The sequence below is a fragment of the Paroedura picta genome, chromosome 1, assembly GCF_049243985.1.
Source record: "Paroedura picta isolate Pp20150507F chromosome 1, Ppicta_v3.0, whole genome shotgun sequence".
In the NCBI taxonomy this organism is placed as follows: domain Eukaryota; kingdom Metazoa; phylum Chordata; class Lepidosauria; order Squamata; family Gekkonidae; genus Paroedura; species Paroedura picta.
The window spans coordinates 150,702,117-150,967,676 of NC_135369.1; the positions used below are offsets into that span (position 1 = coordinate 150,702,117).

Genomic DNA, 265,560 nt, shown 5'->3' on the forward strand with positions numbered 1-265,560 from the left:
CCTGCGGAACTGTGCTAGCTCTGCCAGGGCCCTCAGGAGCTCCTTCCACCAGGTCTGGGCCAGGACTGAAAAGGCTCTGGCTCTGGTTGAGGCCAAGTGTACCTCCCGAGAACAGGGGACAACAGATTCGAACTTGCAGGGGGCATAAGGAGACAAGAGGGCCCTCAGATTAACCGAGGACCGGCCATGAATGGCCTTAAAGGTCAGAACCAAAACCTTACACCTGATCTGGAAGCCATTTCATATGCTTCATAAGCATGCAATAGGATGTTCTTGCTGCTTCATCACGAGTTTTCACACTCGCTCTAGCCCTCTCACTTCCCTCTTCCTCTCATGAAGCCCATGGGTATACCATGGGGCCTACTTGAGGTGAGGGTGCCAAGGAGCCATCTTGTCAATGGTGGCTATAAGGTGGGACCACCATTCCTCCACCAAGGTTGCCAGTGAGTTGCCAGAGGGCACTGGGTCCCCCAGAGCATTCAGAAATCCTTCAGGCTCCATAAGTCTCTGTGGGTAGGCTAAAATACGCCCATCACCCAAACAGGGAGGGGGTGGTACCCTCAACTGGGAGTTCAGGGCATAGTGGTCTGACCATGGGATGATATTACTCACCACCAGATCCACTTCTAGTCCTGCATCAAAGATCAAATTAACAGTACGGGCAGCCTGATGGGTGGGGCTGGTAACAAATTGCAAGAACCCTAGTGTTGCCATGAATTAATGTTCTCCAAAACAACTTATGATTAGCAGCCATTTTCAGGTACTGCAAACTGAAGACTGTGGCTACTTTTATTAGGCCAATCCATCTTATACTGGATCTTCCTCTTTTAGCTGCTGCTTTGAATTTTTCCTAGCATCATTGGCTTTTCTAGTGACTCTTGTCTTCTCATAATGCGACCAAAGTGCAGTAGCCTCAGTTTAGCCATTTTAGCTTCCAGGGAGTGTTAAGACTTGATTTGGTCCAGGACCCAGTTATTTATGTTTTTTGACAGTCTACAGTATCTGTAAAACTCTTATCCAACACCACGTCAAAGGAATCAACTTTCTTCCTGTCAGCTTTCTTCGCTGTCCAACTTTCTCACCCATACATATAGACCAATTTGGCATAAATTAACTTGATCTTGGCCAGCAACAACACACCCTTACACTAAAAGATCTTTTCTAGTTCATTGTTGCCCTCTCCAGATTCAGTCTCCTTGTAACTCCTTGGGTGCTGTCTCCCTTTTGGTTAATGATGAAGCCAAGGAACAGAGGGAAAAATATGTAAATGAACTTATTGAGGAGTTCATAACCAGCCTTACAAATAGATATCATTTTTGTACCACAGATACCATCTCTTCAACTTTATAACCATAATCTCCCTGTAAGGAAGGTTATGGTTATAAAGTTAATATGGACTTCAAGGAATGGTAGAGGACAGGAAGGCCTGGAGGATAATTGTCCATGGGGTCGCAATGGGTTGGACACGACTTCGCACCTAACAACAACAAGGAAGGTGTGAGTGACTGTTATTGGCCCAGTGTGAATGAGCTGCATGCCTAAGTATTTGAACCCATCTCATAATTCATAACTCAACACTTCAACAACAACACAATACTGGCTGATTTGCCACATCAAGAGAACACAGAAACACATTTAGAAATCATCCTTAACATCCCCTTGCACCCCCAGTCAAATATCCCAGCCACTCAGTTGCTCACAACCATAGAGGAGAGGGCTGAGAAGTTGTGCTATGAGGATAACAACACTTTTAAGTGCTCTGAGGCTGACAAAGACAGACTTCCAAAACGTCACTCAGTAAGCAGAAGAATTTGTACCTGGGCCTTCTTTTTCCAAAGTGGGTATGTTAACCATGATACTAAAATGGCTGTCACCTACTGATTGTCTAGATTGGGCCACAGCCTAAAGCTGTGGGGTCGGGACCCGTTTGGGGGTCAAACAACCCTTTCACAGGGGTCGTGGCAGGGCGAGCAGCTTGGCCGCTCCTCCTGCAGCCATGCCTCCAGCGCAGTCTCTTGCCAGGTGCTCCAGGTGGCGGCACAGCTCAGCAGGACAAGAACTGAACTGAGAAACCCAATTTATATACAGTCATAAACAATGGATCTTCACACCATCGGTCAGTTTTGATTTAATTCCTGTGAAAGAACATTTGCATAATTTTATGGTTGGGGGTCACCACAACACGAGGAACTGGATTAAAGGGTTGCGGCATTAGGAAGGTTGAGAACCACTGGCCTAAAAAATTTGGAAGCTTTTTTCTTTTCCTGTAACAGCAAGATGGCACTAAGAAATAGCACCAAAACGAGTGACATAATAGACTCCAACATCTGGAGAGGTCACTTGGGCTTTTTTCAGACAAAGTCCAATTTGAATGCCAGGTGGGGTGGAGCCAGAGTTTAGCAGCTTTTGCTGTTAGTCATCCTTATACAAGAATGCTGTTTCTGAAATAAGCTAATAGAACACTGATTTACTGGCACATCTTGCAGAATGTGTTGAAGCACTGTCTTCTTGTTCTCATCAATTTAGATCAACTAGACGTAACATATGTGAGGAATTATTTACATTTTTTTCTCCAATAAAACCAAGTCAATGATGATAGTTCTGCTTTCCCCAGGGATCCCATGAAGTATTGGTAAAGCCTGTTGTTTTCTCTTTTTCTGTGGAAGCTGGTCTGTGTTATCCTCCTCGTGCTTGCCAAAACTGTATGGCTTATTTTTGTTGCTTGAGACTGACCATATGTAGCTTTGATCCCTTCTTAGTAGGAACCCTGGCCATTTGCCTATTTTGGCATCTAATTTCCTTGCTTCTTTCTCTCTACATTGTCATCAGTACCCGCCTCCCTCCCCTTGATGCAACAGTGCTTGCAAACAATAAATCTATTTTTACCCTGCTGTTCTTGGCTAGAGATTGGTAACAAGAGAGAGAGAGAGAGAGAGAGAGAGAGAGAGAGAGAGAGAGAAATCCTGTCTATTATGAATGCATGACAATGATTTCAACTTAAGAAACATCCAACTGTACAGAAACATACCTGTCTATTATAATTTAGGAAGTCCTGCACTGCATTGTACAACACACGGAGAGATGCTCTTCCTACTTAATAGGATGAATTGATGGCATAATTTTTTAAGTGTTCCATTTTCCCCACACACATCTTAAAACAATTGACAAAGAAAAGTGCCGAATCCTATGATTTGTTCCAGAAATATATCAAACCCCCAGATACTTAGACTTTTACAAACCTGTATATCAGTGAAAATATCCAAGTCAATTCTTACTTTTGGTGCATAACGATTAGATAAAAATTGAACTGTATCTAATAAATCAGGCAAAATCAAATCAGAGAACAAATCCATGCTTGTAAACAGCTAGAGTATATGAAGCTCCTCTAGACCTGCCAATGGGAGGTAAAAGAGCTACAGTTTAGGAAGAAATTTTGACATGAAAAAGAAAATCACTATGTAACCCAAAGTATGTTCTGTCTAACTGGAGAAAGTATCTGTCTGTCTGTCTGTCTGTCTGTCTGTCCACCCACCCACCCACCTATACTTGGTATTTATACTCTGCTTTTTGTCCCCAGTTTATATAATTCCCTTTTTTCTTATAATCACAATAACAATATAAATAAACTAGAAAATAAGCCCACTGTACTCCAAATACAGTGAGCGCTAGTGGGGCTGCAGAGTTTGGTGGGGCGGGTCTCCGGCTTCGCAGGGCGAGGCTCCGGACCCGAGGGCGGGCGTGGGGTGACCTGTGAGGCTTCGCCGCCTTGTCCTGGGGCCCCCGCCCCCGGACCATGGCTTACCTTTTTGTGTTGTGCGCCGGTGCAGCGCCGGCCGCTCCTGGCACTGTGGGGCAGCAGGCGAGGCATCATGTCTGTGGACGGGGCGGGCGCCACTGCCGCCACGTCTGGTGGCTCCGGGTGTCTGCGCGGGCCGCTTCCGCCTGTAGGGTCCCGCGGCAAGGCGTCCCGCTGTCGGTGGCAGCTGGTGTTGGCGCCGGTGCCACGGCCACCGGTGCCACGGCCATCCTGGGCGGGCGGCCAGGCGGTGACCTGTCCTCTTCCAACCCAGGCAGGTAATGGCAGCGGTCAGCCGGCTGCAGCCGAACTCGGAGGGGGGGCGGATCGGGAAGCGCTTTGCACCTCCTGATTCGTCAGTCCGGGAGAAGGGGCCTATCGGCACCCTTCCTCATCCTGGACAGGGCCCACCCTCATGGCCCTTACTGCTTTATTTTATTCGCTCCGCTAGGAGCAGTTAAAGATTATACTGACATTGACTCAAGTTTTCCCAGTGAGCCTTTATGACAGAGTAGGAATGTGAACGTAGCTCTCCCAGATCTTCATCTGGCACTATAATCATTACTCCACTTAGATCTCAGCTTCCTTTAATTTTTATCTTTCTTTCCAAAAGAATGCGGAACCCTGCCCAAATCTAGCAAAAAAAATTTTTTTTTTAAGCCAGCAACTAATAGCCAGCTTGGTGTAGTGATTAGGAGTGCATACTTCTAATCTGGCGAACTGGGTTTGACAGTGGTGTACACTTTTCCATTTTGGGTAGGGGGCTGGCCCACAGGCCCAGTGACATTACAGGGAGGGGCCTATGAAGGTGTGGCCATGGGGGATTTAGGGAGGGAAAATGTGGAGAGTTAAGAGTACATACAACTTTAACTTTTAATTAATAACAGAAATTATTTTATTTACATTTTAAAAATTAAAATACAGTCAAATAGTCTTATCCCTATTAGCCCTTCTCCTGTTCCCAGAAGCATCCTCTCCTGCCATATCCCACCTAGCCATCCCAGTTTCTCTGTACAGATTACCCTAAATACAACCCACTTGTCAACATGTCACAATTAAAAAAACCTTGTACTTAAATGACACCGATTATGTTGGTTCTAATGGATGTTCCTTGCATTAGCTATGAAATTAAGATCAATTTCCTGAGATATCTTTCTGTGCCCATGAAGGAGAGCCATGTGATTGAGCCTTGCCTGTGCCATGCTTAACCTTAAAGTCTTTATTTTACGAAGGCATGAAAATGACCTTTCTGAGGGACAGGAAGAAACAGGTAAGGCCTATTCTGATAAGTTTAGCTAATTCTGGTAGTAGTTTATGCAGCTATTTTCCTTGTTCTCCACTGAACAGATTGATCACATCACAAAGAACTAAAAGTTTAACTTCCCATTCCCTTGCAATATCCCAAAACACGTCCCGATGAAGTTGTAGTTGGGCAGTATACAAGTCAGCTTTATAAATTTTAGAATATATGTAGGATCATCTTCTCCTATAACAACCTTTTCAATTTTGTGCATGTGTGGAGACAAGTGAGGAAAAGCGATTGTATAAATTGCTGCAGAGATTATCAATGATTTCATAAAAGATTATGCTGTAGAAATCCTTAGGAGATGGAAACTGGTGAGGATAAATACGCTTTCTGCACCTAGGAATAGTAGGACTCTCTAAATCTAATTTTTATGCTGCCATGACTGCCTGGGACTGTTCAAAGTTGTTCTTCAGTTGCTTTATATTCTCCTTTGCAGAAGCAAGAAGTTCTCTTTGATGGAACTGTACAATGCTCTATATAAACCACCCAGAGATGTAGGGAAGGACAGTATAAAAATCCAAAAAAATAAACTGTAGATTACTTTTTTTGAAGAGCAATGTTTGTGTCCACACGACCAAACACAAGCATTGGTAACAGTAGCGTGAAGTAAGGAACAAATCTCAACAAGTTTTGTGCATATCCATCTGCTTTTGCACTAGGATCCCCTCTCTTCTCAGAAGATACATTCTCAAAGAATTGAATCAACTACCTATAATTTGAAGCTACCGACTGTAAGGAAGCTGCTCTAACATTCCAGTTAATAGGTAACGGCAACATAACTTAGAAACATGAGCAACTGCAACAATTGAGAAAGAGGAGACCATGAGCTTGGGGCCAATGGGACTTCCTGACAGGGATGGACCCCAGGAGGCCTTCCACTGTTGGTCTTCAGCCCAAATCCTGGTGTTTTGCAGGCCTTACACAACTGTTTAAGTTCTGGTAAGGCTCTGATCTCATTGGGGAGCTCATTGCACCTGACTGGGGCCACAGCTGAAAAGGCCCTGGCTCTTGTTGAGGCCAGACAGGCTTATTTGGGGCCAAGGATCACTGATATGTTAGAGTGGATGGAATATATCACTCTTCAGGGTATGCGGACAAGCAGACAGTCCTTGAGGTACACAGGACCCAGACCGCGTATGGCCTTGAAGGTAAGTACCAGTACCTTAAATCTGAACTGGTACTCAACTGGTAGTCAGTACAGCTGCGGAAGGATTGGGGTAATGTGGATTCTCCATGGAATCCATTGCAAATAGCAAGCTGCTGCATTTTGGACCAATTGTAATTTCCGAAGCAGGGATAAGGGAAGGCCTGTGCAGAGCGAGTTACTGTAATCCAGCCAAAAAGTGAGCGCTGCATAGATCATTGTGGTGAGGTGTTCTGGGTTCAAATAGGGCACTAGTAGCTTGGCAGAGATGCAGATATGCCAGTTGAGCCCCTTATGTGAGTTGAGCTTTCATGGTTAAGGAAGTGTCAAGGATCATGCTCAAGTTCCTGACCAATTGTGTAGTTTTAAGTTGCACACCACTCAGTTTTGAAAGGTGGGCTTCCTGGTCTGACCCTTTTTCACCTATACAAAGGACCTCCATCTTTGAGGAGCTGAGTTTCATATCACTACGCTGAAACCAATCTACTGCAGCTTCCAGGCATTCTACTGGAGACCCAGCCACATGGAATAAACTTCAGCTGTTTGAGATCCACAAGACATGAACACTTTTGTATTCCAATATGCTCATTTTACCACAGCCACTGCTGATGTTTCTTGTAGATCATCCAAGATACCCTTGCTACATCCTGGTGGGAAGTTTCTCTCCACATGCAAACCAACTAGCTATGCCACACAGTCCAAAATAGATGCCTTTTCCTGGTTTCTTCTGGTGTGAAGCTATAGCAAGCATGCAGGGTTTTATTTCCATAAGAGTGGGAGTTTTGTTGCTTTTGCCTATGGATACAGCAGCAGAGTAGGACATACCTGTGCCTCAGGTGCCATGCTGCCTGAGTCCCTCTCTGTCAATGTGACCTGGCACTGATTGTCTGGGAGGGGTGAGTCTCCCTGATCAACCCCAAGGGGGCTTGAGCTCCTCAGCCCCCCTGAAGTTTATGCCCCTAGGGTTTGATTCCCTGCTCCCCCAACATGCAACCAGTTGGGTGACCTTGGGCTCGCCACAGCACTGATAAAGCTGTTCTGACTGAGCAGTAATATCAGGGCTCTCAGCCTCACCTCCCTCAAAGGGTGTCTGTTGTGGGGAGAGGAAAGGGAAGGCGACTGTAAGCCGTTTTGAGACTCCTTCGGGTAGAGAAAAGCAGCATATAAGAACTAATTGATAGTTCTACTGATTTAACAGAGGTGGGCCTTTATCTTCACAATTTTGTAATAGGAATCTTTTAACTGTATAAACCATGAGTTACCCTTCAAGAGACAGAAAGTTTTAATGTTTAAAAGTATTCTTAAAAATCAATGCTAATACAAAATTGATATAAATATACGTACGTGTTTAACTAAGATTTTTCCATAAAATATCCCATTGGTAAAAATGACATTAAGGATTTCAAACAAATGCAGTTTACAGCTTATGCACAGTAATGCTTTTACATTTTCTGCATTCCAAAGGTATTTTCTTCTGTGTGAATTAAGATGTGCCCTAACACAACTTTCTCCAGTGGCTATGCATTGGAGGGGACATTCTATAGTGTCAGGCAAGCTGTTTTTTGGGGAAGGCAGTTCTATGGATGTACCATAAGGAAACTTAAAACATCTTAAAAGTCTTCATGCTGGATTTGATCACCCAAACTGTACTTTATGCATACCCTGCTCTACCCATGCTGAAAAGCACCCTCTCCTTTGAAATAATCTAGGATTTCCAGCTGTTTCTCAGAAAATTCCTGGAGATTCTGGATTGGTTCCAGGGTAGAGCTGGGGGAGGGTGTCCAGTAGGGATTCAATGTCACTCTTGGGCCTTTCCTAGATCTCCTGACATTCCATGGAGTCTGTCTTCTGGAGGTGTCATTTCCTCTAGCAGAGCTGATCCCTGCAGTCTGGAAACCAGATGCAATTCCCAGAGAACGCCAAGCCTCACACCTTGGTAACCCTAGTCACTCCTGAGCTTTGGCACTGAGTCGGAAACTCTGAAACCTAATCCCAGGTTTCTTTGTAGAACTTCTTTATTGCCAGACCCCCCCCCCCACACACACACTGCTGTGCCTGTAAAAGTGGGGTGGTGCAAGGGGAGCAGGAACCCCACAGAATGCCTCACTTGGGCTGCATCTTTGTTTTCACTGAGGAAGGAAAGCCCAAGGAATGCAAACTCCCTTCCAAGCTGACACATTTTCGGGTCTGGCCAGTCAAAACGGAATCCTGAACGGGGCTCGAGAGCTGCCTAGGCCGGCCGTGGGGGAGGAAGCCCAGCTCGGCCTTGCTCGTGTCCTCGCTGCGTTACCTGGTGACGCAGACCAGGCGAGCCGGCGGCAGCATCCAAGCCGGGAAGGATGCAGCAGCTGCCCAATTCTCAGCCAATCAGCGGCGTCTCCTTTGCCCGGGATTCCCCCACCCCCCGCGGCGGAGGTTGCCGCCACTGTTCGCTCCGAGGCCGGCAGGAAGCGACAGTGCCCTCGCGGCCCCTGGGAATCGCGCCCCCCGAGGCCGGGGGTGGGTTGTGGCCATGGGCAATGTGCCGTCCGCCGTGAAGCACTGCCTCAGCTACCAGCATCTCCTCAAAGAGCAGCTGTGGATTGGGGAGCCCGCTCTGCAGCCGCCCGCGCAGGTATTCCCTCACGGGGGCGGGCCTCTGCAAGGACAAGCCTGCCGGGCATCTGAAGGGCGATGAAGGGGAGGGGGGGGGTCTCTGCCTGCGAGAGTGGTCGCGGACGCCACGCCCCGCCTCGCGACTGACGCGGAGGGATCTGGATGCTGACGGGTGCAGAGAAGATGCTCTTGTGCAAATATCCTGGCGCGGGAGGGGAGGGGGCTCTCCTCATCAGAGGCGCGAGAGGGCCGGGCTTCGGTTTCCTTAGAAAGGATGGGGATCGTTTCTTAGCCCAGCCAAAATCCTCTCTCCTCTTTGACTGTGAGGGTGCAGGAGCGGTCAGGCCACTGGTTCCGTATGGGAGCATCGATGCACCAACGCTGCAATCTTGTGCCCACTTAAGAGCAGCCCCGTTGAACGGACTGGGACTGACTGCTGAGCAAACGTGTATCTCCTTCGCCCCTCTCTCTGCGGAAGTGTTCTGCGTCTGATTGCCCTGAAGACATTGTGACGCTGCCCCATGTTCTGCCCCTTCCCCCGTTTGTGGCAACTGTGGGAAAGCTGGACTGCTGGACAGGATAAGGGTTCGGATGTGCCAGTAGGAGATTACTGGAGTGGAGGGGAGAATGGCTATAAGGGTGATGCCTCAGAACAAAGTTTGAGTCCCCTGGCACCTTGACGTCCAACAAGGTTTGATTCAAGGTGTAAGCTTTCCTGTGCAAGCACACATCCTCAGATACAGAGATGAATGAAAGTGAAGCTTGTCTCCTTTTCCACTTTCCTTCCATACTCTTAGATATCCTCAGACAAACTAAGAATCTTAAATATCATTGCTTTTTCAAATATCTTTGTTCATTTGGGATTTTACACCTCCCAGTTGTGCGGAATGATCTGTATTGGCAGGTACGAGGCCAACTTCGGCAGTGAAGACGCAACACGTGATTTGGCTTAAAATATGGCCACAGCTTTATTTTAAACAGCCTCCCAAAACAGGGGGTTGGCACGACATGAATTAGAACCTGGACTAAGCAGTCCAAGAGCCTTAGGATCCATCGCCTTTCCCCGTTGGGAAACACGGCATCCTGTGCTCCTGGACTCTCTACTATGGGAGATGGCCTATATGGCAGGGGCCAAAGGGTGCAAACCTCCTTGGTTGCCCACCTTTGGCCATCTGGTTGCCATGAGCAAGTATGTCCTCCCCCCCCCCCCGCTGGGTGGGCCTCTTGCTCAAACCACCTTCTTAAGAAGGCCCCACTCACATGGGAGTCCGATCGCACACCAGCTCCCATAAACAGGTTAAATTCATGTCATAATTCGCTGTGACGAACATAACAGCAAATTATTATTCTTATTATAATATATAACCACAGGGAGGGATCTGCTGTCCGGCGCGCAAGCGAAGAGGCCGGGGCCCAGCACGTGGCACTATATATAGGAGCGCTGCTGAGCCCCGCCTCACGCATGCCGTGTGCGCCGCTGAAGCAGCGGGCCCAGCACCTGCTGTAGCCAGCCGCCCGCGCCGCGCCTTCCCCGCCCGCCCTCCACCCCGCCAAAAGGCGACAGCGGTAAGTCTCGGCCACGCATTATAGTGGTGCCATAGAGCATATGTGCATGCATATTATTGATACACATGTGCAATATTATTTTTGTCTGCCTTTCTTAATGAGATGTAAGGCAGATTGCTAAATGTGTTAGTTTTTGTCCAGTTTGCTGTCTTGCCTTGATATGTGAGCGGTTGCACATTATGAGCAGAGAAACACAAAAGATGGAGATGTAAAAACATGTCAATAGCGTTTAAAAATGCCTTTGTTTATGTGGGATGTCAGGCCGTGTCCATATTTACCATTTTCCAGTTCTAATCAGATATACTTACTTGTGACAAGTTGTGCTAATTATAAATAGGAATGGACCTTTGAATCTGCAGTATCATCTACGTCATATTGTCAAGTGCAATAAAATGATAGTATGCTTTATACAGAAGGATAATTCTGATGCGCATTCTATTTCTGTTCTTTTCTTTCCCTGCTTAGCTTGTTCAAGTAGTAGTATAGCCTGACGCTGATTATTTTTCGCCACCCTTTCATGGAAGGTAAATCAAATAGGACAGGACAAAAAGAAGATTCTGGATAAGGATTTGCACCCGCAATCTTCTCACTTGAAACTGAGCATGGTAGATTAAAGTGGTATTTCTGAACGCAGCCCTCCATTTTTTGTTGAGAGGCAGCTTGTTTAGGCATAGATCTTTTCACCTTGGCAGCCTCAGTGCCTCACTGCTTGCCTTGAAGATGCTGGCATCTGTGGGCCCACCCATGCTTCTGGCATGGAAGACTGGAATAGAGAACAAAATATGGAGTGGCTGGGATGGCCATCAGAACGTGCTGACAGGCTGGAATGCCATTCTCCTTCCATGTGCTTCCTATAGTCTTTCCAGCCACCCCATGTTCTCATATTGCATCAAACCATTCCACCAGGCAAATTTGAATGGGGTATGTAATTTAGGTTGCTCCAGACTGTCCACTGAAATCCGGGTAACCCTTCCTAGGATTGCACTGTTATTTTCGGAATTGCCTGTATTATGCGGTTGATGGTGGTGGGGGGCGGCTCTGATATCGAGGCATCCTAAAAATGATGAAATGCTTCATCAGTGTTTTGTTTTCCTCTAACCCCCTTTCCAGCTCCCCACAGTGCTAGTATTGTGGAGGAAGGGTATGCCAGGATGCTTTAACCTTCTTGTCTAGCCTCCTCTCTTGCAGTTGGTTCCTTCCCAATCTCTGCCCCTTCCTAGGCTAACTTGCAATTTGCCTCCCCAACTATATACACTTTTTAATGACTAATTTCATCAGCTTCTAGCTGGAATTAGCAAATATTATGATGTTTCACTCTATGAATATGACAAAACCTATTCCATTGGTTTCAGCAAGACCCAAGTGTAAGTAATTTTGGCTTGGCTTGGGCCAGCACGTATAAATTCCTCTAGTTAGAATAACACAGTTTTATTCATTCACTTGTCATGAAACTGTACCTCACAGAATTTAGCCTTCTGACCACAGATGTTAGCCAAAGCAAGGGTGTTTGTCTGAGAACAATGGTGTTATTTTATGGGCTTCAATAGAAATATTTTAACCTCCTCAAATAGCAAGTAGCCTCAGAATAGAGAGGGTCTTGAGATAACATGTTGAAGCACAAGACAAAAAAACCCTTGGTTTAGTGTAAAATATCCACCCAGGTTTTGAAATATTTCAACTATTATTTTTCCACGTGAGGTAACAATGTGGTTGATCATGAAATACTGAGTGTTAAAGGAGCATCCAGAATATTTGGATAATATGAAGTTAGAATAAGCAGGGCTGGATAAATAAGGATTTATTAAGACTTGAAACCTGGAGAGAGCTATGAGCTCAGATGTAAAGGACTTTTACATAATTAGGTTTAGGATATTGGGGTATGTGTGGAATATACCCTGTGCCAGAGGAGCAGGAAATACTGAAATGCTAGTCCTTTTAATTGAAGCTAAAGCATGTTTGAAACTGAAGAAAAGCACTTTAAACTAGTTATCACTCTATAGAGCAGCATATAATTTCCTTATACTGTTTTACTTACTCTTGAAATTAAAACATGTGTTACCTGTTATGATGAGATCCTCACACATTTCCCTACACTGAGGTAAATTTTCCTTTCAAAAACAAAATATTGTTCCCTCACTGACTGAGCTGCCCCAAGTAGCTTACTTAGTTCATTTGTTTTAAAATTATAAAGCTGATTGTCCTACCGTATCACTGACAGAAAATTTAGTTTTCACTCAGCCCTGGAAATTTATGGGAGGGTGTAAGAAACCTCTTCACAAAAACCTTTCCCAGCTGGCACTGAGATAATATTAAATCCAACAAAACCAAAATTTCTATTTAACATAGAGGGAAAAGGTAGATGAAATGAGGAGATACAACCTTGATATGAAAATGGGTTGTTTTACAGTTTGTTGATCTTAGTTACTGAGTTTTCATACTGATAAGCTTTTGTTTCTGAGTTTATTAAAACACTTCTGTCTTTTCTTTTTTGTCTTTGAGTTTTATTGAACTCCCCTGGTTTTCTTTGAAGCCTGATACCTTCTTTGGTTCCTCAAAGTCCCTTGCTTAGAAATACCACTCGCCCTCTAACTCTGGAGGTGTCTGAAGCAAGTTTCTCTCCATCCCAGTCCCAAGGAAAGTTTGAGCTCTCTCTCTCTCTCTCTCTCTCTCTCTCTCTCAAGAGTTGAATTTGATTCCTGACTCTTCCTCCATATGCAGCCAGTCGAGGTGGGGGCATGGAGACCTTTAGGAATAACAACTGATCTCCAAGGAAGCAGGAGAAATTATGTGGAAGGAAGGAGAAAAGAAACAAACAAAGGAAGGGAGGGATGCCACCTTCTTGCCTGGCCACATCTTCCAAAGGCTAGGCAAGGCAAGAAAGGCCATGGCGGGGGGAGGGGAGGCTCCTTCCCATCACCGCATCCACATCTCACATAGGCCATGATGGAGGAGGGTTGGGCTGCCTCTTTCCCACTTACCCCCACATATCCCAAGACTGTGAGTCATCACAAAATGAGGACTGAGAGGCTGCTAACAACCTATATTAACTTGAGGCTGGGAGGCCTGAGTTGTGGACGGAACTTTGCAGCTACCTGTGACCTGCTCCTTCTGCTGATCCCCTTGGACTGCCTGAACAAACCCTTGATTGAATGAATTAAAACATTCATTGCATTCTGCCCTCCTTCTCGCTCTTTTTCCTCCCTCCCTCCCTCCCTCCCTCGAGATCAGTTGTTATTCCTGAAGGTCTCTAGGCCCCTATCCGGAGGTTGGCAACCCACTTGGCTGCCTATGGAGCCAGGAATCAAACCCAGCTCTTCACCACACTGGATCTCAAGATCAAGCGAGGAGTAGGGGGAGGGACAGAACCCAGTTGTATGTTCTCATGCCAGTTGTGTTCCTGGATGCAACAGGCTTTGCCTCTAGTGATATTATAATATTCCTTTGCTCATTAAATGAAACAAAAAGCCCCCTTGTGGTGATAGGAGAAAATGGGCATAGCAGGGACGCATCAGGGAATATGGCTGCTATTTGGATCAGGCTGGGAATATCCAAACCTCCCACTTGCATGGTGGTAGCTGTTCAGAGTTTTCTATGGCCTGTCTCAGAATGTTATGACAAAGCCTGTTTGAGAAAGAGGGAAGAGAAGGTAGAGACACCTCAGGAGGTGCATGAACACTCTGCAATGGTATGAGGAAGCAGGAAAGAAAACCACTTCCAAACAACAAACCTGGAACAAATAGCCTTTGTCAAAATGGCTTCAGACTAAGCACCAAACTGGGTGGCATTTCCATAATCCAAACTAAGGCAAATCTACTGTTAAAGACTTTGAATTCCATGCTTTCTCAGTGCGGAAGGTATTAGCAACTTGTTGGGAATGTGTATGTTTGTGTATTTTTGCAGAGTTTGTTTGCTCACAGGTTATTTTGAGAAAGCTGTAATCCCATGATTAAAGGCTAGTGACATTTTTTCTATTATACATTTTCATCACTTTGTAACCTGGGGGTTGAGACATTTCTAGGGAGGTATTTAGCAGAAAACATTTTGAGCTCTGGTGGTGCTTTTCCTTCCTTTCTAAAATAGGGTAGTCGGTGGAGGGGAATCCAGCATTGCTTTCGGTCGTTTTTACATGCTGTTTGTTCTTCTTTGGCAGCACCTGATGAATGGAAAACTTGAATGCTGCAGGCTCCTAGCCTTTTATGTAAATTATTTTCTTGTTGGTATTCTGTACAATTCACCCACAGTACTCACCACTTGAGCCAATATCTAATTCAATAACCACTCATTATCCATAAATACCAGGCATGCATTGTGTTGCATCAAACTATAGAAGAAAAGTTAATGTAACTATGGGAGAACCTTTCCAAAGAGGCCCTTTTTTTAACATCATTGCATTAAGACTTGAAAACATTTCTCCTGGCTTTTATGTGTTTTTAATGTTTAATTCTTGTATTCTGGCTGAATGTACTGGCTTTTACACTGTTCAGGTTGTTTAGTGCTCTTCTACAGATTAAAAAAAATATCGAATACTGCTGAGATGTTTGAGGAACAAGGAAAAACTGTCCCTGCATATTCAAATGGGGTTTTAATGGGGTTTTAAATGGAGTTTTAAGACACTTTGACCTGCCACGAGCCGCAAGGGAGTGGCTGGAAATAAATTGAAAATAACAACAACAACAACAACAACAATAAAATATATTATCATATAAGGCAGGAGTATTCAACCTGTGATCCTCCAGATGTTCATGGAGTACAATTCCCATGAGCTTCCTGCCAGCGTTTGCTGGAAGGGGCTCATGGGAATTGTAGTCAATGAACATCTGGAGGACCACAGGTTGACTACCCCTGAATAAGGCATGCTCTTAGTAGTAAGAAGATCTAAGGATTTTGCTACCAGTTTATGAGAGAATGCCTGAGCTTTATGATGTCTCTGTAGTATTTTATTTACATAGAAGATACAAGCACAGCACAGCATAGAGGAAAGAGCTCTGGGTGTCCGCTTCATGGGGAGGGGTAGAGCTCTTTGAGGGCTGTAGGTCGAGAAGCGATCCCTCAGGTACACTGGGCCCTGACTGCATATGGCCCTGAAGTTGATAATCAGAACCTTAAGTCTGCTCTGGAATTCAACTGGTAGCTAGTGCAGTTGTTAGACAATGGGCCAGATGTGGGATCTCCAAGGTATTGCTGTGAGGACCCTGGCCACTGCATTCTGGATTTTTCAAGAGCACTTCTCTTATTTGTAGTTTTGGCACCCATCTGGTTAGGATGCCACATGCATGCACATTATCACATTATCATGGCTCTACCTGCTTTGCAATCATTCAGTAACACGAGCCATTGAAGAGAACTGCTGGAAAATTAACTTCTGCCACTTCTCTAGTGTATGCTCTGGGAAAAGTAAAGAGTGCTTAGATATAGTTAGGAAGAACAATCTCAAGAAATGTTGCAACAAAGCAATCCAAATAATTGATTGATTCAGATGCAGAAAGTACTTAACAAAAAGCTACTTGACTGGATAGATTATACTTCCCATCTATCAGTGAGAAAGAATTGTATAAGTGTCCAGAATACCATGGAACACACCAATATGTAGAGACAGAACTTGGAGGCTTGTCAGCTGATTCATGCAGCTGAACACTAGGAGCCAGCCAGATTTTTATACTAAACAAGATACTTATGAAATTCAGTACTATCTCTATCTGGGACAAGAGACAAGGGCAGCACAATAATCCATCCCTTCTGTGCACAATTAGTGTTGCATTTATTATATCTATATATGGTACTTCAGTCAAATCCATGGTGCAGTACTAAGCATCCTTCTAGATATCAATGGACACCAAAGGGTGTGACTCCTAAGGATTGTGCAACCAGAGAGCTAGTTTCAGTTGTGGACTGCAGTATATGGGATCTGTACCTGGCCCCGTGTAATTTCATTGGTTCCTTTTTATATATATGATGGCCATTTTAAAATTTACCAGATATACATATGCAGCATGTTTAAAATGGTATGTATGGAAGAATTTATGAAGAAAGGATTAACAAGACAATGGCAGAGTACTGCTGGGGGAAGACCCATTCTCAACAAAATTGAAAACGAAATCCTGTCCTTTTTGTAAAGCCAAGATTCTTATCCATGCATTTGAGAACAGATGTGATCTTGATCCAAAGACAGTCTTAATTTGCTACAGATGGACTACTGCACTATAATCAGACCACTATCTAGCTGTGTGTGTATAACTGATAGATCATAATAAGGTGATATATAAAAGATCACCAATGTCACTTTTCTACTTCTGAAACATACAGAATTCCAGCGGTCTGCAGCAATAGAGTTTGTGATCAGTCCACTTGACAAGGTTTGGCTTACATAGGGCAGGGGTAGTCAACCTGTGGTCCTGCATGTGCTGGCAGGGGCTCATGGGAATTGTAGTCCATGGACATCTGGAGGACCACAGGTTGACTACCCCTGACATAGGGTACAGTTATGAAGATAAATGTTTTGTGTGTGTTCTGAATGTATTCTGTTTAAGGTATGATTTGTTCAGCACATTTTAGACCCTTTTGTTTCTGTCACAGATGTAGTCTTATCATGAATGTGTCATTTACCTTGTAAGAGCAATTATCTAACTGTCAAGGCAAACCTCAATTACATATGCTTTGTGAGGAGATTTTCAATTTATAATAAAACTGGTGATTTTTAAAGGAAGGAAGGTTGGCTGTGTTATGCAGCAGATGTGCAAGTTTTGCCTATACATTTTAAATAGGTTTATGTTCTCGGCAAGTGTGGGCCCAGCTTGGTCCAAGAAGGGTTTAGAGTGCCAGATGTTGCATGTGATCAGAGATGTTATACAGCTGTTTCCCATTTCTTTTTACAGTGCTCACATAAATACACAGTAAATGTACTAAAATATTTTTACTGTACTTTAGCAATCATTGAAGGATGTTACTACATGGGACTTAATTTAATATGTGTAGGCTGTTTGTGGCAGGTGACACCCATGGCAATAAATGTGAGAGAAAAGCAAACCTACTTGTGCTGTGTTGTTCATTTGGCTTCAGAATGTCTTCCTCTCCTAAGTGTGATGTTAAAAGAAATGCACTTTGCATGAAAGATGGTTTTGCATTTAATGGTGAACATTCCGAGGTTTCCAGTTGGTGTGTTTTCCTAGAGAAATGAGTTCCTGACTCTTGCTCTGGAATCTCTGCAAGTCTCAGCTTTTCAATGCACAAATCTTCCCACTTCATTGCCAGTTTCATTGATCCATGAAAACTTGGTGAAATGAAGGTCATTATTTTAGGGTTGGTGGACAATTAAGCTCCTTGAGCTGTTTCCTTTGGAACATTTCAGGTTCTGAAGAGGAACTTTGCATTACCCTCTGATAGTTCATTTTCCTCTACCTAGGGTATGACAGTTGGTGTTTTTAAATTTAGCTTCTTTGCTTTGAATATTTCAGATTGTAGGCTCATGCCAAATTATACTATCAGTTTGGCTAATCAAATTATAAAATCTTTACTAATAATCTACTTCCTCCCCCCCCCCTTTTTTTCACTTTGGCATTTGTGATGGACAGTAAAGATTTAACCTGGCTTGAGAACCTTGAGTAGTAGGGGATTCAAGCAGAACTCTACATTTGAGAGTCTCAGTTAAGAGTGGCAGTTAAGAAATGACAATTGACGAGGAAGAAACATTAAGAGAGTAAGAGGATCAAGAAGGATCCCCATTCAAGCCTGAGAGAAATAGTTCCTAGTAAAAGGGAATGATCCCTGTCCAGTCTAGGGGAAATAGTTCATATTAAAGGGGGATACTGGAACTTGTATGAAAGTTCCTGCCTTTACCAACTTAAATTTCTTTGAGACAAATGAATTTAAGCTTGTTAATTTAAGCAGAGACTGCCAAAAAATCTCTCTTCTCATGGTTGAAGACCTGTCTGTATAGCTTAACAACGATGTTTTTGTGACAGATCATCCATCATCTATATTTATACAAAGTTGCCTCATGCTTGTTGCCTCTGCAATTCCTAAACCCTCAATCTGATACCTATCTGTCCATTTCCCCTCATAAGTCAATAAAACCATTCATTTGTTTGGAATTACCAACAGTATCTTGCATGCTATTTTCAAACAAAGGCAAAAGAAGGATTTTTGTTGGTCCCTTAGATCCCTAGACTGGCTCAGCATATATTCATGTACATTTAAATAACTGGGTGGGGCAAGAAGAAAAAAAAAATAAAAGGGACTTCCCAGCCAAAATGAAGATGTAGGAATCCTGGGGAAAACATTTTAGCATCACTTGCAAATACACATAACTCCCAAGACCCAGATATATAGAAGTCAGGTTTTTGGTAATCTAAGGTCCTGGTGAACAACTAATTGTTAAATTAATGTGTTTGTCAATTAATTTATTTGTTAAAGTTTACTTTGTTAAAGTTTACTTTGTTAAAGTTTACTTTGTTAAACAAATTTACTTTGTTAAAGTTGTTCTATTGAAATTGTTCAATGAGTTAATCATGGTAACCTGTTAAACTTATATTTATTGTTGCAATTGTTGATATATTGTTGTTACTGTTAATGTATAACGTTCTATGTATCCCACAATGTTCCCGTGTAAACCACCCTGGGCCGTATGGGAGGGCGGTATAAAAATCTAAGAAACTAAATAAATAAATAATTATACTAGTGAACCATTTTACTAATAGGTTGCAGGGCAAATGGGCCAACGTCCTGAATTCCAGCTCCCAAAGTAGCCTGCCAAAATATTAATTATCACAACCCTCCACACTTGTCTTCCACTTCCACTTCCAACCCTCCACACTTGTCTTCCACTGGTAACAAAGAATCAGACAATGCCCCTAAAGGGATCATGTTTCATTACACTCCCTTGCTGGCTCCAGATCACAGGTATTCAGTACATGATTCTAGAACGTTTTTTTTTTAAAGAGTAGCTACAACTAAATCTGTTTCTTGGCTGTGTGAATTTTATTTGATGGGAAGCTTTAATCTAGCTCTAGAATTCCAAATGAAGCATAATTTCTAAAGACAGGGGAGCTGGAGCTCATACCTGCCTTCAACTTTTGCCATATGCTTTGGAATTTGTGCTCTTTACATCTAATTCTGTGGAGAGAAATATATCTACTCTGTGGGGAAGAAAAGGAACTAATCTGTTACTACTTAATTTGATGCCATTGTGATGAACACAGTGTGGTGAATAGCTTAGAATGGCTGACGGATCAGGAAGACTGTAGTCCAGCCTTTTCCAACCTTTTGAGCATAAAGGAGTCCCTGACACTGGAAGTTATGGTGTCAGCTGGTCATACCTTCCTGTGATGCCCAAGGATGACTGGCAGGGGGAAAGAAAGGCAATTTATGGCAGAAGTAGGCATCCAGGTTCTGTGCCCTAGGGAAAAGTCTGGGGAGTCTCTGGGAAACTCCTAGTGGGTATTATTTGCCCTTTTGGTGAAACATGCAGCCCACTGGTAAATTGCCAAAAGGACAAATAGCATCTACGAGGCTAGTTTCATATCAGGGAACTAATTCAGTGTGAAGGGATGAGCCTTCTTTGCCTGCATACTATTGAGTTACATGCATCTGGAAACTGAATTCTGAACATGTAAACTGCAGCAAATGTCTGATTGCCAGGACTCAAGGAAGATACAAGGAAAACATGTGGTTAGGCCCTCACTATGTCACCTTGTGTGTGACATTGTCTCTCAGCCTGATGCACCTCATAGGGTTTTTGTGAGGATAAAACCGGGTGGGTAAAGAGCTGTGCTCCTTAGTGTAAAGTTTGGAGGACAGTATAATACAGGCTTTTGCAATCTTTTTTACTTCTGAGAAACCCTGGAAGTGATATAAGCAAGCCACACCTTCTTACCACAGCCGCAAATTCACGTCTCACCAGAACTGACATCACCCAGATACTTCCACTGGATGTGACATCACCAGGCCACTCCCACAGCTCAGGAAGTGACAGCACAGAAATATTTTCAGATGATTTGTGAACATCTCTTTGGGCTAGCTACCAGTTTGATCTTCTTCACCAAAGGGAGTGTGCAGTGGGAGTCTGCAGAAATTGGGCCGGAGCAGGTCTATGTTGCTCTGTTGCCCCTCCCCCTCCCCAAGCCAGAAACAAGGCTGGGGCAGGCCTATGCCACTCTGTCACCGTCACACCCCCCCCATGTCAGAAACAGGACCAGTACAAGAAAAAAAGGCCTAATGGCATCAAAAATCAAATATTTTTTAATAAATGATATGTCCATTTGTTATCCAGTATCTCATTTTATTCAAACTTCTAGGATCAAGCCCAAAACAGGATCTGGGTAATAAATCCGAATCCCATTTTGGTTTGACCCTAGCGATTTGAATAAAATGAGATATTGGATAATAATTGGACATATCGTTTATTAAGAAATATTTGATTTTTGATGCTGTTTGGTCAGTTTTTTCTTGTTCCTGATTTCATGGACGGGCTCTCCGCCATTCTTCGAGAAATAGGACTGGAGTAGGCCTATGCTGCTCTGTTGCCCCCACTCTGGAGGACGTTTTAACACAGTTTTAATCCTAATTTTAATATATTTCCAATTTTTTGTCCCCTGTCCTATTTCAGGAATTGCTCACAAGTGGATTTCCTGAATTTGTTAAGGTCGTAGAAGTTGGTCCCAGAGATGGATTGCAGAATGAAAAGGTAATTTAATAATCATGTTGTAAGTTATCTGGGGTAGACCATTTAAATAACTATGCCTGAATAGCAGTGTTTGTCACTCCTTTTAAGATAATTTTATATTCATATATTTATATTCATATATCTTTCTCTTTTAAATACAAATGTATCATGCTAGAAGATGATGGCAAGCATTGAGCAGATTCCACCAGTTCCATCTCATTTGGAATTTGTCCCATCTTCAGTCCAGCTATTTTGCTCCAGTGGTCATCTGTCAAATATTACAGACATCAGGAAACAGAACTCATGGAATAAAAAGAGAATGCTACAATGTCTGTGGAGACTGCAGTCCATGGGAAAATATAAAGTCCCTTAGATACACACTGCTTGGTGAGCCAGTTTGGAGAGCCAACTTGTTGTAGTAGTTAGGACTGCTAATCTGCGGATTTCTAATCTGGCGAGCCGAGTTTGATTCCGCACTCCCCCACATGCAGCCAGCTAGATTACGTTGGGCTCGCCACATCACTGATGAAGCTGTTCTGACTAAGCAGGGCTCTCTCAGCTTCACCCACCTCACAGGGTGTTTGTTGTGGGGAGAGGAAAGGGAAGGCGAATGTAAACCGCTTTGAGATTTCTTCGGTTAGAGAAAAGCGGTATATAAGAAATAACTCTGCTGCTGCTGCAGCTGCTGTAACACCAAGGACTGTGAATCCTGGAAAAATACATGACTGTTACAACAGTAATGTTTCATCAATAAAATAATGGAAATAGTTTTTGTTCTATGGCAATCCAACCTACATAGTTGTTGACTGTGTAAGTTAAAGGGGCAACTGAGTCCAGAGGCACCTGGGCGTAAGTTTTCAAGAGTCCAAGCTTCCTTTGTCACATCCTGATGTCAGGAACTTTGATTCTCAAAGACATATGCCCTGGAATTTTTGTTGGCCATTTAGGTCCTACTGGACTCAAATTTTACTCTTCTCCTGCATACCCACTAGAATGTAAAAGGGATTCAAAGACATGTTGATAGATTTGTTTCGATTCTAAGAAAAAAATGTTCTTGGAGTATGTGAAATTTGGACTATCTTCACAACCACATAGAACCATGTGAGCACAACTTCTTCATGGTGATGGCTCACATTTTATTTAGTTATGTTTTCAAATAGTTATATGTTGCCACTTTCACCAACCTTCAGGGCAGTTTAAGGCATACACCACCACATTGAATTAAAAATAACAAATGCATTTTTTTTAAAAAATGCCAAACCAAAATAAAGAACAAAGTCACAGAAAACCAAGTCTAAAATAAAACAGGCAGACATCTGGTCTTTACCTGTGGTCTGAAGACCCGAAACAAAGAAACCAAACAACATTGACAGGGGAGGGAGCCTGATAATTTTTCCCACTAGTGAGAAAGCACTCGTGACCAGTGACTGCATTTCAGACTTAAACTACAGAGCCTTTGAGGAATATTTCAGCTTTGAAAACATTCACACAGAAGAAGATGGACCTTTGTGAAACCCTATGTTTGTATGAAACTGGTTGAGAAAGCCCCCCCCCCCCCAGTCTTGTCAGATACCTTCAGGAAGAAATCACTCTTAACTTTAATATTTCTTCCTCATTTTTAGTCTCTGATTTGCTACTTCTCTCTGGTGATTAATTATTTTTGATTTCCCTTCTGTCCCCCTCTTACATCATTCTTTCCACTCTTAGGGCAAATCCTTTGCTTTGTCAGTCTCTAGATTACAATCCATGTGGATTGTGCTGTACAAAGCCAGCTTGTTGTAGTAGTTAAGAGTGGTAGCTTCTAATCTGGTGAGCTGGATTTTATTCCCCACTCCCACACATGAAGCCAGCTAGGTGACCTTAGGCTCGCCACACTACTGATAGAGCTATTCTGACCGAGCAGCAATATCAGGGCTCTCTCAGCCTCACTCACCTCACAGGATAACGGTTGTGGGGAGAGGAAAGGGGTTTATAAGCTATTTTGAGACTCCTGGGCCCATTCTGCACACACATAGGATAATGCACTTTCAATGTGCTTTGGCACAGTATATAAAAGCAGTATATAAAAACAACTCTTCTTCAAAGCATATTAATCATAAAAGTAGTTCATGTCCATTGGTCATGATTATCTGCGATGTAATTTCTGATCATCGTTTGCATAGTTTTTTATAACATGTATCTCAGAGTATGTCTACTCCTGTATAAACCACACAATCCCTTACAATCTGTTAGTGATATGGATTTTAGGTTCCTTCCACACGATTGGAAAAGCTGAGCAAGGCTTTTTGGTGACTGCAGAGTTGTGGAATACCCTCCCCCAAGAAGTATGTATTTATTCTTTTCTCATCTCTTTAAATAGATGGGGGTGAGGTGGAAACTGGCCTGCATTTAACCAAGCATTCCAAAGGCTTCGGGGTAGTTATGTTTTCTTAAGAGGATGGAGCAATTTCTGCTGAATCCCTCTCATTGGAGGCACCAACTTTACTCCTGTGCTCGTTAATGGACTTCACCCACCAAGACAATATTTCAAGAAGATGGGGGGGAACTTGAAACACAGAACTGTGTTAATGGATATTAGCCATGTTGCTTTGTTGGTCACTTAGACTGTTTATGCACTGGAGGTTTCACGCTGGCCTGCAGGCTGGAGTTTTAGTCGTGGCAGGTTGCCCCACCTCTTCCTGTGCCCACATGGGGGAGCATTTGGCCTGGTGCAGCTCATCCACCCCCTATTTTTGCTCCTGCACGGGAGCTGGGGCAGTGAAGTTCCCAGTGCATAAACGGTCTTAGGGATTAATAGTAATTCTCATTGTGATTTATACAGCTTTACATTTTTATAAAATTTTACTTAGGTTCAGTTAATTTTTGAAACATGATTTGTAGGAATTTTCAAATGTTGTGTTTTAAAAATTGTTTTTAGTTGGAAAGCAGTCTATTAATGTTGGGTTGGATTTTATGACTGAGATGGTGTGTTCTGTCAAAGGAAAGTTTCTTTGCTTAGCATAAAGGAGTCATAGGATTCAGCCCAATATAAGCTTTTGCAGATTTCTGAGAAGATCCAACAGTTGTCTGTGAGAGTCACAACTGGTTCTTGGGACATTTCCCTGCATGTGTCCGTTTTCTTATGCCTAAGAAAACAGCATCTGGTTATGAGTTTTATAATAATTTAAAATATCACTGGTGATTTTTTTTTGTTTTACAATGTTATAAATATCTTTCTTTTTGTCCCAAATGTTCTTACCACATGGCATACAGAAAAGATTTTTCCCCTGTTCACAGGCTGTAGTCCCTACAGATGTCAAAATAGAGTTAATCGACCGACTTTCTAAAAGTGGTTTGCCTGTCATAGAAGTGACGAGCTTTGTTTCTTCCAAATGGGTACCTCAAGTAGGTAAATATTTAAAAGTTTCACAATTACACTGAAGGCTGCAATATTCCTATATGAAACCAATGCCTTTCCTGACCACCACTTCCCTACCTTTCCTTGTTTCCTCTTTTTACAAGTATTACGAGACTGGGCCTACCAGCTCCCCACATCCATTGCCAGTTCCCTATCTCCTCTTCTCTGTTTCCCCATCCGTTTAATACTTATCCAACTTGGGTTGTAAATCTTATAGGAAAGTTTGCTATTTCTGTTTTCATTCAGAATAATATAATTTTTTTTTAAGAAGCAAAGCAAAACTTTGAGTCAGTTGGCCCAGTGAACTGGACTCAAATCTTATACTACTTGTTCACTACATGGAAATACTTCTGTGGGTATGAGATCCATCTGGCTTGAGTAAAGCTGTAACTGTATGCAGTGGTGCTTCTCACAAAGCAAGCCTCAATATTTCAATATTTATTTCAGATCATTTCCTGGACTGACTGAAACTTGGTAATTCTTTGCAAAGCTATAATCTTAATTGTGTGAAACAGAAATGTTCCTGATGCTGCTTGGTGAAGATACACAATATTAGTAGTGTTTATCCTGCCACAGAGAGAATCTTTGTTAGTTTTCTGTTCTGCCTCATGATATTAATCTGTAACATAAGTGGTTGGTGTTTATCAGAAGGATGCCAAGAAATGAAGGCGCTTTGAAAGTGATAGACCTGGGTCCTTCTAGTGCATTAATGATAAAGGGAGAAAGGATCCTGTCAGATTTTTTATTTAAGTTAAAGTTATGCCTATGGGGGGGTAGATTGTAATTGTGTATATACTGTAATTGGAGATGACTAATCATGCAAGGGATGTTGAGTTTATGGTGGACAGCTCAACGAAAACTTCAAATTAGTGTCCAGTGGTACTCCATGTCAGAGCTTAGTGTCATCTTTAAGACCATCTAAGTTTTATTCAAGGTATGAGCTGTTGTGCGTATGCACACTTCTTCAGATACTGTAAAGCAGAATTTCCTCAACAAGTACATATTGGTACAGAGAGGGTACTGGTGGGGGTCTAATTGCCAGGAATGGCTAGCTAGACTCAAGATGTTTGAGTAGCTGGGTAATTATAGCTGGGATTGAATAAAGGCAGTTGTCAAGATCTGTGAATGGTAGTAAATCAGCATACAAATACAAGAGTTAATGAGCAGATGTGAGAACAAAGATTAAGTCTAGTGGCATCCCCAAGACCAACAAAGTTCAACTCTGGGTACAAACAGAAGCTGAAAGGTTTAGAGAGGAGTAGGTGTCACAGGGAGCAGCTACGTGGTGCATCCTGGCCGGAAGAGCTGGTTGAGCCACCCCAACCAGAATCAAGTCTTTGTGTGGGGCTGTCCCTCACCCACTCCCATTGATGCTTTGCAAAGCAGAGCCTGGCATAGATGGGTGGGGAAGGGAAGACAAGCTGGGAAGGGAGTGGCAGTCTGACAGATTCCCTAATCTGTTTTGGCTACTGGTATAGCTGACCTGAATAAAAGCCCTTCTGCAGATCCCAAGCCCATTCGACTGAAAGAGTTCTCTCTGTAGGGTCAGCTGTTTAGAAGGCTCTGCAGGGTGTGTATACTTGGACTGAGACATTTAAAGGGATCTCCATCCATTTAAATGCCTCAGAGCTGAGAAAATTGTGCCTTCCTGAATATTTTCTGAATCCCAATACTGGCATGGGAATATCTGGAAATATCAATATGTGGGGGTCCAATATATCTGAACTCCTAAAATACTGTTGTTGTTTTTACAGATGCTTAGTCCCCTGCGGAGAAAGGAAGGGTATAAATTAAGCTCTTAAATAAATTTTGAGGTACAAGGTACTGATCAATGATAATGTCAACCACACCGGAAAGTTTGCCTTCATACTTTTAATATATTTTTATATTTTTATATTTAAAAATATATGAGCTTCCCAGAAGCATGTGGTTGGTTTCGAGAGAAAAATATATTTTTCTAATGTTGCATGGATATTCTTATGTTCTTGTGGCCAAAGTTCTAAGATGGATTTGGAATTTTGGGTAGAAAGGGCATAGCTTAATTATAAATATTTTTCGATTCATTAACTGGCACAATTGATCCCCTAAAACTTTACTAGAAGGGTTTCAAAGAAGACCTGCACAGATACTCTAGCTCTTGTGCCAAAGCTGATGAAGAAAAACAGGATTTCCTTCCTCTGACTTGCATTAAACCTTCCAATAGCTTGCCTTCCAGAACAAAACTGAATGTGTTCAACAGAGTTATCTTTACACTGCTCCAGTGGAGCGGTATAAATAAAACAGTAAGGGCAAACTGGGAGGAGAAAGGGGCGGGCTGTGTCCATGATAAAAACTCAGAGGGCCCAATCAGGAGCCGCGAAGCTCCCCATTGGCTACTTGGCCCGTCCTTGGCTGTGCCGTCCGGGGAGTCACCATAAACTAGCTACATCTAGATGCTACACTGATAACTTGCAGTAATTTATGTATTTGTGTTTGTCATCAGATTTATGTATTTGTCATTAGAAATATTCTACATGTCCAAATTCATTAAAACGCATGAAAAGTGGGATATAAAGCCAGCTTGGTATAGTGGTTATGAGCGGTGGCCTCTAATCTGGAGAACCAGGTTTGATTCCCCACTCCTCGACATGCAGCCAGCTGGGTGACCTTGGGCCAGTTTCAGTTCTGTCAGAGCTCTCTCAGCCTCACCTACCTGATAGGGTGCCCATTGTGGAGAGAGGAAGGATAGGCTCCTTCAACTAGTAAAACCCATCATACAAAATCTCCCAGCTCTTCTTCTCCTTTAAATAATAATAATGTGATAGCCTTTTGAAAATAAATGGTAAGCACTATTCGATAGCTAAAAGTCTTTTTTTAACCTTCCTTCAGAATTCTTCATAAGCGAGTCATGCAACTATATAACCTATTAACTCACTGACAAATCAGAAGAATGTAGGTTATTCATCACTTGGCAGCCCTATTTAAAATATTTTGTTGGTATTCTTACTTTCCTTATATAAACAGTTGAAAGCACTTTCTACTTTTAAAAAGGGAGTTGTACTTAGGAATGAATTTCAGTATTCATTATACAGATTGTATTAATAAACGTGAATATTTATGTGCGTCCCTTTAAAGTATGAATGCCTGACTACCATAACACGGAAAGAAAAAAGGTTCACATTAATGAAAAGGTACTAACTCTAATTAGTACCTTGGTTTTGAAATCTTAAATGATGCCAAGCCAATCTATAAAGTTCAAAAAACTTGAAATAGGACCAGAAGCAACTGTTTAATTTTTTCTTTCTCATAGAAAAGCATTCTGCAGTGTTACCACTGGATGTTGCTCTCCCTGAAGACAGCTGCTAGGGCCAGTCCCCTGTATTCAGTGGACGTTCAGGACCGCTGTTAGAAAACACCATTCAAATCCAGTGCCAGCTGACATCATGGAGAGCTAGTTAGCATGCATTTGCTCTTGAGCTGAGAATTAACTTTTTGCCTGTCCCCTACAATAGAGTCTGTAGTGACATACATAGACCCATTATGCACGGTCCCGAACGCCTGCACTGGCGGCGGCAGGGCGGCGGGAAAAATCCCCGATTATGTGCGCTGCTGCCACCACCAGCACAGGCATGTCCTGGCCCAGGCCCTTAGAGGACCCGCGCTAACAGAATGCGGGTTCTTCCAGAGTCCTGGGACTCCCAAGGGCACAGACAAGGGCCAGCCTGACGGAGTCCCATCCCCTGACCTAAGGAGTCCCTGCAGGGATGCCTCTCACCTCTGCCAGCTCTGCAGCTCTGTGGAGCCAACATGGCCAACCCCTCACCCCCGCCATGGTTGGAGAGCAGCATGCTGCTCCCCACCATCCTGCAGTGGGGGCCCCCTGCCCCCAATTCTCCCCCTGTGCTCACAGCGCTTTCGGCTCCGCATTGCGTGCGCGGGGCTGTTGTGCCGGCACAGTTGGCGGAGCTCCACCCCCATGCATACACGGGGGGTGGCGGGGCTTTTGGCCCCGCTGCAACGGCACGGTAGCAGCACGGGGTAGCTGCCGCTGTTCATAATGGGTCATAGATAATTAAACCTGCATTAGGGTTACCAGCTCTGGTTTGGGAAAAACTTGGAGATATTGAGGATGGAACTAGGGGAGGGTGACACTTAAATGGGGGTATAATTCCATAAAATCCACTTTCTACAGAGGCTATTTTCTCCAGGTGGCGATTTCCAGCCACCACCTGGATGTTGGCAACTCTACCCTGCATATAGTACATTGTGTATATATAGCTGTACTGCATATAGTAGTACAGCTGACCACCTGATCATGGGTAGTGAGTTGGCATGTGAGAGATGTTGGCATGTGCTGGTGTGCAACCAGCAGTCCTGTGCATTGACCCTGGGACAAGCCTGGGGCCCAAGATATGGTCCAAAGGTGGAGCAGCCTTAATGAAACTATGTGGCTCTTAATGAGAGACTTCTTGGGAATTTCTGTGTATGCCACCTTCAATTCTCTAATGGAAAAAAGGTGGGGCAGAAATGTAATACATACATACATTCATGGTGTGACTAACAAAGTGAACCGAATGCAGGGAAGAAATACTGCACCACTTACTCTCCATCAAGAGAGCCTATCTAGAGAGTAGGGAAATAAGATAAAGCCTATGTAATTTCTTATGTCTCTCCTCAGACTTATCCTAGCTCACTGGACAATGTAACATTGAGGCTTGATGGTTAGTACTGAAGGACCAAATTGTTTCGTTTAGTAATATATAAAGCAAGCATATACCACCATTTTCCTTTACCCCTCCCTGATTTTTTTAAAATGTGTTTTTAATTCCTTCCTTTTCCTGTGAGCCCTTTTGGGTAGCAAATTTGGCTTAGCCTTGTCAGATATGGAAGAGGGGAAAGAGAGGAACAATTCCTTTTTATTCTCATTTCAAGTCTGGATGTTTTGTTTTAATAGCTTAGTTGATGTTTAGATTAAGCTCTGTTTATATGCTAAGGCCATGTCACTTGGAGATGGAGTGCAGTGCCGTCTTGCTTATGCCTTCTTAGTACTCCTTTCTTTATTTTCTTAGGTCATGGGAATAGAGCTGCTGGTTATGTTTCCAGCATGGATTCATTTCTTTCTTTCTTTTTCCCCCTCTCTCCCCCTTTCGTATTTTAAAGCTGCTTTACCATTTCCCTTCTAACATTTTGTTTGGCAGAGAGTTTCTGACTGAAAACAACCAGGAGAAGTCAAAAAAGTTCTGCAGTAGCAAAGGTGCCATATAAAACAGGATCCCACACCTATAATCGAAATCGCCAAAAATGATAAATGGCTGCCATTGAAATGCTTATTGCTTAAGTATCTTTGAAAGTTAATTGCATAAATGTTAAAAGTACATGATAAAGTAAGGCTCTGCTTACAAAGAAAATATCAAGGGGACAAATACATTATGTAAACATGATTTGCAGTGATTGAGTTTCATAGAACTTGAACTGTGCTTCCAGTTTAGCCTTTTAACTGTATTTTCAGTTCTTACATCACTGTTAAACCCATAGGTTTTTGTCACTGTTTTATCGTTATGGTGGATATTTGGTTTCATAGGTTTTTTTTGGTCTAGGGGGTTTGAATTATGTTTGTTGTTTAATATAGGAATTAAAGTTTTTAAAACTGGGATCCAATAGGTAGGACGTAGCTATGTGATAGCTTTATTGATAATGTTTTTAATACTGCTTGTCAGCATTCAAGCAGTGTTATCCTTCACAGAGCATTCAAAAATGTATCTTTGAAGAAATTGCCATCTGTAACAGACTGGTAAAAAAAAGCTCTGAAATGTGGTGTAATCATCTTATAAAAGAGAAGGAAAGGAAAATCAATTAAGTAGAATTGCAAAGAATTTGATAGTTTACTGAATATTAGGATACAATGATTTTTAAAAAAAAATAGAGTATTCATATGCGGTTTCCTCAAACTGCCTTGAGGTGGTTTTATATAACCATATAACCATACTGTACAATGGTATGTATTATTTTTTTCTGATATAAAATATACCTCATACATACAAATAATAAATACTTAGGTTCACATTCAAGCTTTAAACATAATAAGTGGTTTATATAATGCAGATGTATTTAATGTGCATCGTGTGGGAATAAGAAGACAGTAAAATCCATATTCAGTTAGGTTTTTTGCCATTGGGCTGTGGATAGACCCCACTGTGGGTTAATTAAAATCAAATTGCAGTCATATTTCTAGTAATGGGCTCCTTGCAGGAATAACAGATTCGATATGACAAGTGGCAGGCTGAGCCTGGGAGGGTTAGGGAGTGGTTGGGAGGGTTAGGGGGTGGAAACATGGGGGAGAAGTGTGACATGGCCAACATCTCTGAAAAACCGGGCACACCATCTCCAGCCACACTGCTGAGCTCCACAGAGGGATTTTGCCTAGTGGGGTCAGGAAGACGCTGCTGCTATTTTTGGACCCTCCACATGACATCAATTCTATTCTGATCGTGAATCATGAGTTCTGTGGCTTTCTTATTTATGATGGAACGAATGAAAAGCCTCCTTTGCTCCAATTTAAAGGCAAAACAGTAGGAGTTTCAGGGGGCAGCTGTGTTGCTCAGCAGTGGAAGAGCTAGATTTGAGCCCAGTAGCACCTTAAGAGACTAACAAGAATAGGCGGTGGGGGAGAAGGAGGAGGAGCTTTTGAGAATCAAAACTCCCTTTCTCTGTGGTGTGATAGTTATGGGCAGAGCCTCTGGGTTAAAACTCTTCCTTTGGGCAGTCTGGGAGTGGAGACCAAAGCTCTTCCATGAAAGTGGCCAAGCTATGGTCCATTTTTCGACCTCACTTTCAGCCCTTTAAGGGGGCTTTTGAGAAGATGGTTGTCAGCAGTTCTGCAATATCACATTCGTTGCATCTCCGCTGTGAAGAGGGAAACGAGAGGTTCTTATGAGGGCTATACAATTGTCATTATGATAGCCGATAAGGGGGAGGGGCAGGAGGGGTAGAGTGGCAACTGCAGTGAGCAGCATGGGAATGGGACTATGCAGAGGGCAGCCTTCCCCATCTCTATCCATTTTCTGCTGCTTCTACAGCAAGGCTGTTAGTTGTGCCTCTGTTGGAATGCCCCGTTGTGAGCTACGTGTATCAACACATGTTCTCTCTCTTCTTACCCCTGCACAATACAGATATGACCAAATGATTTCCAGTTCCTCACATGTTTGCAGATGCTAATTGGAAACGACCCAGTAAGGGTTCATGTGCTTGCATCCATAGGCACTTGTGTTGTGGGGTACAGCTTATATTAAAAATTGTCTTCTTTAGTAAATGGGAAAAAAATTAAACCCTGTTTAGACTTGTCATGAGTTATAGAAATATGTCCCTTACTGTTGTTGTTGCTTTTTTAAATGGGCGGGAGAAATGTGACTTGCAAAGTCTCTAACGATGAACTAAGCCAATGCTTTTTAGTGAAACAGGATCTCTTTGCACTGTTGTATCTATCCGCTTTTGTGAAAAAAAAAGTTAAGTAGTAGAGCAAGGATAGAAAAACAGTTGTATCATGTTTCCTCTTCCAAGTTTTAATATAACGATTTTCAAATGTGAAAGGACAGGACTGGGATATTATCTCCAGATTTTTAGTTTACTTTTAAAAAATGCCATCACTTTCCTAGTAAACAGATACACAGAGAGCTGTAGGGTCAGATCCTGTGTTTTATACAAAATGTAAATTGCAGTGGGGATAGTTTTTACGTAATGACCATTTCTACCCCAAAACATGAAAATAGGACTGTTTTACTCTTCTGTCTAAAATAAAATAGAAGTTATGTGTACATATCTGTAGCTACTGAATAACCATCAAGCGAATGTCTGATTAAGAATCTAAACCTGCTTTTCTCTCTCTTTAAGATGGCAGATCACACAGAGGTAATGAAAGGTATAGAATGTTATCCTGGAGTCCGATATCCAGTACTCACTCCTAATCTTCAAGGTTTCCATTCCGCTGTATGTATGTTGCTTGCAGTATTGGTCCATATATTAAAGAACATATTTGTTAAGATGGAAAATAGTGGTTCTTGTAAGTGCCTGAGTTATGTTCTTGTAAGTGCCTTGAAGTCAGTAGGCATAGAGAAGTGTAACTTTCCTTAAGATGGGCTTGCTAGTTACTTTTGTTAGAAGTGAGGTGGCCTAGTTTCAGTCAACTTGGTGGGTTTTTGTGGGCCAAGTTAAGCAAATTTGCAAATCTGTGTTAAATTTAATACACGGGCTGAAATTAACACATGTTCTTCCTATTTATCCCTGTCTGCTCTTTCTTGCACTCTCCTCTCTTTGTTGTCTCCCTTATGGCAAATTTTGGATTGTAAGATTCTCACGGCGGGGGCCTTTCATTTTGTACCTTTCAAAGGGTACTATATATGTGAATAATATCGATCAGTGATACTAATCATACCATGTTTTGCCAAGGTGGTATAAGGTGTCAGCTCCTATCTGAAAATATGGAACAGCACAGAAATATTGTGTTATGGTTTGTTTATGTTTCCAATCTGCATGGGACTGTATTTCATTCTTTAGGAAAGGTGGAAGCTTTACAAAGCGGCTGAAATCAGATTAGTGAGTAAAAAGAGAATTTAATTCATTCTGACAATCACTTTTTTCTCTCTGGAAGTCTTCGTGGCTATGGAAAGTGCATGGCTTCTATCCCAGAACCTTCATTTGTTTCCATGTGGGAAACTCATCATACTTAAAAGGAGTCCCATTTATTTCAATGACAAAGGTTTGCTTGAATAAACTTTCAGATAATTTCAGGGTTAGAAGTGCACTAATGTACTTAAGTAAATCCTATTAAATGTATAGAGAAAGAGGCCCATCGTAAAGCAAAAATAATACGTTATCTGTTTCTCAGCATGATAATCGATAAACAGCACAGTGATTTAATTTAGTTTGTTATCAGCATTGACCAACATATAAAATGAGCAAATTCATCCCAGTGCAGTTCTCAGTCTCTAGAGTGCCATTAGACTCCTGTTTTATTTTTCATATAAATCACAGAAAGAACTTTGCCAGAGGATATGGAGGCAATCTGCTCAGGAGTTCACCTGGTATATAATCAAGGGGGTTCAAGAACACAGTCATGTTGAGAGTTGCAACATGTTTAATGAGAAGGCTTGTGCCTTCTGGGGTAGACCCTTATGTACTTGTGGTCACCAGAGTGCAGATAGAGTATCTATCTGATTACGTGCCTTGCTCACATTCTGGCAACTACACATAATGGACTATAAAGCCAGCATCCTAGTTAGACATGGTATATATTGGGGAACGGTCTGGAATCCTTGCAAGGGAAGTGCTTTTCTCATACCCAGGGCTTGAGACCAGTAATTTAACCAGTAGAGTGGAAGCAATATGCAGCTAATTTGTATCATACATGAATGCATGAAGTTGTCATACACTAAGTCAGACTCTAGTACCATCTCCTCTGGCAGACAGTATGGCCTGTGGGCAGTGGCTCTCCAGGGCCAAATGCCCTACCTTACTATAGGTGAAGAATCTGGAATTGAATTTGGGACCTTCTGCTTGTCAAGCAAATGCCCTACGAGCCCTGCCACTGAGGCATAGCCATCTTTCCCATCAATACTTTCTCATCAATACTCTCTCCCATCAAAGCTTTCACATAACATAATACACTTTTTGTATTAGTATTAAAATTAAGATACATTAATGTACAAGCAAGGTACTCTTGAGACTTATGAGGGCGGAAGTCTTTTACTTCCTGCCCAGTCACTTGCTAGCCAGCATGCTTGTCGCCAGCAGCAGTGCCATCACTTGTCCCTCACCTGCCTTTCTGGCTCCTGTTCCATAGTGGAAAGGGTTGACAGAGGTGCTGACAACAGTGGCCTTGGTGGTGGAATGAGAGGGTGGAGGAGGCAGTGGGGTATTAACAACTTCCCCTCCCTCCCCACATACACCTGACAGCCCAGCTAAGAGAGGCAGTGGCAGCATGGCTGGCAACTTGCAGGGAGGCAATGGCAGCTCTCACTTCTCTTTGCCCATCTGCTTACCTAGGAGAGGTGGCAGTGGTGGGGGGAGAGGTCTTTCACATCATCTACTGCTGGGTACTTTTAACTGGAGATGCCAGGGATTGAACCTTGGAACCATCTGCATATAAAGCAGAGGCTCTTCCATTGAGCCACAGTCCCTCCCCAGATAAGAGATTCAGGACTCTCATTATCCATTGTCACTCCCTCTCCCACCGATATTCTTTGCTCAGCAGGGTCTTGTAAATGACTTGCATATCTCTGGCCTTTCAACTGGCAGCCAATGAACTGGAGTGAGGGGTAGACACATATTGAATGACGTTGTCTCAGCACACTTTTACAAAGTTTTTCATGTGGTTTATTTTATTTATTCTTTAAACTTCTATTCTAAACTCACAACTCCCTGCCCATCCAGAATGACCACAATTTCATGGCCAGATGGTGCCCCTCCCCCAAGAAAATCAGAATCCCTGGCCAGTCCTTGAGGAAATTTGCTTCCCAACCCCAAAGTGGTGCTTGATATTTCTCTGGGCATGCAAGAAAGGGCCACAAGAGCCAAGCATTGACACAAACCTTCTTACCAACTCACAATCTGCCTAAGTTCACAGAATCAGCATTTCTGTCAGATGGCTGTCTAGCCTCTGCTTAAACACTTGCAATGAAGATTCCACCACTTCCCAAAGAAGCCCATTCCACTGAGGAACTGCTCTGTCAGGAACTTCTTCTGGATGCTTAGTGAAAAATTATTTTAAATTAATTTCAACCCATTGGTTCTGGTCTGATCCTCTTGGACAACAGAAAACAATTCTACTCCATCCTCTATATGACAGCCTTTCAGGTAGTCATCTTCTCTTATAGATTACTAGTTGCTATGTGTTCTTCTATAGTTTAGCCAGGCCATGAACCTTGCTTCTTTGGATGCAGTATACTTCGAAAATCATGGCATTTTGATGACCAGAATGTTGCTAATGTTTCATATGATAGATGAGTGAAGTTATTGTAGTTTTAAACATGATGTTGGAAAATTATTATATGCCAAGGAATGGGGGAGGGGAATGCTTTTTCAGTGATGTTTTATTTATTTCAGATTGCTGCTGGGGCAACAGAAGTGTCTGTCTTTGGTGCAGCATCTGAATCGTTCAGCAAAATGAACATTAACTGCACCATAGAAGAAAGCATGGATAAATTTGAAGATGTTGTTAAATCAGCAAGGAATATGGACATACCAGTGCGCGGGTAATTATAAAGCTAGTTTCTAAACGATCAATCTAATTTTGTAATGAAAGAGGTCTTCAGATAGAAATGTAATATGTCACATATGACACATGAAAGGAATACCTATGTTTCACTTTACTATGCCAATGCTAATCTATTGATGCTTTGTGGGAGGTGTCCAGAGTGGATCTGTTTTAACATAGCATGCCCCCATGGTCAGCTGCATGAAAAGTGGAGCTGGATCCTTCATTTCAAAGGGCAGGACCTTCCACTTCAAAGGGCAGCAGATGTGATCGTGTCTATATGATAGTATACCTCCTTATTAACTGAAACCTAGGCTGATTCTGCACTTTCTTTGTTTTTACCGTTGTGGATCCTGCTGAATTCAGATCAATTTGAACTCTGGTATTTCTCTATTCCTCCACCCCCATTGAAATCGAAAGTGTTTTGCACTCGATTGGGAAAGCTTAGACCAGGGAGGGGAGTCAAGCGCACCAGGAGTCTCTTTTTTTTTCTTGAAGCGGGGGTGGGGGGGGAGATGATTGGAGATAGCAGATGCGGGAGAATAAATCCAAGAAACACATCTCTGCTGAGAGAAGTTAGGGCAGTCCCTTTAAGACAAGCCTTCCAACCGGGAACCAGGAAGTCTTTGAACTGACACCCTGGCCAATCAGGGAAGACACTTTGCTACACCAGCGTTGGAGGTACAAGGCAGGAAGTTAATTCACAAAAAGCAGAGATATACACACTTACTGATGCCGATTTTTCAAATATCGAGGGTTATATCCACTTCTGGGTATTATGGGGGAAAGGTAGGGTCACTCCAGATCAATCATACATGTTGCAGAGGGAAAATTTTAAGTGCCCAAAATCAAAATGGAAATCAGTGAAGACAGCAGGGATTTATTCGGACTTGGAGTGGGTAAAAAGCCCCATGCAGACTACACCCTAGATGTCCTGAATCAGAACTATCCTACGTCATCCTGGAATTCTGCCTTTGGGACTGTTGATTCTTCCTCTGTTTTATTCTTGCCTACCATTGACCATAATAGCATTCTAGCAAATCCAGGATGGATCATAGTGGCCTCCCGAATGGACTAGTACTTGCGAGTTTATAAAAAGAAAATTTCAGTCATAAACATATAGGAAAATAAAACCATCTTTATGTATATACTTATTCTACGCTACTTTATAGAGTGATTTTAAATTTAGTTTTCTTAAAAAGATTGTTTAATAATGTGGTCTAGATTAGAAGACTGAGTTGGGTCTATGCTTTCCTCTTAAATTTTTCCATAGATGCAACTTTTTGAGAGCTGGATTGTAGCTCTAGAGCCCATGTTCAGCAACTGTGCAAAATAAAGGACACGCTAGAGGATTTCTTTCTCTGTTTATCTAGAATAATCTTATTTTTGGAACAGATGAGAGGCTTTCCTCAGTTCTATTCTGTTGTTCTTCTCTAGGTATCCCTGTTCATCATCTGTTCTACCTGTCTTCTGCTGTCATATGGGCCATTTCTAAAATTAATTTTGGATACACATTCATGCTACAGCTTTACTTTCTTCCAAATCATTTTTCTCATCTGCTAAGCCCATGCACATGCACATGCAAGAGCACACATAGATTCCTTTTATTTCATGGTAAACAGACAGACCCCTAATCCAGATCTTGGTATGCTATCTTTGATCCTCTTACTCCTGGGGCATATTCTTTACCACTGTTTTCATTTTAAAGCCACACAGAAGGCACAAAATGGCATTTGCATTAGTGTTTTAAAAGTGGAGAAACCTACAAGGGCTTGGGGGCACTTGATTTTCTCTGTATTTCAGCCCCACAATTTCTTCTTTCACTTCCTTGGCAGTCTACATAGCCTCCTTCCTTTTCCTGCTTCCTTCTCTCCTTCCTGCCCCCAGTCCTTGCTTTTATCCGCTCCCCTGTGTTCAGCTCTCCCTTCTTCCCTCCTCTTGCCAGCCTCTCCTGGAAAAGTCAAGACCTGTTGCACAATGGCCAACAGTTGTGCAGTGGCTGGCAGCAATTATAGTATGGCTACTGGAAGATGGGCTGAGTGGTGTGAGAAGTGAGTCATCTATAGTCATTGCTGGGCCTACTTCCAGTGAGTCCTCCTCCATCAATGGAAATGCCATGGGAAGAGGATTTTATCCTTTCTAGACTGTTTTGACATCCTAGTTCACCTGTGCTACCTCCCACCCACACAACTTTGCTTTACAGAAACCAGAGTTTGGAAGTTTCAGCAGTAGTGTTGTGATTGCTTAGCAACCTGCAAAAGGGCTGCTGAGAGCTCAGTGGGCATTCTTTTTTTAAACCTACGGATGTTGTTTCTGTGGTTTGGGGGACTTTTAATCCTTCATTCAGGAAATTCTTCTTTGTAAATTTCCTTAGGCTGCAGGCCATATTTTATACTCCTAATTCCAATTTTTCACACCTTGCTAGCCATTAGTCTAGGGTGTAGTCTGCACGAGGCTTTCTACCTAGTCCCAGTTCCAATAAATCCCACCTGTCTACACTGAATTCGATTTCCATTTTGATTTTGGGTGCTTTAAATTTTCCCTCTGCAACATACATGATTGATCCGGAGTGACCCTGCCTTTCCCTCGCGATATCTAGAAGTGGATGTAACCCTTGATATTTGAAAACCCAGCATCAGGACAGAAAGGGACTTAAAGCATGCAAGGTTTGAAGACTGCCTTGTTGATGCCCATGTAAACACCATTTAAAACTCTCTTGCAGTTTCTAATGCTAATGTAGTTCTCTGTTATAAACACATTTTAAAGTCTTATGAAAGGAGAGTCAGTGGGTTGCTTTTAGCTATGATGGGATCTCTGTTTACAGCAGCTGTGGCAGGTAGATGAGGTATATGAGTTAATTTTGCCCTGGTGGCTTAATGAAACCTCCATGTTCTTGAGCAATATATTTCTATGGGGAAAAATGGAACTTGTTGCACCACTTACATGTTGGGGGGGGCTAAGTTTAAAATGCTGCTTTTATTCACTAGAATGGCATTGCTCTCACAAAATCTCAGTTGTCTAGTTTCACTTTATGTTGGAGCTGTGGGGCAGGCAAGGTGGCCACACTGGAGTTAGAAAGCACAGCAGCATTTTTTTTTTTTTGCAAAGAAGCATTAGCATAAAAAAAAGAAAGACAGAAAGGAGTACACCAAAGATAAATTCATAAAATTGCCAAACATATTTTGATAAACATATTTTGAGTTAAACTACATAGTTGGAGGAAACTTTTTCCCTTAAAAGAGCACATAGTTGTTGCATCTAAAGGCTGAGCAACTTGGGAAATGGACACGGTGTTTTTCTTTAGAACCCATTTGAATTTCACGTTCTTTTTCTATTTTGAGGATCGAATTAAGCTCAAGAGAAGTTGGTAGATTTGCCTTTTTTGACCAGTTGCTGAGCAAACCATTGATAGTTTGCCAAATGCCCTTGAAGTTTATCTTTTCCCCTGACTGTACATGACCGTAGGCAAGTGCTGAATGCTACACTGAAATTGTAGAAGTTTGTTATCTTCCCTGGATTGTTAAAACGACATTTCTTTGTATGATTTTATAGATTTTCCCAGTGGAAGCTTTCCTTCAGGATGGGAATTTCTGCTTGAATTTTCTCCCCTGCCCTACAGCAAACATTGAAGTTTCCACTGAGAAAATGAAGTACAGATATATACACATATATTTACAGTTCTTGGAAATGAAAATATATAACAGATTCCCTCCCCTGTGCCAGGTTATCACATAGCCATCAGTAACTCATACTACTCCACAGGCAACAAAGGAATGTTTTGAAACAGAGCAAGTATTTATTGTATGCCAACCTGTTCAAAAGTACCTATGTTACCCTAGCATGATGGTATAGAAAATGCTCTACCTCCAAGATAGGCATCGACCACATTTTTCCTTTTCTTTGGCCAGCAGCCATGCAATTGCAAGCAGAAATGTTAACATCTAATAGTTGCCAGTAATGGCAACATTTGATGCTGAGCAAACAAGCCATAAATGCAAGGCCTATATGACACGAGGATGTATGGTACCAGAGTTCCATTCAGCATCCCAGTGAGCATCAATCATAGCAATATTCTATCAGTGGTATTTGCAGCCCTATTCTTGCATACTCAGAAGTATGTTAAGCTGAGGGCTGATTGACATTTTGGCACCTGAGAATGGCATGGGGGGAGCCCCTCCTTCTACCTACATCATGGTCCCAACCCACCTACACTTTTACACAGGAATAACCCTCAGGGACTTGCTGATACTGCTGCAAGTCCCTGTGGTGAATTCACATAAAGCCTAATGTGTAGTTTGGGCCTGATTTTGGTCCCTCCTATGTTAAATATTGAGCCTCTTGTGGCGCAGAGTGGTAAGGCAGCCGTCTGAAAGCTTTGCCCATAAGGCTGGGAGTTCAATCCCAGCAGCCGGCTCAAGGTTGACTCAGCCTTCCATCCTTCCGAGGTCGGTAAAATGAGTACCCAGCTTGCTGCTGGGGGGTAAATGGTAATGACTGGGGAAGGCACTGGCAAACCACCCTGTATTGAGTCTACCATGAAAACGCTAGAGGGCGTCACCCCAAGGGTCAGACATGACTTGGTGCTTGCACAGGGGATACCTTTACCTTTACCTTTATGTTAAATATGCATAGCACAGCAACCTTTGACATAATATTGGCCACTTCTCATGAACAGTGGTGAAAGAGAGAAACTTCCCATAAGAAACACATCCTTTCCCTATAACTTTACAAAGTACTTTTGTCACAAACCTAGATGCAACCCAAGGAACGCAGAAACCAAGCTGAGACATTTTTTGAGAAAAGTCCAAAAGTTGTTTATTGAATTCCACAGAGGGCACTATAGGTGTCTTCACAATAGGTAGGCATTGCTAAGTACAATTTGTCAGGGTTCATACAGAATCCCCTCCCCCCCAATCACACATTTTACATCCCAAAATACTTTTCACTAGAACACAGTGCCCTTTCTTCAAGGCAAATCTAGAGCAAAGAATTAACGCCCCAGGGCTAATGAGCTGGTACAGCCATTTGGCCTACAGACAAACATATATAGTTAACACTAGAGAAACAGAACCTATTGGGGGGTAGGGAGATTAGAGTGGCTAACAGTTCCTGGAAACCAAAGTAAAGGTCTGGGAAAAGCAGGCATGTAGCCCAACAAGGACAACTTTATTATCTAAATTTTTTTGGCATGTGTTTTTTGGGGGGTTTTTTTGGTTGGGCCAGGGCAGTCTGGGTGATGGGATGCTTTTTGTACTCTTCCCTTATTTCCCACCCTTATTTCCTCACCCTTATTTCTCTTATGCTTAAATTATATGATCTATGGAACTTGAATGAGATGATGAGTAAGTTAGGGGGAAAGCTGTCTGCCTTGGTGAGCTCCCTGCATGCATACATATTTATTTATTTATATTTATATACCACCCTCCCCTGAGGCTCATACATATGTAGTAGAAGGTAAAGGAGACAGAGATCTGTGGCTGACCCATGGGTGTTGCAGCCATACAGAAAAGAATTATACCCATAGTGCCCTGGATCCTGTCTAGAATTTTAATGAGTTAAAGAGGGACAATTTTTACCAATTCTCTGTCCTGGAGGTGACTCTGATTTACCCCAAAATATTCATGGGTCCTCTGTCCCCCCTCCAAGAGTAGCATTGGGGGTTATTTGGAGCTGCTGTGTGAGGGTGGAATAGGCAAAAATTGCCCCTTCCTCTTTGTGCTCACAAGATATGAATTCAGTCATTACTTTTCTGAGGGATTATTTTTCTGTACAATTACACGTATCTACAAGATCTTAGTTCTTCAATTCTACTCTCTCTCTCTCTTTAGCAGAATACTGGTTTCAGAAATAATCTCATGAGCTTCAGTTTCTGTATACAAATACATTTTCCTGGCAACCTAGAATGAACATGGTAAATGTAAATCCATGGCAAGTGATGAATCTTATAAAAATGTACTCAAAAAGCTTCAGTGAAGGTTTGAGCTTCACTATATAGTATTGCTAGATTTAATAAATCATAATATAGAATATTTTTGATATAAATTGTCACTCTAAAATCCTAACACAGTGTAAATAATTTGTCTACTGAAAGATTTCAAGTACTTGTTGAAAAAAAATAGAAAAATTCTATGCTACCTTAGAGATTTCTACTACTTACTCATGTTATAAAGGTTTTGTATAATTTGTCTTTTGGATAAATTCTATACATTTACTAAATTCTTGTCATAAAGGGCCTGCAAAACTGAGCTCTTCTGCCAGGCTTTTGGTTTGGGCCAGTGAATAACAAAAATTGTCACCACCACATGGAGTGCTCCCTAAAATAAACCACCCCCGAGCAAACAATGGGGAGGCAAAAACCAAGACTCACAGTTGGAGTGTTTATAGAAGATTTAAATGTTTTTTAACTTTTTTTAAATTATAATTTTATATTGTGGTTGTAGACTACCTTAAGTCAGCAATCCTGAAAGGGCTGGCATATCAATCTAATCTAATAATAAAATAAAAAGAAATAACTGAATGGCAAATTAGATTTATTTTTAAAAAATCTAATGTCATCTAATTACTGGTATATATTTTACTGACATTTCTCAGTTTCAGATACTGTAGGACAGAGATGTAATTCAGATTGCTAAGAAAATCTAAGTATATTTTTCATTCATTGAATGCTAACTAGATTCATTCCCCATGGAAGATCATGGCATATAAGTGCAGTTAGGACATGTAGTATTAGAAAATGTGTATGCAATACAGGTAAAAAAGGTTAAATAAATATATAATAGTTATCCCAAGACTGGTTTAGCACAGGTAGATAAAGTGTTGAATTTAAATGGGGGAGACTTGTGTGCAGTTCCCCACTCAAAAATATAGTGACCATGTCTCCCGACTCTTGCGGGACGGCCGTGACTTTGAAGCCAGATTCCCGCGTCCCGGCACATTATTAAAATGTCCCAGGGTGGGGGCCTCTCCGCCGCCCCTGGGCCTGGTAATGGCTCATGCCACGCGTCTTTTTGCAGAGTGAAGCATTGTCTCACTGATTCGCGGCAACCGCCTGCGAGCATTCAGACGACCCAGTCTCCCCTGCCTCCCTGCAATTTCAAAAGCAAGGCGAGGGTTGCGGCCTACACAAGCATGGGCAGGAGCCTGCCTCAAATGGCCTTCATGGGGAGCACAGAATCTTTTTCCTCACATCAAGCGAGGTGGAGGTGCTTAAGGAAGATGGCGCTGGTGGTGGCTGCGAGTGGGGATTGGGGGCTGAAGAGCCTGGTGTGGCAGAGTGAGTGTTGGCCCATTACTGCTTCTGTCACATCCCTGCCCTGCTTGGAAGAGCGCCCTGCTGGGGAAGCCCAGGTGGCAAGCCACCCCCCTTTCTCCCAAATTGGAGGAGGAGAGAGAGGTGGTTGCAGGAGGCCTCGGTCGTCCTCCGCTTGGCTGTCACAGGGCAGGCGGGGATGGCTGGCTAGCTGCTTGGCTGCTCGCTGGCTTGTGAGGCGATGGCAGTGGCGTTGTGGGGACAACCGCGTGTGTGGCTTGCAAGGTGGCCGCCTGGCTTCTCGTTTCCTGCTGGCTCTTGTCATGGAAAGCACTTTCTCTGCACCAGGAAAAGTGTCACCTGCTAAACGTAGCTCCATGGCTGCTGTTTAAAGGCACAGGAGGGGAACTAGGGAAAGGGGCGGAATGAGCGGCAACCCTGTCCCTTGCGTTTTTATTCTGCCCTCCTGTCAAATAGTTTAGGGCGGTGGCTGGTATTTAATGCACCTGCCAGTGCGAGTAGATTGAAGAGGGGTAAAGGTATCAGTATCCCCTGTGCAAGCACCGAGTCATGTCTGACCTGGAAAGGTAAAAATGCGCTTATTGTTGTAAGAACAGGCTGATCTGAAAAACAGTCCCAGGTTGCTGAGAGATGCTATGGGATCTGAATAAGTGACAAATAGCAAATCAGTTGTTGGGAAAATAACCTTGAAGGAGAGCTCTCCTCTACTACCAGCCTAATCTCTCTCACACACACACACTCACATACTTGTTTTGTCTTAAACTAAAAGCTGTAGTTAAACTAAAAGCTGTAGTCTATTGTGATGTCTTAGTTTGGTGTTTAAGACTGCAGTCCTATGAATTGTGCTCCCTAAAACCATCAATTTAAATGGATTCAGCATCCTAGCTCTGTGTAGGAATGGGATGCACATGAGCAGTCTTACTGAAGGGAGGGGATTTGCTTATTCCCCCTCCCCTCCAAATTGCAGGTGATGAAGGCAGTTACAGTGGTTTGTATGTAGCTGATGGGATGTTTAAAAACTGATGTTTGGTGATCTCTTTGTCTAAGATATAATATTAAAATAAACAGCTAAAATAAAGTCTTAAGGCAGCAATAAACCTTGATTTCTATGCTCATATTCTCCTTCCCCCCCTTCCCCTATTGCATATTTAAAGGTGAAAGAGTGGGCGTTTCAGGGTAAAGAGACATTTTTTCTATTATCTACCATTCTCCTAATAATTAAAATCCTGGCAGCCTTCCCTGACCTTGCTCGCTGCCAGGCCTCCTCTCCAGCTCCAGCCACCAGGACCTGCCAGGTAAGCTGCAGGGTGGGGAGCTCTCCTTCCCTTACCCATTATCCCTAGTCTCCAAGCCCCGAAGCTAGTCTCCAGGCCATGCCAGGAGGTTGGCAACCCACTGGTTAATGGTGAACCTCTTTAACAAATTTAAAATCTGGTCACCATACTCAAAAAGGAAGCTCTCTGTGTGATCTTGGCAAGAGACACAGTCTCACAAGGCACTATGAGGTTTCATGTATTGTGCATACGTTCCATGTAAACCACCCTGAGCATCCGCGGTATATAAATATAATAAATAAATAAACACAAAGCATTTTCCCCCTGATTTCTGAACCCTAGGAAGTCTTTTTGCCCTTGCAGATTGATTCTTTGGGATCATGTGGTTTACTTTCTGTTACCATAAACTAAGAAACAAAAAGGACTTATCAGGCACGCTAAAACTGATCAGCCTTTATAGCAGACTTGATATGTGTAGGGTTTATTAGTTACTTGTTTCCCTTGATTTAGAAGAAGAGTTGGTTCTTATATGCTGCTTTTCTCTACCCGAAGGAGGCTCAAAGCGGCTTACAGTCGCCTTCCTTTCCTCTCCCCACAACAGACACCCTGTGAGGTGGGTGAGGTTGAGAGAGCCCTGATATCACTGCCCGGTCAGAACAGTTTTATCAGTGCCGTTGCGAGCCCAATGTCACCCAGCTGGGTGTATGTGGGGGTGGGCGGAACTGAATCTGGCATGCCAGAATAGAAGTCTGCATTCCTAACCACTTCACCAAACTGGCTCTCCTACCCTACCTAGGTTAGGAGATGTGATAGATCTTGTTGCTTCCTGAACCACAGATAGGGTGGTTTTCTATAATAATTTATTATTGTTGAAACAACAAATAAAATACACATCACATTAGCTAACAACCACAGTCTCACTTTGTCCATAATACATAGGTGAAATGAAATCAATTAACGTTTTTGAAATATAACTAAAAAGTTGCTATCACAAAGTGAAAAAAATAAAATAAATGAAGAATTATGCATAGGCTACAATGAGAATTCCTCAGCCATACTAGAAACAAATCTTTTCCTAATCATTAGGGATGAGGAAATGAATTTAGTAATCATTAAGGTAACAAGAGGGAATACATCTGACAAAAGGGATATTATTTTACATTCATCAGAACCAGGTTGGTTTTTAAAAACCAAATGTTACAAGATAAAATTTATTTGAACCATATTTCCCAGTTTTAAAAATCAGATATTTCTTGAACAAACGTGCATTCTTGTTAAAATGTGTTGGTAATCTAGGTGTATAGTCATAACATTTTGTCATACAGTTCACAGGAATTGCAGGATTATAACTGTTTATAGATAGACATGACAGATTTCAGTTCTGTTTACTCTGCACATGCAAAGATCCTAAGCAAGACTACTCAGTAGATTATTGAAGTTTCAGTCCTATATAGTTATTTGAAATAAATCCAAGTGAGTAAGGTGAGATATTTTTGAGAATAGATAGGTACACTAAATTCCAGAACCTTCTAGAAGCAAGAGCTGCTCAAAGAATGAGTTGGAGGCTAAGTTCTATTACTGTCTACAAGGTATTCATAATTTGTCTGTATATTCATAGAATACCATGCAGAATAAAAGATGTCCACACCATGGAAGTTCCTGGTGAGATACCATGGTGATGACATCACTGTGATACTAGCTTGTGTGATGATTAGGTAGTCCCTATGGGAAGCCATTATATACAAACACATCAGTGATCTTCATCCTGTGGATCACAACCATTCTCTGAGGACAGAAAAATGGTGTGGTGACATGACTCAATGGAGGACAGCAGTGCCTTTAAGTACCAATAGGTTCAAGGAATCTTTCTCTGCAATGTTTGAAAAAATCGGATGTAGATTCATAGTCTTATTTAAACTTTTAAAATCTGATTTTATATTTATAAATTAATTTCTGAAATGAACCAAAGGGTTCTATATCCTGTGAATCACAGCTTCTACCAAATGAAATGGAAACTGGTAAAGAGTAGTAGAATGAGCATGTAAGTTAATTTACAATCCTGGGGAATCATATTATGGATGAATATCTCTTTCCTTGTTTTCACTTATTGTGATCATTTGGGGTTTGCAAGGGCAAGGCTGCAATCACATGAAAACTTCTGTGGAATGAAGTCTCATTAAACACTGTGGGATATACTTCCAAGTAGGCATGTATAGGATCAATTGTTGTTTGGGAACATTTGGAATTTATTATCTGTTCCAATTGAGTTTTCTGTTGATAGTCAAATCCAGTAAATCATTTCTACAACTCAGCTATCTACAAACATGTCTACAACTCAGTTGCCTACAATCTCTCAGAGAGCAAAGAGATCCCTGTCCATCTTGGCTACTCAAGAAAAGCAACCAGGAGGCCCTCTGGGAGGAATTGTCAACCTTTCCCTGACTACTGAAAAGTTCCCAGAGGTGCTGAAGGAGGCAGTGGTTCACCCTCTACTGAAAAAAACATTACTGGATCTGCGGGATCTGGCCAGCTACTGCCCAATCTCATATCTAAAGGGCCACCACTGATGAGCTCCTGGCATTCTTGGAGGAAATTTCGGTGCTTGATCCATACCAGTCAGGCTTCTGTCCTGGCCATGGGGTGGAGATGGTGCTGGTTGCCTTGACAGATGACCTCTGGTGCCTGTTGGATCAGGGAGGTTTGGCCATCCTTGTGATGTTAGCCGGGTTTGATGTAGTTTACCACAAGTTTTTGTCCTGCTGTCTCACTGGGGCTGGTATTCACGGGACAGTCCTTCAGTGGCTGCGCTCCTTTCTCCGGAACCAGACACAGGGTGGCAGTGGGAGAAGAGTTGTCACGTCAATTTCAACTCCCTTGTGGGGTTCCTGAGGGAGTGGTTCTCTCCCTCGCATTATTTAACATCTTTATGCGCCCTCTGGCCCAGCTGCTCCAGAGCTTCGGGCTGGGTTGTCACCAATATGCGGATGATACCCAGCTTGCTCTCCTGATGGACAGCCATTTGGACTCCCCCCCCCCCCGATATTCACCAAATATTTGGAAACCGTGGCTGGATGGTTAGAACAGAGTTTTCACTGTCAGGGGGGTTGTAACCGGGGGATTTTAATGATTGTTTTATGGTGTTTTTATTGTTGAGTGTTGTTAACCGCCCTGAGCCACTTTGGGAGTGGCCGTATAGAAATCTAAATCTCAATAAAGATAAAACCCAGTCAAAATATGTAGAATGAGAGCCAAACTTATTTCCATCTTCGCAGAAATGATGTGATTTCCTTTTCTGTCAAGAAATCGTTACATAAAATGGCCCATGGGCAGCAGACATTGACTGACCCTTGGATGCCAATGAAACAATGTGATAAAAGCACCTTGTCTGAGTATCTTGTTGAGGCCAGTGTGTCGCACAGCTGTTGCAGCTGATTTCACAACTAGTACAATAGGGATTCTCCCCTATGATATTCCAGTCCCCATTGATTATAGGTTAATGAGTCTCTTCCATTTGCTCTTGCATTTCTAATTTCCCCCCTCCTTTTTCTTCTTCTGGCAACGTCTATACAGAGAGCAGCCTTTCTGCTGATTTTAAATGTAGACTCCATAAAACCCAGAGTTAGTCTATTTTGACTCTAGTTGGGAGTCTCTGCCCAGACATTCTAGCCGTTTAAAAGTCACTTCACCATCTCCCTGCTTCTGACTGTAAACATTTGGTTGCTCTACAACACTGGGATATATCATCAACGGCTATAATAAGAATGTTCCATAGGGACGGACATCTCTGCTTTTAATGCGGAACTTCCAATGAAAATAAATAGCTCTGCAACGAACAGCGTAAATTGTATGAAAACTTACAATGTAATAATAAACAGGAAGTGGCGGCATCTGTGCCTGTGACAAGGTTCTCAGGGGGCTCTTCGCATTCAGCTGTGCTAGCAGCTGTGTATACATGGCTTTGTAATCATCTCTGACAGATTCTTACAAGAGGCGGACTCCTGTGCAAGACTTTGGTTTTGGCTTGGATTGATTTTACTTTTACTGAAAGTTGACTGAGATAAATGGCACTGCTACACTGTATGTGGCTCACATCCTGGTTGTAAGTTCTCCTTGCAAGTCCCAGGTCACAATAAAACATCGTGTTCAGGTCCCCGTAGCTTTCCCGCCCCAGCAGTCGACCAAGAGCTCTGATCTTTTGTTTCTGCTCATGATGAGCAACAGTTTTGTCTTCCTTTTGCTTGTAAGAATTTGAACTTTTCCTTTTAGAGTGCACAGGGTATTTTATTTGCCCAGTAATGCACAAGTTTCACTGATACATACTCATCATCACAGAACCTTTATTAGGCATTTATTATAATCATTAAGCAGTCTGAAACACTGCACAATCAGCACATCAGAAAGTACGCTGAAAAAAAGTCATAAACTTAAATAAAATGGAGATAAAATTATTCACAATTGTTCATAACCCACCCATGGATTCTCATATAGGCTAAAAAATACTTAGCAACTTGATTGGTCATATAAGGATTCTAATCAGATAAAAGATAGAAAACCAACCATTCATCAGTATAAACCTGACATTTACATAAGAGGGGGCTAATTATAGAATTCTTGAACTCAATATAAAAGCTACAATATAACATGAAATAAAAATTCAAAAGCCCTGGCTCTACGCAGAAAATATCTCTCCTGGTGAGAATTACCAGAAATCTACCATAAAGTGTTGCTGAAGGCAGAAATGTTGCATCTGGTGATCACGACAGCTCTGAGGACTCGTAGAGATTTAAAGTGGAATGAATAAGGAACAGGAGCTCCATAAACTAGCGCTATAGCATTTATAGTAGTGAAACATGTTCTGTTTGCTAGATGGTTCAAATCATGTCTCTGATACAATGTCTGATGCAGCTGTCTGAAAGCCACTTGTTTTCATAAGGAGTGAATCAAATGGAATGCCTATTGAATTAATTTTCTGCAGAATCCTGCATGACCATTTACATGTGTAGAAGTCCTACAACAAAATTGGAGTCCAATAGCACCTTTAAGACCAACAAAGATTTATTCAAGGCATGAGCTTTCGAGTGCATGCACTCTTTCTCAGTCTGAGGAATATCAAATCAGTTTCTGGTTTGTAGCATGCCCAGTTCACAAACCAGGAACCATCACGAACTTTTACTTGCTAAATGAACCAATGAGATTCATGAAATTTGTGACATGAGCCCAGTGTGCTAGAGACTCCAAACTTGCCATGGGTCTCTGATTCTCCTCTACCTGCCCTCTAGTCTTCGTGAGGATTGGATGTATGGGGTCTGAGTTATGCCCCCAGAAAAGTACTTTCTATGGAAATGACAGGCACAGGTTCAGGAGTGTATAGAACGCACTCTGTGCAAGCTAGAGACATCAAACTCACAGGGGACCTTCCCACAATGCTCCTTTACATGCCTTCCAAGTCACATATATAGAGGACTTAGATCTGAAGTATGCCCCCCCCAAATAAGATGCCCCCAGGAAAGTGATTTTTTGGGGAAATGTCAGGTACAGACTCAAAAGTGCAAGGTATACACAGTAAATGCACAGCAAACCTGTTGTTAAGCATGGGCAGTTTGGCTTTGATAAACTGAAAAGTAACTGAATCAATGCTGATTCGAGCACTTTTAGAGCTCATCTGAGCCGAACCACCCATTCACTGCTTTTGGATGGTCCAAATCAGGATGGACGACCTGCGATTTGACCACGATTTAGCAGTCCGAGTGTGTGTTGATTGGCTGATGATGACAGGTGCCCTGCCAGCTTCATTTAAATGCGTTCTTTCCTTCCTTCTTTCCTTCCTGGCCCAACGGGAATGGAGGCCCCCCACCCCCACTCCCAGTGCACTTACATGTGTCCTGGTGAGTGTCCAGGAACAAACTGCCGGCAATGCCAGCAGAGAGCCCCTGACTGGGGTTAAAGGGCGGGCCTGCCATGACTGGGGGGGGCCACTAATTGGGCCAAAGTCCTGAGTGGGCATGGCCTGTCCAAGGCTACACCCACTCTCCACCCACTGAGCCCTTACCCTTTTGTTTTAACAGGGAGCCCACTGTTAAAGATACAGTAGGCTCCTTCACATATAGTGATATAATATGTTAACTATGTAGGACACTAAGGACCTTAATCGATTCTATGGACCAGAAGGCCAAATAAAATTCTTTGAGACCTCTTATGTTTCTAAAGCAGACCTTGGTCCAGATGAGCACTTCCAGTGTCCAATAAGTGACCTATAGGAGCCAACCTTTCTCCAAAGTATGCTGAGGTCTGTCTTGTTATTCCAGAACAGTATAAGGGAGCTAAACAAATAATCTTATTCTTATACTGTTCTTTCCTGTTAAAACTAATACTTCAACAAACTCTCTGCTTCCTGTCAACACTTCCAGTTTCCATCTGTCAAAACTCAACTCCCAGTTTTATCTAACTTATTCACAGCCCACATCTACTGTTGGCTCTTTCAGAGCACCACTCTCATTGGCTCCAGGGTGGCTGGAATAATTTTCATGGATTTACATGCTACAGTCTCCTCTGATGGATCAGGTTCCATCCAGAAAAGAATGTGCTGATCATGTGATGGTGCAATTCATAAGAAATGCCCAGCCATGTGCAATTATAGCATGGGGAAGGTTCTGCATAAGTTGCATCATGCTTGGAGCTCCATTAAAAACCCTATTATATTGAAATAGTTAATCTGAACACAGAGACAGCAGCCCTAGCGACCTCCCTTCATTTTATACCAACACTGCAGCTAATCTGCCAGTGCAATTGGAGAGCTAGTGCTCAGGCTGTAAATCTATCAAGGGTATTAAGAAATGAGTTCCACAAAAGATGGTATGATAGACCTGACATTACTGTTCATTTTTAAAGTTTAAGGTGACTGCATTTACTGTCAGCCTCCCATATTGGATTCAGTGGGCATAATCTACAACTCGGTTCTAAACATGATTATCCCACTGAATTCAAGGGGATGTGCTTTAGGAATGCAATTTGTCTCTTACTGAAGGCAACCATGATTGAGACTAATTTAAGTCCTATAGGTTTTCAGTGGGACATGCTTGATCACTGAGAAAGGAATTATGTTGCGCTACTTACTCCCAAGTAAGTGTGTGTATATTTGGTATATAATTGTCTTCTTAATTACTAATATGCTAAATCCTGCATCCAGTTTGCTTGCACTTACATACTGATATTTGAAGATTCTGTTGCATAATTTAACGTCGGTTTTCTATATTCACTGTATGTTCATTGTACATCCAAGTGTTTGAAGAACATTTCTGGCTATCAGAGGGTATATCTTTGTAGGTTACACACGAATCTGTGTTCTTTCTTGTTTAGGTATGTGTCTTGTGCACTGGGATGTCCTTATGAAGGAAATATTGCACCAGCTAAAGTGGCAGAAGTAAGGCTATTTTTCAAAATTGCTTAGATACATGTATGTTTGAAATATATCTTTGTTTTATGTGTAGCTTCTCATTTTTCTGCAATTTCTAGCTCCTTGGGCAAAATCTGCTTCCTCATGAAGATTGAGGGCTATTCTGTACAATGGAAAAAATAGCGTTATGCCAGCGCCATGGTGTAACGCAATACAAAATCGTGCCTCCGGCCATTTAGCACCTCCTGGGTTTCTACTTCCCTCTGCCACTTTCTCACACTTCTAATCACGCTGCACGCTTGCTTGAAATGGTGGAGGAGAGGAATGCACTACACACGTGATTCTCCTCTGCCTGTCAGTCAAGCCAGGCAGCCAATCACCTTTCTCCATAGTCTAAAGGGCCCGTGATGCAAGGTATTTTTTTTAAAGTAAAACTTCTCAGTTGCTATGCCTAGGCATCTAATCATAGATGAATAGTGCTTATTTTACTACAACCCCCTTTGGATTTATGAGTCTTGAAAATTTAATAAAGTAATCTTGTTCCCGATTTGGGAGGGGGAGGTGTTAGAGAAGCATGCTTTGTGTGTTAACTGGTGAGGAATTTTTTTTCTCCTCTGCCTGGACGATTTAACACCTATTCGTTGCTTCAGGCAGAAGGGAGAGGGAGCCAGGTGCGAGGGCGGGCACTGGAGGAGGAGATAGTGCTACTCAGCTCTGCACATTTCCTTCACCTGTGGCTTGCTGATTGTTCTTCTTTGCTCGCCCTACATATTTTGGGGAATCCACTTTATGTGATTCCCCAAGTGGTGCTTTAAAATGGACGATGTTGCTTGAGGCTTGCTGCTGGGAGGCTGGATATTGACGACGTCATACAAAACGCCAAAAATATGGTGTCAGCGAGAGGTAAGCATTTCACGATGTTTTCCGGGTGCGAAATGCCCCTGAGTTGAACATTTCTAGTGCAGTATCTGCTTGCTTTCAAATTATATAAATTGAGCATGGGTTAGCAGAAGAGCTCCGGACAGGCAGTTATCCCTGGTAGTATGGACGCTTGAGCACCTACCACTTCCACTCACTTCCTGTTCACTAGTGGTGATTAGGCAGCTAATTTACTGATGGGCTGTTTAGCTGTTTGCAACCTGTTCATGTGTATTTGCAGGAACATAATACTTGCAGCCATCAGAAGCCAGCTCCTAATTAATAATCACTTGGGAATCAACTTCTGCTCTTCAGCTGGGTAAATATTGTTGTGCACCCAGCAGTTTTTAAAGAGGGTGGGTGAGAAATCAGGAGCAGGGTCTCAGTTTATAATCTTGAAGTCAGTTTGTCCCATCCTGGAATATATTATCAATGGAATCCTGATGCCTCTTTGACTTGCTGAACAGTAGAATGTTTAGTGGAGAAGGTATGTTAAAGTCTGGCTAATTCCTCTTCAGATCTCCCCACCAAAAGCTTTTGGCAGAGAGAAATGAACTCTTTCTCTTCTCCTTTTGCAATACAGGGATTAAAAACAGAGCTTCGGTCCACACCTAGCTTGGCACACAGGAGAAAATCAAGCTCTCCCCTCCCACCACGTACACTTCCTTTTGCAATGCAGAAATCCAAAGAATTGTGTTATATTGTGGGGAATTGTGAATTTGTTTAGTTCCACTTTATATAATGGTAGACGGTTGTGGTTTTGGCCTAGTAGGACACAAACTAGACCTTGACTATGTTGCAGTGAGTTGTGTCCTATTTTGTTGGCGGGTACTGTGGAATTGCCTGCTAGGCACCAAGCTCTTCCAGCTAGAAGGACTTGCTGCATTTGGCCTCCAGCAGTTGCTACACAAAGATGTCACAGCTAGGAGAATGGTAATTTACTGTGACACCTGCCATTTTCTTAGCTCATCTTGGGGGTGGCATTCTGTAAGGGTGAAGTTCAAATGGGCCATTTCAGCAAGCACTTAAGTGACCTGCCTTCTTCTTGGGGAAGGCGTTCTGCTTGCAACCTAGCAGGGTCATGGAATACAGCAGGATTGTTGGCACCAATGGCTGATCTCAGCTCATTTTCTCTCTGTTTATATTCTGATTGCCTTGTAACTTAAAAAAAAAAAAGATTTTACCTTCTTATGAGTCTTGTGCAAAAATGCAGGTATAGAGGCTGCACTGCTAAGTATGCCTACTTGGAGATCTACTTGAGAGTAAGTCCCATTTTATTCATTAGGGTTTACTCCTAGGAAACAGTTCTTAAATTACAGCCTCAGTAAGACTGAGCCAGCCTCTGACTTAAGCACACCATCTTCCTGTTGATTTTAATATGCATGTGACTCCTTCCTTGTAGTCCAGGGAGTTTAGAGTGCTTTTAGTTTGCCATGATTATATCCAAAGTTGCTAGCTAGCCAGGAGAAAAATAGTGTCCTGTCCCTTTTAAAAGAGGTTTAACTAATGAAATGGGATAATGGAGGTTTTGCATAGTATTCCTTTAAATAACATTATCTGGTATTTAATGTGTATTCATGCTGGAATTGCATTTCCTCTACAGCGGTTTTCCCAAAGGTACATACAGATAGATCTTTATCCTGCTTCTGTATAACAGCAACTTGATGTTTAAACATTTACAGGCAATACAGCTTTAAGCTTATTCCCATGCCACTGAAAGTATCACCTGCAGCTCAGTGCAGATGAAGTTGATTTTAAAGGCAGAAGAGAAAATCATTTGGCAACCTTGCACTGGAGCAGTAGGTTAAAAAGCAGAATGCTCAAGAGGCTTTTTAAAAGTTGAGGACCACAGCATTAAAGAAAATACACTTCTGTTTCCATAAAAATTCTGTGTGTGTATGTATGTGGAATTTCCACTGTGTCCCCCTACCTTTCTGTATTCAATCCATGAAACATTTTTTTTAATGCATAATACTGGCCTGAATTTTAGGTCCTCATTTGGCAACAATTCAACCATATCTTTATTTTCTTGTCAGAAAATGGACAAGTTCATAATTTTAGATTTTAAAATTGGGAGACTTTATAATATTGTCTTTTAAAGCCCTTACAATTTTAAATTTAGATTTTTAATGACTTGATTTCTTAATGCTTATATACCATTTCCTTTGAAATTTTTAATCTATTGATCAGTGACCATGAATAAATTTGATTTGTTTTGTCACCCATTGTTCTTTATACCACTAGGTATACACCACTAGGAATGTGCACAGAAGAAAAATTTGGTACAGTTTAGGTTTGGCAGGAAATGAATCAGGTAGACCTCAATCTCAGAATCAGTACAGGTGCTCAGATGATTTGAGTACAGCCAAGTCAATTTGGGCTCAGGGGCATTTAAAGGGACCTAGATATCCACTTGAATGCCTCTGAACCAGCCAAACAGTTGATCCGACTGAGGGATCAGCTGTTTGTTGGGTGGGGGAGGGGTGTGATTCAAACTGGTTGTTCTGCTGCAGTAATACCTGTGCTTGGGTGAATCGGCATGAGAGTATTAAGAGGTAAGCAAGTAGAAGACACTAGCAGCAGCTGCTAATGTTGTGCTGGAAATCCAGGCCCGGTGTTCTGTCCCTCTTGATTACTGCAGTTGTAACACTACAGTTTGCTTAGTGTTCTCTCCCAACTCCCTGCCCCAACCCCCCCCCCAAAAAAAGAAACCTGTCTTAGCCTGAGTCTCTGTTTACCTGGAGTTTTTCTTAAAGATAGCAATTTTCTGATTCAATCAGTTTTCATGTGAAGCCAGGGGTAGTCAACCTGTGGTTCTCCAGATGTCCATGGACTACAATTCCCATGGGGCTCATGGGAATTGTAGTCCATTGACATCTGGAGGACCACAGGTTGACTACCCCTGCTCTATATGGCATATCTTCAGATATATGGGTGATGACAGGTTTAACTGTGCAGCTCCCAACTTTCCGATTGCAATACCATATTGCAGTTTAATGTTTAAAAAAAAACAGTTGACCAGTTTTACTTTTCCCACCCCCAGTCAACAGGATTCTTTTCAACATTTCAGTGGAGCTCAACTTCCCCTGTACTCTTCCAGCCAATGCTACCTTCTGCAACAGGTTCCTCTGAAGGTCATGAATACAAAATAAAGAACTGTGTTACAAATTTTTTTTAAGTTATTGTACATGTCATATTCCTTTCTCTCTGTGCTCCATGGCAGGCATTTACCTGAGTAAGAAGCTATAAGATGTGGAACAGTGACATTAAATGGAAATAAATAACAATAGTCATGGGGTTCACAGCTTCCTTTGTGGACTTGGAACACAACAGTTTAACCTTCCTTCTGTCCTTTATCATCTGTTCTTTAAATAAGAGGCATAATTCGATCGCTACAGGACAACAGGGACTAGTAACTCCGCACTCTGTCAGCCTTTATCACACATGTCCACAGCTGGCTCTCTAGTAAAGCCCTTGGCTTTCTTTAGCAGTTTGCTGCTGCTAAATTCAGCAAGAGTATTGTAGTATATTCAAAAGCCTTTTGTAGCTGTTTTGTGCATTGGGTTCATACTGTAGTAGAGTGTAGAATTTGGCTGTTCAACTAGTCAAAAAGCAAAAAAAAAAGGAGGCATTCAAACAAGAAAGAATTGACAGGAAGAAAAAATGTAGGTTTTTATACCCTACTTCTTTCTACCTTAAGGAGTCTCAAGGTGGCTTGCAATCATCTTTCCTTCCCCTCCCCTGAACAGACACGTTGTGAGGAAGGTGAGGCTGAGAGAGCTCAGCTCTCCAGATTAAAGCCTGCTATTCTTAACCATTATATCACATTGGCTCTAATCATTAACAAGTTGATTCCTAGGCAACAAATTGGCATACTGTTATTTAAAATGTTAATTTCATCATTTTAAGTTAACATTGTATAAAAGTGTTATAACTTGTAATAATATTGACTCATGTTTCCATAAATATGTATAGTTTATTGAACAGCACACTTTGGTTATGATCCTGAAACTCCAAAAACAGTTTTAAATTTACTTTTAAACAAAACATTCAGCAAAAGACAAGCTTAAATACATAAAGAAAGTAGTCACAGAGAACACAGAGAACACTGATGTTAGTTGCAAAAATTAAGAGATAAGGATTAATTTTCTAAAAAAGAAACAGACCTGAAGGACATCATGAAAAGGATCTGAAGGGTTGTAAGGATGGCATAGCAGATTGTTAGATCTTGATATTTCTGGAAATTCTTCATCAGCATGGTGGAATTCGGAATGGTTAAAAAACAAATACTTCTCAGTTTTGTATTCTCATCAGGAAGGGTTTTGTTTCGTTTGCATCTGACTCTCAATTTTTCCGTCTCTCCAGGTTTCGAAAAGGCTATATAGCATGGGCTGCTATGAAATATCACTAGGAGATACGATTGGAGTTGGGACTCCAGGCAGCATGAAAAGATTGTTGGACTCTGTAGCGATGGAAATTCCGGTGAACGCCATTGCAGTGCATTGTCATGACACATATGGCCAGGCCCTTGCCAATATCCTTACAGCTATGCAGGTAATTTCCAGCCTTCACACACTATAGTGCTTCTGAAAGGTCTTCAGATCTCAGTCTGTTTTCATGTGCATTTGGGAACAAGGGGGAAACAATGTTACCAGAAATGCACACATGTGTGCAAAACAGGACAGTCTACTTCTAAATTGCATTGAAAGTGCATTACCCAACGTGTGCAGAATGGGCATAGGATGACACTGGTGTGGGACATTGCCATGTTGAAAACCTCTGATCAGCTTCCTTCAGAAATTACCAGGGCCTGTATGGGTATAGCTACTCCACAGTAGGTCATACACTGTTGTTTGTAATGTATTGAGTAAAAATGATTATCAAGTTTGCCTAAAATAGCTACATGCTAGAAATGAATCCTGCAATTCAAGAAACTGGTAGATATGTTAATGGACACACTTAATTATCCTTATCAATGGTTCCTCTATATATTTGTGAAACAGCCTTGGGGGTGGAACGTGTCCAGCTGTCCAAGTTGGAATAGGGCCAATGAGGGTGCAACCAGCGTTGCCCTGCCCTGATTGGCCCTGCCCCTACAGCTCCCGCTCTCCCTCGTTCCCTGGACATTAACATGTCAGAGACAGAGAGAGATACACAGAGCCCTGCCAGACTGATCACAAGTCCTCATTCCCTCCTATCACACCTGCTGCGAGGGAGGCAGAGAGAGACACACAGAGAGCTGCTGACAGAGACACAGAGAGAGCCGCCCCTGCTGCAATGGAGGGAGAGACAGACAGACAGAAAGCTGCCCCAAACTGCACACCAGCCCTCCTTCCCTCCTACTAATCAGCCCTAATTACCTGCTATGCCTTCTGCTGCGAGGCACAGGAGACAGGCAGCAAGGAGAGAGAGAGAGAGAGAGACAGAGAGAGATCTGCACCTCCCGATGTCCCCCGGGTCTAGCGCCCATTGCAAAACTCCCCGCTGCTTAGCTGTTTTTGTAGGTTTCACAAACCATGACCAGATTACCATACAGTGGGGCTTCCGTGGGGAAATGGGGGGGAGACAACATTATTTTTTGCAGAGTTTTTGTGAGCTTTTCCCTAATGCATCATTTTCCCTGCTCAAAATTCATGATGAATTTTGCTTCATGGTTCAGTTTGTGCCCATCCCTATTTCCAATTGTGTCCTTACAGCCTATGAATACATTATATAATGCTAAGTGGTTTTGATATTTCAGTAAACAGCTCAGTACTTTGCACTAGACATTAATATTAAAGATTGGAAACTTGTAATAAAACGAAATGCTTCTAAGTGGCTGGAAACAAATGGAAACTGCAAATGCAATTTTGCTGGGGAGATCTTTCCAACAAGGTAGTGGAAGCTCTAGTTTGCAGACCCCATGGTTATATATCTTTAACATATGTCTTAGCATGGATATTAGTTCTGAGACAGGATTTCTATTTGTCCATGTGTTTAACAGGGTGCAGTAGAGTAGCATGAGAAACAGTGGATTCTTGGTATTTTTGGACTGTGTTTTACTTATATGGCCAATACTTCTGAAAGAAAAGCAACATTAGGAGAAAACTTTAACTTTTTAAGTCCTGCAGTTCACCAAAGACATTTAATTAAAAACCACAGTATATAGTTCATAGTATTATACCTCGATGTAACCATGTATGGTCCAAAGATAGAAGTATACTGGATATTCTCACTGGCATATGGCAAACATTTCAATTCACATCCCAGTTCAAGTCCTACTTCCTTCCACCCCATTGCACTCCTAATCTATGGCTGTTGCTGGTTTAGTTTCTACATCAGAATTAAAAGACGACTTTTTATGTAGGTCAGCCTTTCTCAACTTTTTTACCACTGAAACATTTTTCAGGCTTCATTCAACCCCAGAAGTGGTGCAATCATGCAGAATATGGTTGGGAATCATAGCTGTGTACATGCTCACCTGGGGCCCTGTCCTTTTCAACCCCTCCAGGCCCATCATTGGCCATTTGGGGAGGGGGCTGGTCAACGTGGCCATATATGGTCATATCCCCTGATTTTTAACAAATTGTTGTAGATAGACAGACGGACATATATACATACATACCATATGTAATATTTTAAAGGATAATACTACAAAATATAGGGGCTGGAAATCTCAGCAAGTCATAACAAGATTGGGTACTCAATATCAATACCCAATGCTAGAAAGCCAGTTAATGAGGCTCATGTGTCCAAACACTAAGTAGTGGATTGGTGAGGTGGGAATAAAAGCCATATGCTGCAATCCTGAAGCCCTTTCCTGGGAGTAAGCACTATTGGACACGTGGGTTGCTCCTTCTTGTCTTTACTTCCTTAGCGTACCTGGCTCTTCAAAATCTGAGCACTAAGGCAGGGATCTACGGTAATCCCCAAAGGAAAAGAATCAGGGGCACATGTGATGTATATAATATGTGTCAATGGGAGCTCCCCAGCTTACAAGACAGGGGTAGTCCTAGGCAGCTGAAAGTCATTGGTGGCTAAATGTAAATCCAGAAGGAAAAGAGAAGCAGGAACATGTAATCTCTGCCATTAGGAAGCTTTGTAGCTACTCGTCCATGTGATATGAAGACTGGAGGAGAGCACACAGCAAGTCCTTCAGTTAGGGAAATGTTTCTGTTCAGAAATGAGAGATTCTGTCCAAGCTTGGAAAGTGGGGGAGAGATTCAATCTGAGTTGACCTAGGGGCATTTTAGTAGTTCTGGAGGAAAGATCAAAGTAAGGTCAAAAAAGGAATGTGTTCCAGGTGTGGAGATGAAATTTTCAGAGTCAGTGTTGATCAGATCAGAAGTGTCTGTTCCACATGAAATACCATTTTATTTTATCCTTGGACACAGAAGGGGGGCATGTAATGTGAATTGTACTGAAAAATATTGTCTTCCTTGTTTTAGGAGATATTTGAATCTATAACTCTATCCACTATAACACATTGACTCTCCTGTAACTACTCCTTCAGTTTAACAATCACATATTGCAAAAGGCAACAAGCATGAACTTTAGCTTCTCATGCAGACAGAAATATGATTTAGTATAAGCATTACAGAGACTTGGTGGAATGATTCCCATGACTGGCATGCCGTAGAGGATGGATATGAGTAAAAAAAACCCTAGAAAAGATCAATAAGAAGGTAGAATGGCACTGTATGTAAGGAGTGGGCTTATCAGTAAAGAAATACTGGAGGAGGAGAGTGGAAAATACCTGGGTGAACATAAGAGAAGGAAAAACTAAGAGTATAGTGGTTGAAGTCTTCTGCAGATGACCTAAACAGGGTGAGAACATGGATGCTGCCTTTCTTTGAGCAGCTGGATAGAATATCTTGGCAACTAGATCTTGAAATTATGGGTGACTTCAATTTCCCTGGTGTATGCTGGGAAATAAACTTTGCTAAGCATTCAGAGTCCTGCAACTTTCTGATCTGCCTAGTTGACAATTTCATTTATCAAATGGTGAAAGAACTTATAAGATGTTCAGGCATACTTGATTTAATACAGACAAGAGCTGGTGAATAGGGTAAATGAGGTGGGGACCCTGGAGGGGAGTGATCATGCCCTCCAAGAATTCCTTTTGAGATGGGGGGCCCAAGGAAGTTCATAGTCAGACATGCGTTAGACTTTCATAGGGCCAACATTAATAAACTCAGAGGCATGATAAGAATAATCTGTCCTAAAACTCTGTTCTGCAAAAGTGCTAGCCCAGCTGAGGTATGGAACACAAACTATTCAATTTGGCATGCTCAAACCATTGGAACTAGTTCAATCAAAAATTTTAAGATCGTTATTTAACACACCTAGAGGTACACCTAATGTGATCTTGAGACAGGAGGCTGGTCTAGGTATGGTAGAAACCAAAACATGGCTACATATGCTTTGTATCTGGATAGAAGTTCAACTAAAATCCTTCTTGTTTAATCCCTTTCAAATTGGCTGCTGTTCCTTACTTTCAGTGGTCTCTCAGAGCCAATTAAGATCAATAAGGCCAAACTCGAAACAGCTCTTAGAAGGAGGGATAAATAAAGCAATTAATGGACATTGAAATACAAAAGGCGTATGCTGCCCTACCTCCTTTTTATAAGAGCCTGAGATCTGGGCCAGGCATGGCTACAACAACAGTCTTTGCTACTATCACAAATTCAAATCACAGATGGGCATTTTCAAAAGCAAGGTTCAACACCCTTCCTTCTCCAGTTATGGCAGAATTTCTCTGAACCCCCATGCCTCTGATCCACTGTCTGTTTTGTTGACATAGGGGAAAGAATTTCCCATATTTTATTACACTGTGTTTTATATGAGGAAGAGAGAAAACAGTTAATTATGCCTTTCCTTATGTGCTTTAATCCCCTTGAAAGTTTCTTGTTTATGCAGAGGATTTACTGTTGAAATATCTACTGGAGGATAGGCGTAATTTGATCTCACATGCGGTATCAAAGTTGTGCTACATTGTGACTCATAAATGGAAATTGTTTTTAAATAACATGAGTAGCTAATAAGTACTAGCAAATGATGATGATATATTTATTATGATATAGTTTTTATACTTATGTTGCATTGGGTATTTTACTTTTGTTCTTACAATTATGATGTATTTTTATATATATATGAAGTTACACACAGAATTTACTTGGAAGAGGGGTGTCCTACCAGAATATGATACGCTGGAATCTTAGTGGTCAATGACTGTAGTAATAAAGTGAGATAAGAGTAATCACATGGACCAGAATGCTGGAAGAGAAAGGTGCAAGTGACAGGTGGACTCTCTTTAAGTAAGAGCTATTGTACGCTCAAGTCATGACTATTCCATCAAGATGGGAATATGTTAGGGGATCCAAGAAGCTTATTTGGGCGAATGCAGAACTTCAGGAAGAGCTAAGGAAGAAAAGGGAAATGTTCAAGAAATGGAGGGAAGGACAGACCTCTAAAGAAGAATATCTGCAGGTTACAAGGCACTGTAGGTCAGCCATCAGAGAGGCCAAAGCTGGGAGTGAGTTGAGACTGGCCAGGGAAGCCCATTATAATAAGAAAAACTTCAGATATGTGAATAGAAAATATAACATAAATGAGAGAGGAGAGAAAGTGCAGTACTTATTTTGCCTCTGTTTTTCCTGGAGTAATATGGACACATCTGGGGATGATAGTAGGCAAGGTATCATGGCTGGGTGGAAGGTTGACATGGACAGAGAGGATGTTGAGAGGCACCTGGATGCACTGGATGAGTTCATGTCCCCTGAATGAGATGGTGTGCACCTGAGATTGCTCAAAGAACTTTCTTGAGAGCTTGTGGAACCTTTGTCCATCATCTTTAGGACCTCTTGGAGGACTAGAGATGTGCCCGAGGACAGGAAAAGAGCAAATGTTATCCCAACTTCAAAAAAGGGAGGAGGGATGATATAGGAAACTCCAGACCAGTGAGTCTGATCTTAATTGCAGGGAAGTTAATGGAGCAGATATTAAAGGGGGCAATCTGCAAACATTTGAAGGACAGTTTGTTGATCTGGAGAAGTCAGCACAAATTTGTCTCCAACAGGTCCTGCCAGACCAACCTGCTTTTCTTCTTTGACTAAGTGATGGGCTTAGTAGATTGTGGAATCTCAGTTGATGTTGTTTTCATGGATTTCAATAAAGCTTTTTGACAAGGTTCGCCATGATGTTCAGTTGTGTAAACTGGAGGACTGTAAGTCTGGATATTTGAATGGTTAGGTGGCTAGAAAGCTGGTTAGAAAACTTCACCTAAAGTGTAGTTGTCAATGGTACTTCATCAGGTTGGAGGGAGGTTAGCAGTGGAGTACCACAGAGCTCAGTATTGGGTATGGTACTTTTCAACATTTTTATCAATTATCTGGATGAGGGGTTGGAGGGGCTACTTATTAAATTTCCAGATAACACAACTCGGGAGTGCCGAACACCCCAGAAGAGAGCCAGCATGGTGTAGTGGCTAGGAGTGGCAGCTTCTAATCTGGCAAGCTGGGTTTGATTTTCCGCTCCTCCACACGCAGCCAGATGGGTGACTTTAGGCTCGACACAGTCCTGATAGTGCTGGTCTTACTGAGCTATCAAAGCTCTCTCAGCATCACCTACCTCACAAGAAGGGAAAGCAATTTTAAGTCACTTTGAGACTCCTTCAGGCAGTGAAAAGTAGGGTATAAAAACCAACTCTTCTTCTTCTAACAAGAGCTGAACATGTTGGAAAAGTGGAAAACAAAATGCAATTCAATAAAGGTAACTGTAGAATTCTACATCTGGGTGACAAAAAGAGAGAGCATGCATACTGGATGGGAGATTTGTGTGAACGAGATCTTGGGGTACTTGTGGATTGTAAGCTAAATATGAGCAGAAAATGCAATGCAGAGGTAAAAAGCTGGATGCAATCTTATGCTGTATCAGCAGAGATATTACATCGAAATCGAAAGATGTTATAGTACCACTGATTTTTTAGACTGCACCTAGGCCCATTCTGCACATGTTGGGTAATACAGTTTCAATGTGCATCTAAGTGCATTGAAAGTGCATCATCCAACGTGTGTGGAATGGACACTGGAGTACTGTGTGCAGTTCTGGAGGCCTCACTTCAAAAAGTGTGTGGAGAGGGTGCAAAGAAGTGTAACGAGGATGATCCGGGGTCTGTGGGCCAATCCCTATGAGGAAAGGATGAGAGACTTGCTAATGTTCAGCCTGGAGAAGAGGAGGTTGAGAAGGGACATGATTGCTGTCTTTAAGTATTTGAAATGTTGTCCCTTAGAGGAGGCAGGGAGTGGTCCCTGTTGGCATCAAAAGATAGGACCCATAGTAATGTGTTTAAACTACGTGTATCAGCTAGGTATCAGGAAGAAAATTTTGACAGTGAGATTAGTTCAGCAGTGGAATCGGCTGTCTAAGGAGATGGTGAGCTCTCTTGTGATCTTTAAGTAGTGACTGGATAGATATTTATCATAGATGCTTTAGGCTGATCCTGCATTGAGCAGGGGGTTGGACTACATGGCCTGTATGGCCCCTTCCAACTCTATCTATGTTATATGATATTATAGTAGGATGGGGAAGAAGGGGGGAAATAAAGGAAATTATTTATTAAGTATGTTTATTTATATTTCATGGGTTGATGAATGGGATTGATTATGGGCATGACATATGTGATCAGGGAGGTTTGGAAGAAAACTGTAAAAGAAGAAGCAAACTCCCGTAGACAGTTCTGATAATGGGAAAATAAAATGGGATTCACTGGCAGAGCAGGGAGTCTCGGAAAGTAATTTGAAGCTTGATCCTTGACAAGAGTGTGTGAGCCAGAAGTGGGAGTGGATTCTATGTGGAGAATTAAATGTGGTGTTGACTAGCTTATATTTGGCACGATACTGTTCATCCCGAGACATGCAGTGGCAGCTACAGAGCTTCCTACTTTCCAGACATCGCTTCTTAGAATTTGGCTTGGACAAAATTTTGGCTCAGACCCAACACTCTCAACAGTTTTTTCTTACTCTGGAATTTAGCCTTCCACAAGTATATATCAAATACCCCATGGGGAGTTGCTGTGTCAACTAGGGATAAGATCTATGCAATGTTTAGAGACTTTAAAGTCTAGAGGTTTTAACTTCATTGAGGGGGGGGGAAGGCTCACTCTAAGGAAGCATTTGGCCCAGCCATTTTGCACCACTTGCTCTCTAATGGTTTCCTCTGGGCTTTGTTAAATCGCTTTCTACTGGATGTAATTTGTATTTTAGCTTTTCTAATTAAATGTATATAAGTCCTCCACTGTGGATTTTCCTGCTCCTAATAGCCGGCCAGTATTCAGTGTCATATATATCATTGCCTGCTTTTCATTAACATTAAAAGTCACTGCTTTCTTTCAGCTCCTCAGGAGCCAAGTATTTAACACCTCTTTAGCAGAATACTGCATATATAAATTTTGAGCATATTTGCCATGACAAGAACCCATACTATCTTGGTCTTCACTGTTTGGTTGCTTGGAGGAGATATGAAGAAGGAAAGCCCTTGAGGACCAGTTCTGGCAAAATTTCTTACTTTTGGTAAACATTGTGAACGCTCTTCATCAGTTCTTTATTCACAAACCGTGAGAGGAGGAGGAGGAGGAGCTTTTTGATTTGAATATCTTTATTGGCTGGACAATTTCTGTCATAGCTGGAAAATTTAATTGTCTTGCAGCCCAACCAAAATATGATTCATCTTTTAAAAATTGCTTCCCGTTTGTTTCTCTGTTGTCATGCTAAATGGCTCTTTCCGACTCTTTCCCCATGGAGTTTGGAAACTGGTCAAATGCATTCCCTTCTTCGTTTAGGCCAGTGTTCTTTACCAGGAAGTAAAGTGAACAACCCCGCTCTAGAAGAACATTCCCAATTTTCTGAGCTTTATCTTACATGTCATGCATTCTAAATTCTATCCGCCCCCAGCCTTTAAACTTCTGGGCTGCGTGCCTCTGGATTCTGTTTGGTTTGCCAGGGTCCTCTTTTTAAAAAGTGGTGGCCAGAACTGTAGATACTTCCCCATCTCAGGTCAGTTCATGTTAAGACAAACTGCAGCTGCTAAACGTTTCCAGGAGAGATCTGTCTCGTACACAACCAACTCGTTAAGCCTTAATTTATGCATGCTGTGTCATGTTTTCTACTTACACTTTGGCCACCTCAAATCCCCTCTTTTGCTTAATGTGGCCTGTTTTAATGCATGAGTAGAGTGGAGATTAGACTGGTAGCTCCACAGGGAATGGGAAAATATAACAAACAGATGCTTCTCTAAACTTTTTGCATGACACTTAAGAGATTTTTCTCTCTTTCAGTTTTGTTTCCCTTGGATCTTTCCAAACAATTGTGTGGGGGTGGGGGTGGGGGTGGGGGGGGAGGAATACAATGTGCAGTTGTTATCCTCATGTTGCTGCACAGGGTCCAGATATCTTTTCTCAAACTTCAGTTTAGGGAATATCACATTTTTAGGACATTTCAGGCGCAATATATTCTTTCTGGGAAAATGTGATTTCCTCCCCTCCCTCTTGTACTTAGCGCCACTGTTGCAATTGAGAGTGCTATATGGAATTTTTTCGGTGAAAGAGCATTTGTTAGGCAGTGCTTATGAGATTAATAGTTATAAATGTCAAAATTCAGGCCTCCTTCATCCAAAGCCTGTACATTCATGGATTTTAAATTTGGGGGTTGATGACCTTTGCACTCCCGGTCCATCATTATATTTTAAAAAAAAATCTCAGGGGTTCCTTCCTTTTCCTTCCTCCATGGTGTTTTTCTGTTTTTCTTTATTTGTTTCTCTTTTTTAGTACTGAAGCACACATCTAGAAGCAGAAGTACTTCTTCAGTACATCAGTCTCCTCTCCAGCATGGCTACATCCCTTCCATTAAGAAGGAGATCTTGCACAATTAAATAGTGTGACAGTAATGAAGGAGCCTCGTTGCCTAAAAAGGGCCCTAGACACTCTTCTCATACTCGAATGCCTACTCAATTGCAGCAGATGCCTCTTTATAGCTTTCTTCTTATCATCTGACTGTGCCTTGTTTAACTTGAGTATCCAAATGACTAAGAAGTCGGTATCATCTAATCCTGAAGTGCTCTGGGCAGTAATCCAGGCTCTTTTCTTTGTGCCTTTGTTTGTGTGTGTGTGTTGTGTGTCAGAAACAGTCATTCGTTTTCAGGACTCAAAACAAATTGGTTCCAAATGCTGTGAATGCAAGAAGCCTTTTTTTCCTGGTGGTTTCTTCTGTTCATAGAATCACATTTTCAGATTCGTTTTTAAAATGTTATAGAGCTATATTTTAAGAGGAGGTATTCACAATTTTGGGTGCCGATATTGCTGTAATGGTTAGTTGAAGCCCTTAAATGCAAGTCTTTCAGTTTCACATTCTAAAACTGTATTACTTTTGCATAACTAATTTTTAAAAAAATAAGCTTTGTTACTGTTTTTAAGTAGCATTGTACAAGACCGAAAGGAAGCTGTCTTCCCCATGTCTGATATGGCCAGACCAGGCCAGCTGGCACTTCAAGTAAGACCAGCTGGGCCACAATCACATGCCACATGTGATAGGCTATACTGCTGCAGGCTGATCATCCTTCTTTCATGTCAAGCACAAATACTCTTCCCCGGCTACTTTCTTATAGTACTGCCTTGGCATGGAGAAACACCCTTCAGTGTCTTGTCCACCAGTTGCAAATTGGGAGCCAATTTTTTCAGTGCTCTATTCATCTACCTATTTGTGGTTGTCTGTCAGTTTTCTTCAACATATTCCTTCCTTACAGATTTCTAACAGTGGTGCACAGTGATATTGGCTTTTCACACATGTCCATTCTCACACTTTCCATATGAGTTTTGCTTCCTGAATAAACCTGGTGATCAGAACACAACCAGTAATCAGAGTCAAACACAGTAAATTTGACTAGGGACATGCCCGTCAAAAATGTTCATGGTTACCACTATTTTGAAATTTCAGGAGTATTGAAACCTTTTCAGGAATCTGTTTTGAGTTATTTATTCAGGTTTGGTAATACCAGGTATCAAAAGATATGGCCTCTATTTGCAGACCAGGTTTACTGCCACCATTTTGAATAGGGAGGATTAGTGAACATCCCAGAAGATAGAAGTAGAGTTCAACGAGATCTGAACACACTGGAAAAGTGGGTAAATGAGAACAAGATGCAATTCAATAAGGAGAAGTACAGAGTTCGACAGCTGAGTCTCAAAAATGAGAAGCATACATACTGGATGGGAGATACACTTCCGGGTACCAGTGTGTGAATGAGATCTTGGGGTACTTATGGACTAAGCTAAATATGAGTAGACTGTGATGTGACAGTAAAGAAGGCAAATGCAGTCTTGGACTATATCAATAGGACCTCCAGTGATGACCTTAAACAAGTGGTCCCCAACCCCTGGGCCGTAGACCAGTACTGGTCCGTAGATCAGTTGATACCGGGCCGTAGCTCCTTGTCCTCCTCCCTGGCTGCTGCCTCGGAAGCTGCCCTGCCACTCTACTGCCGGCTCACCTTTGGTGCTCTCCAGTGGCCGCCATGGCTGGGGCTCCCCTTCGGCATGGCAGCTGCTGCTGGCAGTGCCCCCCCAGCAGGAAGCGGGAAGTCAGGGGTGCTGGCAGGAAAGCAAGTGGAGCAGGCGCTCAGGCGGCGGCGACGTTCCTCGGCAAAAGATTACCCCCCTTGGGCCCAAGTAAAATTGTCAAGTGTAGACTGGTCCCCAGTAATAAAAAGGTTGGGGACCACTGCTCTAGATGGTTTCAGCTGGTAGCTGTGTCAATCTTCAGTAGAACAACTAAAATTGAGCCCAGGAGTACCTTAGAGCAGTGGTCCCCAACCTTTCTGAGGCTGGGGACCGGCAGGGCAACTGCCCCGCCCGCGCATTGCGCATGCACGGCCAAAATCGTGCAAGTGCCATGCGCGACTGCGCATGGCTCATGTACGGCACTTTCGCGCATGCGCACAAGTGCCGTGCATGCGTGATTTCGGCCGCACATGGCTCATGTGCGCATGCACGGCGCGGCCCTGATTCCATCTGCCCGCCCTCCTGCAGTAAGAAGGTTCCCGGGCTGCAAGCTTGCAGCCTGGGAAGTTTTTTTACTGCGGGGGGGGCGGGGAGAGGGAGCCGCGGCCCGGCGCCATGGCCTTCACGGCCCGGGCCGCACCCCACAGGTTGGGGACCACTGCCTTAGAGGTCAACAAGGTTTTTAGGGAATGAGCTTTCAAGATCTGAAGCTTCTCCTTGGTGCTTAAGGTGTTACTGGGCTAGAATTTTTCTATCAGTTTGGTGTAGTGGTTAGGAGTTCTAATCTGGCATACCAGGTTGGATTCTGCACTCCCCCACATGCGGCCAGCTGGGTGACCTTGGGCTCATCACAGCACTGATAAAGCTGTTCTGACTGAGCAGTGATATCAGGGCTCTCTCAGCCTCACCCACCTCACAGGGTGTCTGTTGTGGGGAGAGGAAAGGGAAGGTGACTGTAAGCCACTTTGAGCCTCCTTTGGGTAGAGAAAAGTGGCATATAAGAACCAACTCTTCTTCTATCACCTTCTAATGTCTGTTCCATCTTCAGTATTTCAACATATTTTCTTAATTGTATATCTCATTTTAGTTTTCTAACGATTACACCATGTGAAATCATAGCAGGTTAATCACAAAAGCAGTGTTGCTGCACAACTTGTACAACTCTGATCCAGTCCCATCACAAAATCTGTTTCTACACATTGAAATCTCGTGGCACGTTAAAACACACATTCCTGCAAAAGATTTAATTGAGTAGAGCCCATAACATTTGGATCCTGTTTATAGACATTAGTAATATTGTGTGTTCTAATTCCATTGCATACCTCTGGCATTGCAAAGTGACTCATGCATTTATGATATCCATTCATTTATGACATCCTGGTTTCATGGAAGTGCTGAAGCTGCATTTTTCACAAAATGACTTAGAAAATGAAAATAAAGTAGTAAAGCTGTAGTAAAGCATTAGTAAAATAACAGTAAAGCTGCAGCAAAGTAATAGTAAAGTAGTAAAGCTGTAGTAAAGCATTTGTAAAGCTGCGGTAGACAGTAAAGCTGTAGTAAAACTCTAGTAAAAGTAGTAGTGAATCTGTAGTGAAACATTAGTAAAGTAATAGTAAAGCGGTTGTAAAGCTGTGGTAAAGTGATAGTAGAGCTGTAGTAAAGCTGTGGCAAAAGTATTAGCAAAGCTGTAGTAAAGCAGTTGTAAGGCTGTAGTAAAGCAGTAGTAAAGCTGTAGTAAAGCGATAGTAAAGTATTGGTGAAGTTATGGTGAAGCTGTAGAAGAGTCATAGTAAAGCAGCAGTAAAGCATAGTACAGCAGCAGTAAATCAGTAGTAAAGCAGCAGTAAGCTGTAGTAAAGTATTAGTAAAGGTGTAGTAAAATAAAGCAGTAGTGAAATAAGTAAACTGGCAGTAAAGTATTACTGAAATAATAGTAAAGTGGCACTAAAGTAGTAGTAAAGTAGTAGTGAAGTAGTAGTGGTAATAGTAGTCATCGTAAAATGAAGCTGTGTCACTTTAACAGGAAAGTGGCATCTGCCCACCTCTTTCAATTTTGCACTAATGGAGCAAGCTGTATGAATGAAGCTAAAGCTTGCATAGGGGATAGATTTGGAACAATAGATTAGGGGATTGATTAGGGGATAGATTTGGAACAATATAAGTTTTTTGTAGCAGCCCACTTGTACTACATGTTGGGAGGTCCCCCTAATCTTAAACATTAACTTTTGCATTGGGTGCATGATTTGCTGTTAAAACTGGTTGCCACGATCTTGTTCCATTCACAACCCACTGAAAATAAATTTCAAAACTAATTATTGTAGGACACTTAAAAGTTACCATTAATACTTTTCCGTTCAGACAATTCAGAATCTCCAAGTTATTTGTATTCATTACAGGCATACATTTATTTCTAGTTGTAATGCTTATCCTTGATTTAGTGCTAGACTTTTAGCATATGGTTTCAAAAGGCAAAGATTTCTTGCCAAGTCTATTGGTTTAGTAACCAATATCATACACTGGGTGTGCTTACTATAGTGGCTATTTATTTGTATATCTAAAAATGCAGAGCTGCCTTTCCTAATTGCCTTATTCTCCTTCCTGAGCTGCCTGTAGCTTTTGGACTTCATATAGCAAGCTGCCTAGAAACATGCTTTCCATTGCTGCCTCTGAGGATTCAGGTCATTGCGATGCTGGGAATATTTATCTATTAATACTGTGTAATTTCCATGGTGATAGTTTGACCATCATCTTTGGGACCTCTTTAAGGACTGGAGATGTCCCGGAGGACTGGAAGAGAGCAAATGTTATTCCGATCTTCAAAAAAGGGAGGAAGGATGACCCGGGAAACTACAGACCAACGAGTCTGACCTCTGTTGTGGGGAAGATTATGGAGCAGATATTAAAGGGAGCGATCTGCAAACATATGGAGGACAATTTGGTGATCCAAGGAAGTCAGCATGGATTTGTCTCCAACAGGTCCTGTCGGACCAACCTGGTTTCCTTTTTTGACCATGTAACAGGTTTTCTGGATCGTGGAAATTTGGTTGATGTCGTTTACTTGGATGTTAGTAAAGCTTTTGTTACAACAACAACAAGCCTTTAATAGCATATAAAAGTACAATATAAGAAGGGAAAGTGCAAAAGGATCCACTGCTAGTGAGAACAAAGGCAAAGATCATGCTTTAGACATAATACATTCATGATTTCTCATGGCAAGATGTAAAAACTTTGCTACTGGTTCAATTATATCAGGGTTCTGGGATGTCAAAAGGAACTGAGTCGTTCGTTCATCCGAATGCAGTTCTCTTTTACACAGCAGTGAGTTAAGAAATTTGGCTCGGATCAAAGAATTAAATGGACAATGGAAGAAAACGTGTATAATTGATTCTATACAGCATTGTCCACATGGGCGCAACCTAGCTGAATACGGGATCTGTTGAAATCTCCCATATAGAACAGCAGAAGGTAGAGCATTAGTTCTAGCTAACATGAATGCTCTACGCTGTTGTGGGATGATTAGATGGTAGAAGTACGCAGCTAGGGGCTGAGAGCTTGGTGAGATCCCCAAGCTCAATGGCGAGCAAACGTTTCTAGCTTTACTGCTAAGTTCCTGCAGTTCTATGTCTAACAGTCTGCGTTTAATTAAATTAAATGCAGTCTTTTCAGATATCAGATACAAGGAGTCTAAAGATATCTCTATAGATTTAATTTTTCCCTCAATGTGTCCTAACCAAGTAGATGACTCATGTTCAGATAGCATGAGGGAATTAGACTATTGGGGTCAGATCTAAAATGAATGCGAAGACAGAACTTGATTGTTAACAGCCATGCTCTGGTTTCCAATAGTCTATGGCTGGTTTCTAGACATAGGACTGCGTAAGAGACACAGTTCGGGGTCCCAAGGATTTTACGAAGGAAGACAGATTGGAGATTTTCGACTGCTTGCTTAAAAGCGTTGATCCAAATAGGGATGCCATAGAGCAGTTGGGCACTTAGTTTCCCATTGAATACTTTGAGGGCTGCTGGCACGTACTGGTTACCACTGGTGTAGAAGAAACGTGTAATTGCCAGGGCACTAGTTTTTGCAGATGTGATTGCATATTTCCTCTGTGTAGCCCAATTTGCATTATGGTGAAAAAATATTCCCAGGTATTTGAAGCTTTTAACTTGTTCAATGTTGTTACCTCTTACATTCCATTTAAGAGGCTTCCAAGGCTTTCCAAAAACCACAATTTTTGACTTCTCAAAGTTCAGAGCAAGTTTGTTTACTTCACAGAAGTCCAGAAATTGAAGCAGTAAGCGTTTTAAGCCGATTTGTGAATGGGACAGCACTACTGCATCATCTGCGTATAAAAGCAGTGGGATGTGAAGAGAACCAATTTTTGGGCTATGGCCAGAATTGGGGATAAGGACGGAGCAAGGTCATTTATAAAAAGGTTAAATAGGAGGGGAGCCAAAATGCATCCTTGTTTTACCCCTTTGTTGATTGGTATTTTAGGAGTAAGACTCCCAAGGGGGGTGAGTTTGACTTGGCAACAGGTAGAAGAATAGAGTTTCCTTATAAAATATAGGAGCCTTTTATCTATCTTCATCTTTAACAGCTTATCCCAGAGAAGATCTCTAGGGATAGAATCAAAGGCCCCCTTAAGATCCAGAAAAGCTGCAAAGAACTTTGGGCCCTCTTTCTTACTATATTTGTTGACAAGGTGGGAAAGGATGGTGCAATGATCAAGGGAGGATTTCCCTTGACAGAATCCAACCTGCTCAGGGCCTAGAATCTTTTCCTTAGTCAACCACAAGGTAAGTTTATTTGATAGGAGTTTGGCATACAGCTTCCCAACAATAGAGAAAAGGCTGATGGGTCTATAATTGGTTGGGGGCGAGCGGTCACCCTTTTTAAATACTGGAACAAGAATTGCATTTGTCCATGAGTCAGGCATTAGGCCTGTTTTGTTAATTACAGTAAAGAGAGCAGCCAAGAGAGGAGCCCACCAGTCTGGGAGGTTTTAAGCAGCTCAGGAGGGATCACATCAGGTCCTGGTGCTTTTCTAGGCTTTAGTTGATCAATACAAGCCCTGACTTCATCAGGCATCACTGGGGCCCAGTCTGGGATGTCTGACAGGTTGATCTCAGGGAGGCTACAGGAGCTTACTCTGTCCTCATGGAATAGGTTTAAGAAATATTCATACCAAGTAAGGGATGGGATGAAGTTTGTTAAAGAAGATTTCTCATGAAAAGCTCCTGAAACTAGGACCCAGAATTGTCTTGTATTGTTGGTAATTGTAGCCTGCACAAGTTGTTCCCATTGTTTTTTAATATCATCACTTTTCTGTTAGTTGATATACAGTATTTGCTGGTGTATAAGACTACTTTTCCCCCCTGAAAAACATGCCTCCAAGTGGGGGGGTCGTCCTATATGCCGGGTGCACTTCAGTTGGGATGGACATAGCTGCCCATAGTGGCCCATAGTGCTGTAATGTAATGTAAGAAACTCTATATTTTGAGTGGAAATTTTGGGGGGTTGTCTTATACGCCCAGTCGTCTTATACGCCGGCAAATACTGATTTTTCAAATGGAAATATTCTGCAGGCATAAGCTTAGCACTGGATTCCCTATAATCACGATAAATGGCACGGATTTGAGATTTTAATTTGCAGCATTCATCATCAAACCAGGGATTTTGGGTTCTTCTTTGGGTTATTTTATGTGAGTTTGATTGGGGGCTAAAATAGCTGATGAATGCAAGTGATTATATTATTGTAATTTTTTATAACCTCAGAAGGAGTATCATTGATGTTGGGTATGGAGTTAAATGCTGTTAGAGTACTGGCAGTAAATAGATGTTTGATCTTTCCAGCAGTGCTTTGTGACCATGGGATCTTATATAGGGTACCTTGGACATTTTCAGAGCCCATAATTGGTGGAGATGACCTTAGGAGAGAAGACGTCTTGATGGTCAATATCAGTGGGAGGTGATTGCTATCAGTGTGGTCTCCAATACAAAATACCTCTAATTGGTCTTTCAAAGCAGGGGGAAACAATATATAGTCAATCTCACTGCTACCTCTCCCAGAGGCAAATGTGAATTCCCCAGGATGATCTTGGGGGAACGAGCCATTTAGTATCAATCTGTCGAAACGTATGCAAAATTTGGCCAATGAGATTCCGGCATTATTTATATGAGAGTCTTTGGAATGTCTTGTATCAGAAAGACAATTGGGTAGGGGTTCATCTGGGTCCAAGCCCAGTGCCCTTGAGAGTGCAGAGCCATCTTTGCCTATCCTTGCCTATCCTGCTAGCAGTATTTCAGCCAAGGGGAATTTTGCTTCAAGCTCCTCAACAAATATTGTGAAGCGGCTCCAGTGGAAGTGCAAGTTTTGCTGGTCCAGGCAAGGAGGGAAATAAGCATTAATTACTATTAAAGCTATGTTGGAAAATTTTAGGAAGAAGGCCTGAGCAATGGAATTACAAACAGATAGAGCAGTGAGTTCTATGCTTGCCTGTTGGGAGCATAAGAGGGTTAATCCTGCTCTGTAGTGCCCCTTGGACTTGGACTTGTAGGCTAATACTGAATGGGATTCATATCCCTCTAAGCTAATTTCATAATGTGACCATGTCTCCTGTAATAGAACCACATCAAAACCTTTGATAATGCGTGAAATCTGGATCATTCACCTTACTTTTCCCACCAGCAACATTCCAGGAGAGGATCTTGATTGCTGGGAGGAGTCCTTTAAGAGTCAATCAGTTTCAATTAGCTGCTCAAGAGATTTGTTAGGGTCAAAGAAAACGCTGCCATTACCCTTTCCTGGACAATTGTGTCTATGTGCTGTCTCGATATTGTCCCTTTTATGGCAGTTTCCCTCCCCCTGAGTCGTAAGAGCATTGGTTGGTGGTCCTAGATGTTTATTTCTCTCAGACGCTGTTTCCGTTGGTGAATCCTTGTTATGAGGGACAATAATAGTCATGTTGGAGTCATGGTTAGGTGCATCCATATTTGATGGGTGCGTTGACGGAGTAGATAAGGGAGTTGTGCTGGCTGTGCTTTTCAGTAAGCTGGTTCTCAGGTACTCCGGCCTGTCTGTGAGAAGTCTTTAAAGGAGCCCAACAATTTTCCCTCTAAGATGTTGTTATCTGATGAAAGATCGGAGGAGGTCTTTAAACCAGGAGGCAGGTCTATCCAGCTGATCAGGTCAGTTGAAGCAGTTGTGTTTTTTTCTTTTCTTTCTTTCCTCTTCTCAGAAGACTCAATACGCTTGTGCTGTCTCAAAGATTTAAAATTAGGAAATAAAGGCAAAAGGGTTGTATTATTAAAAACACGCACTGGAAAGACCCCCTTTGCACTTAGAAGGGGTTTGTTACAAAGCAGCAGGGATGGTACTTTGGGGATGCTGAATGATAGTAAAACCCTTTGTGTGTGATTGGGATTGTGTAGCGTTTCCACTACAATTAGGTCAGCATGTTTCACTTGATCACCCAAAAGGGCTCTCAGGTGTCTTTTAACAAGTAGTTTGGATCTCCAAGAGGGAATGTAACTGTTAAAGCTACAAACAGTTAAGCTGACCTTGTGTGGCTGCAAAACCAGGTGGTAGGTAGCTTCACTTCCTCTATCATGCAGCCGTGAGGGAGTATTGGTGATTTTTAAAGCAAAAGCACCCTGTTGTGGGGCAGTAGTTGTACCTGATGAAGGCTCTTTATGTAGGGTGGACTCTTTGAATTTGGAGCTCTTACCAGCTAAGTCAGAGACCCTAGCAATTAGGTTGTCCACTTTCTCATGCAATGAAGATAGTACTTTGCAGATATAGTCTATTGTTTTTGCAGTCAGTAAGAGCAAGTCAGCCGGCGCATCATCAACCCCCTTCATGCTCCCATCATCTGGAGGGGGGTCTGAGTTCTCCAAATTTACGTCAACCTCTCCTCTAGCAATATCCAAAGCAGAGTTTCCAGAGGAATCATCCAGAACAGTGGTCCCCAACCTTTCTGAGGTTGGGGACCGGCAGGGCATTGGGGCGCGGTCCGCGGGCCACGCCCACGCGGGCCACGCCCACGCATCGGGCCGCGCCCGCGGGCCGCGCCCCCGCATTGGGCCTGGGAAGTTTTTTACTGCGGGGGGGGCGGGGAGAGGGAGCCGCGGCCCGGCGCCATGGCCTTCGCGGCCCAGCACCGGGCCGCGGCCCGCAGGTTGGGGACCACTGATCCAGAACATCTGCCAAAGGTGCAAATTGATTGGAGGCAGGGATTTGTGTGAGTAAGGAGCCTGTTGCTACAAAATAGTCTCTCATCTTTGATTGTTTAGAGGCAAGGAGAAAATGATCCTCAGACTCAGTATCTCTTGCTCGTTTATGCACCCCCATTTTATGTTACTTCACCTCTGGTGTTTTCCCTTTCCTTACACATCCACTCCAAACCCACAGCTGTCCCAGCTACTGTTTTAACTGTTCTTATGTAAGAAGCTGTGGAAGTCCAAGGTCAGGCAATATAAGCAGGTGTAGCTGCTAATTGTTAATTTGCTGCAGCTTATCACAATTTGTGGAGGCTACTTGGTTTAAAAGCTGAGTGCAGCAGTTAATAAGATAAAATGAAACATGTTTAAAACAATAAAAGAATAAAAGCACTTAACTAGGAGGTTACTTGTGGAACGCTTCTCTGCCACGTCTGCCTTCCTCTGGAAGCTTTGTTAAGGTTCCCCATGATGTTCTGATGGATAGATTGAAGGACTGCAATCTGGATTTTCAGATAGTTAAGTGGATAGGGAACTGGTTAGAGAACCGCACTCAAAGAGTTGTTGTCAATGGTGTTTCATCACACTGGAGGGAGGTGAGTAGCGGGGTACCTCAGGGCTCGGTGCTCGGCCCGGTACTTTTTAACATATTTATTAATGATCTAGATGAGGGGGTGGAGGGACTACTCATCAAGTTTGCAGATGACACCAAATTGGAAGGACTGGCAAATACTCCGGAAGATAGAGACAGAGTTCAACGAGATCTGAACACAATGGAAAAATGGGCAAATGAGAACAAGATGCAATTTAATGAAGATAAGTGTAAAGTTCTGCATCTGGGTCAGAAAAATGAAAAGCATGCCTACTGGATGGGGGATACGCTTCTAGGCAACACTGTGTGTGAACGAGACCTTGGGGTACTTGTGGATTGTAAACTAAACATGAGCAGGCAGTGTGATGCAGCGGTAAAAAAGGCAAATGCCATTTTGGGCTGTATCAACAGGGGTATCACATCAGAATTACAAAATGACAAGATGTCATAGTCCCATTGTATACGGCACTGGTCAGACCACACCTGGAGTACAGTGTGCAGTTCTGGAAGTCTCACTTCAAGAAAGACATGGATAAAATTGAGAGGGTACAGAAGAGAGTGACGAAGATGATCTGGGGCCAAGGGACCAAGCCCTATGAAGATAGGTTGAGGGACTTGGGAATGTTCAGCCTGGAGAAAAGGAGATTGAGAGGGGACATGATAGCCCTCTCTAAGTATTTGAAAGGTTGTCACTTCTAAGGAGGGCAGGATGCTGTTTCCGTTGGCTGCAGAGGAAAGGACGTGCAGTAATGAGTTTAAACTACAAGTACAACGATATAGGCTAGATATCAGGAAAAAATGTTTCAGTCAGAGTAGTTCAGCAGTGGAATAGGCTGCCTAAGGAGGTGGTGAGCTCCCCCTCACTGGCAGTCTTCAAGCAAAGGTTGGATACACACTTTTCTTGGATGCTTTAGGATGCTTAGGGCTGATCCTGCGTTGAGCAGGGGGTTGGACTAGATGGCCTGCATGGCTCGTTCCAACTCTATGATTCTGTGAACTTGACAGGTATCATATGCAGGACTGGAATTTTGCAGCTGGTTAATCATGTGTGCTGAATTCAGTTTGCTGAGTACAGCTTTTCCCCAAAAGTTCTTTCCACCTTGAAAGGACAATATTGTTTCAGAAAATAACACTGAATCATAGCAGAGTATGAAATAATTGTCACCCTCTAGATCAGTGGTCCCCAACCCCTGGGCCGGAGACTGGTACTGGCCCGTAGATCAGTTGATACCGGGCTGTGGCTCCTCCTCGTCCTCCTCTCTGGCTGCTGCCTTGGAGGCTGCCCTGCCACTCTGCCGCCAGCTCACCTTTGGTGCTCTCCAGTGGCCGCCATGGCTGCGGCTCCCCCTCGGCATGGCAGCTGCTGCTGGCAGTGCCCCCCCAGCAGGCAGTGGGAAGTCAGCTAGCCACATGAGCAGTGAATGCACAAAGATCTATACTTATCAGATGCCTAAAATTACTTTCTGTATCCCTTTTATAATACAACTAGGGGCAAAGCCCGTTGTCTCAAAGAATACAACGGGCTCTAGAGCTTGGCAGTGGGAAGAGGAAGGGGAGGAGTTGTCCAGTCTGTAAGGGCATGGGGTTGAATGTGTGTGTTGCGTGAGAGGTTGTGGTGGCATGGTGGCAAATGAGGGCATGGGTGTGGAGATATGGGTGTCAAGAACCTTTGGTTTGGAATGTTCGTCGAGTGTGAGAGAAGACTGACCTTTGGAAATTGTGACATAGTGGTTACAGATGAGCTTTCCAGAGCCATGTCTTCAGATATGTGAAGGGAAAATCAGACTGGAGACTCTTCTTAGGGGAAGATTACATGGCAACCAGTTCTGCGTCATTTCCCTTCTTGTGGGAATTAGACCACAGACACCGAAATGCCCCTCTGCCCTAATACACATGGGGTCACAGTAGACAGGTGTCCACCCTGTTCCTTCTTCTCCATTTTTTCACTGTTGATAAAATGTTATGTGCCCACATGCTTCTTTCATGGTTGCGCCTTAGAAGAACGGGTTTTTGTACCCTGTTGTTTACTACCCAAAGGAGTCTCAAAACAGTTAACAAACACCTTTTCCATTCATCTCCCCACAATAGTCAACCTTGGAGGTATGTGGGGCTGTGAGAGCTGAGAGAACTGGGAATGGGCCGCAGTGACCCAGCAGGCTGAAGGTGTCTCAAAGCATTTTCCAATCATCTTCCCTTCCTCTCCCTCTCACTATTTACAGTTTCAGGCTGTAAATACTTATTTAAACCTTCCTGCACTTTCCAGACTCACAGGACTGATGCTGGTCTGCCTGTCTGCGGCCAGAATACAAAGAGTTGCTGGTAAGGGCTGGCCATAGCCCATAGCCCAGGAGGGACACCCCTGCACCACTCCCTCCCAACTGCAGGCAAAAATGGCTCCTTTGAAGGCTGGACTCTGAGGCATTGTACGATTTTGAAGTCCCACCTCCAGGAATATTTCCAACCCAGGTGGAGCCTGGAGAGCTCCTGGAATTACAGCTCACCTGCAGAGTATAAAGATCAGCTCCCCAGGCAGAAAGGGCTACTTTGGACAGGGTTGTGGTAGAGAAGAAACATTTAAGGCCTCCCACAAAGGTTGTTGTTGTTGAATTGAAAGACTTGAGGGCTATTGCACAGGGTTATTGTGCAGATGAAACAAGAGACAAAAGAACCATTTTCGTCTGCAGAATAATGCTATGCAGTGGCCTCAAATCTGCAGAGAGTTGCAAAGAAGAAAGACACATGGCTTGGCTGTGTCTAACCCCCATCCAGAGCAGTATTTTAAGTGAGAAGGGGCTTTTCTGTGGCCTCCCTGTCAGCCAACTGTTTGGCAGAAGGGGAACGTCCCCCCCCCTCAAAAGGAAGGCCCTCAGGCTCCCCTGCGTTGCTCTTGGAAAGGCCTCCTTCCCTCAGTCAGGGCCTGTCAGAGGCTCCTTTGCAGCAGGCCTGGAGGGGGGGGGAGGGGGAGCACTCTGCAGCCTCCTGCCAGCTCTGTCAGGGTTCTGAGGCAATTTGCAGCTGGACATGACAGATAGTGCAGCCTTGGGGCGAAAAGGGCTGGTGCAGTCTGTCCAAGCCTCTGTTCTCATCCCCCTTGGCAGCCCTACTGACCTCCTCTCCTTTTGGTGGTCAGGAGCAGACTGGCAGCCAGACTGGGCTGGGTGAATGGAATTTTGGTCTGTCCTGGTAAGGGGCCAGTCGGAATGCGCGAAGCGCTTTCCGATTGGCCCCTCCGCTTGTCAGTCCAGGGCCATGGGACCAATTGTTACCCTTCCCCATCATGGGCTGAGCCCACCCCAACACCCCTTACTGTTTTATTAAGAGGGAAAAGATAATTTCAGTTGATAATTTTTATTGTACAAAATACTGTTGTTCAAAGGAGAAAAGACAGCATGGTTAAGCCCAATGTTATCATATCTCCCAAGCTAAGCAGAGTCAGGACCTGAATGGGAGACCACTCAGGAAGACTATGCAGAGGAAGGCAAATCACCTTTGCTTCTCAGTAGTCTTAACCTCCCCTTGTTGGGATTACCATAAGTTGGTTGCAACATGATGGAACCACGTTTACACACATGACGGAACCATATCTACAAACATACACTATTAGGGATGGGCACAAACTCAAATAAGCTGCCCTGGGGTTTCAGATGTCCCCCAAACAAAACCCTGAAATGAGTCCATAGGCTCTGAACCAAACTAGCAGCTTTGGTTGCCTCTACAGACTGTGACTCACCCACCAGCTGTTAGGTTTAAATGGAGGGGAGCCATTTTAAACCATCCATTTTGCTTCTCCCTACTTCCAGCTCAGGGGAAGTGACGGCCAAAGTTTAATGGCTGGCAGTAATTTAAATCTAACAGCTGATGGGTGGACCCCGCGAAACTGACTAACAAAATGTCTCACATCCACTTCAGCAAAACAGATGGGTGAAAATGGCTCTCATCCATTTCTGCCTATTAGTGGGGTGGTGCACCCATCAGAAGATTTGGCTTTTATATGGCACTTTTCTCTACCCAAAGGAATCTCAAAGTAGCTTACATTTGCCTTGCCTTTCCTCTCCCCACAACAGACACCCTGTGAGGGAGGTGAGGCTGAGAGAGCCCTGATATTACTGCTTGGTCAGAACAGCTTTATCAGTGCTGTAGCGAGCCCAAGGCCACCCAGCTGGCTGCATAAGAGGGAGCAGGGAATCAAACCCATTACACCAGGTAAGAAGCCCCCACTCCTAACCACTACACCATGCTGGCAACCATTTCACCAGTCCATTTTGCTGTTCCTCACTTCCAAATTGGGAGAAGCAAATCCAACTGGAGAAATGGCTCATAGTCATTTCAACCTAACAGTGGGGTGAGTGTGCTTCTTTGGCTAAAATCACTGTGAGCCATTGGGCCAGTCAGTTTTGCTATTCCCCATTTCCAAGTTGGGGGAAGCAAAACCCACTGATAAAATGAGTTTAAGTCATTTTAACATAACAGCTGGGTGGGTGTGCCCATCAGCTATTAGGCTGAAATGGCTGCCAGCCATTTCACCAATCCATTTTGAGTCCCCGACTTTCAGGTGGGGAGAAATGAAACCCATGGTGAAACGACTCACTGCCATTTAAACCTATGTTTAAACCATTTAAACCTAAATCAGCTGTGGACCTACATAATTCAGCTCTTAGGTTTAAATGGTCCGAACAGTCAAACAGGACAAATGTCAGGAAAATGTTCAGGTAAGGTGTCATCCCTAAACATCGGTTTGGGGGTTCTGAACTGATCCAAGTTCATGCTGAATTTTGATTTGTAAGCCGGTTTGTGCCCCTCCCTACACGCTGTTTCAGACAAATTAATACTTAGAACTACGATTAATCAATACTGTTTTCTTCCCTTTTGCTGTTGCTTGCTGTGTCCTTAAGTTTGAAGATGTATCACAGATGCAAAAGAAGCCCAGAAAGACCATTTATGTACTAGAGGTTTCATGCCGGGCTGCAGGCTGGAGTTTTAGTCGTGGCAGGTTGCCTCACCTCTTCCTGCACCCACATGGGGGAGCATTTGGCTCGGTGCTCCTTATCCGCCCCTGATTTGTGCTCCTGCACAAGAGCTGGGGCAGTGAAGTTCCCATTGCATTAACGGTCAAAAAGAGCATTCTATCCCATCACCTGCCATTTTTTCCTAATAAGCATAACCCCCCCCCCCCAAGTGCTTCTGAAATGGTACTACCAGGGGAAACTGAGCTCTTTTAAGGTCCATTGGTTTATCTCTCTTCCCTGAAGTCAGTGAGATTTAAATAGTATCAAACGTTTTGGCATCACAGAGTAGCAAAGCAGATGTGACAGTACTATCCAGTAAGGGGTCTCTGAGCAAACTGATATGCATTTCATTTGAGTGCTGATGGAATAATTGTACATTTTCTTGCCAAATGCATGCCACACAGTGTAAGAGAAACGAATGTCACATTTAAAAATGAGAAGTAAATTAAAAGCCACCTGACTAATATAGGTCAAAAGTTTAATACAAGACAGAATATTTAAAAAAAATAGCTAGGTATTTGTTCCCTCAGTATCCCAATAAAGCCTGGTCTAGAGTTAGTCTAAATAAAGAATTCCGTCATAAGTACATTGGGGCCTCAGCCATGCCTTTATGAACACAATATATCAGTGGAAGAAAAATCGGTTGTAGCTTTAGAAAATATTTTAGAAATTGTCCATCTGAGATCCCTGGTAATTAGAGGCTAGTTTGTGGAGATTGACAGGGTAAATGACTGGCTAATGTTTACACAACAAAACATATGCCCAGTACAATATCCTACACTGATGTTAGTGAAACCAGAGTCCGGAAATGTACAGTGGAAACAAGACCTGGTACTTTTCTTGCGCCAACACAAACAGCAATTACAGCGCAGTGTGAGAGGAGTCATAAGGAATACCACCGCGTATCAGTAGTTCAACAAAGTCAGCACTTTTGTGTAATTGCAGGGGAAAGGGCTGAAAAACATTACAGATCTCAGCAAGAAATGGCCCTTTATACTTTTAAACTGATCCTTGATAAAACAATGCCGGGGTCATGAGAAGGCTACTTTGCCAATTTTGCTCTCACCGTGGGATCCATGGACATCTGGCTGAGCTGCGGAAGCTGGAAAACGTCTTTAATATTCTCTTGACAGTAAAAACGGACATGTGGAAAACATTCTAACCTGTTAATCTGTGGTGCTCCTGAAAAAAGGAGGACATTTGGCTTTATACTTTGCAATGATAAATAGAAGTCTCCATGTCCAGCACTAAATGGCACGAAGCAAAGAATGCAAATGCCATTCCTGAAATATAGCTGGAGAAGAATATGCACCTGTGTGGCTCTTATGATGCTATAAATGCCAGGGATTTATTTTAATTATGACATCCTGTATTTCAAAATAGCACAGTTAATATTCTTTGCAAACTAATGTGGATTATATTGCAATGTACAGCTTCACTCATTCAGGGAGTTACTGCAAATATGCTTGGAAAAGGCTTTTGAAATTATTGTGTAATGTTCTTAGTGACTTTTCTGTTCCTCTCCTCCCAAAACAATATAGTGCAAGATGTTTATTTTGAAATTGTGATTCTAAAAGTCAGTGCAGTGTCAGGAGCACTTAAGTGCATTCTTATTTGTTTGTTGACATTGTTTATAGTTTGTCTTTCCCACACGGACTTAAGGTTGATGACGCATAGTGATTTGGTACAATCAACAAAATAGTTCATTATTCACTAACTCTTGCAATGGGATATTAGAAGACAGGAATCACCAGAAGGATCAGGAGTATAGCATAAATATTCATATGGCACATTAAGCAATGTAGAAGTTGCATAATAGGATCCTACTTATAAAACTCTATGTACAAGTCCCAATAATTTATCCGAGTAAGTTTATGAAACCGTTTTGCACTGTCCAACCTTATTGCTTTTTGGATACTTTCGCCTTGAACTACTGAAATTATTGAAATCAAGGGAAACCTAGCAGTATAAACCTCAACCTACCCATTTAAGCCCATTGACTTTGCTTGATTAAGAAAATATAGGGATGCCTTAGTTCTTAAAGCAATAATCCACCATTAGGTTAAGTACGTAGTGATCGGTTGTGAACTCATAAGGTTGGATCCTGCCAGATTTGTACTTGATCCTACTTGATTCTTCTCTCATTATAGCCACTGTCCCATGTAACTTTAATCCAAGTTTAATACTCCAATTAAAAAATGAAACATGGTTCAGATGTCCACTTGAACAATGCTTTAATTATAAAACTTCCACCTGCTTTATCTTCTGTCATGTCCTTGACCAACACTGTGGTTTGTTGTTATATCAATGGGATTAGGGAAGTCTCTGGGTCTTCTACTCCCTTTCCTAAAGTGAGTGAAGAAAAAAAACCCCGCATTCATGAAAAACTGTTGTTATGTCAGAACCACAAATAATGGTTCCCTTCTATCCAAACCCAAAAAAACATGGTTTACAAACCTGGCTTGGAGGACACAAGAAGAAAAAAAATGCATCATATGTGATTTTGATAAAATGACACTTGTTGAATTGCAAAAGTGGAAGTGTTTAATTTCTGAGCCACATTCTGATGTAGAAGGTCCAGAATTCCCCAGAATTGATCATGTGTTATCAGATCAGTTAAATCCCTTAACCAAGTGGAACCAAAAACACAGCAGTATCAATAATTAGGAAAATCTTTGAAAATAATAAAGGTTTCACCTACTGGCAAAAACGAGGCAAAGTGACAGAAGGGCTGTGGCTCAGTGAAAGAGCATCTGCTTTGTAGGCAAAAGGTTCCAAGTTCTATCCCTGGAATCTCCAGTTAAAAGTATCAGGTAGGCCGATTCCACACGGGGAGGATGGATTGCTTGTTGGGAGGTGGAGAAAAATCCCACCTCCACACGATGCTGACATCAGCCAGGGGCTGACCTGGCACTGGCCCCACCCAGGCACCCAGAAGCTATGGGCCAAGGAAACGTGGATATATTTGGAGTGCCGGTAGGCAACCAGGACGCCAAGGGGGCCTCTGCCGACACATGGCCATGTGTTGGCAGAAAATCCGAGTTCTGAGGAAGTAACCATGACGGGTCCTCCCGACTTGCCATCGCCCAGCATCCTCATATGGCTGCAGTGCTTCAGGCCGCACGGGAAAACTTTGGCAGGATGGTACTGTGTGTGGTGGAAACTCCGGACCAATTCCTCCCAGCTGAACTGGCAGGATGCAACCTGACGCTACACCCTCTGTGCAGACTATCAGAGCTTCTGGCAGTCTGAGTAGACAACACTGATGCTGATGAACTGATGGTCTAGTTTAATATAAGGCAGCTTGATATGTTAAATAAGTTCTAGCCATTCTCATTTCAGTAAAAGAAAGAATAGGCTTTACTAACCATTACAAATATGGAAGGAATTGTGAAACAAATTTATTCCAGTTACAGATTTTCTTAAGCCATTTGATAGTTACTCATAAAATCAAAATATGTGTGCCTAAAAGATTAAGGAACACTAGAAACGTTCAAGTTGAAGCATATGACTTAATTTGTTGCACACAGATCTGTTGAGTGTGCAGGCTACCCTATCCATTAGGATCAAGTATATGCTGTTCTCAAGATTAGAACTTCTAGAGGTGCTGAGTATTTATATAGGGACAACAGATCTCTCAAGATTATGAGCTATTATAGAAACAGGCTGTCTTGTTGAAGAAATTCTGTCTGATGCTTTGCTATCTGGATAGGTGCTTAACTTCATTTAGTTTTAAAAATGAGAAGAGAAATGTTACAGCATTTAGGGTAAATTCCTTGAATTATATTACCACATATGAGAAATAGAAATTACATAACACAGTAGCAAATAATCTGAATGCTTCCATGGGATGTGGAAAGAATTTTTTTTTAAATCACAATGTAATTTTGCCTGCGTTATATTGACAGCCACCTAAAACAAAACTAACAAAAGAAGTAAAAAAGATGGATTTGTGGATTAGCATGGAAGTTCAAGGTCACAAGTTGTATTGTTATACCATCTGTGTCACAGTGAAAATATCAGCATGTTTCTTACCAGAATACTTTGAGCACTTAGTATATTTTTTGTTACCAAGCAAGTGATACTGAAAAATACCAGCATTCTTAAAATAATAAAGATGAGTTAATCCAGAATCTTAAAGGAAGAGCTGTATATTCAGATAGCCCTAAGAGGAAAAACAGAGACTTTTTGGCTGTAGCCTCAGCTGTGGGAAGACACTTTTGAGAAGTCATGCCAAAATAATCTTTCTTCTGAGCAAAAAAATGAAGTGTCACCTACTTAACTGAAATATAGAGGTTAGGGCTTTGTTGTTAGGTTTCTTATGGATTTTTGGTGCCTTGCTGTAGATAGGCTGTTCTTAAGCACCATACCACCAAACCTAAGCACTTGTAAATTCCACTGATAGGTGGGTTACAGATTTCAGGAGGAACTGAGCACAAGCCCAGTTGGAAACTGGGACATCAATCTTTGATTTTAGAATTTTCAAAATGCTTAATTCTTTGTAGATGTAACTGTCCCACATGGCAACTCAAGGTACTTCTTCTTTGTAAGTTACCAAATCTGACCACAAAGATTTTATTTACTTGTTATGTTATGCCCCACTTTTCTACCCAATTGTAATTCAAAACTATTTTCCTTGCCTCTCTTTTGTTCCACTGAGGTAAGTGAAGCTGAGTGAGGGCGTGGTCCAAGGTTATCCATTGAGTTCACATGGCAAAGTAGAATTTCAGGCCTCAGTCTCTCAGTTTGTAGTCCAGCACTCGAAACACTACAATATACTGAGATTTGTTTATGTTACCAAGTGAATCTTAGGCATACCTTGAGTTATTTGTTTAGATCACTAATAGTTCACATCTTCAAAGAGCTGATTACATAGAAAAGCAGTGCAATAAAATAGTTTAAAACAACATAAAATTATCAATATTAAAATAAACCAGGGGCATCAAAACAGTATAAATTAATATTCAGCTGCCTAAAAATATTCAGATCTAGAAATCAGAACTGTAAAAAGTTCAGACAGTTTTTTCTACAAATCTGAAAAATACCCTTGGATTGCAGAAAAAGCTGAATTAAAAAAATACATTGGGGTTGGGAAGAAAAGCAGCACCCATGGCTTCAAAAAAAAAATTCTGCTGACAGTCTGACTTTCAGACAGTATGTGGGACACATACCTGCTCTGGGGTTACTTGGACAGGGCCTTCTCCCTCCCCTGCAAACGCACAGACATCCTTCTGTTCCCCCTCCCCCATTGCTGCAGCCTTGGTCTCAGACCTTGCAGCCACTTCCTTGCCCCTCGCTGGTGTTGCAGGCACTGGCTGGGCCCGTGGAGGGTACCACGGCCTCTGCCTCGGCTGTCTCAGCTCCCTTGGCCTCTTCTTCCTTTTCTGGCTCACTCCATGAGGTGGGACTACAGATGTCATGCCGTATTCATATCCGTTTCAGGAGGTGCACCAGAAGATGAGTCCCACATCAAAAAGAATGTCCTCATTGGCCTTTGCTAGGCAACAACATGGCCTTTAATCCCTGGTTTCTGTCAGTATAAGGCAGAAGAAGGGCACAGGGGCTTTCTAGAGCTGTTTTGACCTTTGATTGGGGGCTGATTGGGGTTAGGCCTAGCAGCAATCACAGGTGACTTGATACCATATGACTTGTATGACTTACCCAATACTGAATGTCTGCTACTGTTCAACAACAGCCTCCCTACCAAAGTGGTTAGAGTTTCAGACTAGATCTGGGAGGCCCACATTCAAATCTCCACTTTACCATGGAAGCTCACTGGATGGTTTTGGGTACCCTCACCAATGGTTCCTGAGAGAGAATTTGTTTCTTAAAACGACAGGAGCAGCTGCTCTTATTTTGCAGAGTTTTAACCCTTCCTAATGTAATTATTACTTTTCCCCCTCAAGTTCATAGAAAGATCTGGTTTGTCTGTTCACAGCACCAAATTTAAGTAGATGTCTGGCTGACTGTTTCTTATAGACAGATGAGTTAGGACACTGAAGGATACACCTCTCCATTTCATGGAACAGTGGTTTCAAACATATAGCACATGAAGTGGTACAAACATTTTTTTTTGTTTTTTGTCTTGGATGTTGTCATCCATTTTGGTGTGCCTCATTTTCATTACTGGCCTTGACAGTCAAAGACTTTGGGGGGTTTTATGCCGTTTATTCACCATGTTTATGTTATACAGCAATTGATGTCGGTAACTGATGTTGAAAATGTTAGGAAATGTATTAATTTTAAACAGTAAATTTGGAGTGAAAAAAGAAATAGTCAAAAATCAAGACGAGTGTTCCTTAAGGGTTGCAGGGTTCTAAAATAAAATAGAATCAGACTGCTATCAAAATTTGGTTTCATTCATACTGCTTAAGACCATAGGATGAGTCCACAAATGACAGAACATATGTTATGTGAGTTTTCCATGTTTTTCATGCCTGAAAATAGGCATGAAAACAAAATATGTTCAACAAAATACGATATAACTACACTTTGAAACTAATTCTATGTCTCTCTTATAAAGACAATAAAATGTTGTTCTATTTTGGCTAGATGTAATGAGAGGGGGCATCTCATGTCGTATCGCTTCTCTTTGATCGCTTTAACCTTTAAAGTGTAATTTTTTTTTAAATGCTTAAATAAAAGATGACCATTTCCAAATTTTATTAATACCTCCACTTGGAAGTGGCACTTTTTAAGGCAACAGTGCCTCCAAATGGTCAGTGAAACAATAGTTTTCACTTTTAAAGCAGATTCATTTCAGAGAGGTAAACCTTATATACATACTTGAATTTGTTTAAAATACAGAACAGCAGCAACTCTGTTAAGTTAGCAATATGTTTGATTCATAGTTTTAAACATTTTCTTATATTTATTTTGTTTTACACTTCTAAGACTTTGGCTTGTTAAGCTTGCAATACTGACCCGATCCTTCTTATATCTAGAGTTATAACTGAACAGTTAAAATATGGCCCTAAAAGTATTTGCCTTTCAAGAAGAGGGTTTCATTATTATAGAAAGGGGATGATGTCTTTGTAAGCAGGTTTCAGTGGATCCAGCTTTTTAGTACTGGCTCACTTAAAAATGTCAGCCATGTATGATTATAGAGATGGCTAGAAGCAAGTTTTCTGAACTGCACCATGATGGCAGCTACTGAACTGGGAAGGACCAATCTTTCTAAATCCACCCATTCAAGCTGTAAACTGTCAGCTGCAGCTAAATAGGATCTGGGTAGTGGACTGTACAAGTAGAACCCATCTGCTTGGCAATCTACTGACATCTTTATTACTAATTCTGAGGCCTCAAAAATTACTATGCCAGAAGGGAGTTATGAAAATCAAGTCCACTGCCTCTTTTGACACTTTGTTGTAGTGATTTGGAGCGCCGACTGCTAATCTGCCAAGTCGAGTTTGATTCCCCACTCTTCCCCCACATGCAGCCAGCTGGGTGACCTTGGGCTCACCACAGCACTGATAAAGCTGTTCTGATAAACCAGTAATATCAGGGCTCTCTCAGCCTCCCCTACCCCACAGGGTAAGGAGGCTGGAAGAAACTAACTCCTCTTGTTAGATTTGGTTATGAAGTTTAGTGACTTCTGGGGGGGAGTATCTTGATGTATTTGTGATCTTTTGAAAATGTTCTGTACAAAATAATAATAATAAGATATGGTCTTTATACCTGCTTTTCACTACCTGAGGAGTCCCAAAGCAGCTTATGATTGCCTTTCCTTCCTCTCCCCACAATATACACTCTGTGAAGTAGATGGGGCTGAGAGAGCCATGACAGAAATGCTCTGTGAGAACAGCACTATCAGGGCTGTGACTAGCCCAAGGCCATCCAAGCTGGCTGCATATGGAGGAGTAGGGAATCAAACCCAGTTCACCAGATTAGAAACTGCCACTCTTAACAACTGCCACCAATGAACTACACCAAGCATCCATTGTAAAAATCCTGCGGTAGAAGTGGGCCCATGGAACCAGATCTATGAACAAGATCATTAGCCCCAGTAATGTTGACTGGTGCATGAGGCCCACCGACCTAAATTGGATTTCTTCAATGCTTCCAACCATTTCACTTGTTTCTTTGCAGGTAGAAACACTGGCCATTCTCATTAGAATTCTAGCGCCTAAGCTGACTATGTCCCTGGATGTAGATGACCTTTTTTGACATTGATCAGGCCACTGTGTTCTTGAAGAGGGTGCATAGTAGACTTGGTGTCCTTGCTCACCTCATCTACCTCCTTGACTCTGCAGAGAATACAGTCTTGGTTGTCAATAGGCTACTAGAATTACTAAGACCTTAGTAGACACCTGTAGAGATGAGGCCAGCCCAAAACGTAAAGCATTATTTTGGACTAGGGGGAAAGCCTATTTATAAAAATGGGTGATATCAGGGGCTTGCGGAAGGGTGTGGGCCCCCTTCTGGCACGTGGGAGAAGGCATGGTTGGTGGAGCAGGCAGCCCTGGCCGGGTCTCTGGCATAGGTGGGCACCTCCCTGGCCCGTGGGCCATAGCAGCGCCGGCAGGAAGGCTGGCTGCGGCCCCAACGGAGCGGTGGACGTGCGAGGCGGTGGGAGAAGGCTGCGGCGGGTGGCGTTTGGGCAGGCAGACATCCGGGCCTGGCTGGAGAAGGTAGGCAGCGGGCTGCGCGCAGCAAAGTTCTGGGTGGGTGGGGGGCGGAAGATGGCGGGGGGGTAGGGTGGACCCGCAGAGGGGTGGGAGCAGGGCAGAGATGGTTGGGGGTGGGTGGCCGGGAAGAAGGGTGCGCTGGGTGGTAGGCTTCATGGGCAGTTGGGGGTGTAGGGTGGGGTAAAGGAGCGGTGGAGTGGCAGCTTCTCGGTAGGGTGGGGCAGGGAGGGTTGGGGGTGGAAGAGTGCGGGAGTTGGGGGGTGGGCGCGGTGGGCGAGCGCTTACCCGATGCATCCGGCCGTTGAGTTCAGGCATCGGCGGCATTGGCTGCGGCCTCTAGCAGGGCGCCAATGGCGGGCGGGTGGGTGCGGTTGCGATGGTGAGGGCTGTCCTCCTGGGAGGGGAGGCATTTTGGGAGGCTCGGGAAGCCTCCCTCGCACCCCGGGCAAGTTGGGTGGCTGGGCAGGAGGAAAGAAGCAGGGCCGCCGCGTCTCCGACCTGGCAGCCCTGCTCCTTTCCCCCTGGCGAAGCCTTTGACAGAGCAAGAGCACAGAGGGGAGGACGTGTGCCTCGCCGGAGCGCTGAGCCGAGGACGGGCCAAGTAGCCAATCACGCAGTTCCACACTGGCCCCTGAGTGACACTCGCCCCTCCGAGTTTTTATCACGGATGGTGCCCGCCCCTTTCTCCTCCCAACTTGCCCTTAGCACTTTATTAATACCGCTCCACAGGAGCAGTTACAGATACGCTGCCCCAAAATATCAAAAAGGGAAGAACTGTCTGGAAGTGGGTGAATTAGAATATGCAGAAAAGCATCTCTAAGCTTTATGGACATCATGTGATCATCCTGCTGAGTGCAGAATGGAGTGAAGTGATTTCATCCAGAACTTGTACTTCTTTACCACACTCTTTTTTATTTAGAATTGCAGCATTAGTTCATTATTATTACAATCCACGATCAGCTGTCAAGAATGTCAATAATACATTCTACACACCTGACGCCTAAAATAGATATTCTGTATAAGAGCCTCTTGTGGCGCAGAGTGGTAAGGCAGCCATCTGAAAGCTTTGCCCATGAGGCTGGGAGTTCGATCCCAGCAGCCGGCTAAAGGTTGACTCAGTCTTCCATCCTTCCGAGGTCGGTAAAATGAGTACCCAGCTTGCTGGGGGGGTAAACGGTAATGACTGGGGAAGGCACTGGCAAACCACCCCATATTGAGTCTGCCATGAAAACGCTAGAGGGCGTCACCCCAAGGGTCAGACATGACTTGGTGCTTGCACAGGGGATACCTTTACCTTTACAGAAAATATACAATTATTAATAATAGTAATACAATTATTAAAACACTGACTGTGTTCTTCTGCTTCATTATACATTCCAAAACACAGAATTGTGCTACCATAAGGGTAGTTTAATTGAAAGAGTTGGCAAGAGAAAGAGAAGTATAACAACAACAACAACAACAACAACAACAACAACAACAATAATATGATCTGCCTGGACATTGGGACAAATTTGGCATAATGTACATATTACAAATTTCCTGATAAAATCAGCAATGAAAGAGGTCATGTTCTATTCTACCTACCATTCCCGACTGATATGTTTATATGTGATACACACAGAATGATGTCTGATTGAAATATGACCCCCTGTTGGTGTTCTGATTCCTTTCTAGATGGGGGTTAGTGTGGTGGATTCTGCAGTTGCTGGTTTAGGAGGCTGTCCATATGCAAAAGGTGCCACCGGAAATGTAGCCACAGAGGATGTGATATACATGCTTAATGGTTTAGGGATCAACACGGTAAGTGCTTTTTAATGATTCTCTATAAGATTTTGCATATCTCTAAAGGTTTTGAATTGGAGGGGAAACTATTGATACAAGTACACAGCTCTAGAACACATGCAGAGGTGAAATGTATTATGCCATGCAAGATGTTTACTTGAGAATTTCCCTAATGCTGTGAACATTGTTGACTATGAAACTTTAGTGTCTTTGGATCTTTAAGGTCTTTGACAAAAGGTTCTCAGGAAATTGTAATTAGCCATGATCTTACTGGGCAATTCACTATTGCTAATAGGAGATGTTTTGCCTTTTCCAAGGACACATTCTACAAGCAATTCCAGGAATTTGTTTGAGCAGTTGCTGTTTTGCACCCATGGAACAAATGGTCTGTGAATGGGTAAAAACAACCAGAGATATGAATATGAGAAGCTGTCTGAAACACAATCATATTGCTAGTTTATCTAGCCCCCAGTCTCTCTCTTCCATCTGATAGTAGCTGTTTAACATGTTCTGCAGTCTTGCGGAGGGTGTAGTCTAGCACTGGACTATGGCTCTTTCCTTGGTGCTTTCAATGGCAAACAAAGCAGCATTGAATTAGTAGTCATTGATAAAGATGCAGGCCCACTGATTTGCCCTTCGTGCATTTTTACAGCTGTCTGATAGCCCCATGAGGAGCTCATACATGTTGCAAGATGGCAAAATATGTTCAGTGTGCAGACTGAAGCCATAGTTCCCAGCACTTTGTTTTTTTACTATCATGGCTGTGTTCCTTTACAATAAATGATGTTCCTGTACTAGCATCTTCCGATTGATAGTAGGTAGCACTTACGAAAGTCAAACATTGCTTCATGTTTACCCTAAGCCTGAATAATCTCCTGGTTTCCTTTCAGCTCCAGGTTTTATGTCCTTGCTTTGTTGACTGAAGTCACTTACAGGAGAAGCCAATGGTTGAAATCCATTTTGAGTTTTCATGTGGTTGGCATACAATGCCTTAGAAATGTTTAAAAACAGATTACAGAGATGATTAATCAACTGCAATCAGTTGAAGGAAAGATGATTTTGAGCCAAACAACAAATACAGTGGAGTGTTCTCCCAAAAACAGTGTAATGTCTTGGTGCCACACATCTATAATATCAGTAAAGTTTCTCTAAGATGCTTTATAGGAAATACAGGGCAGATTTTGTCATATTCCATAGTCAGATCAAGTGTCAAATTTATTTATACAGTCACAAATCATAATGCAGATAAAACTGTAAAATGTTAGGCAATATAAAAATTGAAAATTTTTGGTGAAATTAACTGGACATGAAGATAGTGGCTCTGTTTTATATCTTTCTGGTGGGCCTGAATCACGTGGGCACAGATTTCACTATCTGGAATGAAATTTGAGGCTTTTCATCCATGAATAATTCTTTGGATCAATCTGCTTCTGATTGGGATGGCTTCCTGTCTAGAAGTGGCCAGATAAGCTTGCTGTAGGCTGTGAAATACAAAGAGCAACGGGGGAAAATGTGTTCAGTTGTTTCTACCTCCCTTAATGGGCAGGTGCACAACCTCTCAGAGATTGGAGGATATTCAAGTCATCCTTGCCCTTGCATTCAGGGTACAACTGACCTTCTCTCACACACATTATTGGAATGTCATTTTTAATTAGCTCCTTTTCCCCTTCTCTGAACATTCTGTTCACTCTCATTGGCTGCTTCATCTGTCCATCAAAGAAGGTAACTGCAGAACTTCATTCGATCTAACTATTCTATGAATATCACCCCCTGTCTTTCTTATATAGACAGCTTTTCAAAGTTAAAAGTTTAAGGCAAATATGTAAGACTGTCTACCCTCAGAGGATGCCCACCGCATCTGGTGACTAATCATTCTGCTTGTGCCTCCTAACAGGCAGCCTCCTCTGGGGCACAGATAATTCTGCTGCATCTCCATGTGTAGAAGGATTAAAGTTCCAGTCAAGTCAGATATAGGAAATGGGGCAGTGTTAACACCATCACCTCCCATCCAACCTCCTTTATTTCCATTGGTGAGGGGGGAAAAGATTCTCTGTTCTTGTCTTCGCCCCCATGCCACTGGAAACAATAGAGGTTGAATGGAGGCACCCTCTTTGGGTGTCCACAGAATTGGAACCCCTAGTCCAATCTTTTTGAAACCTGGGTTTTCTTTTGAGGAAAGGCTCCCATGGCTATGCTGCAAATGTGGTGCATCTGCTTCAACCCCCACCCCAAGACCCTGAAATAGACAGAAAAGGAAATTGTTCAAACTGGCCAATCTCCACATGACCGGATCACGTTGGAATCAGGTTTCGGCGATTTAGCCAAGGCCAATTTGGGTGGTTTAACTTCAGGGGAACTGTGATTCTGACTAGATTTGTCCAAAAAGTGTCTGAATCAACACTGAATCACTTTTTGGACTATCTGAAATGAATCGCATATGCCTAGTTCTGAGTTTGAATCTTGCCTCGGCCATGATCTGTCCAGGTTATACTATTATGTTTGCATGGTGGATCTAGGCCAAGTGCAGGCTGTTATAAAACAGATTAGTGAGTTAACTGTGCAGCAACAGCATGGCTATCACAGCACTTAGCTTAAAAAAATGAGCGGACACTGGAGGCAGGGGAAAGGACCACAAAGGAACTTAAATTTTATTGAATATTATTCCATGTCCATGAGGAACAAATCTGTCTGGAACTATTTCCTTCACACAGCCCCTGGAGTTGGCTGCTGGTGTGCTCAGCACGCCTGCTGGAACTTGCCTGCTGCTCTCTAATTGAGGAGAGACAACCAGGTGCATCTGCTTTGAGTTGCAATCATGAAGAGAGACCAAAGACAAGAAGGATCTTTGCAGTTAGCTGTAACAATGAGAGGCATGGAGAGAAAGCCTCTCTTTTGAACACAAACCCAGGGCCCCTCCCCCACTGTCCAAAGCACACAGAGGTGCTGTATTTCCAGCAGTCCTAAACCAAGCATTAGACTCTGCTTCAATATGTTTCATCTCTTTTCCAAAGCAATTTTCCAATGTGCAGCATTTTTCTTATGCCCCACCCCCCAAGAAGCCTGCCTGACTCCCGGGTGTCTGGAAAGGCAGCATGTACATTTTAGGTGAGAGAAAGCATTCTAGCAGAAAAGGTTAGCTCTACCCCATGTATGAAGAAAGGGAGCAAAAGAAAAATCTGAAGGCTTCCCGTTATGGCAGCTTATGATGACTGCAATGCTAATGAAGAATCATCTGAATGTGCAGATACAACCGTAATATCTCTTTCGTCTTTCTCTATTGCTTTCTTTTCAGGGTGTGAATCTGAACAAGGTTATAGAAGCTGGAGATTTCATCTGCACAGCCTTAAACAAGAAGACAAATTCTAAAGTGGCCCAGGCTTCCTCCAGTGGCTGAACTGCACGAGATAGAGTGCTTGTGGATGTAGGCTATGATTAGTCAACAATCAATATGCTCTTTCTGTTTATAGCTGTGTAAAGCAACCCCATTGCAAACAAAATCTTTTAGCAGAGAAAAAGGGGCAGTGGAGACACGTTCAGCTGGTTGTAGCTGCATAGATAAAACCAGAATGGAAGATGTCAGAGCTAATGGTGCAGTGAAACTCTCTTGCCTTCTGTTGAGGCTTCCAGAAATCTCCCTGTCCACCATGGCCTTTGTCAATCTGGCCTATCACAGTTCTTGATCCAATGTTAATAGACTCCCTTTAAAAATATGGGATGCATCCAGCATGTTCCTGTTTGCATACAAGGGTAAGGAAGAGGGGGGGAAAGGCTTGAGGTAGAGGAAATGTGCATGTCTCTGTACTTAAAAAAACATACTTTCATGCAAGAGGTACATGTGAAGTTGTCCGTAACACCTCTTTATAATCTGCCCGGACAGATCAGAGTGATATTGCACTCTTATTGCACACTTGGAAGGGCAAGAAGACACTTTGCCTACCCAACATGCCTAGACCATCGGTGACACCGATACTTGAGTGGTTGAGTAGAGGGTATGCATGTAAACACAACACACAAAAGATAGATTATATTATCAGTTCTTAGAGTTTTATCTGGGGACTTGAGGGCACTTAAGTCCATCCATGTTGAATTTGACACAATATGGCCTCTTAAAATGATATATCCCAAACGCCAGAGACCTAATTCACAGTTCTTATTCAGAAATCTGCCCCCCTCCCCACAGACACACACTGCTACCCCAGAGATATGTGGAAGTCACTCTGTAGGGAATCTGGACAGCAAGAGATGAATGGGAGAATTGGGTAGAGGAACATCAAGGCAGAAATAGACTAGCCACTGACACCGTGTGAAATTCAGTCAGCTCCCTAGTTCTATGTGGTGGGCCATGCATTCAGAATCACTTTAGGAAAACATCCTGGTGGTGCTGGTTTTATTATGGGAAGGGGGGCTCCTTCCAACAATATCTTCCACTGGTATTTTTAACCACTTGACGGTAGAGAGTTCTAGAGATAGTGAGGACATTGTTATTTCTTAATCAGCCCAGCTTTTAATGCCATATAAATATCTGCAGCAGTCTATGAGCTCCATCCCAGTGTGTGGCCTTGCCATTAGTGGTTTTATTCTCCCAGATTACGTCTTTTCTCTTGCCAAGTCAATTATGTTAGGAACAGGGAGCCAAACCCGGATTTGCTATGAGTAGCATTTTTGTGATTTTTTCCCCCTATGGTTGACATCTGTTAAGTATATGAATGACTTTATCTTGTTCCAAGAATGTGTAGGGAATGGCAGCCCGCCATGTTTTGCAGATTTATGGAGCCCTCCTATAGTTGCTACATACATTAGATTCATGGCAATCTACTATTACCCCGGGAGTTATTTAAAAAATTTGAGCAGTAGTATTTGGGAGGATGTGTCTAATGAAGCCCTGCTGGTGCATAGTTTCCTTCTGCTTTGGGAGGCCCATGCAGGAGATTGCTGTGCATGTATCAGTAGAAGGGAAGCTGAGTTGTTGGGACTCCTCATCGTACATTTAAAGAAAAGGGAAAGGTTTCTGTCCATCTAATAATAATAAACTGGTTATAACTGAGCAGTTCTCCTCCCTATTTAAAATTTTAACCTCCAGTTCCCAGAATATTTTTCATGCAGGTGTAAAGGTGGACAAAAAAGTTCTCCTTTGACTGTTTGACGTAGAATCTTAATGGCTTCTTCTTCTGTGGTATTGAATTTTGTAGGTTGATGCTGTAGAATCATATAGGGGGTGCAATTCAAAGAACTGTGCAATCATACATAAATCATTGAAGACTGATTTAAAACAATGGGTTTTTTTTGTTTACTCATGCTTCTCAGTTCATTAAGGGAAAATGCTTTGATCCTTGAATTCTTCCACTACTAAAGTTAGCACTTTTACTGTGTAGTCTTGTTCACCATTCACCATCTTTCCTAATTTAGTTTGTTTTTTTCCTGAAACCAACACTTCCCAGTAAATTGTGTCTCGTTCTCATATAGCCCCAACATATAAAACTTACACATGATGAGGCACAATAGTAACTTTCCTCGTCCTCCTGAATCACACACAAGCCCATTCCACAGATGAAGGATAATGCCCTTCCATTGTGCTTTTGCATGGGACTTTCCCCTGCACTTCAGATCTCCATAAAGCTTGCTGGGTGGTCCTGAGCCCAATCCCTTTCTCTCGGCCTTCCCTATCTCACAGGCTCAGGATGAGGACAAGTGGGCTGGGGAGATCCATGGATGCTGCATGGAAGAGTGAAGTCAAAATGAAGAGGCTGATAAGAGTAGTGGAACTCGGTGGCTATGAGCACTGACAAAGCAGGCCCATGTCATGTGATCAACTGGCTGTAAACTAGGGGTGTGCAGGTATACACAAGACATTTAAGTCCAGATTCACCGTGAGTGTTCAAGTTCCACGTTGGACAAAAATCCAAGTCTTATTCCAATATTTCATAACATGAAAATCTACATGCTGGATCTAAATGTACAGCCTTCAGCAGTCTGGGCTGTAAAACAAAGGACATACCTTTTTGGTTTTGTTTTTCCAGCTGAGAAGGTCACTGTGATAATGGGCATAATGGCTGGCATGGCAGCAGAAATACATTTTGAACAGTTTCCCTCCAACTTCTGGGCGTTTGTCAAGATCGCTCACAATCCCTTCTTGGTGCTGCTCGCCTTTTCTCAGCCTCAAGCACTGAGCCTTCAGCCAAGCGTACTCAGTGTCAAAACAGGATGGAAAGTCTGCTGGCTGCCTTCAATGTCTAATTTTTTTCCTCCATTGTACCGCTGCTTCCACAGAGACACTGAAAACAATGCCTGCATTTTCTTGGGCTGGTTCTCAGTTCAGTCTTGCCTCTCTTTTAACCCTTCTCCCTCCATCAGTTTGCAAATCCTCCTCTATCCAATCAATCAATCAAACTTTATTACAGTCGTTCAGATGAAGTTCAGAGACCTCTTCTATCCAGTCTTCTGCTATCTTCCTTTGGCCTGTCAGGCCTAGACATCCTCTGGTGATGGTGGTGGTGGTGGTGGTGGAAGGTGCCATTCAGTCCCAGCCAACTCATGGGGACCCCATTGGGTTTCCAAAGCAAGAGACATTCAGAGGTGGTTTGCCGTTGCTTGCCTTTGCATAGTTACCCTGGACTGCCTTGGTGGTCTCCCATCCAAGTACTAAAAAGGGCCAACCCTGGTTAGTTTCTGAGAACTGATACAATCGGGCTAGCCTGTGGCATCCAGGTCAGGGCATCATGATTCCCACTCCCCACTCCAGCCAGTTTAGCAGAAGCAGCCCCAGAAGCAATGCTGTGGCTCTTGGACTCAGTACACAGAGTGAATGCAGATCTGCTGCAGCACTGTTCCTATGGCCTCCACCTTTCTTTCTGGTGAAAGGTAAATGCTGCACAGGAGCAAGTCCTCAATCTATCTTTCACCATGACAGAAAACCAGGTTCCTGTGGGCATTGCAATTCCAGAAACAAAGTCCAAAGCGCCAAGTGGCATGCACGTTGAGGACAGGCAGAGGGGTTAGTTACTGCCTCCTTGTGGTGCCTGCCATTTATAATCAGCATTCAGAGGAGCTTTGCTGATGTGGCACATAAGTATACCAGCAGCTCTACCAACACAGGCAGCAGTTGTGTACATTGCCAAGAATGCAACAGGAACACTCATGGGATGGCAGCAATCACGTTAATCTCTGTTAGGCATGAAATGGGCTTCTGTCTCCTAGATGCCTTAGAGCAGGGGTAGTCAACCTGTGGCCCTCCAGATGTGCATGCACTACAATTCCCATGAGCCCCTGCCAGCATTTGCTGGCAGTCATGGGAATTGTAATCCATGGACATCTGGAGGGCCACAGGTTGACTACCCCTGCCTTAGAGGGTACTCAGGCTAGCATTTCAGCTAGGTTTTACTTCAGTACTGTTCTTCAGGGCAAATCTTTTGCCTGCATCCTGTATTTCTCCTTCCTAGGAAGATTTGAATTTTCTTCATGGGGAATGTGCATAACGTACCTACTTGTTCTAAAGTATTTTTATTTCATTCTTATAAGCAGGAATGCGAACTATTGATGAGATTACATTTTTTTCTCCTGCCTTTCTTTCATTCAAGGAATTAAGGGCAGTGCACACAGGGCTACCTTTCTCCTTTTAATATTCACCACAGCTCTGTTTGACCTGTTAAACTGAGAAAGAAGGGCTGGCCCAAGGTCACGCTGTGAGTTTCATGGCAAACAAAGATAGGAGCCTTGGTACGCCCCAGGCCTAGTCCAAGGGGATACCAAGGTGACTCCGCCTGGTTCTCTGAAGTCTCTACTCTGTTACGCTCCCCTCTTATGGTGTTATCATTCTCCTCTTAAGAGGGAGGAAAACAGCTCTGAGGTCTGTATTCATCAGCCTAGCCTATTACGAATTGGTACATTCATCAGCCACCGGTGACCACCCTATGCGTCAATCATTAGCAAGGACCAGCCACCTTTTCATTGAATGTTGACATTATTAGGCTATAACCTGTACCAAGTGCATTTACTTCTAATGCCCTCTTTTTATCAGTAGTCCCAAGCAACTCGTATAGCTAATGGCTCCCAGTTGATAAATCTAGGTAACGCTGGAGGCCAGCAATAAAATCCTAAGTGCAGTTACATTGTTCTAAATTCATGGCAGGCTACAGGCTTAGAAAGGTGCCACTCGATTTAGGATTGCCTTGGAAGTCCTCTTGGTTGTCTCGGACAGCTCCGGTTTGGATAAGTAAGCCTATTACAGAGTATGCCACCGGTCTGCTATGTTCGTAGAATTGTTGATAGCCTGACGCACAGATAGATCTCAAACCATTACTGCTGCTTATTTTAAATAACTCCCACTCTTGTCTTATTTTGATTTTTTTCATGATTGACCTTAAGTGAAAATAGGACAAATTCATGCCTGCTCTTGTGAGTGCTCTGTGTCTGAGGAACCTGGGTATTTTTTTAAGTTAGCCTGGAAAATAAGCATTCAAGAGACTTCTGCACAAGAGAAGAATAGTGCAGATCCTGGGCACAGAACAGGATCTGATCCTGCCATTTATTACAAGCCTCAGGGTTTCAGCACATAGAGCTTCTCCATCCGCAAAGATTTCGGGGCACACAAAGAAATGTACCAACTAGATTGCGTATTCCATTGAAGTGACTTGAGAAGCCCAATTCACAGACTGTAGTTCCATGCGGCAATCATATGCAAACAGAAATTTGTGTTGTTAGCTAAACAATGAGACAGCCCACATGGAGAGACTCCAACATTTGCCAGTAAGAAAAAGCAGGAGTGTTTTATAACGTTTATTAACAGACAGACACCCTAGGCTTCCCTTCTTGTCTCCCGTAAAAGTGCTTCTGGTCCAAATTTCACTTTGTCCCCTGAATCAGGAATTTCTCTCATAGTCTTCAGGTTTCAAAAAAAATGATAACGGGTTCCTGGCTTCAGAGCAATGCCTTATATAGGCTGCAATATTTATATGTCAACTAATTCCAGTGACTTTAAAATGTAAAATGGTGTGGAATTTGGAAAATTAAAACAAAAACTCAGATGCACCAGAATGAAATCTGCAGTTGAAAAATCATTACCCCAGAAATTCCACCTGTACACTGGATTGTTTCGCTTCCATGGTCTTCAGGGCAGAGTAGGAAGTTACCTAGGTATTTGCTTCCTTATGTGTTTACACTGATCTACAGCAATACTGTCTTAACCTGCATGCCACTTGTGATACATGTGAAGAGGCAACAGAACCCAACATGTGAAGAGTAGACAGAAATCTGAAATACATACTAGATATCTTTGAAAAATATTTTTTGTTTGAATTGCTGCTTGACTTGTTTCTCTAGTTATTAATAAATAATAATTGAAATCAATGGCAACTGGATTCAGGAATATTATAGCTTTCTGGATAGTGTGATGTGATGGATGTACCATCTCTAGAAATGAATAAAAGTTTATTAGCATTAGTGAATCAGACTGTTCATTTAAATGGAATAGGCAAATGGAAGACCAAATCTCATAGCCTAATCGAGTTGTGGGACACATATACACACAAACCAGTCCTAGTTGTTTGTTGCTTCTCAACCATTGGATTGGGTCCATGGAGCTTTAGGACTGGAAAGGGATCTCAGATGTTACTATCTTGAGTGGATTCCTTATACTCTTCTAGTATGGTTCTTTGAACGCTCTCAGGTACACACTATCTGCCCTAGGGGATTTGTACTCATTCAGTGAAGGTAGGTGCCTCTCAACAACCTCTTTGTTCATGTCAACTAGCAGCCTACTACCATCTCTAGAAAAGCCTGTTGTCTTTTTCAGGTGGAAAATGGAGGCAACCTTTCTGCTTTCTCTCTGTCCTCTGGTTAGAGCTTCTCCATTTGTACCCAACAGTGGGCTTATCACTTCTTTTTCTTGTGTTTGCTCTTCACATAGCTGAAGAAGCTTTTCTTGTAGCAAGCTTACCCGGCCAAATTCAAGCCACTCTGAGATTTGGTCTGTCCAATGGTTGCCTTGCAACCCTCAGATAGTCTTCTATGTCCTTCCCTCCATTTCTTGTATTTTAATCTTTTTTCCCCTAGCTCATCATGGAGTTCTGTATTCATACATATTGACTTCTTGGATCCCCACCAGATTTCTGTCTTGCTGAAATAGTGATGGCTTGAGCTTGCAAGAGCTCTTGCTTTAGGAGAGTCCACATTCCACTTGCTTCCCCCTCCCCCAAGCAAAAGGAATTCTAGGAAGACATGGTGACTTCCCTCTAAGGTCTCCATCAGCTTCATCCCATCAAGCAACTCTTTCCTGTTGGTTAATATTAACTGAAGTATGACAGAGCTCCAGCTATCTCCATCCACCATTTTAAAAAGGAAGCTGTTGGCTCGGCAGGTCAAGACATTGTGTGACTCTGGACACTTAACAAAGTTTTCTTCCCGGTGCACATCATAGCTACAAGGTTGTGTTTTTTGGAAATATTGTTAAGCTGCTCAGAGAGCAGCACCCACCTCACACTGGTCAGATGGTCTGTAGCAGGCAGCTGTTTCCATTGGCTGTAAAGGATAGAACTCACAATAGTGGGTTTAAATTATTGGTGGGAGGATACTGGCTGGATATTAGGAATTTGTCTTTAAGAGTAATTCAACAGTAAATTGGCTGCCTAGGGTGTGAAACAAGTGTCAGCCCCTTCACTGGCAGTCTTCTAGCAGTGGGTAGATATGCCAATGAGGCTTGAGGCTGATCCTACACTGAGCAGGGGACTGGATTAAATGATCTATCTGGACCCTCCCAGCTCTATGATTCTATATATGAATATCAGACTCAGGACAAGGGGAAAGAGAAAGAATTAATATTCATATGGTGGATACAGCAGGAAGGATACAGGGGCTGTTTTCTGAGCACTTGGGGGGTGGCTGTGCCTATCTAAACAGGGCTTTGATTCTCTTCTCTGATGAAAACAAGCAAATTTGTTTTTACCCATTGGGAAGAGATGCCTTTCTCCTTATGTTTTAATTTATTTTTAAAGAATAGCATTTGTTAATACAGCTCCTTTTTGTTAACCCATCTCGGGGCCTTGTTTTCTGGATGAATGGTAGGTTTCCAAAACATTTGAATGAATAAATAAATATCTGGTCTTAAGCCAGTAACAGGATTCAAAGTTTTCGAAATGAAGATTTCAAAACATTGGGAATAGAATTAACATTGTTGATTTTTATTTATTTTATTCATGTTATTATGTTATTTATCTGCCTTTCTTACTGACTCAAGGCAGATGACCCATTTTTATGCTTTCACACACACACTAAATAACTCAATCTGTTTTTCAATGCCCTTTGCAAATGGATTTTACTGTATGAAATGGCAGAAATTAATGCAAACAGTCACTGGATTGAAAGTGCATTATTCAGCATGTGTGAAGGCACCCAATGGGTGTAAATTAATACAATACATCTAAACCACAATGCAGTAAAAAATTCTGAAATCAACCATAAAACTGAAACGGATGAAACAAAGCTGAAGCATGAACATGCCACATTTAAATGATACAACCGATAATTAACATTACACTGGTTACGCCAAAATTTATAATAAATGTTGTGCTAGTTGCTATTTTGTCACAGAATGTGGCTGACCCTGAAGAGTTTAGTTTCTGCAGCAAATAAATCCCCACTTGTTTATTTCGTTAGCATCTAATACAATCAGTTAAAAACTCCCGAGAAAGATTGTGTCACTAAAACCAACAATGTACTAACTAAATCAAGAACAAAAAAGAGTAGCATAAAATCACCCATCCCACAAGATCACAAAGCATAAATATCATAAGAGCATTTCTGGAGAAACACGTAAGGATATTCTCAATATAACTGACCCTTCTTACCCTCATCCCATACTTTTAAGGTCTTCACATTTCAGGAATGCTTTCCACATGAGAAGCCTGACACAGAAAAAATGGTTTGGGTGACACTGCAATTCCCAGATGTGCCAAGAACACAACTCTTAAATGGGGGGGGATAATTATTTATGTGTTTCTTTCACAACATTTGTATGTTGTCTTTTTGCTCAATCAATGCCACTAATAATAAACCAACATAATAAAATGCACAAGCAAATGAATTAAAAAAACAGGGCTGAACACAGAGTCCATGAAAACAGTCTGGCCAGGAAAAATCTGGAGATTTTGGGGGTGCAGCCTGCAGAGGGCAGGTTTGAGGAAGGAAGGTACTTTAGTGGGGCATAAGGCCATAGAATCCACCTTCTAAGCAGCCATGTTATCCAGGGGAACTGATCTCTGTTGCCTAGGCATGAACTGTATTTCTGGGGGGTCCTGGAGGCTGTCATCACAAGGCAGATAACAGGGATCACTCAGGGAACACCAGATAGAACAAAACTGCTTTCACCTGCTGCCAGATGTGGCATTCTCTTGCAGACTTGCTGAAACAAACATAATGCCGTTATGAAACATCTGCCTGTTTGAAAATGACTTGATATGTCAAGGAGAGCAAGGAGCACTTCCAAGCAGGAAGTGCTTTAACACAACTGCTCATCCAACTAAGAACTGCCCAGGGCAGAGTAGACACTGAAGTATTGCCAATGTTGCCTATATCAGCAGGGAGCTGTGAAGAGGCCTGGTCCAGCAGAAGGTGCCTATCTTGTGACTTGCCAGAGGAAGCTAATGGGGAGTTGACTGAGCAAACCATCTGAAAACTGGGTTAAAACTTCTGTGGGAAGCAGGTGCAGAATAGTCTCCTTGGGCACAGACTTGGGTTTCTCACATGAGCGAGAAAGGAGTGACACAACTGCAACTCCCATGACCCTGAAATAACATTAGTGTTAGGCCTTATACTGTTAGTATCTCTACTGTAGCAAGAATGTTCCAGAACTTCAACAACAAGAGGGCAATACATGCAATGAGGAAACCACAGAGTTCTAATTTTATTTTTTGAAGTGTAGGGGTGTGGGGGAGGCAACTGCAGAGGAGAAATGGCAGATTGAGCAGGATGTTTAACCTTGATACCCCCCCCCCACTCTCTTATAAATGCCTCCAAGCTGTTGTGTTCTAGATTGAGGTGAGAGATTATTCCATTTGCATGGAAGACGTAGTGGGAAGGAGTAGAACACAGATTTGAGTGACCAGTTCTCTCCTTGCAGCATCCCCACATATTCATTCCAACTACCTTAGCAAACTCACATATCAGAATATGACTTTATCAGGAGAACATGGAGTTCTACCCTTAGATAGCTCCCCTGTGATACAGCATGCAGAAGGTCTCCATGCATATCACCATGATATTGCAGCTAATAACACATGGTGAAATAGCCCTACTGAAGTTGCTGATTCATTTAGCAAGTAGCCCAGCGCTTGCTGAAGTAGCAGGAGTGTATAATGTTATTTTTTTTCTCAAGAGGGCATTCATGATAGACGTGTAAGGCTCTGGCTCTGAGAAAAGCCTGGAAAATCGTTATCCACGCAGTTGACCACCCACGGTTGCTGAGGAATCATAAGTCTCTCTGACAAAGGAGCAGGTGAAGAGGTCTTTGCCTGCTTTGATAAAGCTCTGAAAAGAAACAAATATTTATCAAATGATCAGGTTCTTCTTGCCAAACATCATTTTCAATAGCCAGGATATATGAGTTATTCTGGTTGTTAAGGGAAAATCAATAGCCACTCTCATTTATTGTGTAATCTTGGCATATGATCCAGCTAATGTTTATAATATTCCACTGACTGATTGTTTCTCTTGTTGATATTAATAGAGTGTGGACTGGAACATGTCCTCTGTTTCTTGGGAGCCAAAGATTTTAAGCAGATGATTTCTAAGCCATTTATTTCGACAGTGTTTCTGCTTTACTTTTTTTCCTGGTATTAAATAAATGTGATTTGACACAATGCATGACATGTGTATATACACCTTATGGTGTTTCTCACTGTCTTCCATATAGCATTCCTTACATAACTCTGCCAACACTGCAAATCATGACTTTTTGGAACCACAGATGATGACGGCAGGTTCACACACTGGAGAAAACACCCACGCTCCTACCCACCCCACATATCCCGTCATGCCATTTTGGCATCCACATATAAGCAATGAATACTGTGAATGTTACCTGGTCTTAAGTAAAGCCAGCAGGATTAATCCCAGGATAAGAATTGCGCAACAGGAATACATAGCAATGTAGATCGTGTCACCTAAAAATTAATTTTTTAAAGAAAAAATATGACTCAGACAGTATTTCTTCAGAAAGAAGCTCCAATATCATCATCAGTCAGTAAACCTTATAAAATTCAAACTGACTGCTCACCCACCATCTGATTGGCCCTCCCTGGGGGTGTGCCACCAATAGAGAGAGAGCACTCTGCCAATGGGGGTCAATCAGTTCAAATTGCACTCTGCCAATGAGGGCCAATCAGATCAAATTGCATGCAGACAATTTACTCCCTACCTGATTGACCTGCAGAAATATTACGCAAATAGGAGATGGCCCTCATCCTGGTAGTTTAGCCCCAATCAGGAGGGAGCACTCAGCCAGAAAGGGCTAATAAGACATCATCTCTCCAACTTCCTGCCAGTCTCAGATGTTTGCTTGGTGGAAGAGGAGATAGCCTCAGGGCCTGTCCTGCTGACAATAAGTTGCCCTGGCCTCCTGGCCTCTTTCAACTTTGTGGACAGGGGGGAAGGGGGGAAGGGGGGAGCAAGCTGCCTCCTGGTACAGTCCCTGCATGCCTTTTGGAGGAGGGGGCTATGGGAGGCCAGAAACAGCCCTCTGAGACCCAGGGTACCTAGGAAAAGCCTATGCCCTGGGAATGTGTACTCATGAGAAAGTCATGTGAGGTTTGCAACTTGCAATCTGAAACAGGAGGAATGTTTTGGGATGACCAAATAATGCTGATGTAGATGGGACTGGGAATATGTAGACTTTCCTTTCCATATGCATGCCACCTTGGTCTTGCTGCAATCTTTCCAAGACCATCACAACAGATGGCATGGAAAATGGGGAAACTGGGGAAACTGTAGATGGGTCAGAGAAGCATTATGAGGCCCTGGGGACATGTGTTGGGGGGAAGACACTGTTACCAAGTAGAGTGCAACAGACTTTTTATACCCTGCTTTTCATTCCCCAAAGGTGTGTCAGAGTAGCTTATAATAGCCTTCCCATCCTTTCCCCACAACAGACACCCTGTGAAGTAGGTGAGGAAGAGAGCTTTGAGAGAAACTGCTCTGAGAACAGTTTCTAACAGGACTGTGACTAACCCAAGGTAACCCAGCATGCGAAGGAGCAGGGAATCAAATCCAGCTTGCCACATTAAAAGCCTTAGCCCCTACACCAAGCTGTACAAATTGCCATTGCCTTAAAGAGCAAAGGCAAAAGAAGCTGTTGCAGGAGGATGGTGTAAATGTTTTTTTGACTTGTTCATTGACTGTTGGGGGATTCTTTTCCTTGAAATATGGACCTTCTGGCTAATGGCATCTCAGAGCAACCCAAGGAGGGGGACACTCAGGTACATGAAAAGGTGATTATGTCATTAATAAGGCTTGCTATCTGAGAAGGAAGGAGTGTTTTTGTCTTCTCTGTTCTCTCCCCCCCCCCCCCAATCCCCATCCCAAGCAGCTTTTTCTTCCAGGGAAACAGATCTCTGCAGCCTGGAAAAGAAAGTTCATTCTGGGGGTTCTCCAGGTCCCATCTAGAGGCTGGACTCCTTGAACAGTGGCAGGGATGCCAGCCTCCAGCTGGGACCTGGAGATCCCACTTATGGGGCCCGAAGAATATTTCAAGGATTTCTCAATGGTAAAAATGTTGATAAAAGCTGGCATAGAGGCAATAATTGAGAAACCCTCAGGAAGTTCTTTGCCAGCCAATGTTTTCATGTTTGATTTTTACATATAACTGTTTTTTATTTCCTTTACTATTGAACTGAAGAACATACGTACTGAAATCTTTTCAGTTTTTAAAGCAAATTCTGCTATCAATTAAATATTTTCATTGAAGGAAGGAAATGTGACAAGTTTGTGAAACACTGGATGTTTATTACTAGCAATTACTGCCATACAACATTTCTCTTTGTTTCCCACCTGGAGGCTGGCATCCCTGCACCTCCATGGGATCAAAAGGCAGCGCTTGTCTCCAGAGGAATTGATCTCTGTTGCCTGGAAATGTCCTGCAAGTCCAGCAAATCCTCAGGTCCCAGCTGAAGATTGGCACCCTGCAACCTCTCTGGGTCACAGTGCCACAGAGTCCCCCCCCCCCAAGCAATCCCTTTCATTTCCAGGAACCTGGAGATGTGTTGTCATTGCTGAGTCTCCCCTCCAAAACAGCCATTTTTGCCTGGGGATCTGATCTCTATAGTTTGTAGATGACCTCTAATTCCAGGAGATTCCCAGGCCACGCCTGGAGGCTGGTGACCCCTGGGTCAGGAATGTTCCTTGAGGTTTGGAGGCGGGGCCCCAAGAGTCCAGGCATGGGCAGGAGCTTCTGCCAGGAAGCCCAGGAAGGCCACAGTGCAGGTGTGCACCCTAGTGCTCGTTGGTTCCCTGTTTATCTCTAATTCCAAATATGGCATGACACAGACCAAGTTGCATTTTCCATTCATTTTAGAAGGAAGGATGCTTCATAGAGCTACCCTAAGCAGAATGACCCCCTTCTGAATCCTCCGATGCCAGGATAGCATCAATGCCAATGCAATCGAGTCCTTAACACAGGCCTGATCATGCCTGGCACTGCAAGGGGTCACATAGATACATTTCCCAGAAAACAGCAGTGGCCATGCCAGCATATAGCACCCAAACAATCAGATGATCTCCTGTATCAGCAGATTACTTTTAAGGCATTTGTGGATGGTTTCATCAGCCCTGAAGGTGTGGAAGAGCGATTGAAATGGAGAGAAGGAATTCTGTTATTATTTTTCCACTGGGATCCATCAGCAAGCCAGCGTGAGAATTTCTGACTACAGGCACAGTGCTTAATGTGGGACTGAAGGCTAATGAGGAAGTAATTGGCATAAGCAAGTGGTTGAAACAAGCCATTAGCTATTACATAAAGCTTGGAATTCATGGGCTAGATAAATGGCTGTTAGCGTTTCTTGGCATCACCAGCAGCAGCTATTTCCATTTCCTCCACACTTGTAAACAGTGGCATTTTAGAACTAATTAAAGACTGTGAAGCCAAGAACACCATCTCAATGCCAACAATTTGGACGACAATTCACACCAATTACAACATAGTTATAACTCTTCTGGATACAGTATGTTGTTTGAAATGGATGGTATAACAACAGGTCACTATTACCAATTTTGTCATTGTAGAGTCAATTCTGATTTCATCAACTAAGATGATACCTCTGCCTTTCCCATTAACTGTCTAGTGTGCTTGGAATTCCTCTGTATATGAATTTTTACATTTTAAAAAAAAATTGGGGATAGAGAAAAGACAGTCATGCGGATGTCTCTTCTTTTTTTTTTACTAAAACATATGGGCTGACATGAAAGTAGAAGGGGACATGCAGCAAACGTTCAGATGAGCTATAACCCAGTCTTAAGAATTCAGTGGGTATAAATAAGGGTACACAATTGGTTGGATCTGATGACTTTCTTCTGCCAAGTTTTCCTTCAGGGGAGAAAGACTTCCTCTGATGGGGAATGACTGTGGTGAAGAAAGACTTCCTCTGACAGAGAAAAGTTGTTTTTGTGGAAGGAATCCTCTGTCTGTTGGAGGAAGACTTGATGGAAGGGAGTCACAGGGTTCAGCCTAGCTGAAAGGTAAGATCCAACCCAGATGGTTTTGTTTTATTTTGGAAAGATATGAGCTGCCCATTTTGCAAGGCAGCAGACAAAATACACAAATACGTAAAAGTCATCAGCCTTGTACATTCTGCCTCGTATATCATCATGACCTGACTAAACTTTCTATCAATTGGATGGTAATGAAGTTAAATGCCTCCTGAAATGAAATGTCCTCATTTGACAAAGGCACAATCAATGAACTGGCCAGGAGGAAGCATTCCTCAGCATAAATAAATAGTTTAAATTGTTCAGAGTGAATACATGTCATTACAAATACAGACCCTTTAGACTTTCCCTGGAGATGACTGAAAGATTATGCATCTGATAAATCAGGCACAATAACTGAAAATATAGGGCATTTCTGCCCCCGTTAAATGTAGTGAAATGTTTACATAATGTAGTTGTTATATTCTGGCTCCTCTATAGGACGTCACCAACATCCAGCATCTGGGCAGTAACTGGCTCGCTACATCCTCCATTTTAAAGTGTGAGTTGAGGAATCGCATAAAGTGGATTCCCCAACCTATTTGATGTAAGTTACAGGAGCGCAACCAGCAGGCAATACTAAAGGCACCTACCTCATCCCTCCTTCACACCTGCCTCCCTCTCCCTTGTTCCCGGGGACGGAAATTTCTTTTTAATAATGGCTAGCTTACAGGAGCAACTAACAACCGTGAGGGCTATGCCAGAAATAAAATATTTTTTCCCCAAAGTTGAAACACAAAGAGTGGCTCTCTAAAAGTCCCCCCCCCAAAAAAAAAATCAGGAAAGTGATTAATTTTTTAAAAATTCAAAGGACTCATGATCCCATAAGGGGTGGTGTTCAACAAGCACTATGGATCTAAAATAATTAGTGGGCATTGCGGGACCTTTAAAACATGGAGAAAGGGGATTGGTTGCCTGGCTTGATTGACAGGCGAAAGTGCAAAGCTTATAAGGTGCATTGTTCTCTTTTGCCATTTTCAGCAGCAGATGTGGAGGGTGAGATGTGTGAAAAGAAGGTAGACAAAGGCGAGACAGCAAAAAGGTGAGGAGGAGCTGGGAGGTACAATATGATTTAATGCTACGCCATTCAGCTGGCATAGTGCTATTTTTACTGATGTGCGGAAATTGCCATAGAAATGGCATTTTAGAATCAACAGGCAATATTGCCAACAGTTAGGCTACATTACTTGCGGCCTGGGAAGTTTTTTACTGCGGGGGGGGGGGGGGCGGGGAGAGGGAGCCGCGGCCCGGCGCCATGGCCTTTGCGGCCCGGCGCCGGGCCGCGGCCCGCAGGTTGGGGACCACTGCTTTAATACACAAGTGACCTTAATTGTACATGGAACATTTTTTAAAAAATGAGGCCTACCAACAAATAAGGACTCCTTGAGTATAGCCGGAGGTTTCGTTTCAGGTAGATCTGTGAGTAATGGATAGTGCTCAGCCTTTCTGCCTGCTATTTGACCTATAAACAGGAGATAATACAGACAGAGTTGTAAGCTGACAATTCTATTCATTGGATTAATTCTTTTCTTAACCATGAAAAGTTCCCCAAATGGCTTACAGGTAAAATATCACAGAAGAAATGACTAAACATCGCCATAACAGTCAATAATAATTAAGCAGTCATTAAAAGGCCAAAACGTACTAGACTGGAATGTCGGATAAGAATGTCGATTAAGCTGCTGTCCATTGGTTTAACAGAAGAAAAAAAATGTTGTTATACGATAACAGGGTCAAAGAAGAGCAGCTTTTGTTCCTGTCCTATCAATTGGGTTAATTTAATTCTCAATCAGGAAATGGTTTGTGCAGGTTTACAGACCTAAAGGAAATAGCAAGTGCTAATGGGATGTGATTGGATTACTATCTTTAATACGTTTGTCAATATTACCATGATTCCTTCTTTCACATGTCCATTTCTTCCACTGATTTTGCCACAATTTGACAGCCCTAAACACAGTTACATTCCTCTAAGACCATCAGTTTCAAGTGTACCTCTGCTTAGGACTGCACAGGTCATTTTTTTGGGCAACTGGCCTACTCAAAGTCTTCTTTTTTAAGTCAAAGGTCAGTGAAGATCTCTAGACAAATGGGAATACTGGGGGCCATTCTGCACCCTGACAATAAAGTGTGACTCTTACCCCCTGCAGATGCCATATTTTTGGCGTTTCAAACGACGTCATCTGCATCCAGCATCCCAGCAGCAATCTGGAAGCCACATCCTCCATTTTAACTCGCTAACTGGGGAATCCACAAAACTGGATTCCCCCAGCTTTGTTGCGTGTGTGGGAGGAGAGCAACCAGCAACCACCAGCAAGAGAGCAGTGCATAACGTGGCTAGAAGTAGCATGATCTCCGTCTCCAGCGCCCGCCCTCATGCCCGCCTCCGTTTCTCTTCTACCTGGAATGGGGCTTTTTTTTTTTTTGAGCAAGCTGCCTGGACCAAAAAATATGTGTTGGTCCATAGAGGCAGAAAAAAAAATTCCCACCCACCAGTTGGTGCACAAAGCATGCCTCTCAAGCCCCCCCCCCCCAAAAAAAAGTCTGGAAAAAAATTACTTCTGTTCATCTTCAAGTGTCAAACTTCCAAAATGGGCTGGCTAAACTATGTACTATGCATTTATTATTATAGGCATAGCAATGGAGAAGTTTTACTTAGGGAAAAAAATCACTTTCCCTTTAAAGCTAGAAGAAAGCTGATTGGCTGGCTGCCATGATTGACAGGCAGGGGGAGACTCGCTGGTATTGCAAGTCTCTCTCTGCAGCCATTTTAATCATCCGTGTGGAGTGCCTGGAAGCGTGGGAAAGCAGGAGAAGAACCCGAGAGTGTGAAGAGGTGAGAAATGGCAGGGGTGCATTTTTTAATAGCATTAAGCAATTGTGGTTGCTGAACGCTAAGTTTTTAGAAGTGCAGAATGTCCCTGAGTTGTGATGCTAAGAACACTTGGGGCCTTTCTGCATGCCATAAATATAGTGAAATGCATACTTGGTGAAGACACTACATTTTTGGCATTTCGCATGATGTTGCCAACATCCAGCGTCCAAGCAGCTAACTGCTAGCTACATCCTCCATTTGAAAGCGCTAGCTGGGGAATCACATAAAGTGGATTCCCCAACCTAAAAAGCACAAGCTACAGGAGAACAACAGTAGGCCAGTGGTCCCCAACCCCTGGTCCGGGGACTGGTACCAGTCCGTGGATCAGTTGGTACTGGGCCATGGTTCCTCCTCATCCTCCTCCCCAACTGCTGTCTCAGGGGCTGCCCTTCCACTCTGCTGCCAGCTCACCTTTGGTGCTCTCCAGCGGTCACCATGGCTGGGGCTCCCCCTTGGTGTAGCACTGCGCAGCTGCTGCGGGCAGCGGGAAATCAGGGGTGCTGGCAGGAAAGCAAGTGGAGCAGGGGCTCAGGTGGCAGCGGTGACGTCCCTCAGCAAAAGACTACCCCCCCCCCCGGGTCTCAGTAAAATTGTCAAGCGTTGACCGGTTGGGGACCACTGCAGTAGGCCACACGCTAAAGAAATGTATGGAGGCAAAGAAGCCCTATCTCCACCTCCAGTGTCCCACCCTCACACCTGCCTCCCTCTCCCTTCTCCCAGAGACGTTTTTAAAGCAAACTGCCTGGGGCAATGAATAGGCATTCAAGCAAGCAGGCAAAGCAAATAATATTTTCTCCCCAAGTTGTTGCACAAAGCATGCTTCTTCAAAGTCCCCCCTCCCACAATCAGGAACGAGATTTTCTTTCACTATCAAGACTCATGAGTCCATAACGGGTGGCATTCAGCAAGCACTATGCATCTAGGTATTTCAACAGCATAGGTATTTCAACAGAGAAGGATTGCATTTTTTTAATTAAAAAGAATTAGCAGGCATTGTGGGCCCTTTAAAAGATTGAGAAAGGTGATTGGTTGCCTGGCTTGATTGACAGGCAGAAGAGTTGCGTATAAAGTGCGTTGCTCTCTTCCACCATTTCAAGCAGGCATGTGGAGTGTAAGGAGTGTGAAAGGGGGCTGATGGAAACAAGTCAGGCAGAAGGTGAGGAATGGCCAGAGGCGCGATTATTTTTAGCGCTGCGCCATTATGCTGGCAAAACACTATTTTTTAAATGTGCGGAAATGCCCTTGCTATCCACAACTTGCTTGCAACTGTTAAGACATAGGAGTACAATCATCAGCCTGTATTTACACATGGCCAACTCTGGGAAAGCAGGCCTGTTTCCTCAATTTATGACACTCAGCTCCAACAGCTTCCCCTCCACCTCTTTCCTGAGAGTTCTAGCTCACAAACTGGGTGGACTAGTAAACTAAGGGAGTCGACAACAATAAGCACAACAATAATGAACATGGAGTTGGTTTGTATTTTTAAAATAAGGAGTATGTCTTCAGATTTTCTTTAATTTAAGAGTGGATAATGGATATAGAGGACTTTCTCTCTCACAAAATACCAGAACTCAGGGTGCATACTGAAATCAATTGACAATAGATTCTGGACAGGAAAAATAATTTTTTCCCCACACAAAGTATCATAGCCTTGCCACAAGATGTAGTGAAGGCCAGAAGCAAAGGGTATGCAAAGAAATTATCAGGAAGAACTATCCATAATGGCTAAACAAAACCTCTGTGCTTAGATGCAATATTACTGATGTATCTAATTCTCAACATGACCTCATCTTCCGATACTTGACTCCATGGATCAGGACCACATAGAGAGAAGGAACAGCTGCTTATGAACCCAGAGGAACCTGCAGGTTTGCCGGGGGGAGGAAATCTTTAAAAGAAAAAAATTGAGGGCTTCAGGAAAACCCTAAACTGGAAGCACACATCAAATGCCATTTTGAGGGCTGCCTAGCAGATACATGAGGAGACTCAAAGCAGATAGACATTAGGGGAGCAGCTGCTGCTATCACCAGCTCTACTGAGGTCACAATACTGCAGGGGAGAATGGAAAGAGTCGGAGCATCTATCCTGCATCCTCTGTAGTGAGCAGGCACAGAAGTGGTGGGTGGCAGGAGGGCAGGCAGCTGAGCAGAACAGTGGGGAAGGGGCTGGCTGGCCACATCTGTGGGCAAACAGAACGTGTTAGCATGCCAGCATTTCAAGACACAAAGGATTCTTCCTCCCCTGTGTTACTTGGGCCGGAGGAAGCGGAAAGCTGGTGGACCTCCTGATGGTACCTGGGTTTTGACCACTGTTTATTTATTTAATTTATTTTTCTATTTATAGCCCATCCTTCCCAGCTATACTAGATTGGGATGTGTTCCACTCCATGTAGGCCTCACAACGAATGCTGGCCTAGATAGAACCATTGGTCACAGAGCTGTTCTTATGTTAAACTTACTGAAGCAGGAGTTGCTTTGGAGGGTGTGATAGAACAGCTGGCACAAAGGTTGTTCCGCAGGTGATCTGGCTTCACAAACACACTCCATAGCAGGAAGGATTCCCCATATGCCGATATACGCTTTTCTACACGCAGCACTGTCTGAGCACTTCAAATCCTTTGTGTCCAAATATTCCATGCAGGCGTTGTTTTCCAGGCACAATTGGGAGATGCCATCTAAACATGTGGACATAAACTCTTTGTATTTCTCCCTGGAGAAACATAAAACAGGACAGTTTTCTCTGCTGTTCCTGATTGCTGGAAATACCGCAAAGAATGAAAGGTTAGATTATCAAACAGGTTTTTAGAACCTAACTCTCCCACTGTGAGCAAAAGGGAACTAAAATTCTGGCTGAGTTGTGACTCTACTTTTAAGTGAACTTTCCTTACCCCTAGTTAGTGCAACAGATAGATACAAGCATAGAAGCTAAGAGAATAGTCAATAGATAGCAAATCCCTAATTTAAGGGAGAAGAATAGCTGTATTTATTTAGGTCATTTCTACATTGCCATTCTAGATACCAGTTTGAGCTGGCAAAGGTGTGCGTAAAATGCTGTCAGGTTTCAGATGACTATAGCAACCCCGAAAAGGAGCTGTCAAGGTACGTGAGAAGCAGAGGGAGGCCGGGACCAGTGGCATACAAATATAAATTATTACTATTATTGTTATTACTAGGGACCAAGCTTGTTGTACTTGTAAATACAATGGGTCCTAGGTGTGCTTTTAGGGTTGAGGGGAAAGCTTCCTCCCCCCCCCCCGGCAGTGGCACGGCCTTCCCCCTGGGCCCAGAAGCGTACCTTCGGCCTCCTCAAAGGCTGGACTCTGAGGCATTGTATGATTTTGAAGTCCCACCTCTAAAACTCCAGGAATATTTCCAACCCAGGGGTAGTTAACCTCCAGGTGGGGCCTGGAGAGCTCCTGGAATTACAGCTCATCTTCATAGTATAAAGATCAGCCCCCTCCCCCCCAGGCAGAAAAGGCTACTTTGGGCAGGGTTGTGGAAGAGAAGAAATATTTAAGGCCTACCACACAGGTTGTTGTTGAATTGAAAGACTTGAGGCCTACTGCACAGGGTTGTTGTGCAGATGAAACAGGAGACAAAAGAACCTCTGCAACAGCATCCAGTATCGTCTGCAGAATAACGATCTGCAGTGGCCTCAAATCTGCAGAGAGTTTCAAGGAAGAAAGACACATGGCTTGGCTGTGTCTAACCCCCAGCCAGAGCAGTATTTTAAGTGAGAAGGGGCTTTTCTGTGGCCTCCCTGTCAGCCATTTGGCAGAAGGAGAAATCCCCCCCTCAAAAGGAATGTCCACCCCCATGCCCTGAAGCTCCCCTGCGTTGCTCTCGGAAACGCCTCTGTCAGAGCCTGTCAGAGGCTCCTTCGCAGCAGGCCTGAAGGGAGGGGGGAGGGGGTGCATTCACCAGCCTCCTGCCAGCTCTGTCAGGGTTCTGAGGCCATTTGCAGTTGGACATGACAGTTAGGACAGCCTTGGGGCGAAAAGGGCTGGCGCAGCCTGTCCAAGCCTCTGTTCTCATCCCCCTTGGCAGCCCTACTGACCTCCTCTCCCTGCGGTGGTCAGGAGCAGACTGGCAGCGATATCTCCTGGCTGGGCTTGGTGGGTGGGTTGGTCTGTCCTGGTGCACCTTCTGATTGGTCCCTCACCTGACTGGCTGGCTGGAATTCTTGTCAGTCTGGGCGAGGGGCCAATCAGCACCTTCTGGACTGGCCCTTCCCCTTTCTCCTCCCACTTAGGCCTTAACCAATTATTTATACCGCTTCCAGTGTTTTACAGATTACAGATTGTTTGCCATTGCTTTCCCCTGCAGTCTCCCAACTAAGTCCTAACCAGGGCTGACTCTGATTATCTTCTAAGATCTGACAAGATCAAGCTGTACCCATGCCACTTTCCTTCCCAAGTTGGCAAACACACGCACACACGCACACTTGAAACAACACATCACTAAAGCCATAAAACAATTTAATAAAATTAAAACTAATCCCCAGCAATAAAACCATCCCAATCTGCACATAGCAACTCCTTCATTAAAGAATACCAGCAGTGTAAATTTGTCTTAGTGATATGTATATGAGCCATAAAAGGTTCCCCCCCCCCAAACAGGTGGGGAGTATAGGCCTCAATCAACTGCAAAAAGAAGGGGTACCAGTTCAGTTTAAAGGCCCAGTGAACACAGATGTTTCCACCTGGCACTTAAAGACTAACATGCTAGGTGCTGGGTGGGCCCCTAGAGGGAAGGTATGCCACGAATAGACTGCCATCACCAATGAAGCCCTGTCTCTGGTTACCAACTGCCTCACTTACACGGAGTGGGCCACAGAGACCAACAATGAAGATCTTAACTGGTGAGCTGAACATTATAGGAGAAGGCAGTTTTTCAGATATCCGGATGCTAAGCCATTGATTGCAGAATCCTCTGGACAGATACATAGTATTGTAACTCTACACAGAATTGTATTAATGCATAAGCACTATTGTTCTCAGTTAGCAGGCCCTTTGGAGATTTGGGGGTGGGTGGGGGGTTGGGATTGTGAACATAGGGGAATGCTTGCCTTGCTTCCAGTGTCCCCCAGGGGGAGGGGGTTCCAGGTGAAGTTTCCCTGTGAGCTTAGTGACACTGACTTATTCCTGAGCAGTTTCGCAGAGCCCCGAATTTGCAGCTGTCTTTTCTAGAGAGAGCACTGGGGAAACCTTTGCTTGTGGGGGTCTGTAACTGGGACACCAGAGATGTCCACACACCCCAACTTGGATATATTGTAGAGCAGCGGTCCCTAACCCCCGGTCTGGTGACTGGTACCGGTCCACAGATCAGTCAGTACCTGGCCGCAGCTCTTCCTCATCCTCCTCCCTGGCTGCTGCCTCAGGGGCTGCCCTGCCACTCTGCCATCCGCTCACTTTTGGTGCTCTCCAGCAGCCACCATGGCTGGGGCTCCCCCAAGGCATGGTACTGTGCAGCTGCTGCTGGCAGCACCCCCCAGCGGATGGCGGGAGATCAGTGGTGCCGGCGGGAAAGCAAGTGGAGCAGGGGCTCAGGAAGCGGCAGCGACATCCCTTGGCAAAAGACTACCCCCCTCTGGGCCTCAGTAAAATTGTCAAGCGTTGACCAGTCCTGGGTGATGAAAAGGTTGAGGACCACTGTTGTAGAGGAGCAGGTAGCAGAGTGAGGTTCCCTGTGGGTTTGGTAGTTCCCTGTGTGTTTGGTAGCTTTCAGGGGGTCCATTCTATACATTTCTGAACCTATGCCTGACATTTTCCCCAAAAGCACTTTCCTGGTTTGACCTAGTCCTGTTGGGTTTACAGTGCCATGGTGGTACTAGATGGTGTCTGGAGATTTTCTGGACTTACAACTGGCTTCTAAGCTACAGAGGAAACAAAATGGCTGTTTTAAAGGGTAGACTCTATGGCATTCTACTCCTGCCCTCAGGTCCTACCAGGCACCACCCCCAAAATCTCCAGGAATTTCCCAATCCAGAGCTACAATCCTATATTGCTGGGAGGAGTGATCACATAAATCCAAATAATAATAAATAATAAATTTAAAATGTTTTTTTATTTCAGACATTGAAACTTAGAGTAGTTAAAAGTGTAAAGCACATTGCAATCATTTAACTTAGATGTGACTAGAGAGCATAAATCACAACCCTTCTAAAAGGTCTGGCAAAGCAAAGGTTAAAAGTTTCCTGCAAACAGCTGCTGCAGGATTGGTCTTACAGAGTCCTCTGTGGTGCCCTGTGAGGCCTCATGCAGCAGCATTTTGAATCTGCTCTAATTTCCAGATTAGAGTCAAGGACAGGCCTGCATAGAGCGAGTTACAATAATTCAGTCTAGAGGTGACCATTGCATGGATCACTGTGGCTAGGTGCTCCAGGGCCAGACAGGGCACTAGCATACCAAAGGGGGAAAAAAACACCAGCTTTACTATTCTCATGACCTGAGCCTCCAGGGCGATCCCCACTGGCTCAGCTCATGAGATTTTTTTGTACCACAGCTAAGTATCATAAAGATTTAAATGTGCACTTTTAAGGATGGTGACGATGAAAGCCACCATGAACCAGAGGACAAGGTAGAGTAGAAATGTTTCAATAAATAAATAAACCACAGAAAAAACATTTCTAAAAGCACCCAATGGTTCTTGGTCATTGCATACTATTTGTAAAGTTTTTGCAGACAAAAGGAGCATTTTGAACTTCCAAGGAAATGCTTACAATGGTCCAGGGCTCTGTTTGTGGGTTTCGGGACTAATGGCACACCTACAAATGTGTTGCTTTACTTACCAGCAGAGACTGTCCCCTCGGCATGTTTGAAACATGCTGAGACAGGAAGGAACTTGAACTACATTTGTGTTTGGTTTCCCATGAAGCAGTTTCTTGGAGTGAAGACAAGGCTCATCAAACTCCTCACAGTCACAAAATATCAACTTCTGGGCCACATTCAGAGGCATGTTTTGGTAGAAGGTCCTTAGTGCTTTTTTGCACTGGCTCACACTGCTCGGCGTTCCAGTCGCTTGGCATTTGAGGAGGTAGTTAGACAACTGCCTGTTACAGACCGCATCACTCACACATTCCACTTGGATGTGGAGGCAGGAGTGCTGCGGTTGGTATTCTGGAAAAGAAACAAAAAAACCACTTATCACGAAGAGGAAAGGAATCAGAAAAAGAAGAGCAAGATGTCATGTTTTCTGACATGCAACCACTGGCAAGCACACAGCCATGATTCCTTCATAGTTCATGAGGGTGTGCAGGCAAGTAACAGAAAGAGGCATTCCTCTAGAGTTAGTCCTGGGGTAAAGTATAATTTGTTAAACAGGATATGGATGGACAGCACACTTCTCAAGGCCATTTGACCCCAGAACAGCTTCAGATCAGCAGGGGTGGCACAGGAGAAGGTATGAAGCCCCCTTTACCTATGCCATTGCAGCGGGGGATGGCTTCCAAGGCAGCCTGGAGAGATGCTGCTTCTGACTCCTGACTTGCTCCTGCGTAGGGCTGACCTGGAAGAAGGGGGTCAGAGGCCTCAAGGAGCATTTGATGCTTCTCAACTGGGCAAGTTCATTGGGACGGAGGCAGATGATTAGTGTTGGGTCACTGCCTGGAAGCGGACAGGGGCTTCAGGGATCTCCTAGACTGCTTGGTCTCCTGATGTGAAGTTTCCAAATTTTGAAGTATGATCAAATGTTGCCAAAAATCAAATGACATTTCCAAAGATGTCAAAGTTGATAAGCAGCAATACATTTCTTGTCATATTTTGCAGACTAGCACACTCCAGACATTTAACCATGGTATTAATTTATAAGAGCCTCTTGTGGCACAGAGTGGTAAGGCAGCAGACATTCAGTCTGAAAGCTCTGCCCATGAGGCTAGGAGTTCAATCCCAGCAGTCAGCTCAAGGTTGACTCAGCCTTCCATCCTTCTGAGGTTGGTAAAATGAGTACCCAGCTTGCTGGGGGGTAAACGGTAATGACTGGGGAAGGCACTGGCAAACCACCCCGTATTCTGCCATGAAAACACTAGAGGGTGTCACCCCAAGGGTCAGACATGACAGGGGATACCTTTACCTTATTAATTTATAAAACCCTCAATTATAATAAAATAAAGATGATCTGGAGTACTGAGAGAATGCATTTACAGCATATGTCACATTGATTTAAAATCTAAAGAACAACTTTATTTGTTTAATTTAGGCTGATGATCTACATTATTTTGTGTGGATCTTTTCTTTAATGAAAAGTTCTATTTCTCTAATGAGAAGCTCCACAAGACTACATTAGTGTCAAAGATTAGTACAAAGATTCATGAGAAGCCATGTTGGTCTGAAGCAAGAGAACAAAGTTTGAGTCCAGTGGCAACTTTAAGACCAACAAAATTTTATTCAAGGTATGAGCTTTCATGTACACAGCACACTTCTTCAGAAAACATGAAATTGTAATTCCCATTTCATTGTGTCTGAAGAAGTGTTGTGCACACAAAAACTTACACTTCGAATAAAATGTTGTTGGTCTTCAAAGATATTGCACCAAATTTTCACACAACAGACCTCAACTCATTCCTCCCACTTTTAATAATGCACTTTCAATGTCCTTTTGCAACTGGATTTTCTTGTACAGAACACTGAAGTGCATTGAAAGTGCATTATCCAACATGTGCAGAATGAGCCCTTGGTTAAGAAAAATATGTGGAGGAGGCATAGAGTTGGGGAAGATTCACTTAGATTACCTATATATCCTACGAGCACCCAAAAAAATATACAACCTCCATGCAGCTCAAGACACAGAATATATTGCCATGTTAGAACTCTTCAAATTTAAGGACATAAGAAATCTCAAAGCAGCTTCCAATTTTCTTCCCTTCCCCTCCCCATGACAGGCACCCAGTGAGGTAAGTAGGCTTGAGAGAGTTCTGAAGGAACCATGATTGGCTGAAGGTCACCTCCCTGGCTGCATGTGGAGGAGTGGGGAATCAAAGCTAGTTCCCCAGGTTCAAACCCACCACTTTTATCCACTTCAACATGCTAGCTGTTGGTAGTATTTGGTCCACTTGCAGGTTTCTTCTGCAGCCATGTTGGTTCAAGCACCAATACGTATCTACAGTACCACAATGACCAATTATGCACAGCCGTGGCCGTGCTGTGCTGCCACCAATTTCTAGTGGTGTCTCACCACTTCCTGTGCACTAACAGAGGAAAAATTCTCCTGCCGCATATGGTCTGTCCTGGAGTCGTGCATGCATTGACACAACTCCAGGGCAGAAAGATTCCACCGCGCCTCACCGCAGTGGCAGCAGGGGGCAAGTTTTTTCCACCCATGGAGTTGAACAGGGCATTTTGTGTCCCAGCATACATTCACTGTATGCATGGGACTGACTAAGCATAGACGCCAATGGCACCCACATTAGAAAAGGGAATGCTGAAAAATGGGCATTCCCTTACCACAGGGCATCAAAGTCCCTTAATCGGGCAAGAGCGAAGAAGGGGGCTGGGCTGACAGTGACATTGTATGTCAGAGGGAATTTGCCCCGCTGCCATGTAAGTGCCAGCTCATCTTATCGCTCCCGTGCATTATTGGTCAATGCTCTCCCATATGTAGTTTTAAATGTTTGGGTTTAACATGGGTTTACTTAGACTGATTTTTGCACAGGACAGAACTGCTGGATATTAATTGCTGTCAGTCTGGTGTCACAGCATGGAAATCCATATTCAAAATGAACAACTTTGGATTGACACTTGCCAGTATTAGAAAGACTGGATGACTTCCACTCTGCTTCTATGTTTCTGTGATCTGTATCTGCAACGAGAACAATATATGCAGACAGGTCAAATTATGTATTTCAAGGACTTCTGCTCTGAATCTCCAAAATCTGTTCAAGGTAACCAATAGCAAGAATAAAATCCATCACAAAACAAGAATAAAATTGACAGTTAAAGGTCAGTAATTAATAACAAGACTCTAACAAAATAAAACCAGTGCATCAACAGTAAAATAACTTTCTCCTTATGTTAAAGCAGGAAACAACTCATGTTGATTGTAATATATAGGCAAGCTCTTGGATTCCTTTGCTACTTGAACAAGTGTGAGTATGCAGATAGCATTTTCTTGAAATCAAGATATATGGAATTAAAGCAACATCTAGAAAGACCCACAGTTATTTGTAACCTTTTAAATTGTATAATTTTAAGTTGAAGTATATTAACACATAAAATGAAGTAAAAAGCAGGCCTGATTCCACAGGTCTCTGGGGGCATCTGACCCTTGAAACGTGAGAGTGTGATGGAATAGGTGTCTCTACAAGCATATGATGAGATTGCTGTGCTGAGACACTTTAGGGGCCAAGAACAATGGTTGGGGGGGGGGGGATGAGGTCCTTGGATGGAAATCTGTTGCATATACAACTGTGGACCATTTACCTGTATTGAAGTTTTGAGGTCTCTCATTTGCACTGGTTTTCTTATGAAGGGGCGAGACTTGATATTCTGGCAACTGGTGTAAATATGAGTTATTAAAGATATTTTTCCATATGCCAGTGCATTTTTCACACATTGGTTCTGGACACTTACAACCTCCCCGAGAGGCTTTCTTTGGACCCTGCCAGGCTTTGAGGCATCGGTGTCCCACTCTTCGGCAGTTGCTTGAGGATTCCTCTGTTCTGCATCTCTTTTGGAAGCATTCATACAGCAAGGAGCAGGTATTATTTTTCTGGCACATGTCCTTTGCCATCATGCAGTCCTTTCCCAATTGGTCCAGTTGTGCAACCTCTTTCAGTTTTGTGGGCTCTGGGAATGTCATCGAAATATCCGGGGAAGATGAAGGTTCAAGATGCCCTGTGGAAAAAACATGTTGACCACACAATAAGCAGGATTGAAGGTATGAAGGAGAACATGTTTCACATTCTTACTATGAAATGGGGTTTTTGAAAAAAGGGGGGCTGAGTTTGGGGCATGCACCTGACCAGTGTGCTAGTGGAAACCCTGAGGGCCTCGGGTTAGTTACTATATGGCATCCAGAGATGTACCCTCCCCTGCGCCAGTTTTTCATATGGCAACATATTTCCTCTGTTGACTTGTGTGAGCCAGTGTAAAAAAGAATATGAAGAATGAGTTATCAAATATTCAGTGAAGAGACAAGGGAACCTTGTGGAAAAAATTCACTCTAGGCAACAGCTCCAGCAACAATACCTTTATTCGTTTAACATGGCAAGCAAAGGTTTCTGGATAACTGTGAGAAATGCTTGTTTATGGACTTCACACCATGTATTCCAAGACAGAGTCCATCACTTATTCAGATGACATTAGAATTTCATCCCGGTAGGATGTGAAAAGGAATTAATTGGAAAGGAAACCAGTAGAATGGCAAAACGCATGGACACACTAAACTCTTGACTAAGAAACTAAAAGTGATCCGATGAGGTGGGTAGCCATGTTGGTCTAAAGCAGTGGAACAAAGTTCAAGCCAAGTGGTGCCTTTAAGACCAACAAAGGTGTAAGCTTTCATGCACATGCACACTCTTTCAGCAACATTGAAATGGAAATTACCAGTCTATACATATAGGTAGCAGGTGAGTGACACAGTTAAAAAAACTGAACATGAAAGTGATATGCTATAAATACTCTTGGGCAGAGTATTTGTTCATGTGACTAAATTGTGCCTTTCTAAACTAACTAAGTGCTAGGATTTTATTCATGTGTTTGTTCATAGTTTGTCTTCCTTCCTTCCTTCCTTCCTTCCTGCCTGCCTGCCTGCCTGCCTGCCTTAGACTCAAGGTTGTCTTCTTCTGAGACTCTTTTAGAGACTGATCAGTATAAATGGATAGTCCTGTTTCATTCATGAACTTCTTAAGTCCATTAGTTTTGGGAGATGGGGAACACATAGTGTCACTGTTACAGTTCAGGAACTTGTACCATGAGTGGGAGCTATGAGTTACCTTGATTGCTGAAACATGTTTTCCCAAGCAGCATTTGGATATCGCAGCCAGCTTTTGTGCAATTGCAGTCTTCAAATTCTGGAAATGTGGTAACCAAGAACTCGATGAATACCTTACAGTTAACTGATTTCTTCACTGCACAGCCGTTACCTGGATTTGATAGTTAAAAGAAAACCACAAAAATCGTTCATATTAAGTTTCCTTACATCACATCAATCCACCAAACTCAGTACTGCCCAAATGACTGGCAGCAGTTGTCTAGGATCTTAGCTCTGTTACCTGGTTATATAACTGGAGATTCTGGAGACTGAATCTCAGACCTTCTGCATGCAAAATCTGTGTCCTACCACTTAGCTATAGCATTTCCCTCTCCCGTATTCAGAATACAAAAAAGAGCCAATATTTTTATACAACAAGCTCCGTGATGCCTCCAAGACTAAGCATACTGCAGCATCATTCAATGCACCTACTGCCCTATCTGGATGGAGTAATAATTTTTAAGGTTCCACAGGACTGTTGCATTTTTTAGCTACAAGCAACTAATATGGCTACACCTCTGGGTCTGATTTTAATACAGCATGTTTCACCTATAATAGCCTCCCATTTGGCCACTTTAATATTATCTTGCTGTAGTTTGGTAGACTCCTCTTTCACAAAGTGCTCATCAAGTCATCATCTCCAGTGATTGCCTATGTAACCCAGAGTGAAAGTGCAAACAATAGGAACTAGGTTGGACTCAGAGCCACAGCTTTATTCTCAGCTGCTGCATGCCTAAAAGTTGCTGTTTTATTGCAAAATAATTTCAGAAACAGACTACAATGGGAGACTGATGAGTTACAAGTTATTTAAGCACTCAGGACAATGGAATCCCCAGGACTTAATAGAGACATTGGGTTCCTATCTCACCACAAATGCTAATGTCATTCAGTTCTTACATCTGTTTGTAAACTTCTATTATGATGTATGATAACCATACCAATTGACTTAATCCAATCTTAGCTGTATTTTGAAAACAACAATCAGATCCTCTCTTAGCTGCTTTTTTCCTAAGCTTCAAGCTTTGGGTCAGTAATAACATTGATCCTATTTGCATATTAAAAGTCTTCAGAGAGTATTGCTGATAACCCTGCTTTTAGGTTTTATATCAACAAGGTTTGATGGAAACTCAAAAAAGGTTGAATCTTCTATGAAAAGTGACTATCAGAGCTGGCCACTTACATTAAAGAATGAGTTGTAGGTTCACATGGGATATTTGCAACTTTGGAAAAATTAAAAAGTCAGTATAATTATACAAGATTTTCCTCCAAATGGTTCTGAATCAGAAACTTGCTTTGTCTTTCTGCTCTTATGTAACAGATAGAGGGTGTTGGCAGAAGAAAGAGCAACAGGGATTCAGAATTCAATAATGAATTAAGACACAAAACACACAAGGCTTTAATGTGCTGTGTTCATAAGACGTGCACTAAGTGGAATATGTTTCTTTTATGAGCATAGTGAGATTTATTCATAGTGTTGATCCAGCTGTTCGGCTAAAATGCCAGGAATTCATTTATGCCGGGGTAGTGTTTTTATATGTTCAGTTGTCCCTTTTATTGTGGAGCAGAGGTACACCGAAAACGAACTCACTCAGCCAGAAGGAATGAAATGTTCTTTCTGTTTCCTAATCTATGCATACTATGTTTGTGGATTTACCATGGATTTGTATTAACAGTAAAGTAGTTACTGAGATGCCCCTTCACCACTCACTCTGAACCCCCCCCCCTCTCTTTGATTCAGGGTTATGAGTCTAGTCATGTACTATTTTTCATGTGCACTTTAAAATCTATAGAGAGCCATGACCATTTCACCATTCATGTCCATTCACTCACAGAGATACCAGCTGGTGATAAAGTTGGCACGCCAGGCCGCCTTGCTCTGCAGAACTGTTCCTGCTCCCTCTATCACCATCTCGTGCCTTGGCCCGGGTGGTGCAGCATGCCAGCTGAGCCGCCGTGCTGTGGAAGAAGCTGTCAGCTGCTCCCATGATTGCTTGTGCAGAGTTGGGTTGGCTAGCCAGTGAGCAGCATCACCTGAACCAAGGTACAGGAGCCCCCCTGCCCCCCAGCTGTGCCTTGGAATGGGTGGGCCAGCTTGCCAGCTGGGCTGCCCTGGAATGCAGGAGCTTTTTGGTGCTCACCCTGCAGCCTTCTGTTTTTGTCTCTGCGGAGCAGGGCAGAACAGCTGCGGCAGAGCGATTGGGGAGTGGCATGGCAAAATGCAGTGGCGTGCACCTAACTGGTCACCCCAAGCCCTCCAGCATACCACTTGCTGGCTCTTCTTCTTCAGACAAAGTGGGAGGAAGAGGAGAAGGTGATGGATGTGGCAGGGAAGAGCCTCTGACTGGTCCTCATTAGGGGAGGCACTTCCCACTGAGGACCAATCAGAGGCCCAGCATGTCATCAGGTAGTACCTGACATTTTTTATAAGTTATGATGCATGGCCGCAGCCAGCCAAGTGATTTGTTTTGTTACAGTATTTAGTTTGCATAACAGTCATATGGAAAGTCTCAGATGGAATCTTTGTCCAGGGGTCCATGGTGGCTTTCAGCAGCCCTGACAATGTTTCTTTCCCATTGAACTTCCGAACTGTCTCCTTATCCCACCATTTGGGAACTTTTATTACAATTAATGATAGCAGAAAATGATTTTACTTGATTCTCTATAGTCATTGGAGTGCCTTGTCCTGTGGTTCATTTTCATCTCAGGTTCTCTTGTTCCTCAGAAAGGAGTTTTGGGACAAACAGCAGACTGCTAGGGGAAGGCAGGGAATGAATGGCTCTACCAATATCTTCCATGAGTTCTTCTGGTGGCTCCAACTCACAGTCCCTGTGTCGATTTATCAGCGCCCCAGCACCTTATGGGAAGATGTCTTTGCTATGAAACACATGGGGTCAGAACCACAGGGTCTAATTCTAATGGCATCTTTTCTGCTTTTCATTTGCTTTTGTTGTTTTCATTTATAACAAGGAAAATATATGTTATAGCCTTATGATGGGTTGCATCCCATGACTGCTTCCTGCTGTCTTCCTCTGGCAGAGAAAGACTTCTTCCAGCAGATTCCCTTCTTTCGAGAAAGTCTTCATGCAAAAAACATTTAGTGGAAGGGCGTCATTGGCTCCACCTGATCTGCAGAGAATCTTTGGATTCAGGCTATTATCATGAAACATTTTGCGTCAGTACATGACAAATAAAGACCAGTGTTTACAAGACAGCGTTGGACTAAACAGCTTTCCTGTAAGTGTACATAATACATTAGTTTCATCATTACTGCCAATTCCCATACTCTAAAGCATTACCTGATGGAAAAGAGGTCTCTTCCCCACTAAAATGATATCATAATGTTTACTAAAGCCAATATATTCATCTTGAGTGGAAATGTACTATTCCTGCAATGGCCTCCAGATATCCTAGCCAAACCTATATGGACTAAATAGAATATTTTTACTAAGCATGTGTCAATATTTTTCAGACAAGTTACCCAAATCATTTACATTGGAGTTCCCAACAAAATATTGATCACCTCCTCTAGGGACTCTACAATTCTAACAATGGTCAGAATTTAAATTATAAATGTATTTCCACTGAAAAAGTTTCCTAACATATTTTCCTTTAGAGTGATGCTAATAGCACTTTAGATTTCACTGGGATTTAGGATTCAGAGTATTTACAATCAAGTAGTGCATGAAGGAGGAGGAAATCTACAGAGACTAAAAAAAAAGGGGTTACTTATTTGTACTATGTAGGAATATAAAAACCCACATCAGTTTTGAATAACAGCCCCTTAAAGTTAATGTGTTTCCAGTCTCTAGAATGGAATCACTCACATGTAGCATCATCTGCTACCTTTCAGCTTTATTCATAGTCCATTTATATGCCTTTCTTTCAGACTGTTTCAAATCCTTCCCATCATGAATAGCACTTCACAACTATTTTCATGCCTCATAACTCTTCACATCTTTGGAGTTACACTTATTCTTTTTGGAATTAGTGGAATGAGAACTAGTCTTCAACCTCTTACCAAATTTTCTAAGACTTCTATTCCTTGACTCCAATACCAAGGAGACTTGAGTGTGACTTGACACACCTTTTCTTGACAACCCTACACTAAACTGCAACTATTTTTAATAACTAAGTGAAAAGCAGTTTTATACTCAAACAGTTTACATGATCCACTAATTACAAACTTGTCTTGTCCATCACTGGCAGATAAACGGCTTCCAAAATTTGAAGCTTTCTAATCAGAATCACCACTGTCTTTTCCAGATCCAATTCTGGCTGGTCCCTCCACCTGTCACTTGATCACAGCTTCATAATATGATGCAAGGTTCTCAGCAACAACTTCTGGATGCTGATAAGCTAATATAGTAGTTGTTATCTTCTACATACCAGTAACAACCTATCGCCAAAGTTGAGTTGACATCATATCAATGTTGGAAGATAGGCAAAATAATGGATCTTGAGAAACTTCACAATTTGGGACCCGTGCAGCTGAACTGGCCTAAGAAAATGAATCCAATGGAGTGTTGTCCACATTAATCCACCATTTTTATGTCTCCCAGCAGAATAGTCCACAGTGTTAAATGCTGCTGATCAACGTAAATTAATTGCTATTGTCCACCTCTAAACACCAATCCTTCCTTAGAACAACTAAAGCTGTTTAATCTTCCAAGCTAGGTTCGAAGCCAGACTGAAATGGCTGAATGGAAACAATACTTAACAGTGTTTGGCATGGTGGCCTTATCTAAACAAAAACAAACACACACATAATTAAAGGATTTATAATTGGCCACAACCCATTTCAGTGAAGAAAGCTTTTTAAGAATTGCTGTAATAACAGCCTTTTTAGAGACTAAGGAAAAACTCTCTCTGTGAAGAAGGAATTAATAATATTGGCTAAAGACAATGACCTGTATCTCCCAGCTTTCCTCTGCCTGAAGAACCCTCCCTTCAACATATCTCTTGTGTTGGAGGAATAGGCTTTTAAATTGGAGGAAGGAAGATTTTACTCTCAAGTGTGATGTCACCGAATATTATTTTCTCTCAACAACACTTTACCAGCTGAGAGGAATGGTGATTCAGTTGGCAGGTGATAATCTTCCAAATTTCTTGTCTGCCTCATTCAGGAGATCAACCCCAAATTGCTGATATAAGTCTGATTGTGGGTGTGTCCACATTTAACCTGTCTTCAAAGTTGGATCAGATAAGAGTGATTTTCACAGAAAAAAACCTTGTGACAGTAGCAAACAGGGTATCCATTCTTTAGGGGGGCTGAATCTTGAATCAACAGAGCATAGGTGAGTCGAACGATCGGTTTCTGATGCTATGGGGGCAGATTTTAAACACCTGCTTAGTTATCAGCATCTCATCTGCCTATGATGGGCTCTTCTTGGTTTGTCATGTCATTTCTACCAATGCTTCTGCAGCCTCTTATCCCTTTTAAAGTCCCACCTGGCCTTCCAGCTAAATACTGACCAGTCTGAATAGCCTGCTGACAGGGTCAGGACTCCCAACCTCCCCTTCCAGACCTGGGGCCTTACCTCTTTATCCTACTGCCTAGCACCTAGCCACCATGGGGACAAATTTACTGCTGGGTGTACTGCTGTACATTACAATAGCGTTTCTGAGGTAGTGGAGGTCTATGCAGTACAGAGAACCACTACCAGCATCCAAAGCTATAAAGTATTTATTAAAAAGAAAATGTCTGCATGCATACTTTTATCACACAACCAGATTGAACAAAGGAACCAAAAGAAATCGGGTAAAAATGCAAATCATTCTGGCCCTCTCATTATAACTGCCCTATCAGATGTTAAAATATAAGACAGGCTCCTTAACTAAACGTTACAGAGTTCCTATTAGAGAGGAACTGGGATTTTGCATCCCACCTTTTACTACCTGAAGGAGTCTCACAGAGGGCCTACCCTTCCTCTCCCCATAACACCCTGTGAGGTAGGTGAGGATGAGAGAGCTTGGATAACTTTGACGGCCCAAGGTCACCAAGCTAGCTGCATGTGGAGGAGTGGAGGGTCAAACCCGGTTCTCCAGATTAGAGGCCACTGCTCTTAAACACCACACCAAGCTTTCTCCAGTTCTCCAGGTGAGCACATGGTGAATGTCTCCTTCTGACCTCAGGTGAGAGCTTTGTCCTCCTGATGGAAGCTATGCCATAGAGACCTCTCCCTAGCTGCCAGGTGTTTTATCATTCCAGTTTCTCCACCCACTGACCAGGTCAAGCTGCATCAAAGAACCACTTCCTGGAGAATCTCCAGGAATTCCTTCCTAGAGATTATACCTCGAGGCTGTCTGATCTAAAGTTCTCCAGATCTCTGTCTCCTGTTTGAAGCGAGAGGGAAAGCTTAACCCACCCATTCTTTCTGGCCAGACCTATTAGCATCTGTATGAAGTTGAACAATTGGACTGACTTCCCCCTCCCTGCCTCATGTGCCCAGAGAAAAAAATTGTTAAAATACTCAACTGAGACTTTCATAGAGAAAATGCATTTCTTCAGAATGCTACCACAGCCTCCTACCTGTGCTTCCAGCTAAATGCTGACCAGTCTTTAATTCTAACCGCCTGACCATACCCCCCCAAAGAATGTATGTGTGCTCAAATAAAGAAACACATGGCTTTTCACAGTTACCTGGAGTGCTGCAAACATTTTCAGTTGAATTCCAGATACTTTCACATTTAGGGATTGTTCTACATTTCTCTCTCAAGTGTTGATATCTGGATGTCTGGAAAGCAGATATCGTTGTGGAATATAGCACCAGCCCTACAAAAAGAACAGTGGTGCAGGTTGAGTGTTCATTACTTTGGCTTTTTGTCATAAACTAACAAACACCATGTTATATCGATTTATTCACTTTACACCCTGTCTTTCTCTCAAAGGGGGAAGCAAACCAACTTAAATTGTTCACTTCTCCTCTCTCTTATCCCCATAACAGACCTGGTGGTAGGCTCAGAGGGTATGATTGACCCTAGATCACCCAGCAAGTTTCCATGGCAGAGTGGGGGTTTGAGACTAGGTTTCACAGGTCTGTCCAGCACTCTTACCACTGCACCACACTGTTGCATGGCAGACAAAAAGTGACCCATTTATCATGTGTGTTAACATTATCTGAATTCCAAAGGCATCAAATTGCATGGATTGCAGCTTCGACGTACAGACCTGTACAACGTACATCTTTAAACAGGCCCACCTCTTTCCATTTTCACTTCTGAGTGGTCTTCTTTCTGCTCTTTCTAATACTTGCTTCAATCTGTTTTAATAGACTTTTCATTACTGGTTTCAATAGAAATCCTAGAACAAAATTACATTTAATTTGATGATTCTTAAAATTACATACCAATGCAATCTGTCTTGTAAATGGGCCCCTGAAGGTCCTTTTTTATTTTCAGAATTTCTAAATTATTTGTGCAGAGCACCAATCCTTGATATCTGAAGGTTAGTTTTGAATAACTGCTTTATTATTTTCATCCTTCAAAATCAGATTTCATAACAGTATACATAGGTATTATAACTGTTGATGATTGCACTTAGTGCATGGAATTTCTCTAGCAAAAAGGATGACAACTCCACCAAGGATCATTCTAAGGCACTGGGCATAAATTGAAATTGGACATCAGCCTTGGGACTCAACATTAAAGCTTCAGTTAGCAAAACTGAACAAAAATGAAAGCACTAAGTGATCTGGCAATGTAGCAAAGAAAAAGCCATTTTTTTTCATATGTGGTGGTAATGCGATTGGGCTGTTACCTTTTGGGACCAGGTAGTACAAATAATGCCAACTGGGTTGGAAGCAGGAATTCCTTGTGAACATGGCACCTCGTTTCTAAATTACTTACCCATGATTTTTGATGGAAAATGACAATTCTGTGACAATTCTTGCCCTACATATGATTACAGCTGCCAGACTTGTTTACACCATATATTGGAAGCAGAAAGTTGTCTCAAAAATTCAAGACTGGTATACTCAAGAATTATATACTTTAATGAAATTAACCACCTACCAAAACAACCAGGACACGTATTGGTTATAATTTTATTGGTCAAGAGTAATGTTGGGTATTGGTAATGATTTTGATGTACATTTATATAGATGTGAAATGAGATGCTTCTAAGCTGATGATAAACTATGCAGTGTTTTCAGTAGCTGATATCTTTTTAAATGCACTTCGGAAATTTTTATCTGGTTATATATTATAATTTTAATTTAAAAAATAACATTAACACTTCAGCAATGAGTATTCTGAAGTGACAGAGAGGGTGAAAAATGTTATTTTGATGATGTTTGCCCTTGATCTGTGACAATTAATTGGCTTAACGTTAGAACCATCTTTTCTTGGGTGTCATGAACCTAAATGTAAGTTTCAGTCCCAGAACTAGGCAAGTGTAGCTGACTCTGATTTCCTTCATCTCAGCTGGACTTTTCTACCACATGTTGATTTGAAATCCCAGTAAAATGGTCTATTAAGAGTTCCCACAATAATATGGTGCATTCTGTCACTTTTTCCACCAGCAAAAGAGAGAGACCACCAGAAATGAGGATCGTGAAACCCATGTGGACAAAAGTGACATGGGATGAGCAATACAGTGAAGGGGAACAAGGGAATCTGAGCTGGAAAGCTGGTAGGATCCAATCTGAACTTGGCAGGACCCAGTCTTAAGCAGTGCAGGTGGAGTTGCACTAGAAAAGTGGGGGGCGGTATAAAAATTGAACAAATAAACAAACAACTTTTCTGTCCCCTTAGTATCTCCTTCAACCTTTAGTGACCCAGTTACACTCCTCTAGGTCAAAGAAACAATTTGAGGCTAAATAGGGAGTCAGCAGCAGAAGGGAGATTTTGCAAAACTCACCCTTCCATCCTCCAGAAACGGCAAAAACATCCTATCAGATGAGTTGCTGCTGTTCTGGTGGAATAACGCCATAAGGTCCAAGCCAACATTAAATAGCTTTTCAGTCTGTACAACATGCTGTGCTTTAGGAACTTACCATTTGACCACGTAAAGTGAATGTATCGGTCTTTCCCAGAAGATTTGTTCAGACTATTAGCGGAGTGAAAATATCAGGAACAAAAGGGAAATGCAAAGGATACAGATTGTGTGGCAAGAGGATGCCAATATATTCGCAATTCCCTTATGGGTTTGATTAGCCAGTCTTCCTTTTTCCATTCCAAGCCAAAGGGAAATATCAGTAATAGGGATAATAACTCTTCTTGTGGCCCTGCATGCACTTAGGCTTTTTACTTAGCAAAGAACAGCCATATGTTTAGACAAAACCTTCTGCTTTCAACTTGATAGCTAGCTTTTCATATCAGTGTTGGTGTGAGGTTGATCTGACCTGCTATTATTTATGAGCCCTAGTGTTCCACTAGCCTAAATGCCCTGGCCAGATGTCATCTCCTGCATCAAAACACCACTGAACAGGTAGCAGTGGGGTGCGAAGCCAGCACCAGCTCATCAACCCCTTGCTATTTCCAGCCATGTCCGGAACACATGAAAAGGAATGAGAAAGCCATATGACTCATAAAGTATCAACAGTTAAGAGCATTTAAAGGATTATACAAAGCACCTGTAGCCCTGGACACAAAGTCCTGTTTATGAGACAGAATGGATGGAGCCAGACAACCAACACATGACTGGGTGGGAGCTAAAATGGAAGCAAGCTGTCAGAATGGGTTCCAAGGCGCAACAGGTCATGAAGATTTGGTGACCACATGATCCCTCTTTCAGTCATTGGGATCCTTCAGACAGTCTCTCTCTCTCTCTCTCTCTCTCTCTCTCTCTGTTCCATTTTCATCATACAGTAATAACGACAATTGCTGTTTTAACTTGGGAGGCCAACTATTAAAATCTACCCAAAAGTTTTTTTCCCTTATCTATAGAAATCTGAAACAAAAATACAGCTTTTCTGAGGAACGGTCTTTACTCATCATCAGATTGGATCCTAATAAACATACAGGGACCAGTGTAATTCGGTTTTTGTTACTCATGGTTTTTAACCATTTTTGTTATTTATAATGTATTGGGATTTTTAAAAATCTGCTCTGTGTGTCCTCATAAGCCACTTTGTGAAAGGTAAGTTGAAAACATTTTATTAAAGTAGAGGCCCTCTATCTTTCTGCTGTTTGGACTTAAAACAGTATTTCTTGTTAACTGTGGATATAGCCTGGTGAAAGTTAGCCACATGTAATGGCAGCACTAAGCATATGCTTCAAGAAGTCTCCCGAGGAAATAAATGAGATTCAGAAGTGTGTAACTAACCCTGGCCATTTGTGTTCCCGGAGACAAACTTTAAGAAGATAAGCAATGCAGATGAGCCAATGCAGATGTGAGATTTAGAAAATGTGGCAAGGGATAGCAATATTAAGACCGTTGTTGTGCACTGGCTGCATGGGTGAGCCTCAAAGGAGAGGCCATTCATCAGCCAGCCTTAAGCAACCTTTGGCATCTCAGACTTCCTTCACCTGACCTGCAATAAGCAGATGGCAATGCTGGCGCAAGGATTACTGAAATCATGCATTTGAATCAGTCCTTAGGAAATTTTGTATTGGGACATTTTGTAAATGTTCTGCATTTTGTATTTACACAGCTAAAGCCACCTGGCTGTTGCTTACGTCAGTGACAAATGTAGGGAAAGAAGAGCACAAATGAAATCAGCATGCTTCTTTGAAAAGCATCCATGTGCTTCATAGAACAGCTGAGCAGAACCATTTGCAGGAGGCTCATGTATAGGTGAAATTTATACTGTTGTTTACAGGATCAAAACAAGAGATGAGTTGACATACACACTGAGAGAGAGAGAGAGACACACACACACACACACACACACGCATAGATACCGTATTTGCCGGTGTATATGACGACTGGGCGTATAAGACGACCCCCCCCCCAATATTTCCACTCAAAATATAGAGTTTATTACATTACATTACAGTACTATGGTCCACTATGGGCAGCTATGTCTATCCCAACTGAAGTGCACCCGGCGTATAGGACGACCCCCCCCCCCCACTTGGAAGCATGTTTTTCAGAGGGGGAAAAGTAGTCTTATACGCCAGCAGATACTGTAGTTTAAGGGAGTCCAGGAGGAGAGCAAACTCAGAACATAAAGCTGCAAATATAGCTTCCCTGTCAGCAAAGTGAATATCAAGTTTGCATCTTAAAGAGGGCAGAGACATAGTTTGACAGCTATGAAACATAAAAAACTTAAGATAAAAAAAATCCATTTCCTAGTATCCAAAGGGGACTTGAAAAGGAAGCTTAACTTTCAGCAGAGGTGAAGAGAATGTCAACAGTTGTCGCTCTGTCCTTTACACGAAAAGAAACCGCTGGGCAAGAAGCAGAGGCGAGCGACCTGCCTTGGCTTCCTTCTGACGCTGCCTGACGCCACTCGGGCAACTGAGGCAGGAAGGGGGGGGCTGACCTCCGAGCTAGCATGGGCAGGAGCTGGACGCGCCAGGGCAGAGCTTACCTGTGAGCAGCAGCGCGGAGCTCATGGCGCTTTCGGAGCCGGACGCCGAGCGGAGGGACTGCCTGGCGCTCTCCCGGAGCTCTTTGCACACACGCCAGCGAGTGATTTCAGCACCACGTCGCTCCGGGCAGCGCCCGCCTGGCCGCGGAGGCGCGCCATTGGTGCAGCCGGCAGCCGCGGGCCAATGGGGCTGGGGGAGCGAAGGCCCGCCCTCCCCTTCGCACCTGGGGCCGCTTGCCCGAGCGCGCGCAACTGAAGAGCGGAGGGCGCGAGGCGAATGCGCGGCCGGGGACGCGTCGCGCTTCCTTCCAGGCATTCCCGGAGCCCGAGTGGCCGCGGCTCAGCGGTAGAGCCTCAGCCGGGCATCTCCAGCGGGAAGGCTCAGGCAGCCGGTGGCGCCAAAAGGCTCTGCGCGAGAGCCAGGAGAGCCGCTGCCAGGCTGAGGAGCCAAGACGGACTCGGCGGGCCCAGGGGCTACTGGCTCAGCGGAAGGCCCCGTCCCGCCTGGATGAGGACCAGCGCTTGGCTTGACCCTCTGCCTTCGGGCAACGCGCTTCGTTCGAGGAGGAAACCACCGCCGAGGCACTGCTTGATGGGCTGTGTGGGTGGGAAGGGACCTTTAAGCCCACAGACTTCTCACATCCAGCTCTCTCGGTTCTTTCCCGGAGGAGGATCCCATAAAGCTGAAGTATGTTAGGAAAGGACATTGAAGGGCATGACCTCCCCTCTGCCAGCCAATGAGGCGCATCTAGGGAAGCCTCTTTCTTAAATTGCAGCCAGATGGGAGGAGGGGTCCTCCTAGGAGTTCCTATTTGCAGGATGAACACAGGCTGGCCCCAAGTGGGAAGGGAGTGCCCCAGCCCCATTTCTGGAAGTCTCCAATGGGGCGAGAGTCTTTCAAAAACAGAGTGTGTGGAACCCTTCTCCACCTGCCTGACCTCACTGTGGCCCAGCTGCCCTGGCATGTTCTCCTCTCCCTGCTCTGTTCCTGTGCCAGCATCAGAATGCCAATGTACCCAAAGGCCCCTTGGGAAACAAATAGGATCTGAGGTCCCACTAGGCCTTCATTATCTGTAATGTGTGTCTGCCTGATTCTAAGCTCACAAAATATGAACTTTGCCAAAGCCAAAATTACACTCCTATTCTGGGCCGGATTAAGGCCAACTGATGCCTTATGCCCGGCCCAAGAGTGGTGCCCCTCCATTTCTTAACTGATCAGACATTAAGACTCAATAAGTGCTGACGGTCATATTTAAAATTCAATTTTCTACCAGATCAGACCCCACAACTGTATTAAATATAAATGCTATTTTATTTATTTAACACTAAGTAGCAGTAAAGCAAAAAAAAAAAAACACACACACACACACATGTAGTTGCCCCCCTTTCCTTGGTGCCCCAAGTATGGTCTTTGCTTATATGTTTAATGCAGGGGTAATGTTCCTATCATTGCCAGACAAAAAATTATGCCAAATTCACTGCCTAGAGGGAGAAGCATTGACTCTAATTCAAATATTTCTGATGAAAGGAATAATTTCCTGAAAATAGCTCTGATCGATAGCTATTCAAGCATTGTTTTGAAAGGATTCATTCATCAGACCATACTTGAAGCTTTTCTGTTAAGACTTTTGAGGCAGAATAAACTATATTATTTACAGTCTTTTCATGGGATTTTCTTCCAGCCAAAAGAATGGAAGCGATGCCTGCAGCAGGGAAACCTGCTCAATAAAGGCAGCATGAAATTGTCTCTTACAGAAGAATACAGATGACAATGAAATAGGAAATGAGAAAGTTTCAGAAAGTTTCTGCATGCCATAAATGTAGCTTAATGCTTACCTAATGAAGGCGCTATATTCCAGCCCCTCTCAGTGACCTAACAATTTGAGCCCTGCTCTGCTAGTGCAAGTGAGTGGAAATGCTGTGGGGGGGGGCACTGAAAATGCCAGGGCTCATACCCACTGGGGAGTAGTTTGTGTCAGGGGAAAGGTGCATCTGCCTACTGGTATTATGTAAATGAACTTTGATAGATCATGATAGATCATGAAAGGTTGTACCTTTCAAACATCCTCCAAACTTCCTTGAGAAGATGGCATACATGAAATAAATGAACAATTCCCCTCTTCAATCTCCTTGCCAATTAACACAAGTCAAGCATTTCTGCGCTGATTAGCTGCCTGCCTATTATGAGCAGGCCAGAGGTGTGGCCTCTGCCCCCACTCCCCCCTACTCAACTACCCTGCCTGACATTGTGGGCCGTCAGCCGAAGATGAATAAACAGAAAGAAATTTCCAAGCTGGGGATGGCAAAAAGCTTTATTCAGAATGAATTCCTAGGTATAAAACCTAGTTTTTGTATTTTACTTCCTCAGTAAACATATTTCTTAATTGATTTTTTTTCCAGGGATACAAAGTCTTCAACCCACTACCTAATTCTTATATTCTTATATTTTACATACCTTATTATATTTTAAGCCATATAATTTGGGTCTATTAGTATCAAAGGTCCATAAAGGTAACTATCTTATAAATGACTATCCCCAGAAGGGCTGCAGCTGATGAAAGGCACCCTGGCCTCCATCCAGCAGGAGGCCTGCATCCAGGAGCACTCACAAGCTACAAGCCAGCTCCTTTAGGGGAAGTGGAACCTCCTGGAGATATCCTTTTCCCTACCAGAAGTAGCTCCATATTTGTTGGGACTGGGTTTCAGTTTATTAGCCCTCATCCATTCCGTAACTGCCTCCAACCCTCGTTCACATTTTCACAGTCAAGACCAGCTCCTAGGCTCCCACTCACTCCTAGTGGAAGAAGACTCGGCCTCCGTCTGAACTGTCTGAACCAGGTGGGATGGGATATATTATTGGTGTTTTGACCACTTGCTTATTTTATTGTAATTGGGGTTTTATTTTATTTTAATGTTTTATTCTGTGAACCGCCACGGGTTCCTAGGAAATGTTGCGGTATATAAATCGAAATAATAAACAAATAAAGCCTGCAACTAGATTGAGAACTGCCAGAGTCATAAATTCTGCACCTCTTTGCTATGTAGGCACCCAGTCAAGCAAGCTGCGTGTTTGTCACTCTTTACCATGATATCCTCATGTCACAGAGGATGGAATGGCCAGAAAAGTACATTCTATCTTCTCCTTAACCAAAGTTTCAGTGGTCAATGATGGCAGGAAGTGAAGGGAGACTTTGGTCAAGGAAATCCATGAGGAAAAAATTGTGGCGCTCTTGCCTACCAACATTGGGGGGGGGGGAGCCCCAGTAAGTAGCAGAGAAAGAGGATAACAGAACAAGCCTATCTGGCTGGAGATGTTTTAAACAGCCCAAACAAGAGGAAAGTCCAGTTGGGAAATGAGAGAGGAGAGGGCAGTATCAATAGACAGGACAGATGGGGTAGTACTTTTGGGACTGGAGAATCAGGAAAAGACTGGGGTCAGATATAGGGAAGAGGGGAACAAATGCAATAAGCAGGTCCTAGAATTGGATGGGCCTGAAAGGCCATCTGGTCCAATCCCATCACTTCTCAGCACACTCTGTTGGGCACTGGTTGGTATGTATCATGCCCTGGTTCATAGAAACTTCCCCTCATTCACGGAAATGGCTTCCTAGAATGGTTGGTGTTTTCTGTTATAGTACTAATATGCTCTTCACTAGGGGTAGTCAAACTGCGGCCCTCCAGATGTCCATGGACTATAATTCCCATGAGTCCCTGCCATGGGAACGCTGGCAGGGACTCATGGGAATTGTAGTCCATGGACATCTGGAGGGCTGCAGTTTGACTACCCTTGCCCTTCACAGTGTGAGCAGAATGGATTCTCACAAGGATGACTATTCCCCCTCCATCCCCTCTCTCAGGAAAGGGATGGACATAGCACAGGAGCCCAAGAGGAAGATCCCTTGATCCCTGAGCAGACACAGCAGAACGAGCGGATGCCTGTTTTAAGGGCAGGACCTGCAGGCGTGTCATCAATCTTCTTCTCATGAATTGCTTACTTTGAGCTTTGGAAAGCCAGCACCAGGCTCCTCAAAATGCCGTTTTGTTTCAAGACATGGTCTGAGATTTGTTCAGACTTTTTACAAAAATGCAAAAGCAATGGAAACTAATGGCCCAGCTTCATCTCTATATTTATTCAAGACAAATGCAGCAAGGGCACTTGGCCGGAAGCAAGAGATATGAAAAAGTACTCTTGGGATGGAGAAATATATTTTTAAAAACTTCATTTATACCCTGCTTTTCCCCCCAATGTGGACCAACAGCAAGCTTATTTTATCTTCATAACAACCCTGTGAGGTAGGTTAGCTGAGAGTCTGTGGCTGGGCCCATGGTCCCCCAAACAAGCTTCCATGGCAGACTGGGGATTTGGACCTGGGTCTCCCGGATCCTAGCCCAAAAATGGACACGATCAATTCAAATAGGCTGTTTTAGTGAAGAAAGACCTTGGTGTGTTAAGAAAACCCCTGAAATTCTTCCATCTCTCAGATACGAACACAAAATAACTTAGCATACCACTTTTACCTCTTTCATTTTATCCTCACATGAAGTTAGGCTGAGACAGTGACAGGCCCAAGGTCACCCAAGTCACTCATGAAGTTTCCCTGGCAGCAGAGAGATTAAGACTTGAGCCTCCCGGACCCTACTTTAGCAGGGTGGGAAAACTGTGGTTCTCCAGATGTACATGGACTACAATTCCCATGAGCCCACTCTATGCTCTCCATATTGGCACTCTCCAAAATGTTTTCAGTGTTGCACCCATGTTTGTTTTCATGTATAATTCTAACCCTTGTCTTTCTGGCTTGCTGTCAGGATTTTGAGACTCTTTGCAAACCAACAGATGTACTGTTAGCTGAAGGACCTAAACCACACCAACAAAGATACTGATACAAAATACTTTTTTAATGTTCTGAAATGTTTTCTTACAATTCAAAAAGCAAATAATATGAAAACCGTATACATTTCCCAGCAAAGCTGTGGCCTGTTTTAGACGACACATGTTGCATATTAACCTGGCTTCATGGTAGTTCATAGTCTGGTCATTCTGTTCCGGTCTAAACAACTGGATGCTACCAGCTGTTCATAGGCCCAGCGCCATTGGCCGGCAGTGTGGTTATACTGGTCAGTGCAACATGCTCGGACGCTTTAGAAGCAGGATCAAAGTTGCTGAGCTGAGTGGTCAAGGATTTCCGACTCTCTGTGTTTGCCTGCCCCCTGCCTCCCTGGCCTTGGCGGGGATTGATGCCAAAGTCACAGCAGCAAGAAAAGGCGGCTTTAAATTCTTCTCGGAATTTCCCTGTCAATCAACAAACAGCAGCGTGGAAATCAGAAGACAGATACATCATGAATTGTTCATCAATGAATAATGTATATAACATGTTTTTTAATTGTGTGTGTGATAGTTACAATTTGAACACGGATTTATCATGACCCTCTATAGGTCAAGTGGGCGTCCCACTTGGGAGACTTCTGAACATGTCAGAAAATCTTCAAGCGCAACCTTCTGACTCACTAATAAATGGGGACCAAGGGGACCAACATTACTGACCTAATGTTGCCAGCAAAACTGGCACCAGTGAAGAACATGCAGGTGAACCTCTCTGCCACTAGTTGGAACTTAGGTGAAAAGGAAATGACATCTGTGGCCACCCTCACTTTCAATATCTTTATAACAGTCAATCCAAGCATGGATGAGAAACAGATTACTTTGAATCAGAGAAACTCAAATGTGGCCCATTTTTAGAATCAGATTTCTAGTTAAAATCCTGTTTTAGTAACTAAAGTAAAAGGCTGACTGAATTGTATTACAGAAATTAGATTTGTGTGTTTTTTCCAAGCTTTTAACATTAAACAGATTCAGACATGATGCTGACATCTTAGGTAGATCTTTTTTTCACCAAAATGTCCATTTATCACTAGCTTTGACAGAGGAGGCCTGGGGAGCTCTGATATGTGCATGAGTATTTACTAAAGATGGCCAATGGTGGCTGATTTGATTGGGAAAATGACATAGAAACTATGTCTGTTTAACTCTCCTTCCTTTCTGTTTTCCCAGTATAAACTGTACCGAAGCTGCTATTTGTCCTATTAGGTAAAATAGTAGAGGGATCTGATAAAAGAACCTAGTCAGCAATAACAGCTTGAGACGAGAGATTTCAATAGGGGAAACAGCCTGAGGTGAAAAAGTTTTCAGAAGTCCACAGACTTGTTGAGCTTGTAACCACTTTGGGAATTTTGAAAATAATTAATGGGCTTGTAACCACAAAACTGCTGCCATGTGGGTGTGACTACACAAGATTTATGCGATCTGAAAAAAAACCAGAGTATAGATTTCTCTGTACAGATTCACTGGCCTCACTGCTTGCAGAATGCCCCAGAGGTCTGAGGAAACAACGTCTCAAGCTACTATTGATAGAGACAAATAAAGACTTAATGAAAGCTATTGCTAAATTTGCTTGGGTAGCTATAAAAATAAGGCAGAGCTGGACCAACCCTATCCCCTAATACTTTTACACTGGATCCATATATAATTGTTCTTATTTCTAAGTTTTTATCCACGCATGATTGATTTTATATGTGTAATCTTATGTTTTCTACTGGTTGGTCTATGACTGTAAATAAAAGTTGACTTGACTTGACTACACAAAATGGTTGTCATTGGTACCATGAGATCATAGAATCATAGACTCATAGAGTTGGAAGGGGCCCTGCTCAATGGAGGATCAGCCCAAAGCATCCTAAAGCATCCAAGAAAAGTGTGTATCCAACCTTTGCTTGAAGACTGCCAGTGAGGGGGAGCTCACCACCTCCTTAGGCAGCCTATTCCACTGCTGAACTACTCTGACTGTAAAAAATGTCACCGAGACTGAGAATGATCACAGATTTTTGTGAGTTCCAAGCCAAATGCCACTGTATGTATGATGAAGGCAGCTATTCCATTGAGGGTGCTCTCTGAAAACACACAGGTACCTCCTTTTCCAATTAATGGGAGAAAACCGAGAACTGGCTCTTTGCTTTAGGGAAGAGCTGCTTTGAGGAAGAAGAAAGTAGGCTCCAGAAATACCCTGGGAAGTACCATGGCACCATGTTAATGTCTGGGTCAAACACATCCAATTCTTGTGTCACTTCCCTCTCAAATTGTATGCTTTTGCCCCTCTTTAAAAAATTTGGATGATCTGTCATGGATTGCCTGGCATAATTTGTTCCTTGGTCCTCTGGCCACATCCAGATTTTGATGTATATTGTTAGGGTTTTTTGTCACATATAGAAAACTCTTGGGAAAGTGTATACAGGCCAACTAAGTAGTTGAACAACTCAATTTATCCAATTCACTGATCCTGTCTACATGTAATGGAATTAATGGTAAGAACCCATAAGCCTTTGCAAAAGCACCTTAAGTAGATTTGAGCTTTTAAAAGTTTGCAGATAAATTGATTGTACTGGTTAACAGGAATCATACTAATCTACTTACCACTGAGAAAGTTATAAATGATTGGATTTGCCGCACTATTTGCATATACAAGCCAATGGGAAAATGTAAACCAGGCATACACCATTTCTCTGTCATCAGCATTGTTAAACATCCCAAAGACCCTTACAAGAAGTGAAAAAAGAGAATAAAATAAAGTGAAAATTCAAACTTTTGTTTTGAAAATTACTCACCATTTATATGCAAGTCACAAGTGTACCATGTAGATGTGTCTGTGTTCTCAAAGTGAGAGAAAATCTTTTTAATGTGCACTCCCTGGGATTTCCTCCAGGAAGGGTTCTGTACACCTTAGCGCACACAAATGCATGCTTCCATGACCACAGTCTTAGCTAAAGGAGGAAATATACATACAGTTCTTCAGCCCTACCCACAGAGTATAGGTCAATTCATAGACGGCCCAGTCACACACTTGCAATAATACTGAACAACTGGAACAGGGAGTAGGGGCTGGATTTTCTCCCTCTGAGGCAATCAGTTAATGGGAGGTATTGGCGGCATGCATGGCGGCATGCGCGGCGGCATGCACGGCCGCACAATCACCCTCTCCACCACCGTTGGTCCGCAGCATTATAAAGGTTGCGGACCACTGCAGTAAGGAAACTAGAGGCCCCTTGGGTACCTTTGCAGGAAGTATTTGATGGCTTCAGGTGGCTCATGCTGATGGAAGAGGATAGGTTGCTAGCATCAGTGAGCCCAACCACATGCCTATTAGATCCCTGCCCCTCACAGCTGGTTAACAGATGTGATGAGAGGATATGAGGCCCCCCTTTGGGTGATAATCTTTCTCTCTCAACAGGGGGGCCGTGGTTCACTCCGTACTGAAAGAGCCATCTCTGGATCCATGGGACCTGACCAGCTACCACCCCATATCACACCTAGCATTTCTGGAGAAGGTGGTTGAAAGAGCCGCCGCAGAGCAGTTACCTGCCTACCTAGCGGAAGCTTCAGTTATGGACCCATTCCAGTCTGACTTTCAGCCTGGACATGGGGTGGAGACAGTGCTGGTCATTCTGATGAATGACTTCCAATGACAGCTGGATTGAGGCCGATCAGCACTGCTCATGATGTTAGACCTCACGGCAGCATTTGACAGTCATTCATGAGCTTTTGGCTTGCCACCTTGCCGATAGCAGGACTATGGGGACAGCCTTACAGTGGCTGGTCTCCTTGTTCCCAAGTTGCAGTGACTGGGGAGAATCAATCACACCACTGTGAAGTCCCTCGCAGAGTGCCACAAGGTGCAGGCCACTCCCAACCTTTATTTAACATCTTTATGATTAATTATGCACAGCAGCAGCACACATGGTTCACCCTGGAGTTGTGCCTGCACATGCCTCACCATGGTGGTGACGGTGTGTGTGTGTGTGTGTGGGGGGATTCACTGCATGAAGGTGGGATAGTGGCACAACACTATCTCACCATCCTGGGGGTGAAAAATTGCCCTGTTCAGCTCCGCAGTGCACAAAGTGCTGTGGAGCTGAATGGAGCATTTTGTGTCCCTGCTAGGACACCATAGGCCGGGGGAGGAGCTGGGTCCTGTATGCACGGGCCCAGCCCAGCATTGCCACCAATGGTGCCCACATTACAAAGGGGAACAATGAAAAATCAGCATTCCCTTAACTTGGGCCATCGGAGGCCCTAAAGCAGGCCAGGGCTAGGAAGGGGCTGGGCTAGCAGCAGCAGCAGCATCATGTATAATTGGGGATTTGCTCCGTTTTCATGCAGGCACCAGCCTGGCCTTCCTCCCCCATGCAAAATAGGTCTATGTGTCCTCTTGCCCAGCTCATCCGAGAATTTGGTCTGGGATGTCATCAATATGCTGATGACACCCAGCTCTACCTCCTGATGAATGGCCACCCAGGTTCACCCACCAGATGCCTGGAAGAAGTGACAGGATGGAGCAAGCAGAATTGCCCAAAAATTCAACCCTTCAAAGACAGAGATCTTATGACTAGGTAGGAAAGGACAAAGGTGAGCAATCACATCTACCCTGCCTGGATGGTGTGCAGCTTATAGTGAGCAGCATTTGGGCATGATCTTTGATGCCCTGCTCATAATGGAGGTGCTAATCATGAGAGTAGCATGGCTGACATTTTTCCACCTTTGCCAAGCCAAACTACTAGTGGCCTACCTGGCCCCAGAGCAGCTAGTAAAGGTGAACCAGAGGACAGCCACCTCTAGACTCAACTTCTGTACCTCTATGTGGGCCTACTCTTATCCTTGGCCAGGAAATTTGCAACTAGTCCAGAACACAGCTGCCTAGGTCTTCACAAGAACAACTTGGCAAGGCCATATTTGGCCTGTGCTTTGGCAGCTGCACTGTCTTCCAGTTGAATTCTGGATTAAGTTCAAGGTATTGGTACTCACCTTTAAGGCCACCCAGAATCTGGGCCCAGTGTACCTGTGGGACTGTCTCACTGCCTAGATCCCCTGTAAAATGGTTTGCTTTGCAAACACTAACCTGTTGTTAGTCTCTGGTCACAAGGAAGTACATTTGATCTCGGCTATTTAGTGGAATGAGCTCCTGAAGGAGATCCAAACAGTGATGGAACTCAGTACAGTTCTGCAGGGCTTGCAAGACAGAGTTCTTTGGGTGGTCTTGGGACCCAGAAAAATGGCCAGCTTTGACATACTTCAGCAACACTCCTGATCAAGGAGAATTCCATGTAAGTAGTTGGACACCTTTATTATTCCCCCATGAGTTGAAATGGCATAGCCATCAGTCACACCACAACACGCCCTTTCTTCTATTACCACTTTGACTATTGCACTGCTATTGCAGCCACCGGATCTATATGCTTATTCAACTAACTAACCACTTGCAAATGGCATCTCGCTTTCTTGGTTATTTAATTTGAAGATGTCCGTTGCAAATCCATCCCTAATAATGCAGCCAGTGACGTTTGAAACAGAAAAAAGAAAAAAACCCCGTCACCTAGCGCCTGCTATTTGTGCATGAAGTTTACCTTTTCAGTACATTGAGAATGCTAATGGGCAGATAACAAAGTGCAAAAACCAGAAGAACGACCATTAGCATACGTGCTGTTTTCCGCCTGGCTCGAATCTGTTTGATTTCAGCTGCCACTGCACTAATCCTCAGCTTTGCCGATGGCCTCGGCCCGCGGGTCTGTGCCGTAGACTGCACAGGCTTCCATTTTCTCTGAACCGTGGCTGAAGTCCCCGGAATCTAACAGAGCAGAGTAATTGGAAACTCAATTATTGCTGTCTGCCCCAAGGGAAAACTCATTAGCCTGATTGGCCGGCTGAAGCTACAAAAGAGAGAGATTATTAGTATTACAGAAAACCCTCAATATATATTTCAATGCAAATGAACCATCTGCTTCCCAACTCCTTGCAATTTTATTCAACTTCTTCAGTTCAGACTTGAAGTCACATCTGTTAATATAAAGTGAGGCCTGAAGAGGGAAACCCACAAGCATATTGGTATGACGAGCCATTTTGAAGTTAGGCAACAACTTTCTGGGACACTCATTTCTGTCCCCCCATTTCTCCCCCCCCCCGTTTTTATTTGTTAAATAGAACAGGAAAAGAAAAAGATCATATGAAAGAATACAGAGAATACATGTCATATATCTTTTAACTCGGTAAATGATATTACATTATTATTTTATTTTCACCTCCAACCAGTTTAAATCTCAACAACTTTCAGGACTGCAGTGGTTTCAAGTATGGAAGCCCCAGATCATGCTGTCCGCAGTTGGTTTGCCACATTCTGTTGATGCCACAAGTTATGAAGCTGCATCATATCTAAGATATTCACTTGGAGAATTTTATAAGAAGCAATATTTGGGGACACACCATCTCCCAGGAAATACAACTTTAACCAGTCGCATATTGGTCTCCAAAGGTTATCTTCCTGAGACTTGGAAACAATCCTATGTAATATACATTAAAATATAAGGTTTATTTTTATTTATTTATTTTTACATTTATGCCCCACCCTTCCCTAGAAGCTCAGGGTGACTTACAAATAATTTAAAACATACAAGCATTGTTAGGTTTTAAAACTCTAAAATTCAAAATTCAAACGAAAGTCAACTCCAATTACGTATTCAGTCTGCAGGCTGCCTCCTCTTTTTAAATGGCTTGCAGAACATCCTTTATAAGGAGGTTGCAGAACTCAGAGGGGGGTCATATAAGTTCTTAGAGAGGTTGTTTGGGGGTGGACTTTCAAGCAGGAGGCCAACATCTCAATGTTAGTTCTAGGCTTCAACCAGATACAGCTACAGGCCATAGGCCTGGCAAAACAGCTCTGTTTTACAAGCCCTGTGGAACTGATTAAGATTCCACCAAAGTTAAGAAATGAATAGAATGTTCTCTTAATGAGTTTGAAGGTGGAGCAGGAAAATTAATTCTAGTGGCTCTAACAACCAATGACAGGTGATTGACCCTTGTCAATGTCATTGGCATTTCAAAAAAGCCGGATCAATAGATAATTGATGCCAAGCAGGCCTGCAGAATTAAGTCTCCATAATATCTTGTTCACTTTGGCAGCTACACTTGAAATACAGAAATAGTATATAAGCAAATTATACAGTATCCTTCTATGTGTTTTATAAAGTGCAATGCAAATAGTTCCAAAATGGTTCCAACACTTCTATCTCCCCATCCTAAGTGAATATGCAGTTTGGTAATGAAATACTTAAGAAAATAACCCACTTTTGTCAGATGTCATTAAATTTCTGTATCAAATATGTTATGTAAGAACACATGGATTGAAGCATACATTATAATGAAGTTTGCTACATTAATTCATAGGCTTTGATGGCTCTGTATAGAATGGTATTAATTTTGTGTGAAACATTTCATCTCTGTTATCTCTGTTATTATACATAATAATTAGTCCACAGTACACCATTCTGAATTTGAAATATTTCTTTTTGAGGATAAGAGGCTTCATGAAATGGACAGCAAAAGTAGATGTTTTACATACTTGAGTTATGCAATAGCTTACCTGTCGACACCATAACTTGTGAAATATCTGCAAATAGGCCAACACCATAAGACACAGTGGGGCCATGTATGTTATTAGGAAGAAACATGTGTGGTACAGTTTCGGATAGACTTCAGCTGCAAAGAAAATCAAAAACACATCAATTACATCTGTAGTATATCTACTGAATGGAAGCAGACCTCCCTAAATATGATATATATATATATACACACACATTATTATTGGACATAACTGTATGCTAAGTGAATATAAGGTGACCCCCACTTTTTTATGGCATACCTGGGGGGGCATCTAATTTTGCATTTGAGTAAATGTATTATATTGCATCCTGTATGCTCAATTGATATTGTTAGTGGTTATTTATTGCTGCAACCAAATCAATGTTATGAACATAGCACAGCATCATTGACCTACTACCCCCACATTTTAAGCCCCATATCATCCAGAATCACAATCATCAGTCAACAATGACCCACTAACTTCAAAGTAGCTGGAAGGCACTGCCCATTCTGTTCCAGTGATGTCAATGATCCATAGACAATTGTGTTGTGTCCAATACCCTTTTGGTCACTGGTACAATGTGACCTAAGTAAACTACCGTATATATCGTCTTGATTCTAAATATTGTACAGGGAGATAACAATTCATTCTTAGACATGAGAACTAGACTACTGATAATCTTCTAAGATATTTCCCCAAAAAAGGATTACATTACTTCCTTTCAATTATTTCCTGGGTAGCCAAGGCATGCCTGATCTCATAATATCTCAGAAGATAAGTAGGGTTAACCTTGGTTAATACTTGGATGGAAAGCCTCCAAGGAATACCAGGGTCATGACATGGAGGTAGGCTTTAGCAAACCATCTCTGAATGTCCCTTGCTTGGCTGCCAGTCAATCCTACAATCATAGGATCTGCTGGCTACACTACACACATGCCGTATGATAAATAAATAATGCTGTCCCATGTTGACAGTGTGGTCAGCAGGTGAAGCTAAGGTGCTGGGGGAGTATCTGGAGGGCCAGAGAATCTTGGGAGAATTCTGCCAGTTGGGAGAACCTCATATGCCAGTTGGGACATATGAGGCCTGGGACAGACAATGAGGAAATAACCAGATTCTGGCTGTTGCAAAGCCACCTCTTAAAGTGCTTCACACATTCTCATTCAAGCTCTTAGGCAAGAGTTTGTGGCGTAATAGTAGCAACTCCTTTTCCCCACTGATGGTCACAGGTGGGTTCCAATTCAGTGTCTGTTGCAACTGTAAGCTCTCACAAGTTAATTTGTATAATTCTTACAAAACAGATTGGAAGGAGTAATCTTTCTCTTAGCACACTGTATGCATAATACATAAGGAGATTATGTGAACTCTCCAGGGTACCACGCCACTGAACCTCAATAATACTGCCGTGATAAGGGAACATGACTGTAATTGGAGGACATTTTACTTCAGGGGAAATTACTATGATTTGAAATATTTGAGTTCTCGGCAGGCCAGTGAAAGAATGAAGAAATCTCATCAAGAGTCACCAGCTGCCTGCGCAGTGACCTTGAGGCAAGAGAGGGCAAATATAATTGCAGCATATATTTCCACAATCTCCCAAGGTTTATGGCTTCTAATTTCACAAAAGGTTTTTTTTTTTTTTTTAAGAGACAAAAATATAGATGATGCCAAGCTGTGCACAGGTTGTTGACAGATCATGGTGGAAGGAGAAGGTACATTTTCCTTTGAAGTGGCCTCAGGGAGGGTGAGCATTAGGAACTCAAACTTCAAAGAAAACTCAGCACGCATACTTGGCATAGCAGTAGTTTAGGCATCCTTGCCTTTTAAGCACAGGCAAGCAATTCCTCCCATGTGGGGGTAATTACAACTTGCTGACAAGATGGGAAGGGGGATGGAGCTGGAGGCCTCTCTCTTCAAGGGCTGCCAGCTCTTAGACATGGGACCCTCAGAAGAAGCATCAGGTGGGTCTTCAAGACCCAGATTAACAGGGTAATCATAAAGAGAGTGACAGTCTTCAAAGGGTGTCAGTGGGCACAGGAGAGTGTAACTGTTATTGTTATTGTAATTAATTCAATTTATTTCCTGCCGCTCTCGAGATCGTCTTGTGGCGGGTTGCCATCAGATCATAAAAACACTACAAAGTAAAATCTAAAACAATTAAAACTCCCACAATTAGTATAATTTATCCAACAGCAGAAAAGTCCCTCACCCCCTTCCGTCCTGCTCAGTCCTCTTCCCACACACACACACACACACACACACACAGCACCACAATGAGAAATACTAGGGATGTCTGTCTTATCAGATGGAACATAGATGTCGTGTGTGTGTGTGGAGGGCCCCCCTGACCACCTGTGCTCTGCTTAGGATGGCACTGTACTTTTTAAAGTCCTCCCAGGGCTAGTTCAGAAGGTCAGAAGCCTCCAAGGTCTGTGGATGTCTGCTGTTGCGAGGGGACTCAAGACTGAGGGGAAGATCACTTGGTGGCAGAAACATAACCCTTGGTGTTCTCAGACTTCTAAGAGGGCAGCTACAGTGCCATCCGGAGCAGAATTACTCCAGTCTGTCTTAGTCTTTGGCATCCTGTATTGTAAGGTGACCAGATTCTAACATTGGTAAAGCAGGACACCATTGACCGGGGGTGTTCTTGATTTAAAATTTGGTCTATATGGAGCAACAAAAAATTTCATAGAATGCATAGAATGCAAAAATAGTATTGTAATATATATATTTTTAATTTCAACATGAGTACAATTTGCCAGGTACTCCCAGATGTCCCTCCAAAAGTGGGACAATCTGGCCACCTTACTCTATTGGAAAGTTTAATAAATTATCTCTAAAGCAATTCATGGGTGATAACAGTACAGAGAAATATCTGAGCCTGTGTTTCTTACCACCCCAGCGCTGGTAGCACTAGCAGTTTATTCTGCAACTGTTATCTCCTGTAACTGCAAAAGTCAGGTGATATCGCTGCCTGAAGCCTTCAATATTATGTTTTGATTTATCTCTATGGTCTGCTGGAAGATTCCAAGCCATAAAGGCATCTGGCCAGAAAACCACCTCCACCAAAATACTCTTGACAGCACAGTTAAATGTGTTTGATTTTCATTGATACATCAATATTGCAGGCGGCTGTGTGGTAACACCCACAAGATTGCAGGGGTCATTTTAAAAAGCGTCACATGGGAACTTTTCTCCATATGGCAAGACGTATTCCTGATGCAGTCCATCAGATATGAAAGATTACTTTCACATTTGGTCGATAGTTCTAAGGCCACTTGCAAAAGCTCAGCTGGAATCAATACCCAGTGAGTTTTGTTTCAGACTTAAACTTTTAAGAATGCTTACTCAGCATCTATCAATGAAAATACATAAAGCTATAGAATAAAGGAACAGGCCAGGGAGAAAAGAAGCAGAAAGAAAGAAATTCAATGGAGCAATTTCTTACTAGTATTTTAATGAGAATATTTCTGTTTCCCAAGAGTGCCCCCTACCTGCAAATATCTAAATCAGCATTTCTCTCTCTCTTTTTCTTTTACTGTTGAGAAGCCCTAAGAAGTGGCACAATCATATATAATATGGTTGGGAATCATAGCTGCATACATGCCCACCTGGGACCCCTCCCCTTCCCACCCGCCATTCTGATTGGTAGGCTATATTGTTGTGGTTGTTGAAAGCCCCCGCCTGGGACCCAAGGCTGATTACAAGTATGATTGACTTTAAAGTCAGTTTGGTGTAGTGGTTAGGAGTGCAGACTTCTAATACGGCCTGCACTCCCCCACATGCAGCCAGCTGGGTGACCTTGGGCTCGCCACGGCACTGATAAAACTGTTCTGACCGGGCAGTGATATCAGGGCTCTCTCAGCCTCACCCACCTCACAGGGTGTCTGTTGTGGGGAGAGGAAAAGGGCCGCTTTGAGCCTCCTTCGGGTAGAGAAAAGCGGCATATAAGAATCAACTCTTCTTCTTCTAAAAAATAAAACCCTTTTGTCGGTCAGTAGGTGAACAGAAGACAGCCCAGGAAATTCAGTGCAATAGATTTTTGCCAAGTCCTGGTTTTAAATCATGCCACTCAATGAAGAGATAGCCGCACAAGCCTACCGTGCAGGAATTCCTCTTTCTAGGAATCTTGACAGGCCAAATCAGTTCCAAGCTGAAGGTGATCACCACTCACCTCCCCAGCGCTCATCACAAACGGTGAACAAGACGGTTTTGTTGGCTAATCCTGGCAACACGCTGCTGCACTCCATGACAATTGCCTGGGGGATCATGATAAGGCAGGACACAGTCCAGATAACGACAATGCTCTTCCTGGCCCGCTTGGCTGTGCTTTTAAACATCAAAGGGTGGCAAATTGCATACCATCGATCCAGCGCAATGCAGCTGAGCGTCAGCACAGAAACAGAAACTGACACAGTCTAGGAAGGAAAGGACCACATTAGCCACACTTCTCCAGTCCAGAGCTTCTAGGAATCATTGCGAAACCATTGATCATGTCAAAAATTGTAACCAAAAAGATCTTTCACCAAGACTTTTAACAATTCTTTCAGACTGACGACGCACGAAGGTGCTGGCAACATAGTCACCCTCTGCTGAGCCTTCTGATAAAAACCGTTTTCTAACTTTTAACTTTTACTAACTGTTTAGATTTAAAATGGATAAGAGATAGATAAGAAGTAGTTTTTTTGGAATCCTGGTCTTCTCCCTTTTAAAGCAGTCTTTGACTCTCAGCTCACTTATCTGGCTGTTTTAGCTGCTATCTTTGGTAGCCTGTGTGCTTTTTCTCCAGGCAACGAAGCAAGATAATGCATGACAGCCGTGAGATTCTATCAGAGCAAACTGCATTTCTCATTCCTGCGCCTATTAGTGGCAACTAAGGCGCATGGCCACAATGGCACTGGACACAGGTAGTACCACCTCCCAACAGTAGATAAGTGGGGTAGATTACCCCCCTTAGACTGCACCACATTCAATGTTTCTCCTTTCTGAATTATTTCCTGTACATAAAAAACTATGTTAGGGTAGAACCCTCACATGTTAACTTTCTCGGAGTATGCCGTTTTCCTTCATAGGAGCTTTTAAGTGCAACTGGAAGAGATCTGTCCCTCAAAGATATAGTGTTCTCCTGCTACTGAGAACTCAACCTTCTTGGGTTTAACTTTGTTGGCTTCTATACCATTCTTTTCAGGCTATTTCTTTGTGCAAACTCCCATGCATATTATTAAGGAAACTTGTGTCACAAAATATGCTGGCATGTTGAGTACAGGCTATGTTTTGTCCTACAAAGTTTGAGTTCAGTGACACCTTTAAGACCAATAAAGTTTTATTCAAGTTTTCATGTGCATGTATACTTATTCCACTTTGTTGATCTTAAAGGCACCACTATACTCAAACTTGATTCAGCTGCTTCAGACCAACATGGGTTCCCACACAAATCTATGTTTTGTCCTGCTACTTGTTATCTGGTAAAAGTAGCAAAGAGTTAAGATACTCTTGTGCTGATAGTTTAGCATTATTCTGTTCCTATGGAACATTCTACTAATGATTGCCATCAACTGATGGGTGAATGTTTTTCTAGCCATCCCTCATGGCAGATGAACATGTCATGTCCGACAGGGCTCTTCTGGGGGCAGAGTGTCAAGAGGTATAGTGGTCCGTAGAAGAAGGAGAAAGCAAGACAATTCTGTTCTTTGAGTTCCACCCTATTCATAGTGATATAATATGGTCACCTAGTGTACATATAGCTGACTCAAAATGATTCTTAAAAAACAGACACAGTAATCTTGTTCAGCTTTTATCTTTCTGTCGACTTATGTCATATGGATGGGAAAATATTCTGCTATGTATTTGATGACTTAGCATGTTTCGTTTCCTTTCAGTTATTGCAATTGGGCTGCATTTTATTGTTCTTCTGGTTATCGTTTTAAGGTACATTCATAATGCAGTTTGTAGTGTATGTTTGATGATGGAAGTGTAACAACCGATTTCAATTTGGACACAATGGAATTATTCTATTTTGGAATAGGGAGTCTTATCCGATGCACTAAGTACAGAATGAAATTTTTTTTTGTCCTGACAGTCTGACTCTAAGAGGGTATGTGGGACAAATACCTGCTCTGGAGCAATTTTGTCAGGGCCTTCTCCTTCCCTAACACACACACAGAAACAAACAGAGACTCACTCCCCCCCCATGTTTTCTCCAAACCTGTTGGTTTCCCAACCACCTGTGAGCATCCTCTCCCCTCCCTCACATGCAAACACATAGAGAGATAGACTCCCTCCCCTTTCCCCCTTAACTAATGGCTTCCTAACCTCCCTCCCTCCCTCCAAGCAAGCAAGCAAACACACACACACATGCACACACACACTCACACCCTTCCCCCTCCTGCTTACCTGCTCCTCTACTGCTGCCTCGACCCCCGCGGCTCCCATGCATGTGCGAGTATGTGAGGACATGCATACGCGCACATGTGCAAACATGTGTGAATGCACACACTTCCTTCCCTTCCCCCCTATCCCATCCTGCCTACCTGCTCTTCTGCCACTGCCTCGGCCTCCATGCATAGCTCAGCAGCTGCCTAGGCTCCAGGGGCTGGCATGGCTGCCGTGAAGGCCTTGGGGGCAGGGCAGATGCTGCTTCAGCCCCCATGGTTCACAAAGCAGCTCTCCAGGCCCCAGGGGCCAGAGCAGCCACTGTGAATGCCTTGGGAATGGGACAGCTGCTGCCATGGACCCCGCATGTCACACAGCAGCTGCCCAACGTATCAGGCCCCAAGGGCTGATACGGCCATTGGCTGGGCCCTCCATCTTCTGGAACACTTTGTGGGAGAGAGACAGCGGGCGTCGCATCCGCCTACATTTCCATTTCAAAAGGTGCACCAGAAGATGTGTCCCAAATCAAAAAATGTCTCCATTACGATGCCTTACAGGCACAGTTTCTGTCACTTTGATCTCTTTAATGTAAGTAACACCCCAAACCTGGAAAAACGATACCTGCAAATAAGGGATCACCTTGCAGAGGCTGTCCCCAAGGAACCATGTCTCGGTGATGTCCACCACTAGGGTTGCTGGAAGACATGTGATGGTGACGAGGACATCTGCGAGGGACAGGTTGACTATAAAATAATTGGTCACTGTCCGCATGTGATGATTCTTCCACACTGCAACACAAACTGAGTTTTGCAAAAGAGGAATCAATATGGAAGAAAATAAAAACCCACTTGGGCATCGCAAGTGAGGTTCAAAGTGATGCTTCCTCCAATTCACCCTGTACTCACTACGCAGGATCCCTATGCATACCCCTGAGCTGGCATTAGCTAAGCCAGGGGTAGTCAAACTGCGGCCCTCCAGATGTCCATGGACTACAATCCCCATGAGCCCCTGCCAGCGAATGCTGGCCCCGGGCTCATGGGGATTGTAGTCCATGGGCATCTGGAGGGCCGCAGTTCGACTACCCCTGAGCTAAGCAAACATGGATTTAGGAATATGCATGTGGCAAAATAATGTCTAGTTCTGCCCTGAACATCTGAAATTGTTATGGATACTTCTTAAAACAGGACATCATTTCCCATCATTATTCATCTAGTGCTTTCACTTCAGGCTAAAAGAATTGTGAAAAGAACACATTTTTTGAATATAATTTAAAAAATTATTTGTATCCCACCCTTCTACAATGCTCAAGGTGAGTAAGAACATTAGAACAACATACAGAGAATAAAAATTTTAAATATTCATAATATATTTTAACTAATACCCCCAACTAAATTCCTAGACTAGGGGTTTGGTAGGAGCAGATCTTCTACCCCCTCTCCTCTAGATGTGGGGCCACTCTTTCTTGGTGGGTCTTATTTCTGACCTTGACCATAGGCCCGGTGGAATAGCTCCATTTTACAGGCCCTGAGGAACTGATTTTGGTCCCACCTGATCCTGATCTCTCCTGGGAGCTCATTCCATCAGGCCAGGGCCAGGACCAAAAAGGCCCTAGCCTCTTCTCTCCCATCTCCTGACACCCAACATCTGCCCCGCCTGGTTGCTTTCTTGATCCTCTTCTGATATAAACCAACCTCTTGCCCTGATGGTGATTGTTTTCCACAACTCTTCATGCAATGAAGGAGACAAGAACTCCCTAAACAAAAAGGAGCTGAAGGATTGATCCAGAAGGAGCTGACCCATGGACCACACTTGAATGACTCTGAGATTCAAGAAATGATGGCCGACGTGGACCGCAATAGACTTCCAGTAGTATGTGACCTTCCTCAGGGCCCTGGCAATAATTTACAATGAGGCATTGAAGGGATAACTCATAGAGGATCCCAGCAAGGTCGAGGCAGCATGGCCTTGACGAACTGGAAGTGTCTCTGTCAGCAGTTCTGTGACTAATAAAAAATTGATTTTTGTAATATTAGAAAGCCCTGGCCCTGGCCCTGTCCGAGGCCAATTTCATCTCCATCAGGCCAGAGACCCTGAGCAGATGTTGATCAGCAGATCTTAATGCTCTTGGGGTTTAATAAGGGAAAAAGCAGCCCCTTTTTAGTTAGTAGGTTTCACCTTAAGGAACATTTATTGAAAACATTTTACATCCCAATATAAATATCAGTGAAACAAGTTGTGATAATAAAAAAATATATTTAAAACAATACTTCTATAAGATAAATGGGTGAAAGAGGCATAAACAAAGGAAAAATACAATAAATATGACAATTTAAAGTAACATCAGATGAGACTAAGAAAATCACATTAAAAAGCAGGACTATCGGATAAAGCAATTGATAACTGTCCATGAAGTTCTGACAGGCTGTAAAGAAGAAAAGCTTAGACAAAGCTTCTGCAGGGAGGGCATTCCAGAGAAAAACTTAGACAAAGCTTCTGCAGGGAGGGCATTCCAGAGATGGGCACCATGGCAAGAAAGTCCCTGTCTGTGCTGCTTACCAGAATCTGTGAAAGAGACTCTTAGGTGGTTGGGGGTTTCCCACAGGAATTCAAGAAATATAATCATCCGTTCTCATGCTCAAAAACAGCCGTGGAGATCAGTGGGAAATCTATTCTTCAAAAGATCATTTTTGCCCAAATTAAGATTTGATCTCCCCATAAAGTCACCAAAGAAAAGTAGGATTGATAGCAAAAGCAGTGCAAGAAATTCAGAACACTGACTACAGCGTCTTACACTTTCCATTTGAAAAGTTCTAGGTATGGAGATCAGAAATTTAAAAAAATGACCCATAAAATCAAGCCTTGATGTTTTCACCATAATAACAAAGAACACTGATTAAAACATTGAGAAGTATTTTTTATTGATAATCCTCACCCTATTACTTTTCTTTTTTCATGAGATATGATAATTTCTAAATACCTGGCTAAAATAACTGACAGAAGGTGAAACACAACTGCAGCTGCTTCCAGCCCTTGGATCAAAGTGGCTGCAATTCATAGGTTTGGCCACAGCATGTCAGCAGAAGCTGGGAAACAGCAAGAAAACTGCAGCCAACTTGGTTTTATCTCAAATGCAACTCAGGTTTTTCCAACGGAGAAAGAGATATCCAAAGGGCACGATTGCTTTTCTATGCCAAAGCAAGACATATGTGATGGGCCAGTCTAAGTCCAAAGCCAGCTGCATGTTAATGTCAGCTGTTAGGCACCATTTCCTTTTTACACCCAGCACATGCACCCGTCTGTCAAAATGGGCACTGTTTCCTCCCTGCCATTCCTGTCTGTAAAGAGCTGAGGTCTGAGGCAGAGGCTCAAGGATCCGTGTGGCTGATAAAAATGGTGCCCCAAATTGGTTGCTGATTCTTTGGCAGGCTCTGAGAATCCCAGGGGGGTTGCATGCTCATCTGAAGTGCCCTTTCTTTCTCACGATGCTCGGTGTCCATGGGAGGTTTTAAAACCCCACCAGAAAATAGCAGCTATTCCTTTGGTCCCCAGAAGGTCACAGGCAATTCGTAACAACTTCCTTGGACTTCCTGGGACTGACCCTGACACCACTTAGGTTTATGAGTTCTGATGAAATTGGACTATCTGGACTGCCCAAGTCGGAGGAATTAACTATCCACTGCAATATTTTTATAGGCAATATTTGCCATCACAATTTGATGCAGCAGCATGAGGCTGGATTCGATGACACATTCCCACTAATTCGTTCTTCAATGAATAAAGATTTTTCTCCATCAGAGAAAACCTCTCTTTGTCAGAAAAGTCACTCTCTGCTGGTGGAAGCCTTTGTCCCTTGAAAGGAGATTTATCAGGAGTCAGAGAGAATAGTTTGGTAGAAGGGGGGTGTCATGTGATCCCACCCTTTATGTCTCAAAAATAAATTGGAAAGAAAAAATAATTTGCAAATTCCCAGAGGGGTGACTCTTATCCAGGGCTGCCAATGCCAAGTTGGGAAATAACTGGAAATTTTGGGGGGTGGGGATGGTTGAGTTTGGAGCACAATGCCATGGAGTCCAGCTGCCATTTTGCCAGGTAACCTGATCTGTCTCCTGGAGATCAGCTGTAACAGCAGGATATCTCCAATCACCACTTGTAGGCTGAGACAAGCAGATGACCACTTAGTAACAGGAGAAGCAAACCAAGAATGAAAAACACTGAATGTAGGCTTCCAAGTCAGCTGTGATAAGAGTGACTTGTTTATTCAAAACAACATCTGGAATGGCAGAAAACCACACGGGTTAAATTGGGTTTTTTGATAAACTTCCTCAGCAGCCAATATCTGCATTAAAATTTACCATTTCAGCCACTGCAGCTGTTGTTCTGAGTAAACATCACTCTTATCGTAGTCTTTTTTGCCAATGTCAACACGGCCCTTCTATGTGCTGCCGGGAAAAAGTCAGGCACTTTATAAAAAAATTACAGCACTCTATAAGTGCCATAATTATTACAACCGTGTGACTGTGCTTCTCATGGCTCCAGATCAGAAACTTCTCAGGGTGATGACAGTCTTTCTGTGACAGAGAACCAGACTTGTGCCTCTCCCTTTTATCACATTTCTAGCATCACACAATCCGTGGGCACTCCATGTGTCTTGGCATGCTCCAAACAGTCTGCTTCACACACTCCTCCCTGCTTGTCTTGAGGGTAAAGAATTTCACTCATGGGTCCCTGCCCCGTCAGAGATATTCATGGAGACAGAGCACATCATGTTCCACTATCAGAGCAGAAGACAGGAGGGGTACAGGCCAGCTCTTCTGTCACGTAAAGACTGGGGCAATACAGGTGTTGTTCAATACCTGTGTTCTTCAACATATTTATAAATGATTTGGATGAGGGATTAGAGGAGATACTTATTAAATTTGCAGATGATACTAAACTGGGAGGGGTAGCAAACACAACTGAAGACAGCAACAGAATACAGGATGATCTTGATAGGCTCGAGAAGTGGGCTAAACTGAATAAAATGAAGTTCAATAGGGACAAATGTAAAGTTCTGGATTTAGTTAGGAAAACCATATACACCAATATAGGATGGGGGAGACTTGTCTTGGCAGTAGCATGTGCGAAAAGGATCTAGGAGTCTTAGTGGAACATATATTGAACATAAGTCAGCAATGTGACTCATGGCAAAAAAGTTAAATGGGATTTGGGGCTGTATCAAATGGAGTAACGTGTCCAGATCACGGGAAGTGATGGTACTGCTTTACTCTGCTCTGGTTCGGCCTCACTTGGAGTCCTGTGTTAACAGTTTTGGGCACCCCAGTTGAAGAGGGATGTTGACAAACTGGAACGTGTCCAGAGGAGGGCAACAAAGATGGTGAGGAGTTTGGAGACCAAGACGTATGAAGAAAGGATTGGGGGACCTTGGTCTGTTTAGCCTAGAGAGATGACTGAGAGAGGATCTGATAACCATCTTCAAGTATTTAAAAGGCTGCCATATGGAGGATGGAGCAGAACTGTTCTCTCTTGCCCCAGAGAGACAGATCAGAACTAATGGGATTAAATTAATTTAAAAGAAATTCCATCTAAACATCCGGAAGAAGTTCCTTACAGTTAGAGCGGTTTCTCAGTGGAACAGGCTTCCTTCGGAGATGGTGGGTTCTCCATCTTTGGAAATTTTTAAACAGAGGCTTAGATAGCCATCTGACTGAGAGGCTGATTCTGCGAAGGCAAAGGGGTGGCAGGTTACAGTAGATGAGCGATCGGGATGGACATGTCCTGCACAGTGCAGGGGGTTGGACTAGATGACCCATGAGGTCCCTTCCAACTCTATGATTCTATGATTCTATGATTCTATGATTCTAGGTACATGCAAATCAGCTCCCCTGTGGTTACATAGGAATCGCACAGGGAAAGCTTATGATTTGATCCTCCTGCTCAATATAGCTTCCTCCATTTTACTTCAAGTGGCGGAACAGCTATCCTTTCCAACAGCAGGGGAAAGCACTGGTGTTTCTGTAAGAGAACATGGAAACTCAGCTGCATTGCTGGGACAGAATTGTTCTTGACAACCAGGCAAGCAGTACAACTCCAGCCAACGCTGGGCGTAATGGGCCTGAAAGCGGCTCAGATGCGGACTGTGAAATCCATGATGGATGAGTGTTCCTGCGGAAGAGCACATGCATGACAGCCCTGTTTGATACTTATAGCTGTGAGCAATAAATCCAAATGTCTCTTCCATGTACAAAAAGCAACTTCAGGGGGGACCTCTGTGTTTCCTTGTATGAAAAGCTGTCTGTGGGGAGAATGGAGCTTTGCTCTTAGAAGCCATACATGGCTTAGCCTTTGCAACGTATGGCTGAGGATGGCAGGCCTCTGCTTCGCATGGATCCTAGCCCATTTTTGGAGCCACCACATGGCCTGCCTTATGCTCTTTAGTCTTTGCTGCAGCATTGCAGATAGTTGCGGCAGCCTCTCCCTCCCCACATGCATTTGAGGCCAGACATCCTGACTCCGGCAGCGAGTGTCTTCGATCTCTTACTGCCAGCAGCCGTAGCCCCCAGCTTTTGTTTACATAAATTAAAAGAGGGCGGAAATATCTTGTAGGTTGCTGGTACTCTTTAAGGTTCTGGAAATCTACAAGGGAGTGGGAGTATGAAATCCAAGCTCATTTAGTGATACCCAAAAAACAGATGTGTGAAGGATGGGTTAGGTCCCGCCTTTCTTTAACGGCATTCAGTGGGAGCTCAGAGAGTCAGTAGAAATCAGCAGTTAAGGGACTTGAAGAGAGCAGCTGAGGGGCTGTGTCTGACTGAGTGAAGCCGTGGAAAAAAGCAGCTGACTAACGTGTACATATGTAACAACAGATCCCAAATACCAAAACAAGGAAACAGTTTAAAAGCAGAAAAAGAAGAACTGGTTTTCTTATCCCCCACTTTTCACTACAGAAGGAGTCTCAAAGAGGCTTACAATTGCCTTTCCTTCCTCTTCCCACAACAGACACCTGCTAAGGTAGGTGGGGCTGAGAGAGCTCTAACAGAACTGCTCTGAAAGAACACCCCTAAGAGAACTGTGACTAGCCCACAGTCACCCAGCTGGCTGCATGCAGAGGAGTATGAAATCAAACATGTTTCTACAGATTGAAGTCCACTCTTAACTAGTCCATGACACTCACAAAAGTTGTAACCTCTACCTGTTTTCCTTCAGTGTTATATTCAAACCATAAATAAAAATGTCAGAATTGGATTCTCACAAAAAGTAGGTGACACCACCTGCTGAGGCGACAATCCTTCTCCTTGTCCTCCTTACAGGGCATGGCAAATCCAAACTCTCTGTAAAAACTTGCCACAGGGCTTGTAGAGCACTAAAGCAATCAAGCTACCAGAGAGGGCCCCCCCCCATGCGTTCTCCCTCCATGTTTCTGGAGGTGGTGGGGGGGGGGTGGAAGAGCACCCCATTTCCCAGAAGGAAAGGAAGAAAACAGCCCTCAGGAGAAAGAGGTGGGGGTGGGGAGCAGCTGGCTGCTTTTAGTCTGGCCTTGAGAGGCCAGTCCCTTCTCCAGAATTTTGCAGGAGTTATGGGGCAAGTTGGCCCACCTCCCCTCGCCTCATTTGCCCCGTGGCTCCAGCGAGGCGCAGGTTAATTTAGGCCAGGGAATGGGAACACTGTGTGCCACCCAGAAGCTCCGCTCCCTGTCTCAGGTGGGCCAGTGCTACTGAGAGGATTTTAGCCCAGTGTTCTATGTCTGCCACTCCTAAGCTGGAGATCTCCCAGAGCCACAAGTAAACACACTGCAAACTAGGTGTGTTCCCCTGGAGATAATGGGTTCTTTGGAGTCTATCCCCAAAATGCTAATCGCTTGCTTTTGTGCCTGCTAGGCATCCTCTGTGTGGGGTTCGGCTGTGCTGGGTCACTGTTGCCCCGCCGGGATGTCTTCCCCCCACCAATGAGCATCTTTTGTATCCACTTTCACCCTCAAGGCAGAGAGGAGCTAGTTCACAATCAGAAGGAGTAGGAGAGTGTAAAATGTGGACCCTCAGCCAAGGAACCCACTAACTAAACCCCCCTGCTTGACATGAGCACAGAGACAGGGTCTTTCAGAGCCCTGAGTCCACCTAACACCCCTAAACCCCAACCTGAGAGAGGGGTTCTCAATCAAAACGTGGATCCTCAGCCAAGATATCCAGTAGCTAAGCCCATGGGTTCCGCCATGTTGTTTGGTTTGTTGGTTTATTATATTTTATAGTTTTGTGTCCATTTTAACAGGGTTTTAATGGGGGCTTTTAACTGGACATCTGTAACCTGCCACGAGCCTGCCTGGGAGTAGCGGGTAAGAAATTAATTAATTAATAATAAGTGGAGTATAAAAACCAACTCTTCTTCTTAATCCTCTGTTCATTTCAGTGAAGTGTATGCAGCTTCCTTCTCAATGCTAAATTTCCTTATTTTGTTGAAATGAAAGTTCGTTTTTTTAAAAAAATGCATTCACTCCAAACAAAATCTCTTAAACTTTGAAAAATTCAGCACACATTTAACTACTGAGAGAATTAAGGCCACCCACTGAGCGCACCCCACCAAGAGCCTGCAGAGCTGCTCATACTGATGCGCTGAATGAATTTCTCTCTATTACTATGGAGAGGGGTTAGGCAGGAGGTGAACAGTTATAGAATTTGATGATTCAGGGCATGATAAAACCCAACCACAGCGGCATTAGAAGTCAACAGACAGCACAGAGGTAATGTTGCATAGTAACTTAGCAATGTCATTATTGCAAATTATTCAGGCTCCGTGCTAAACTAAGCTGAAAATCACAGCAATGCACTAGCTACCGGTGTCTGTGTGTGTGTGTGTGTTACAGTTTGTGGCAACCTCACAAAGGCCACCAAAGCACATAACAATTTAAAACATATACAACAGAAATATTTTAAAACCACTAAAACCAACCCTCCTAAAAATATGTACACAGCTAAAAAAAAAAAAAAATTAAAACAGAGTTAAAATACGTAAGAGGCGTGACCAGTGTCAGTGCCTCTTTCCCTCTGATGCGGATACATACGACCACCTGATCAGGCCAGACCCCCACGGTAGAACTCAGGGCCCAGGTAACCAAACTCACTACTTACATTTATTATAGTTTATTATAACTAGTGCTGAGCTAACATATAAAGGTCAGTCTTTGTATGTAGGTGAGCCTGCAGGATGTTTGTGACACACGCATGCATACCCTCCCACTAAGAAAAGGGAACTTAGCAAGGGTTGCAGAAACCTGCAGGTCAGTGGTTACTAAAAAGAGCTTTCTGCTGCAACTTAAAGTGCAATCAGCATCAAAAGACAGAAGAGAGATAATGATTAGAACAACTGTTTAGAAAATACAATATTCTGTCAGGGGACTGTTTCCAGGCCTCCCACACACACCCCTTCAGAAAGCACACAGAGACTGTTTCCAGGAGGCAGCTCACTTCTCCCCTCCCTGTCCTCTGAGTTGAAAGAGATCAGGAGGGCAGGGGGACTTACTAGCAGCAGGGCATGCTCTAAGGTTGGCTCCATCCCCATCCACCCAACCTCTGAAACTGGCAGGAAGTTGGAGGCAGAGAGCCAACCAGTTATTAGCCTTTCCTGGCTGAGAGCTCCCTTCTGATTGGGGCTAAACTACCAGGATGGGCCATTCCTGGCTGAGGGCCATCTCCTATTGGGGGAATATTTCTAGGGGGGAGGGCAATCAGGTAGGGAGTGACTTATCTGCATGCAATTTGAGCTGATTGGCCCTCACTGGGAGAGTGCAAGTTAAATTAATTGGTGCTCATTGGTAGAGTGCAATTTGAGCTAACTGGCCCACATTGTCAGAGTGCAATTTGAGCTAATTGGCCTTCATTGATCGAGTGCAATTTGAACTGATTTGGCCTTCATTGGCAGAGTGCTCTGTCTCTATTGGTGGCACACCCCCATAGAGGCCCAATCACATAGTGGATGAGCAGTCAGGTTGGTTTTTATAAGATTTCTGATGATGATTACCAAAGCTTAAAGATTTCAGGTGGTCCAGGCCAATTACGGTATATAAGAAGGCAGAATCAACAGTTCTTAAGATTAGAATAGAATGAAAAAGCAGGGGTGAATTAAGCCACATAAATATTAGGCCAATAGCAAAGATCACAGCAATTTACAGATTAAGAAATTTAGAGCATTGTGACTTGCTTTAATAGGTGGATAATTGATGGGTCTCTGCTGTCATTTGCTAGTGCCCAGTATGGGTCCGAAGAACAAAGTTTCTCTGATGAATTTTCTCATTAATCTTGGCATACATAGTCCTAATACAAAAAAGAATCATACTCCAAATGGTAAAGAGGCAGGTGATAAGTGGGTTACAGATGAAATATAGTCTGGTCTCAGTGCCTGCAACATCCAGTATTTAAGAGTAGTGATGGGCATCAACTAGCTCACAAACTAAAGCTCAAGATGAATTTTAGCCAGTTCATGATTTGCAAAGTGAAATTTGTGCTACATCAACCAGCACAAACTTCCCATGAACTTTCAAACTGTTCTTGGAGGTTTGTGCCAGTTCATGAACGGATACATTTCCAGACAGACTGTCTACACTCATCCTAAATGTTTACCAAACTTTGAAGCAACATAACTTGGAGGTCATGGAAAAGAGTATCTGGGGGAGGTCTTCTGTGACTTTGCTGTCTTTAGCTTGCCCAGGATCTGTTCTATATATTCCTGGTCTTCCTGAATCTGAACCTGTTAAGATTACCACCTGCCTGTAGTCATTTTGACAGGTACAGGTTCAGAAGAGTATAGAATGTATCCTGTGTAATTCAGAGGCATCAAACTTGCAGGTGATCTCTGGCTGATTCCCCTCTATCTGTCCTCCATGTTTGGAGAAAATTGGGTTTAAGGGGTCCAAGTTATGGCCTTCCAAGACCCAGCTTGGTGTAGTGGTTAAAGAAAAGCGGATTCTGATCTGAAGGACCAGGTTTGATTCCCACTTCTCCACATGCAACCAACTGGGTGACCTTTGGTTAGCCACAGTTTTCTTTGCGCTGTTCTTACTGAGCAATTATGTTAGAACTCTCCCAGCCTCACCTACCTAACAGGGTGTCTGTTGTGGGGAGAGGAGGGGAAAGGTGTTTACAAGTCACTTGGGGTTTCCTTCTGGTAGTGAAAAACAGTATAAAAAACCCAGCTCTTCTTCCTCTTCAGCAGTGCCCCCAGATGGTGCTTTCTGGGGAAATGGCTGCCTGTGATTTTCCCAGAAAGTGCTTTCCTGCGGATACCTCCGGGGGGGGGGGGGCGTAACTCCAATCCTGTAAATCAAATCCTCACTAAACTCAGAGGGCAGGTAAAGGAGAGTCAGCTGGAGATCCACTGCACGTTTGGTGCTTCTTGCCCACTGGAGGGGCTGTTCTACCTCCTCATGAACAGAACCAATTCATTTGGCCCATAAAAGTTCATGACAGTGAACCAGAAATGCCAGGAACCAGCCACCGAACTGCATCTCCAGGAGCGACAGCACCCAAAACTACACATCAAGTGCCAAACAATTCTGAGCTCAGACTGCCTGTGTTTTTCCTTGACATATTTATTTGTAATAACATTTAGCCTTGTAATCTGAAAAGGAGAGGGGAGTCCGAAGAAGCTGTGAGAAAGAGAATTAACATTGCTATGTTTAGGAGATCATACGATTACGCACCAAAATCACACATACACACAAATCCTTATAAGCCAATGGCCTTCTTTCTTTGGAATACACTCACACACAGGCCATTCCATGTAATGATTCATCAAAACGGCCATCTATTCGTAGAACCAGTGTGTTGGATAGAAAATCCCCAGATGGATTGTGTTTCTGCTGCTAATGCAATCACTCAAGAATTCCCCTGTATGGACTACGTGGCTGGGCAACATGTAGGCTCCTCCTCTCACTGCAATCCTAAGGGAGTAAAAGCTGCACCAGGTCCATTAAAAGCTGTACCAGTCATTAACAGCACAGGAGCCTCCTTTAGATCTGGGATTGGCAACTTTACTGCCAGTTTGAGAATGCTACAGAAAGTCATTTCTTAAGCCACTTGTGACTGGATGGTGCTCCTCCTGAAGTGTTCTGAAGAGAGATGAAAGGCCATTGGATAACTGATGGGAGGCTTGAAGTGCCTGTTCTCAGGATAAATTAATACCTCAGGTGGTCAATGAATCTCCCAACTAGAAATAGGAGATTGTCCCTTAGACTGAGGCCTCCGGATTACTGCAGATAACTTTGTGTGACCGGAAGCTGCAGCTATGACACCATTAAGAAAATTTAAGTGCTCTTGAGTCTTGAATTGTGGGGTTGGATATATATTAATAACAGTCATAATACCAATACTTCACACCATAGACATTTTTGCTCAATTAAACAAAGCCCGGGAACTCATAAAAGTGTACTTAGAGATTTAAAAGGTAATGTGAGAGTGCATGGGCACAAAAATACACACACACATACGTTTTATATTAACTGATGATGTAAACTAAAATAACAGGAACTAGAATAAATGGAAATGTTTACAATCTGGTAAATTTATAGAAAGTATCTTGATAACACATGAAGGGGGTTGTACACAAAATTTATTTTTGCTTTTCTTAATCTATCTTCTAGCATCAGAATCGAATTGAGCACAGGGGTTCTCCATAGCTTCCTGCCATCTGCATTTTTCAAATTAATACTTTAGTTTAGTTTGCTTTAGTTTCTCATGAATGTGCCTTTCAGAATCTGGCCATGGGGTGAAAATGGCTTTGGTCACTATCATAGGTGATCTCCAATGACACCTGGACCAAGATGGATAGGTGATGTTTGTATTAGTTGATCTCATAGCTGTATTTGACATGGTACACCATGAGCTATTCGCTCACTATCTTGCTGATGTGGAGATATGGAGATCTGCTTTACAACAGCTGGACTTCTTCCTTCAAGGCTGGGGACAGAGGGTAGCCATGGGGGAGGAATAGTCGCACTGCTGCCCACTCCCTTGTGGAGCACTGCAGGGTGCAATTCTCTCCCCCATGTTGTTTAACATCTATGTGAACCCTCTTGTACAGCCGATCTGGAAATATGGGCTGCGTTGTCATCAGTATGCTGATGACACCTAACTCTATTGGTTGATGAGCGGATCGCTGGATACACTCCCAGTTCCACTGGTCAAATGTTTGGAGGTCGTGACTAGATGACTCTGGCAGAGTGGCCTGAAGCTTAATCCTTAAAGATGGAGGTCCTGCAGTTGTGAAAGAAAAGTCCAGAAGAGGAAGCATGCCTCCCCTATCTTAGGTAAAGGTAAAGGTAAAGGTATCCCCTGTGCAAGCACCGGGTCATGTCTGACCCTTGGGGTGACGCCCTCCAGCGTTTTCATGGCAGACTCAATACAGGGTGGTTTGCCAGTGCCTTCCCCAGTCATTACCGTTTACCCCCCAGCAAGCAAGCTGGGTACTCATTTTACCGACCTCGGAAGGATGGAAGGCTGAGTCAACCTTGAGCCGGCTGCTGGGATTGAACTCCCAGCCTCATGGGCAAAGCTTTTAGACAGCTGCCTTACCACTCTGCGCCACAAGAGGCTCTTCCCCTATCTTAATGGACTGCAATTAACAACTTTGCACTCTGTCAGGAATTTGGGAGTGATCTTAGATGCCTCGCTTTCTATGGAGGCTCAGATCATGAATATAGCTTGCCAGGAGTTTTCCCATCTACTCCAGGGGGAGCTACTGGCAGCCTATCTGGCCTCAGAAGACCTAGCCACAGTGATCCACATGAAGCTCACCTCTAGATTGGATTTCTATAACTCTTGACTTTGATCCAGAAAGTGTAACTGGTACAAAATTCAGTGGCGCGAATCCTCATGAGGACACTCTGGAGGACGTGCATTCAACCTATCCTCTATTAGCTGCATTTGTTACTGGTGGAATTTGGGATAAAGTTCAAGGTGCTGGTGCTAACCTTTGAGGCCTTATGCAGTCTGGGCCCTGTGCATCTATGGGACCGCCTCTCCCAGTACATCCCCTGGAAAGCTCTGTGCTCAGCAAATACCAACTTGCTGATGATTCCTGGCCTTGACCAGAGCCAGGGTCCTTTTGGCCCAGGCTCCCATCTGGTGGAACGAGTTGCTAGTAGAGACTCAGGCCCTGACAAAACTAACAAAATTCCCCAGGGCCTGTAAGTGGCAGTCTTCCACCAGGCCTATAGTTGAGGCCAGGAAAATGGAAGAACAACTGGAGGCTTCCCTCTGTCTCCTCATCTCTGGTCCTTTCCTACTTCAGACTCCCCTCTGTGTTTGGAGATTTTCTTACGATGATAAAAAAAATAAAGCAGCCAGTGTGGCAGCAGTGGGAGCAGAATTGGTAAAATCAGAATGTTTAAAAAGTTTTATAATATTTAATGTGATTTTGTTATATCCATATATTGTACGCTACCCTGAGCTCACTTGCAGGGTAGGGCATCTAAAAGTTAAACTATCTGTAAACAGCCCGTGGCGCCACGGGCGCCACGGACTGTATAAAGGAGTAAGGGGCAGTGGGGAGGAGTTAGGGCGGGACCGGTCCGGGATAAAAACTCGGGGGGGGCCAATCAGGAGCCGCGAAGCCGCGAGTGTCAATCCCGCCCCAAGCAGACAATGGGGAGCCGCGCGAAGCGCGGCTCCCCATTGCCTGCTTCACTCGCTCGGAAAATGGCGGCCCGCCTGGTGAGAACCTCGGCTGGGGGGTGGGCCGGGAAGCCTTCTCTCGGCCGGCGGAGCGGCCTCGCAGCGTTGTGGACGCTGCGAGCCCGCTCCGCCGGCCGAGAGAAGGCTCCAGAGAGCCTCGGGGGGGTGGATGGGTGGGGGGGGGAAGGGAAGCCTCCGATTCCCAGCCCCAGCAACTGCGAGCCGCGCGCAGCGCGGCTCGCAGTTGCTCCCGGCCTGACGAGACTCCAGCCGGCGAGAAGCTGAAGAGAAAAAAAAACACCCCTGTAGGAGCCTTTCGCAGCCCCAAGCCGAGAGCCAGCAGAAAAAAAAACCCTGTAGGAGCCTTTCGCAGCTCCAAGCCGAGAGCCAGCAGAAAAAAACCCCTGTAGGAGCCTTTAGCAGCCCCAAGCCGGCACGCCCACGAGAGCCAGCAGAAAAACATTAACACAGTAGGAGCCTTTCGCAGCCCCAAGACGAGAGCCAGCAGAAAAAAAACCCTGTAGGAGCCTTTAGCAGCCCCAAGCCGAGAGCCAGCAGAAAAAAAAACCCTGTAGGAGCCTTTCGCAGCCCCAAGCCGAGAGCCAGCAGAAAAAAAACCCTGTAGGAGCCTTTCGCAGCCCCAAGCCGAGAGCCAGCAGAAAAAAAACCCTGTAGGAGCCTTTAGCAGCCCCAAGCCGGCACGCCCACGAGAGCCAGCAGAAAAACATTAACACAGTAGGAGCCTTTCGCAGCCCCAAGACGAGAGCCAGCAGAAAAAAAACCCTGTAGGAGCCTTTCGCAGCCCCAAGCCGAGAGCCAGCAGAAAAAAAAACCCTGTAGGAGCCTTTCGCAGCCCCAAGCCGAGAGCCAGCAGAAAAAAAAACCCTGTAGGAGCCTTTCGCAGCCCCAAGCCGAGAGCCAGCAGAAAAAAAAACCCTGTAGGAGCCTTTCGCAGCCCCAAGCCGAGAGCCAGCAGAAAAAAAAACCCTGTAGGAGCCTTTCGCAGCCCCAAGCCGAGAGCCAGCAGAGAAAAAAACCCTGTAGGAGCCTTTCGCAGCCCCAAGCCGAGAGCCAGCAGAGAAAAAAATCCTGTAGGAGCCTTTCGCAGCTCCAAGCCGAGAGCCAGCAGAAAAAAAACCCTGTAGGAGCCTTTCGCAGCAGCCCCAAGCCGGCACGCCCAGGAGAGCCAGCAGAAAAACATTAACCCTGTAGGAGCCTTTCGCAGCTCCAAGCCGAGAGCCAGCAGAAAAAAAACCCTGTAGGAGCCTTTCGCAGCCCCAAGCCGAGAGCCAGCAGAAAAAAAAACCCTGTAGGAGCCTTTCGCAGCCCCAAGCCGAGAGCCAGCAGAAAAAAAACCCTGTAGGAGCCTTTCGCAGCTCCAAGCCGAGAGCCAGCAGAAAAAAAACCCTGTAGGAGCCTTTCGCAGCCCCAAGCCGAGAGCCAGCAGAAAAAAAAACCCTGTAGGAGCCTTTCGCAGCTCCAAGCCGAGAGCCAGCAGAAAAAAAACCCTGTAGGAGCCTTTCGCCGCTTCAAGCCAGCGCCCTGGGAGCCCCGGCAGCCGCCCACAGCACAGCTGCTGGGTGCTCCCTGCCCTCATGGCCCCAGAACACAATGGAGCCGCCGGGAAAGCCGCAGAAGAACAAAAAAATGCAGAGGAGCCGCCACAGCCCAGCGCACCACACCTGGGACTCCCGCCTCCTCTTTCAGGTAGCCTGTCCCTCGCTCTGTCCCTCGCCTGCCGCTCGCTCTGGTCCCCACCTGCTAGTGCCCATTGTCTTCTTCATACAATGGGCTTTTTTACTAGTAAATAAATAAAAAAGAAGAACTGAAGAAAGATGTAGAGAAACTGGAGCGTGTGCAGAGGAGGGCTATGAAAATGGTGAGGGATTTTGGAGACCAAGTTGTATAGAGAAAGGCTGAGGGAGCTTGGTCTGTTTAGCTTGGAGAGAAGACGACTAAGAGGTGATATGATAACCATCTTCAAATACATGAGAGAAGATGGAGCAGAGTTGTTTTCTGCTGCCCCAGAGGGTCAGACCAGAACCAATGGATTGAAATTAATTGAAAAGAATTTTCAGCTAAACATCCAGAAGAAGTTCCTGACAGAGTGGTTCCTCGGTGGAACAGGCTTTCTTGGGAGGTGGTGAGTGGAGGTTTTAAAGCAGAGGCTAGATAGTCATCTGACAGAAATGATAGTTCTATTCACTTAGGCACATTGTGAGTGGGCGGGCAGGAAGGGATGTGCCAGTGTTCGTTTCTTGTGGCCCTTCCTTGCAAACCCAGGGAATTGCTTATTGCCGCTGTGGGATGGTAGGTGAATTTCCTCCAGGCCAGGCTGGATTCTAGATATTTTTGGTAGAGGGATCACTTGTGCATGAAATTGGGGTCACCATGGGTGGGCAGGTAGTTGTGAGTGGAGGGTTGGACTAGATGACCCTGGAGATACCTTCCAACTCTATCATTCTATCATAAATTGGTTCTTATATGCCACTTTTCTTTACCAGAAGGAGTCTCAAAGTGGCTTACATTCACCTTCCCTTTCCTCTCCCCACAACAGACACCCTGTGAGGTGGGTGAGGCTGAGAGAGGCCTGATATCACTGCTTGGTCAGAACAAGGTCACCCAGCTAGCTGCATGTGGGGGAGTGGAGAATCAAACCCGGCCCACCACATTAGAAGTCCATGCTCCTTACCACTACTCCTTACCACTACACCAAACTTTCTTTTTCTTTCTTTTAATCCCCCCCCCCCACAGGCACACTTGCATACAGACTTTCCTGTGCAATGAAAAAAATATTCTTTCTGTGTGGGGGGGGGAAGGGAGGCATGTCAAGCCAAGCTCCAAGGCCAGGAGTGCAGACTGAGTGGCTGGAAACAACAACAAGCATTCCTCTCTAAAAACATAAGGAAGCAGATTAAGGGTGGCAACTTTCAGGAGGTAGCTGAAAATATCCTGGGATTATAACTGATCTCCAGGTGACAGAGATCAGTTTACTAGAAGAAAAAGGCTGCTTTGGAAGGTGGATGCTCTGAAATCCCTCCTCTCCCCAAACCTTTATTTTCCTCAGGCTCATGCCGAAAACCTTCAAGTATTCTCCAAACCTTCAAGTATTCTCCAAACTCTAAAGCAGATGGCTGGGGCAAAAACTGTTGGAACAGAAAGAAATTGCACAGAAAGAAATTGCTGTGAGCCTGCACGAAGAAAAAGTATCACTCCCAGGGCCTTCCCATCGTGATAGAGAGAAATGTTGCTAACAGGTGAATGTTTCAAAACAGCTTGAAAATTTGCCAGCACAAGGGACAACAATTCTTCATTACTGAGGCAGGGAAAGAGCCCAGGGGAGGGCTATTCCCAAGTGAGGGGAAAGTGAGCCGGAAGTAGGAGGAAGCCGCGAAAGAGAAAGAAACATTTCAACATGCAAACAAACACAACTCAAGTTTGTTTGCTAGAAAAAGAGTGAGGTAAAAGTGCTCCCAATGGAGAACCAATGGGGAAAATTAAAGGGGAAAACGAATGGCTCCAGAGAACATGCAGAAGACAGGGGATAAACTGCGGCAGTTAAATGGCCAGAACCGATGCAGTAACACCAGGTGTGAAGCATCTCATTTTTACTGTGGATATTCCGAAATCATTCAGAAGAGACATTATTCTGTATATTGCCAATCTGCTTACTTCTTTCAAAAAAAAATATTCGGAGATATCAGTATGAGTATAAGGTCACAACTGGGAGCTTTCACTTGAAAGAAGTCCTTTCTGCATCATTAGCAGCATTAGCGATCATCTGGAAGATCAACTGACATTACAGTTGCTGCGGATATTAAATTTTAACGGACTCAATTACACAGGCTAGAAAAGGCAGCATACAAAGAGATTGCACTAGCAAAAACACAGGGGGAAAAACCCAGCGACCACAATGCACCTTTATCTCCAGTTGCTTTTTGCTGTGGAGCACTACAGATTGGGGTCGTTCTGAATACTGTCACCCCTGCACTGTGTCCTGAAAAGCCCCCACTTCTCACCTGTGTAAATTGAACCTATGATTTGTTATTCTTGAGACACTTTCTGTCTCTTCACACCCACGTAATTTGTTTCATTAAAGCAACACTGAACATTTCATGCAACACACACACACACACACAGGATATGCAAATAGTGTACCAACAATATAACTCACATGCAAAACTCCAAACTACATGGCAGAAATATCTACAGAAACAACAGAGACTCAAAGCCACTGAGACAAAAAAAACAACCAACCAAAAAGGGACCCTTCATTTCCACTCACCCAGCAGGCCCCTGTGGGTGTTGGATTCAGCCTGGCTGCTCCCTGCAGCGGCTGTAAATGTATGATAAGAACTTTCCTCTCACACATCCATGTTTTAGAATAAGACTTGCTGCCTTTCCAAGGAAGAGCAAATCCCAGCTGAGCTGATTGTGACCTCATCCTTCCTTTGTCCACTGGAGAAAACTCTTTGCAGAAAGAACATTATCAGGTTATGAATGCCAGTTGGAATTATGATGGTACAACTGAGACCTTGTTTAAGGCAGGGCAAAACATTGCAAAAGACCAAAGGATTGCATCATTTCGGTAGCAACGTTGCTCTTTTTACTGGCAGATTACTTTTGTATTGATTGAAAAGAGCTTTCCTACTGATCATTTGCACATTAGGCAACATTTCAACGAGTGTATTTTTCCTCCTTACGGCATCTCGATGTTGAGAAAGCTCAACGGATATTTTGCTGATGTGAAGCAAAGCTGTTTAGCCATCCAAAGAAACATGCTCCTTACCCTGAAGAGAAAATGGGTAGTGTGTCTCAAAAATCAAAGCACTGGAAGTGGAAATGGAGTGATACTAATAGCCAAGTCAGCTAAATCTTTGGATACTTAAATCTGGTGACCTGAGCTGTGAATGGGCAAGACAAATAATTCTATAACTCGGAAAATGGCCCAGGTCTGCATAAAAATCTGAAAACACTGGGGGGGGGGATACCTGAAGATGATAAAATGTGTGACTGTGTCTTTAAAAAAATAGATTTCCTCAGTGGCTGTTCCTAGGCAACCACAGTATCCTCGGCTTCAGTTTCTGTGAGTAAAAGACAGAAGGAGGGAGATGGGCTCTTTGTAGCCCAGTTTTGGCCTTTGAGGAAAGATAGGGCTGGCTAGGGTTGTCAGTTACAGGTTGGGAGATTCCTGGAGGTTTTCTGCCAAAGTCTGAGGCATGCAGGGTTTGGGTTGAGGAGAGACCCCAGTATGATATAATAGAATCTTATAATTGGAAGGAAACTCCAGGATCATCTAGTCCAGCCCTCTGCACAATACAAGAAATTCACAACTACCTTCTCACCACAGTGACCCCAATTCCATGTCCAGATGATGCCCCCCCAAAAAGAAACAAACCAGTCTGGCCTGGAAGAAATTCACTCTCTGATCCCAAAGTGGTGATTGGCATTTCCCTGGGCATGCAAGAAAGGGCCACAGGAGCCAAGCACTGACACAGTCCCTCCTGTCCACTCCCTCACAATCTGCCTGAGTTCACAGAATCAGCATTTTAGTCAGATGGCTATCTAGCCTCTGCTTTAAAACTTCCAAGGAAGGAGAACCCACCACCTCCCGAGGAAGCCTGTTCCACTGAGGAACCACTCTGTCAGGAACTTCTTCTTGATGTTTAGCCAAAACCTCTTTTTAATTAATTCAACCCATCCCTCCCGGTCATTGCCCACTGCCTGGCAGCAACCTCTGGGTGACTCAATTCCACCTGACTAGCAAGGCCTCACTGTTTGCTACAGTTCAACAACGGCCACTCTGTGAAAACTAGTGCTGCATAGCAATTAACGGTCTGATCAGACCCCTACCTTAAAGCAGAAGTGGACTAGATTATTTTTGGACCAGTCACATACTTTTAACCAGTCATGTACTTTCAAACCTGGCTACTAAACAGGGTTGTTGTGCAGATAAAAAGGAGCAGAAAATAATATAAGCTGCTTTTGGTCCCCTGCTGTGGAGGGTGGGGAGGAAGCAGGTGGGAAGGGGAGGTTGATGGGGGCAGAAAGAGAGAGAAAGAGTGATGAGGTGGGGAGGCCAGAAAGACAGCAAAAGCGACAGACATGGAGGAGAGAAAAAGTAAGGAAAAAAGTGGAAGGAGGGAGAAAGACGATGAGAGAAGGGGAAGGAGAGGGGAGGAAGCAAAGGTGGAGGGAATGGGACAGCCACTCCCACGAGTTTCTAGAAGAAGAAGAAGAAGAAGAAGAAGAAGAAGAAGAAGAAGAAGAAGAAGAAGAAGAAGAAGAAGAAGAAGAAGAAGAAGAAGAAGAAGAAGAAGAGTTGGGATCTGCTGGAATTGCAGGTCCAGCCTACAGAGATCAGTCACCCTGGAGAAAATTCCTGCCTTTGGATCCCATGGAGATGCAGGGATGGCAGGCTCCAGGTGGGAAACGAAGAGAAATGCTGGGTGGCAGTAATTGCTAATAGCAACAAAGTTCACATAATTCATAAACTTGTCACAGTTTCTTCCTTCAATGAAAATATTTAATTGATAGCAAAATTTGCTTAAAGAACTTAATATCTTTCAATCAGAAGAAGAAGAAGAGTTGGTTCTTATATGCCACTTTTCTCTACCCAAAGGAGTCTCAAAGTGGCTTACAGTCACCTTCCCTTTCCTCTCTCCACAACAGATGCCCTGTGGGGTGGGTGAGGCTGAGAGAGCCCTGATATTACTGCTCGGTCAGAACAGTTTTATCAGTGCTGTGGGGAGCCCAAGGTCACCCAGCTGGCTGCATGTGGGGGAGTGCAGAATCGAACCTGGCTCGCCAGATTAGAAGTCCGCACTCCTAACCCCTACACCAAAGCGGATCTTGGAGTTTCCCACCTGTTTAATGTGAGGAGCCTAAGAAGAACAGAATGTCCAATTCTGTACTTATCTATACTCCTATTTGTACTTATCTGAGATGTCCACTCATATTAAGTATTATTCCTATTAAGTATTCTGAAGGGGAACTTGAAACTGCCATCTCCTTGTGCTGATCCACAAACACGGCCCCTCCCCCCCTCCCCCCAGTAACTGCCATGAGCAATTCTCATCTGATGCGCTCTGTGAGTTCTATAATCCAAACTTAATTCCGAGGTGTGTACAGGCTGAATGCAAATTGATACAGCTGCACACAGGGAGAATAAGCATGAACTCCTTTCACAACTGAAATTCCGTGATCTCTCCCAGTACTGCTATTTGCCTGTTCAGAAAACTTTATAGGTACTGATGGCTATCTGGAAGTTTCTCCCACAAGGCAAATATGTGGTTTTCAAGGCGGAGAAATGGCCTGCCTCTCCACCCATCCGAACAAGGGCACGCATCACAGGCCTGGGAATTTCTCTTTATGCTCAGAACTACCAGAGCACATCTGACTGAAAGCCCTCGTGTGGGTTGTATAACTCATATACAACTCACAAGGGTTGTATAACTCATCCTTGTTGTTTTACAGCATTTAAATAAAATAGTTTTAATTTTACTCAAGTATTTGTGCTGATCAAGGTGAATACAGTAAGGGAGGAGGAGAAGTGTGGATGCACATGAAAACATATACCCAGAATTAAACTTTGTTGGTCTTAGAGGTGCCACTGGACTCAAACTTGGTTTGAGTGAAGGGATAAGGCAGGTCAGCATGCCTGGACATTGGAGACTGCTACATTACTCTAAGAGTGTATCGGTGTTGTCTTCTTGAATATGACACCTTTTCTTTGTCATAATCTCAGAGCTGCCCTCTGACCCCTCTCCTGTCTTGCTTTCTCCTCTCAGTGATTTCACATGGCCTTCCATGGATACAACTGAATATGCAACAGCATTCAGCATCTCTCATTGTTCGAGCCTAGAAAGTGAGGGAGGTGGGGAATCTGTTCTTGGTTTGCTGTATTCCTCCCCAGTGCTTTGGCACTAAGACGCCGTCAAATTTCCAGAGCCTTCCTGCCTGCTTGTGGGGGGGGAGGGTGTTCTTGCTTTCAGTGATCTAGAAAGGTGCCTTACTCACGAGGTGACTGTGTCTTGAATGACAAGAATGCCCACTGGAAACCATGGGAGATGCCGGAAGACCCATTGGAAATAAAGGGCGGCAGGAATGCCAAGTGAATTGCATGGGCTCCATTGAAATGTATTATAGTAGGAAAACAGTTGCAAAGAAAGCATGGAATGGATTATCCATTACTCTCAGATAAACTACTCTGGAATGGCAGGCCACAGAATGGCATGACAGCCACTGGGAGAACCACGGGATGGTCGCCAGGGGCAAGAGAGGGGTCGGAGCTGAAGATGGCAACTTTGGGGGATGTACTGAAAGGAATGAGAAACCATGGAGACGATGGAAGACCCATTGGGAGGGGCTAGGCAGATACAACGACTTACATTTTCTGTGATGTAGGACTGCTTGGAGATTTGAAAATTTCCTGCAGAATGCAGAATGCACAAATGTTTAAAAAAATTACAGTGTAAAATATTTTTAATTGGGGAATGCAGAATATGCTCAGTACAGATAATGCCTTCGTGCTCCCACTCGCTGGACAAACTGGTTGTTTGTGATCGGGAAAGTACTCTTTAGATCAGCCTTGCTTGACTGCAGCTTGGGTGGGTGTAGGTAGCAGGGCCGGTCCCTGGGGAAGCCTTCGCGGGGCAAAGGCTTCCCGGCGCCTCGCGTAGGGTGGCGGGAGGTTCCAGGCAGCGTGGGCGGGCCTCAGCGGTAGGCGCCGTCTGCCGCGAAGCCTTTGGGCCCCCCACCAGGTGCGGCCGGCGGAGCATGCGGGGCTCGTTGGTGCGGGTTTTGGGGCCGGGAAAGAGTCAGGGCCGATGCGTCAGAGACAGTGGCCCTGGCTCGTTCCCGTCCCCGAAGCCTCTTTGCCAGCTGCTCTCAGCCATGGAGGCAGCTTTGGGGCTGGCAAAGAGTGAGGTCCGGCGGCCCTCCCTGCTGCCTGGCGGCCAAGGCCCGCCTCCTACCTGCCGTGTCAGTGGGCAGGCTGTTAATGGCGGCGGTTGGCTGAAGTCGGCCAACAGTGGGGGGGCGGGGTGGGAGGTGCTTTGCGCCTCCCAATTCATCAGCCCGGCACCAAGGGACCAATTGTGAGGTGCCGGACTGACAACTGGGCCCTCCGATTGTCAGTCCGGGGGAAGGAGCCAATGGGCACCCTTCCTCATCCCAGACAGGGCCCGCCCTCGGGGCCCTTACTGCTTTATTTTATCCACTCCGCAGGAACGGTTAAAGATGACAGTTGTTTGAGTCCCTAGCTTTCACTTCTCCTCAAAAGAACCCCCATGTTGCAAAAAAGATTATACCAGTGGGTCCAATTCTAGGAGCACCCAAATAGGGTGCCCCATCAAATAGCCATTATTTTCTATGATGAGAAAAAAACAGATTCTATGGTCTGTTCTCACCATAAGAAATAATGGAGGTATCATGGGGCACCCTAGAACCCTTTTGGGTGCCCCTAGAACTGGAACCCCTCGTCCAACATTTTTTTTAAACTTGGGGGTTCTTTTGAGGAGATGCCCCTGTAGCTAGATTGCATGTTTGGTGCCTCAATCTCAACCCCCCCACCCTAGAATCCAGAAAAGACAAAAAGGAGAACTTCCCCCCCCCCTTTCTCTTTATCCTTAAATGGCCACCAATCACGGCAAATGGCAATTCGGCAATTTGAGCAAGGTTGATTCCACCATTTAAACTTATTCAGAAATATCAATTCAGTCTAGATTTCACCAATCCATGCCCAAATCCAGGCTGATTTGAATACTTTTCAACACTTCAAATTGCACACGCCTATGTCGAGACAGCTGAACCCCAGTTTTTCTCAACTTTCTTACCAATGGGACACCCCTGAAACATACTTCAGGCTTCAAGAAACCCCAGAAGTGGTGAGATCTTGCAGAATATGGTTGGGAAGCAGAGCTGTGGACATGCTCACCTGGAGCCCCTTCCCTTTCGATGGTCAACATGACCATATATGGTCCTATCACCCAATACATGTTTAACAGATTTTTTTAAAAAATTAAGTAATTAGCTCCCACCCATTCAGGAAACCGTTCCAGGGCTGTCAATGAAACCCTGGTTGAGAAAGCCTGATCTAACCGGTAATGTTATATGAAAAAGTGTGACAACAGTTACAAATCTTGGAGAGCCCCTGCTTTCTTCTGGCCCACAACATCCCCCCTTCTATTTCTCCCCCATACTCTGCATGTAAGAACGAGGGGGCCCATGGCATCACCATCACCATCAATCATCATCAGATCCTTGAACAGGGGCTTACTCCCAAGATGCATTTTGAAAAGTTAAACTTTCAAAATATTAATCCAGCAGTGCGGAATTTTAAACACAGGTCATCTTCCTACAAAGATATATGCATTTAATTTCTTGGTTAAAATGGAGGTGGTGAATGCTATATTTGCTAGAATATGTAAGATCTACAGTGTACAGTATTGAGCAGCATGTGAAGGGTGTCCTGCAGGGGGCATCAGAGGTGATGTATATTTAGTATAGATAAAACCGGAACTTCCTGATGATTTTCAAATTGTCTCCTCCAGTGTCCCAACTGACTCAGCAGGAAAATTCCTGCTTTTCTGATATACTTCCTCCCAGCTGCCCTCCAGAACAGCAGTTGAAAAAAGAATGACCGCAGATAACTAGACAGTTGGGTCTATCTCTATATATACTGTTATTGCTCTTCCAAATAAACCTGTTTTATTGCTTTAAGCAGCATGGTGCTTTCCCGCTCTATACATACTTAAACTCTGCCAACTGCCGTTAGAAAGGATGGTCTAACAGGGGTAGTCAAACTGCGGCCCTCCAGATGTCCATGCTGGCAGGTGCTCTTGGGAATTGTAGTCCACGGACATCTGGAGGGCCGCAATTTGACTACTGCATGTCAAAGATATGGCTCTCTTCTTTTGGCTATTTGGCTAAGCCCCCTTTATTCAACGGAGCTACCTTTTCATTGATTGGTGGGTTGGCGGGGGGGGTCTACTTCTTTAATTAAAAGGGGAAAACCAAAATGGCACAGCACTTTTTGAGAGGATTAATTTGGAGCTAAATTTGGACTACCTGACCTATGAGGCTTGTCCTATGGTGAGACAGCAAGCAGCTTCCCTTGCATATTAAGCATTTGTATATTTTATCCTTCCTGTCTGTCAGGGAACAATATACACAGTTTCCCACTTCTCCACTCTGCAACAAACTGCGAGGTTGGTTAGACCGAGAGAAAACAATCAACTCAGGCCTCTTTGTGCATTTTTTGAATAGGGGGTGATATCCTACTGGGTCCCCCCATCCCAAGGTGACACTCTTTCTATTATACCATACAGGCTCCTAAAAAGGGATTGTATAAATTCATGGACTTTCCATGTCTACTACCTGCTACAGAGAAAACGACACACATTTCTTTTGAAGAAATGCAATACAACGGAAAGCCAGATTATTAGGATATAAAACAACGGAAAGAGCTATTCCATTTCCACTCTATTTCCCTGAGGCGTCTGACTGGTCCCTGCTGCAAATACACCTACCAATCTTGTTGTGTCCGCATTATACTGAATACAGGGGACCACTGCTCAAAACAATATGCCCAGCGTCCTTTCATGTAAGCAGCATCCAACTGCGAAAGGAATGGAACCATATTTTTGTGGCCATTGATAGCTGTTCCTTCAGGGTCTTTCAATGGGAGAAGCTATACTTTTCCAGCAAGGTTAAACAAACCTTCACAAAGTAAGGAAGACACAGATAAAATATATTTGATGAAAACAACCTCAATGATGGGTTGATAGGTGTGATTTTGTAATATTTTGGTATACCTTTGAAAAAAATCAGTATTGTTCTTTGAGAGTCTTTGGGTGTATAATGAATGAGTATAGTAATTTGGAGATTTAGGTTTTTTCTTCATATACTATGAAAATAGGAGATTATTTCAATGTGCTTGATATCTTCTGACAGTTCTGCCAGTAAGCAGATCACTGTTTCTATAACCTGATCAGCAAATCATGAAGGGGACAACCATATAGTTTGACCCCAGAAACTGGCATACTGGCATTTATAATATAAGCTATCATTTATAATATTTCATAGTCCTGTGCTCCAGAGTTTGTGTAATTATTGGAGAATTAAAAACTTTAATGTACAGGTCTCCTGGATTTGTGTTTCAGAAAATTCTACAAAACAAATGCAAGCTGATCCTCACCATTATCCCTCCACCCCACTCTCTGCCACCGCTAAGCTATGCTCTCAGCCAGTCCTCTGATATAAGTTAATGCTTTTGATTGATTTTCACATAAACACACAAACACATTAAAGGGATGGTCTGCACCATACTTAAGCTCTTATTACGAATTAGAGTGGAGAAATATAAAGGGAATAAGGACTTGTAGCTCATGAGTTGTAATAGAACATGGCAGAATGTAGCCAATTATTTTAACATCCTCTCCCCTTGCTGGAAATGAACTGACACCAAACCAAGGTCAGAATGGATCTGTTAAAAGATAATGGAACAGGACAAAATTGTAATCAGTATGCAGAAGAAATCTATTCCATTTTTACCCACAGTAATTGTTTAATGCATACTATTCTCATCCTCTTAGGAGCCATTGATGAGCAACTTGGCGAAAAGTTTTTGAAAGTCAAAGACTATGGTATCTACAGGATTATCTCAATCTACATGTTTTCTGACATCCTTATAGCGTTCTGAGATTAGTTAAAGGCAAGCCATGGCTTTGCAGAAACCATGCTGTCCCTACCTTTGTAAGGCTTGTTCTTCTATTCCTGTTCCTAATTGTAAAGTGACCCATGGTCCCGTAATGTAAGCAGCAAAACCAGACTGTGAACTTCAAGACCAGCATGAGCACCCAGTTAACTTACCTTGCTATTATGAGGTGTGACATGAGCTCCTGACTGGATCACCTTGTGTTGAGCAGCATTGACTTCATATAGGAGCTGCTTATTCTACAGGGCTAGACGACTGCATTGTGGGACCTTGCCAGTCTGGCTATTTCCAAACTCCTAGACAAACTTGCCAATCTATTACACCATTACACTGTTTCTAGGGTAAGGTGTCATGGTGTAACAGCCTTAATTAGTGAACAGAAGGGAAAGCAGATTAGTGACACTGAAGGCCCATGGAGACAGCTAAATAACACATTCCAATTCAAACAAAATCTTTTCATCTATGTGGTTTTCAGCAAGTGGGTAGAGGAGGCAGGAAAGCACAGTAATTGGTGACCCTAGAGAAATACCCTTGCATAAGTTCCCCCCCCCCACATACATGCATGCACATTTTGAGTTGATAAGCTCTTTCATGCTGCAACTCCAGGGAGATTGCCTGATGAATGAAACAGTGCATAGTGTATCAGCCTTGGTTCATTCTTTAAAGTGATATGGGCAAGGCATTGGGGTCACTGTGGGTGGGCAGGTAGTTGTGAATTTCCTGCATTGGACTAGATGACCCGGGGTACCTTCCAGTTCTATGTTCCTATGATCCTAAGCAGTTCAAATAGAGGCTGATCACTGGCACTATGATTCCCAAGACATGTGAGAAATCACCATGATCATGCCAAACAGCAGCAACCTCTGATCTGGAGAACTGGGGTTGGTTTCCCCACTCCTTCGCAACCAGCTGGGTGACCTTGGACTAGTCATGGTTCTCTCAGAGCTCTCTCAGCCCCACCTACCTCACAGGAAGGGTAGGTGATTGTAAGTCACTTTGGGACTCCTTTGGGTAGTAAATATCTGGGCACCAAAAAACACCTTCCTTCCTTCCTTCCTTCCTTCCTTCCTTCCTTCCTTCCTTCCTTCCTTCCTTCGTTCCTTCCTTCCTTCCTTCGTTCCTTCCTTCCTTCCTTCCTTCCTTCGTTCCTTCGTTCCTTCCTTCCTTCGTTCCTTCGTTCCTTCCTTCCTTCCTTCCTTCCTTCCTTCCTTCCTTCCTTCGTTCCTTCCTTCCTTCGTTCCTTCGTTCCTTCCTTCCTTCCTTCCTTCCTTCCTTCCTTCCTTCCTTCCTTCGTTCCTTCGTTCCTTCCTTCCTTCCTTCGTTCCTTCCTTCCTTCCTTCGTTCCTTCGTTCCTTCGTTCCTTCCTTCCTTCCTTCCTTCGTTCCTTCCTTCCTTCGTTCCTTCGTTCCTTCCTTCCTTCCTTCCTTCCTTCGTTCCTTCCTTCCTTCCTTCCTTCCTTCCTTCCTTCCTTCCTTCCTTCCTTCCTTCCTTCGTTCCTTCCTTCCTTCCTTCCTTCCTTCGTTCCTTCGTTCCTTCCTTCCTTCCTTCCTTCGTTCCTTCCTTCCTTCGTTCCTTCGTTCCTTCGTTCCTTCCTTCCTTCCTTCCTTCCTTCCTTCGTTCCTTCCTTCCTTCCTTCCTTCCTTCCTTCCTTCCTTCCTTCCTTCCTTCCTTCGTTCCTTCCTTCCTTCGTTCCTTCGTTCCTTCCTTCCTTCGTTCCTTCCTTCCTTCCTTCCTTCCTTCCTTCCTTCCTTCCTTCCTTCCTTCCTTCGTTCCTTCGTTCCTTCGTTCCTTCCTTCGTTCCTTCCTTCCTTCCTTCCTTCCTTCGTTCCTTCGTTCCTTCCTTCCTTCCTTCCTTCGTTCCTTCCTTCCTTCCTTCCTTCCTTCCTTCCTTCCTTCCTTCGTTCCTTCCTTCCTTCCTTCCTTCCTTCCTTCCTTCGTTCCTTCCTTCCTTCCTTCGTTCCTTCGTTCCTTCCTTCCTTCCTTCCTTCCTTCGTTCCTTCCTTCCTTCCTTCCTTCCTTCCTTCCTTCCTTCCTTCCTTCCTTCGTTCCTTCGTTCCTTCGTTCCTTCGTTCCTTCCTTCCTTCCTTCCTTCGTTCCTTCCTTCCTTCCTTCCTTCCTTCGTTCCTTCGTTCCTTCCTTCCTTCCTTCCTTCGTTCCTTCCTTCCTTCGTTCCTTCGTTCCTTCCTTCCTTCCTTCCTTCCTTCGTTCCTTCCTTCCTTCCTTCCTTCCTTCCTTCCTTCCTTCCTTCCTTCGTTCCTTCGTTCCTTCCTTCCTTCGTTCCTTCGTTCCTTCGTTCCTTCGTTCCTTCCTTCCTTCCTTCGTTCCTTCCTTCCTTCCTTCCTTCCTTCCTTCCTTCGTTCCTTCGTTCCTTCCTTCCTTCGTTCCTTCGTTCCTTCCTTCCTTCCTTCCTTCCTTCGTTCCTTCCTTCCTTCCTTCCTTCCTTCGTTCCTTCCTTCCTTCCTTCCTTCCTTCCTTCCTTCGTTCCTTCCTTCCTTCCTTCGTTCCTTCCTTCCTTCCTTCGTTCCTTCGTTCCTTCCTTCCTTCCTTCCTTCCTTCCTTCCTTCCTTCCTTCGTTCCTTCGTTCCTTCCTTCCTTCCTTCCTTCGTTCCTTCGTTCCTTCCTTCCTTCCTTCCTTCCTTCCTTCCTTCCTTCCTTCCTTCCTTCCTTCCTTCGTTCCTTCCTTCCTTCCTTCCTTCCTTCCTTCCTTCCTTCCTTCCTTCCTTCGTTCCTTCCTTCCTTCCTTCCTTCCTTCCTTCCTTCCTTCCTTGCTTGCTTGCTTGCTTCTCCTCCTCTGACCTACAGGACTTGAGTAAAATTCTAACCTTAATAATTTCTTCCACCCATTTATTTGTGGGGAAAGTTAAGTTGAAAGATTTGGCCTGAAAGAAAGGCCAAAAGATAAACAATTTGAGTTGTTCACAAAATGCTCAGGTGAATGCCATCAGATCCCACTGGCTGGATATGTTGGCTAGTTCTCTAACATCCCTTCTATTTGACAAAGCTCATCAGATGCACTGTCCCTCCTCCCATGGCTCATGCATGGCTCATGCATTCATTCTCTCAAGTTATTGTATGCAATTCCTTCAGTGCTCTTTATAAAACAAGGCTTACTTTATCCGTTTTCTTCCCTTTCTCTTTTATTCCTTCAGACATGTAGTATATAAGAAGAAGAGTTGGTTCTTCTATGCTGCTTTTCTCTACCCAAAGGAGTCTCAAAGCGGCTTACAGTCCCCTTCCCTTTCCTCTCCCCACAACAGACACCCTGTGGGGTGGGTGAGGCTGAGAGAGCCCTGATATCACTGCCTGGTCAGAACAGCTTTATCAGTGCTGTGTTGAGCCCAAGGTCACCCAGCTGGCTGCATGTGGAAGAGGAGCGGGAATCAAACTGGCTTGCCAGATTACAAGTCTGCACTCCTAAACACTACACCAAACTGGCTCTCTTGCTATGTCTCTGCCCCCCCACTCTTTCCCCATAGAACCCAAATTACCAGTTTGTGATTCCCAGTTCATTTGCCCAGCATGCTCTCAATCTTCCTAGTCCAGATTCCGATGCCTTCTCAATGTACCTCCCTATAAATCCCCCTATTGTCCCTTTCCCTGTTCTCATGGTCAGGAGAGCACCACAACAGAAAGAATGCAGTCCTTAAGCCCATTTCCTGGGAGTAAGCACTGTGGAATAATATGCTTGTTATGCTTTGTTGAGTATCCCCTGTCTTATTGAATGGGGAATGATTAGTTATTATAATTGCTTGATCTTTCTCCTTTATAGGCTGTAATACTACAGAATGCCAATAAAGGCAATGAATGAATGAGTTATTACAGTATCGATATTTATTTCTCGTGGCAAAATGTGAAATGTGTGGGAGGTAACATACATTTCCTTTCATCCTAACAACTAATTACTTCTACATATCCAGCAGGTCATGGGCCACAAGAATGAGAGTCAGAAAGCTCTCTAATCTCTTTTCTGTGGGCTGCCAACGGCTTCAGTGAGCTTCAAATGACACTTGGATAGGAGCATGTCTTGTCTATTGAAATGCAACATTTAAGCTCTGCCAATTTGGCTGGGATGATCTGAAACAATAACAGCAGCCTCATCCAGGTCTAGAAGCAGCACCAGAATTTAAAAATGTTAAGAACAGCTGCCAGCTCTGTAAGGGTAAATTGCCATTCAGAATTCTATTGATATGAATGAAAGGACAAGGATAAGGAGTTATTCACAGTTCTACATGGGTAACTGATAGAATTACAGTGACATGAATGAAGGTTGAACGTTTCAGCACCTCTCCTTTGTGGACAGGGACTCCGTAGACAATCCTAATATGTTGAAGTCTTGTGGAAAACCATAGGATTTTTCTTCATGAAACGTGTTGAGGATCAGTGTCCTTTCCTGAACTGTTACTGCTGACTTGCTGCAAGGACTCAGTCAATGAGAAGACTTTCTAACAACTTAAGGATACCCGAGCTGGATCATAGCACAGAACTGCTGCTTAAGTGAAAAATGTTTCCAATCCACGTGTTAATTTATTAGAATTCCCTAGCCATTTCAGGTCCCTGTATTGCCATATTGTGCCAGGGAACCATAAGAGCTTCAGGCGTCTAATCAGATTAAACAGAAATAAGCAAGTCCACGTCAATCATAAAATTAGGCTGCAATCCAATAATGTTTTGCATTTAGAAAAGAAGAAGAAGCCACATTGCCAACATGCCAGAACTGCATTCCTAATGCTGAAACTTCCACCAGGATTTAACAGGTGTCAGGTATAGAAAGTATACAATGGTACTCACCCAGGATGTTTCCTATGAGAGCCACAAGAAACACAATAATATATCCAGCAATGAGAACCCATTCGTATTCTTTGGGACGCAAATACTCATTCCAAAGGTACTGTAGAAATTCCTCCTCATCATACTCTGCAGAAGGGTTTCCAAAAGCTTCCTGAGTGTTATTCAGCTCTGTACTGGATGACCAGTTCCGACGCGATGGGAATCCATCCTCCTGTTGGGTTACAGACATAGTTCTGTATGCTCCGGGTGTGAATCCAAGCCTTTCAGGAGATCAAGGCTTCCTCAGTCCCATCCATACATGCTTGTATTTTGCAATGTTTGCCAACAACAGTGCCCAGAAGGGGGGTATGTTGGGGGGGAATGATGGAAGAATCAGCCAAGGTCACCAGGAACTTCTCTTAGCAGCTGTGCATCAGGGATTCCCATGGACAGGCGAGGCAGGCAGCAGCTCCCAGAGACAGAAGGAAAACTCAGAGGCTGCAGCAACCCTGAAGCGGAGACAGAGAGCAGCACATGCTTCCTGAGCTTTCATTCAGCCACAGTGAGTGCACCGCACATTCTATCAGAGACAGACAGAAAGGACATGCAGAAATCTTGCAAAGAGAGTGCTGCGGATGTCAGGAAGTGAGAGGAAAAGAAAGACTAAATGTGTATGAGAGAGAGAGAGAGAGAGAGAGACAGAGAGAGAGAGAGAGAGAGAGAGAGAGAGAGAGAGAGAGAGAGAGAGAGAGAGAGAGAGAGAGAGAGAGGCGTAGCCAGAATATTCTGCATAGAAGTCCTGCAGAGTGCATTTGTGCCTTTAATAATCCATGTGGTCACTTAGAATTGGGCTGGAATTATGTCACTTAACCCCCTAAGTCTTTCTCATCATGTGCCTTTTCCTTTCTGGAGCTCAATAGTCCCCTTAAGTTGCCGCAGAGGAAGTCCACAAGCTCCCACTCCATGAATTGCACTGTGTATTCCGGTGGGCGACTGGTCTGAGAGAAGCATCAGCTGAGAGTTGTACATGAATCAGTCCCTTTGCCTTCCCAACTAAACTTAAGGAATGTTTCCAAATGAGCAAATGCACAGAAAAGGGTTGTTTCTATCCCTTAAACTGCTTTCCCTTTAGGATTTTACACAAGGCTTGAACCCAGGATGCATGAGCCAAAACATACACAGATGTAGTACTTGTGTGAAATCATGTGCAACTCCCAAACATGAAGTTAGCCATTTGGGATGTTCTTATATTCAGGAAGCCTAGCACTGTGTTTTCTAAATAGGTTCCTGTCTACAAAAGTTCACATGACAATAAAGAATGTGTCTGTGAAAAGGTAGCCACGAGGCACTGTCCGACAACAACATTATCGTGACCCAACACTGTTTGACTTGACTTGAATTCACTTCTGATCTTTTCTGTCTGGAGAAGCAGGTTGGGTCCCCCACCACTCCACATGCCACCCACAGGGTGACTTCAGGCCACTCACAGTTCTCTCCTGTATCACAGGAGGCCTGTGGTGGACAAATGAAGGCTGTCTGTCGATTATTATTAAACTAGAGGCAAAGCCCATGGTATCCAGGAATACAAGGAGTCCTAGGAAGCACACCTGCACTGTGGCCTTCCTGGGGGCAGGCTACATGGCAGAAGCTCCTGCCCACACTTGGACTCTTAGGTCCCAACCTTCAAGCCTCAAGGAATGTTCCTGACCCAGGGATCACCAACCTCCAGCTGTGGCCTGGAAATCTCTGGGAACTGGACTATAGCAATCATTTCCCCAGAGAAAAATGGCTCTTTTGGAGTGAGGGCTCTACAACAACAACTCATCTCAAGGCTCCTGGAGAGGAAAGGGCTTGCTTGGCAGTGGAAGAGAGGTTGCAGGATGGGAGAGGTGGGGACCTGGGAATCTGCTGGAATTGCAGGTCATTTCCAGCCTACAGAGAGATCAGGCCCCCTGGAGAAAAGTCCTGCCTTTGGATCCCATGGAGTTGCAGGGATGCCAGGCTCCAGGTGGGAAACTAAGAGAAATGCTGGGTAGCAGTAATTGCTAATAACAACAAAGTTCACATAATTCATAAACTTGTCACAGTTTCTTCCTTCAATGAAAATATTTAATTGACAGCAAAATTTGCTTAAAGAACTGAATATCTTTCAATCAGAAGAAGAGTTGGTTCTTATATGCCACTTTTCTCTACCTGAAGGAGGCTCAAAGTGGCTTACAGTCGCCTTCCCATTCCTCTCCCCACAACAGACACCCTGTGGGGTGGGTGAGGCTGAGAGAGCCCTGATATCACTGCTCGGTCAGAACAGTTTTATCAGTGCTGTGGCAAGTCAAGGTCACCCAGCTGGCTGCATGTGGGGGAGTGTAGAATCAAACCTGGCATGGCAGACCTCACTCCTAACCACTACACCAAACTAGCTCTCTAGAATCAGTACATTCTTCAGTTCAGTTCACTATCAGAGTAAATCAAAAACATTCGTACACTTGATGATTGACTGTGAGGAGACATTTTGCAACACTGAATTCTTGGGAGTTATGTATACACTTTGTGATTTATGATTGATTGCGAGGGGACATTATGCAACATTGTGCTTTTGTGACTTTTACAAGATCCTTTGATTACTTATTGAGTATAGGATTTGGGAATAGTTTTGTAGGGTTTGCATATTGTCATTAAAAATGTATGTATACTCTTTCAATTTGTATAGTTTCATGTATTTGAGGTTCTTTGTGGCTTGCATATTATCCTCTCCTTATTGGTGGCATACCCCAAGGGAGGGCCAATCAGGAAGGGAGTGAGTTGGCTGCATGCAAGTTCAACTTTATAATGTTTAGTGATGAGACTGATAGTGATGTCTAGGCTGCCCCTCCTTACACAGCAGGCTCAAGGCAGCTTTCCTCATAAAATGTGTACAAAGATTAAATAATAAAACAGGACTCACCAAACTACCTACCTAGCTATCATTTGTTGATTTATTTAAAGATCATATAGCAGAGTTGCATCTAAGAAGCAAACCACCATCAAAGTGGGTCCAATTATTGTTATCCAACATGCAGCCTAGTAGGTACAAGAGTCATGCTGACAGTTCAATCAAATCCCCCCTCAATACTAATATCTGAGTTTTCAATCCACTTGATCATAGCCAGGAAGAGTACAGAGTGGTCTGTCACATCTCCCTGGAGGCAATTGGAAAGAAAAAGTGAGGCACCACAAACCAACTCTTCTTTGCATTCCACTGGTCCATCTAGAAAACAGGACTGACCCACCCTTGTCCCCGATGAGGATGAGGAGGAGAGAAAGACCGAGGAGCACAGAGCTACCTGCTGTAATCCTCTAGAGCAGTGGTTCTCAACCTTCCTAATGTTGTGACCCTTTAATACAGTTCCTCATGTTGTGGTGACCCCCAACCATAAAATTATGCAAGTGTTCTTTCACAGAAATTAAACCGAAACTGACCAATAGCGTGAAGATCCATTGTTCATGATTGTATATAAATTGGTTTATTTCTGGGGTTTCTCAATTCAGTTCTGCTTCTTGTGTCCCCCCATGCCAATCTCACTCTTTTCCGCTACTTCAGATAGACGAATGCTCTATCTCGATCTACCCTGCGAGGCTATTGTGTGGATGGCGCCCCCCTGGCCAAGCTGCTTGCCCTGTTATGACCCCTGTGAAAGTGTCGTTCGACCCCCAGGTTGAGAACCACTGCTCTAGAGGTAGATGTGTCCTCAGGAGTCTGCTTCGGGGCAGATCTGGCCTCCTGAGATGGATTCCTTCCCTTGACCACCAAGCAAGTAGACCAGATCTCCAGAGAACAGGTCTATGGACCATAGGCTTCCAGGGACAGACTTGGAAGCTGAGAGCACAGGTCTACCCACCTGGAGGCTTCAGAGAGTAGATCCAGCTGCTGATTGAATGGGTCTACCCAGCAGTAGGAAAGAAAATCTGAAATCTGGAGAGGAGGTCTACCTGGCAAAGGGCTCCAGAAAAGAAGCCAAAATGGTCTTTCTATCACCATCTTCCATGAATGTGTGTAGTTCTCCCCACCATGAACTAATAGGAGCAGATGACCTTTAAGGCCATCTGGAATCAGGCCCCCACTTTCCTAAGGGACCACTTGCCTCCTTATGCCCCACACAGGGTGCTTTACTCTGCGGGTGCTAATCTACTGGTGATCCCTGGCCTGAGGGAAGTCTGCCTGACCTTGATCCAGGCCAAGGCTTTTTTAGTCCTGGCCCCAACCTAGTGGAATGAACTCCTGGAAGAGCTGAGGGCTCTGACAGAGCTCTTGAAGTTCTGCAGGGCCTGCAATATGGGGCTATTCTGCAAGGTCTTTAATTGAGGCCAGGGCTATGAAGATCTGGGCTCCCCCAGTCTTGAGCGAATAAGATTGATACAGCTCCCTCTAACCACCCGCTGAGATGTGATCTTCTGTGTGATCTGGGGGAAGTTTAAATTGTCACTGTTTGGTTTTAGATTGGGATGGATTTGTAAGAGGATTAATATGGGGTTTTAATCGGGGTTTTATTGTGAATCTGTTAGCCACCATGAGCTGTTCCATAGGAGTGGTGGGATAGAAATTAAATTATAAATAAATAAATAATGTGATTGTCGCTAAAGCAGATTTACTTGCTGGAGAATTCCAGTCCTGTGGACGTGGCCCTTGAAGACCGGTATGCACATTAAATCTCCTGTGAGTAGCCCAGACCCCCAGGAGAGAGGAAGTCTACCCAGAAGATGCCTCTGGGCAGTTAGCCACTGTCTCTGGAGGGAAGGCCTAGTGAACAGGAGAACAGGTTTACCTGCCATTGACTGACCTGAGGTAGAATTGGTCAACATGAGAACAAGGCTTCCCATCTTAAGTTTCTAGAGGGAAGATCTGGCCTCAGGAAAAAAACTGGCCATTACAAATTTCGAATAGGTAGACCTGGGCTCTTGAGAACAAATTCCATCCTGCTGACAAATCTCCTTTGGAAGGGCAGGCCTACTGTGCCTTGGCAGCAAAAGACAATTTCAGGAGGCTGGGCCTGTATTTCTGGTGCCTAAACCAAGCTGGTACCAGAGGCTACAGCAAGTATGGCCAGGTGTGATGGTGGTGGTCCTCACCTGCTGACTGACTTCCCTCAGAAAGCCAGGTCTTCATTCTTGGGCATGGTGCCAAGTGTACTACTCTGGAGGCCAAGTCTACTGTGCCTGTCTGCAATGTCTCCCTGGGAGGCCAGGTCTACTCCTTCCACTGCCAGATCAAATTGGTTCTGGAGGCCAGGTCTGCAGTCCTCTCCAGCTCTTTCTCCAGTCCTCTTTGGGTGGAACAGCCTCTGGGGACAGCGTGGGGCATGGCATGGTATGGTATGTCCATCCTCATCCCTGCTATCTCCCTCTGAAGGGGCAGGCAATCAAAAGGGAGTTGGTTTCAGAATCCCAAATCTGGAGTGGTGGTGATAGTGGTGGGCCCTGGAACTCATTCACCCTGAGAGAGGTCCTGAGGCTTGGAAAGTGTCATGTATCTGGCAGTGTCCTATGAGCTCTAACTGGCCCTTGAAAATCATGCTGGGCTGTATCCATATCTGTAGCAGGTCTCCAAGGTGAACAGCATCTAGCATCACTAAACATAATAAACATAATAAAGCTCAAGTTGACAGCTCACTCTATACCTGATTGGCCTTCCCTGGGGGTGTGCCATCAATAAAGAAAGAGAGCATTCTGCCAATGTGGGCCAATCAGTTCAAATTGCACTCTGCCAATGAGGGTCAATAAGCCCAATTTGCATGCAAACAACTCACTCCCTACCTGATTGCTACCCCCAGAAATATTCTCCCAATAGGAGATGGCTCTCAGCCTCCAAATTCCTGCCAGTACCAGAATTTGCTGGGTGGAAGAAGAAGAGAGCATGCCCTGATGCCACCCCCCCCCCACATCCTCTGAGTTGAAAGAGGCCAGGAATCCAGGGCAACTGAGTGGGGCATGCTCTGAGGTTGGTTCCTCTTCCACCCAGCAAACTTCTGAAACCGGCAGGAAGTTGGAGAACGGACTCCTTATTAAGCCCTTCCTGGCTGAGGACTGCCTCCTAATTGGTGCTAAACTACCAGGGTGGGCCATTCCTGGCTGAGGGCCAATCAGTTAGTGGGTGAGTAGTCAGTTTGGACATTATTAAGGTTTACCGAAGATGTGAGGAAAGTCAAGACATGTCACTAAACTCCTTGTGACAAAATCTTCTGCATCACTGCCACTATAGAAGGAACCTCCAGCAGCAGCTACAGCAGTCATCAGCCTGTCAGTCAACCTGCAAAATCTCTGGGAGTCAGCTGTAATTTTTTAAAAATGTCTGGTCAGAGTGCCTTACCAAGCTCAGAAATCATGACCTTCCCAAAACCTTGACTGTAGAGAAGGCAAGCATTTTATTGCTCCCTAGATGATAAATGAAGGGCCAATGTAGGCCAACAGGAGAAAATTGTATGTGGCTCCGAAGTCACCGATTTATCTTGCACTGCTTTACCAAAGAATTTAAGTGGGAATGCGCTCCTTTAAGCTCACCAACCCCCACCCCCATTGGCTAGCACATTTGTCTGTCCCAGCTAGCAGGTGGGAACTATGGTTTGTTTTCTTCCTAAGGTTGTGGGCAGTGCCTTCCTAACTCCAGACTAAATGGGCAGGGGGAAGAGAAGCATGCAAAAGATCAATAAATATAGTAAAAGAAAGCAGTGGCATAAACAGCAATATAGATTTTGTGGTAAAATTAAGTGCCTCAGCTTATATGCAGGTCGGCTTTTATGCGAGTATATACGGTATTTTTAAAAGTTACAGTGCTATCACTGATGCCTTCAGTCATTAGTATTCTGATGTTAATTGGAAGGGAGATATCAGACTTCAAACTAACAATGTTTTGCAGAAAATAGAAGAACTGGAATTTGTGTTTATACTGCATTTTAGTCCCATGTGCTAGGTCATATTCACAAGGTTAGTAAAGACGTTCAGAAATCAGAACTGTTATTGAGTACTTGTGCAAGTTTGTACAGTTCACTTCAGGATTTTTAAAGGAAAATTAGAGACAAGTTTGATGAGCTTGAGCAACAAGCGAATGCCACCTTGCCAAATGCCACCTTGCCAGCTACAGGGCTGTCACGAGACAAACGGAATATCGGGTTCAGATCATGAGACAAGATGACCCAGGAGGTCCCTTCCAACTCTATGATTCGATGAGTAAGCAAATGGCAAGGACATTGTGGAAGTGCACCTGGTTCTGATGCTTTGGATGAACTCTCTTCAAGATCTTTTATTCTTGTACTGATACATTTCAAGCCAATTTAAGAAGAGCTACTGTGTACTCTTGCGAGTCCCTTGGACTGCAAGGCAAACAAACCGGTCAGTCCTAGAGGAGATCAGCCCTGACTGCTCCTTAGAAGTCCAGATCCTGAAGATGAAACTCAAATACTTTGGCCACCTCATGAGAAGGAAGGACTCCCTGGAGAAGAGCCTAATGCTGGGAGCAATCGAGGGCAAAAGAAGAAGGAGACGACAGAGAATGAGGTGGCTGGATGGAGTCACTGAAGCAGTCGGTGCAAACTTAAATGGATTCTGGGGAATGGTAGAGGACAGGAAGGCCTGGAGGATCATTGTCCATGGGGTCGCGATGGGCCGGACACCACTTTGCACCTAACAACAACATCAACACTGTGTACAAATGTTTTCCATAACCAGAAGATGTTGAACTAAAAATTACTGACAAACGTTTGCACTGGTATGTGAGACAGAGCCATAGGCCTATAGAAGTGCACTCTCTGCCTCATCCATGGAAGCAATCCTGTGGCTATTTCTTAGCCCAATGGTGACTAACTGTTTGGGAGAGAGGTCTTTTTCAAGATGCAAAAGAATTAAAAATTAGTTAAGGGCTACAAGGTCTCAAGGGAAGTTGTTCATGCAGAGCATTCTGTACATTGAAAGTGACAAACAAATTCTGATTAACTTTTAGATGATTTTGCTATGAGGAAGGCTAAAAAAACCTTTTTTAGTTTTAATGTATTTGATTATTGTAATATATTTCTTAATGTGAATTTTAAAATGTATTGTTTAATGACAACATGTCACACTGTCACTCTCAGGCAGTCATGGTCATCTTGCTAACACTCCTCAGGCTATGAAATTTGTAAGCTCAAGGTTTTTTAAAAAAAGAAAGAAAGAGAATAGCGGTAAACATACACATTCATTTTCCAAAAAATTCTTGCTTATTCCACAAAATGTTTACAAACATCTGTTATTTAAAAAGTTTAATTTTAACATTTATGCTTTCTTTCCAATCACTACAGTGTTTAACTATAAATTCTTATGTATTGTGAATTGCAGAATTTTACAGACCTGTCATCATCCTCATCTTTACTCAGTTTTGTTTAAAACACTCTTGACCCTTCCGTCTTCCTTTAGTTGTGAGGGTGGGCAGGGGATTGGGGGGGGGGGGCTCACAAATGGAACAGCCTAGGCCCTTTCTTCATCCAAATCCGACTCTGGGATTAACAGAGTTTCTTGGCCCCCCAATTGCCTCATTTCTCTCCCACGAGCAAACATATGCTCAAAACTATGTTCATTTTTGCTATCCAGATGGAGTACACCACAAGACCCAAATATGCCATCTATCTTCTTTGTTGTGTGCATTTTTGAATGCCTAAATCAAATCCTACCGCATATTGACCTGGGAGTGCAGAGTGAGCAGTAGGAGGGTCTTAGGGTCAATAATCCATGAAGTGCTAATTAAAGAGCAGCCAAACACAGAGGTCACAGCACAGTGGAGCAGCTAATGAAGTGATTAACTGTGCTTCTTACCCAACCAACCAGTTTGAAAAGAGGGCACACAGTTGGTGAGAGTGGAAAACATTTTTCTTACAGGGGAATTTCCCAGTGGGCCACTGCCCTAGAGAGAGCAAGTCTATCTAAGCGCTAGCAACTCTGCAGAGCCCCAGGGCCTCTTGGATGAGACCCGTACTTGATGATGGCAATTGGTGTCAGTTGACCACCTGTCTTTTCCTGCTCTTCTGCCAGTTTCCAGGTGGAAGCCCTGGCTGAACTGCTGAGCTAAGTGACCCTGGCAACGCCACCCCTAAAGCTCCACTGAAGCCACTTCGCTTGTTTCAGAGCCATTTTTACTTCCCAGTTCTCTCCTGGTGGGCAGTGAGAAGACCCTTACAACGACTATCCATTTTATAAGTTTTTATCCTGCCCTGTCATCAAGGAGTTTGGTCCTCTATTCCATCTTAGGATCACAGCAATCCAGTTAAGAAACATAGGCTGAGAGAGAATCCCTACTGATGCTCCCCCAGTGAATGGGGATTTGAACCTGGTTCTGACATCATACTATTGACACCATACCACTTGGTTCAGACTACAACACGTATGTCTGTCATCCATTTACTAAGCACTCCAACTGAATGCCATTTTCCCTCCTTACCTATGTGCCCTTGCTTCAATTCTAGTCAAACATACTCCACATGATGCCCTATACAATTCATTGTACACAAGATTTCAGCTGCTAAGTTCGATTCTATGTAATCCTGAGTCTAATGGGAGTTCCTCCCAGAACTTCAAACTGTCATTGTTTTCCCATGTTCCCCTTGCCATGCAACACAGGTTACTACATGGCCTGGAGAAAAAAGGTCCTGTCTCTTCCTCACATGCCATCAGAACTTGCTGGGTTACCTTGGGTCATTCACACACCCTACCTCACAAGGTTATTGTGTGCATCAAATGGAGAAGAGGAGAATGCTGCAAGTTCTTTTGGGACAAAAAAACAGGGTCTATATATCAGGTGCCATATTTTACCTCCATGCCATGTAAAGTTTCAGCAACCTCCCGTAGTAATTTATTAGTTATAGCCACAGGCCTTAACATCATACAACAAAGTATAACAGTAAAACGCAGGAAAATGCAAAAATAAAAATACAGTTATAAAAATACAAAGTATATTTAACCACAAAAGGAGTAAAATACAGACATATCATTAGACAAGCACAAAACATTTTTTTAGCTGAATTGATGGCAGCATGAAGAAGATAACCCTAAATGTAGAAGATGAATTTGTATCGGCCAGTAAAAAACAGATGCCATTCTGTACTGTTCCAAGGAAATGTGAGATGACCTGATGTAGCCTATAACATGTGGAATCATTAGGATCTTTTGTTTCCACCCCCAAATCTAAACCAAATATACTAGCTGAGGAACTACCATGCCTAGAGAATGCCTTAATAGCGGGGGCCACAAGTGGTCCCCCTATAAAGTGGAGTTTCAACAACCCTCTACATATTAGATCTCTATGAAAGGGGCATGACTCTTCCCCACACCACCACCCTATAAGCAATTCATGTTATTTAGAAGCTTCACAAGTAGTGATTTTCAGCTTTGGAGTCGGACATTTCTGGAGATTTGGGGCTGGAGCTGGTTTAGGGAGAGGAGGAACTTCAGCAGGACATAATGCCATAGAATTCACCCTCCAAAAGAGCCATGTTCTCCAGGGGAACAGATCTTGGTAGTCTGGAAACCAGTTGTAATTCCTGGAAACATTCCAGGCTCTGCCAGGAAATTGGCAACCCTATTGGCAATGTTGCAAGAGACTGAACTGCTTTCTCTTTTCAAGAGGCACTGGATGAATGTTTCATCCACTTTCTAGTGCCTGGAGGAAAGCCAGAGCTTCAAGAGCTGTGAACACTTCTAGGAAGCAGCTGAGTACTCATTGATTTAAACATCCTCCAGAAGAGTGTGGGGAGAGAGAGAGAAAAGGCAAGTGGCTTCATTCCAGATATAAAGGATCAGAGTCAACATACAGAAATGTGTTGGAGAAATGGTGTCGGAACAAACTGGGACCCTTCAGGGGCTGTCCCTTTCCAAAGTCTAGGCTGGTGAATAGCTAAAGGCTAAAGTAGTTGCTATTAAATGTTCAAAGGGCAGTACTCATTCCAACATCTAATTACTTATTCATCATATGATGTGTGTGTGTCATGTAGCTAGCAGAACCTAAAACTGTCTGGCTGCCAGGCAAGATATGTTCAGAGGTTGCCTGCCCCTTAGCATTCCTTGGAGGTTGTCCAGGATTGACCCCGCTTAGCTTCCAAGACTGATGGGATTGAACTTGCATGGGCTATCCAGGTCAGTATTTCAACATAGAGAAGTTAATATCAGTTGCAAAGGGCTAAATCCCTCAAAATATTACATGGACATGTGGTGGGGCCACCTGCTCAGGTTATTTTTAGGGTTGCCAACAGTTCAACTTTTCATGGCATTGAGGCAAGTGACAGACCCTGGGACATAACATCCCCTGAAGCATCCATTAAAATGATAAGACATATTTCTCCAGGTCTGTTGGCAACCTTACTTGTAGCTGAAGATATGCCATAAAGCACTTCTCTTCCTTACAGTCACTGTTGGTAAATTGTCACTTACCAAATTATTGGCTTTGGACAGTGATAAAAAACAGACTTAACCCTCGTAATTTGACAGTGGAGGAAGTCAATGATGGCTATCAAAGCTGGGTTGGATCAGACCAGGCACAGTGGGTGGTTTGGCTGATGCCAGTTAAATATTCAGCATCAGCCACAGGACTTGGACAGGCAAACAGTCATGACGCCAAGTATCTTCTGGATGAAGTGAGATGACATGAGTATTTGCTCCTAGTAAACTAGGCAGGCCTCTTGTGGCGCAGAGTGGTAAGCGGCAGAAATGCTGGCTGAAGCCGGCTGCCCATGAGGTTGGGAGTTCGATCCCAGCAGCTGGCTCAAGGTTGACTCAGCCTTCCATCTTTCTGAGGTCGGTAAAATGAGTACTCAGCTTGCTGCTGGGGGGTAAAAACGATAATGACTGGGGAAGGGAATGGCAAACCACCTTGTATTGAGTCTGCCATGAGAACGCTGGAGGGCGTCACCCCAAGGGTCAGACATGACTCGGTGCTTGCACAGGGGATACCTCTACCTTTACCTTAAGCTAGAACTCTAAGGACTGTCAAAATCTCCCAGTAAACAGCTGAACTTAAACAAAACCTTTGGGCTTGCTGATGAAACTTTGTAATCCAATGTTCTTCCAGAGTTTGCTGAGGTGGTCTTCGTATTGCTCTTTCCTCAGTTATAGGATTTTGAGGAGTTTACTATCTTCACCAAGGCAGCTTTTCCAGATAAGCTCAGAACTCCATGGCTGCTCTGACAACCATGGAATTTCCCCCAATGTGTTAATGGCTCCATTCACATAACAGGACATGCACATAACCTAATCTTTAGCTGGATAAATAAAAATCTATGAGGGAAGACCACATCGGTCATAGACAGATCATTACCAGATCAGGAGGCAGGATGATGCATTAAGTGGGTTCTTCTGACAACCTACTTAGGCTGACACATTTGCATAATTAGATAATGGAACTAAATTAATCCAGAAGTCCAGGATGTAAAATTGCACAGGAGCTAATTACAGTTCGAGTGGAAGCAAACTGCATCAATGTACCGGAGGAACATTTTAAAATAAGCCACAACCCTTCCCCTAAAGATCAATGCTTGGGATGACTCCTGGGGGTCTACTGATGTTCAATTTCCAGATGTCTTTCACCAGCTTAGAGCACCCAGCCAGCCGTGACTGTCCTCTGACAGCTTCAATAATCCCTCATACGGATTATTGCAACATTCTCTATGTGCCTTCATTTCTGAAGAGCACTCAGCTCATGCAGATTGTGGCCCAATTCTTACTCCTTTGTTTACTGGATTTTTAACTGGAGCTTTCCAAGATTCTCACTTGTGTTTGTAAAATGCAGCATCCTATTAAAATAAAAAGACACCTTTCAGTGTCAAAAATTAAAACCATAAAATAAACAAAACCCACTGGTAAAAAGAGAGGTTGGTGGGAAGAGTGGTCACCAGGTGGCTTTCTAAAACACTGATCCCAAAAACAAAACAGAAATAGGCAGAAACAAAATATAAACAACAACAACAACAATCTTTGCACAAATGGGGAATAGTAGAAGGGACAAGTCTGATTTGGACCAGGAGCAGATATGTGGTGGCATCCTCTCCTACTTCCCTCTTTCTCTTAGATTTCTGTCACACGGCAGCTGGCCTTACATGGTTGCTATGGCATTTCTTGATGAAGATTATATTGCTCCCCTTTTGGCTTCTGGCTAGCTTCTGGAGTTTGTTTAAAATGCTACTGACCTTTAAATCTTTAAATAGCGAGAAGCCTGCATGCCTTCAGAGGCCTTCCTGTCATGCATACTTCCTCCACGTAGTGCTCCATGCCCAAGCAGTAGGGCAAGTGGAGAAGCTCAGGGCCATGACTTCACTGAAGTGACTGCTTCTTCTGTGGAACGCCAACAGAAGTGTGCTTGGTGACTTCCTGCAAGCTTTCCAGCCTTTCGGGAACGTTGTTTATTTCTCTAGAAAACTTATTTGTATCTGATCTCTCCACAGCATGCTCATAAATGAAATCAAAAAGGAAGCATCACAGATTAAAACCACAATCACCAGCATCACAGTGGTCAGCCAACAGTCCCCAAGGCACATTAACATCTGAACAGAAATGGAGGCACTCAGCTGAATGCTTGTCCACACAGTTGTGTCTTTACTGCCACTGAAAAGAGGCCAAGGAGGAAGGCATGTGGACTTCAAATAGAAGGGCATTCCAGAGCCAGGCCTTCTCCCTCACATCAACTGGAGGGGGGGACATAGAAGAAACCTAATAATGATGACCTTTGGGCAGGTCAAAAAGGAGAAGATAATTCTTTGAATATGCTGTTCATAGACTGCACAGGATTTTACAGGTGGAAACTAGTGTTTTAACCTGGGCTTTAAAAAAATGTAAATCAATGCAGAACTTTTTTTTTTAATTGAAGGTAACATGTTTACAGTAACAGAGCCCAGGTCTGGCCCTATTTTGAACTGATTAATGCTTCTGAAAAGTTTCCAGTGGCAGCCCCACACAGACTGTGTTGCACTCATCAAATCTGGAGGAGATTAACATTTGGATTGCTGTACCTAGATTCCACTCCTTGTAGAATGATCAGCCAGTGAACCAGCCAAACCTAGAAAGTGCAGTGTACTCTGGAAATGAGATCTGCTTGATCCTTCACAGGGACAACAGCTCTATCTAGGATAGGCTTGTAGTCAAAATAGGTGGGTTCTGAAGTTTGAAATTTAAACTTAAATGCTGACTACAATCATCTCCCAACAGAAGTATGAACTAGTATATATTATCAACAATACCTTAAATATTATAATGACTAGGGTGTAAAGGAAATATTTTCTGTCTCATACATTTTTGTATTACATCATTGCCCTCTACAAATACAATTTTTCCTTCCCTGTTCTTTTCTGTTTCCCCAAAATGGGTTTTATTATCTGCATTTTTATTCATTAATGTCATAATTTATTTATTATCATACATTTTTCAGCAGCAGGGAATGGGGTGAATATGTCAAATCTATCCAACTGAAATGAACAATTTACAATGGAAAGGGTGTGGGCCGGTGAACGTCAATTTATGCCGCCCTTTTCTTTGTTCCACTTGTTCCAGATGGACTTTGTACAGTTTCCAGTTGAAAGCAGCTGTTGATTGAAGGACCGGTTTCTTCACGCTTTCAGACATTTGCAGCTGGTGAGGCTCCAGGTGGCAGTTAACCCCACCCACTTAGCCAGGGGCATCTTTTTCTTTCTCTCTAATGGGATCTGCTGCTTTAATTGGGACAATTGAGGAACATTTAAGTGAGCTGCTGAGATAAAGCCAGGGCTATTGGCAAACAATGCTGCTGCAAGTTCTTCAGAGGTAGTATTCTTATAGCGTATTGTTTCACTTTTGCATCATTTTCTCGAATTGTTTGTCCAGTAATTTGAAAGCCGTACACATAACAACCAGGACTGAATGGAATTATTTGTATATTTGGTTTTTCCGTGGGAAGTTGTGATTTCAGAGAGTGGGTGGGCTCCTCCTTAATGCTATGTTTTGTCCTGACTGTTTATTACTGTTGGTAGCCCATTTTGCATCAGGCACAGAAAACCGTCATCAGAGGCAATTGTCTCTAAATCTGAAGAAAGGTAGGCGGTTCCTTTTTGGCAAGACTGGCAGCTAACAAAACTAAGGGCATTTCTGCACGTTAGTAAAAATAGCGTCACACCCGTGGAATGGTAAAGCACAACATTATATCGCGCACGCCCCTGGCCCTCCTCACCTTTTTGCTGTCTCATCTTTGTCTGCCTTCTTTTTGTGCATCTTACCCTCCTCGCCTGCTGCTGGAAGAGGCAGAAGAGAGCAATGCATCTTATATGCGTCACGCTTCCACCTGTCAATCAATTCAGGCAACCAATCCCTTTTCTCCAACAGTTTAAAGGTCCCACGATGCCTGCTATTTATTTTTAAATTACTCTTCTCTGTTGCAATGCCCATGCATAGAATCATAGATGCATAGTGCTTTTGAAAGCCACCCTTTATGGGATCATGAGTAAGCTTGTGTAGGAAGGGCCCAATTCAGCTTCTTTGGCTTTGGTGCCCATGGAAGTCTATGGCGCCATGGACTATAATCGGAATGTTGGCGTTCCCGCCATTCCCGGGGCCTGGGGTGGGTGGGGATTTGAGGTACAGCCTCCAAACTTTCAGGGTAGCTCTGGAGGCTCTTCCCTGACTCCCCAACAAATTTCAAACTGATTGGTCCAAGGGGTCCACTTCTAGGGACTCCCGAAAAGGGTGCCCCCATCCCTCCATTATATCCAATGGAGAGTCAATTCCATAGGATATAATGGAGCAGATGGGGGCACCCTCTTTGGGACCCCCTAGATGTGGGGGGGCATCTCTGTCCTGCCAATTAGTGCTGGTTCTACAGTGGTTTACCGATTACCTCCAACCCCAAAAACTGAAGAACTGTAGTTTGATGTGGGCGCTAAGAATTCTGCAATAAAGATCTCTGCTCCTCCTCATGCACAGTCACAAGCATAGAATGATCCCTAGAACTTCCTAGCAAGAAGGAACCAGCATGCCTCCTGGGAAACAGATTCCTTGAAAATGGGGAGATCAAAGGAAACAAAAGGGATGGACAACTTCAAAAGGGATGGACAACCCAATCTAGATCCCTGAGGAAAGCTGCACAGGGAAAGCTGCACAGGGAAGTCACTGTCAGGGTTGCTGGGGAGGGAAGAGGGGAGTGCTGAGGAGGTGGGCACAGATGCTCCTAGTCAAAGAAGGAAGGTGGGTGAGCAGCATTGGGTGACATGGGGACAGGGTCCTGCGCAAGGCACCTTTGGCTGCATGCCCACTGTCAAGAGTGTCCTTGAAGGTGCAGCTGGGTATCTAATGAGCGAGCAAGCATGCAGGGTGCACAGGGCAACTGAGGACAGAACCAGCTTTGTATGCCTCCAGCTTGGGCCCCTGTGTTTCTTCTCCTGCCACGTTCAGCTCAGCCGATAGAAATCACATTGGCTTAACTGCATCCCCCATACTGGGACCCCACCATGCCCCTGGTCATCCTCGTATCACCTGCACCTGCTATCAACCAGTGCCCTGGTCCATTCCCCAGATACGCTACCAGAGATAGTTGGGACTGGAGAGTTCTGAGGGAACTGTGAATGGCCTAAGGTCATCCAGCAGGCTTCATATGGAGGGGTGGGAACACAAGTCCGGCTCTCCAAATTAGAGTCTACTGCTCTTAATCATTACTAAAGATGAGATTATGTTGTGTAGTTGAGATACCTTGTGTTTGTTTTAAATGGGCAAGGGTCTTTGACATGCCCAATTAGTTTTTAAGCACATAAGAATAGCCCTGCGGATCAGACCAGTGGTCCATCTTGTCTAGTATCCTGTCTCATGCAGTAACCAACCAGTCCCTCTGGAGGTCCAACAGAAGAGCATAGATGGCAAGGCCTTCCTCTAATGTTGTCTCCTGCCGGCCTTCCTTTGAATGTAGAAACTCCCTTCAGTAATCATGGCAAGTAGCCACTGGCAGACCTATCCTCCATGAATCTGTCTACTGCCCTTTTAAAGCTGTCTGTGCCTGTGCCTGATAGGGACATTTTCATTTGTCTTGATGTAAAGAAGTATTCCTTTTGTATGTTCCGAATCTACCGCCCATCCGCTTCCTGGGATGCCCTCAAGTTCTAGTATCTTCAGACAGGGGAAAAATGGTTTCCTTTGTCAATGCTCTCTATCATGGTGCCTTTATTTCTAAAGGTAAAGGTAAAGGTATCCCCTGTGCAAGCACCGAGTCATGTCTGACCCTTGGGGTGACGCCCTCTAGCGTTTTCATGGCAGACTCAATACGGGGTGGTTTGCCATTCCCTTCCCCAGTCATTACCGTTTACCCCCCAGCAAGCTGGGTCCTCATTTTACCGACCTCGGAAGGATGGAAAGCTGAGTCAACCTTGAGCCGGCTGCTGGGATTGAACTCCCAACCTCATGGGCAGACAGCTCCAGACAGCATATCGCTGCCTTACCCCTCTGCGCCACAAGAGGCTCATGTCTTTATTTCTAACTTGCCTAAAAAGGAAAAGTCCCAGACACGTCATCCTTTCCTCATAGCGAAGGCACTCCAGTACCCTAATCTTTTTGGTTGCCCTCTTGGTACTTCTTCCAGTTCGGTGATATTCCTTTTGAGACATGCTGACCAGAAATGCATGCAGTATTCCAAACTGAGGTTACACCATAGATCTCTACAAGGATATTATTTTATCAGCCATTTTATATTCAATCCCTTTTCTGATAATCCCTAACACAGGGATTTTAGCACAGTGGGTTGACACTTTCATTGAGACCCTTTCACTGAGACTCCAAGACCTTATCCCCTCTCTGCGTTTTTTGTTTGATTGGAAGTTCACACACACACACTCGTCCTTGCGGCATAATGCACAGATTTTGAAGCTTGCTTCTGTTGCCAACAGCAGTTTGTTATTGCTCCCGGAGGGAGTATTCTTGGAGGATATGAAGTCTGAACAAGGCTCCTGAAAAGAGTTTCAAAGTACTCTGAACTTAGCAAGAGTTGAGGTGGTGAGTAATTCCTGCTTGTGTCAGCCCAGTTCCAACTGTACCTTTGCACTGGGAACATTTTCAAGAGATACTTATCACAAATGCTACGAGGTATTGCCAGCCCACCTCTGTGCAGTTGGGTTTAAGCCACGACTTCAGAACATTGCCCGACTTGACAGTGCAAGAGAGCTGCTTCGTGTTTCTTCCTCTCGTTTTTACACTCCACTTGTATACACATTACTCACGGATCAGGAGGCATGAAAAGCGCCCTTTAAATATGGATGAGATGCATTTCAGCCGCAACCGGCACCAGTTGTTTTATAATGAATACGTCCTTTGGAGCAATCTGCAAGCTGCACTTGGCAGCCTTGTGATGCATACCTTTGGAAGTTAATTAAAATATGGAGAGAAGCCTACGAGGAAAAATTAGGTGTGCGCAGATTCTTTAGTCGCTTTGAGCGGAGATCCTTTTATCAGAGAAACTGAACTCATTCAGATCGGGAGAAATGTTTTTCCTTCTTTTCCATTAGAAACAATTACTCATGCGACGGCCTAAGCAATGAATGACTCAACAGTCATCTCCCCCCCCGCCCCCCCTCCCCATGTTGTCATAATTGTCCGGGTTAGGAGTAATATTCTGTTAGACTAAAAGCAGTAATTATTCTCAGTAAACACTCTCACCTGTGCTGAAAACATACATTTCTTTCTAGATTGATTTTTCAGCACGCCTTCCAGAACAGTTTATGTATTCATTTACGGTGCCCTCTATTGCCTTCACTTACCTTCATGAGGCCATACAGCCCTCTATAGAAAACCTCACAGGTGTTGAAATAAATGCATGCAGAGGGTGGAGGCACTGATTGTTGGCTTGTAATTATGCACATAAGATCTCCTGCATTTTGGGCATGTTTGGGGGTGGGACGCAGCTTTCACAGGGATACCGCATGTGTAGCCTGTGTGTTCACAAGCTGATGACAGTATGTAGGTGATGGCAGAGCCAGTGTATTCATAAGCATTCCTCCTTTACATGTGTTGACTTGAGAATGGTTCGAGTATCTGATTAGGATCTGGGAGACCCAGGTTCTCATTCTACCATTGGAGGCTCAGGAGAGAACTTTCGGCCAGTCTTACATGCTGAGCCTAACCTACTTTTGTTGTGAGGATAAAATGGTGGAGACAAAAGTGATGTAATCTGCTTTAGATCCCTGTTGGGGAGGAAAGGCGGGTTATGAATAAGCACACAATAAAATCATGTGGTGTCATCCGTAGAAGGACATAAGACAATCTGATTGGATAAATAGCATTTTGGCAGCATTCTATTCCCTTTGTGATCATTGATAGGGGAGACTCATCCATTCTACTAACCTAAGAAGAAGGATGAAGCAGTGGCCTTCATTACAAATTGAAAATGAGTGCCACTTAGAGTGCCTTTTTCATAATATTCCAGCATAATCATATGCAGAATCACTTTGGTCTAAACTCTGAGACTTCAGTGTGCATAGACTGGAATCAATCTGCGGAATCTATAGAAATCTGGTTGGAATCAACAGAAACTTTGCAAAGCATAGGGAGAACAAGGGCAAGGAGTAGAGTTGCCGACATGAGGATGGTAACTGGTATTGGAGTTCACAAGCAGAGTGATTACGTCACCAGCAACGCACTGACATCATTTCCAGTGCAAAAGGAAGTGACATCAGCACGTTGCTGTTCAGCATTTGGCTAAAACTATGGTCTAGCCTCTTGTGGCGCAGAGTGGTAAGGCAGCCGTCTGAAAGCTTTGCCCATTGAGGCTGGGAGTTCGATCCCAGCAGCCGGCTCAAGGTTGACTCAGCCTTCCATCCTTCCGAGGTCGGTAAAATGAGTACCCAGCTTGCTGCTGGGGGGTAAACGGTCATGACTGGGGAAGGCACTGGCAAACCACCCCGTATTGAGTCTGCCATGAAAACGCTAGAGGGCGTCACCCCAAGGGTCAGACATGACTCGGTGCTTGCACAGGGGATACCTTTACCTTTACCTTTATGGTCTAGCCACAGAGTTTTGACTGAATGCAAGATCATTGCCAGCGATGCACTAATGTTACTTTACGACATGCCAGAAGTGACATCAGCACATTGGGCCACTGGCAATGGGCCCCATTTCACTCCCATTTTTCTCCCCCCCCCCCCAGTTGAGTAGGCCTCCTGGGAAGATCCCCCACCCCAGCAGGAAAATGGCAGTACTGCTGGAATATGCAAGATCTACTGTGCATAAATACAGAAAAAATGACTAAAACATCCTGAGTGGGCACTAAAGGGGACAGCTAGCTAGCATAGCAAGGTTAGTGACCTCCCCCTATTATTCTTCCTGTCTCTTGAGTGGCTTATTAAGGTTTTCCCAGTTCTTCTGAGAACAGTTGGTTCTCTTGCTTTCTCCCAACTAGCTTACACAAACAGGCTTCTCTCTTTCTGTCTTCTCTTTCCTATAAAGTTTGTTCCTTTTTTTAATACACTGATTTATTCCAATTTAAGAAGCATGTGCTCTAATTCCACTGAATATTTAGACTCTGTCAACAAATACTAGCAAGCAGACAAAACTGTTTTAAAAGGTAGGGCGAACAAGAAATGTTTTGACATGTTGCTCAAACTCCAATAATGCAACCTCCAGGCAAGTTTCAAGGAGAAAAACATCGCACAAATTGAGCAGTACCACTGAAAAGACCTCACCTCTGGACTTTTCGCACAACATCGCACAAATAGATCAGTACCACTGAAAAGACCTCACCTCTGGTAAGGACCTGCCTTACATCTGTGATTGGGACAGAGCACCATAACTAGTGCTTGAATTGTGGACTGGAGCTGGCCAACTGGACAATAGAGGAAGAGGTGATCCTTCATCAGAATGTGCATTGAGCCACCTGTCCCCTTTGAACACTTAATGTGCTGCCCTAGCTGGGCACACGCAGGGTTAGTGCAAGGGCAAGCATGGTTACCGAGTCAGGCAAATTCAAAACACGTACCAGAGAGTAGTCAAAAGTCCAGTCCGGGTCTTATCAGGAATTGTTGGCTGACGAAATCCAAAGGAGAACCGAAAGAGTTGTCGTTTATCTTTGCCAAGGTCAAGCCGGGAATCAGTCCAACAGAGCTTCGGCGAAGCGTCAGAGAGCAGGAAACCAGTCAAGGCAACGGGTGGACATGTGCACAAGGTTGCAGCCACACTGGGAAGCATTTCTGCTGTGCTTAAGAACAACCTGAACTGTCACACCAAGTGGCTGCACCTGGCACTCAGCCTTCCTCCGATGAATGAGCCCCACCTGAGCCCAATCTAGCCTGTTGCTGTAGTCTAAGCCGAGCACTTTGCCTGCGTGTTGCCAACGTTGTCCTCCTGCATTCCCTCCTGCGCTCTGGAGATGAGTCTGGGCTGTTCAGGGGTGTTGCTGCAGGCTGAGGTAATGCTGGTGCAGAGGGCATGGTGCTTGTCTGGCTGGGACCTGGTTGTGGCTCCCTATTGGGACTTGCCTCTCTAAGCAGCACCCTGCTGCTTTGCTCCAGCTCCTCCACTTCTTCCTCCGAGGGAGCTGGCAGAATGAGCTCAGGCAGTGGTGCAGAGGCACCCTCTGGAGACGGGGCCATGACACTTATGAAACAGTCTCAGATTTGTGGCATTGTCATTACAGAGATTGCTTTGCATATGTTCTGAAACTCCTCAGTCACCTAGTTGTCTGTTAGCATTTCTACAAAATAGCCACCTTTTTCAACCCCAGAAATCAACATATGAAACAAAGAACTGTTAACAAGCAGAAGCACAAGACAGTGGACAGCTTTTCCTGCCTCTTTGTGGCAATGCAAGATGGAGAAAAATGTGCCGTTACTGGAGTCCCATGCTAAGACTTGCAACTGAACCCATCTGGCATGGGGAATGTGGGTAAGGATGGATTGGGAAGTTACAAATAGCTCGGGAACAAGTCAGGCAGACCACACTGGCCACTCAGTTCAGACCCAGCCTAGAGGTGATGTCTGCTCATCCACCATTTCTTCCTGGATGCCAGCTCACCTGTGGGTTCCTCCTGCACCACCATCAATTCATCACTGCTGCACAGGGATCTAACCAAGTACTACCCCTGCTACTGCTTTCCTGTGGTCCTAGCAGAGCTGCAGAGGCTTGCCTATGCTTGCCCTGGGCTGCCAGAGTCCTTACAGGGTGTGACCCTCCAGAAACCTTCCCTGTAAATGCAATGGCCAGTTGGCCTCTGAATAAGGGAATTGCTTTAGCTTCCCTTACTGGGGATCAGAGCTGTTGCTTCCCTTCTTTCCTTCCTTTTCTTCATTATTCTCAATTTCACATAAGTCAACAGCAGTTAAAATTATAGCTGATCTGCCCTGTAACTGAAAAGGAAAAAATGACTTTTATTACCACAGGGGTGTGGGGAATACTTTAATTACATAAAATTGTACGGTAGACATGAACATCATTCTTTCATCCATGTAGACCTGAGAAATAGACCTGGGAGTAATAAATAAAGAGGATTGACAGAAATGTCTGGCTAAATGCATCTAAGTGACCAACTGTAAAATCAAAGACACCAGTTTAATATATTAATCTATTAATATACAATCCAAGACCCTTGATATGCAATTTTTCTTTGCAGAAGCTGTGGTCAGCTGGGATCCTCACATACAGTAAGATTGTCTACTAGTGTAAAGTTTCTGTGATAAAGTTTCATAGCAATGCAAAACCAATCTTATGTTCTAGTAAATAATCATTGGATACCTAAATCGGGTGACTGGAGCTGTCAACAGGCAAGATGGATCCTTCTGTAAACCTCAAAAGGGCCCAGGGTCTGCAGAAAAATGTGAGATCTAAAAAACAACAACACTGGACAGCTTAATACACGTGAAAATGATAAAAGGAGCAGCTGTAGCTTTAAGAAACCGATTCCTTTAGTAGCTGTTGCAAGGCAACCACAGCAGTCCAAGTGTGGCTCTGTCAGTAAAAGGCAGGAGGAGGGTCCCTTTCCAATTCTGTTTTGCCCCTTGAGGGAGAACTCATTAGGACCAGGCCTGGCTAGGGTTGCCAGCTCCAGGTTGGGAAATGTCTGGAGCTTTAGTAATGAAATCTGAGGAGTGCAGGTTTTGGGGAGGTGAGAGGCCACAGCATGGTATAATGCCACAGAGTCCAATTTCCAAATCAGCCAGGTTCAAATCCCCACTCTGCTGTGGAAGGTCACTGGGTGACTTTGGGCTAAAAGGAGAATTATATAGGTTGCTTTGCTTCTCCATTGTGGAGTTAATAAATGTATCAATATAGCCAATGATTGCAAGCAGATAAAGCATAGACTGGGTGATAGATGGGAAGGAGATTAATATACTGAGAATATACTGAGAATATGGGGTTTCCAGGAAGAGGGAAAGAGGAAACAGTGTGGGAAAGGAAGGTATTCCTGCAAGCCCCCGTGGGGGGAGGGGGAGGAAAAGCTGAAGACAGGACATCAGATAAACGTGGGTTGGATGGAAAGGAGAGAAAAAGGCAGGGAAAGGGGAGAGGTTTGGGGCGCTTTCAGGGAAAGGAAATTATTATTTTAGTTTGATTTATAGACCGCCCTTTCCAGGCTGCTGCCTTGGGGGCTGCCCTGCCACTCTGCCACTGGCTCACCTTTGGTGCTCTGCAGCAGCTGCCATGCTGGGGCTCCCCCTCGGCATGGCACTGTGCAGCTGCTGCTGGCAGCACCCCCCAGCGGGCGTGGCGGGAAGTCAGGGGCGCCGGTGGGAAAGCAAGTGGAGCAGGGGCTCAGGTGGCGGCGATGTCCCTTGGCAAAAGACTACCCCCCACCCGGGCCTCAGTAAAATAGTCAAGTGTTGACTGGTCCCCGGTGATAAAATGGTTGAGGACCACTGACTTAAACCAGTCTTTCCCATTCATCCACTGAAATGTTTAAATTTTGCATCCATTTAACCATACATTTTTAAAATCCGTTCAGTTTCCATATAATATTTTAACAATAACTTGTAAATTTGGCCTTGCAGGTGTGGTTTATGTTGAAATAAAATATTTTCAAATTCTGAGAGCACAGCTGTAACTTAAGTTTGTATCGGAAATTCTGTCTTAAAACGTGATATTAATTGATTATATTCCAACCACTATATATCAACTCCTTCTGCATTCAAAACTTGTAAGTTTTTTAAGATCCTGGTGTGGGTTAAGAGGTCCTTATATTTTAAACAGCTAAGTCTTTTTTGGTATGGTTTAGTGAAGTACGCCTCAATAGGAGATTTCAACAACAATGAAATGCCGGAGTCTTGATTTATACTTGTTCCATATGTGTATCATATTGGGAGAGGCGGGAAATAATAATAATAGTAATAATAATAGTAATAATAATAGTAATAATAGTAATAGTAATAATAATAATTGTCGCTCAATAATTCATGTTTACTCTTTTCTTCGTTCTCAGCAGAGGCCAAAGGATACTATGGAAACCTACATTCCAGCCCTCTTTTTCAAGTATTAAGTATCTCGAAGAGGGATCTATAATCCATTCTGATTATGCCGTTAGTGCAGCTGCATGTAAATAAAGTTTTACATTTGGAACTCCTAGCCCTCCTCGTTTCTTTTCATCCTGTAAGATTTTGAAAGCAATCCTGGGTTGTTCTTTCTTTCTTCTATACAGCACGGTGCAAAGAACGTATCCTTTGCCTCTTGCTGTAAAAGTAAGCACAGGCCAACCACCATTTCTCTGCTGCTATTACTGCCGGCAAGCACTGGTGGCTTTTGAAGAAGATAAGCCAAGTAGAGCAGAGGCCAGGAGGCATTCAATCACGCCGATGAAATCTTAAAAGGGAAATAAAATGACTTGCAGCCTTTCCACTTATGCTTGACCACAGCACAGTGCAACATAGATAATAAAAATGACCAGATCCAGCAAGATGCTCAAAAACTCATTCTCATTTAACATAACTGAGTGAAGACAGAGAACAGGCCCTTGCCAGACTTGGAGGAGGAGGAGGAGAGAAGAGCTGGGGGTTTTGTACCCTTTTTACTACCCTAAGGAGTCTCAAAGCAGCTTACTGTATATACTTGTGAATAAACCGAGCTTTTCAGCACTCCTTTTCACATTGAAAAAGCCCTCCTTGGCTTATACGCAGGTATATACGGTTATTGAAATAACAGCCTTCTCCGGCTGTGGAATGCAGCCAGCCAATCATTGCATTGCCTTTTGCAAATGTGTTTGCAAGCTGAGCTTCTTGCTCTGGCAGCTTGTAGGACATCAATGGGTTGACTGAGGGACTCTTTTTTCCCCTTTTCTTCTTATCTTCCTAATAACTTCTTCCAAACTATTCTTTTGGTTTCTGAGGGTTGGGTGGGGTGGGTTTTGGGGGTGCTTTAGGGTTTCCTATTTCTTTCTCCTAGTGTTTCTTCTTTTATCTGAGGGGCAGCATTGTTTGCCTTTTCTTCTTGGGGTTGTGTTTCTTTTAAATGTTGATTTTTACAGTTCTTTCTTTCAGTGTTCAGTTTTACAATTTTTCAGTTTTACAGTGGTCTCTTGGCAAAGCTTTCCCATACCTGCGAGCTGAAGGCCGATGTTATATCGGTAGAGTTTATACTACAACTTTGAATTGGATGAATATTGAAATATTGGAAACTTGCTAGGTTAAGTTACACATCATAGGAGGAAACAACCACTGATGAAATTTCAACATTGAAAATGCGACTAATCTAGAGTCCATTAATTATTAAAATACACAAAATAAAATTATTAAAAGACATTTCAACACTGGATATAATATCTTATTAAGGAGTATTATATAAATATTATATTGTATACTGATTTTTATAGCGTGGGATAGGTTCTCTCTTTTTTCTGTTAGTACGTTTATTCAGAACTGCCTGTTTTTTCTTGTTGTAGTTGATTGGCACATGGAAAGAATGCTAGCACAATGGGTTGGGAGACATTGACACATCATGAATGCATGATTTGTGTTTGCATCTGTTTTGTCCTCTGCAGTTTAAATTAGGGCCTAATCTAATCCAATTGATGTGAAACAGAAGTATTTAATAATAGATGCACAAAGTTGTGTTTCTGATTGTACTGAATATTTTAGAGGTCAGGGCTGTTTTATTAGTGTTTCACATTCAGCCCAGCCTCACCAAACACCTATTCATTTGTCACATAGAAATGCAGTTTGGCTAAATCAGTTGGCTTAATGATATTAGCAAGAAAATGAACACTAGGAAATTAACAGTCTCCTTCATTCAGCCTACAATTGAACACGGGCACCCCTTGCTGCCTTTAAGTCTTAAAAGAAAGGCAGTGCTGGACCAGATAAAACAGTTTCCATGTGAAGCTTACTAAATGATGACATTTCTTGAACGAGAAAATGATCTTTCATGATCTTGAAAGAGAAAATGTCAGTGCCTGCAGGACCCAGGTATAAGCCCTGGAACACATACCTTACAGACTCAGGATAGAGCCATAGGAAATTCATTAGTTATGGCATTTTTTCATGGGGTTACAAGGACTCTGCCAGTGAGCAATAACATACACGCCTGATATATACCCAACACAGTCCAGACAACTATGCTATAGTAAGGAAGCAGGAAGAGAGCCAGTTTGGTGTAGTGGTTAGGAGTGCGGACTTCTAATCTGGCATGCCAGGTTCGATTCTGCGCTCCCCCACATGCAACCAGCTGGGTGACCTTTGGCTCGCCATGGCACTTATAAAACTGTTCTGACCGGGCAGTGATATCAGGGCTCTTTCAGCCTCACCAACCTCACAGGGTGTCTGTTGTGGGGAGAGGAATGGGAAGGTGACTGTAAGCCGCTTTGAGCCTCCTTCGGGTAGAGAAAAGCGGCATATAAGAACCAACTCTTCTTCTTCTATATATACTTATTTACCAGGTTGTTTGGGCAATCTCCTGGACCCAGCTCTCCTTGCCTCTCTGTCATCCAAAAGGAACAAAAGGGAATGGGGCAAGATGTCACTATGTAACCTGAGGTTGTATGCATGAGCAACTCTAGGAATTCCTCCAAATCTCTATGGGTATTGCATAAAGACTGAGGGATACCTAGAACATCATGACTTCACTTCTGGGTCCAAACAGAACTGCCATTGCGCCATGTCCTTCCCCCATTTTTGCTTCTAGTGGAGAAAAGAGGCCAGGTAGCAACACTAAATGACCCTAGATGACTCAAAAAAGTAAGACAAGTTGTAGACTACTAGTCAAATCAGACATCTGCGTCATCATACAGCCAAGACACTGTGTTTCCAGAATACCATTATCTTACAGACAAGGAGTATCAAAGCTAAGCCTAATCTCCTGAAGCTCCAGGAAACTGTGGCCAGTAATAATAGACTGAGCTGGATGAGACAATTGCCTAAGTCAGAACAATGGTATACAAACAAATTGTATGTGGCGTTGCTCTACTCTAAATCCATTGAGAAATTCTATAGAGGATTATGTTGAAAGGTATCCAAGTACCACCTGGCTTACAGCAGCTTTAAATAACACATGAATTGCTGCTTTCCCCAGCAAAATACATTATCTTTCCTGGGAGTTCTGGGAACTTTTGCTATAATAGCAAAAGTATCCACCATTTGCAACACATGCAGGGGACATAGTAGTTGTACCTAGTGATTTCTTTTAAATAAATGACTTTGCCTCACAAGTTGTTGCCTGTGCCAGATGTTTTCTCCAAAAGATCACATTGTTAGAAGAAATATTACTCTTAAAAAAAACAGAACAGTCTGCATATGCCTTACATTCATGTAAGAGAAGAAGTAAGTCTGACCTTGACTCCAAAAATCCACGGTTGCATTCACCTATTTTTCTCTTGCTTAACAACAGTATACTTCCGTGTGAGCATCGAGGGACAGCTGTGCTGCTGACAACTTTATCCTCTTTACTCCTAGCCTCCCTAGTAAGAGAAAAATAGCTGTGCTCTGTAATGACTCTGGTTCCTCAGAGAACTGCAGGCCGCTCTGTGAACAACTCCATAAATACGATGAGGCATATTCTATGCATTGCTGCGCCAGCACGCCCAGAGCAGTTGCCTAGAAGTTTTCTGTTGCTAAGCTTAATAATAGTTTTAAAAAACAGCTTCCCGATAGCTTTGCCAATATCAAAAAGAAATCCACATTTATGGTATAAGCAGGATGGAAAGTTGCCAGGGATTTCCAGGGGCAATTCAGAGGGTTGGTTTTGACATAGTCCTCTATGGCCTTTTCCAGGCACCGTAAGGGCTCAGTGGTCTGCTTGGTTTGCAGTAGGTCCCAGGTTGAATCCCTGTCATCTCCAGCTGAAAGAACCAGGCATTGGTGATGTGAATGACCTCATCCTGACACCTTCAGGAGCCACTGGCAGTCTGAGTAGACAATAATAGCCTTGATGGACCAAGGGCCTGATTCAGTACAAGGCAGCTTCATGTGTTCAAATCTCAGAACCATTTGGTCCCATAGAAATCAGCCCCATTCTCTCATATTGGATTTGTGAGACCCTTTCTTGCTATCATATGTATCCAGGGTTAGGGACAATGTGAATGTTGCAGTGAACAGGTAACAAAAAAAAACCCTACTCAATTCAACAGTTAAAATGAACCCAGCCTTGCCTCTTTTGACCTGTGCACCACTGGGTTCAAAGAAACTGTGGTTTGGGGCTGCAAGGTCCCGGTGATAGTTGAGGTTCATTTCCTTCTGCCTTGCATCCTCTTTTGCATCTGTGCATTAGGTAAAAATGATTCTCTTCCAAGGTCACGGACGGCAGTTAAATAACATTGGGGAGGTACCTTGATTCCCATAATGCTGTGCTAAAATTCACACCAACTTTTACAACAAAAATACTGCATTTATTTCTGATCACTGGCTGACCAGTTTTCTCCATGCTTATCTCAACAATTCACCACTGAGTGGTACACAGCAAGGGCTGGTCAGGGGGAACTAGGACTACTACAGAGCTTGGTGAGATTGTATGTGTGAAATGCTGCCAATTGCTCTGTATTGTACTAACTAGATCTATTTGGCTTTCTGCTTTGGCAAGAGATCTCCCCCCACCCTCCACTGGCTCTTCCTCCTGTCAAAGGGGGGGGGGAGGGAATGGAGGAGGTGATCAGAATAGTGCCAACAACATAACATCATTTCCAGCATGATTCAGGAGCAATAACATCGGATCAGATGACTCTATTGTATAATCACAGCATTACATGAGGCTGTTGCTTCCAGGTTGTGCCAGGAGCCCCCCCCCTCCCCGCTAAGCTTCCCCCTTTTATTGTACTGAACTGTACTATTTGAATATGCAAAAAGTAACCTAACAAACAAGCTGGGACTATTCATACAACCCATCCAAAAATTGCCTCCCAGCTTGATTGGCAAACAGATCGGATACTGAACTGCCAGTTAGGTATTTCTGTCTGAGAATAGCAGGGATATTCAACTGTTTTTAAATGGCTGTTCAGTTTAATGATTTTGATGGTCACTGCTGGCATTTAGTTGCCAAACAGCAGGCCTTTGACAAAACCTTGATGCTTTTGTCTTGTTTGACATTGCAGTATGTGTTAACTGGATACTCTGTACCACATATTTTATTGTTTATATAGTGATCGAGAGAGTTAATATATTTATTCGCATATTTTGGTGGACGTTGTTTGAAAAAAGCAAATAAAGCTTTAAGGCACTTAGGATTTCACCCTCTCTCTTCCATCTTTTTTCCCCTTTGAGAGATAATAATATTGTGGGGGCTGGTTTTGATTGGCAGGCCTTTGGAAATCGATGGACTAAGCCCTTTCTCTTCTCGCTCCATAGCTGCAATCTGAACTGGAGACATATGAAGCTTCTCTTAATTTCAAATATGTGGAGATCTGATCATTAAGCATAGTCTCATCAATACTACTAAAAGAAGGTGACCAGATGTCAACATTGGTAAAGCATAACACCATTGACCAGGGGGGCGGGGGGTGTTCTTGATTAAAAATTTGGTCTATATGGAGCAACAAAAAGTTTCATAGAACGCATAGAACGCAAAAATAGTATTGTAATATATATATATTTTAAATTTCAACATAAGTACAATTTGCCAGGTGCCCCCCGATGTCCCTCCAAAAGTGGGACAATCTGGTCACCTTATACTAAAAACAAGCCAGAGCAAAAGTTTCTTCCTTGAAGGGTGGCCTCCTCAAATACTAAGTCTGTCGTTTAATATCCTCTTTGCAAGTTCTATCTTCTGTGTATTAGTAAGGTGGCTGGCAACAGATAACAGGGTTTCCTCAGTGGTAACACCTGTTCCATAGAATGCCCTCCTTCTTGAGGTTTGCCTGGAATTTATTGTCCTTTCTTTTCGGTCCAGTTATTTTTTTTCCCCAGGCTTTTAATTAAGGGGGTAATATTTTTATTGTTTTACAATTGGCTTCTAGCCTGAGGACTGCGATGAAGATCATTTAGGCCTACCACGTACTTTATGCTCTGGGTTTTTACGTGATTTGGTGTTTCTGGGTTTTTACTTACTGGGCATGTACTTTTATTGACTGTTTCTTTAAAAGGGCTGTTCAGTTTAATGATCTTTATTTTTTGTGATTTTATCTTGTGTTATTTTGGGAACTGCCTCAAGCAGTTGGCCTGTAGAGGTGGCCCATAAATGCCTTAAATAAACAAGCATCCCAGTATCTTGAATGCTCTAAGGAAGCATTTAGTGCCAGACAATGTTTGAAGTGATTTGGAGTTTGACTAAAGTTCCTTAGGCTTGTTTCATCTGAACGTGTTGGAGTGAATGACTCAGCATGCCTGGACATGGGGGGGGGGGCGCTATATCATGCTCGCTCTGTAAGTGTTATCTCCTTGAATGGAATGCCTCTCTTTGTACTAACCTGGGAGCTGCCCTCTGACCCTTTGTCTCTCACTTGGTCCTCTCACCCTATGCACATGGCCTTCCATGGAGACACATGTCTCTGCAGGTCCTTCCTGTCCACACAATGTCCTCCTACTCCCATACACAAGCTGGCCATTTGTGATAGGGAAAGTACTCTTGAGGATAGGTGTCTTTCTCGCCTTTTGACTGCAACCTGAATGTGAACTGAATCTACCTTTTACAATATGCTTTCATGGGTGATTTATTGACTGCACTCAGCCTCATGGTTCTAAGCCTGGGCAAAACTCTGAAATATTAGCCAATCGTCCCAACCGTATGTATAACTATTTACCCCTCGTGCTGATGGATTAAACATGATGAAAGCTGTTTGCAGAAAGTGTACTGTGGCCTCTTAATGAGCAACTGCCCTATGACATCTGCATTTGCATCCACAAGGACGACTTAATTCTGTGGACCATTGGGCGAGGATACCCTTGTAGGCCTCAGGGGAAGCTGTCTGCTGGGTGTAGGACAGAAGCACTTCAGCCAAGAAAGCAAACACTTTTTGTTTATTCAAGCTACAGGGAACATGGATCTCATGACAGGCAACAGGATAATAGTCCTTTCTTCCTGGGTGGCCTGTCAAGCTGTGTTTCACAGGCACACATTCCACACTGCCTGCTCATGATGGGCCTTCAATTGGAGCAAGGCGACAATGTCAGTTCTTCCATCAGTTACCTTGGGAGCACGGCTGCCACATCAATGCCATGTGAACTAGTCCTGCTTTGAACATTTGTGGGCAGAGTTTGAATATGCAGAGAGAACTGTGCACCAGGCTGCTTAAAGAAAAAAAATGGTTTTTATTTAGAAGAGAAACGACTATGTATAAAAAGAGAAAAAGAGAAACCTACAGTCTAACTAACTCTTCTCTGCAGTCATTCTGGAGGAGATAATTTGAAAATCATCAAGAAGTTCCTATCCTATCTATGCTAAATATACATCTCCTCCAATGCCCCCTTTATATTCTGCTCAATTGTGCCCACTGCAGATCATGCCAATTTCAACAGAATATAAATGCAAAAGCTTGTTCAGGTCAGAGGCTGTTTGCCAAAATGGTAACAGACTCACTGGCACATGCTGTATTTTGAGTAAACAGAGCAGCCCTTTGCACTGACCTTTGTAAGGAAACATGAAAGTTTCTGAATGGAAGAACAACAAAGGGAACTGGCCACACTTCTGTGATTTCATAAGAGACTGCTAAGCAGCAAGTACCAGCACCAAGCATGGACCTTTGTCCCACTTGCCAATTCAGACCCCTGCAGCACTAAATGAAAACAGTATTGTCTTTACTGGTGGACCCACGGCCACCGCAGCATCCCTGATAGTGCTTATTGCGAACCCCCCTGGTGGCTGACTGTGGGTGGTAAGAGGGATTTTGCTATCTTGATGCTTTGACGGTGGTTTCTGGTTTTAGGGGTAGGGATATTAATGGGGTATGTTTTTATGAAACCCACCTTGAGCTTCAGAATAAGGAAGGCTATAAATCAAATAATAATAATGAGTTGTTATTTATATCTCCTTTTTCACCACCCAGAGTAATCTCAAAGGACTTACAATTGCCTTCACTTCCTCTCCCCACAATAGAAACCCCGTGGTAGATGGGGCCAAGAGACGTCTGAGTGAATTGTGACTGGCCCAAGGTCACCCAGGTGGCTGCCTGTGGAGGAGTGGGGAATCCAACCCCGCCCTCCAGATCAGAGACTGCTGTTAACCACAATACCAAGCAACACCTGGAGGAGGTCCTAGTCCAAACTTTATATGAAAGGTCTCCAGGTACAAGCCCGAAGAGCTGCTGTTGGTCAATGTGGACAACAATGCCCTTGACAGAACAATGGTTTAACTCAGTCTAATACAGCTTAATGTGCAAAAAAATTATTATAGAACCTGTTCAAACTCAGAAGGGTAAGTAGATCATATGAATAACTCATTATAACCACAGCAATGGCCCACTAACGCTCTCTAATGGCACAGCCTGGGGGCAAAGGGGGCAAAGGAAGGACAACTGAAAGAGTAAAGTGTACACAACCCCCAGTGCATCTGCATTAGTGGCAGCAAGGACAGGGAAAGAGAGTGCTGTGAATGCAGCTTAAGATGACATTTTCAACGTGCAGCAACAAATTACACAAATACAGTACAGAAATCTAAGACATCAAATATTAGCAACTAGGACCTTTTCACTGACATGTAGCCTTGCTCAGCCTGTTCTCGAAAACTTTCAATAGCCTTGAGCCAAGCATAAATGAAACCCTCATTACATTGCTCACTGGTTATTCTTCTCAAACACCACAGTTCTGGGAGGGGGGGGGGAGATCACCATTCCTTAGAAGTACTCCAAATCATAAAGAAGTGCTAGCCGTTTCTGAAGCTTAAAATATGAGACAATGTTATATTCACGCAGAGACACTGGGGTGACTTAGCTGGTGGAGTAAAAAAGGCACCAATGGGAAACCTTATGAGCATCCAGCTGCAGGTGGGTCGAACAACCCACTATAAAGCCAGGAAAAGGATTAAAGCAGCCCCGGCAGCTGGTAGGTAACACAGAGGAGAAACTGGCACAGGAAGACTATAAATTAGATATGACAGAGCGAGAGAAAACACGCTGTCTTGGGGGAAGAATTGATTTCTTTCCCATGTATGAATAGATAAAGCTTTGTAACTATATTAAAATTCCATCCAGAAGTAATACTGTTTCCATCTTCCTCTTCTGTCAGTGAATCTCCTGTAAGTAGCAGGAGAGAGTGATTTTACATCTTTGTCCTTTCCAATCTACACAGCTATGGCTTTATGCAGCTTGTACAACCCTGGGAATTTCTGTTACCAGGTTTGGAAGATTGCTACGGAAAGGAGAAAGTAAGGAAGACTGGCAGTCATCAACAACTTCCTCTGATGACTCATGGGATCCATCCTATGTCTTCCAAAACAGCTGCACAAGAGATACTGCTATATGATCAATCATGCTATAAAATGTAGTAGAGTGGAATTGTGGTCAGAGTGTCAGACTAGGAGGTGGAAGACTCAACTTCAGATCATCAGTCTGCCATGGAAGCTCGTGGGGTGACCTCGGACCACTCACTTCCTTTTGGCCTAACTTTCCTCACAGGGTTATTGTGAGAGTAAAATGGAGGAGAGGGGAACGATGTATGCTGCTTTGGGTTCTCACTGAGGAGGGCCAAAATGAAGTTAATAAATAAACTATACTTCCACATCAGAGAGTTAAAATGGATTCACAATCATAAATATGAAAGAAAACTCATGTACCAATAACGCCATTAAGAATTTAAATGAAACTATATTTTTTCAGTGACAAGGTCACGGAACTGTGAAAATGGCAGGGGATTACATTGAAGAAATCACTGGACAGGGGGGTCTAAAAGCAAAGGATCAGTGCTCCAGTAGGACAGCTATAAAGACATCAATCCCTTATCCAAAGCCATAAATCTTAATCTAGGGGCCTCTATGACCTAAGGCTGAAATACCATCCAAAATCGGCATCTCATCCAAAATCCAAGCCATTTCATTTTTAATTAACACTGTGGCCCATTCCGCACAAGGACCAATGTTGCCAATTGGTTCCTGAAAGCGGAAACGTTATTTTTAATAGTGCAATCTCGGCGTTACGCATACCTGCCTTTGTAGTGGAATCCAATAGCGTTTCAATCGTTTCCCACAGGTTTCCGGTCTCACAAAAATCGCTATCCAGGAATCGATTTTTTCTGTGCTTTGTCCTGCCCCTGGCCGTCAATCAAACAAACAGCCAATGGGCAGCTGTTATCATGCTCCTGAAAAGCCCCTTTTCCTTTAAGAACAGTTAAAAAAAGAAAAAGAAAAACACACGTTGCAACAAATATGCCTTGATTCCTCCTAACATAGAGACCCATCTAGCTGGCAGCTGGCGTGTGAGCTGGCGATTCATCGTTACCACGCTCCCCCGAGTGAAAAGAAAAATCCCCCCCCCCGCACAGGCGCGATTTTCGGCCGAAAATAAAGGGAACTTGCAAACGGGGCTGTGTTGTGCTTGGGGACTTAGGGGGGGTTTAAAGCACTTCTGTGGAGGGACTGTAGCCGGAGAAGCCTCGCTGGGTGAATGAAGGCTTGCTGGTTCATTGCTTTCTGCTTGCTCAGAGAAAAAAAAATGGTGATCACTTCGCCGGAAGTTCGGAGGAGGGAGCCAGGGGGAGGGACTTTGCTGGAACCGCAACAATAGGAACGCACAGGTCTTTTTTGCTAGTATTGCAGATTGTTTGCAAGAGTGTAGCGCTTTTCGGAGGGTGAATCCACTTTTCCCGATTTCCCTTTAAGCGCCACAATGAATCGCTTTTTGCGGCACTGTTTCAGGAGTGTGGCAGATTGTGTGCGACGTCATGCGGAACTGCAAATTAGTAGCGTTTACAATTTGCAAGCCTTTTGCAACATTGAAGACATGCGGAATGGACCTGTGAATACTTCCAAATAAAGTGTTGATCTTCTGCCTGTCTGGTAAACTTGTAACTAGTAGGATTTTCAGCATTGATCCAATTCTATTGACACTTAACTTGACATCCCTCCCATGGCTCAATTCTTTAATCATGTGATTAATCATGTGATTAAACAGCTGGTTGTGATGTGCTGGTATCTCTCCATAAAATTTGTGTTAGCACCATAAGAAATATGAAATCGAAATGTCACTTATTCTACCAAAACTAAGATGAAAAAGCTTTGAGTAAAATCAAAAACTGTGAGAGAGCTCAAGATACCATCCAAAAATGATTTTGTGCTTCATAGCATTTTCAGTCAGAACAGCTTTTTTCCTCCATGGCTCACCCTCAGAGGTAACGTCTTGTGTGTTGTTTGCCAAACCCTGTCATTAAGGAGCTGTGCAGCATAAGATCAAAAACTGGTTTCCATTTCATATACAATATATTTTGCAAAATATGTCTTTGGCACAATAGATCAAAGGAAGACTTCAGAAATAGTTAATTAAATTATTCCCAGTAATACTTCAAAGTACTCTGACGTTCGCTTGAGATTATTGATCTTTATTTAAAATCATATATAGAAGAGGCTTTGTGGAGCTTTTCTTTTGGTCAGAATGTTTTAATCTGGATAATTAAATAATTTGGCCTTCTCCCCAAGATATTCAATATGCAGTCAAAAGATAAGTTCAACTACCGAAACATTACACCTTACCTCATACATGCATAGCGATAGTCCCTTTTACCTACCTGTAGTAGATCATAGTCAAGTTTGTTTAATTAGTTATTTAAAACACTTCCATGCTGCCATTCCACCACAAAAAAGGTCTCCAAGGCAGTGAACATCCAAACATTTTAAACCTTAAAGCAGAGTTTTTAAAAAGGTATATATAAAACATTTAAACAAATCTTCAACAAAGTATAGACATAGAAACACAACACAATCAGGAAGGAGTTATTGGGGGTGTAAACCATTGAAGGAAGCAACTGTGACAACTTTATGAAATACTGGATGTTTATTGTTATTAGCAATTATTGCGACACATCATTTCTTTGTTTCCCACCTGGAGCCTGGCATCCCTGCACCTCCATGGGATCCAAAGCCAGAGAGTTCCCCCCTCCCAAGTAGCTCCTTTCTCCAGGGGGGGGATGGATGTCTCCCTGGCCTGCCATTTGGGAAATGGGGATGGGTAGAAACTACCCTATGGCCTGTGGCCTTCCCTGCCTGCTCTTTGGAGATGGAGGTGGGTGGGAAGAGGCAGCCCATCCCCCTGGCCTTCCCCAAACAACCTGGCCTTTGGGAGATGTTGGGGTAGGTGGGAAAAAGGCCGTCCCCTTGTGGCCTTCCCCAACCAGCTTGGCCATTTGGAGATGTGAAGGAGGGGGCAGGACGTAGGCAGCCCCCCATGCAGGTTTCCCTGCCTGGCCCAGCCTTTTGGAAATGTGGGGGTGGGTTGGAAGGAGGCAACCCCCTCACAGCTTTCCCTCCACAGCTTGCCCTTTGGGAGATGGGGTGGGTGGGAAAGAGACACCCCCCCCCCCATGGTCTTCCCCACCCAGCCTGGCCTTTGGGAGATATGGAGAATGGGGTGGGAAGGAGGCAGGTCCACCTTGGGCCTTCCCTGCCTAACTTTTAGGAAATGTGTGGGGAAAGGTGGCAGCTGCCCCCCCTGCAGCCTTCCCAGCCCAGCCTTTGGAAGTTGTGGAGCATGGGAAGGTGGCAGCCCAGCCCTCCACAGCCTGCCTGGCTTGGCCTTTGGAAAATGTGGGTTTGGATGGGAAGGTGGGGACAGTGGTGACGTGTGTCGACAGTGTTGTATGGGTTGGAGGCAGGCTTCCTTCCTTCCTTCCTTCCTTCCTTCCTTCCTTCCTTCCTTCCTTCCTTCCTTCCTTCCTTCCTTCCTCTCTGTCTTTTTTATCCTGTCCTTCTCTTTCAATCTTCCTGAAGATTTCCAGGCCACCACCTGGATGTTGGCAACCCAGCTGGCTGCATATGGAGGAGAAGTCAGGAATCAAACTCAGTTTTTGATATTAGGATCTGTTACTCTTTAACCACTTCATCACACTGCATTGCAGGCTTGAGCGGACAGTGGCAGGGGGGAAGGTCACAGTGCAGGTGTGCATCCTAGCACCCATTGTATTCCTGGGTGCAACAGGCTTTGTCTCTAGTTTTTCATATGAAGGAACATTGAGTCATATATATATGTATATGTATATGTATATGTATATGTATATGTATATGTATATGTATATGTATATGTATATGTATATGTATATGTATATGTATATGTATATGTATATGTATATGTATATGTATATGTATATGTATATGTATATGTATATGTATATATATATGTATGTGTGTGTATATATATATGTATATGTGTGTATATATATATATATGTGTGTGTGTGTGTGTATACACACATGGCTACACCTATCAGGGATTCCAAAGGTAATGCTCATCAAGTGTTTTTAAAAAGTGGGTAAGGCCTGTGGCCTTTTGCCCAACTGTTTTTTTTTCATTGGCTACTGAAGATATGATAAGCTGCGCAGATTTTTAAAATTGTTGCTTCAGCAGGATAGTCACTGAATTACTGAAGATGTGTGCATAAAACAATATATTTTAATACAATATAGAATGAACTTTGCTCGTCTATGACTGTAATAAAGATATATCTGTGTGTAATATAGAATCATACAGTTGGAAGGAACCATACAAGCCCTCTAGTTCAAAACCCTGCTAAATTCAGAATCAGCCTAAAGCATCCAGGGTAACAATCTGTCCAGCCACTGCTTGAAGACTGCCAGCGAGGGGGAGCTCACCACCTCCTTAGGCAGCCAATCCCCCCTCCCCGATATGTAGCTGGTCCTGCTCTACACATAGTTTAAAGCCATTACTATGAGTCCTATCCTCTGCTGCCAATTAGAACCTTTCCCTGCTCTCCTAAATGCCAACCTTTCACATACTTAAAGACAACAATGTGCGGCAAAGACTCACCGCAGCCGCTGGTTGATGCTGCGGAGGGCTGGCTGGAGGCAGACGCGACTGCCCCAGCAGCCCTGGCGGGCTGTGTGCTTACGTAAAAAAGGAAAGGCGGGACGGTGGCGCCTATAAAAGCGCCACGTGTGCAGGTCCCAGCCTCTTCTCCAGGACGCCGTGGAGCAGCTATATGTCAATGTTTAAGGTGGATGTTCTCTGTTAATATTTCGTCACAGTTGCGGGTTCGCATGGGATGGAGCCTGTTGGCAGGGAGTCCGGTGTGCGATCAGACTCCCTGGGGTTTGGGACCTCCATAAGAGGTGGCATGTAAACGAGTGCGGCTTACCCAGCTGGGAGGCCAGGGGCTCGTTTAGCCAGGCGGCCTGGGGACAGCCAAATGAGGTTGACGCCCATTGGCTCCCCTGCATAGGTCGCTTCCCCTAGGGCGGACTTGCTTTCCCAGCTGGGAATGGTGCGGGTCCCCAGGGCACCTCTGGACTCCGTGGATTGTGGTGCAGTCTGCTGACTGCTAGGTCAGGCTCCCTCTCCCATGCTGCGCCAACCCTCCCGTGGGGAGGTAATAAAAGCTGTGGCCTTGTTTATCCCAACACTGGTGCTTCAGGTCTTATTCCAGCCCAAAATGCCCTCCTGAGAGTCAATCATGTCCCCTCTCTTCTCCAGGCTGAATATTCTGAAACCCTTCAGCCATTCCTCATAGGGCTTGGTCATTTTATAAGGCAGCCTGGACTTCTGCCTAGAATCCTGAAAAATGACTGTTAGAGATTTTCATGAATTCACTCCCTGACATTTTGTAATTGGCTGCTTCTCTTATGGCAGCCATTTGGTGGTTAGCTTCATCTCTTATAGCAGCCATTTTGTGATGGTGCCCATCTCCCTCTATCAGAATTTCAAAGGTGCCCACAAGCTCCACATCAGGCTGTTGCTGCTGCAAGGACTCTGTGTGTCTGTGTACATGCATGCACAAGTGTTTATTCATGTGCTGAATCACTTCTTCATTTTAATCACCTCATAACTGCAGTATACAGGAATGACTTGCATATATGACTCAGTAATCATGGAACTAATTCCATAGATCATATATTCTAATAGTGAACTCTGGATCCCTCTACGGATATTTACACCTGCAGATCAGGGACATTTACACATGAAGAGGATTTTTCAACCAGTGCAGGGGACCCCCTCCCAGGCTTGCAGAAAAACTGAGGCCGAAACAGAGGGGGAACTACATCCCGCCAAACAGAGGCGGTTCTTTGCATCTCTCCTCATGTGGGAGAGAGGACAATTTGATAGAAAGAGGGAGGCAGAACAATATCAGAGGGATGAGAGACAAGAGAAGGACAATTGGGTGATGGGGTGCCAGTGCTACCACCTCAGACACCCTCCCAAAATTTCCTCTCAGCTTCTGAGGTAGAGCAGAGAGGTAGGGAAGGAGAAGATCACCCCCCCAAACATACACACCTGCCTCAGTGTTAGCTCCACTAACCTGGCTTAGCCCTTCACCTATTGTGATTCCCAACAGAAGAAGAAGAGAGCTGTTTTTTTATTACACTTTTTAATTACCCTGCTTTTTATTACACAAAGGAGTCTCAAAGTGGTTTACAATTGCCTACTCTTCCTTTCTCTATGAAATAGATGAGGCTGAGAGAGCTCTGAGAACAGTGGTTGGCCCAAAGTCTGGCTGCATGTGGAGGAATGGGAAATCAAACTGGGGGCCTTTTCGCACGGGGATCTTTGTTGCAAATTGTTTGCGGAATGAAAAATCGCCATTTAAAATAGTGGAATTCGTCGTTATGCATACCTGCCTTTGTAGTGGAATCAGTTGCGTTTTTTAGCGTTTCCCACAGGCTTCCGGTCTCGGCAGAAATCGCTAGAAAGGAAGCGCTATTGCCAAGCTCGTCCTGCCCCTGGCCGTCAAGCAGCCAATGGGCAGCCGTTAGCATGCTCCCAAACAGCCCCTTTCCCTTTAAGAAAGGTTTAAAAAAAAAAAAACAGACCCATAGCAACGAATCTAGGTAGATTCGTTGCAACGGAGAGACCCATCCAGCTGCCTAATGTGAGCCGTCGTTTGATTGTATGATCGTTGGCACGCTGCCTCGAGTGATAAAAAAAAAATCCCCCCCCTCTCACAGGCCCGATTTTCGGCTGAATTTATGTGTAAAAAATAAAGGGACTTTATTTCAGCAAACGGGCTTTTATGTGGTTTGTGCTTAGTGACTAAAGGTGAAGGACTGAAGCCAGGGAAGCCTCTAAACAGAAAGAGGCTCGCTGGTGCGTTTATCCCCGCTCGCTCGGAGAAAAAAAAATGGCGATCGCTTCGCCGGAAGTTTGGAGGACAGGCTCAGGAGGAGGGACTTCGAAGAACCAGCAACAATGGTAACGCACAGGTCTTTAGCGCTACTGTTGCAGATTGGTTGCAGGAGTGTATCGCTATCCGGAGGGTCAATCCACTTTTCTGGATTCCCCTGAAAGCGCTACAACGAAGCGCTTTTTGCGGGTCGGTTTCAGGATTGTTGCAGATTGTCTACGATGTCATGGGTTATGGCAAATTAGTAGCGTTTCCAATTAGTAACCATTGTGCTATTTTGAAGCCGTGCGAAATGGCCCTGGTTCTCCAGATTAGAGGCCGCTACACCAAACTGGTAGGTTGGAATGTGGGGGGGGGGAGAGGGAGACTCAAGCTCCCCTAGCTCCCCTGCCTCCCCCCCCCAATAAAAAAAAAACATCAGCTTGGTGTCCTCTTCCCCTTTTCTTCCTTTCTTGATGCCTCCTGGCCTTTTAAGGGCAGAAAAACAAAAGAATGAGGAGGAGCCAAAAGGGGGTGGGTAGGGAGCAGGGGACTAAAGGGAGATGAGGTGCTGGGAGGGAGGGAGCACCTTGGGGTGAGAATCAAAATGGTGGGATTTGCCCTTTCCCCTGCTCTATTCTCACGGGTTCCCTGTGCAAAGAGATGTAGAAGAATGACAGAGAAAGAAGGGGAGGGAGAAGAAGAAAAGGGGGGAATATTCTTTCTTCACAAATTCTTTGTAGGTCCCTGTTTGTCTAACTTTGATTCCAAGTTCTTTCACCTCACACACAATGCTCTTCTATGGAGAGCATTATACTTAAGTATGCTGTGATAGACCTTATGCTTTATAGGTCCTATCTTTATTACCTCCAGTTAATTTAGCCGGTGTTATTAATAATCTTTCTCTGCTTGAGGTCTCAGAGAACTACCATCACAGTAGACAATAGTAAATCTAGAGTATTCAGTGGTCAGAATTGATTTAAGGCAGCTTCATATGTCAAAGAAGCTTAAGGCTGGCATAAATGACTTTGAAGGATGTTGACATACTTGCTTCACTAAACAGCAGCTACTAGTAACTCTCTTGTTCTATTAACCAGATAAATGTCATAAAATTACCTTAATGAACTAATTTGCCAGTAAAACTCCCCATAAAAACAGATTTATTTGCTCATATACTGTAATATGAAACATCAATTTTAATTATTATGATAGAGGGATTTGTCTATCCAATTAGGAAACACAGTATGTGAAACAGGGGAACTGATGTTTTATTTCATACTACAAAGTAATTTCAGCACAAGGAAAGAGTTCTGTGTACAATTGGAAGAGTAGTTGTATAGGGTTTTGGGGGGCCCACGGGAGATGAATATAAGCATCAATAAAACCATGGCTCTCAGTTTACATGGGAAAGGCTATTAATTATATGACATTTTGGAGGTCATTAATTCATAGGGTCACCATTAGCAGGAAATGATTTAGCAACGCATAACACAAACATGTACAGTTATTCAGTTTACATGGAGCTTCATCATAGATTCGCTTCTTACTTGGTTCCTGAAGAGTTTCCTGTACAGAATGCACGTATGGGATTAATGTTAGTATTAACTAGAGGGTGAGTTTGGTTGGATGTTGAAAGAGTCATAATCTGCTTTTTTTAAAACGTAAGATCAACCCAAGGAATTGTACCTATGGCGCTACCAAGAAAGAGAGAAGTAAACTATTTTACATTTATTGTCTTCTCAGGTGTAGTCTGCACAGAGCTTTTTACCCAGTCCCAGGCTGAATCTGCACTTATTATGTTTATTCCATTGGGGATCCTGCTGAATCCAGATTGATTTGAACTCAGGTCTTCCTCTGCCCCCCCCCCAAGGGAACAAGGAAGTCTTTGAACTGAAGCCTTGGCCAATCAGGGTTTCTCTACCATGGAGGCTCAGCAGCAAGTTCAGAACAGGCAGAGCTCTGCATGCTTTCTCATGCCAATTTTTCAAATATTGAGGATTATATCCACTCTAGGATATTGCAGAGAAAAGGTAGGATCACTCTGGATCAATCATGCTTGTTGCACAGAGAAAATTTAAACTCAAAATCAAAATGGAAATCATATTATGTGGAGACGGCAGGGATTGAATCGACCTGGGATTGGAATAAAAGCTCTGTGCAGATTCAGCCCCAGTTTGAATGAATCCCTGCAGTCTACACTGAATTTTTTTTTTTTTTTTTAGAATAGATTTTTCGTTAGTTATATTTACACCTCCTCAGTTAAAAACCTTCTTTTAGTTATGCATTAAATTTAGGCTGAAAGTCACTACAGAGATATGCTAGATAATTCAAATTCAGCTATCATAGGAAATCTAAAACCCCACACTATAATATAAGCCCATTCCATTAGGTGTCTCCTTTTAGTTATGCTTTGATTTTGAGCTAGTAGGCAGTGCGAAATTAGGTTTAATAATACAGATTCAGCTTACTTAAAAGATCTTAGACCCCAGATTAACTTCTTAACTAGTTATATTGCCTATATGGCTACATACAGGAGGTAAAAGAGGAAAGGAATTTCGACCACTGTGTTGCATTTCCATTCCCCAAGCTTCTTAAGGAGGTCTCATTTCGAGGCTTATTACGTCTTGTAGCTCCCGTTGACTAATGTTCTGTCCTATTGGTCTTTGGCTGGGAAAGTACAGTTGTAGTCTTTCCCTCGAAGTATACATCGATAAATCTTGAAGCAGTTGTACCTCCTGGACTCCAATATCAGTACAGATGTTTTTCCATGAAGCTCCTTTCAATCGATTGCTTTCACCGCAGATCCATATGTCTTTCTTGTGTATTGTTGCTTTGGAGTGGCTATATATCTTCTCAGGTAGGGTGTCCTTATCTGAGCTGCAAGACTCTGACATCCCCTTTTCCATCTCCATAATTTCAGATTCCTCTTCTGCTGGTAATTTTCCATCTTGTTTAAAGCTATCATCAGCCACTACCATTGGTTCATCATTCCTGTTAGAGACTTCTTCCTTAATGCCTTTAAACTCCATGAGCATATTTTTAAGTGAACCATTTAGAGATTCTTTCAGGTCTTGTGTTTGTTTATCTAGAAGATATGCAAATTTTTTAAACGAAAACATGTTCCAGGTTTGGAATTTTGTTAATCAATTATGCATATGTTGTTTCCAAAATATATTTGCAATTTTGCAGATAGCCAGTAGAGGTCCTACAGAGTCCTAACGAAAGCAACAGTCTGTTTTGAATTAAAGGAATGTTTCTAGAGCTTAGTTCTCGCGAGATTCCACGGCTCTAATCTCTCTTATCTTCGAAGACCAAAAACAGATATAATACTTATTAGTTTGAGTTGATTTAAGTCCTTCTTCGCTTAGAAAAGAAAATTAGCCTGCCTCATGATGAGGTGGCATCAAGCAGAGCCAGAAACGGGGGGGAAAGTATAGACGGAGAAGCGGAAAAGCACTTGCATCTCTACGTTGATTAATGACTCAATATCTTGGAATTTGGCTGCTTCACCCCCTCAGTGGTAATAAATCCTGTCACTCTGGCTTGTTTGGATTAGCGAGAGCAACTCTCCACGCCGAGAGTTCATTCCAGGGAAGAAGGTGCCGAGGGAAACCCCACTCACTGTTTGTAGGCTCGATCTGATGTCTGCCAGATGTTTTCGCTCCGGAGTTGTAGTGAGTTGAAGGTCTTGCTGGGAGGTGTCCAATTATCTTGGAAGATTAAAATAAGCTTTGTAGATTGCAGAGTTGAAAAAAGAAGAAAAGGAAAAAAGATTTTAAGATGGCGGACGGCGCTTGCTGGACCCTGTGCACACTGAGCTTACGTTCCAGTGGGAGATTAATTTCCCTGCGGAACAGAGAGGCCCCAGAGATTCACAAGGAATTCCTGAGAAGATTTATGGTTGGGTTAGCGTACCCAAAACCCGATTCTGTCAATCACAGCAGTGATTGACCCTCAGTGGAACAGGAGCTCGAAGTAATCGAGCTATCCAAGTGCCATGGCCCAGTCTACACTGAATTTGATTTGCATTTTTATTTTGGGTGCTTTAAAATTTTCCCTCTGCAACAACCATGATTGATTCATGGTGAGCCTACCTTTCCCCCGTGGTATCCTGGAGTGGATATAAGCCTCAATATTTCAAAAACTGCCATCAGAATGTGTGCAGATTTCTGGTCTTTGTGAATTAACTCTGCCTCATGCCTCCAGTCTTCCCTGATTTGCTAGGGTGTCAGTTCAAACTCTTCCTGGTTCCCAGTTGCAAGGCTTGTCTTGCAGTACACCATAGTATATCTCATTGTACTGTATGTGGTGGGAATGTAGGAGTACAAGATAGCTTAATACTTTGGGTTTAACACAAAAAAAAATTAAAAGCAAATGCATGATGTAGTGGTAATTTCTCAGACCGTTTATGCACTGGAGGTTTCATGCCAGGCTGCAGGCTGGAGTTTTAGTCATAGCAGGTGGCCCCACCTCTTCCTGCACCCACATGGGGGAGCATTTGGCCCAGTGCACCTCATCTGCCCCCAATTTGTGCTCTTGCATGAGAGCTGGGGCAGTGAAGTGCCCGGTGCATAAACGGTCTCACTCACGTCAAAGCAGCAGATCTATCCAATTTTTAATATGAAAAGTATAGTCACAGAATACTAATCTCACACAGGATAAAGTCAGCCATTTCACTTTACTGCAGAGGTGCAGCATTCTTTTGACAGTGAATGATGAAGCCTCATCAACCTGCTTCTAAGTATGCACTGGAAAGAGTCAAACTATGTTACTGTGCTATCTTCTTGGCTTTCCATCAGACCGATCCTGGGCAGGCAGGTTGTTGGACAGGCAGCATGCACATTCTCTAAATAAATGTGTGTGTCATTCCCCATGCATTTAGCTGATGGTCAGCTTGAGGGACAGCCATAGGTAATGGGGTGAACCATACTCATTTAAAGGTGAAATGTTTAGCACTCCGCTTAACCTAAAGCAAGCTTCTTGAGTGGGGAAAATGTAACAGAACATTTTTTGTCTAGACAGCTTTCATTCTTCTGAGTGGAAAGGCTGGCAAATGGTGGGTAACCAATTTGTGTCGCATTAGGACATGACTGGCAGTTAATTTTAGTGTGGTTGCCCCTGTGGTTAACTGTGGGTAACAACATCTAATGCCTTGTTCCCTTTCTCGGGCCAATACAGCACAGTGCAATGGCCTTCTTTCAGCAAGATGGATAGAGCACGGAAAACATTTAGAAGCTCACATTTCAAACTGTAGTGATTTATAACCTGTGGTGATTTATAATCCTTGATGGCCCTGGAAGGATTTCCCAAACGGGTGGGAGTTAATTCATTTTAAATATATTTTTAAAAATCTGTTAAACATTTATAGGGTGATATAACCATATATGGTCATGTTGATCTCCCCCCACAAATAGCCAATGATGGGCCTGGAGGGATTGGGAAGGGGAGGGGCCCCAGGTGGGTGTGAATACAGCTATGCTTCCCAATCATATTCTGCACAATTGTGCCACTTCTGGGGTTCCTCAAAGTCTGAAGAATGTTTTAGGGAAATCTCAACAGTAAAAAAGTTGAGAAAGACCAACCTAGAGCAACATGTTGGGCTGTGAGGACACATCTTGGCACTTAGACTGCTTTTACAGTTCCTATATGTATACACCCTGAAGGTGTCAAATTCTCCATAGGGCCTCATAGAAAAATGTAGGGAATGCACTTGGATCAGAAGTCGAACTTTCCACCAGGAAAGGACATGCAGTAATGGGTTTAAACTACAAGTACAACGATATAGGCTAGATATCAGGAAAAAAATTTCACAGTCAGAGTAGTTCAGCAGTGGAATAGGCTGCCTAAGGAGGTGGTGAGCTCCCCCTCACTGGCAGTCTTCAAGCAAAGGTTGGATACACACTTTTCTTGGATGCTTTAGGATGCTTTGGGCTGATCCTGCATTCAGCAGGGGGTTGGACTAGATGGCCTGTTTGGCCCCTTCCAACTCTATGATTCTATGATTCTATGAAGCCTTAGAACATCCACAAGTTCTGACTACTAAGTTTTATTAAGGTTTAATAGCCTGTAAGTCATACACCTATAAATAATAAAATAGAAGTTTGCTACATCAACAACACAATGTTGACATAAAGTGCTCAAAACAATCTTAGTCTTACATTATTTATTTATTCATTCATTCAATTTATTGCCCGCCGCTCCCCAAAGGCTCACAGCGGGTCACAGTCATCTGAACAAAAGCTCCAAAAAAATCCCCTTAAAACAGACATAAAAATCAGATTACATATACAAAAACCCCTAGGACACAGAGGCAAACTCGCCCCAGCTCTAACAATAGCCCCAATATCATCTAGAGGGGGAGGGAGGAAGAGGGCACAGATGGAATTCACCACCGCCGCTTCTATAGGAGGGGCCCCGATCTACCTGGCCGCCCAACCTCAACCGTAGACCTGGTGGAAGAGCTCCATTTATCAGAAGAGGAGGAATATTTCAAATTCCATTTTCTCAGAAATTTATCTCTTTCTGTTTCATATTTTGGACAGTAAAAGAAAACATGGGATAATTAATCAAATTTCACTGTTTGGCAGTCACAGTAGCATTGGTTTGAAGGTATTTGAAGAAAAACAACCCTTCATCTGAGCTGTTGGTAATGCATTACAGAGCACAATTATAAATGACCATCTGATTTCAGAAACTTTTAATATGTTAAAGTACTGAGACAGATCAAATTCAGGGGAGTATTTAATTTTGAAGTGAAGTGGAGAACATTTCTGCCTAGTGTCTCTTTGAAGGTCATTCCAATCACATTTAAACAGTTTCTGTTTAAGTAGTGAATGTTCTTTTTAAGTGAAGTTTTCTGTTTTATGTAATCCAAAATGCCTTCCTTTAGCATTCACAATGTCATACCATCTTGACCAGCTGCATTCCTTTACTGATGACACAGTAAAGACTGGGGTATTTTTAAATATTAACAAATCAACATTTATATTTTATTCTGGTCTTCCAGATCAACAGCAGAAGCAATATATAGTGGCAGAGTTAATACTTGTGAAAAAAATAGATTGATGTTTCTGTTGGACCCAGGAATCAAATCTGAGTTCCATATATAATGTGGTCTTGTAAGCTTTTAGGGTCTTGTAAGGGTCTTGTAAGAGCCTCTTGTGGCGCAGAGTGGTAAGGCAGCCGTCTGAAAGCTTTGCCCATAAGGCTGGGAGTTCAATCCCAGCAGCCGGCTCAAGGTTGACTCAGCCTTCCATCCTTCCGAGGTCGGTAAAATGAGTACCCAGCTTGCTGGGGGGTAAACGGTAATGACTGGGGAAGGCACTGGCAAACCACCCCGTATTGAGTCTGCCATGAAAACGCTAGAGGGCGTCACCCCAAGGGTCAGACATGACTCGGTGCTTGCACAGGGGATACCTTTACCTTTACCTTTTAAGGGTCTTGTAAGCTTTTATAAAGGGCCTCTTGTGATGCAGAGTGGTAAGGCAGCAGACATGGTGTCTGAAGCTCTGCCCATGAGGCTGGGAGTTCAATCCCAGCAGCCGGCTCAAGGTTGACTCAGCCTTCCATCCTTCCGAGTTCGGTAAAATGAGTACCCAGCTTGCTGGGGGGGTAAACGGTAATGACTGGGGAAGGCACTGGCAAACCACCCCATATTGAGTCTGCCATGAAAACGCTAGAGGGCATCACCCCAGGGGTCAGACATGACCCGGTGCTTGCACAGTGGATACCTTTACCTTTAAGCTTTTATAAGCAATGGGATATACTGGGCTTCTTGAACACAGAAAAACATTGCCAGTGCCTGGTGAGATAAATTGACTTTCTGCTTCAACCATAATAGGCTAGAGTGGAATACAGTTCCTATATATTGGAATTCATGGTGTAATGGTTAAGAGCAGCAACCTCTAATCCGGTGAGCTCAGTTTGATTCCCCGCTCCACATGGAGCCAGCTGGGTGACCTTGGGCTCATCACAGCCCTGATAGTGCTGTTCTGACCAAGCAGCCCTGTCAGAGCTCTCTCAGCCTCACCCACCTCACAGGGTGTCTGTTGTGGGGAGAGGAAAGGGAAGGTGATTATATACTGTTTTGAGACTCCTCCAGGGAATGAAAAGCAGGGTGTAAAAAACAGCCCTTCCTCTTCTTCTTAGAATTTGTGTATCAATTGTCCATATTTTATTTTATCTTTTTGCCAGTTTTATAAATGCCATAATTTTTACTTGTCATCACTAATTTCTACTAGATCAGTTTTACAATAGTCAATGAAGGCTCTAATAGAAATTTTAGATGGATCTTGACAACCAACAAGGGCATCAGCATATAGTAAAGGAGATATGTGTGGATATGTGTTGTAGGCCTGGAGCCAAATCATTCAGGTACAGGTTGGATAGCTGGGGCACAAGGGCACATCCTTGATAGACTCCACTCTGTATTTGTATGGAGTCTGATATTTGATGAAAGGATCAAGATGGTGACAGGCAGATAGCTCCCTTGATTGCTCTGTAATTTTATTAGTTTTTAACAGCAATTAACTAGCATTTAACCTCTTAAATTAATTCAAACAGCTCGTAAGACTTTATTTGATATATTCATCAACTTGGAATTGGATTTTGTTCCTTTTCATCTCTTGTACAGACTAATTATGGCTTTGTGTGGACTAATTACTGCCGGTTACTGGTCTTTTAATTGCTGGCTGGATAAGATCACTGTGAAATATAGCAGCTGTTTGGCAAAAAACATCTTTGAAGCTACTTGGATTTCAGCTTGAACGAAGTTGAAGGCCCTATTACTCATCTGGCAAGATAACTCAAATGGGGAAGAAGAAAAGGCACTCAGAGTACTGGTCCCCAATTAAATTGGTGAAGCAGCTTTGTTTGGACTACCTTATCTTGTGAGTGGACATAACAAATGAACCTCAGATCTTGCTTCTCCAAATAATTATATTATCATACAATCAGAACAGAAAACCCAGGCATAGCAGGAAAGATTTCCTACTCCATCTCCAGAAACTCTGTTTAAAGACACATGGGTTGCCAACATCCCCAAATAAAAAATAAATAAATTGATGTGCATAACTTTGTGCATAACTTATCTTGTGAGTGGACATAACAAATGAACCTCAGATCTTGCTTCTCCAAATAATTATATTATCATAGAATCAGAACAGAAAACCCAGGCATAGCAGGAAAGATTTCCTACTCCATCTCCAGAAACTCTGTTTAAAGACACATGGGTTGCCAACATCCCCAAATAAAAAATAAATAAATTGATGTGCATAACTTTGTGCATAACTTATCTTGTGAGTGGACATAACAAATGAACCTCAGATCTTGCTTCTCCAAATAATTATATTATCATAGAATCAGAACAGAAAACCCAGGCATAGCAGGAAAGATTTCCTACTCCATCTCCAGAAACTCTGTTTAAAGACACATGGGTTGCCAACATCCCCAAATACAAAATAAATAAATTGATGTGCATAACGTTGTGCATAACTTATCTTGTGAGTGGACATAACAAATGAACCTCAGATCTTGCTTCTCCAAATAATTATATTATCATAGAATCAGAACAGAAAACCCAGGCATAGCAGGAAAGATTTCCTACTCCATCTCCAGAAACTCTGTTTAAAGACACATGGGTTGCCAACATCCCCAAATACAAAATAAATAAATTGATGTGCATAACTTTGTGCATAACTTATCTTGTGAGTGGACATAACAAATGAACCTCAGATCTTGCTTCTCCAAATAATTATATTATCATAGAATCAGAACAGAAAACCCAGGCATAGCAGGAAAGATTTCCTACTCCATCTCCAGAAACTCTGTTTAAAGACACATGGGTTGCCAACATCCCCAAATACAAAATAAATAAATTGATGTGCATAACTTTGTGCATAACTTTGTAAATTTAGACTTAATTTGAGAGCATTGCATTCACACAGGAGAAACTATTCTAGCTCTCTTTCAAAATGGGCTTTATAGCAGATAATCAAATGCACAAAAGGTTCTGGTTCAATAAACGGAAAATGCTAGACTCCCTGAGCCAGTTACTGCAAACAGAACCTCAACCCATAGACTTCAAAGGGCTTGAAAAACTCCCTCAAATCCTCAACAACGACAGACTACGTTTGAGGTTCACTACTTCAACAATTCCAACAATGCTTTTTAAAACTGAGGAGATTTAAAAGTACATTTGAAGTCACAGCTGGCAGCGTTTTTCATTATCAAAATACAACCTCTCTTCTCAACCTTAAACTGTCGACTCATCCACCTGTAATCTCTAAAACTGCCCAATCAGACTCACAATTAACTACTAAAATTGGAGGGAGTTGAGTGATGGAGCAGCGGAGAAAAATACCCTCACAATTTCTCATGGGAAAGAATCTAAGAAATTAGAGGCTAATACATCTAACTTAAGAAATTCTGTTAATACCCTGAAACCAATAACTGCTTTCTTGGAAAATACTCAGCTAAAGATAAAGAGATATCCAAACCGAGCTAAACACAAAACTCTAAATGAAACACAAGACAAGCACTCACAAACCCTGCAAGACATCTTGCCTGCTGAAATTGTTTATGCCAATGCGGTCCCAAAATCCTAGCATGTTGTTCTGTGAAGCTTTTCATGAATTTTTGGCTTAAAAGAGGTAGAGTCAATTAGAGAGACAAAACACTTGAAATGATGCCAGAGTATGCTGTATTTTTATCCATGCTTGTTCCATAAAACCTGCTGCTTATTTTTTAATAAATGTATATTTATTAAATGCTCAGACAACTGGGAGCACGTAGAGAAAGATGCTGAGGAGTGCTGCTGCTGCTGCTGCTGACCAGGTGAGGCTATTGTGGTGCTGAGTGAGGTGATTGCTGGGAGGATTAAAAAGGGCTGCTCCTGAGACAAAGGGTGAGACACAAAGGGCTCTTAGCCTGCAGCTCTAAGCCTGGGGTGGTTGGCCTAGCAATTAGAATTAGAATCAGTAGATTATATTTCCCTAGTAGTTGCACTGCCTAGATGTTACAATGGACCTCCAGGACACTCATTCCATCATCTGCAGTGAGTGTGACATGATTGCCTTCTTCCCTGAAGCCAAGATGGACTACATCTGCCCCAAGTGAAGCTGGTAAGACTTTTGGAGGAAAAGATTAGGGGCTTGGAAGAGAGGATTATTACTCTGACCCAAATTAAGAAAGGGGAGGAGTTCATAGACCAGAGCTGTGCAACTCGGAATAAAGAGGATGCAACCAGTCCTGAAGAGGATAAGGGGATTGACCTCATTACGGAACCTCTGCAGACAGTTAGGAAAAACACTCAACGGCATAGAACGAGGTGATTCTCGGGGCCTTTCGAACTCCAGAATAGATTTCAGGCACTTGCAGGGAGGTGCAAGTGTCAACGAGGGAAGAGGTCCCAAAACAAAGTCTAAGACAAAGTGAAGAGGCCATGGGGATAGAAGGAAATGGTGTTCAGAAGAGAAAAAAAAAAGGAGAGTACTGGTAATTGGAGACTCTCTGCTAAGAGGAATAGATCATCATGTGGCTGGGCTCCACCCCCTAAACTGAGAGGTTTGTTGCTTGCCAGGGGCAAAAATTAAAGACATTTCAGAACGGCTGCCTCAAATCTATGGATCCCATTTGTGATGGTCCATGTGGGAACGAATGACATGTCCATGAATACCATCGCTACTATTAAAACAGACTATCAAGATCTAGGGAGGAAGCTCAAGCAAATGGGGGCACAAGTGGTATTCTCTTCAATCTTGCCTGTAAGGGAAGAGGAATGCGTCGGGAGAGGAAGATAATGGAGATGAATCAGTGACTGCATAGTCGGTGCCAGCAGGAGAGATTTGGTTTCTTGGACCATGGGATAGGCTTCCTTGAGGAAGGCCTACTAACACCTGATGGACTGCACTTATCAAAGTTGGGGGGAAATGTATTTGGCAGGAACCTGGGGAGATTCATCAGGAGAGCTTTAAACTGAAGCCACAAGGGGAAGGAGGCGTTCAACATAGGGAGTGTAAGGAAGGAGACCGATTGGGGGCAGCCCAACCAGGAAGGCCAGCTCATAGGGAACCAAAAGTAAAAGGATTCAGATGCCTTTATACTAACACCCAAAGCATGGGCAATAAGAAGGAAGAGCTGGAACTTCTCATGCTGATGAAAAGGTATGATTTAGTAGGCATCACAGAAACTTGGTGGAATGATTCTCATGACTGGAATGTAATGGTGGATGGATATGAACTGTTCAGAATAAAACAGAATAGATCGAAGAGGTGGAGGAGTGGCACTGTATGTGAGGAAAGGGCTTACCTGTCAGGAAATTATAGTGAAGGAGAGCATATCTACAGTGGAAAGCATCTGGGTGAAAATAAGCAAGGGGAAAACAAACAGCGTGGTGGTTGGTGTCTGCTACCGACCGCCTGACCAACAAGAGGATGTGGATGCTGCACTTTGTGACAGCTTCCTAGAACTTGGTCTGAGACTAGCCCCTCCCCCCAGACATCTGTGACAGAGAGATTATTTGTACTACAGGATCCTTTTAACTGGTGATTAACTACTGATGGGACCTTCTGTATGAAAAGCACTGGCCCGCATCGTCAACTTTCACATCATTCGCAACCTTAAGTGTCCATTTCTTTAAATGTGGGGGTTAAAGGCTATTTTCCTATGCTTATACAGGAATAGGCCTGCTTTTAATCATTCAGTTTGCTCAGTTCCTACTCCCAGATGGATATAGCAGTAGTATGTTCAATGTTCCATGAAATTACTGCTTAATTTCATATTATAAAGGATTTAATATATAGTGATCAATATTAGGAAGGTTAGATGGTTGGGTATTTCACAGAAAGGCCTTCTGAATACCAAGTTCAGCCTCCAGAGATTTCTGGATAATTAATTTATTACCTTTGCGGCATCCCATCAGACATAGCAGAGCGACTAAAGCCCTCATTTGACTGTACACATATAAATCCAAATAAAAAGAGAACAATAAATCTGAAGTCAATAAGTCTTTGATATTTTAATGACATTCTCCATTAACATCTTAGAAGTGAATAAAACCCAGCAAAATCTTAGAGAGAGCCATAAATCTGAAGTCAATAAATTCTTGATATTTCAATGACATCTTCCATTAACAACTTGGAATTGAATAAAACTCTGCAAATGTTAGACATCTAGTTCTTTTGATCATCCACAGCCTGGGCCAGGGCTATTCATGCGTGCTAAATTATTGTGATGAACTCAGTGTTAAAACAACTTTTTCTTCTGCATACTTATCATCCAGAGTCACAGTACAAACAAGTTTTTGCTGGCCTAGGTTATATCTCACCTAGCTATTGATATAGCTGATTGCTTTTCTGCCAGCAAAGATGCTGCATCCCAATACCTTTTCCCCCATTGTGAGAAAAACAATTTGTGTGATCAAATGTTATGAAGGGGAAGGACCTTCCACACACTCTCTCTGCCACATTTTGTATCCTTGAGAATGCTTTTCAGGTTTTTTTTTTAATTCTCCTTTGGAAGAACTAGTTTGGCCTCTGATAATTATTTCTCATAAGTTTTAGCAGGACAAAATGCATTTAGAATAGGAATTTGGGAAAGGGCATATTTTGGTAACATCTGGGTATGGTTCCTCCTACTTTCTCAAAAAAGATTTTGAATTTACTTTCCTGGGCCAACCTAATATGTCTCCCTTAGATGGTTAGTGTCCAACAGGGTTTTTCAAGTAGGCTTCCCTAAATCCTCACCTTCCTTTATTCTTGCTTCTTCTGGTATTCTTAACTCCCTGTCCTACTAACTCAAGTAATGCTACATGTAATTCAGTTCCAAGGAAGACTTTATCTTCAAGAATTAGACCAATACAGCAAAAAAGAAAGTTGTTCCCTGTAAGTAGAATATTGACAAGTTTGGCTGGATGGGGAAACAATGGTTCAAACAGGCTGCGATATATGACCACACATGCACATCTTGGCAAAGCTAGCGGAGCTCAGCCAAGGGATGCCAAGTTCCCCCTGACCACCGACCAGGAATGAGAGGCCAAGATAGTCAGATTCAGGCTGGGAAACTCTTAGAGATCTAGGGACAGAACCTGGGAAGGACAGGAACTTCAGAGAGATGCAATGCCACAGAGTCCACCCACCACAGCATCAATTTTCTCCTGGAGAGCAGATTTCTATAGTCTGGGGATGAGCTGTAATTCCATGAGTTCCCCAGGTCCCACTTGGAGGCTGGCAACCCTAGCATCAGCCCATTCACACAAGAGTGTCCTACATGTATATATGTGCACCTGTTGGTGGGAAAAAACCAACTTATATTCACTTATAAATCAAACAGGGATGGGATCAATTAGGTTAAAACCATGCTTTGAGCTGTACATGCATTCACTGTAATATGAGAACAACTAAATGTAAATATAAAAAAACACTCTATACCATCTGCATATGCATTTACTGTTACATGGATAGGTCTAGAGGCAGCTCCCTCAGTGTAAAAGAAGCTTCTGCATACCAGGTTGGATCCCACATAACATTTCCAGTGATGGAAGGAGGAGTAATTTTTGCCATTTCCTCCTCCCACCTCTGATTATATTGTCTCCCTGTCCATACCCCAGAACTGCATGGGGGTGCATTTGGAGTGCAGTGGGAGGGGGAAGTCAGTTGTATCAAAGCCCACTGAATAGTCCAACACTATCAACAGAGAAGACTACATTAAATGAAGATCATCCACCAGGGCAACCTAAAGCTGTCTTAGTATCAAACCCAGGCCAGAAGCCAGGTAGAAATGGGTCAAGGTAAGATATATAACTTTGGAAACCTTGGAGATGTGCTGCCACCACATACTATCAACCTTTCCTCCTCCAAAGGCCTAGGGAGAGCCGTCTCAGTCAGGGAAGAGTTACCAATTCTCACCAATGGCTCCAATACCTTTTAATGGCAAGATTTTAAAAACCATGATCTCCAAATTTCAAGTGGTGCCCCTCAAGCTTCCAGCAACCATGTCAGCAACCACAGGCAAGATCTATCTGAAACTATCCATAACAGAAGAACCATCAGGTGCTTCTAAGAACTATCTTGGGGTAATGGTTAAGAGCTGCGGCTTCTAATTTGGAGAAATGGATTTCCCCCACTCCTCCACATGCAGCCAGCTGACTGACCTTTGGCCTGTCTCAGTTGTGTCAGAACAGTCTCAGCCTTACCTCACAGAGTGTCTATTGTGGGGAGAGGAAAGGAAGATGATTGTAAGCCACTGAGATTCCTTCAGGTAGTAAGGAATGGGTTGCAAAAAGAAAAAAAAAACAGCTCTTCATTCCTTCAGTTGCTTCATGTCACTCAACTCCCTGGCAAACCAAGGAGCTGGAGGACTTCACAGGGCATGGACTAGGACACCAAGGACCAACTCAACTCAGCCCATCATTCCAGGCAACTACAAGGGCCTCCACAGAGTCACTGAAGAAACACTCAAAATCCACCAGAGCTGCTTGGAAACCAGCAGGATCCATTAAACTCTGAGGATGGACCATCTGAATTGGACCACTGTTTCAGGGCAGTGAATACTGAAAATGACCTTAGGCTGCTTTGAAATAACTACAAGCTAAGGAGGGTAATAACTCAAAGCAATAGCACTGACACGGGTCTAGGCTCACTCAGAATCAGCCGTTTTCATAATCTTTCGAAAACCAAAAGTGGCTTCTATTTAGCCTTTAAAGAGCCTCTTGTGGCACAGAGTGGTAAGGCAGCGACATGCTGTCTGAAGCTGTCTGCCCATGAGGTTGGGAGTTCGATCCCAGCAGCCGGCTCAAGGTTGACTCAGCCTTCCATCCTTCCGAGGTCAGTAAAATGAGTACCCAGCTTGCTGGGGGGTAAATGGTAATGACTGGGGAAGGGAATGGCAAACCACCCCGTATTGAGTCTGCCATGAAAACGCTGGAGTGCGTCACCCCAAGGGTCAGACATGACCTGGTGCTTGCACAGGGGATACCTTTACCTTTTACCTTTTTTATTTAGCCTTTAAACAATGACCTTAATTGTAAAGGAATGGCAATCTCAAGCTAAGGAGTATCAAGGGCACAGGGACAACCATCAATCAAACAGGGCAATCAGAAGGCTCATTGTAGCTCATAGTTTATTTCCAAATCTTTACATCTTGGTGTTTAAGAGTGGTCAATGAGGTTCTTCATTAGTGACCTCTGTTGCAAGAAATCTTAGAGCTTTGGCCATTTTCAAGCTGAATGATAGACTAGAGAACATTATCTATACAATTTTTGTTGTGTTTCCCCCAGCAGGGAATATAGGCACAGTTCTATTATATTAATCAAGCCAAAAAACCATCTCTGAAGTGGCTAACCTGAATGGGAGAAAATATGTTTCATTGACCATTTTTTCTGACAAATGTCCAGACCCTGGCCACAGGATGATCAGGTGGGATGTAAGAATCGAACTGTTTTACTTATTTTTCAAAGCAAGGTAACAATGTTAGTGATTTTGTTTGGATCTCTCTAGTGCTACTTGGTGTAGTGGTTAGGAGTGCAGGCTTCTAATCTGGTGATCCAGATTTGATTCCCCATTTGCAGCCAGCTGGGTGACCTTGAGCTCACCAAAGCACTGATAAAGCTGTTCTGACTGAGCCGTAATATCAGGGCGCTCTCAGCCTCACCCACCTCACAGAGATGGTTTACACACTGGAGGATTCATGCAGGGCTGCAGGCTGGAGTTTTAGTCGTGGCAGGTTGCCCCACCTCTTCCTGCACCCACACGGGGGAGCATTTGGCCTGGTGTGCCTCATCCGCCCCCAATTTGTGCTCCTGCATGGGAGTTGGGGCAGTGAAGTTCCCAGTGCGTAAACGGTCAAAGTGTCTGTTGTGGGAAGAGGAAAGGGAAGGTGAATGTAAGCCTTTGAGACTCCTTCTGGTAGAGAAAAGCGGCATATAAGAACCAACTCTTCTTCTGCTGCTGTTTCTTCTTCTAGTTTTAAAATATGTTCCCATGTAGAAAGTGACCACATATGTAAGCTTTATAGCTTCATTATCTCCTCAAGACTCTTTACTGTCCACCACACTGCTCCTAAGTGTCCTAATAAGATAGTTTGGTATGTTACAGTTGCAGAAAAGATTAATAAGTTTTTAAAATTCTCCTACAGCTCTAAAATGAAAGGATCTATCTGTGGCCCTCTTCCAAACTCCTCTGCTATTAATAGTTTTGAGTTATTCATTGATTTCTTGTCCCAGTTTGGAAAGCAAAGTGTGGGACATTTTAAACCATTTCCTTCTTGGTTTGATAGTGAATGCCTTCAGATGAAAAGATCCCTGAGGGAAGCTTTCAGTTTAACTCAACAAATAAATTCTTATTCTGTTAGAGAAGTTACTATACCCTAAGGAAAGAGTATTAATTAAGTCAGAGGTTTACCACCTTTGAGCCTAGAAGTTCCTTTCAGTCACTGTGGCTTGCAGCCATTGATGGACCTCCGTAAATGTATCTAATTTCCCTTTCAACCATCATTGCTTCTGGCCTTCACTTCATCTTCTGGCAAAGAATTTCCCATTTTAATCACTTTTTGAGTAAGGAAGGACTTCCTTCTGTCCAGTAACTTGATTCGATCCACCTGCGTTCTAGTCCTAGAAGAGGGAGACGTTTTTCTCTTTTCTCTCTATCTCTGCCTCATGCATAATTTCATAAACCTCTATCACATTCTCCTTCAGTTCTCCCCTCCTCAAAGGAAACAAAGGAACTACTTGCAAGGATAATTACCCTAGATTACCCTAGAACCAATGCACTGTGTCCTACATTTCTGAATTGTGTAGGACTTAGTGTTAGGGTTTCCCCTATGTATATTTCTCCTTTTAATTGTGTTAATTTCTGGGCTCCTAGCAACTGACATCTGAAAATGAAAACAGGATGTCACAGATACAATGTGCACGTATAATTTGTTTCTTGGTATAAGGACAAAGCATATGACATGAGTATTATTGACAAGGGAACAAACTAGAACAGAAGATTTTTAAGAATGGATTTTTCTTAGAAATTCAGAGCCTTCTGCACTTACTGGTACTTTGTCATTATAAAGTGGAGCTAAACAATTCCACTAAATGGTTGGATGGTAACACTTATACAGTTTCTACCACGTACTAGATTCCTGCCTAGTCTTCATAAACATACATACAAAAGCTCAAGCCTTGAATGAATCTTTGTCGGTCTTAAGGGTGCTGTTGGACTCAAAATTTGTTGTATTACTTCAGATCAACACAGCTATCCAATTGAATCAAAACTTTTATTAATTCAGAAAATATTGGCTCACTTTTTGATCAAAACAAATAATTCCCAGGCTCATTTTAAAGCTTGAGACATACATTTGTGAGGGGGGACCTCTACTGAACTGGTAGCCAAGTTGTTATTTATAGTTATGGCCCACAGGCTAAAGTGATAAAGGGTACTGGTTCTGAGACTTTTGTAACTACTGTTCCCTGGTTAGCTGCAATTTTTATTGTTTTATAGATTGGTGTCATTGAATTAACTTTGTATGTTGTTTTATATCTTGGGTGCCATTAAAGGTCTTTGTATTGTATTGTTTTTTATGAGGATATCAACTAAGTGAAGAACATTTGTTAATTTATGATTTTGTCTTTGAAGGGATTACAAATCTATTTATTAAAGAAATTTGCATATCATCAAATTATATGTGCCTTGCCAATGCTTCATTTTAATAGCCAAAGGTTACTACTGCAACAGCAACCAAAATAGGATGCAAGAGATATCTCTTTAATTCCCTGCCTCACTGTGTAAAATTTGCCCTTATGATATATGAATGTATTAAGCTCCCTTAGGGCTGCCAAGCACCCAGTGGAGGCAGTTGTTTTCCTGCCTCCAGCAGGCCTTGCCCATTGGCAAACAATGGCTGGCAGGAGAAAGAAAAATGCAATTACTGGGATCAGAGACAGCATGACCTCATATGCAGAAGTGATATCATGCCGGAAGTGATGTGCCTCTCTAGGAACTGCTAGGAAGTCTACGGTAACCCCAAAGAGTTTTTGATGATTCCCAAAAAGGACTGCTGCTGTCACTGATGGTCACCCCCATGTCCCCGCCCTAGCTGTTTTCTCTCTACTTCATCAGGCCACTAGTTCATCTTGCTCTAATAAAGTGAAGGAGAAGAGGCTTGTAAGACTGATGACTGAGGTGGCTTTACTTTTACCTCAGGGTAATCTTCCGTAGACTTTAATAACTTAACCTTTAGCTTAGCAGGGGGCTTAGTATTCGGCATACATTTTACATTTGTTTGCAATATCATTGGCACTGGCTGTCCAGGACTGCTCATTTTCATTAGTACAGTTCTAGGTAGACAAGGGTCTTTCCCTACAACTGATGCCTGATATCATTTGAACTAGATTTGTTGAAGGTAGCACCTGGGGCCTTCTACAAGCCTAGCAGGAAATATCCTGCTGAAACACAGCCTCTCCCAAACACTAATATTTGATTAATATTAACCCACAGTGATTTAGCCACAAGCTTAATCAACTAGTGAAGGGCAATTAAAATTGCAACCTTATCTTTGTCTTAGAGTCTCCAAAACCAATACAGGAGAAGAAGAGTTGGTTCTTATATGCCACTTTTCTCTACCAGAAGGAGTCTCAAAGTGGCTTATAGTCCCCTTCTCTTTCCTCTCCCCACAACAGACACCCTGTGAGGTGCGTGAGGCTGAGAGAGCCCTGATATTACTGCTCGGTCAGAACAGTTTTATCAGTGCTGTGATGAGCCCAAGGTCACCCAGCTGGCAGCATGTGGAGGAGGAGCGGGGAATCAAACCTGGCTCACCAGGTTAGAAATCTGCACTCCTAACCACTACACCAAGGTGGCTCTGTATACAGAATAGTTTTTTGAATGAGTCATAAAATAAATCCCTTCCAGTCCACTACGCTGAAGCACATTTGAACACATTTTTATCCCCATTTGTAACCTGTGGCATAGCTCTAAACATCCCCCCCCCACACACACACACCTCCTTATAAATACATTTAGGTGCTGAAGCAATGTAATAAAATATTTTAGCATTTGAACTGAGGCCTCTATAGAAAGATAATTGAAGCGCAATTACTGTGACCTCCTGATTGCAACCCTTTTGATACCTGCTAGAGACAAATGCACAGCAGATGCTCTGCTTGTTTGTGGCCACCCAGCCATAAAACAAACCCATGCAATTTGCAATCATATTGCATAGCTGTTGTCTGGCATCATGCTATCTAGACTGGAGGGAACAGCCAGACAGCACACAGAAATCACATAGCATATCTATGCCCTGTTTCCAGAGATGAAGAAATGAGCAAATGATTTATATAGCCATTCACTGCTTCTGGAAGCTATATGAACTGTAGACTCCCAGACCTGCGATATTTGCAGGAGGATCCCTTCTCTCTCTTAACTTTATTTCCCGGACACACTAAGAGAGAAAACAGAAGGAAGGAGTCCCTCTGTGAATATCATTGCTCCCCTTTACTGTTGTAGACAGTTTCCAGAGGGCTGCCAAACCCCCCCTCCCATCAGCATCAATGTTGGAGACCTTAGTGTGATTCCATGACACTGTGAGCTGGGCTCACAGTGGCTCCCTCCACCCTCAAGGCTTCTGCTGCTGGGCCACCATGCCCCCACCACCCCACCACCATTGATCCTGGGGAGCCTCTGCTGCCAGGCCTGTAGGACTCATGGAGGGGGGGGGCGTTTCCAATCCCCTCCTATATCTTGCCAACATGGATTGTGGGCTCTCCTGCAGCTGCAGTGAAAACTGGCATGGTTCCCAGCCTCTTTGGCAGCTGCCTTCAACCCCACAGCTGCCCTGGGGCTGTTTCATTGCTCCCTCTGGGCTCAGAGGAGTCCCCGGCCTCTCCTGCAGGGGCCTCCACTGGGTTTCATGCCCCCTAGAATGTTTTGCTACCACCAGATAAGGTGAGTAGTAAAGAACTATTTTATGTTTGTGAGGATTTAAAGTTCTCCATTTTCATTTTTTAACTTTTTAGATTTTTCTGCAAACCTAGGTAGTCATCCAAATTGGTAGAAAAATCACTTTAATGTCAGTGTGGCCCTGAGCTTCAGATTTAACTGTCTGCATATAGGGGGACACATGCCTAATAGTTTATAGAATACTGTAATTAGTGTTACCAACTTCCAGGGGGGCTCTGGGAATTTCCCAGAATTCCAACTAATCTCCAAATTACAGAGATCTTTTCCTGGAGAAGAATGGATGCTTTGTAGGGTGGACTCTCATATTCCATCATCATGTTCCACTGAGCCCTCTCTCCAAACTCTGCCCCCCCTAGACACTCCAGGAATCTTTCAAGTTGGAAACTTTGATACACTACCTTTATATAGTAGTAAAAAAGTGCACAAATATTGAACTAAGTCAAGTCAGCTTTCTCAATCAACCTCACTCACCTTCTAGTCCTGCAGGTCCCATGATATTCAGGATAGCCTCTTTGGTGGTTAAAAGGAACCTTTCCCCCTTTTCCATCAGCCAAAATGCTGATTGAAACCAACCATTTTCTCAAGCAAGCCTTACATATGCATCTAGCCTACAAAGCAGGTCACTGTGATTATTCTTCTATGCAAATTTCAATTGATTTTGGAGTTACCTATTAATGTTCTTCCAAAATGACATTGAGATATTAGGAATCTTGTTAGGGTTGCCAGGCCCTTCCATTCTTCCAGCTTGGGATGGGGGGGGGGGAGGAAGGGTTGCCAGCTCCAGGTTGGGAAATTCCTAGGGATTTGAGGTTGGAGCCTGGGGAGGACAGGGACCTCAGTGGGGTCCAATGCCACAGTGTCCACCCTCCAAAGCAGCCCTTTTCTCCAGGGGAACTGTTCTCTGTAGTCTGGAGATGAGCTGTAATTCCAGGGGATCCCCAGGTCCCACCTGGAGGCTGGCATCTCCAAACCTTGTACGATTTCATTTGGTACTTTTAATGTTTTTACAAAGCTACTTTGTGCATGCAGTTTTCCAAAGTGCTGAGATCTTTTACTCTACCTCTTTCCCCCCTCCAACAACAATAATAAATCCCGTCTCAATGCAGTCATATAAATGTTGACAGTCGTTGCCCCCAGTGGCCTGAAACCAAACAAAACAGTTCAGTGGCATCTTAAAAACCAACATTTATTCCAGCATGAGCTTTCATGAGTCAGAGCTCAGTTCTTCAGATGCAATGGAAAGAAAAGGGGGAAATAGCATTTGAAGTCACTTCAAATGTTTCTTGCCAGGCTTTTAAGAGAGGGTTCACTCACCTTTGCACTAGGATGTTAAGAAATAGTGCTGGGAGTCTACAGTTCATCCTAGCTTTCCTCCACCCCACCCCACCCCACCCCCTGCCAAATCCCTGGTGGTCCATAACTCCTTGGTCCCTTTGAAAGGGTAGATTCAAGTAAATAGCTGTGTTGGTCTGAAGTATCCCAACAAAATCTGGATTCAATAGCACCTTTAATAGCACTCGAAAGCTCATGCTTTGAATAAATCTTTGCTGGTCTTAAAGGGGCTACTGGGCTCAAATTTGTTGTGAACCTTTGAAAGGGGACTTTCTCCTTGCTGCCTGTTAGCTTTCCAGCGTGCCAGTTACATCCTGCTCTCCTACCAGCTTCCAATCTTTTTGTGAAGTTTATCTGCTATTCCATGTCATGCACAATACCTCCTCTGCATTGCTTTGCAACGTACATTGTCACCATAAAGCAACACAAAATGAATGGGGGGAAATATGTGGTTTCATTAACTTACTAGTAAAAAAGCCCATTGCCCTTTGAAATGCAATGGGCGCTAGCAGTGAGAGTGGGTATGGGGGGTGGGGGACTACCTGGAGCGGCTTGCGAGCCGCTGGCGAGTGGCAGGAGTCCTGGAGCTTCGGCGGCCTGAGGTGGAGCGGCGAGCGGCGGCGGGCAGCGGCGGCGGGGACTCCTTGGCCGCGGCTCTCCGAAGGGTCTGCGAAGTCTTCTCCCGGCTGGCGGAGCGGCCGAGAGAAGGCGGCCAGGCTCACCCCCGCCCCGAGGCTCTTCCAAGCCTTCTCTCAGCCAGCGGAGCAGCCTCGCGGCGTCGTAGACACCGCGAAGCCGCTCCGCCGGCCGAGAGAAGGCGGCCAGGCCCACCCACGCCACGAGGCTCTTCCAAGCCTTCTCCCGGCTGCCGGGAGAAGGCGGTGCGGCCGACCGCTCACCTGTGGCTGTGCGGGTGAAGCAGGCAATGGGGAGCTGCGCTTCGCGCGGCTCCCCATTGCCTGCTTCGGGCGGGATGGACACTTGGAGGGGCCAATCAGGAGCCCATTCGCGGCTCCTGATTGGCCCCTCCGAGTTTTTATACTGGACAGGGCCCGCCCTAACTCCTGCCACAGTGCCCTTACTGCTTTATTCAGTCCATGGCGCTCCGCGCCACGGGGCTGTTTAAAGATAGTTCATTGCAGTTATCCCAGTTTCTGGGAGGGGGAAATCAAATGAGGCTTATATGCTGTCATTCTCGTTGTTTTTAAAACAAATACATTTCATTATCAGCCACTAGTACATCATGCCAATTCTGATGTGAACATTTCTTTCCACCATAGAAGCAGAGAGAAGCTTATAGCGGGGTAGCCATTGAGTGGCGAAACCTTCCCCTCTTCAAACACCTTTCTTTCATGCACTGTAGTTAATGAGGTTCATGCTGAACAGTCCATTTTAGTAATATAGGAGAGCTGCGTTTTTCTAGTACATTTTAACGAGAAGAAATATCCCGTTTGCTTACAGATCACTGCATGACAGAGGAGCACAAAGGAAGTAATTGCACTGCAGATTAGTCAGCAAATCTGTTTTTTTTTTGGGGGGGGAGCACTTTTACAGGAAAGCTTGAACTGTGAATATAAGTATTATGTCTGCGGGTTCAGTGATCACAGACTCCAATTCTTCAGAACAGCTCTTTTTATTTAGCAACTCCAACAAAAGACTACAACAACTGAACAGGGAAAAACAGGCAAACTCATGCACTTTTATACTTTTCAGGCAGCCAGCTGCTGCCTCTGGTTGGCTCTAAGCAGAGCAGTCTGATTGGCCCTGGTGGAGCAATCTGAGCAATCTGATTGGCCCTAAGCAGAGCAATCCGATTGGCCCTAAGCATAGCAATCGGATTGGCTCTGGCAGAGTGATCAGGTTCCTTGATTGGTTAGTTCCTTGGCTAGCAGATAACCCTCATTTACATCTGTGTCCAAATGCCCACAGACATAACAACAAGTATAAACCAATGTGTCTATTTTTATTTGTGAAATGAGGTAAGATACCTGCAATAGACAGCAACAACTGCAAGTTCACTTGTACTTCATAAACTACTTCATAGAAATCATCACTAGGCAAATGATTCTTTGGGCTGTTTAGGGAATTTCCCATGGCTGCAAGGTCTTCTATCCACTTCCATCAAAATGATATCCTGTTCCTGTTGATGGACACTGATGGCAACAGAGAGGGGACTAGGGCTGCCAAATTCCTCCACCAGCTCTGGGTTGAGACCCCTGGATATTTGGGAGCGGAGCCTGGGGAGGATAGGGACTGCACTGGGGTGCAACGGCATACATCCCACACTCCAAACATCAGTTTTCTCCAGTGAAACTGATGTCTGTAGGCAGGAAATTAGCAGTAATTTGGGGGATTGCAGGTGCCATCTGGAGGCTGGTATCCCTAAGGATATATAGGGGCAGGATTTCAGGGGGCATTTCAAGCTCCTGGAAGTGGAGGGGATTGCATTCCTCAGGCAGAAGTTTTGCATCCCTAGAAACATTAATCTGTATCCCAGCCCTTATCTACATGGCAGCTGCCACTCATGGCCAAAAGTTTGCATTCTGGGAAAGATCAGCTACTTCCATGTGGCTTTTTCCCTGCTTCTGCAACTTGTCCCTGGAATATTTTGACCAAAAATGGAGAAAAAGCATGAAGTAGCAGTCAATATGCACACAGGCTACCGCATATGCACACAGCCTACCTCAATATGCACTGGCTACCTCATGTGTCATAGTTTTTTCTAAATGTGAACAGAAGGAGGTTGCAGGGAAATGTTGTGGTGAGCAGTTAAGAAATAATCTCTCTATGGAGGATGTTTTTCCCCTGTGATCTAGTTCAGAGGATGTATATAATGTGATTACCTAGTGGCCCATTTAGTTTTTGTGAGGGTTTAAATTAAGCTTCCATTGTAAATGAGCTCTTTATACAAAGAATCAAAGGAAGTCATAACAAAACAATACCTGTATGTTAACAGGTCATTTTGTATAATGCTCACCTACCAATACGATTAATGCAAAGCAAAGAAGCTTAGTGTTTAAAAAAAAAATCCAACAGAATTTGCAGTACAAGATGCTGAAATCAGCAGTGATCGTAGACTGAAATTAACTTTTTGGAAGAAACACCTGGTGAGAAGTTATTGTGTTGGCTGGGGGGATGCAGCTCTCTTCCCTTTTCCTGCTTCCTCCTCTCCCTCCCATTCACCAACCAACCTTTCTTTTACCCCCGTCCCCAGGCTTCAGCTTCATGTATCCATGGAAGCCCAGGTTACAAAGGTAGCACAGCTGGCATTTTACCATCTCCGCCAAGCCAAACTACTAGCACCGTACCTGGAACCAGAGCACCTAGCCGCAATGATCCATGCGATGGTCACCTCTAGACTGGACTTCTACAATTCACTGTACGCAGGCCTACCCTTATCCTTGATCCGGAAACTACAACTGGTGCAGAATGCCACAGCCAAGATTCTCATTAATACATCATGGAGATCTCACATCCGGCCTGTACTCCCAGTTGAATTCCAGATTAAGTTTAAGGTTTTGGTAATCACCTTTAAGGCCATACGTGGTCTGGGCCTAGTGTATCTGAGAGACCGCCTCCCTGTCTATACCCCCAGAAGAACTCTATCCTCCGCCACTTCCAACTGGCTGCGGATCCCTGGCCCTAGAGAGGCAGGGCCAGGGCCATTTTAATCCTGGCCCCCACCTGGTGGAATGAGCTCCCCGAAGATATCAGGGCCCTGCAGAACTTCCACAGTTCCACGGGGCCTGCAAAAAGGAACTCTTCCACCAGGCATTTGCTTGAGCCGACTAACCCATAACATCTACAGCCCCCCCCCCCCAGACTTGGAGGTCAAACCTACCAAGGAGTGTCAAAGTTATTATTGTCAAAATACTGTTCAGGTTCTAATTGGTATATTATTGTTATATTGTTATATTGATACTAATACTGTTCCATGTAAATAATGGATATAAAAGTAGCAAAGTTTTTGCTGGCAATTTTAAATGAAAATCTTTTTTACGATGGATTTTACATCTGGAACTCTTTGAAATTTTCATTTTATGCTTTGCAATTTTATGCCAGTTAAGGTACTCTGAATCTGAATCCATGTAAATGTTCCGAAATGTTTTCTTTAAATCGCCCAGAGCCGTAGGAAAGGGCGGTATAAAAATCTAAATAAATAAATATTTAATTTTTATATCCCACATAGGAATATTATTTATACCTCACCAATGAGGACCCAGCATAGTTGATATCCTTCTCATTTCCTTCACTCCATCCTCATAACTGGCTGTGAGGTGGATGGAGTTGAGGCAGAGCAATTGATCCAAGGTCACTCAGCAGAAGGGTTGCCAGCTCTGGGTTGGGTAATACCTGGAGACTTTGGAGATGGATCCAGGAGCAGGTAGGTTTTAGAGCAGGATGGGACCTCAGAAGAGTATAATGCTATGGAGTACAAAGCAACAATGTTCTCCAGCTTTATTTCCAGGGAATCCCTGGGTCCCACCTAGGGACTGGCATCCCTAGCTAGCAAGCTTCCATGACTGCATGGAGATTTGAACCTGTGTGTCCTAGGTCCTAGTCAGTCACTTTCAACACCACACCAAACTGGCTGTCACCTTTTCCTCACTTTCTCCTCTTTTTATCTCAACCTCTCCCTGGGAGAAGTTTGGCTCATTTGCAGAAAGCACACGGTGACCTGTATAGTAGCAACTGTTGGGCCTGGCAAAATTGTGTAAGTTGTGTTGAGGCTGCCACTAGGCCTAGGAAAACTGTGCTGCATCTGGGCATCCAGTAGCCACTGCTCCACCTGGATGAGCTGTGCAAATTGCATAGTGGGAAGTTGCCTAGCAATAGCTCTTGGGCCTGGTCCCAATGAGTCTTCCCTCCCAGACAGGAGGGAGAAGAGCAGGGGGGACTGGAAAACCCAAAGCTCCCCACCCTCTCTCTACAGACTCAGGAAAGCCCTGGAAAGTCCCCTCCCCCTACTTTTTACTGTCAGAAGCCAAACCTTGAAGGCTGGCAACATTGTTTTGGTAATTTAACAATCCCTGCAATGGCCAATGAAATCTCAGAGGGCATTCCTTTCTGAAAGGCACAGGCAGAACATCTCCTTTTTGGGGAAAGATTTTAACCCCCCATGTTTATTTGTTTGTTAATTTCACATTTTCCTGCAAATCTGGCAGAGTGCTGTTTCTCTTTGACCATTCTAACAGGAACTCACCATTTTGAAGAAGAATACAAGAACCTAAACTGTGAATGCATCATCATCTAATTCCCCAGACCTCACTGGTTTCTAACCTTTAGGAGAAACTGCCAATAAAGGCAAAGGCTGAAGCTTCCTCTGTGATCAAGTGAACAATGCTACGGGGCTGCAGACGTATAGCATACTAGAGTGATTAGAATGTTGCACTAGAGCAGGGGTAGTCAAACTGCGGCCCTCCAGCTGTCCATGGACTACAATTCCCAGGAGCCCCTACCAGCAAACGCTGGCAGGGGCTCATGGGAATTGTAGTCCATGGACATCTGGAGGGCTGCAGTTTGACTACCCCTGCACTAGGACCTTACAATGTGTGCTTGATTTTGGACTTCCTGGGGTGAAAACTCTAACTGGCAGGTGAGGGTAGATTCAGGTGGTTAACTGTACTGGTCTGAAGCCTCAGAACAAAGTTTGTCTGAAGCCTCAGAACAAAGGTTCAGGTGCATTCACACTTCTTCAGATAGTGAACTGAAACTTCCTCAATCATTACATATAGCTCTCTACCTATATGTAATGGTTGAAGAAAAATGGCTTTACTGTGTCCGAAGAGGTGTGAATGCACCTGAAAGCTTATACCATGAACGAATTGCCTACTTCCTTAGATTCAAGTGAGTAGCCGTGCATGCACTCAAAAGCTCACACCTTGAATAAATCTATGTTGGTCTTAAAAGTACTACTGGACTTAAAAGTACTACTGGAAGTGCAATAATGGATTTAAACTACAAGTGCAATGATATAGGCTAAAGGTAAAGGTAAAGGTATCCCCTGTGCAAGCACCGAGTCATGTCTGACCCTTGGGGTGACGCCCTCTAGCGTTTTCATGGCAAACTCAATATGGGGTGGTTTGCCAGTGCCTTCCCCAGTCATTACCGTTTACCCCCCAGCAAGCTGGGTACTCATTTTACCGACCTCGGAAGGATGGAAGGCTGAGTCAACCTTGAGCCGGCTGCTGGGATCGAACTCCCAACCTCATGGGCAAAGCTTTCAGGCGGCTGCCTTACCACTCTGTGCCACAAGAGGCTCTTAGCGCCACAAGAGGCTCTTGATATACGCTAGATATCAGGAAAAGAATTTTCACAGTCAGAGTAGTTCAGCAGTGGAATAGGCTGCCTAAGGAGGTGGTGAGCTCCCCCTCACTGGCAGTCTTCAAGCAAAGGTTGGATACACACTTTTCTTGGATGCTTTAGGATAGCGATTCCCAACCTGTGGGCCGCGGACCACATGTGGTGCGTTGACTAATTGGATGTGGGCTGCGAAGGACGCCTTCTCTCCCCCCTGGCCCTTTACTTCATCCCCCCCCGGCCCTTTACAACACACTTTGGGTGTCATTTGGGTGTCTCCCATCATTCCCAGATGGGACTATCTTGTTGCAGAGAAACAAGCTCAGGGTTCCCATTGATTTGTCATTGTCATGAGTTAAAATTTCCATGAAAATAAAATGTTCCTTATGTTCATTGTTGTGGTGTGTCTGTATCTTATTTTGAAGGGATGTTTAAACATTACCATAGTCATCAGAGAGCGTTAGGGCAGTGGTTGAGAGTAGAGGAGTAAACTACCCCCCCCCCCCAGCCTCAGTAAAATTGTCAAGCGTTGAGTGGTCCCCGGTAATAAAAAGGTTGGGGACCACTGCTTTAGGATGCTTAGGGCTGATCCTGCATAGAGCAGGGGGTTGGACTACATGTCCTGTATGGCCCCTTCCAACTCTATGATTCTATGATTCATTTTTTGTTGTGCCGCTTCCTTTTAATTATTCCTTGCAAATTCCTCCTAGCCATCCCTGCATTACAGGTCTGAAGCAAACTTGGCCTGCATTTACCTTGTAGTATATGATTCCATCACAAACAGATGTCACCTCTCTGTAGGGGGAGGAGTCATGCACGAAATTGCTGACATCTTGTATGGCAGTCCTGCACAAAGACTAAATGAGAAGTATTGTTTCCTGGGGAATTGTAATCTATACCTGCCATCACCCTATGTGGAATTGTTCTTCTGCATGACTTCCCTACAGCATTTATGAGCTGGATAAGATTCTGGCAGCGCCCGTGTGCTGCCTTTTCAGATGAGTCAGCAGGGAGTTTCCTCAGATTTATGCTGTCATGCCTATAAACCAGAAGGCTTGGCCAGAATGGGTGCGGTATTACAAGTGTGTTCCTGATTCGAAACAGGGTGGGGATAATATGATCATTGTGACAGCAATGTTACATTTCTCCTGTCTGGGGTGAAGGAAGCTAGCTTGGATGTCTAGCGATACTTTGTTTACTGCTTTGGTACAATCTCCACATTAGATCTTCAGCCTTTGCACAGTCCCTCAGCATCTAACATATAACCCAAGTCAGAGCTTCTCTGGGTTAGCACTAGAAAGGCAGACCAGGGACCTGAAATGACTCCTTTTGGGGCCGTCTCCCATTTTCCTCAAAAAGCCAGGTTTGCAGGTTAGGAGTGCAGCTTGACACAGCACAGGTAGCTTGGAATGCTTTTGCCCCGCTTCAACTGGTGCATCAGCTGCCTGTTCCTGGTTCAATCAGATCCAGCCACAATTATCCATGTCTTATTTATATCTAGACCACATAATTACAACACACTCTAAGTGGGGCTACCCTTGAAGAGTGTTTAGAGGCTGCAGTTAGTGCAGTAACCAGGAGCCCATGACCTCAATACAACAGCAATTATATTGGCCACACATCTGCTCCTGAGCACAATTCAAGGTGTTTTTGTGTTTTAAAAATCAACATGGCTTGGGACTGAGGTATCTGGATACTTGAGTCCTGCAATGTTTGAAATAAATAAAACAGTCATTTAAATAAAGAGATACTCTGTGTTTATATTACGGCTGGTTGTAAATTCCAGCATAACACGTAAGGACTGGGCAGCCTATGATTTTCAGATTTCAACATCAGCAACAGTTTCAAATACAAATTTACAGGGTATAAGCTTCCATGAGTCAAAGCTCCCTTTCTCCGATGTCACCAACCAATGTATGGGAAGGCACCATAGCTTGGCAGTAGAGCATCTGCTTTCCATGTGGAAGGTCCTTGTTTTGTTCCCTAGGCTGGCCACTGGACAGACAGTTGGGGGAGGAGGCACTCAGGGGCAGGACAGCTGCCCTGAGTGTGTGTTAAGCACTGAGTGGTACTTAAGACATGAGACATGCTCCTCCTCCAAGGCCTTACAAGAAATATATAGTGGAACAGATAACCTTCCTGAGAATTACATTCACATGAAAAACTATCATATGTGAATTGAACCATCCATAGATACGTCAACAGTATCCTGGAAGTCATCTTAGTCACCACCAAATATGAAAACTACTAGTGAAAACTATTATTGCTGAAGCCTTGGTTAGTACTGGTGCAAAGTTGTGTCGTTATCCACAGCAGGCTTGTTTCAAATACGGTCTACCATATAAATGTTCCTTCTGAACGTCAGCACAGATTACATGGAATCTGCTTCTAATATGTGAACTGGCCCTAGGGAAGGAAACAAATATACCTGTGAAAACTCCCAAAGACTTCCTCAACTCATCCTTGAATAAATACTATCTTCCTTGCTAGGCTTTCCAGTCTGATAAAACATTGCAAATGATGGTATCGGGCAACATTGTCATCTACACGAACAGCCCTGAGAATGAATTTGGATCTCTGTCATAGCAACAACATAGGAACAGAAGTTTATACTTATGACCATTTAAATGCCTGGATGTAGGTGGAGGTTGGCCCTTGTTAGTATATGAATGGGAGACCACCAGGGAATACCAGGGTTGCTATGCCGAGGCAGGCAATGGCAAAACATCATTGAAAACCCCTTGGGATCATCATAAATTGGCCACAACTTGATGGCCAGAAGAAGAAGAAGACTTGAATGTTGAGCCTCTGAGTGGGAAGAAGGCGTGCTGCAGTGCCTGGTCACCAAATAAAAATTGTGACTCCCTGCAGGATGTCTGTCAATAATGCTAAACCACTTAGTGACAACCATAGGAGGCTAGTTTTACCTCCACTATCCTCATGGCTCCCCCATGTCCTCGGAACAGGAAACAGACTCAGAAAAGCACCCTAACCGAAGCTGTTAGCTAAGCAGCACAGAGAAAAATCCTGAAATAAACTTTAAAAAAAAGGCTAGAGCAGCAATTTGTTGTGGTCTTTCAGGGGGTTCATGAGCTAATCTAAAACCACCAGCAAGCTAATAGAAGCTCTCCTACTACTAACAGAGTGATAAATGCTCGGTTCAGATATCCTATGAAAGCATAGCTTAATTACACTGCAGGCCTGCAAAAGGGAGCTGAAGTTAGTTTACTGTGATATGCAAACATGTACCCCTAGCTTCTTGTCCAGTGCTGTGTCTGTTGCAGTACAGGATGGGATACCACCCAGGCCCCTCGACAAAATAAAGGTGTTTAAACTAGAAACTGGCAGTCCCATCTGGCAGACCCGTCTGACAGCCGCTATAGATGAGATCGCCCCTAAGCGTCCTCTTTGCCCTCGACTCAAATGGGTCCCCTGGTACACGGGGGAGCTCGGGGAGAAGAAGTGGGAGGTGAAATGACTAGAGTGAGTGTGGCAGAAAACTCATGACAAAGCCGCAAGAACATCTTATTACACGCTTATGAGGGCGTATGAGATGGCGGTGAAAGTGGCAAAACGAGAGACCTGTTGGCCACCTTTGGTAGCGAGGTTTGACGGCTTCAGACGGCTCTCTTCTTCCGAAGTGGACAAGTTGCTGGGGTCGGTCAGGGTGACCACCTGCCCCCTTGATCCCTGTTCCTCTTGGCTTCTCAAGGGGAGCGGAGAGGGGATAGGAGGCCAACTCAGGGATATCATCAACCTTTCCCTGAGTTCCGGGGAATTCCCTGAGCAGCTGAAGGAGGCGGTGGTTCGCCTTCTCCTGAAAAAAACAATGCTGGACCCACGAGACCCTGCCAACTACCGCCCGGTGTCGCACCTAGCGTTCCTGGATAAGGTGGTGGAAAGGGCCGCGGCGGACCAGCTCCTAGCCTTCTTGGATTAAACTTTGGCACTCGATCCATATCAGTCTGGCTTCTGCCCTGGAGACGGGGTTTAAGACATTGTAACCCGCCACGAGCCATTTGGGAGTGGCGGGAAATAAATTGAAATGATGATGATGATGATAGTGATAGTGATAGTGATAGTGATAGTGATAGTGATAGTGATAGTGATAGTGATAGTGATAGTAATAATAATAGAAACTGTCAAGGCAAACCTGGGTGTGGATGATTTTTTTGCAATGCTGAATCCTGATTTTACAAAAGCCATGGTTTCGTGTTATATATAAACTAAGTCAGAATTTAAGATACCTTGCTGGAGAACCAGCTTTTGCATGGGAAATTTACCATTTCCAGAACAACTATAGAATAATACAAATGCACTGGGAAACCAGTATGGCAATAAAAAATATCCAAATAGAGTTGTGTCTCTTCAGTTTCAGTTATTCTTTCTTACTTCATACAAGTCCCAACACATTTCGCCCACTGGCTTTGTCAAGGGACAAATATAAAAATATTAAATTAGTAGTTGTACAACGATAATTATTAGTAATTATTTCCATACTGGCTTCCTAGTGCATTTGTATTATTCTATATTTGTTTCTTCACTGGAACCTACCCCTCCCAGTTCATTCATTTCCAGAACAACAGCAATAATCAACCGATGCTATTGCCAATACAATAGTAGGCAAGTTTTGCAGATTCCACCTTGTAATTGATATTTTTCATGTTACAAGCCTTATGACTTGTATGAAAGAGTAAACGTTTTTCGGTATTTCAGAAAACTACAAATATGTACCATATACATTACAATCCCAGTAAAACCACATTATGGATTCATCTGTTTAATTGTGCAGGTCAGATAAGAACCAAAACCAAGGCTAAACTTCTAGATATGTCTTTTCTCATATGGTGGAAGGAATATTGTAATCTGATTCCAATCTGATATGGAACTAACAAATAATGCAAGCATTCCCACAGAAAGCATGAAAATTTCAGGGGGTTCCGTACCGACAATGGACTTCAACAGAAAAGAATTGATTAAGTAATTCAAACTACAGAGTGAGATTCTATCCAGACACTGAATATAAGTCTCCAGGTTCTAACAGACATACCACACATTGTATAGTATCGTCTCCCATCCCCAGTTACCCCATGACCGATTCACAATGTATTCACTACCTTTTCATTAACATTAACTATGTTTACCAATTACATTTCCTTAAGGCATCTTTCAGCACTTGATCACAAAAACACCCTAACCCTAAAGATAACAGGCATTGACTCAATGGCAGGCACTAGGCAACTGTTTGTGGTTTATGTGTTCATGTTCTAACTTCCTATCTTATCTCTGAGGCTAGGCGCAGAAGAGACGTCACCAGGCACTTGTTTATCTTATTGTGTACAGTACTAAATCCTCTTGAAGTAGGTGCACACATTCTTAACGTGACATCTTCTAATGTTACTAGCAGCAATTATGATATTAGCAGACAAAGTTCAGGAATTTAGGACATCCAAAGATTTTACATTGTAAGGCACACTGGATGGAGTTGCTTTGGGTTAATTTCTCTGAGGTGCCCCAGAGACTTCCATGGAAGAGAATTCATTTTGTTGATATAGTTGAGTGTACATTCACATTCACATCATGTCATGCACATTTCCTTGGGAGGTGGTCAGTCAGGCCTTGAGAATGGGACCCCAGAATCACTTTGGGGGGTTGTGACCCACTCCCCAAGGAAGGCAGAAAGAGTCAGCTGGTTGGGTTCCTCCTCACCAAACCACACAGGTCACTGAGGAATATGATCAGGTGTTCAGCAATGAAAACAGAGAGATGGGACTATCATTTGAGTGGACAAGGGATTAGAACTCTGGACTTGTCTACACTCCATGATCAGCCAGACCCACTTGGTTGTGGGAATGGGCAAGGCGTGGGGAGGGCTTCCTCGTACTTGTTGCCTGGGTTGGATCTGCTCTCTTGTTGCCTGGGTTGGATCTGTCTCTTGACTTTTGTGTGAGCCATTATACTGGGGACATGATCCATCCCCCCACCTCTGGCTCAGGGTATGATGTCTGAAGGCACTGCTGAGTGCTTGCAGGGACCATCTGAGCCCAGCTTCATCTATTCTCTGCAAGCTCTGGGGGAAATGAATGGCAAGAACTAAGCAGCTGGACCCAGAGGAGGGAGAGCAGGAGCAAAGGAGTGTGAGTCTGGCAGGCCAGTGCTCTCCAGAGTGGCAATAAAGTAGCTGCCACTTGGGGGTACACACTTGGGGTGGGTGAGCTGAAAGAGGCTAGCTGCAGAGTATAGAAGACCTGTTGGGTCAGATGGAGCTGGCTGGCACCTGGCAGGGGCCTTTGTAGTGAGGCTGTCCTTGCCAACTGGGACCTAAGCCTGGAAGTTGGTGGGCCCAGGCCAAACACTGGCCATGGGGAAATACAGACACTGGTGCCTGGGGATGTGCCATGCTTCCCCTCACTTTCACTGTGCAAGCTGAATGGGGCCAGGCAGTTGTGGGGAGGGGGTTATCTGACCTTGGGGCAGAGCCTTATCCCTCTTTCCCTGCTTGGATATAACAGTCATTTGGGGATTAGCATGGCTGGGCCACGGAGGATTACTGAAGCAGAGATGATCTGGTAACGATGGCACTAGATTCATCATTTGTCCACTGCACAGGCAGCTTCAGGGCAGCTGCTGCAAGGATGGTGAGTGCCCCCACTCCAAAAATTGTGTTGGGCCAGGGCACCTCCCCCAGGTTCCACATGCCTAAGACCTCCCTTGTTTGGGTGCACTACAAATACTGCTGTGAACAATGTACACTGTGCACAGGTTTTCCCTCTGCAAGTTGACCCTGCTGGTCCCAATTCTGTGATTCGATAATTCCTCTTTGATCTTGCAATACCTTCTGGTTCTTGGAAAAGATATTCCCCTGAACAGGCAACCCAAGTGGAGTAAAAGCCACATGTGTTGAGCAGCTGGAATCCGGAAGGACAATGGGGTGAAGTAGTTCTTCCTTCCTTTTCTGGGCGTGTTGCTTCCCTGAGGAAACAGGTCAGTTTCACCCTTATTTCTACTCACTCCAGCTCATGACTTTTCTTCTGTGCAATTCTGAAGGAATTAGATGGGACTGCAGAAATGGAGAGAGACATGGGGGAAACTCATGAGCCTTCTGTGAACGGGTGGTGTGTCAACACTCTTATTGTTTTCTTTATGGAAACAACGTAAGGGGAAAACATGCTATATAGCCTTTAATATTAGCAAATATTACTCCAACAAAAGTAACTGCCACATAAGGCTTTGTAGTGCTTGTTGTAGTGGTTAGGAGTGTGGACTTCTAATCTGGCGAGCCGGATTTGATTCCCCAGCTTAGGTGACCTTGGGCTTGCCACAGCACTGATAAAGCTGTTCGAGCAGTGATATCAGGGCTCTCTCAGCCTCACCCACCTCACAGGGTGTCTGTTGTGGGGAGAGGAAAAGGAAGGTGATTGTAAGCCGCTTTGAGACTCCTTTGGGTAGAGCAAAGTGGCATATAAGAACCAACTCTTCTTCTTTATAGCATACTAGCTTCAAAGCCCGTTCCTAAGAACGGGCCTTGAAAGGGTCCCCTCCCCTGGCCAGGCAGCTTAAGGTGGCCTTGGGCAGCAGCTTGCAGCCAGATCAAGTGGGGTGGGTGGAGGCTGGGCAGCTCATTAGAAGGGCTGGGACAGAGCTCCTTAGCAGTCAGCTAGTCAGCTCCTTGGCAGTCCTTAATGAGCAGTCACATGCTGGGAGGCCCTCGTCAGCAGGCCTAGCCTAGCAGGCCAAGAAGCCCTCGTCAACAGGCCCAGCCTAGCAGGCCAAGAGGCCCTTGTTAGCAAGCCCTCCAGCATGACCCTTTGCCCAGGGCCATCTCCCTTTATCTGCTGCTGGCTCCAGGCACTGAGGCATCTGAGGGAGTCCAGGGATGGAGGGTGGGAGCTGCAGGGGCAGGGCCAATCAGGGCAAAGCTGGCTGCACCCTGATTGGCCCTATTCCAACTTGGACAGCCAGACACGTCCCACCCCCTAGGCTGTTTCATAAATATATATAGGAACAACAATGGATAAGGATAAACTATCTTTCTCCTTATCAAATATGTCTGTTTGAGAGTTTTTGCTGTTGGGATATAAAACTAACAAGGGGTACTGTAAAAAAATTTCTATTAAGCAGAAGTCAAAATGAATATACAAAATCTGATCATGCTCTGTTTAGGGCATTGGAAAATTGTCCAGAACATTTCTAATCCAAATGTTCTAGAAATGTTCCAAAAAGCGTTCATCTCCGTCTAGATATACAATAGCTGAATATGCTAATAATTGCTACATTCCTTTTCTGTTATCAGCAAGAATACAAAGGTAATTGCTGTACTTAACTTCATGCAGAACTGGAATTCAAACAATGTGAGATGTCAGAATGACTTAAACTCACTACAAGATTCTCTCATTTGGTAGACATTAATTCTGCTGCTATTTCTTTAACAAATAGCTTGCTTATTCAGCCTATGTGGATTTATTATATAGAAAAAGGGTGGTAGCACCTAAGTAAAGACTAAAACTGTAGACTTTTGTTATCTATTCCAGGAATAGTTATCAGACAAATTCAGTAGAATAGCAAAGTTAATGGAAGAAGGTTTATCCTTTCGAAGCAATTCTGGCTTTTAAAATTTAATCCAAGATACACTGAAAAGATCCTTATGAATAAGTAATATGGACTTATGTGACTTGTGACCCACCAAAGGGGGGGGGGGAGCTCACTAGACCATTAAAGACAAAATAATTCATGACAATCCCACTAGTTGGGACATTAGGCTGTTTATAGATCAACACCAAAATAATAGAATAATCAAAATAATCAGTCCGATTGTTCATCTTGATTGCAGTAGATAATTAAATATTATATGGTAACTCATAATGAATATAAACGAGAAATAATATCAGGCAATGGTATTTTCTTTTCCAGGTCAATAAGTAGTGCAGCATAAACACACATCTTTTACCAAGCTTAATATAATTGCTTGGACCCAGGAGACCAAATTATTTTAAGTTGTAGCAAGTGAAAAAAAATTAATGTCTTCTCTGTTTTTCCTCCAGGAAAATAGGGATGGGAATGAACTGGGAAAATATGGTTTGGTTCATGGCATGTCCAGTTCACGAACTACAGACC

At 43.6% G+C, this 265,560-nt stretch overlaps 3 protein-coding genes and 1 pseudogene across 12 annotated transcripts; 2 read left to right on the forward strand and 2 right to left on the reverse strand.

Moving 5' to 3' along the window:
* Positions 1 to 8,564: 8,564 nt before the first annotated feature.
* On the forward strand, positions 8,565 to 101,738 carry HMGCLL1 (3-hydroxy-3-methylglutaryl-CoA lyase like 1). Of its 6 annotated transcripts, XM_077308656.1 has the most exons (9): positions 8,565 to 8,860; positions 21,008 to 21,085; positions 24,341 to 24,448; positions 32,328 to 32,423; positions 35,538 to 35,686; positions 51,589 to 51,652; positions 56,909 to 57,097; positions 92,196 to 92,321; positions 95,596 to 101,738. In XM_077308656.1, the coding sequence occupies exons 1-9, from the start codon at positions 8,759 to 8,761 to the stop codon at positions 95,695 to 95,697; spliced, it is 1,014 nt and encodes a 337-aa protein (XP_077164771.1). In that variant the 5' UTR covers positions 8,565 to 8,758; the 3' UTR covers positions 95,698 to 101,738. The 6 variants fall into 6 exon arrangements, with proteins under 6 accessions (XP_077164771.1, XP_077164778.1, XP_077164807.1 ...); XM_077308663.1 differs by lacking the exon at positions 24,341 to 24,448; XM_077308692.1 differs by lacking the exons at positions 8,565 to 8,860; positions 21,008 to 21,085 and adding an exon at positions 23,372 to 23,388.
* Positions 101,739 to 103,453: 1,715 nt separating this feature from the next.
* Positions 103,454 to 136,704, reverse strand: GFRAL (GDNF family receptor alpha like). 2 transcript variants are annotated; one of them, XM_077308706.1, is made up of 10 exons: positions 136,340 to 136,704; positions 131,506 to 131,637; positions 124,828 to 124,905; positions 123,314 to 123,727; positions 122,637 to 122,693; positions 119,689 to 120,016; positions 115,358 to 115,608; positions 111,394 to 111,489; positions 106,372 to 106,453; positions 103,454 to 105,818 (listed from the first exon to the last, which is right to left on the reverse strand). In XM_077308706.1, exons 1-10 carry the CDS (start codon positions 136,653 to 136,655, stop codon positions 105,674 to 105,676), a joined length of 1,899 nt encoding a protein of 632 aa, XP_077164821.1. In that variant the 5' UTR covers positions 136,656 to 136,704; the 3' UTR covers positions 103,454 to 105,673. The 2 variants fall into 2 exon arrangements, with proteins under 2 accessions (XP_077164821.1, XP_077164820.1); XM_077308705.1 differs by having other exon boundaries at positions 124,828 to 124,977; positions 136,340 to 136,700.
* Positions 136,705 to 141,214: 4,510 nt separating this feature from the next.
* On the reverse strand, positions 141,215 to 208,333 carry HCRTR2 (hypocretin receptor 2). 4 transcript variants are annotated; one of them, XM_077308744.1, is made up of 7 exons: positions 208,265 to 208,333; positions 155,791 to 155,969; positions 152,972 to 153,215; positions 148,798 to 148,913; positions 146,789 to 147,009; positions 143,805 to 143,926; positions 141,215 to 141,629 (listed from the first exon to the last, which is right to left on the reverse strand). In XM_077308744.1, the coding sequence occupies exons 2-7, from the start codon at positions 155,938 to 155,940 to the stop codon at positions 141,403 to 141,405; spliced, it is 1,080 nt and encodes a 359-aa protein (XP_077164859.1). In that variant the 5' UTR covers positions 155,941 to 155,969; positions 208,265 to 208,333; the 3' UTR covers positions 141,215 to 141,402. The 4 variants fall into 4 exon arrangements, with proteins under 4 accessions (XP_077164859.1, XP_077164839.1, XP_077164831.1 ...); XM_077308724.1 differs by lacking the exon at positions 208,265 to 208,333 and adding an exon at positions 187,333 to 187,816 and having other exon boundaries at positions 155,809 to 155,969; XM_077308716.1 differs by lacking the exon at positions 208,265 to 208,333 and adding an exon at positions 187,333 to 187,815.
* Positions 156,839 to 157,096, forward strand: LOC143839503 (protein S100-A6 pseudogene; annotated as a pseudogene).
* Positions 208,334 to 265,560: the final 57,227 nt, after the last annotated feature.

Excerpts from the sequence above, each read along its gene's own strand:
- HCRTR2 (XM_077308716.1), bottom strand. The coding sequence starts at position 187,561 with ATGTCTGTAACCCAACAGGAGGATGGATTCCCATCGCGTCGGAACTGG. Across the intron at positions 143,927-146,788 it reads ATTCTCAATGTACTGAAAAG|GGTCTTTGGGATGTTTAACA; the intron begins GTAAACTTCATG and ends ACTTCTTGTAAG. Across the intron at positions 141,630-143,804 it reads CATTTATAACTTTCTCAGTG|GGAAATTCCGAGAAGAATTT; the intron begins GTAAGTAGATTA and ends GTTGATTGACAG.
- GFRAL (XM_077308705.1), bottom strand. The coding sequence starts at position 136,655 with ATGCCTGGAAGGAAGCGCGACGCGTCCCCGGCCGCGCATTCGCCTCGC. Across the intron at positions 131,638-136,339 it reads CTCCGCGCTGCTGCTCACAG|GGCTGGTGCTATATTCCACA; the intron begins GTAAGCTCTGCC and ends TTCTTTTTGTAG. Across the intron at positions 111,490-115,357 it reads CCAAAGCAACTCCTGCTTCA|GTCAAATAGCAGGCAGAAAG; the intron begins GTAAGTTTAACA and ends TCCTGTTTATAG.
- HMGCLL1 (XM_077308656.1), top strand. The coding sequence starts at position 8,759 with ATGGGCAATGTGCCGTCCGCCGTGAAGCACTGCCTCAGCTACCAGCAT. Across the intron at positions 24,449-32,327 it reads CTTCCAAATGGGTACCTCAA|ATGGCAGATCACACAGAGGT; the intron begins GTAGGTAAATAT and ends TCTCTCTTTAAG. Across the intron at positions 51,653-56,908 it reads CACCAGCTAAAGTGGCAGAA|GTTTCGAAAAGGCTATATAG; the intron begins GTAAGGCTATTT and ends CCGTCTCTCCAG.